Here is a 288358-nt window from a genome sequence, read left to right as displayed (position 1 = left end):
TCAGCGGGGGTGGGAGGGATGGGGCTGGGTGGGGCAGGGATTGGGGGCCTGGGGGGACTTGGGGGTGAGGCTGGACGGGACAGCCATGGGGGTACTCAGGGGGTAGGTGGGGGATCAGGCAGGGTGGGGTTGGGATTGAAGGGGTTCGGGGGGCAGGCAGGGGATGGGGATGGGGGTGGGCAGGGCAGGGATCGGGGGGGCTTGGGGAGTGGGGGGGCCAGCTGAGGTCCCCCCCATGGTCCCCACCCCCCTCCTTCAGCCCCCCCACCCCTTACTTACCAGCAATGCATCCTGGGTCCAGCTCCCTGCTGCTGGCACGCTGCCTGCGCTGCCCAGCATGGGTAGGCAGCATGCTTCAGCACCAGGGTGAGGGCCAACCATAGAGATGCTCTGGCAGCCAGAGTGTCTCTGTGGAGGACCCAGCCTCTGGTTGCCACATTTTTTGTCTGCGGATTTTTTTTGACCCTTGAATATCCAGGGGACTAATTTTGCCCCCACACTGCAAATTTGCAGCGCAGGGAACATTTTGTCATTCCTGCACACGCCTTTTGCAGCATCTCAAAGCAGTTTGAGATGCTGCAAGAGGCACATGCAGGCTCATCTGGACCATGAGGTTAAAATTTAAAACAATAATAGTAATATATTATAAACCCTTGCGATTGGTCTTGTGCTGAAGGTTCTAGATTGAAGCGGTCTGAGTTTAACTCCCAGTTTAACCACTGATTCCTATATGACCTTGAGAAACTAACTTACTCTCTGCCTCAGTCTCCCAACAGTGAAATGGGAATATACTCTCATGCCTCATGGTGCTATTTAAAGGATTAATCTCCCAATAAATTTCATAGACATTAGGGCTGGATGTGACCTCGGAAGTTCATTGAGTCCAGCCCCCTGCCTCAGGGGAAGGAAGTCAGCTAGGGTGAAAGGATCCCAGCAAGATAGGCATTCAAATGTTTCTTAAAAGAGTCCAAAGTAGGTGCTTGCACCACATCTGCAGGGAGTCTAATCCAAGCCTTGGAATAGACAGTTACATTCCAGGTTTGAACCAGTGCAGAATATTCCTCGTTGGAGGTGGATCCCATCCTCCATCCTTTGTAGGTCTTTCTTTTTAGATACAGGAGGTCCGCTAGATCCCTGCAGAGCCAAGGGAGCTGCTGTGCCCTTTTGCTGCCTTTCCTCCAAGACAGAATAGCCTTAGCTTGTGCATCTAGGATCACTCCCTTGAGGAGCAACCACTCTTTCTGAACTCCCCTCTCCTTGGGGTCATGCTCCCTTAGGGCCTCACCAACAAGCCTCCTCAGCTTGTCAAAGTCAACATGTGAGGCAACGGAGTTGTATACATTAAAAAAAATGAATCTCCTATCACATTGTTTTTTTGCCAGTATAGCCTAAGTGAATCAGAGAAATTTTGATCAGAGGTTTGTATGTAATTAATATATGGGCCTAAAACTAAAACAAAACCACTATGTTCTGAAAACACAGAAAACAAAGGTTCTTGTCTCAAGAACTTTACAATGTAACTGTATTTATGATAAACTGCATGAGAGCTCTAGAAGGGCCATCCTATTGAAGATGCTCATCATAAGTGCAGTCATTCATAGCTCTTTGGTTTCTACATTGTGCAAATTGTTTAAAAAGCTCTCTCTGTCCTTTTTCATCTGTGCTGGAAAATTGGTTAAGATTGAATGCCTCTGAAGTCACCTATCTCTGGTTTTTAATATTAAAAACTTGGCACCAAGCACAAGCATTGCTCTTCTGATGAAAATCTCTTTAACAAGAGATTATAGCCTCCCCTCCCCCATGCTAGCTAATTAGAGTAAATTACATTGGAACAATAATCTTCAGTATTTTTACAACCTTTCCTTCAACTGGATTCAGAACTTGGGAGACTTCAATTGATGCTATAAAGCGTCCCTTGATGTTGTTTAAACCAAAGCAGTTTGCTCATCTCATCCTCTGATTTAAATAAGACACCCGCCAGCAAGGTCTAATCTATCTTTGTTGGGCTGTGATGCAAACAGAAAAAAAGTGACAGACAGGAATTAATCAAGGAGTAATTGTTTCACCAGGGGGAGAAAGGCAGACATATCATTCTTCCCCCTTCCTGCCTCACCACCCCAACCATCTCACGATTCTTTAAGAGACAGAAAGGAAGCACTTGTTCACATGAAGGCCCATTGCCATGAGTGCCAAGCTGTTGGAAGTGTTGAGGGAAAACACATACAATATTGGATGTACATTTTCACACTTCCCAGCTCCACTCTTGGCAGACCCGACATGCCCAAGCCCTGAGTTTACAACCTCCCTCTATGCAGATCCTCGAATGCACAGCGAGTCTTCTACAAGGTGTCAAGAGAAGGCGAATGGTGCCAATCTGGCTGCTCTATACCCTTTTCTACATGGAAGGATTAAGACCAGCATATGGACCTAAAGGACCAGGCCTTGATTTATACTATAATCACTGGCAAGGTCCTAACCCAGTGATTCTCGACCAGGGTGCCATAGCACCCTGGGGGTGCCAAAAGAACCTTTCAAGGGTGTTGCAGGGTGCTGTGCAATTTTAGCACTGTTAGGTGTGCAAATGTGTTTCACAAAGTAAACCCAGAGATTTCAAACAGGAATCTATAGTGTTAAAAATATTTTGACCTGTTGTGGCCTCTCTGAGTTCTTTGGAGCAGAAAAATTGCTCTAGTATATTTCTGTAACCAAAAAGCAAATTAAAACTAAGAAGTGGCATTTTTTAAGGGATGCCTTGAGTCTAAAAGGGTTGAGAATGCTGTTCTAGCCACATCATAACTGATGTCAAATTAACTCATGAAGGAATAAACCTTCAAAATTCATTATTAATTACAAAGTTTTAAGTCAATTTACCTAGAGACTGTACCATTTTTTGTAATACCCAGCTGGAAAGGCCTTTTAAAACATGGGAAATGGGCATTCAGAAAAGTCAAATGAACAACTCTTCAATTTTAGAAGACTGTGTTTTCAGGTCACTAGTGTCCTTCCTACTTTTTTCCCTAAACCTGAAGTACTGTAAATGGCAATTTATTCTTCACTGTGAGGTTTGTTTTTGGACTAATAGAAAATAATTCTCCTCTGTTCTTAATGAATAAATCATTGTGGAAGTGTCTGCTTGATTGTGCATTCTTGAAAAGCTATTTCTGATTGTTTGCAAAGTTCCACATTTTAATTCCTGAAATGTTATTAGGTCTTAATCATTTATTTTTGACCTTTCTAAGAACTCTGCCTTTTTCATTAATCTCTTTTCATTGAAATAACAGAGAACTACTTTCCTTAATGATTCTAGCAAGAAGATCCAAGAAGTCTAAATAGTCTATCAAGGCAATTTGCTTTCAGAAAGAACACCACTGCAGAAGGCACCATTAAATCTTAACGTTTGCTGCAGCAGGCCATGCTGCCAGTGCCGTAGCAATGAAGTTTGGTACCTGGGACAAAGCCTGCAGAGGCAGCTCACCCTTGCCTTGCACACAGATCTGGGGGGCACCCCCCTATGCTTGCCCAGAAGTGCACACAGTGGCGGGAGCACTGCACCCACCCCCACCCCAAATGAGCCACTCACAGCTCCATCCCATGCCCTGCCCCAGCTGGGAAGCGCCTGTTGGCGCCCCTTTGCTTTGGCACCCAGGGCAGTTGCCCCACTCGCCCCCACCCCCCTTGCTATGGCATTGCATGTCTCTCACTCTGGAATCCATAACTGTTCTTCACAGATTGGGATCCTCTCTCCTCATAGGGAAAGAGTAGCCAGTGGAAAGTCTTCAGTCATGTCCCTTTCATGAGAAATAAGCTAGCATCCCATGGAAAAGGAAGGTGGAACTTGAAACTCTTTGGGCCATTGGGCCTCCCCTGATCCTTGGCTTAGCCTTGCAAAGAGTAAATCATTTCGAATCTGGATGGAGCCAGGCAGAGACATTTCCTGGAGTAACAGTCCTCTGTCAGAGACTGGTTATCATCATCATTATTCTGCTCTCTCCTGGTTCATCGTCCTTAGAAACCCGTTTGATTGAACTAACAAATAACTTGCCAGAAACCCACGTGCATAAAACATGTTCACAAAAATAAGACAGTTCTCTACCCACTGTCTTTTGTACAACCAGATCCTGAAAACAATCAGCATGATGGTTTAGTCCAGTAATCCTTTTCCACCTGCTTTCAGAGTAAAGTCTGAGTTACAAAGATGGATTTCTGTGTGTGTCCATTTACTATGGTGGTTCTCAACCTTTTTAGAGTCAAGGTGACCCTCAGAAAGTGCCTGCTTTTAGCTTTTATTCATTTTTTGACTACAGAAAAATAACGGATCAATTCTTCTGTTGCAAACAACTCAGGAAGTCTACAACAGATCAGAGCATTTATGACAATATAGATTCCCATTTGCAATCTCTGCCTTTATCTTGTAAATTATATATAGGTGTTTGCACAGTTGTGTGGATCGTGCATTAGATCCCATTTTGCCTTATTGCCAGTGCACAGGGAGCCAGATTTTTCTTGCACTGGCAAGAAGCAAGCCCCCACAGCTGGGACCCCTCCTCAGCTAAGGAGCTCCCAGTTACAGGGGAGCCCCATACACCCCCAGAGCTGGGGGATTACAGTTGTTTCACACATTCCCAGGGCTGGGAGAGCACAGCCATGCCCTGCAGCTGCTGGGACCCAACCTGATCCTGGCACCAGGAAGCACACTGCGAGACCAGCCTCCACAGCTGGGGGTTGCTCCTGGGACCCAGAGTTGGCATCTGCTGGCTCTGAGAGTCCCCTCAGTTGTAGTACTCCTCGCCCTGACTAGGCATGGTGCACCCCTGTGGGTGCAAGCACTGTCAGCCCTGCACACATTTTTGAGGTCTAACTTTATAGTTAGTTGGAGATCTTTATGGCATCATAGATACTTTGCATGTGTAGCTGGTCTCAAGGTAATTGCACAATTAACCAGTTCATTGCATAGTACCTATAATGTGCAGAGGGACCTAAGGGTCACATTTTATTCTTGGCTGCATGTAAAATGTTGCTTCCAATGAAATATTCACGTTTCAGAGATTAGGTGAGTTAATGTATTTAAAAAATGTGACTTGAGGCACAGGAGCAAAAAAAAGTAGTAGTAAAGTGGAAATGTTTGTAGGATAATAATGCTGTGTCTAAGAATTGCTCCACATATGAGTGGTTATGTGGAGCAATTCTTCCCCTTCCCCCCACCCCTCCCCAACTTCAGTGGCACTTGACTAAGTATTGAAGCCTTTAATTTCTTTGAGGTTTTAGGCTTCCATCAGAGACATAATATTGCCGTCATACACATTTCCAGTTTTATTTCCTTTATTGAAATTGGATTCCAAAAATAAAAGTCCATAAAACAGCCAGTTCCACTTATCTTTTCATTAAGATTGTGAATAAACTCTGCAAATAAAGAATATCTACACAGGATCAGTCTAAAGCTAGCTGCCTGTGCATGCACCACAAACATGAGGTGTCATTTTCAAAAAATGGCCAGTAATTTGGTCTCCCTCATGTTTTGAGATACAACCTAAATATAGCTCAAATGTCACAAGGAAAAATTAAGTCATCCAGAATCAATGGCTCCTTTTTTGCAAAATTTGACATAAGTATGTAAGAAAGCCAGTGAGCTATAAAAGAACAACATAATAAAGGCATGGAAACGCAAGCTAATAGTGTACTCTAGTATACTCTATTACTCTAATAGCTCATAGAAGTTGAAGTAAATTTGGAATTATTTCTCCTGAAGTTTATCTAACTTTCACTATTTTTAAATTCAATTCTGAACCATACTTCAGTAGGGCTATTCACTTTCCATAAAAAAGAGGACTACGTTCCTTAAGGATTTTTCTATACCTTATTGATCTCACCAAATGGAAGATTAACATGGGGAAGAGGGAGCTGGGCAGACTGTCAGTGGTGCTCTCCTGCAGCTCTGCCTCTGGAGCCGACAAACTGAAAACCTCGTACCCCATATTGCTTCAAGGCCTCCATGCTGCCACCACCAGACCCAGAGATATACTCAAGGACAGGGGGCTAGAGAGCTGGAATCCCAGTGGCAGGGGCACAGGAACCTCAAAGCAGCTGTGGGGCATACAGCGAACCACTGGGAAGCCTTTAGGAGAGTCCTGCATCCCAACCCACAACACAAGACCCCTGCTGGTGCATAACCCCTCACTCCTCCTATCACCATGTGAGCCCCACTGCCAGAGCCAGGATTTCAGCTCTCCAGCCCCCAATCTCTGCATATTCTCTCCAGTCTCATCAAGGTGGTATGATGTCTCCAATCTCCTCATTTGGGGACAGGGCACTCAGGGCAATCATAAGCAGAGGTGCAGAGGAGTGTCCGCTGATATCCTCTCCATTCCCCCACACTTCCCTCCAAGAGAGGAGAGGGGAGGGGGCCACAGTCCCAGGAGACAGGGGCTGCAGAACAGCACTGACAGTCTGCTCTGTTCCCCCACGCTGTGGAGGAAGGGGAGAAGGGGGAGTAGAGCCATAGGTCACCACAGATCATCACAGTCCCCTGTCACACCCCCTGGCATCTGCAACTATTTTGAAGCCCTCCAGGTATGGCGTACTACAGGAGGTCTATGTGTATCTGGTGGCTCATTCAGCTACATTATTTAAATCTTTTCCAGCCCATTTCTCTGGGAAATGTTTCAAATATTATATCTGCCTTCACCCTAACAGTGCAAAATGAACAAGGTAAAAAGGGGTGGGGGGAGTATGTCCTATCCTCGCTGATTTTTTTTATCTTACTCTTAAGGACAAGATGGTGTTATGAAATTACATGCATTAATAGATTTTCAGGAACTTGAACAATGTGGAATAGAATTGCCCATGGGCACCTAACAGATGGAACAAAAGCTTGCCCTCCATGAATAGTCTGGTGAATTCCCTGCTGCAGAGGTGGGTTCCAGAGGCAGTCGCAATGCCCTCTGGTGGCCTCATGAATCCTTGCCTACTCTGGCTCTCTGTGTATCCTCCCTCTTCATTCTTGCCTGCCATGTCTTGCTGGAAATATTGTTTAGAAACAGGGAGGCTGCCCCAGATTCCTAGAGCAAGTCTTAGTCACCCTTCATCCTCATGGGTCCCTCTCTGACCCTATTCGGTTCCCATGTCACTTGAGCCTTCCTGGCTGGTACGTGCCCCTCTGTCCCCCCAGGCACCTATTGCCTCATGGGCTGTTCATGGCCTCCAGCCTTCCCTACTGCCAGGCCCATACCTCACAGGTGTTATGTATTGTTGCTCAAGTGAGACACTTGACCTCAAAGCCACCAGGCCACCTCAAGCCTTTACTCCTATATTGAGGCTTCGGCCTCCCTGACTTCTGCCCCTCTACTCTAGTTGGTCTCTTAGCTAGGGTCCACTGTCCCAGACCTGGTTTCTGGACTTCAGCCCTGTCAGTTTAGCCTCTGGCCCTTGTCCTTTCCTCTGAGTCCCTGGCCCCAAAATTCACCCTTCTGGGCTGCTGAGCCCCTGGCCTCTGGCCTTCTGAGCCAGCAGTGCCCCCTGCTAGGCTATGGGTCCCTTACCTGTGTTCTCTCCCCTCCTGGTCCCTGGTGCTGGTTCTTGCCCTGCTCAGGCACTAGGCCCCTGGCCCTGTCTCCGCCACTCATGTAATTTTTGAACCCCACCCCTGGCTGGGCTCAAGGCAGTCATGTACCCTTCAGGCACACTGGGACATCCAACTCTCCCATGTAGTCCCAAACCCAAACCACTGGTATAGTTAAAATGTAAACGACCAGCAACTGCTTAATATAAACCTCTCCTTTCCAGTAAACCAAACCTCAACAAAAGAGAGAGTGCATTACTGCTTTAAAAGAAGGAAAACATTTCCTCCATCAGAGTGAAAAACCAAACACCAAAGCAGCCCCACCCCTGTGTTTTCACTGACTCCTATTTCCCAAGTGCTCTGCTCTGGACCCAGGTACTAGCTCAACTACAGTCAGCTTACAGCAGGGCTCCTCCTCCTGTGACCTGCAGATCCAGACTCTCTGTCTCTACCCAGCTCAGGTACTGAGCTCTCTGTCTCTGCTGAAAGCCCTAAATTCTCTGGCAGCAAAATCAAACTCTTCTAGTTCTGGGGTGTGGCTACTTGTGAGCCTTCAGCCCCTTACTCACAGTGCCCATTGCTGCCAGATTTTAACCAGTTGCTCCAAGTGCAGCCACCACAATCCCAAGTTCCTTCCCTGGCAGCCTTCAGGGCCAGTCTACCTGCCATAGTTCAAGCCCTGTGTTTATATGTCTCCCAGGCACAACCCCTTTGTGGTCAGGTGACCTCCCTCAGTGGACTACAGGTGTCTCTTAATTGGGCTTGCAGGCTTAACTCCATAGAAGGTTTCTGTGACTGCCTAGCTGTTACAGCAGTGTTTTGCTTTCTTCCAGCGTTCTGCCCCAGCTGTATTATGGCAGAGCCATTAGCTCTGCAGTAGATGCTTATGGCTTTCAAACGTCCCCCTCCCCATCCAGCCCTGCTCTTTTGGATCTCTTAGAAGGCAGCCTTCCATAGCTGTAGCTCTCTAACCCACAGATTCCCTCTTTTAAAGTAACAGGTGCCATAGGCGCTCTCTTACACACCCTAAGTGTCTACACAAGGTTTTCTGGGTAGAAAACTTATACAAACAAAGTTCTCTCTGTAGCCATGCTTTTCCCCATTCACCATTCTGTAATGGCAGAAAATGACTTCCCTGTGAAGTTCTTCTCTATCTGGAGTTCCAGATAGACCAACTATATAGGAACGACTAGTTGTTCCTTCCTGTATTCTCCAGCTGGCAGTGCCAGTGAGCTTCCTGCTGTCCAGTTCTGCAGACCAGAAAGATAAGTATTACCTATTCTAATTATACAGCATACTGCAAAAAAGCACAGCAAAGTCAAATACCATAATCAGTTAAATGCAAATTACCTAACAGGAACCATGATGTATTCTGTGTTTGCATTGTCATAAATAGGCATTCTGCATGCAGGCTGCATACTGTTATTCCTATGGGTTTCCTGTGGTGAAGCTTCCAAGCAACAGAAAGGCAGTATGGAATCTCTATTCATTTCTGCCACCAAGAATATGACCCATGTTTATCTACTCTTCTTCCTTCCATTTTCTTTTCAACTGCTTTCACTGAATACCAGCATTCAGTTTAATTAACCCTGTTTGGTATCCTCTCCTAAGGTCCCTGATGGATAAAAGCTCTGAATCAAGGTGACCAAGTCCATCTTCAGTATATAGTTCTGATCAGAAAAAATGTCTTTATCTAGGAGACAAGATGGCCGCATGACTATTTTTGGACTCAGGAAAACTGAGTTTAAAGTTGCACTCCACCAAGTCACCTCTGACTTTGGAGCACATAGTTGGAGCCAGATTTTCAAGCTCTCATCAGTCACAGATTTTCAGAAAGGTCGATCACATCCATCTACATGTGACCAGCTAAGAGTCTTGGGCTGTTTTGAGAAGGGTCACGTATTTGGGTGCCTAAATGAAAACCAAGGGCATTTTTACATGTGTTCCAGGAATGCATGGGGGGGCACTTTAATTAGCAAGCTGTGCTAATTAAAAATGCCTGAATATGATGTGTAACAGCGTCCACCATGCTGAAAAATGGAGGTGGGGAGCTTTGAACTAAAGGTCATCAAACAAGCTTTAGTTCAAAATGTCCTGCCACCATTTTTTAGCACAGGAATGCTGATACACATGATGTTAGAGTCTCCTGGAGTGTATTAATTTCCATGCTCTGTCAGACTTGATTAATCAACTCTGCTCTGATGCGCTGCTCCATGCACATGTATAGGAGCCCTAAGTTCCTGAATTTTGGCCCAAATTTTGAGAATGAATACTTAAAAATCTGATCCCTCATTTTCTTAGGTACTGCAAAAGTGGGTGAAATAACACTGCCTTTAATTGTTTCTCTTACATATTTACATTGCAAGTTTTTTGAGGGTTTTTTTGAAAGGCTGTCTCTTACTATTTGTATCTACAGCTGGAAAATTTGGATCTATGCATCATATATGTTCATAAAATGTTCACGAGTTTGAAGATGTTCCCATTTCTTTTTCAGATCACTATAGAGCAGTGGTTTTCAATTTGCTGTCCACAGACCCCTGGGGGTCCACAGTTTATGTCTAAGGGGTCCATGAAAGATGACTATGATCAATCAAAAGTATGTGAATGCCCACACTTACAATTCAAAGGGGTCCACACCTCCATTTGAATTTTTTTAGGGGTCCACAAATGGAAAAAGATTGAAAAGCACTGCTGTAGAGGAACAGCTGTACTTTCTAGACTCAAGCTTCTAGGGATCCAAATTTCCACCAATGTTCTTATCTGAGGCTTCTCATGAGCCAGTTTTTCAGCAAAGAACCAGCTGTGACGTTTGAACTGATGTCCAGATCTGAACTTCCCCCAGAGTTCCAGGGTATTCAAAAATGGCCCATTTTTAGTTCAAATGACAACTTACCTATTCCTAGGTTAGTTAAGGAAACTGCACTGAGGTCTCTTTGGGAGGCTTTCTTCTTTGCCAGAAGCAATCTAAATTCATCTGAGCAACAATGCAGCCTAGCTGAGCCTACATTTACAGCTTAATTTCACAGAAATATATACTGGAGAACTGCTTGGAAAGTCTTTGGGTACTCAGGCACCCAAATCCTGCTCCCTCCATCATGAAGATCATGGTTATGTCTGGTTATGACTAGGGACCTATCAAATTCATGGCAGAAATAGGCTGTGCAGTAGCTCCTTTAATCTTACACATTTCTCCATGCACTCTCACCCCTCCTCCCCCTGCATCGCTGATTGGCTGAGGGGTCTCTGTGGCCCTGTTGCTTGTTGCTGACCAGCCAGGAGGCAAAAACGATGTTATATTTAAAACCAGTTTTCACCTCCCTGCCAATTGAGGACCTCTCTACCAATCAGTGTGGGCGAGGTTAGGGTTAGGGTTAGGGTTGAGGCAGGGGGTATGCAGGGGAGCCTGAAAGAGTAAAGTAGCTGCCATGCAGCCCACTTATACCATGAATTCGCTAGGTCCCTGGTAATGATATACCTCTCTTCTTACATTAATTTTCATTTTTTTTCTGTGTGTGTTTTTCCCTGAAGTAGGAAGAATGGCAGAAAAAGAGAAGGCAGTGTACCCCAGCCTGTTGTTTGTTAATATGTATTCGATAATGGATAACCTATTCATAAATAATGGGACAATAGGTTTAAAGTTATTTAACTAGGAGATTATTCTTTTCTGAACAGCCCAGCAGTCATATCATGCTGATAGATAACAATAGCTCAAACCCACGGAAGCATAGTGTATATGAAAGAATCCCATGAAGAAACAAGAACTAAAATATGAAAACAATGGTTTCTGGCAGGTACATTCTTAGAGATCAGTTTACTGAGTTTCATGAAGTGATGGGAAATTATACCTCCAAGTTAACATTCAAGGCATGTTTGCTTGCTTATTTAGTTATATATCGGTGATTATTTCTTTCTGCAAATTTTTGTAATTTCAATCACACATCCCACTTTGAGTATGTCTATACTTTGCAGCTAGCCTGGGTGATCAGCATCTAGATCTGAGACCATTGGTTAGCTTAGCCAGGCTATGACTGATCTCACAGCAGAATTTGCCCTGGAAAGCTTTCCTCCACTTCTGGGCAGTTTTTTTCCACTACAACATTTTGGGTACCCAGTAGGTCATCTTTTTTGTCTCCTGCCTTCATTAGCATGTGTGTGCATAGGGGCACATGTCATGTTTCTTTGTGTTATCATAGGAATGTAGGACTGGAAGGGACCACATGACATCATCTACTCCAGCATCCTGCTCAAGTCAAGATCATCCCTGACTAACCAGCCCAGCCAAGTGCCTGTTTAATGTGCTGCAGGGATGGAGATTCTGCAATTTCTCTAATTAGCCTGTTCTAATGCTTGACCATGCTTATAGTTGGAAAGTTCCTCCTAATCACCAACCTAAATTTCCTCTGCTGCAGTTTGAAGCCATTTCTGCTACTCCTATCCCCTATAGCCACAGAGAAAAAGATATCTCCATCTTCTCTGTAATCACCTTCCAAGCACTTGAAGACTGTTATCAAATTTCCCCTCAGTCTTCTCTTCTCCAGAGTGCATAACCCGAGTTCTTTCAGCCTTCCCTCATCAGCCATGCTTCCTATGCCTTTAATAATTGTTCATAAATTCATAGATTTCATAGATTTCTAGGGTTGGAAGGGACATATTAGATCATTGAGTCTGACCCCCTGCTCTGGGCAGGAAAGAGCGCTGGGGTTGAGTAACCCCAGCCAGGTGCTTGTTTAATCTCCTTTTAAACACCTTCGCGGTAGGGGAAAGCACCACCTCCCTTGGAAGCCCATTCCATATTTTGGCAACCCTCACCATAAATTATTTTTTCCTGATGTCCAATCTAAATCTGCTCTCCTTCGGTTTATGGCCATTGTTTCTAGTAACCCCAAGGGGCGCCCTGATAAACAGAGTATCCCCGATTCCCTGCTGCCCTCCCCCGATGAGCTGCAAGATCATCTCTCAGCCTTCTCTTGCGGAGGCTGAAGAGATTTAGTCCCTCAATCTGTATTCATAGGATCTTACCTGCAGACTCTCAACCATACGAGTACCCCTCCTCTGAACCCTTTCCAAGTTATCCACATGACTCTTGAAGTGCGACACCCAAAACTGGACACAGTACTCCAGCTGCAGCCTCACCAATGCTGTATAGAGGGGAAGTATCACCTCCCTAGACCTGCTCATGATGCACCTACTTATGCAAGAAAGAGTGCAGTTAGCCTTACTTATGTCACACTGGCGACTCATGTTCATTTTTGCGTCGACTATGACTCCGAGATCTCTTCCCACTGCTGTGCTACTTAGGATGGTACTTCCCAGTCTATAGGTGTATTAGTGATTCTTTCTCCCCAGATGCAGCACTTTGCACTTATCTTTGTTAAATTGCATCCTATTCTGATCCGCCCACTTCCCCAGTCTGTCCAAATCCACCTGAATTCACTCCCTACCCTCTAGTGTGTTTACTATAGCCCATAGTTTGGTGTTGTCTGCAAATTTGGACAGAATGCTTTCAAAACCCTCATCCAAATCACTGATGAAGATATTGAACAGTACTGGTCCAAGGACAGAGCCTTGGGGGACACCACTGCCCACATATCTCCAGGCAGAAACCAACCTATCCACCACCACTCTCTGGGTGCATACCATAAGCCAATTTTCCACCCACCTGACTGTGAAAAAATTCACATCACAGCTACTTAGTTCATTTATAAAAAATGGGTGTGACACTGTGTTGAAAGCCTTTTTAAAAGCCAAGTAAATAACATCTACCTCTACTCCTGCATCAAAGTACTTTGTGACCTGGTCATAAAAAGAAGCCAGGTTAGTCAGGCAGGATCTGTTTGCTATAAACCCATGCTCGTTCCCCTTCGCATTGTGTTACCTGCTGGCCCCCCACAAACGTGATCCTTAATTATATTTTTTCTAAGCTCTTTTGAGGAATAGAGGCGAGGCTAGCCAGCCTATAATTACCCAGGTCCTCCTTCCTCCCCTTCTTGAAAATAGGGACCACATTGGCCCTTTTCCAGTCCTCTGGGACCTGTCCTGAGCACCAAGAGCACTCAAATAATTGCCCCAGTGGCTTCGCTATGACACCGGCTAATTCCTTTAGTACCCTTGGGTGAAGATCATTGGGGCCTGCCAACTTAAATACATCCAACCCCTCCAAGTGCCCCTTCACTAGGTCAGCGCTGACCATTGGTGGATTGGTATCTCTCTCATACCAGACTAAAGTCTCATTGGGAGGTATGTTTGTATCCATGTCCAGGAACACAGATGCAAAGAAATCATTTAAGAGCTCAACTTTGTCCATCCTATCTGTTATGAGTTTTCCTAGTCCATCCTATAGTGGCCCTATGTTACCCTGCACCTTCTTCCTGCTCCCTATGTACTTAAAGGACTTCTTGTTATCCTTAATCTTTGTTGCCAGCCTGAGTTCAGTTTCTGCTTTGGCCTTCCTCACTGCTTCCCTACAAGCGCAAGCCAAGCAGGTATACTTCTCTTTGGTGGCTGCCCCCTGCTTCCACAGCCTGTAAGCCTCTCTTTTCCCCTCTAGGCTCTCCTGGATTTCCCTGCTCAGCCAAAAGGGCTTCTTGACTCTTTTGCCTCCCTTTGCATGTACTGGGATGTTTACCCTCTGTGTCTGCAGGATCAGTCCCTTGAAGAACTCCCACTCTTCCTGGACTCCCAACTCAACAATGTTATTACTCCTCAGTCCCACTCTAACTAATCTCCTGAGCTTGTTGAAGTTGGCCTTCTGGAAGTCTAGCACTTCTGCCCTACTAGTTATCTTTCCCACCTTTCACCAGATAGTGAATCCTATCAACAGGTGGTCCCTATCTCCTAGGTGACCTTGTACCTGCAGATTCCCCACCAAGTCCTCCCCTGTGGCCAGCACCAAGTCAAGCAAGGCATTTCCCCTAGTGGGACTGCTTACCTCTGGTGCTAGGTGCAGGTCCTATGCAGGTTAGGAACCTACATGAACAGGCAGACTTGACTGACTGCTCCTCCCAGCAGATGTCTAGGTAATTTAGGTCACCCATGACAACCAGGTCTGTCCTGTTGAGCTGTCTGTCCTGTTGTCACTGTCTGCTAGACTCTTTCCAATCTGTCCACATGTTTTGAAATGTGGAGTCCAAAATTGGACAGAACTGTGAGTCCTCACTAGCACCAAACAGGTGGAAGAATTGCTTCCCTTGATTTGCAAGAGTCGCTTCAGTTATATACAACCTAGTATGCTGTTGGCTTTTTTTTCTTTTTTGCAACAGAAGCATAAGGTTGGCTCCTATTCAATTTAAAGTCTACTGTAAGCCCCAAGTAGTACCTCTGCAGTACCGCAGCCAACCCAGTCATTCCCCAGTCTGTATTTGTGCATGCAATTATTCCCTCCCAAGTGCAGGACTTTTCACTTGTCTTTGTTGAATTTCATCTGATTAACTGAGGACCATTTCTGCAGTTTGTCCAGGTGACTCCAGATCCTACCCTTATCCTCCAGTAAGATAACTCCCATGAGAGTCTGATTCTTATGTGGAGAGGCTGAAGGAACTGGGCTTATTTAGTCTGGAGAAGAGAAGACTCAGGACGGATTTAATAGCAGCCTTCAAAGAGCTTACAAAGAGGATGGAGCTGGACTGTTCTCAGTGGTAGTGGATGGCAGAACAAGAAGCAATGGTCTCAAGTTGCAGCAAAGCAAGCTTAGGTTACATATTAGGAAAAACTCTCTCAGTAGGAGGGTGGTTAAGCACTGGAATGGGTAACCTAGGGAGGTGGTGGAATCTCCTTCCTTGAAGGTTTATAAGACCTGGCTAAACAAAGCCTTGGCTGGAATGATATAGTTAGGGATGGTCCTGCTTTGAGCAGGGGTTGGACTAAGTGAGTTCCAGAAGTCACTTTCAACCCTAATTTTCTATGATTCTGTGACTCTACCCAACGTGGTGATAGTGATCCACAAATTTGCTAAACATGCATTGTGTCCCATCACCCAAATTGTTATGCAGTTGTTGAATAATATTCAACTGAGGACAGGTCTCTGCAGAATCCCACTTGGTACCTCCTCCCAAATAGACAGTGAGCCATTGATGTCTACCCATTATGATTCTCTAGGAATTTTTCCCCCTGACTATTGTGGTAGAACTTGTCTGTTCCTGGAAATTTGGGAAGGACATTTAACTATTTTGCCTGAAATGTCAGTGAATGGGTGGTGGAACAAGTCAATATCTAAGTTACAATACTGAGAGGACTGTTACTTCCAGATAAGCAAGCTAGATATTGCTCAGAATACTTTCCAATGCAAAAGTGTAGATGGTTAGGAGTCTGAGGCTAAAATTCAGGTTAGACCCTGAGTTTCCTTTTGGGTCTCTTGTTCAAAGGAACCAAGGAAGCCAGTGTGACATTCAAAAAATTACTTGAGTTTCATGTGATTTTGCATTGATACCATATAAAACAGTTCATGTTGTATGCACTGAGACAAGCCATAAAGTTATTTACTTGAAAATTGGCCCAAGTCACTATGAAAACTTTTGAACTTTAGTAAACCTCTTTTTGATAAAATATGCTCTGCACTAGATGTGGTAGTAATATGTCCACTCAAACAGCTTTGTAACAAAATTCTGTAACTTGGTGATGATTCTGCTGAATTTCACCCAGCTTTGATTCTTTTGTGCACACTTGAACACTCCTGGTGTTCAATATGCTGATTGACTTTTTAATGTTATATCAAGGCCCTTTTGCATTAGTCATAACTAAACTGAAATGTAATCCATGCATACCATGGAAGTCACAAGCATTTAGTTTAATGTTCAAACTAATCATTACAAATAAACTATTAAAATCTGACCAGATAGCTGTTAATACCCCACACTGTTGGGGGTTTTGTTTTGGTTTGTTTTTGTTGTTTTTCCTGGATTGCCTCACTTAGCTTAACTCTGATACTTTTGACAGATCTCAAATCCACTGGACCTATCTTTTTTGCAATGTGGAATGCCTACAGAAGAAACCAGTTATTAGTCTTATAAATATTCCTTATGGCACTCAGGAATAAAATCCAGGCAGACAACAATAAAATACACTGGATCTCGAAGCATATCAGCCTGTAAAATTTGATTAAAATAAATTCAATGAATAATAATATCCAATAATCCAACAATTTAATATTTTAGTAGTCCCTAGGCAAATACAACTTGAAGGTTGACATCTCCACTGCATACTGCATTGTAATAACAAAAACTGTGTGTGTATGCATTTCTATGTATGTGTAAAATAAACACCAAATTTGCCCAGCATTAAGTCTGCAAGAGTAGACAAAAAGGAAGCAGTAACTGTGCCTCTATCCTGGTTCTAAACCAGTTGTGGCATAATTTAAAGCAATTCATGAGTTGTTCTAAGCAATACTACTTAACTCAGTCCTCAAGAGACCATCTTGCAGATGAGGATTACTGGAGTGGAGTTCATTCACCCATCTTCCATCATGCCCCCTTTAGTAGAATCTGCAGTGACTGCAATAGAAAAGGAGACAGCCACGATGACTGTATTCTCACTCAAAACAATTCTACCTCCAACATCCTCTCCCTGGGATATTCAGATTGTTTTCTCCTGCCTTCTTGCTATAACTACAAGTCAGTAGTCCATGGTCTGGCTGAGAACACTTTCATAGCCTCATTGAATGCATTCCCACAAGCAGAAGCGTGTTTCCTGGACATAACTAGCAGCGGCACATACTTGTGCCATTGTTGGTTGCCCCCAGGTACACCCTTGCACATTTACTCAGGTGCGCAGCAAATTGCCTCAAGTGGCGTAGTCCAGCAGTCTTACCTGGAGTCTGGGGGTAGATTGGGCTGACTCTAAGCAGAAGGGCAAGACCTTCTAACTAGGAACCTCTGTTTCAGTCCCAGAGGGACGATGGGCACAATAGTTGACTGCAGCCAACACCTGAGGAAGTGAGTTTCCGAGGAAGTAAGAAAAATAACAACAAAACAAAACAAAACAAACCCTCAGATACCTGTAACAACAGGACAGGAAAAGTTCTTTCCTTTGTTAGCAACAAAGTTAATTAACCATTGAAACAGCTTATCAAATGATATAGCAAGTTCTTCTCCTCTTGGAACCTGTATATCGAGTGATTTTCACTCTAAAATCTATGCTGTGTTTGAACTAAAAGTTGTCAAGCTAAATACTGGAAACAGTCAGTGAAATCTAGCCCTTGGTTATGTAAGAGGCTATATTATATATAATAAAAGCTCTTTTTCACCTTAAAAATCTTTAAATCCTCAAGTTATAAAGCTGATGGGACAAAATTGCCACAGCAGGAAAGCAGAGTTTAGCTTTAAAAATCAATATTAATATTATTAACAGGACAGTGTAAGTATGACTTCTTTTAGGCCAGAATTGAATTACTTTTCCACAAAGTCAAGTACAATCCTTTAAACTTTAACATGCTAGACTATACAATTCCTCATAGGAAACACTACATAAATACAAATCTTGATATCAGTTACTAGAACCATTTTCCATTCAAAACAAAATGCCCCTCTCTTCTCAGAGCCCATTTATTAACAGTGACTTACAGACCTGCTGGACACTTGCCCAGATCCTCGCAATAGATAAGTGATTAAAGCTTTGCTCACTTGCTGAAAGAAATTATCAGCAGTTTAAGATAAAGAGCAATAAGAGAAAGAACCCCCCAAGCACCAAATGGTTTGTGGAAGCCAATAACTTCCTTAGGAATAGGGACAGACATTCAAAAAGCCTGAGCCTGAATTGATTGAAACTTTGCAGGTTAGTCTAACCTGGCTAGGCTGAATCAGTTTGTAACTATACAGACATCCCAGAAATGTGGGCACGTGCCTGCAGTGGATCAGGCTAGAAGCCATGGGGCACTAGAGCAGCCTTCCCTTCCTTTCCATAGCACTGAGCTGACGGGGCTTGGCCAGGTCCTGGCAAGACGCTCTGATTAGGAAGTGGTTTCCCCGCTCCTGATTAGCCCAGCAGGGAATTGATAACACAGTGTTTATCACCCTTAACTCAGTGTTTATCACAGAAAACATCAGAGGGACATTACCAGCTACCTGTTGATTCTGCCTTAGTCCCGTCTGCCACAGCACAGACATAACCATGTACTTGTGCATAGCTGGGTCAAATGGAGACAGCTTTGAGCCTAAGTCTAGAATAGAGATTGGACTCACACTTCCAGAGCCACAGTAAGATGCTTTAACCACTCTGCTGCCATGACCTACACTAGAAAGATCCTATGTAAAACAAATGGTCTGTAAAAGACCTATAAAACTGCATTATATTGAATAGAACTTGACAGTAGATATATCTGACGGGCTAAAATCAGCACAAACGATCATTCAGATTCAGATATATCATTCTCATATTACATGACCCATTCTGCTGATTCTAGATGACCTTTAAGGATTAACCCATTGTCTACAGTTGACAAGCATGCAGCCATCACCCACGTCTGAGGAACAAGTCAGTGTGACTCCCTTTTCACCATTATTTATCACTGACAGTTTCTCTGTCCTCTCCAGCATGCCAGGCTGATAAATCTGGAAAGTGTTGCATCACAGTTTTCTAGTGACACTACCACAGATGTAAGAATCAAGAACTTCTTACATCAGCCAGAAACCAGGTAATTTAAACACAGTCAAAGGATTTCCATAATTGTTTCACCAAACGTGACTGTAATATTTACTTTCTGCTCCACGAGCTTCAGTTAGAATGTGCAATACATCAGCATGTTTCCTTTCCTTTAATGTTTGTGAGTTTTCAGATGAACATGTAGCAAGTAACTTCTGCCTCTTCTAAATACTGTCTTTTATAATAGTCATCTCTCTCTTACTGCATGCCATCTCATGATATAACTGCAATCTCTTTTGCTGATTTATGTTAGCTGGGACTGCATTGTTTTGAGGATTACCAGAGAACTACAGACACTTTTCGCCTACAACTCCTTCCTATAGAATCAGTCCAAATTAGTAATATTGGAAACTTATTGCTATTGTCTGATGGTTGTTCAGTTAGCCTATGCACAGAGTCCTTGGTTTAAAATTATACTCAACTGAAAAAGTAGAGACATTTACAGATTGAGGAACAAAGGTTTTAAAGCCAAATTTTCTGTCTTTAAGTGCCAAACACCTGAAAGTGAGATCACTTCTTGGATAGCCAATGATGGGTCAACCTGCTGATCTTTAGATATCCAAGCTTGAAAATGTTGGCTGAATACCAATACAAGGTCATTGGTAAAGATAAAAATAAAAATCAAGAGTCCTGACCCCAGATTCATTCTTCTAATCACCAGATGACACTTTTCATCCAGTGCTTTGCAAGTCATACTGTGATAACACAATATTGAATATTATAAGCATTGTTAATCTCAGGAACACAGTCATAAAGCCTTTTCTTTTTTGTTTGACCATTTCTAACATTCTTTTAATCAGAGGTAGTGCCAAGGGCAGGAATCCCTCTCCAGAAAGCACTCTTCTAGGCTACAACACGTATCTATTACATGATTGCAACTTTGCAGATTTTTGTGTTTTGATTGCCATCCATGGGATCTTTTGTGGCATGCTTATTTATGCTGAACACCACAAGCAGTACAAAACAGAGTTAATAATGGTGATAGGATCTATGTACTTCTTACTACATGATTATAGGATCTGGTGTTCTGTTCATTGTTTGAGAGCATAATTTCCTTGTTGTTTGGACAGTTCTTACTCCTTTACTCTTCCAGGCAATGCCTATCGTCAGTGCTTCAATTCAACAATTAATCAAAAAACACAGCTTAGTGCCTCCTATTTCATAAACATATCAGTTAGCTAGAGTGTTAGGTTAATACATTAATTTATGAGCTGATTTCTTCACCAATTAAGCAAATTTGGGAGATATTCCTCCGGTTGAAAGCAGTACTTGGTCAGAAAAACCTGAGAATGCAGATTGGTATATTCTGTCTGAATGTAGCTTCATGTACATGAATGTAGCTGAAAGTAGATTTGCAATTGTTCATGAAATCATCATTTTTGCTGCAAGTAGGCTCAAGGAAATTTAATTCAAACTTTTACTTAATGTCAAAGCATCCCTGTCATGGGCCCTAACTGCAGTGCAGTCTGGGCTAACTGATAAGCAGTTAGTTATATGTGCTTGGGGGTCTAAGTGGTAGGGCTGTGCAAGGCTTTGGAGAGAGCTTTGGATCCGGAGAAACTTTGGACACTTTAGCGTCTGAAGCAGCATGTCCAGGTCGAAGCGCTGCCTCTTTAGGCTTCCAGAAGCAGTTTGGAGCTTTCCAAGTGCTTTGGAGCCGCCTCGGAGATCTGGCCATGGGGCATAATGGGGAAACAATAAAATATCTATAACTTTGTTGTTTTTTGTCCAATTTCAATGACATTTTCAGGAGTGGTAAACACTGTAGAGAGCATAAGGCTTGCCAAGTTTCAAGAAGATTGGTGCAGGGGTTTGGGGGGAACTATACCCCAAATTCTTGAAAGCAAAACTCCTGTCACGTCTATGTGTCTCAGCACAGGGATGTCAAAACTGCAGAGCTGGTAGCTCTTGCTGAGGCCACAAAGCCTGCCAAGTTTCAAGAAGATTGGTGCAAGGGTTTGGGGGGAACTACCCCTCAAGCTGTGGACAAGCAAAACTCGTGACATGGGTGACACTGTGTGTTAAGGCTCAGCAGGGTGACAGCTGCAGGCATGGTAGCCCCTGCTGCAGCCACAGATCCTGCCAGCTGTCAAGGAGATAGGTGCAGGGGTTCTGGGTTCTGGGGCCCTGCACGCCTAGCTGCTGACAGACAAAACTCATGCCATGGGTGCTTGTGGGACTGACTGTCTCTGTTTTGGGGGGGTGGGAGGCACTACTGCAGGCCTGGCTGTTAAGCTACTGTGTTAGGAGTTACCAATCAAACATGATTCACTCAGGGACCAGCTCAATACACAGGACCTAGCTAATGTAGCCTGTTAATTGCCATCAATTAGCACCTACAAAACCAGGTTAAGGAGAGGAAAGAATCAATACAGACAATCAACTGCCCCAAGACAGAAACAGCCAGTCCTCTGAAGATTCACTTTGATTAACCTTGCTAGTCCTGTGCTCTCTGGTTTCCTGCCCCTGCCCCTGAATTTCCTCTTAGATCTAGTAATTTAGCATCTGACTCTTGATCTTTGATTTGGTGTTTTTGGATTCTGCCCCTATCTCTGGTCCTCCTCCGATAGCCTAACCACTAGCCCAGACTGCCCCGAGCCCAGTCCTTACAATCCCATTTCAACATTTGCCAAAGGAAAACAATCCAACTTTTCATTTTAAAACAACTTTTCATTTCAATTTTTATTCTACATCTTTTTTTTAATTTGTAATATATTATATATGATAGTATTAAAAAGGAGAAATTGAAACTTTTTTTCAGAATTTAACAGAGATTTTTTCCCTCCTAATGTTAGACTTTTAGTCTTTATTGAGATGAGGAGAAAAGCTGAAATCTTCAACTGTACTCTCTATCGGTCCTTCCTGAAATAGATTTTATCTTCTGTACACAGCTCTCATTGTATATGATTTACTTATGGCCACGCTGAAAGCTGTGGTAATGAGGGGAATATAACTTAAGCTATACAAGCTTCCTTGGATATGTATAAGACTTCCAGTAGTTAGAGGCTTGGGCCCTCAAGATGATATGAAAGGTAGTTCTCCAAGAAATGAAATTATTTTACTTATATAGAGGATTATTTGGAAATAAATTTTGGGTCATGCTGGATTACACCCCTCAGATCTTTTAAAGAATCCCCACTCACACACAAACTTAAAGCTTCTATGTACCAATGTGTTTGTACAAACTAAAACTATGTGACATAGTTTTGTCCTCACGTTTTGCCTTGAAAAGCAGATTATGCAGCTGGGCTGTTCAGTGGGAGGTCGTTGTCGTGGTACACAGGTGGCTGGGTATCACAGAAGGAATTTATACGGTACTGAGAAATTCTTGATGAGGCTGAAAATGTTCCAACAGCTATAGCCAAATCTTCATGGCTAACAGGTGATTCTTAAGTTATTTCTGCCGTACAGCTGTTAAGCCAACAAAAGATTTGTCGAGGTATGATTAGGCTAGTAAAAGTTGTGTTTTCCCCAAACAGGAAAAGTCCACAACAGGAAGCAGAGTGGCACATAACCCAGAAGAGACAGGAATAACTCGAGGTCAAGGGCAAGATCTAAAGCCCACTGGAATCAGCAGGGATTCCTGTTCATTTCTTTCATCAAAGGTGAGTAATTTTTTATCGTCGTTTCATATTTTTCATAGTTTCATAGCCATTTCATAGGAATGACGTTTCCAGGGAACTCTAACTTTTAATGAAATAGTGGCTCATGCTAAGTACTTACATCAGGGTGTAAAGTTTCCTCTTGTTGGGTGAATCAGCTGTATAGGTCACAGTGGCCACGTCTACACAAGGCGCTGACTGCACGGTAGCTCGTTACTACTGTGCTGTAGCGTTGCATGGCAGAAAGCATGACACAATGCTACCGCACAGTAGTAATGAGCTACATGAGCTACTGCAGTCAGTGTCACAAAAAAGCTGTTCAGTGACACTACTGTGCAGTAACTCCAGTCACTGTGCAGTCATTTAATACTAAATGACTGCACAGTAACCACTGCGCAGTCGGCATCTCGTGTAGACATGGCCAGTGGGTGCAGAAAGAGGAGGGAACAGGTGTCAAACGGGAAAGGACAGGCAGTTGTTGCAGAGAGAGCATGAAACTTCAGTTCTGCTCCGCACCACCTTCCAGTACAGTTACCTGCACACGCAGCTATAATCTGTGCTAAATAGAGGATTACCACAGATTATTTCCCATGGAGCAAGATATCACAAACTAAATTGGGACTGAGATCTATGACCTGCTCCTAAGGTGTCGCCAAAGCTGTAACAGGGGGCTTGGGTGCCCTGGGAAGCAGCACTGCATGAGGCAGCATCACTGGCTGTGCTGCTAGTGGCACGGTGATGGCTGGTCCAGCAGTGAAGGTGTTTCCATTTTTCATGCTCCCTTCAGATAAGCCCCAGGGCTGGTGTTCTTATCACCCTGCATGCTTCGTTATGCTACTGGGTGTCACAGCTATGGCCACTACCCCTTACTCCTCAGAATGTAGTCCTATGGAATAGGATAGGATTGTATTTTATTTACATTGTTCTTTAGTGCCATTTTCAAAAAGAAACTATATATTTCTTAGTTGCTTCCTACACGAAGAACATAGAAAATCAAAGTAGTCACACGGTTTTGGGGCAGTTTTTTTATTTTTGGGGGGTTTTGAGAGTTTTTTCCTCTGTTCCCTCTAAGAAACAGCAGAAAGATACATAATACATTGCAAATAGTTTGCCCTGCAAAATTTCACTGCTGCCTGCAAATAAATAAGTCACAGCCTTTTGTTTGCAGCATCCACAACCTTCAACATTTTTCTCCTTTTTTTTTTTTTGGTACGGGGATGTGGTTGCCCAAAATATCTGCACAGCTTTGAGATGAAACTGTTATGAATATTTACAATGTCAAACTTGTTCAGAGATGCTCAGAAATTCAGGGAAAGGAGAAAAAGGAAGCAGACTTGCTTTCCTTTTTATCAGCTCACACTCATAAGTTAATAACCAGCCCCAAACAAACATTTATATTTATTTTATAATGAAGATAAATTTTTTAAACTTCAGCATTTTCAGCTGATTTGGAAATGTAACATCCTAATTCATCAGCTCTGACAACATGATAAATCCTCCACATTAATTGCCTGCTCTTTAAAATAGAAGTCAAATACATCTGGCAGCAGTTTAAGTATAGACACACACTAACTATATGGTCGCTAAGAAAAATAAATCAATTAGAATAGTTTTCTAAAAGAACTCTATTAGATCAAGCATTTTCTGTTTCATTTAGGACCATATGGCGAAGAATTAATTCTGTGTTGCCATCAGGAAAATTTTGTGGAAGAAAAATTGGATTGACATTTTATTTTTAAACGAAGTTAATTTTTGCCTCTAAGATAATTATTTATGAAATATGATATGTAATCTGATGTATAAACCCTTAGAGGTTACTACCAAAAGAATAAAATTGATATTTTTAGCATTGGTGCTTAAACTATCCATTTAAGAGAGCATAAGTATACAGTTACTAGCATGGGGATTGCTATTGTGATGCCCGTCCTATTGTCTGATACACTGGAGACTGAAGCTGGAACCTCTAGAGCTAAAAACATGAATGTCTACAGCTGGAGCTAAGGCTCTACAATGAGGCTATAACTAAACTGTGGATTTGGCTTAAAGAGGGGCCTAGTATACTTCATTTTCTCAAATGTAAGACAAGGATTCCCCATCATCATGGGGGGAAAAGCACCTTATCTTACATACAAAGGAGAAAGGGGAGTCAGAATCAGACCCACAGCAGCCTCCTGTGGGTCCTCTCCCTCTAACACTTGCCCCTTTAATCTTGTGCCCTCTGTCCAGTCCCTTCCCTCTCCCTTCCTGCCAGGCACGGCTCTGCTCTGGCTCAGGCTGGGGTCTCTCCCAGCCTGGGGCACATGGAAACTCCTTCCCCCACCCACCAATCAGCAGTGCTGACACTGCTGCGTAGCCAGGCAAGGGCTGAGCTTCCACGTGCAGTGCTCTGGGATGGAGCAGCCTGAACAGCATCTGACATTAAGGGGGGAAGTGGGGATAGGGGCAGAGATTGAGGGCAGCAGGGGGAAAAAGGGGCAGAGACTAGAGGAGGGGGGTGCAGGAAAGCTGCAGGGGGAAGAAGTGGGCAAGGCAGAAGTGGGCAGGGGACCCACCTACCGTTTTCCCTGCTGGGGGGCGGAGTTCAAGACAACCCTCCAATACTTAGATGCTTTGCCTGGAAAATTACAGCAAATTGATAAATTTTCCATATATAAAGTCTATTGGGGTGGGGGGGTGTCCTTATCATAGAATAATACATTCATGGTTATCCTGCATTCGAGTATATATGGTACACACCCTCCAGCAGTTTACACAGTGTCAGTGACATTCAGATCTGTATGGGAGTGACTATGTTACTATATGTGGTAGACCACTAAGCATTGCCACCATCACTTGAGTATTTCTGGAAGCCTAAGCAGAGTTAGGCCAAGTCAATTGTTTCTGCAAGGAAGTACAGACCCAAAGTCTCTTGCTAAGGAATGATGAGTGTTCCTTCCCTAGGAAGGCAGAAGGCAGGGAAGGATGGCACCTTAAAGACTAACCTCATTCTGACAGTGGCATAGATTTTCTCACGCAACAGCCTACTTCAGGCTATACAGTCTTTTCCCTCGGAAGGAGCATATAGCCTGACTTTTTATGTACTACAGGTCTTTACATTTCACCCAATTTCCTCTGTATCAACCCAACTAACTTGCATCAGAAAACAGTAGAAGTCGTGCCTGGCTAACCAAGCGTATCCTTCTAATCTTCAGCCATTTGTTTCAGTGGTTAATCACTCACAATGTTCATCATATGTGTTATTTCAAATTTGAATTTATCAGGCTTCAGGTTCCAGCCATTGGTTTTTATGCTAGCTTGGAGATTTCTGCACTACCATCTCTTTCCTTCCAATGAAGGTGATTATGCACAGATTGAGTCATCTCTCAATCTTCTTTTTGATCAGATAAACATACAAAGCTGTTTAAAAGCCTCTCACCATAATGCAATTTCACCACATAATTTGTGTGTCTTTTTCTGTCTCTTTTCCAGTTTTTCTAAACCCATTTTCAAATGTAGACATGAGGATTGTACCCATTTTTCTAGTACAGAACTTAGAATGCTGTATAAAAGGGAAAAATGACATCCCTCGCCCCTTTTCTCCCCCTCCAAACCCACCACCTTTGCTGGTACATCTCAGAACCACAATGTCACACTGGGAGCTTATGTTCAGTTGCTTGGCCACTGTAACTCCTAGTCTGAACTGCTTCTGCAGCACTCCTGCAAGTGCTATTGAGAAGCATGCCCCACCACCACCCACTTCCACTCCACAAATGCGAAACCCAGAAATAAAGCAGTGAAGCCTCCCTCTTGCCCCCGAATCAGCACTCTCAAGCACCTCAGAGACAGATATCCCCAGTGCTGACAGGTGATACCACTGGGGTAACTTCAATGCCTCTTTTCTAGGTTTGATTTATGTGAGGAGTGGGTGGACAGGGTGTACGTGGCAGCATTGTGGAAATGGTATAGACATGCCCATAGTTCTTTCCTAGACTCACTGATTCCCAGGTTATCATCCTCCATCCTTTGAGAGTGCCCTGCATTCCTTGTTCCTACCTGAAACTTTGCATTTGGCTGTACTAAGTCTCATGTTGGTTCCTACTTGCTGTCTATGCCTGCCCTAACCTCAGTCATTATTTACTATTCCAGCAGGCTCCATGTCATTCATAAATTTTATTGGCAGTGATTTTAGTTTCACTTCCAGACCACTGAAAAAGTTGAATTATAGTTAGCCTGGTTCCAATCTCCATGAAACCCCACTAAAAATTCTTTTTATGTTAAGCTCCCATTGACAGCTACCCATAGAAACACAGGATTAATAGGAACCTCAGGGGGTATGTCTACACGTGCCTCTTTTAAGTGGGCTTAGCCTAAAATCACCATTTTTAAGGTGCATTAAGGGCACATGTCTACACAGGTGTGCCCTTAATGCACCTTAAAAATGGCAATTTAAGGCTATGTAAGGCTAAATTTGATACCTGCATAAAACAGGTATCGAATTTAGGCACAAATAGCTAAGTCACATTAGTGCACATGTAGATGCAATAATACACATTTAGGTGGTGTGCAGGAATGGACACCCACTGCATTAATGTGTATTAGCATGCCTGCACATGCGACTTAACTATTCTCACCTAAATTTAATGAGACTTACTGTGCATGAGCCTGTCCATGTGTAGACACACACCTAAATAGCCTTAATATGCCTTAAGCAAAGGTGTATTAAGTTTAGGTGCACGCAAATACACGTGTAGACATGCCGGGGTCACCTAGTCAAATTCTCTGCACAAAGGTAATGTGTATTATACTTAAACTATCCCAGTTCAATGCCTATATAGACCCTTCTGTCCAAAACCTATGCAGTGAAGGACATGCTGCAGCCTAAGCTCTGTTTGTTACCAAGGTCTTAATCCATGTGGAAGAATTGTATTAATATTACACAGTACTAGATTTTCACCCTGAATGTCATGTGGAACTTAGTCATATTTTTTCAAAACTCTAAGTGATATAATTAATAATTCATTTACAGTTAATTTTATCAAATGAGCTCTTCTCTAAGAATAAAATCAGCTTTGTTAAACAACCAGTAAATTATGTTGATTGGCATTAATTATATTGTTGTCCTATAAATCTTTATTAAATTAATCCTATATCAGGTTTTTGATTATTTTGCATGGGACTTATGCCAAGCTACGTGGTCTAGCATTACCTGGATCATCCTGCTGCTCCTTTTGCAATGTTGGTATGACATTAGCCCTCTTCCTGTCTTCTGCAACTTCACCAAATTTCCAAGATTTATTAAATCAGTAGACCAAATCTTGTTAGCCAGCTCTTTTAGAACTGATAGATACAAGTTTTCTGGGCCTGCTTATGAGATGTTTAATGTTCTCCTTGGTTTCCCAATGGACTGAAAAGCAAACTCATATGATACATGCATGACACCCTGCTTCTTTTCAAATCCACAACAGAAATATTTATTGAACACTTCTGCTCAGTGAGTTATGTTATCATCGCCATCTACTGATGACCCTCTTATCATCACTTGTCACAAGGTGTTATTTTGCTCCTGCCATATTTAGAAAATGCCTTTCCCTATATTATGAAGATGTTCAAGTAGCATCTTTACTATATTGCAGACCTGTATTCTGTAGATTCTGTGTTGCAACCTGTTGAAGAAATGTTACTAAATAGCATCCCGTAGCAACAGAAGCAGGAACTGATCCATTTTGCTGATTGCATTTGAGTTGAATTGAAGCCACATGGTCTTTTATGCTCAGGGACCAACCTTTCATTTTCCTTTGCAAATTCCCACATGAAAGCTAGGCCCATGTTTTCATCTAAGGACCTGTCTTAAGGCTAACATAACTAACTATCTCTTTCTTCTAAGTATTTATTCCTTCGCATGAAGATTGCTCAGCAGATTTTGTTTCAATTCAAGATTCTTTATTCCCAAAGACAAAATTATCAATAAGAGCTTCTTGCAGAAAGTTACCAAGACAACAGGTAATACAAATCTTCTTTTTTTAGATAGGATAGATATTCATAGATTTTTTTTTCCTTCCCAGTTGTTTTTATGGGTTCAATATATCTTCTGCATGGGATGTTATACATTTCCATTTAGCACTTTTAATTAATTTCTTTCAATCCTTTGTTATATAATATATTATTATCTGAATTACAATAGAGCCTAGAGGCTCCAGTGAAAAACAGAAACTGATTGTGCTAGGCACTGTACGTATTAATTGTAAGAGAGAGTTTCTTGGGCAGCAGACAGTCCATATAAATAAACACAGGAGCATTATATTCTTGACTTATAGCTATAAAACTAAGTTTCATATTTATTAAGCTACTGGCCCTGGAGCACACGGTTTGCAACAGACTCTGAATTTGAAAACTGATTACAGCAACATAGGCCACACCCATAAGACTCTCCTTTTCTTCAGACAATTATCAATTTTCTGTCAAACCCATAATTTAAGCGTGTCAAAGGTCACTTTTCTGATTGGACTTAGAAAAGAAGACTGCTCTTAACGTGGTTCCACGGCTTTGATATACAGTAATGGTCACACTGAATATATGCCAGTTTGGGAGGTTGGTGGAGTACAAGTGGCAGTGGGAAACTTGGTTTGTTTTTATTATTAGATTGATTTGATTGTGTCTGGATGGGGTGAATGCATCCAACATTTGTGTAATTTGTATGTGTATTTAAGGAGTAACAGGGTCCTCAGAGCTTTGGGGATTATCTTTTTTTATACTTTATAAAGCAAAGAAAGAAATCAGAATAAATAACATGCTTCATAATTTTAAGACAAAGCTTCCATAAGTGGACATTTAACTTTATTGTGGTTGGTTTTCCTTTTTCTTTTCTTTTTTTTTTTTAAATGACTTTTAGCTGGGAGACTTTTCTACTCGCTCTCCTTTTCTGTGACTTTGGTTTTAAATTTCACACTCATTGCCGGTTTCCTTTTCCATACCCAGAAATATGCTCTGCAGTCTGAATGGCTTACTATAATGGAAATTAGCTAGGCTAAGGAGAAAATAACAAAAGTAAAATCGCCATTAAAAGGAACACAGTGTGCCTCTCCTTTGTGACAGGCGGAGGAGCTGAACAGCGCACAAAATGGCACCATCTTGCAGCAAGCAGCTGACTCCCAAGGCTGTGTGAAGAAAACAAAGGCAAAGATTTTCAAAGGTGACTAAGGACTTTCCTTGACTCCGTTTTTTGGGTTTCCACCTTGAAACATCTTAAACACTTCCACTCTGAAAGTCTTTTAAAAGGAGTCTCAAGGTGAACCACCAAAAAATTAAGCCAGATAAAATCACTGGTGACTGCTGGAAAGTTGGTTGGAAATCATAATTATATGGCTATATATGGTCCAGCATGAGCAGCACCAAGGTCACTATCTTCAGAATCACTAGTCACCAGCATGTCAGCGATCAGTGTCGCACTTAACTGAAGATGCAATGAGGAATTTGGAGTGAGTCGGTGGGCTGAGAAAACAACAATAACTGACTACATGCAACCGATTCAGTAAAGGACTTAGGACCAATGAAGGACTTCATCTTTAGGTGTATCACTCCTGGAATCAGGGATCAACTTTGTAGCTGTGCTGGTGTGCAAAAAAGAGATGCACAAAGCTCTTGGGTCAGAGGCAATATCTTTTCTTAGACCACCCAAATAGTAGCAAAATAATGCAACGACATTTATTTTTCAATAGGGACCAATGTTCTGCTGCTGCAAGAGTTGTTAAAATATGCATGCTCCAAGGGAGAGGACCACACCCCTGCTACAGAGGAAGGCAAGACCCTCCCACAGTCCATACCCATCTGACCCGGGCTAAAATTGCTTTCTGGTATGGCTGTGTGAAGCTTTCGGTGCCGATTTGCTTTGGAGAAGATTCAGGCCAATTCGGTGGCTGAATCTCTAAATCCAGATCGAATCAGGGAACCAATAAAAAGCTCTGAATTGATTCAGAGAGCTTCAGTGATTAGGGCAGTCCCTGAATGCTGCAAGGGGGCTGAAGCCAGACTCACAGCTGGTACATAGGGAGTGGGGGGTGGGAGGGGATCATGGGGGGACCCCTGACAGGCCCCATCCCCTGCCTGCTCCCCTGCCTGCTCCCCCAGCCTCCCCCATGGCTTCCCGACCCACCCCAGCTCCTGGTGCTTTAAAAAAATGCCCTGCACTCACTGGGTGCTGTCCAGCACTGGGGCAATCCCTGCTGCCCCACACTGCATGGGGGACTCTGCAACAAGGCCCCTGACCCCCCCTCCCAGTCCCCCAGCCCTCCCCACATGGCTGCCCTGCTCACCCTAGCTCTGGCCCTTTAAGGAAAAAAAAAACTAACTCACCAGCTTCTACAGCGGCCTCGGGGCTTTGCATGGCTTGTGGAAGAGTCCTCCATGCAGCATGGGGAAGTGGGGGGCAGTGGGGGCAGCAGGGATCACCCCCCCCTGCTGTGCAGGAACCGGTGAGCCCAGGGTTTTTTGGCAGGTTTTTTTTTTCTTCACGGGCCAGGAGTTGGGACAGGCAGGGCAGTCATGAGTAGGGGTCTGAGGGAGTGGGTGAGAGTTGGGGGGCTCTTGCAGAGCCCCCCACATGGCATAGGGCAGTGGGGGGCAGCGGGGATTGCCCCCCCCCGGCTGGGCAGCAGCTGGTGAGTCAGGGCTTTTTTTTTCAAAGTGCTGGGAGCTGGGGCAGGCAGGGGATGGGCCTGTGTGAGTCAGAGATTCGGCAGCAGCCAAATCTCTGAATCAGACTTGGCTGAATTGATTCGGGACAGTGATTTGAATCACCAGATCAAATCACTGTCCTCCAAATCAGCCAAATCCGAATCCAAAGTGAATACCGCCTGCTTCGCACACCCCTAGTATATAGTTTCCCAGGTCCTCCTTTCTGCCTTTTTAAAAAAGGGGCCCTATGCTTTCCAGTCCTCTGTTATCTCCACCATATCTCATACCTTCATAAATATTATTGCTAAGGACTCTGAGATCTCCCCTGCCAGCACCCTGGATGAAGTTCATCAGGCCCTGCTATCCTGAATTCATTCAGATCCAACAAAGACTCTCTGTTTTTCCTGTAATGTTGTCCCTCAGATTGTCCCCTTCTTTATCGTAATAATCCTTATTAGCTGTCTGGTGGCAGCTTAACTTTTTTTTCTGAAGGCTGAGGCAAAATAACTAGTGAGTAGCTCTGCCTTCTTTACATCTTCTGCTAAGAGTTCACCCAGTCTACTCCATTCAGCTGTGTGTGGTGCCATCTGGGAGCAGAGACAGTTAGTTAAATTGCATAACAAGAAATCCTCCGCAGACTAGATTGTGTTGAGTATGATCTAAATGGGAACAATGGATTCTTATCCCAGTACCTGGATAAAGAGTTTTGACTCCTATGTCCCTATGGGTTTATTGCCTGTTTCTGCACTGCCCCTTCTCCCCGACTTCCCTCCCTTCCATGTCTTGTATTCAAATAACTCTCTCTATTTGTTAGTCTGTTTTGTACATATCCTTTCATAGCATCTGATGAAGTGAGCCCTTGCTCATGAAATCTTAGGTATCCCAGATGCATTCAGTCTATAAGATGCATCTCAACCCTTTCCTGGGTTAGTGTCCTAACCACTATGCTATTGAATAAAGTGGGTACTTCCTCTGGCCATATTTTAAAGCAGATCTGTCTAACTGGTGGCCTGCAAGGGACCAGCACATGGCCTGTGGGCCACACACAGCCTGTAAGTGGTTAACATGGAGCCTGCAGGCTCTAGGAGCCACCTGCCCTGCAGCAGTAAAGGGAGTGGGGGTCTGCTCTCTGCCTGTGCAGTCCTTACAGTGGGGTGCTGCACATCCCCCGGCACAGGATTGGGGATCCACATGGCACCAGCATGGCCCAAATGGAAGAGGATGTGGGGGGGGGGGGGGGCTGTGTGCAGCTGGACAGCCTGTGCAGCAGGGGATGTTGGAGCCACATGTTGCAGGGTGGGGTGTTGTGGGCTTCTGGTGCAGCCCATATGATGGTCGGGATCCTGGGGAAACTGCCCCCAATCCCCTTGGTCTGCAGTGTGTGGACCATGCCATGTACAGAACGGGGGGGTGGGGGCACACACTAGCATCTCATGCACCTCTTGGGCATGCCAAAGTTGAACCCCCCCCTGTTTTAAAAGAAAGCAGTATTTGGAGGGATCCTGTTCCTATCCGTGCCTGTTAGGTGTGCCTGAAGCACAGCACACAGATAAAGCCCCTCTGAGGATTTAGTGAAGAAACCCCTAGCTTCTTGATCCTGCTCAGCTTAAATGTGAGTTGGGCGCTTAGCTGCTCAGCCTGCCAGGACTGGGGCACTTCTGGGCATGCACAGAGGCACAGCTCTTGGTCTTTAAGTTCCCCAAGCAGGTAGAGTCAGGCGTGTATGAATTATAGACACCTCCAAAGTCAGGTGGTAACTGAAAGGGGGTTTGCCAATCATTGGTTTTAGCCACCGGCAGAATTTAGGTTCTTAAACTCCCACTCCATTGAAGCTGGTTTTCAGGTCTGCTATGGCCTTGCAGCTCATTTTGCTTCTGCTGGAACACAGTGCGCTCGGCCATTATAAAAATCAAGCTTGTTAAGGAACTGTATTAAGGAGCTGGAAATCCATTGAGCAAGCTGTGTGTCACCGTTAACAGCGTTTCGGAGAGAAGTTAAGGACTTTGGTCAGACAAAGCATTCAGCACTTACCTTCAGGCACATGAGTAATCTCATCCTTATTCAACAAAGCACTACATTTACCTCCTCTTTATTTTAACAGACCTGAAAAATAAACACATGTTTTCAGGCATATAAGGCTATTGGCAGCAAATTATGATATCTGTGTCAATCCCCAGGGCATGTCTAGGATGGGGCATGCTGACTGCTATATGAGTCCGAAAGATAAATCAAGGGCTTAAGTTTTTGTAAAATCATTGTTTTCCCCTTCGCTATATTCATATTTGAAATAAAATAAAGTAAAAGTAGCAATTCTGCAACCATATGCCTATTTTCTGCTGAAGCAAAGGGGATTTGAAATTAATGGTGAACCTTTTATCAGGGGAACAAAAAAAATTTCAACTTGGATTTCAATTACTTTGGTGGGTGTGATAGGACAATGTTGAAAAGTCCCATTAAGCTGCCTGGCACTTACTGGCAGAAAAATAAATGAAAACACTGTTTTAAGAATGCTGCTTTATTTACTGATGACCATAAAAAGAGCAAAACTGGAAGGAATTCAAGAGAGCTGACTGGCTGATTGTCACAGTTAACTGTTTTCAATACCCAAGTGTCCTGAACATCAGTATCCGCAACCTGCAAAAGTATGGGCTATATCTATCAGGGAGCCAAACATCTAAAAAGGATCAGTGCACCCAAGCTTGCCACTATGTGGAACTGTGAGTTTGGGCATGTTATTTAATATAAATTGTTTACCATAGCTGTTAGCTCATTATTTTTCTAAGCAGGCATACTGCCTGACAAATTAAAGTTCATCTTCTAATATATGATGACAGTGCTAAATGACTGCTTTAATCAGTTTTGCCCAGAAATGTCATTCTTGGTTTGATGGAACCAGTGGAACTTCAACTTAAAGTCTGAAGAAATGTGGAAGGAGAAACTCAGAAATCAACAACTGGCTTTAGAAATTAAGAATAATTTCATATGGTGCAAACCCTGTTACCATTGGCACAAAGGGGCCTTGTAGGACTGTGAGTGCAAGTTTACTACTTTCATAACATACGTTGACATTTCCATGTGCAAAAATGGGACACATGATCCAAATTCTGCTTTCAATATACTGAATTATTGTATTTTCTCACATACTACAACCCCCAAAATTAGACATGCACCTTATTTTTGGGAAAGCAAAATGGAGAAAAAGAGATTTTCCCAGAGTTATGATTGCATAGGGCAGAGACAGAGCCTAATCTTCAGCATACTTGTCTCCCATTCCTGCTTAACCAGAAACTGAAACCCTAGCTGCTGCTGAAGACAGGTCTCCGTGGGTGGATCTACAATTTTTAAAAGAGCTAAAAAGACCAGAAGTCCATGACATAAGAGGAGATAGACCTCCTGTTAGCAGCCTGAAAAATTGCCCAAGAAAAGGTTAGTTTAATTAGTGGACTATTAAGACCAGTAACAAGGAGAAATGATTGTTAACACCTGTGGATTGAAGAACAAGCTATTAAGTCAACTAACTCCCTTTGCTGTCAGGTACGGCTGCTTCCAGGATGTAGGTTTTGGAAGGTTTGGGGGGGCTCTGAAAAATCAGCTTCCCTACTTAAGATGTACACCCCAATTGCAAGGGGGGGGGGGTGATTTATGGGGGAAGGTAAATGTGGTATGCAAGAAAATACTTTTCAGTGGAGTTTCTACAGATTTATCCCATTATAGTTAGAAACAGTATTTGGTCCTGGCAGTGCAAAGAATGCAGACACATGCTGTTAATTTGGTATTATGGCCAATATTTTCAAAACTTATGAAGAAATTTTTATGCCTCCATTTTTGGACATCCAGCTAAGATACCTTACAGTGGTTGGCTTGATTTTCCAAGAGGGGATGTTTGAAAGTTCCTGAAAAAAAATAGGCCCTATTTAAGTTATTTCTACCTGGGCACCAAAACATAACAGATACAAAATCACTGGTCACTCTGGAAAATATAACTAAGGAAGGCTTGATTAAGGAAGATAACTCAGTCCACTGTTTATTTTTAATGTGTTATTCTATCCTAAGGAGGACTTAATGTGAAAGCTACTGTTGTGTTCTGTATTTACTTTGTCTTGCTGATTTTTTTGCCATCAAAGTTTCTTGTTGTGCTTGTGAAAAAGTTTGATTTATCAGACACCCACAGACTCAGTCAGGGCTCTGACAATCACATTCTACTCTCTTCAATCTTGTACATCATCACCAATAATAGAGGTTCTTTAGGACATATTATGATTTAAATTATGCTTGAATAACCCCATTGTATTCAAGGAATCAGGACCCATTAGACCAACTAGATTTTTGCAAAAACATTAATTGCAAGCTTTCAGGCACAAATACCCATTGTCTTCAGACACCTGTTCAACCCTGCGACGTTTCATGGATCTGTACAGGAACCAGAAGAGCAGGATCTGAAGACTGAGTCATTGCAGACATATGGTGGGCACCCCTCCCAAAGATAACAAACTTGACACAATGGAGAAGCTTGTGTGCTACCACTGCCCTCAAGAGTGATACCATCTGGGGTTTTGTACTCCTGGTTGGGGCACCCATGGCAACAGGGGTGAGAACAAGGTTTCCAAACTAATAGCTATCTAAAGATAAAAATAAAAGGCTCGATGGCAAAGCAGATGGATGAAGAAAGAATGCTTCACAATGGCTGCAAATGTAGAAGAAGGCTGCAATGGAATAGAAACCTCCAATCGTGTAGCTCCTCCTTACTTTCAGCTTACAGCTTCCCTCCTATGAAGTACCATATGCTTGCTGATGTGAAGTGGCATCCCCATGTTAAAAGAAGAAATGTACAGATGTCTTCCATAAACAGCAAGTCCTACAGCAATGGGTGAGTGGTGACAGGGGCAGGTGCTAGTGATTAATGGAAGCCCCTAGTCACAGACCTACATGGAGATGATAATTATTACCACATGAAAGCCAAGACTCAGAGGAAAATGTGAGCGCAAAAGAAAGAGGACAAAGCAAAAGAGATTTTAAAAATTGCCAACAGCTATGACATGCATTGTTTCTTCAGTGCTACCAAAACTGTCTATGGGCCAAGCACAAAAGGAGCACTCTTTAAAGATAGCTCCATCATCAACATGTAGTGGAAGGAACACTTTAAAGAGCTCCTGAACTGAGATTCTAACATCAAAGACAATACCATCAAAACCACTCCATAACACCCTGCTAAGAACTACCTTGCAGATCCACCAACTTATCAAGAGGTTTTGAAGTCCATTAAGCAAGTGAAGAACAACAAAACAAGTTGTTCTGATGAAATTCTTGTGGAATCTCCATCCTTAAAGGTTTTCCAGACCCAGGTAGATAAAGCCTTGGCTGGGATTGTATGTTGGGGATTGTTCTGCTTTGAGAAGGGGCTTGGACTTGATGACCTCCTGCGGTCCCTTCCAACCCTCATTTCTATGATTCTATGATTAATACCAACTGAAATTTGTAAGCAAGGTCGAAAAAAAGCTCTCTCAGAACTACACATTATTATGTAAATCTAGAAACATGAACAGATTCCCAGTGATTTGAGAGATGCCAGAATCATTTCCATATTCAAAAAAGGAGATAGACGAGATTGTGGCAATTATCAAAGTAGTGCACTCTGTCCATAGCTGGGAAGATCTTTGCTCACATTCTCCTCATTAGAATCACTTTCCTCAGTAAAGAGATTTTACCTTAGTCCCAATGTGGGACTCAGAGTACGATAGATATGCTCTTTGTTGCTAGACAGCTGCAAGAGAAGTGTCATGAGCAATACTGAGATCGTTATATGATCTTCATTGACTTAAGTAAGGCCTTTGATTCAATCAACAGAGGCCCTATAAAAGATTCTGATGAGCTATAGATGCCTAGCAACATTTATTACCATGATCAGTCCTCTTCATAACAGCATGACAGCAGCGGTCCTAAGCAATGGCTCAGAAATGGACCCCTTCACTATTAAAACTGGAGCCAAGCCAAAATGTGTGATTGCATCAAGATTCTTCCATCTCTCTTGCAACTATTCCATACCTCTTTCCTGATAGTGGATGCTGACTCTAGATGCAAGTCTATCTCATGGAGTATTTCTTTAACAACAGGTTACATTCCAAATCCAAGAAAACCAACAGCTCTATTACTGATCTTCATTATACTGATGATTGTGTCATCTGTACTCACTCAATTGAAGAGCTCCAGGTTGTTCTTGATTGCTTCTGCAAAGCACATGAAATACTTGGACTCACTGTCAATGTAGCAAAAAACAACATCCTTTACAAGATAGCTGTTCCTCCATATATAAAAATTAGAAGGCAATCCTTGGAAAATGTTGAGCATTTGCCCAACCTGAGTACACCTTTCCCAAAAAGTAAACAGAGACAATATTCAACACTATATAAACTGCCATTTCTGCCTTTAGATGTTTCTAAAACTATGTCTTCTATGATTGTGACCTTAGCACCCAAACCAAACTTCTCATCTACCAGGCTGCTGTCATCTCTACCCTGTTGTATGGGTGTGAAACTTGAATGACATATCAGAAACACCTGAAAATTTTGAAACACTACCATCAACAATGTCTTCAGAAAACTCTCTATATCAATTGGAAGAATGGAAGAACAAGTGCCAGCATTCTGGATCAAGCAAACACCACCAGCATTGAAGCCATGCTTATATGGTACTAGCTCCATCGGACAGGACATGTTGTAAGGATGCCTGACAAGCAGCTCCCAAAACAGGTCCTATACTCCCAACTCACCAATGGTCACTATTCTAGAGATGGGCAAAAAAGAGATTCAAGGATACTTTGAACACCAAACTGAAGAAATGCAATATTAACATCAATACCTGGGAGACTCAACCACTAAATAATATTCCCAAACAGTGTTGTGATATACAATAAAGCTTTAATCATTCTGAATAAACTCCTCTCACTGTGGAAGCAGATAGGCAAGAGAGACAAAAGGAAAGACGTATGACCCAACACTGCCAGTATCTACTCTGAGGGTTAGAAAATGGTATTTAGAGGTTTGCTTTTGGGAATTTTTAGGTAAAGTAGATATGCATTAGAACAATGGGCCAGGGCAATGGCAAGGGTTAATTGATTTATAAAAGCCTTTGTGACAAAATTTCCTCAAGGCCCACTGTGTCTGACACAGGCAAGCAGCAAGTAGACACACAGGCTGGGAAATTGAAGACATGTACCAAACTGTTCCATAACATGAGATAAGGGACTCTGCAGCATTGACACCCAGGTCACAGTGTCCAAGTGCAGAGCCTTTGGGATTTCTGGTTTTGGTAGATGGACCAAATTATGGGGAGAAACTGGTAAAGCCCAAATTAGGTTCTGTGCACTTGATGAATTTGTGAAACAAAGGAATATGCTGACAGGACAGAAAGTGAACAGTATGAGACCCACAGGGGGACCAATCAACAATGCCCAAAGATGAAGTGTTATCACGGAGCAGGAAAAGATACAAAAGGAAGGATTTCAGAGTGACAAAGTCTCCCCAAGAAGGTAACCCAAAGCCACTATGAACAGAGGGCACACCACCAGCCCATCTCACCCCACTGGGGGGAGGACTCAGCCTCCAGCCTCCAGGCTGCTAACATCTGACATTCAAGACAGAGAACCTCAGAGTAAAGCTCATGTACTGGCCAGATGTACTTTGATTCTGTGAACCCTGGGACTGGTAGATATAGGATTGCTTGCATTATTCTTATCTGCTATCACTGTGTATCAATAAAATTCACCCATTATTGAATGGATGGTCTGATGGTTTGGGTCCACCCAGAACAAGGTATCTGGGTCATAAATCCAGTGCCAACATATTCCTTCCTCCTAGAACTATTTGCCACGTGTGCAATTGAGCATACAGGTTTCAGATCAGCTTCCTCAATCATATACAGACTCACAGATGACTTCCCTATTTCCTGGAATACTGTCATCGTTTTATCAGGGCACTGCCAATGGCACTGGACACCTTACTTTGACAAAAAGCACTCTTGGTAAAGCTGATTGGAATTTTTTTTTTTTTCAAGGAAAAACAGTCTTTTTCTGAATGAAGAAATCATACTTCCCTATTTTCTCCTCTTTCATTTGAGAAAAGCACAGCACATTTTTGAAAGCCCCTATATGATAATTTTCTCAATTATTTTCCCTTTCTCTATGTTAGCTCCCTTCTCAGCCAGTGAAAAATTGGACAATAGAAAAAAGAAATTAAAGGAGGAAAAAGAGGAAACTTTTTTATTTTCTCAAAAGCACTCCCCAAAATTTCATAGATTCATAGATGTTAGGGTCGGAAGGGACCTCAATAGATCATCGAGTCCGACCCCCTGCATAGGCAGGAAAGAGTGCTGGGTCTAGATGACCCCAGCTAGATGCTTATCTAACCTCCTCTTGAAGACCCCCAGGGTAGGGGAGAGCACCACCTCCCTTGGGAGCCCATTCCAGACCTTGGCCACTCAAACTGTGAAGAAGTTCTTCCTAATGTCCAATCTAAATCTGCTCTCTGCTAGCTTGTGGCCGTTATTTCTTGTAACCCCCGGGGGCGCCTTGGTGAATAAAAACTCACCAATTCCCTTCTGTGCCCCCGTGATGAACTTATAGGCAGCCACAAGGTCGCCTCTCAACCTTCTCTTGCGGAGGCTGAAAAGGTCCAGTTTCTCTAGTCTGTCCTCATAGGGCTTGGTCCGCAGGCCCTTAACCATATGAGTGGCCCTCCTCTAGACCCTCTCTAGGTTATCCACATCCCTCTTGAAGTACGGCGCCCAGAATTGCACGCAGTACTCCAACTGCGGTCTGACCAGCGCCCGATAGAGGGGAAGTATCACCTCCTTGGATCTATTCGTCATGCATCTGCTGATGCACGATAAAGTGATTTGTTCTTGGGACTTTTGAAAACATGTTGTAAAATAACTTTCTCTTTAAAATACTGTTTTTATCACTTCTATTTCTTGGTCATATGTGAAATGGAAAAAACAGTGTGACCTTTGGAATCCAGAGGATTTAGGGCTGTTGCAGAAAATACCCCCATACTTGCAAAGTGAACCCACTTGAGATGAAAATCACCAAAAGAATGAACATAGAGCCCCCTTTAAATTTTCCCCTTTCTCAACCTTTCTTTCTGACTGAGTGTCAAAATGTGTGCAACCACAGGAGAGGGTTATAGAATGCCTTTGATGCAGATACAAATAAGTACATCTCCTTCCACATTTCCCCATCACCAGTCACCACACCAACCATTGCACTGTTCCTTGGGATGCTACAATTTAATCATCTGAAAGTTTTGAACATGGAGAAACATTATTACCTTGTGTCAAATGACACTTGGATAACTCACTGGCACTTGATCAGTACATGCAATTTCCAGTGCTGAGCTGAGATCTGTCATGGCCTTAACATTTCACAGGGCTGGGCCTTTTGCTAAGACAGGGGTGCTCAACCTCCAGCTTGAAGCCAAATAAGGCCTGCAAAGCCATCGCGTCTGGCCAGCAGGGCTTCCCACAGGTCCAGAATTTTGGCAGCGGGGAGCAGTGGTCATTAATTCAGCCACTCGCTCCCTTGCCAAATCCCCAAACCCCATTTCCTGTGCAGTTGGTTGGAGATACCCTAAGCCCCATTCTCCCTGAGTGATACCCTAAGCCCCCTTCTCTCTGCAGGCCCTTCCCTCTCTACAGAGCTGGGTCAAGCTCCTTTCCCCTGCAAGACTTGCCCTCTCCCCCACCCCCCGTCCTCCCCCCCTACCCCTATGCACCCATATGGTGCTTGCTGTGACTGCCAGAGTACCAGATTGGGAACACTGACCCAATCCACACCCCCAGGCAAATAAGGTTGGGTACCACTGTGTGAAGATATTTGCCATGCCAGATATATTCCAACAAGGTGCTTTCCTATGGTTTTTAAAGAGCCAACCCAGTAGTACAAATAGTATAAAATTAAATTAATGCATGTTTGCTTCTGTAACCAATAATTACATGAAAATATCACTGATAAACAAAATAGATGGATTTTCTAAGTTTCTTAAGGAATCATTATAGGAGCAGGCTAAAGGTATTTTGGGTACCTTTACCATTTCCATACTTACAGATGTTTGGGGTATTTGTAAATTCTTTCTTAAGTTTAGGTTTTTTCATTTCTTAACTTTCTGGTACTTAGTTTTTTCTTTGATAGTTTGAAAGGTGTTATAAGAATTTCTGTCCTTGGGTTACTGTTATGTCCTTTCAACTAAGGCTGTGTGAATAATTGGTTTTTCAGTTCAGCCACTGAACTGAAGAATCTGAAATTTATTTTGCTTCCATCTGGAATGAAATTAAACCAAGAGATGAAAAAAAAACAGAAATATTCTCATTTGAGTCGTGCAAAATTGTTTGTCTCATACATACTTTCTGTGGCTCAGTGGACATGGAAGTATTACATACCGAGAGTAAGACCTCCAACACATGAGGCAGGCAAAGTTCATTATTATCTGTCCTGAATGGGGCAGAGAAAGGATTTCACCTTGGGCTATTTGCAGTTTGACAACTGCACCAGGCAGCACAGTTTGGGAATGAGATCAGCAGTCTTCAGTGATGAAAAAACAGGTTAGGGACTATTTAGAAAAGCTGGACGTGTACAAGTCCATGGAGCCAGATGCAATGCATCCGAGGGTGCTGAGGGAGTTAGCTGATGTGACTGCAGAGGTGCAGATTATCTTTGAAAACTCATGGTGATTGGGGAGGTCCCAGATGATTGGAAAAGGATGAATATAGGGTGTTTATACACATGCTCCTGGGAGGAGGAGGGAGAGGGGGGCTTTAATTAGAGCAATTCTGAGAGCCACTCTAATTAAAGTGCCCAGAGCATCTCATGTATCAGTATTCCCATGCTGAAAAATGGTGGCAGGGGTGCTTTAACTATAGCTCATAAATGGAGATATTAGAAGCCTAGTCCTGATTCACTGAAATTAATATCTGACTTCTTAATATCTGTGATGGGACGGGTTTGTGTCTTGTGGGACTTGCTCCACTGCTTCACAGCTCCCTGCCTGACATCCAGCTGCCCCCTGCCATTAAATAACTTTAGTTAAAGCACCCCTGCCACCATTTTTCAGTGTGGGGACTTTGATACTTAAGATGCTGGAGGCTGCTAGAGCGTGGTAATTACCATGCTCCAGTACACACAATTAATCAAGTCTGCTCCAATGCGCTGTAATTACAGCAGGTCAGAGAAGCCTCAAGGCTCATAGGTGCCCATAGTGCCCATCTTTAAGAAAGAGAAGAAGGAGAACCCAGGAAACTACAGACCAGTCAGCCGCACCTCAGTCACTGGAAAATGGAGCAGATCCTGAAAGAATCCATTTCTAAGCACTTGGAGGAGAAGAAGGTGAAGAGGAACAGTCAGCATGGATTCACCAAGGGAAAGTCATGCCTGACCAGCTTGCTTGCTTTTTATGATGAGATGACTGGCTGTGTGGATGCAGGGAAAGCAATGGATATAATATACCTTGACTTTAGCAAGGCTTTTGATAGCGTCACTCACAGAATTCTTGCAAGCAAACTGAGGAAGTACGGGTTAGATGAATGGACTGTAAGGTGGATAGAAAGTTGGCTGGATTGTCAGGCTCAATGGTTAGTTATCAATGTCTGAATGTCTAATTGGCAGCCGGTATCTAGTGATCTGCCCCAGGGATTGGTCCTGGGGCCAGTTTTCTTCAATATCTTCATTAATGATCTGGAAGATGGCGTAGAGTGCACCCTCAACAAGTTTATGGATGGCCCCAAGATGAGGGGTGTAGTATGTACGCTGGAGAGTAGGGCTGGGTTTTGGGCCTCCCACTATAGAAAGGATGTGGACAAATTGGAGAGAGTCCAACAGAGAGCAACGGAAATAATTTGGGGGCTGGGGCACATGACATTTGAGGAGAAGCTGAGGAAACTGGGTTTATTTAGTTTGGAGAAGAAAAGACTGCGAAGGGATTTAATAGCAGCCTTTAAAATGGAGCTGGACTGTTCTCAGTGTTGACAGGTAATAGAACAAGGAGCAATGGTTTCAAATGACAGCAAAAGAGGTTTACATTAGATATTAGGAAAAACTTTCTCACTAGGAGGGAGGTGAAGCACTGGAACAAGTTACCTAGGGAGGTGGTGGACTCTCCATCCTTGGAGGTTTTTAAGACCCAGCTCGACAAAGCCCTGGCTAGAATGATCTTGTTGGGGATGGTCCTGCTTTAAGCAGGGGGTTGGACTAGATGACCTCCTGAGGTCCCTTCCAGCCCTCGTTTTCTATGATTCTATGATTCTATTGGATATAAGGAGAGGAGCACTCTTCCTCAAAGTTGTGAAGCTAGCCTTGACATTTTTTTTTGCAGATGAACCATTTGGCAATTGCTGGTCAAATTATAAACAGTTTAGATCAACTGTTTTAGTGAACAGTTTATTCACTTAAAAAAATTACTCATTTCAAATCTCAATATTCATTTTCCTTCAATGTTTTTTCTTTATCTCACTCCTGAGGGAAAAATACCCTTGAAAAATGTTTTCTTCCTGATTTTATCTCACTCTTCTTATTATAATTATAATTATGTCACACACCAAATAACTCCGTGGTTTTTATGGCCTTCAGCAATTTAGAGTCTGTTATCGTGAAATGAATCTGCTATGAACTGGGCAAATTTTGGTGTTTTTATCTTTTATTCTAAATGAATCCTGTGATCATTTTTTCTTACCCCTTCAAAAGAGAGTGCACCAGAGCAATACAAAAGCTATGAATTCACTGCTTTACAAGGATGCCTTTGTAAAGGCTGCTACTTATGGTATTGCTTGTGCATTGTTGCTGTTGTTTCTTTTTTTTTGTGGGGGTGGGGAGGTTGGAGGAAGAGGACAAGATTACAGATTCACATTCAATTGGATGTCTCTTTCACTGAAAATGCTTCCAGATGCCTTTCACTCATTGAATTCATAGATCATATATTTTTTCTCTCTTCTATGCATGAGTTGCACTTTGTGGAACATTTCCTACTGCACATGCTGTACTGTCTACTGAGAAGCAATTTGATCTTTGCTTATCTCTGATTCTTCCTCAGTTTAGGTCACGCCTTCAATTACAACAATCCTACAAGAATTCCCCTAGTCTGAAACCTATTCACCTGCTCAGTCAGATAATCTTGCTCAAGATTTTAAAAGATCAAAGACAGGGAAATATTGATCATTCAAATTCACAAATCTCCGTCTCAAAGATATCTACCGGTAATTACACCAGAAATTTTTGCTGGACTGCCAGCAACATCTCATAATGCCCAAGTCTTCTCTGTTTCTACTGGGAGGCAGAATGGTGAAGGCCTAATCTAGGTTTGTAAAGTAAATATTCATAGAGTCTTTTCAAAAACACTGTATTTCAACTCTGCAAAGCAGACATAACAAAGGTTGCTGTATGCACTCACCAACATAGCTGCCTTTGAGACTTTTATCAAAGCAATCCTAAATCCTAAGACTATTTGAAAAAATAAATGGTATTTACAATGGTTCCCCTGGTCAGGACAATCTTTGGGACTAATATCAATTTAACTTAATGCCATTGAACATTCCCATGTCATTGTAGACTGTGTAACAAAACTGACATTTCTTTACAACTACAAATAATTTCTTAACTATCATCTCTAATTCTATAACTAGGACAAAACATAATTTACCTCCCCCCAAAAAATTAAGTATATGTAATAATAATTATTACCTACTTATATAGCACTGAAAAATGTACACTGGATATCTCATAGAACAAATAAAAGATGGGGGTAGAGCAGGAATGTAAAATGCATCTGGCCCTGTGGACCACATCAGTGGTATAGAGCTAATCCATGGCCCAGATCAGACCCACACAGCCCCCCTGTGCCCCTCCCATGCCAGATCCAGACTCAGTGCTGACCCCCACATTGGTCTAAGACCTATACCACAAACAGCAACTGGTCCAGCTGATCCATGACCCACATTGCAAGTGGCACCCATGCAACTACACTGCCTGTGGCATGCATCCCAGACTGGCTGGTGGGGGGTACACCATGTGCAGTGCAGATCCCAGACCAGCTGGAATGGGCACCACATGTGGTACAGTTCCAGACCAACCAGGGTGGGCACCAAGTTAGTACAGATTTCCAAGTGGACGTCCCACTCCCTGCATGCTCCACATGGGTCAACTCGGGGCAGCTGACAAGATTCAATGACTGGATCTGGCGCACAGGCTGGATTTTGGACACCCCTGGGGTAAAATTACCAAAAGCAGCTAAGTGATTTGCAAGCTCAAGTCCTATTTTAAAAAGCAACTGAGCCCACTGGAACTTGAAACATAATATGACTTACAAGTGATCAAGGTGCGCCCATACACATGCAGTGAGGCTACTCTGACTTGCTGTAATTAGAGTGTGTTGGACCAGCCTCAATTAATTGAGTCTGCTGGATTGCGGTAATTATTGCACTCCAGCAAACTCCAGTGTCACATGTGTCAGTGTCCCTGTGCTGAAAAATGGCAGTGGGGGTGCTTTAACTAAAGCTCGTTCAACATCACATAACACTCTGGGTACTTTAATTAGAGCAGCTCTTGGAGCCACTCTAATTAAAGCGCCTGCCTCCCCACCCACTCCTGGAGCATATATATAAATGCCTTAGGTTCCTAAGTATCTAAGTCACTTCTGAAAATGGGACTGCCCATTGTCTTCAGTGGGGCACAATTGTATGGGCTTCCCTGAATCAATATGTTAGCCTGACAACCTCAGCAGACGTATATGCATTTGATTCTATGATTACATGGTTTGAGAAAACAAAGGTCTGTGTTTAATTTAAAAAAAGACGTGCAAAAAACATGCTCTGTAAGCAGAAGAAGCCAAGCTGGCTCCTACCCCTTCTCATCCCCCCCCCCCCCCCCAAGGTTGGAAGGATCAAGACCACTTTCATCAACAGGAAGCAACAGATGGTGGTGGTAGTTGGAGACTCCCTTCTATGGAAGATGGAGACATCCATCTGTCAGCCTGATCTGTTGTCTTGGGAGGTCTGCTACTTCCCCAGAGCCTGTATCCAAGATGTCATAGAAGGAATCACCAAGACTCATCTGTCCCTCTGTCTACTATCCCATGCTGCTCTTCCATGTGGGCACCCACAATACTGTCAGGAGGGACTATGAGCAAATCAAAAGTGACTACAGGACTCTGGATGCCAAGGGTGAACAGGACAGGAGCCCAGGTGATGTTCTCCTCGATCCTTCTGGGATGTGGACAAATTGAAAAGAGTCCAACAAAGGGCAACAAAAATGGCTAGGGTGCTGGAGACCATGACTTCTGAGGAGAGGCTGAGGAAACTGGGCTTATTTAATCTGGAGAAGAAAAGGCTGAAGGGGGAATTAATAACAGCTTTCAACTACCTGGGGGGTGGTTACAAAGAGAATGCAGCTAGCCTGTTCTCTGTGGTGGTGGAGAACAAAGAGCAATGGTTTCAAGTTGCAGCAAGGGAAGTTTAGGTTATATATCAGGAAAAAAACGTTCTTACTAGGAGGGTAGTAAAGCACTGAAACACCCTATCCAGAGAGGTTGTGGAAGCTACATCCTTAGAGGTTTTTTAAGACCTGGGTAGGCAAAGCCTTTGGTGGGATGATATAGTTGAGGATTTTCCTGCTTTGAGCTGGGGGTAGGACTAGATGACCTCCTGAGGGCTCTTCCAACCCTAATTCTCTATGATTCTATGATTTTGTCTTACATTTCAATGATTTTGTCTTGCATTTAATTTGCTCTGGTGGCACACTAAAAAACAAGTTGAATTCTACAAAGGAGATTAAGTGGCCCATGGTTAGAGACAAATCTAGGCTTGCTTCTTTTGAAAGCTCTGTCTCTAATCAAAATCACACTGAAAAGGGTTTGGATCCAATTCACTTTTATATTTATTTCCATCATTCTTGCACGAAAGGAAGTCCATGATTAACTGTTCCAGTTTTTCCTAGGAATGATTAGGTCCTTACCTGAAGAAGACAGTGATCTTATGCACCCTGGGACCAGTCCTGAACTCAATGGTAATTCTTCTAGTAGATAGCTTGGGTGAGATCTACAAAGACAAGTACTGAAAGGGATGTAAGCAAAGTCTAAAATTTGGGGTCTGGGTTTTCAAAATGAGTAGTGGTTTCATGTGTTGACTATAAGAGATCTTAAAAAGGACTCACTTATTTGGGGAGATTGCTTTTCACTTTCTGAAAATCAGCTCTCTTTTAGGTGTCTCAAAGCCCATAGTATATTTTGAAAATCTTGGCCCAACTGTGTCTAATTTTCATCTCTCCTATCCCTCTTTCATCTGTTTAAACCAGGCATTTCTCATTATTTCACCATCCATCCTCCATGCACAGGTTTGCTAAAAAGCCATTAAAAATAAAATGTCCCCCATCTCTTCAGAAAGTTTAGATGACAAACAGAAATGGCGACTCGTGACTTTTTGACATTTAAAGGGAGGAGACTCATCGCTCTCCTGAATCGGATGCTCAGAAATTATGACAAAGGTTAAGCTTGCCTCCAGAGCACAAGGTCTGTAGAATTACTTGAAAAGCCTAAGAAAAAAAAAAGGAAAAACATATTTCCTGCCTGAATGACACAGAGAGGAATTGCTCATTTAAAAATTCAGAAGATACTTTCTGATTCTTGGTTGCAGTTTCCTGATAATTCTTTGATCAGTCACAACCACGTGATCACACACATTGAAAGTACCAAGACACGGTTTCTGCATTTACAATTCCCCATCTTCAAAGTGGTTCTCAGTTTTATCATCACTATGGAGAAAACCCTCTGGCATGCAAGCATTTTTTTTTTCCTTCTTAACATGCATTATTGTTATTTTAAATATTTTCTTCAACTCTCATTCAGGATATTAATATTATTCATCTGCTTTCAGGATACATTTCTACCACTTTACAGACAATATCTGGTATTGCCTCTAGTTAAGCCAATGTTTAAAAACGAAAAACCATAAAAAAAATGTCCAGAGAAGAGATTACTAATGTATGCATTACTACAAAAGGCTTCAATGCTGCTGTCTTAAACCTGAATGGACCTGTGGAACTCATAAAGGAAACTGAGGGCAGAATTAGCATAATATTGAATTACCCTACCCCTACTGAGATCTGTTGGCTCAGAATATAATTCACTTTCTGCTGCCCATTATTTCAAATAGGGAATTGTGGGAAGAGGAAAGAGACTAAATGAAATTATATTACAGCTTTGTGGGAGAGAACAGAAAAGGGTCTCTGGACAGTCAAATGATTAGTGACTAAGGATTGCCATGTGTAAGGTGGATGGAAAAGCCTACAGAATAGTTTGTAGGACTACCTCTGGTATAATTCGGATAGAATCAGTAGAGATCAACCATAGCAGAATTTGCCCTGTGAATCTTTGTCCTGTTAAAAGAATGTCATCTCTATTCCTTTATTGTATCTAATAGCTTGCATCCTGATATCAAGCTAGTCATATTATATGTTTCTGGAGAATGACAAAAAGCTGGAAACTCTTCTGTACAATAGGTAAAAGCCTCAGCTAACACACAATGAAGTACTTCTGAGTACAGTTTAGTGGGACAAATTTTGTTATAATTTAACTTTGCACCAGAGCAGTCTTACGGTCCTCTTGAAGTCAATGAATAAAGCCACACGGATGCTGAGTTTGGAACCTTGATGTAATTGGGTTGTACAAGTATATGTGAGCAAGAATCTGACCCTTTTCTGTTCAGGGATGTCAGTGTTTTATCCCACCTCTCAGTCTATTTGATGTTGTTTTTCCTTAAAACCTTATTCCCTAGAACTGTGAGACTCTCTGCTTTCTTTCGGTACATTTACAGCCCTCATGGGTGCAAAAAGAGCTAGGAACCAGGAACTTTCTACGTTGCATGACCTCAGGACCACCTTTGACAGTGAACAGATGCTTAAGCCTAAATGGTAGTGGGTTTGACTTTCTTTCTTTCTTTGTGCAGAACAGTTGCACAAAGGGCAACAATGTACTTGTGTTAGAAACATGAAGAGCAAAGCCTGCTCAGCCTCATTAGAACAAAAGGAAGCCATTGGATGGGGGAAGGATGGCTCAGTGCAAGGAGGTTTTACATGAACTCCCACACAAAACCAGCAACGTGTCTCTGACTTGAATGCACCTACATGGCATTTAAGGTTCAGTTTGATTTCACACACCTTTTAGATGAGTAAATAATTCCTAGCAGCATGCTGCCAGTGAGTAGAAATAGGTTTAATTTCAGTAAAAAGCAACCAAAAGTAGTTTCCCATCCAACCCCATGATACAAAGGCCAGTCTACTTGTAATTTCTGGTCCCCTCTGAGCATACCTTCTCACATGACAACTGCTGCAGTTGCTTTAAGGGGATTGTCCATCTTTCACCTTCCACAAAAAGATGGCCTATACACTGCCCACAATCCTCCTTCTGCCCAACCTGCTAGCCATGCCAGCCATCCACTAGGGAGAGCAGAAAAGGCACAGGCAAACTGCTGTCGCTGCCAGTAGGACTCAGGTCATCATGACACCTGGTCTCTCTCCCATCCATCTGCCTGCTAGACCAGCCTGAGTTACACAGAACTTGTAGTGGAAAAGATCCAACATCTATCTTTACTTAACCCCTGGCCTGTTCACCATGCTTTCTCCCAATCCCTTTCCATGCATGCGTAACTAGGGAAACTAGGGAATCCTCTCTACCTCAAGGCCAAAGGGGAAAGGGGGACACATGTTCCCAACTTGCCCCCCAACTGAGTCCTAGAAAGGACCCATTCCTCACTGAACTAATTGCTGGATGCCAGACACTGCTGTATGAGATCCTGCTCCAGCAGCAATCCTGCTCAAGAAAGGAATAGCTCCCAGATAGCTGAGGAGCTTCATTAAGATACCAGGCAGGACAACATGATGTATTAGGTTGGAGGGGGTGAGGAGTGAAAGGTCTTAATGACTAGAGAGATGATGGATGGATAATAGAGGGGGGAAGATTACTTTATATGTCACTGAGAGAAAAATTTGCAGCAGGCCCCTTGTTAGTATGTTGGCAGCACATCTTCTGCCTGGACCTCAGTGGCTCTGATCCTGCAGGGGAAGAATTCCTCCTGCAGTCAGCCAGAATCCAGCCTGCATGAATAATGCAGGATGGGGCCCACTAAACTTTTTCAATAATTAATAAGTGTGTAATTAAGAACCCATAGTGATCGGTACATTGCAATTAAATTCTTTCTTCGAGACACTTAAATTGAAATGAAGCTAAATGATTTCTCCTACTTGACCCAAAGAACAATGCAGCTTGCACAGGATGTTGGTATTAACCAGGAATGTAATGCTTTCTTGACTGACGGCTATTGTTATCATCATCATCATCATCATTATTATTACTGCTGCTAATGTGGCTTCTCCAAATAGATTACAGACTAAGTACAAGACAAGAGACAACAGATGCTTATAAATATCACAGGGATAGCAGGCAGAAACTCAAGCCAGAGAGAGTGATTGGCTTGCCCAGTCTATTTCCCTGGATTTTTCCCTTCAGTCTCTTCCCAATTCCAGGTAGGAGAACCCTTGACATGACATTGCTGTGCTGCTCCCCCAAGGATTTTGCTGAGCTCCAAAGCAGCTGACAAACCGGCACTGCAGAACAAACGTCCAACCTGTTAAAAGTATGGATTTTTCTCAGCAATAGGTTCAGCTGCCTTGCAGAAGAATGCCATATCCCCTCCAAAGGTTAGAGCTCAGCTATCTGACAGCAATGCACAGTTCAGAGACAAAAATGGTTTCTAGGCCTGGCTTGAGAACAAGTAGTGAGGAGGGAGCAAACGGGGGTTAGAGGCCTGAATGAGGGCTGACATTGAGGCAGTGTTACTTCACTGTGGCCCTTACCTTGCTAACTATCGAGCAGCTATTTCCTAGGGATCCTGCTGTTTCACCTGAACTGTGAGGTTCAGAAACTTGCCCCTTGCGAACTCATCAGGAGAGAATTTTGTTCATAAATAAACACTCAAGAGCTCCCTGTCCATCCCACCTTACCCTCACCCCGCCCCAGAGGGATGCATAGATTGTTAGGGGCTGGAAAGGACCCCATAGATCATCGGTCCAGTCCCCCTCCACCAGGCAGGAAAAGACACCTGGGGTCAAGTGACCCCAGAAAGGTAACTGTCCAGTCTCCTTTTGAAGATTTCCAAGGTAGGTGACTGTACCACCCCTGAAGGGAGTTTATTCTACAGTCTGGACACCCTGACCATGAAAGAGTTTTTCCTGAAATTGAGCCTGAAGCGGCTTCCAGGAATTCATATCCATTGCTCCTGCTCTTCCCCAGGGGTGCTCTGGTGAACAGCTGTTTAATGAGTTCTTGATGTATTCCCCTGATGTAGCGGTAAGCCGCTACCAAGTCCCCTCTCAGCCTTCTCTTCTGTAGGCTGAAGAGGCCTAAGTCCCTCAGCCTGTCCTCATACAGCTTGTCTTGCAAGTCTCTGATCATACAGGTGGCTCTTCTCTGGACCCTCTCAAGTTTTTCCACATCCTTGTTGAAGTGTGGTGCCCAGAACTAGATGCGGTACTCCGGCTGTGGTCTCACCAGTACAGAGTACAGCAGAGGTATCACTTCCTTAGTTTTGCATGAGATGCAATGGTTAATGCATGCCAGCATGCTGTCTGCTCTGCTGGCCACAGCATCGCACTGCCAGCTCATGTTAATGCAATGGTCAATCACTACCCCTAGGTCCCTTTTGGCCTTGGTGCAAGTCAAATTGTCACCACTGAGCCTGTAGGTATGTTGAGGATTGTTTGCCCCCAAGTGGACCACCTTACATTTCTGAGTGTTGAACTTCATCTGATTCCAGTCTGCCCAACTCTCCAGCCTGCCCAACTCCCCAGTCTGCCTGCATCTGCAACCTACCTTCTGGCATGACCACGCTCCCCCATAACTTCATGTCATCCGCAAACTTGGCCACACATCCAAATCATTGATAAAAACATTGAAAAGCACTGATCCAAGCACCAATCCCTGAGGGACACCACTGGCCACTTCTCACCATGATGCCACAAATGCGTTCATGAGAACTCTCTGGGTCCTACTATTCAGCCAGTTTTCCACCCACTGAACTGTTGAGCAGTTAAGCCCACAATCTTCCAATTTTTCCACAAGGATATTATGGGATACTAAATCAAAAGCCTTTTGGAAGTCTAGGTATATAATGTCAACCTTCTGTCCCATGTCCAGGTGGCAAGAGACCTGTTTATAGAAGGAGATGAGATTGGTAAGACAAGACCTACCTGCAACAAAGCCATGCTGGCTGTTATTCAGAATCTTACCCTCAACAAGCATATTGCACATAGATTCCTTAATGAGTTTTTCCAGGTTTTTCCCAGGGATGGAGGTTAGGCTGATTGGCCTATAGTTGCCCAGGTCCTCCCTCTTCCCCTTCTTGAAGATGGGCACAAGTTTGGCCCTCTTCCAATCCTCAGGGATCTCCCCTGTGCGCCACAAGTTCTGAAAGAGTTTTACCAGGGTTTCCGCAATGACCTCAGCCAGCTCCATCAGCACCCTCGAGTGAAGTCCATCTGGTCCTGCTGACTTAAAAATGTCTAGCTTTTCTAGTTGGTTTTGCACCAGCTCAGCATCCACAGTGGGAAAGCTGTCATTCCCACCATGTCCCCTGTGATCGTTATCTCACTTGTCTTTCCCCTTGGTCCAGTGAAATACCGAAGCAAAGTGGGCATTCAGAAGTTCAGTTTTTTTCCTGAGTGTCCATTACTAGCTGTCCCAAGGTGTTAATCAGGGGCCCCACACTTAGATCTGTTTTCCTTCTGCTTCCTACATACGTAAAGAAGGACTTCTTATTGTCCTTCACTCCCCTGGCTAAATTAAACTCAGTTGCTGCCTTAGCTTTCCTAATCATTTCCCTACAAGCATGGGCCACTGTTGTATAGTCCTCCTTGATGACTGTCCCTAGCTTCTACTGTGTGTACACCTCTTTTGTTTTTCAAGAGGACTGTGATGTCCCTGTTGAGACAGGAGGGCTTCCCAGCCCTTCTGCTACTTTCCTTTTCATGGGAATGGTTTTCTTTTGTGCTTTGAGGATCGTGTCTTTAAGAAATGACCACTCTTCATGTACCCCATTCGCCTTCCATCCCTGGTCCCACATCACCTCCCCTACTAATGCCCTGAGCCTGTTGAAGTCAGCATTTTTGAAGCCCAGGACTTCAATCCTGCTAGTTGATTTGTCAACCTTGCGGTGGACAGTGAGCCTGATGAGCTCATGGTCGCTGTCACCCAGGCTACCCTCAATGTTCAAGCCACACACCAGATCATCTGCTTTGGCCAACACCAAGTCTAGGAGAGTGGTACCTCTCGTTGCCCCTTGCACTTCCTGGGTCAGAAGGAGCTCCTCAATTACAGTTGAGAAGCTACATGACTGATCCAACCTAGCCGAGTCCTCCTCCCAATCTATGTCCGGGTATTGAAGTCGCCCATGACAACCAGGTCCCTTGCACACGTGGCCTCTGTCAGTTCTTGAGAGACCTGCAGATCAAGCTCCTGCCTTTGGTTTGGTGGCCTGTAGTAAATGCCCACAATTAGGTCTCTCTCACCTGCCCCCTCCCACAACCCCCCCCAAAGGTTGACCCAGAGGGCTTCAAGCTGCTTATCTCTGGAGCCAATGTCAGCCACCAGAGAGGTTTACTGCTCCCTCACATAGAGATCTACCTCTCCACCTTTTCTTCCTGCTCGATCCATTCTGTGCAGGATGTAGCCCTCTACGGCTAAGCTGCAGTCATGTGAGGAGTCCCACCAGGTCTCCATGATCCCTACCAGGTCATATTGCCCACTAGATGGGATGTGGGTTTCTTCCTTGGAGAGGGAGGTCTGGTGTTAATTAAGATAAGGGGAGTTCTGGCATTATTTGTAATTTAGACACTGGGCCAAATTCTGCCCTAATTATCTCTCTGAGGAAATTAGTGACCTAAATGGAATGAGGGCATACCCATTAAATTGAACAGAAAGATATAGAACAAATTAAATCAAATTATAAATTCCTCTCTGCCTTTATGCCTTCACTAATCCACAAAGCATCCTTCTGTAACTAGTGAATCCTTGTGTCTGCAATTAATAAAGACATGCAGAAATGTTGGTGGTGTGTGATACCCCAGGGTCCCTTTCACATTCACATTCATTGGGCTGTCCTTCAAGCCTCACCTCCTGGAGTCAGGTGATTATGATTTCTGACCTGGCAATTCTGCACACACACTATGAGCTGCCTCAAAATTACAGATTCCTGAAGTGATTTAGGCAACCAGGGTAAATTTAATAATTGATACGCTGAAGGCAGAGCAATTTATCTTGGCCCTCATTAGAGCAAAACGCAGACTCTCAGATCCATAGGAATGATGGTTCTTTCATGCTTTGTTAATTGCAAAACACCTAATAGTTCACAGCTGGAAATCTATAACATATCCTGGGACTGAAGCCTCTGACACTAGACTGAGCTTTGCCACTTGCACTGAATATTGGAGTGACTGAGTTAAAGGGAGGAAGAAAGCCAAGTTAGTGTTCATGTACTGTATTTCTTGGGGATTTTTCTTTCATATGGATATCTGATGATAGACTATAATATCCTCTGGCAGTACAAAACTCTAAGATAATATTAGATATACTGGAGCAAACCCTCTATCACCACAGCCTTTGGAGTAAAGACCAAGCACAGCTGCACACCCTAGGCTGGCTCCGAATAATAGAACCCTTGAGCAATACTGCTGTCCCCTAAGAGACCTAATCTCCAAGTCTGCCTCTCTCAAAGATAACTAACATCCTTATCAGAAAGTAGGACCACCTCAGAGAGCTGACAGCTTAGGATGCAAGAACGAGTGGAGTCGCTCACAAAGCAGCAGCTGAGCAGACAAGAAAGGGCATCTACAGACTCAGTGAGCTCCCCATCCTACTGAAGGCAATCAGGGAGGATGGAAACAGCAAGACCGCTAACCTAGCACTTGTTATAGCTCTGTCTGACCCGTCTCTAACCCTTTCATCCTCAGGTCCCAGTTTTTCACTTGTTCTGTGAAAGTTAACGTGGCCTCAGACTACACCAGTCTCTGAGTTGCATACATCAGGGAAGCCGGAGAAGAGGATCAGCCAAGGTCTAGAGGAGAGGGCTGAGATCTCATTTGCACGATCTGCTGTGCCCTTCTGAGGACCATATTAAGCAATGGCAGATGACCGTGCCATGCCTTCACTATCCTGATAGTCAGCTGTTAAGAAGCTCCCTTCATTTCCCAGGCCTCAGGATTTGCCCTGCGGGGAAGAAAAGCTATCACCAACTGAAATTTGTCCAACGCCATAATAAACAAACTAATGAGTGCAGGCCTCCATCTTGTGCGGTGCCAAGGATCCTGACTTCCCTTGGCCATCAAGGAGCATTTAGGCCATTCGGCTCCTGGAGGTATTGAACCCCTGCTATGCACAATCCTATTTCAAGGCATAGAGTCTCTGTTGTGGGGAAAGGAAACAAATAATGCTGCTCAGAAAATGAGGTGTTCTCCCATGAAAAAAGAAGGATAAAAATCTGACAACCTGAAAATTGAAAAGGTTGTCTTAAAGGGATAGGGGGTGGAGAGCAAGGGGTTTCCACATACAAAAAGAAATCCATTTAATCAATAATCCATTGTGTTTAAAAAAAAAAAAAAAAGACAACTTTCTCCTGTTTCAGAAAGAAAAATTTTAGTTCATCTAGAGATTTCAGGTAGCCAACAGCCTGAAAGTCTCATAGCCCCCCTTTTTACCGCAGCACCTCAGAGTTTTTAATGCATTTCTTATCCTTTCCACCCTGTGTGATAGGAATGTACCATATGTTTGCTCTAGTTGTAGCCTTCTGGCAAGTTATTTAAGCATGCTTCGTCTGCTTCAACTTCAACTGTATTTTTCAGAGAGTAGTGAATATAACAAGACAATTCCTGGAAAAGCAGATAATGGGCCAATTTCCCTGCTGATGAAGGAAGGCATAACTCCATCAAAATCAATGTAGATGCATCCACTTACGCCAGCAGTCAGTTTGGAACAGTATTTTTATAGTATTTTTTCTGCATTTATTTTTCAGCCAGTGCTTAAAATATGCTGTTATACAAAAACATTTGAGGAGTAAAAAAAAAGAGAACAGGAAAAGAATACTGGGAAAAGAACTAGCCAAAAGCAAAAAAGGCATAGAAATTCACAAAGTGCCCTAAATCTTTTCACTTCCTTAGGTTTTGTTGCTGGGTTTTTGTTGCTGCAAAAGGTTAGCTCACTAGAAATGCAAATAGGCACTGAGTCTACTTCAGAGCTGAACCTGACATCTTCAATACTTTCTACAGTTTCATCAGCTCACCCAGAAGCATGGCTCAGCACACCTGAGAGTCCTTTTGGAGTAGGCAGAAATAAGACTGAAAGTACCCTACAGCCTTGAAACCGGTCACAGAAGGAGTCTGAATGGAGCCTGTAGCCACACTTACATTCTTCTTTAAGGAAAATGAGAAAACCAGGCTCCTTGGATATGTCTATTTTGCTCCTTGATGTGGCGCTGAGGAGCACAGCCTCACCCACCCATTCCCATTCCTCACGTGCTGCACCTGGCAATGGAGCAGGGAAGACACGATGAAGGGCACCCACCAACACTACTATCAATCAAGCATGCTGGAGAAAGCTTGAGCGTGGCAGTAGGGAACACCTCCATGGTTGCCTGACCACGTTTGTTAAGTGTTTAATATGTGCAGAGCAGAAGCAGGTGGGTAGGGCTGTGATTCCTGGTAGCACAATCATGAATGCTCAGAAACAGTGTAGGTATACCCTTTATAGCTGCCCTCAGGTGGAAGATCATTAGCTACCTCTAACAAGGCAGTGATAAATCTGTGCTGATGTCCAGTAGGCAGAGATATTTTTTTAGATTGTCACCAAGATCCACATCCACTTCCACGGGTCCTAGCAGTTAGAACTGCAGGACTTACACACACTAGCATGCCACCAGATGAAGCAGGAGTTAAGAAGGAAATGCTCATACAACTATAAAAGTAGACAGATGTAGTTTCATCATTCTACCTCTATGAGCCAAGACAATCATAGTGAGGTGCCAGCCTCCAAACTATACCTGCCTTTTGCCTGCTCATGAAGAAGGTTATGGCACTTTGAGGAGGTCTCAAAGCTGACCTGCCAGGAACATACATTGATCATCCAAGTAATTCCCTTGCTGTGTCTGCTGGCGACACTGAGATATGGGAAAAACTACTTCCAGGAACAGAATTACTCCTCAGTGGGTACGTCTACATGTACCCCTGACTGCACAGTTAGTACTGCGCACTCATTTTTAGTACTTGCTTTAGCAAATACTAAATGATTGCGCAGTATCCGCTGGTATAGTGTGATCGTGGCAGCACATGGGTAGTTTTTGACCCTACCATTGCTACTGTGCAGTGGTGGCAGCATCACAGTTAGTGGCCGCTGATGCTACGTCACTGTAACAACGAGCTGTGTTGCCGTAGCTCATCGCTACAGCGATGTAGCATCTTGTGTAGATGCACCCGGTGTGAGTAATGCTCTCTGCTTCTCTGAGAAGCTGCTCCAAAACATCAAAGAGCAGGAGCACAGCGGGTCAGCAACATTACTAAACCATAAGCTTGAAAGTTTTATGGATTCCTGCCTCTCAGCAGTAAGCAGTAAGGGAAGAATAATTCAGTTGAAAAAAGATAGATGGACATAATGACTTAAAACACTGCCCATTGTTGTCCAGACTACATCAATCACAGGAGGAAGCACTGGAGCACAAGGCAAGTACCACTATGCTTATGGCTCAGGCAGATGGTGAAAGGTTACCCTCCCTTTACCACAAAATGAACTGGTCTGCATTACCCCTTCCCACCTTGAGGATGAACAGCCAACTGCTCTTTCAGTAGATAACATGGCAGAGGAAAATTTACAAGACAGGATGCTGATGTCCACTGACTCAGGGACTCTTTCTAATTGAAGAAGGATGTGTGGCCAGCTGTAACAGGAGCCCCTAACCCCATTACTGGGTACAGCAATGATTCTCAACCAGGGTACTGCAGCACCCTGGGGTGCCCTAAAATCCTTTGAGGTACCACAAGATGCCACACAATGTTAGCACTGTTGGGTGTGCAAACATGATTCACATGATAAACGTGGAGGGCACTTTTACATATGCATGTGCAGCAGCGCCAGGTGTTTTGAAAAATGCCCAGAGTTGCAACTCATGCAGTTGTATAAGCAGAGAAATGCGTTAGAGCACAGAAAATGTCAGCGATCCACTTTTGAACGAAAACACATCAAAGGTGTTTTAGTTAAAAAGCACACTGCTGCCATTTTTTTTCCATGCTGATGTGCATTTTGCTGCTTATACAACTGCAAGCAATTCAAAGCAGTTCACGTCAGCTCACGCCAGATCTCCTGCATGTCACAGCACAAAAAAGTACATGTATAAATGCCCAGAGATTTCAAATAGGAATTCTTAGTGCAGGGGTTGGCAAAATGCGGCCCGCAAGCCGGATGCGGCCCACCAGGTCATTCTATCTGGCCTGTGGGCCCCGCAAAAATTTAGAAAATTCATATTTAGCTGCCCCTGGCTGACTGTTATGTGGCTCTCGATGGCTTGCCAAAACTCAATAAGCGGCCCTCCACCCAAAATAATTGCCTGCCCCTGCCTTAGTGTCACAAATATCCTGATTTGTTGTGGTCTTTCTGAGTTCTTTGCAATAGAAAAATTGCTATATTATTTTTCCATAGTCAAAAAATAAGGGGAAACAATAAGCTGGGCATTTTCCAAGGGGTGCCTTGAGCCTAAGGAGGGGTGTCTTCAAACTAAAACAGAGAAGACCTCCTGGGGTAGAGAGTGTGAGTTTGAGAAGAGAAAGAATTGACAGGCCCTTTTAAAGCTAAGACTTTTGAAGCCAGAAGTGGTGAAACTAGGGGCTACATAAGCCCAGAGCTGAAGAAAAGCTCGGCAATCTGGCCCAAGCAACACTGGGAGAAGAGGCCCCCTGAAGTGCACTGTAAGCCTGCTAACTGCAAGCTTACAGATAAAGATTTACTAAATCCAGAAGGGCTGCATCTAAGGTCACCAGCAAACTGGATAGGAAAGCCTGAGAAAAAGGCTCATTGGTGTAAGCTGAAATTTTGTGTGCGTGTGTGGAAATGCTTGTTTTCTCATAATTTGGAAGAACGCCCACAGGACAAGGAATGGGTTGGCTGAATAAGGGAGAAGAACAGGGGCTGGTGAGGGCACTTGTGTGGAGTGTGTCTGGAGTGGCTGTGAGATATAGAAGAACCCTGGAAGACTAATAGGAGGGTCTGCAGCATCCATGAGTTGAGTTGAGCTGGCAAGCCTCTATGAACTATTTGGGCTTAATAAAGTCTAGAAACTGATCTGGGTTTAATGAGGCTTCTGACAAATTGCAGTAGAGAGTTCAGGGGTAAGCCGGGAGCACCTGATGAGTCAGTGAGGCTAAGCAACTTGGGGAACCTTGGAGGCAGGCAAGTAGTTGCTGTGAGGTTCACAGATGATCATCTTGGTTGGGCCAGACTTGAGGAAGTCTGGTGATGAGTGGACTGGAGAAACGCACCTGCAGTGTCACTCTGGCAAAACTGAGGGCTGACTCCCAAATGAATATATAAAATCAAGGTGTGGCAAGGAAGACTAGTGGGGTCACTGGGATGAAAGGCAGGGTCCTACTGACCCCCCATTAGACCAAGCAGTAGTATACCCAACCTGCTACAGCATGACATCAATGGACTGTCTCCACCACTCATGTCCACTGTCCAGCATATATCCATACTTCGTCTTAAGTGTATTTGGTACTACAGTCTCCAACAAGTGCTCATCTGAGAATGTGGAGAGCTTTTCTTTCATCTGAATGAACAGATACTGGTTTCTGGAGGAAAATACCCCGAGTGTGACAGAGGACCCGCTAGCAGCAGTGGGCTTCCCCTCCTCACTATGGGAAGAGGCAACACAGTCCTGATCAGAGCCCCACTACCTGTGCCAAAAGGAGGATGATCTTTTAATTTCCTAAAGTGGGGACAAAGGAAATTGTTAGGTCTCCTTGCGGGTGGAGATGTAAGTGAAGAAACACAATTCCTGCCTCAACTGCCTGTGATTGTTTAATTCTAAATTACGTAGAAAATGCAATTGTTCTTACTCTTTTATCTCTTTGTTTGCTCTTGTGTATCTTCCTGTTCGCCAAACATTTACCACAGAGAAAAGGGTGGGGGGCAGGTGAAGGGGAAGAGCCGAGGAAGCACATATTCCTTTGCTCTCTTAATTCATTTTCTTCCAAACAGCGTGAACAGAGTAACAAGCAATTGCTTTTGCTGGTGGCCTCTAAGCCTGGGAACTAATTTTTATTCTTCTGTGTTTCTACAGACTGGAAACAAATGCTGATGCTTGTGCTTAACACTGTGGAGGAAAGAAATTATCTAGATTCTAGAAGAAGCTGAGTGAAGTGAGCAATTAAGGAAACATACTTTCTTTAATTGGTTAATTCCAAATAATATGGAAGGAGCAACTGGTTTTGTTTGTTAATCATTTTGTTTCTTGTTATGTGTATTAGTTACTGTCCACAGAACATATCTGCTGATGCGGTCAGAGGAGGACAACTTAAATATGAAGGAAACTGAACTTGCTTCTATTTAATCATTTAAGTTTAAATATTGTGGAATAGCAAGTAGGTTTGCACCATTTTTTTTACTCAGAAAGTTCACGTTCGCTGAACTAAGACAGGGCACAAGACTGCAGCACTATAATTTGCTGGAATTTGGGAAATGCAAACATTGGAGGAATTATATGAGGAGGAGGCACACAGTTTTCTTCCTCATTTAACTTCTTTCCACAGATAATGTGGAACAGCAATTGGTTTGATTAGGGTTTTTTTCTCTGTTTCCCCCACTTGGATTTGTCCTAATATTGTCTCACTGAGTTTGCTCCAAATTAAGTGAGGAAGCCACAGTGCTGATGGGTGCAATAAATGAAAAGGATACTTAAGATGAATACTTAAGATGATACTTAAGAGAATTCTCAGGGGGAATGTTGGGAAGATGTTTAGATCACCTGGACTATAATAATTTCTTTCATTCTTCGTGACCAAAGATGACCGCATCCAGCGGGAGGGGGGAGGAGGGGTAGAAGAGAGAAAGGAAGCAGGAAAGAAAAAGGCAGGGAGAAAAAAGAAAGAGAGGAAAAAGGAGAAAGAAGAGAGAGGAAAGAGAGAGGAGGGGGTAGAGGCTAAGTCGTGTGAGCACACAGATGATTTATAAACCCAATCTTCGCCCTTAACAATCTGCTGCAGCAGGGGCAGGAGAGTGACGAGGACATGAGAAGTCCTCATTTTTCTGGCCATACACTTCCTCACTGCCTCTGCTGTGCACTGCTGCTTGAAAGCCAGTGCTTTGCTCTGGACCAATGACCTCCAGGATGGGCATCGACCAGAAGGCCACCTGGACTAGGGACAGACATTACACATAAACCGGTTTAAGTGATTAGAAACTGGTTTAAACCTGTAACAGAACATAAATTCAGTGTATATAAACCAGTTTCAAAATAGCTGAAACTGGTTTAAGATAAACCTAGTTGCATGTAGTATCAGACTTAACTGATTTGGGTCAAATTGGTTTATGCAATGTCTGTCCCAGACCCTTTCCTGGTTTAAGTTAAACCAGACTCCCCCAGTATCCCAGATGCTTTGCAGCCCTGGGCTGGGCTAGGTTAGACTCCAGACAACAGGCTGGCCCTGTCCCTCTCCTCCCCAGCCAGAGCTCTGGGGAAGACTGCAATCACAGCAGGGTCTGCCTGGTTTCCCTCATGGCTCACTGCTCAAGCAGGGATACCGCCTCCCTCCCATCTCCCACAGCATGGACCTCAGCCCCATGGACCCTAGGCATGTGGTATGCTAACTAATGCTGAGAGAGGTGTGTGTGTGTGTGTGTGTGTGTGTGTCTCCAATTTCACTGGGACAGGCAGACAAAGCAGTGTCCACTTAGGGCTTTTTGGAGCTAATCAACAGGTCAGCTGGTGATGTCCCTCCTTTTCTTCCTTGGAAAAAGCTGTTTAAGAGCTTGAACTAATGAGAGAGGCTTTTGTTTTGCTGATGGGCTGATAAACACTGATATCAGAGCTGGTTTTATCAGACCCCTGCTGGTTTGCAGCCATCAGGTTTGAAGACAGGGTGAGGGAGATTGAAAAGCTCAGTATCATCAACAGATGCATGCACTGCACACACACCCTTGCCTCAGAGTGCCAGCCAGGGACTGGCATCTGGCAACTCTCCCACCCCTTGAGCAGTGAGCAGGGAAAAGCCTGGGACGGTGCAGGCAAGGTGGGAGTTTACACTCCTCCCTAATCAGACGGTCCTGCCAGGACCTGGCCATTCCCTCCCCCACCAGCTCAGCCCTTCAGAAGGGAAGGGAGGGCTGCTGTAGCATCATCCCCCCATTCCCCCCAGCTTCTAGCCTGAGCCACTTCAGGCATGTGCCCGCATTTCTTCAGTCCACAGGAGATGTCCTTACAGTTACAAACCAGGTAGGCTAGTCAGGTTAGACTAACCTGCAAAGATTGAATCAATTCAGGCTCAGGCTTTTTAAATGTCTGTCCCTAGCCCTGTAGCCCAGCCCACAACTCAGTGTGAATACTGAAAGTTGCAGAAGGAGAGCAGTATGGGATGGGAACTTCAGAAGGCAGGATAGATATCCACTATTATAGACTAACTAAGAGGTATAGGTGTGTGTGTACACATGTGCTTGTACATACATAAAATCTTAGTTAGTCTATAAAAGTTCATAGCTACCCTGCCTTCTGACTGACTTCAGACTAACATGGCTAAATACTTCTTTCTGCTTATGGGAAATTCTAGACATATCATGTTCACCCTCCTGTTCAGCATCTGCCACTGAGATACTGAGCTAGATGGACCTATAGTCTGTTCCATTAAATGGCAGCACTTAGGAGTTAAGGATAGCATTTCTTATTTATTGTCTCACAAAAGAGTCCTACATTAAACACAAACATGATGAAAACAGAAAATATTTCTTTTTTAGAATGTCTTTAGGAAACATGAAAAGAACAATGATCAAGGACATGGTCACGTCCCCATGCAGCATTAGCAAGAAGAGAAGATGCTGAACAAAAGTTGCTTGTATCATAGTGGATGCCAGTAGTACACACATACTACATTTTCCAAGGGAAATCAATATTCTTCAGAGGTTTCACATTGATTTAATCTTTGAAAAACATTTGGGGTGAGTGTTTGCTTCATATCAGAAGCTTAGATAAATCTACAAAGGGACATTTTAAAAGTAAACATGAGCTGGAACAAGATTTTTATTCCTAAGACAGCTATACTAGAAAACTAACAAATAACTTCCTCCAAACTATTTGCCAAGGCTATAAATTGGGCTGAATTCCTTTATCCTCTTACTTTGATAGGAATGTGACTTCCCTTTCTGTACATTGTACTCATATTAATTAACAGATAAGTAACTTTCAGTCACAAAACCTAATAAGGAAAGGGACTCGCCTTGAATATTTCTTATAAACCTCCTGTTCTACTTTTAATGTCTACCTTCAAAAGATATTTTCAGTTAAAAAAAAATTCTTTACATCCATTTCCAAATCCTGTGCCCCTTGCCAATACAAAGGCACTGCTATGTCTGCTCAGGGTAAAGGATGCTAAAACTACCCAAATAATGCTGAGGTGAGGGAATGGGGTGTGAGATTAAGTATGGAAAAAAAATTACAGAAAAAAAATGTTTCAAGTTGCACTGAAAACCCCAAATTTCTTTTTCTTTCTTTTCTTTCCTTTTTTTTAAGCAGTTCAGTAAAGTTCCCCATGTCCTAACAGGTACATAGCAGAAGAGTGTCTTCACTAGGAAGGTTGAGTGCACAAGGGACAGAAGGATGTGAAGAACCAGGTGGGAGAAAACAGAAGCCCAGTGCCCCTGCTCTGGTTGTCTCAATATGAAATGAGGTACGTATGTGAAAATGCATCACCAAAAGAAAGCAGAGCTCGCACTTTAAGTGATAATGGGATGACAACACTGAATCAACTACTATTTTTTTGCTTTTGGAACACTGGAAAGTTTTAATTCTTTAATCCATATCCCCTGGCTTGCCTTTTTGCCAGCTGCATGCTTTATTAGTAGCTGCCTAAAGCAAAACTCAACATCACTGATGACAAAAGACCCATTGACTTCAAGAGGACCAGGATTTCACCCAAAGAAAGCAACAAAAGCAAAGATAATCAGCCAGATTCACACTTGGTAAAACTCCAGTGGCTTCAGTAGAATTACATAAGGAAAAAATTTGTCCCTTTGTGTACACTCACAATTAATCAAGGCTAACAGAAAGGACCTTTTGTTTTCACACTGTATCTAGTACTTGTATCATCAATCAATAATTGAAGGAATGAATGTTTCATAAGGGATATCTGTAGACAGTTGCTAGTAATCCCTTATTGTAGATAGCTCAGATGAATGTTTAATATATCCTGCATAGATGACCAAAGCAGGCAGTGAAAAGGAATTAAATGCTAAAGCCAGCAACCTCTTAGGGAAAACAAAATAGTGTAAACACTACACTGTGTGTTAACATAGGAGGTATGAAAAGAAAGTCTTTGACTCCAGTCAGTCAGCTTAAGACATCACAGCTGCACATTATAGATCAATAAGACAGTGTTTGTCAAGAGAGTCATTATAAACAATGGATTAGGAATAAAGTCCCTTGAAGCTGCAGGTAGCCTGTATACCATGTAGGATTGTGGACAATGAGACTATTCCCTTGTAAGCTGAGGATTGCTCACTATCATAAATACTTAGTGCTTTGTCTAGCTTTGAACATATCTCCCAAGATGAGGCTTCAATGAGCTGGGCTATATTATTATCACAGTACATATACTAGCATACAGGGGAACTTCCACTAGTTCTTCTGTTCTCTTCTCAGATAATGACTCTAGCAATGACACAAGTGGATGGAGAGAGGTTCATGGGTAGTAGCATCTGACCAAGTGCATGGGAATAAGTATACAAAGCCCACAAAAAGGGTGTCAGCAAGGGAAGAACTCTAATATTATAAAAGCCACAGTCTGTCTGTCTGTGTGTCCATAATGCATTGTTTGCACTCTGACTGCTGATGGAAACAACCAATCAGAGTGTGAATATAGCATTCAGACAGGAGGTGGTGGTGCACTGGAGTGCCACCATGATGGTGGGGACACAGGGGATGGAGTGGGGGGGGGGGCGAGGCCAGCACAACTTCTCTGCTCCCTGGAGGTGGGGGCAAGGGGGCAAACAGAACAGGGGGTGGGGCCAGCTGCTGGCCTTACTCCCCACCCTGCTTGATCCTTGGAAGTAGCAGTGGCAGCATGGGGGGCAGTGGGGTCAGGATGCCACAGGAGGGGGCCAAGGCTACCAGTGCTAGCCTTACCTGCTTCCATGTTCCCTGAAGGTGGAAAAGCTTCTCCCTCCCAATGTGTGGGGGGGGGGGCAGAGCAGCAGGTCCAGGCCAATGCGGCGGAGGCAGGAGGGAGAGGAGGAGCAGACCCAAGGGGGGAAGAAGCCGGCCCGCCACAGTGGCGGGGGGTGGGGAGCAGCAGACCTGAGCTAATGCAGCGGGGTAGGGGGTAGGGGAATGGAAGGTGTGGGCCCAGCCCCAGAGCAGTGGCAGGGAGGGTTGGAGGGTGTGCTGGGTCCAGCCTGGCCCAGGCCAGCCCTGAAACAGTGATGGGGAAGGTGAGGTGGGCAGGCCCGGTGCTGGCCCCACAATGGTAATGAGGAGGGTGGGGGGGCCAGACATAGCCCCACAGCAGAAAAGGGAAGTGCCACCCCACTCTGTGGAGGAGGTGGTGGCAGCGGTACAAGGTGGGGACAGGTGGAGCGGCCCCAAACCCAAACTGCCAGTGGGGAATGGGGTCAGGCCCAAAGTGACTGGGGGGGTGGGGGCAGGGTCAGGCCCAAATTGTGGGGGGATGGATAAGGGGAGCAGGAGCACAGGGCTGGATGTCAGGCTCTGTCACCACTGGCACCCCGGGTTGGGGTGGGGAGAGCAGCCCCATCCCCGAAGCGGTGGGAGCGAGAGTGGGGAGAGCAAGTCTGCCCATGGGCCTCTGTCCCCACCCCTCCTGGCAGGTGATGGAGCAGACAGGCCAGCAGCACTGGCCCCGCCCCCCTCTGAGGCAAGGCCAGCACTACTGGTCCCCGCCCCCTGACCCTGCAGGCAGCAGCAAGGGAGCAGACAGAAGGGGCAAGGCCAGCACTGCTGGCCATGCCCCCCCCGGGCCTGCAGGCAGTGGCGATGGAGCAGATGAGGGGGTGGAGCCAGCAGACAGAGGGGGGGTGGCCCGGTCCCGACCCTGAAACAGTGAGGAAGGAAAGGGGGAGCAGGCCTGGCCCTGAAGGTGGGCATGGAGCAGGGCCGGAGGTAGACTGCTCTCCCTGGATGCCCCTCCCATCCATCATTCTTGACAGGCAATTGGCTAGTAGAGTATAAGTCACAACTCACTGTATAGCTATACAATGAGTTCCAAGCATATTGTAAAGTTATGGCCTAGCTCCATGGTTTGAAGATTACTACACAACTTAAACTATCAATGCTAGCTGTCTCTGGGTGTGCTGTACCCAGACCTCTACCTGAGGCACATTTCATTCTTTGTGCAGGAAGTCTGCAGCAGGAAAACCCACTAATTCACAACAGCCAGAAGAGCCTTCAGAAAAAGCAGTCAGAAATGGGATGATGAAAATTCTGCACTGGAAAATTTCAAGTTTTGCCTAATATTTTGACCAAACCTTTTTGGAATTTTATTTATTTATTTTGGACATGTCTCTTAAGCACCTGATATTCCAATTCGTCCCTCATAGGCCACACATTCTGGCCTTCCTCTTGATGATGCAGGGTGTGGCCGACCCAGTTTACCTGTGCCACATATGTGCAGTGAGCTCTTAGCTCATTGTCAAGGAAGTGCTGGCTCCTGCCAGAGGTCCAAAAAAATGAGTGAGCTCTAAGCTCACCAGCTGATTGGGAATGGGGTCTGGCCAGAGTCCCTGCTGTTTTTTATTTATTTTTTTGTGGCTACACAGCCCAGTAGATGAACACTGCTGCTGTTTGTCCTTACCCTTTCCCTTCCCCTCCCCTCCCCTCCCCTCCCCTCCACCACTCCCACCCCCACTCCAAACTGAATGTGGCCAGAGAAATAGGTGGCCAAAGGGGGGGAGCTACCGGGGCTCAGCCCCCACAAACGCCAGCGCAGCCCAGCCACAGGCTGCTGCAGCAGGAGGGGAGGGGTGTGCACACTCAGATACCCTGCACAGCCATGATCACAGCCAGCCCAGCAGGCAGGTAAGTTTCTTTCAATCTACTTTGTTTATGACTGCTTGGGCTTGAGAGGGGAGGGGGGTTGCAGATCGAGACCCCCACAATGCAGGAGGGAGTGGGGCAGGGGCAAGGGCAAATCTTTCACCCTTTCCCCTGCCCCATTCCCTCCTGCACTATGGGGACTGTCCCACAACCCAGCCCAGCGGGGGCACCATTCACTGTGAATGAGGCCCCAGCTGGGCTGGGTTCTGGGACAATCAGAGCCTGGTGGCTCATCCATAGGCATGGTGTGGGGGAACCAAGGAGGGGGACACGTGGCCCCCTGATCTGTGCACCAGGCAAGTGTGGCTCGCAGCTGCATGCTGGGTTCTGCTCCCTGCTTCTGCACCTCGTTACCACTGCTTTGAAAGTGGCACGGCACAGCACTATGTGCATCCCACCACTGGGCAGGCTGGTAAGCGAGGCAGGCTAGTCCCAGCACCACCGCCTCCTGCCTAGAGCGCAGCATGGTCACTCCCACTAGGAACAGCCCAGCACTGCCCCAGCCCCAGCCTGCAGTGGCAGCCCACCCTCCCCCATGCAGATCCAGGGGCACGCACCCCCCATGCCTCCCAGGATACATGCAGCAGCAGGAGCCACCACTCCTCCCCATCCTGGCTTCATCCCATGCCCCACCTCCAGCTGTTCAGGGCCTGGTGGAGCAAGCACATGGGTCCTGGGGTCTCTGTCCTCTCCAGCCCAGCAGCTGCACATGCACAGCAGGCCCCAGCCTCGATCCCAATCCTGGTCCCAGTTCTGCTCCACTCCTTCCTGATCCCTGCCCGGTCCCAGCCCCACTCCCTCACCCCCACCCCCGGCCCTTTTCCCTCCACCCATCCTTTCCCCCACAGACTTTCCTGCCTGCGGGGAGGTATGTGCGCATGTGAGATTTTTTTTCTCCCTCCACCTATGACCAGGGTGAAATGATAGGACAAGCAACAGAGTTAATTTCCTGGGCTACAGAGCCACAAAAAGCAGGGGCTTCTCATCTCACACAGTCCCATGCCAAGAGCTCACACTTGACATAGCCAAAGTGGGGGGGAGGGTGACCAAGCTGCAGCACCCCTCTGACGATGAAGTCCACGCGAGACTAGTGAAAGTTAGCGTGGCGCCTTCGGCAGATTCAGTCAGTCGGTCTGGGACAAGAGGCATTGGGATATCGACAAAATTGAAGGTTTACAAAGCTATCATTCTCCTGACCCTCCTTTATACCTGCAAAACCTGGACTGACTACCAGCATCATGTCAAGAAACTTCCACTTGTGCTGCCTGCAAAAAAGATACTAAAGATCAAGTGGCAGGAGAAACTTCTGGACACCAAGGTGCTTAGAAGATCAGCTCTCCCCCGTATTCACACTCTACTGAAACTGGCACAGCTAAGATGAACTGGCCACCTTTCAAGAATGCCTGACACTCACCTGCCAAAGAAAATCTTTTAGGGCGAACTGTCAAATGGAGTACACTCTCACAGCACACCAAAGAAGCAGTACAAGGACATCCTAAAGGTGTCCCTAAAGAGTTTCAGCATTGACCCAGAGTCATGGGAGCAAATCACTCGCAACCATTCATCCTGGATGTCATCAATCTAGAACAGAGCACTGGCCTTCGAACAGTAACGTGTGGCAGAAGCAATAAAGAAACACGTAACCAGGAAAATGAAAATCTCTTGTACTCAGTCCTCATCGCTTATCTGCCCCTGCTGCAGCAGATTGTTCGAGGCAAAGATCGGGCTTGTAAGTCACCTACGTACCCATGTGACCTAGCCTCCACCCTGCTCCTTTCTCTTTCCTCTCTCTCTTTTCTCCTTTTTCCTTTATTTTCCTTTTCTCTTTACTCCCTCCATGTTTCTCCCCCACTTCTTTTATCTCTTCTTCCCCCTCCTCCCCACCCTGCTGGATGCAGTCATCTTCAACCGCGAAGGACAAAAATATATATATATACTATATCTTTGCTGTGGCTAATAGCCCCATAATTATAATGGTCAAATATTTCAAAAGTAATTAGTGCTTTTTAGATCCCTCATTTTTTAATTGTCTAACCTGAATCTCCCTTAGGATCTGTTTGTTTTTTTAAAGTGATTAACACTCACCTTAAGGTGCCTCAAAATTGACACCCAAACCACCAGCTACTTTTAAAAAGCTGAGGTAATAATTTTTGGCTGCAGAAAATTCACATGGCTCACAATTCACACTTGTCTCCAAGAAAATGAATCATGAGGATGGGAAGGAAGACATTGAGGATTTATATTTGCACCTTGCTGTTCGCTCTGACAAACTAGAGTGGGACAAAGCCCTGGTATATTGACATGAAATCAGTAGTCATCTGAAACCTGATAAGGAAATGAACTGCTCTCTCATCAGCCTGACAGGCAGGTCTTTCCCAACTACATGTTCAAAATTATCAGGCATGCTTCTGTGGCTCCTTATCTTCTTTACTTCTGACTTCTTGCTCCATCTCAGGAAACAGAAGATAAAGTTACCAATAGCATCTCTTAGGAATGTGTCACTCAGGTTTGCAAAGACCTGCTGGCCCAGATTCTCTGGTGCATCCTGTCTTCACTGTGCATAAAAAAGAGAAACTCAGTCCCCAGGGAGGGTGGCTTGGCACCTTTCATCAGCACCAAGGGTGCAGCCAGAAGTGACAATTGTTCACCTGATCTGGCCAAAAAAAGCAGTTTATAGCTGTGACCAAACACAAGTGCACAGCTGCAAACAGTTTCAAAAATGGTTGATTGGATGAAGATCTGATGCTTCGTTGCATGAGGTATCAGATAAAGATGTTACAAAATGTAGCATCTTTTGTAACTTGTGTCTGCCCAGCTCCCAACCTGTCACTGTTTTCAGAATGAGAGCGGGGAAAGGGAGTGGAGAGAGTTCAGCCTGGGGGGTTTCCAGCCCCCACTGGAGGGTGGTGTGCACGTATTGCAGCTCTCCCCCTCAAGGTGGGGGCTCCAATTCACCCACCCCACCCTTCAGCACCAACTGGGAAGCCCCAAGAACGAGCTCCACTGCCTTTCCCCATTCCCATTCTGAAAACAGTGAGCACTGGCAGAGAGTCCTGGCCATTGCTATGGGAACCTGACTGCAGATTCCCCTCTTCCCTGTAACCAACAGTGAACTTCTGTTTGGTCCAGGGTAATGTAACTCAGAACACTTTGCAAAAATCATTCTGAGTTACACATGAACAACACATGCCCCTAGAAGCTGGGGGTGGGGCACGGCGACCACCCACAAGTAGCTGCGGCAGTGGGAGCATGGCAATGGCGGGCAGGGATCTCCTGCAGGCAGCTACAGCACTGTCAGCAGCAGGGAAGTGGGGTGGTGAGCACTGAGCAGTGGTCAGTGACCACCCGCAGACGCCTCCAGCAGCATCGGTAGTGGCCAGCAGCAATCAACTATTGCTTGCAGATGATGCCGGTGGTGTTGGCGGCAAGGGGGGTGGCAAGCAGCAAGCGCCCACAGGCACCACTGACACCTGCATGCACCCTATACAAGTCGCCAATGGAGTTACAGCTGGGAGCTGAACTTCTGTCTGCACCTTACATTCTCAAAGAGAAAAAAAATCTCAAACTGATTCTTTGACTGGTGACAATGGGAAAATGGTCTCTTTTTCACAAGCTGCTAATTCCCCAGATATAGTCAGGGTCTTTGCTTCTGCCTTTAGTGATAGCCAGATTGTAGCTGGGACAAATATGACTGCTGAAGGAATAAGGCCACTTTAAAGTGGCTGCTTTACCTAATTTCAGGAGTTGGTGCTCACAGAATGAGTGGGTGGGATGTGCCTCACAGAGGAACTCTCAGGCATGGCACAGAAGTACTGTAGACATGCTCAGTGGGATTTAGAAAGATAAGCCCCATTTTAAAAAGTGAAGCATAGCACCCCAAATAGCTCAGTTTTGATGTGGAAGTTAGCCTCTTAAACAACCTGGGTGATTTTGAAAATTATATCTTAAAACTATTCTAAATGTGTAGGTTATATATTCAGATGACAAGCCACTTACAGCTACTTTGTCCCTGCACTTCCTTGTACCTGCCAAATCGACACTGGACTATCTGCTAAAAAAACAATCTTCATGTTTAATTTACATGGCTGTTGCCTGGGCTCTAAAAGTGGACCAAGAAATTGTGTATGAAGGGTTTAAGTAATGCCAAGCTTCATAATGCCATAAAAAACAGGCTTCTCAAGACACTTTGAGAGCTTACCTAGTCCAACTCCCTGCTCAGAGTAAAATCATCTCTTTCAAAGCCAATGTTTTTCTAACTTGCACTTAAAATATTCCACTGACAAAGTCCACAGCCTCTCCAAATAATCTGTTCCTTAACTACCTTCATAGTAACTAAGATAGTACCTATAATTTCCTTTTTGCATTTCAAGTCTATTATTTCTTGTCCTTTCCACAATGCAGATAAAGAACAATTCTTTGCCATCCTCTTCATAACACCCTTTTTGTAATAGAAAATTCTTTGAAGGGCACTCTGTGGCCAAAATGTTGTCTTACCTCTTTCCCAACTATGTAGCTGGTCCAGTAAAAAAATACTACCAAAAATACTTTGCTTCAAATCATTCTTCATTCTTCTTTTATAATAATACATCTAATGTTTCCTAATAGGTTTTGGGGAATACCTCATAGGCATTCCCCAATTCTTGTCTCACAGGTTTTGTTTTCTAGGCCCCTGATCTTTTTAGTTGCTCTCCTCTAGACCAGTGATTTTCAACTTTTTTTCATCTGTAGACACCTAAACATTTTTGAATAGAGATGCAAACCCCTTTGGAAATTTCAAATGGAGGTGTGGACCCCTTTGAATGGTTAAGTCTGGGTAAATTGTAAGTGTGGATATTCACATACTTTTGACTGATCATAAGTCATCTTTCATGGACCCCTTAGATATAGACTGTGGACCCCGACCACAGGTTGAAAATCACTGCTCTAAACCCTATTCATTTCATCCACATCTCTCTTAAAATGTGATAGCCTAAACTGAACACATGACTCTACCTAAGGCCCCACAAGTGCTAAATAGAATGGAAAGATGTTACAGGAGATGGTGTCAAAAGTTAAATTATTTCCCATTCACTGCTCCCTCCAACCATCTAAGAAGCCTGTTACTCGACTCAAGAAAGAAATCAGGATACTTGGGCATAGTTTGAAAAATCTATAGTGGCTATTTTGGCAGGTATTTGTTATCCTCTAACTGCTGACAAATTGATTATATGCTCCAGTATCTTTTTGAGTATCAAAATTAGAATCTCTAATATGCAATTTCCTGGGTGTTCAATTTTCTGGGCTTTTTTGGTTTTGCTTTTGTTTTGGGGGGGGGGGGGGAGGAGGGGTTATAAAGTTAGGCCCTTTTTACTTGCCCCTTTCCAGACTCTGGGAGCTCATTCAACCTGCATAAATTCTTGAAAATAAGAGCCAATTACTCTTCAATTAGTTCAGCCGATATCTTGAGAAATCTAGGATGAATCTTATTAGGCCCTGCTAATTTGAAAATATCAAATTTATCTAAGTAATCTTGTTCTGGTCCTTTCCCTATTCTAGGCAGAGCACACCCCCTTCTTGGTAAGTAGTTCTATTCATCAACTAACCATTCCCCTTATTTGTGAAGACTGAGATAAAAAAAAGACTCTTCAGCTGCCACACTATACATTATGGCTAAGTCAAAAAGCCTGAGGCTGAATTAATTCAATCTTTGCAGGTTTCCGTAAACTTCTTAGACTGAACTAATACATTGGCGACATGTAGCGGGTGCACATGGGTGCACGTGCACCCCCTAAGCTTGGCAGTGCACCCCCTGCAAAAAGCACTGTCACTACTGTGGGTGGCGCCTGCAGGTCGTTGCTGCTCACCACCCCCCACCTTGCTGCTGACACTGCCAGTGGCACCAGCAGGTGGTCCCTGATTCTGCTGGCCGCCACTGCCACAGCTGCCGCTACCCCCCACGCCTCCCCCACCACCGACAGTGCCATGACCACCTGCAGGAGCTCACCACCGCCGTGTTCCCACTGACAACAGCACTGCTGCTGCCTGCGGGAGATCGTCATGCCTTTGGGGGCACATGGCACTCATGAGCCAATAAGAAAGTGAACTGACGTTTGATTTTCAAAAGCGAAAGGCAGGTAGATCCCTGCAGTGGCCCATACTAGGAGCTGGGAGGTGCAAGAACAGGGATATGTTCCCAGGCCCCATTCCCCCACTGTGAGCCTCCCCACAGCCGGGAGCCAGGCCAATCACCTGGCCATGCCCCCTGCTTGGCTAGCAGGCTGGCTGAAGAGAAAGTGTGTGTGTGGGGGGGGAACAGCCCCCACTGTGGGCTTCCCGCCCTCTATGCCAAGCACAGCCAGGCAGGGGATCCAATTCTAGGCCGGGGGGCATTTCCTCCCCTCCCCCACTCCCTCCTCAGCTGGTCTGCTAGCTGAGTGGTGTTCAGGTAATCAACCTGGCTCCTACTGCAGAGAAGCTTGTAGTGGGGGCTTTACTCCCTTGCCCAAACTGGGAACTGGACGAATCACCCAGCCATGCCTCCTCCTCAGCTGGCAGACCAGTTGAGGAGGGAGTGGGGCACAGGTGAGTGGTGCCTCTTGAGTCAGTGGGGGGACACATGGGGGGTGCCCTGGTGGCCAATCGCACTGACTGGGGTAGGAGCCCTCCAGCGGCCAATTGCACTGACTGGGGCGGGGGGGGTCCCCCACAATCGATCTCACTCACCAAAAAGCAGCCACGCTGCTTCTGGAAGTCCCACGGCCACTTTTGCTGTCAGCCCCACTCCCCAGCCAGTGATCACAGCAGGGGCATCAGCGCTCCTGTCTGCTCCCCTGCCCATTGCCTAAACAGGGAACATGGCCTGATAGGGGGTGCACCAGTCTTCTCAGGGGGTGCACATGCACCCCCTACATGTCACCACTGAAGTGGGTGGAAACAGTCCCCTCCACCTAGCTTTGGACCCCCAGCCAGGCTGTGCCTGGCACAGGGAGTGGGAAGTCCACAGCGGGGGCTATTTTCTCCCCCATGTCCTTCTCAGCTGGCCCACTGGCCATGGAGGATACATGGCTGGGTGATCGCTCAGGCTCCTAGCTCAGGTAAGGGAATAAAGCCCCCACTGTGGGCTTCCCTGCAGGCAAGAACTAGGCTGATCACCTGGTAACATTCCCCCCTCAGCCGGCAGGCCAGCTGAGAAGGGCGTGGGGAGGAAAAAAAGGAAACTTCCTCCCCTTCTCTCTCCCACCCCCATCCCCATTCCAGACCCCAGCTGGCTGCACCTGGCATGGCAGGCATGGGGGAGGAGTGGAGCCTATAGTTGGGGCTTTACTCCTCACACCTGTGCTGGGAGCTAGGGTGATTCCCCCAGCCAAGAAGCGGTGGGAGTGGCATTGGGGGGAATCCACCCAGCTCCTGGCTGCCAGAGATGGAAAAGTCCCATCCAAAGAGTGGAGCCAGCCCTGCTTTGTTGAAGTAGAGAGCACAGCTCAGGGCTGCACAGCATCCTGGGATGCTGGAGGACTGAGAGTTAAATTGAATCAGGACAGGGTCTGAGACAGAAGCACCATAAACCTATTTGACCTAAATAAGTTAAGTCTGATACTACATTCAACCAGGTTTATCTTAAACCAGCCGTTTTGAAACTGGTTTATGTGCAGTGAACTTCTATTCTAGTACAGGTTTAAACCAGTTCCTGATTACTTAAACTGGTTTATGTGTAACTTCTGTCCCTTACCTATTTGTTTCCCCTCCCCAGTCAGTAACGCAGTTACAATTTCCCTGGTCTTTCTCTTACTTATGTATTTATACAAGACTTTTTGTTGCAGCTAGCAAGGGATATGAAAGGTATCTCAATTCATTTACCTTCACCTCTTTATGAGCATTACTAATGCAATTCCAATATTTTTTTTAATCTTAAGTGAATTCAAGCTTAACCCTAAGGCCTCTCTCTCCACCCATGGCTTTTAAGTTGTTAGTATATTTCTGAGGTGGAGGCCTCTAGTTCAATACAATTATTATACACTGTGTCAGTGTTAACCTCCTTGAGGACAGTGGTAAACCTGCTAACTTCATCTGCTCAGGCAGCAGAGAAGTTGCTTTTATTTTTAAAATGGCCTGAAAGGTAAGTTAAATTACTTTAGTCCTCACCAACAGCATCAGATTGACAGGTGCGGAGACAGAGGTCTATCCACTGAATAAGCAGGGGCAATACAACCTCTTTAGCCTCCACATTGCAGGGTACATCTCAGTCTTCACATGGAAGCTCCATGGCTAGGAATGAGAAGGGGTATTTGTTCCCTATGACCCATTCAGTCCATGACTTTGCTGAAACTGAGGAGATGGGTGCTGCAGAGGGTCTCCTGCATTGCTGACTTTTGTGATGTGAACACATGGCTACAAGGAACGAAACTGAAGCCCTCAGCTCACGACAGAGGCTCCTGTTGTTCATTTTCTACATTGCTACAGTGCCTAAGGGACTGGTCATGGACCAGGACCCCATTGTCCTAGGAGCTATATGAACAGGACAATAAGATGCCCCCTATGCTTTATAGCCTAAGCATAAGACATGAGTCAAGGCACAGATACATGCAAGTGGGAGAATGTGAAAGCATCAAGATAATACTGTTCAGGAAGACAGTAGATCAGCAATGGCCACAGCAAGTCAACAGCCTAATCCACACCAAGTGTTTTGTAGACAACACAGCAAAGAGTAGTTTTAAGAAGGGGCAATACAGTAGCCAGCGGGATATTACAAGAAGAAAAAGCTCCACTTATTGATGGCCTGACCCATGAACTCATTAGATGTAAAACACTGAGCCTGTTCATCACTTCTGCAGTTTAACTAATCCATGGCACTAAACCAGGGATGAATATGGCCTGTGATTGCATGAAAAAAATGAAAGGAGAAAATAGAAGACATGGGACACAACCAGCACATAGGGACTGACTGCAACTCCTCTCTCCAAACTGTGGGAAAGTTCAAAATTAGGTGCAATTCAAAGCCTTGGTTTCAGACTTGGGACTTGGAACTGCCAACCTTCCCTACTGCTCCCCCGCAACCCCACTCCAAAACCATAAAAAGCTTCTCAGGGTAAACCCATGTGTTTTTCCTGCATTGCTTCTACACCTTACCACTCTCAGTTGCCATTACAGGGACATGGTTAGAAGAAGTGGGAAAGTAGGCAGTGTATCACAGAAGTTCCCAGATGAAGTTTAGAGAACTTAGTTGAAGATAGGGTGGCCATCATAGAGGGCATTCCACTTTTCTGCTACTCTGTCCTCTACTGATACGAAACCTGATGCCTTTATGTCCTCTATTTTTCTCTTCAAGAAGGCTCGGTGGAAAGCTTCTTTTCAAGAGAAAAATAGAGGACATAAAGGCATCTAGTGTCATATCAATAGAGGACAACCGGACTGTCCTCTATGATGGCCACCCTAGTTGCAGAACAGCCCCTCGCAGCCACCAGCAGTGAATACAAAGTAGTGCTGCCTTGAAGATACATTCTTGTAAAACAAGGTCGTTCTTCTGGCCTTCAATTTAGGGAAACACAAAGGAGGCATCAGCTCCTCTGCGGTTGCGCTGAGCATATTTTAACCAGAAAATGTATCCCTTTAAAAAAAAAAGGATGAGCTGTTTTCTCTTTTTGTCTATCTGCCTTTCTCCCATTCCCATTTTTTGAGGCCTCAATGGACTCAATTCACCACAGTCTTAGGGAGACTAACCTCTGTGAAAAGTCTGAGAGGAAAATCCTTCTTTCTTAGAAGTTTACTCACCGTACTTATTCTGTTCACTTTGAACAGACGTGACTGATGACATCGGGTTAATTGATGACAGCTGGAGCCCTGGTGTGAGCTTTATCAGGCATTGAGGCACCATTCTTCCAAAGACTCCCTGCATGACCTTGGACAATGCATTTAATGTCTCAGCGTCTCAGTTTCCCACCTGTAAGTTGAATGTGACTGCGCTTCTCTTCTTTGAAAGAGTGCTGGAAGGCTAATTGCAAGGGGATCAGACAGAACAAGGAAGTATTTTGTCAGATGTGGTAGACGGGGAAGAAGCATTTTTCTTTTAGATCTGTGGTCTAGTGTAAAACATCTTGGTTTCCTCTCCCACCGACAAGCATAAATCTCTTGGCTTTGGTGGAATTACTGCCCGCTGACATTTGCGTTACAAACCTTAAGCTCAGCAAGGCAAGAACCTTGCTTCCTTGTCCCGAGTGCTTGGCATGCATACCAATGGGACTGCATGAGTAATAATAATAATAAACATTATCAAAGCATGGTTCATAAAAGATGTTTACGAGCCCCAAAAGAAACCATTTCAGTGCTTTTAAGGAAAAGATTTTATTTGCCTATTCATTCCAAGACCATCAGCAAGGAGCAGGATGGCAGATTCATAGATAAACTGGAGGAGCTAAACTATGCAGTTTCACTGCTGATAAATAAAACATCACTTGGCCACTAAATCACAGCTTTTGCCATTAAATATCAGTCTGTTCTCAACATACTATTTTACGGTTCATGACAGTTCCAAAAGAAGAACCAAATGCCTGCTTCTCCCTGCATTTATTTGGCTTAAAGACTAGTTTGAGACGTCTAATAATTTCTGGATCTAATATTTTTAATGCCACTTTTCTAACCACTTGTAATAAATCTCTCTTTGGGATCACAATCGTAGAGGGATTACAAAAAAGAATCCCTGCTTACTAGCTTTGTGTTTTCCACTTGTCAGCTATACTTGCAACTGAGTTTTGAAGTTGACATGAATCTAGTTTTTCTCCAGTAAAAGGAAGCATTTAGATTAAGATGCCTAAGCTCAGCAAAGCACAGTTCAAAGAGCCCATTTCAAAATATAAATGATGAATATATTTTTGGTATAGCCATAATTTATTAGAATCTGAAGAAATACTATATGACCTATAGGATATTGATTGTCTTATCATAAAAGATATTGGACCAGATCACCAACTTGTATAAAGGGGGAAATTTCATTGATTACAGCAGAGGTAAAATGACTTATACCAGTCAAGAAACTGGGCATGACTATGGCCAGTTCAGTAAAAAAAAATGTTTTCTGTTTTCAGAGCAGGTGATTTCCTTGTAATTACTCAGTAAAGGTTAGTTTGGACAAGAGCTAGGAATACCAGTACAGAGCTTCTGCCTGAAAAGTACTAATTTACAGCAGGGATTGACCATGGAATATAATAAAACTAGAAATGGTAGCAATAAATGTCACCAAAATGCAGGTGAGAAGTACAACTTATTTGCTACCGTCTGGTAGACAGATTCAGCGTGACTTGTGTCTAGCCAGATCTAAGTTAGAATCTCATTGGATCACCAAGATAGATCTGTATTGTGTAAGAAGGGCCAGAGCATGGGCTTTCAGTATGGGGTGTCATAAGCAGGTCTTAAGGAGTTCTTTAGGGCTTGATAGGAGGGTGGATTCCCAAGCTGTTTCTTTGCCACCTACAAAGTTACACAGTTACAGAAGGCAAAATGCTTGGCTCCACTGTATAAGTGGATCTACAATGAGTTATAATTGTCAGAGTGCTAGTTTTATATCTCTGCCCTAAGATGGACAATAAATAGATAATTTAGGCGATTTAAAGCTATCCTTGCAAAAGCTTTTTCTACTAGTTACTATTTCATTATCATGGTTCTAAATGATTGCTCATGGTTAATGATTTGTGTTTTTACATAACACAAGCAATTGCAGATACAATTTCTCTGGCTGCCCGTGAAATTACAGTCATTTTGAATTTCTTTTGATACTGTTTTTTCAATAAGCATTATCTTGGGTAATTGTTAGGATGTTATGAAGGATTTTAATGCCTATAAATAAAAAAACGACCAATTTTCTTCTAGCAATGCTTTTTCAAGTTCTGCAATACAAAGAACTCCCTAAAGTGGTGCATTGTTGCTTATTGTATGAAAAAAAAATTGTTTTTGTTCACCATTTGCTGGATTACACACTCTCTGAAGTGCTACTAAACAATAAAACATGACTGCAAAAAATTGCTCAAGCTTTATCTTTCAGAAATATCATAAAGTCAAAATGCAGTTCTCTCTGACATATAAAGAACGCATTTACAACAAAATAAACTCTCTAGTGAATAACATGTGCTGCCTGCCATAATCTCAGCTAAATGCCAGATTCCATTCAGGTTTACAAGAAAATCAATGGGTTGCTTATATTTAACCAAAGAGTATGGACACTCACTTGCTAGCATCCTTCTGTTTAAAGTTTAGAGGTTGCTCTGTAAAAGGGGTCAAGGCCCCAAACCTAGAAGCCCATCAGGCTAGTGCAGCTAAGATGCACCAGTTTCTGTGGGCAGCAAAGGGCAAGAGCTAACTTTGACCCCCAACCCAAATTACCAGCTAGCCATTAACTGCTGTCTTGACTGGGTGCAGCCATCCTCTTAAGTTTGAGGCCAAACTCACCCTATTGGGACTAAACTTACCCCCTGGAGGCCACAACAAAACATCTAAGCTACACTGGTATCACACCACACTATGAAATGGGGCTTGTCTCTATATACTGTAAATAGTAGCACTGGGGGTAGCAGTACCTGGGGCTGGTAGCACTGCTCAGGTTGTCAGACCCTACCAAAAGGCCCTTTTTATAGTAATTTGTAACTTCCCTATGCTTTAGTTTTTGGGGTACTATTTCTAAACTAGTGGTTTGCTACAGGCTTACGTTGTCCCATATTGCCCCTCTCTCCCCTCATCTAGCTGTGACCTTTCATTATTAACAGCCCAGGAGAAGCATACTTTTTACTCTTCGTTCAGGTCTCACTTCACCCTGAAGCAGCTGGAAACAACAATCAAAGGGAAAATCTATTTGCACTTCATAGTCCAGGGCTACAGCATGCTTCGGCAATGCCTACTAGGTAAATTTATCATACCTACCAGTGATACCTTAGACTAGAGCAGATAGACACTACTCCATGCCTACTGCCCACTATAGTAAAGCAGTGTACACGCATCAGCCTGGCATTGTGTGTGGGCTAATGAATAAAAGCCGGACAAGGACAATTAGCATTATCCACAGCGGTAAATAGCATGCCCACAGTAGTAAGTGGAGGTGTCTGTTCAACACCCTGCCCAGAAGCAGGGTAGTGTAGTTGCTGGTGCTGCTGCAACTTTCATGCTAAGTTGACTGTGTAGACACAGTCTTGGTCACTTTGGTAGGACGGTACAGGCTCAGTGTGAACTGAGTGGGGAGTTGTGTGAGGCTCAGACTTGCTCACTGGGGATGGAGTCTTTGGAGAATCTCAGTATTTTTCAAATCCTTTAGATCAAGGATTCTCAGCCTTTATAAACTGAAGGTACACCTTGTGAGATGCAAGACACTTCCTGAAAAATGCCAGCTCTTAGTTTTCGCTACTTGGAAGTCTTCAAGAGGAGACTGGACAGACACTGTGCTGGGATCAATTGATCTCAGCCGCAGTACTCCTGCCCAGAGCAGGGGGTTAGAACTGATGTTTCAAGGTCCCTTCCAGCCCTTAATTTCTATGATTCTATGATTTTTTTTGACTATGGAAAAAATACAGCAAGTCTTCTATTGCACAGAACTTAGAGAGCTCACAACAGAGTGGGATTTTTTGATGCCATGGATTCCAATTTGAAATCTCTGTGTTTATCTCATGAATCATGTGTAGGTATTTCCACACCTAACAGTGCTAATATTGCATTACACCCTTAAAAGGATCTTATGGTATCCCAGGTTGCCACAGCACCCTGGTTGAGAATTGCTGCACTAGCTATTAAGTGTGTGCAGACTGGGATTTGTGAAAGGCTTATAACTTGGACCCATGGCTGATGTTTATGGAGAAGGTAAAAGGCACATCCCTAATACAAAGACCACTTTCCACCAGGCTTTAAATTCCTGCTTAAAATCATAAGGGTGCTTTAGCATTTAAGGAAGGGGAAAAAATGATGTCTTAAAATGATAAGAAATTCAGTGCATTATTTGCCTAACCATTGTCTGAGAAGCAACCAGATCTTTTTGGCTGAAATTCAAAAAAATGGATTTAAAAGATGAATGATTTTAGCAGAAGTTTTACTGAAATTAAAGTCATAAATGAATGCATGTAGGGGTCTTTTGGTAGGAAGCTTTCAGGCACCTTAATGATAGGCAGGCAGTGCTACTCATCCCTCCCCCTAATATGTATATGTGTTCATGTGTATCTGTCCATGCGTACGTATAGTCTTATACATAGGTAATACACATGCCAACAGTTTTGAGAGGTTATCTTCATTAGGAAAAGCTTTGCCTTTTCATAAAGATACAATCACACCTTGGGCTGGATTTGCTGATACTCTAGGGCTATTTGGTCTCACTCCACTGATACAGAGCTTTACAAACCCAGCTTAGACAGTTTTACAGCTGCTTTCCATCACCACAGATGCAGCAAGAGCTTCTCAGTGAATATGGCCTTATCTTTATTTTCAGATACTTCAAACCACTATCGCTCTTCTAGCTTGTCACTTCTCCAGAACTATCATTATGTAAATAACCTTTAGATTTTGGCTGATGAGACAGATTCACCTAGTGATTTTTTTCCATCAAGCCTTAGTGAAACATTTCTAGGTGATACTGTTTCCTTGCAGCACATTATGAAGCATTTTCAGGCCGATATTTTCCTATTGAAAAGGGATCTTTTGTTATGATAATTCCTGGGAGGGGTTAGCAGCAAGTGCACAACTGGCCCATCTGGAGAGGACAATGGAAGCCATGCAACAGTTAACAGTATTTAAGTAAGTTCATAAAGCTGAAGGAGCACCTAAGTCATGTAAGTTTGCACCTGCATCCTGAAAACCGTAGGAGCTATAATAGATATCTAAATGGAATCTACATTGCAATTCAGTTTGAAGTGTATAAAGTGTTGATTTATTGGCACTTGGCAAGTGTGTTTGGGAAGATACAACCTGCGTTTTAGTTTAAGCAGTCTGAATATTGCAATATACTATCATTCACAAATAACCTGTTGCTTGGTACATTTGAATGACATGCCATCAATACACAACATAATGCTAGAGTTATAAGGCTCTCAAGATCAGTGAATTCCAGATAACAGAGTGAATCTGTATCATTTGCTGTAAATTGAAATTTAGATGGAAGCAATGAGAAAAGTTCTTTTGGTTCCTCCAAGTCATGTAATTTATGATACTGTCAGCTGCTGTTTCATTTATTCAAGAAGTGAAAAGATTGCAAGTAAAAATGTATATATGGAATTAGCACTTTTCGTACTGTCGTTGTTACAGCGGGGCTCCTTGCACAGGGCAAACTCAGATCATTGTTAGATTACAGTATTTTCATGTATACAACCTGCACTGTTTTCCCCAAAATCAGCTGCTTGAAATTGGATTGCACACTTTAAGCAAGGAAATACAATAATGACAGTTTCTGCAGCATGAGCCTCTGCTGGGGAAGAGAGAATATTATCCCGTGTATGCTGCACAGGGCAGTAAAATGAGCATGTGGGGCTCCCTAGCTGCTGGTTGCAAACAACAGGAGTCCCGTGAGCTCACCGCATTGCCCACGTAAAGCTTTACTTTCCCTTTTTTTTCTAGCAGAGACTCATGCTGCAGAAACGGAGCAGGAGCCTCTGCCCCATGCTAGGGTTTGGTTCTACTGTAATTTTATCAGGGCAGAGACTTAAACTGGATCAGCTCGGTGGACCAACTGACCTGGCAGGTGCTGCTGGTTGCAACTCAGCGAAAGAAAAAGAAAGGGGCCAGGCATTTGAGCTCAGCCAGCAACATCTGCAGAATCCTGTAGCTATACAGTTAAAAGAGCAGCCATACTGTTTTTTTGCTTCACCTGATTTGCTGCCCCACCCACCAATGTTTTCCCTTGGAAAATACAGTACTTTCCAGTATTTTCAAGGATTTTTTTTTTTCATTCTGCCTTTCAAAAGGAAAGTCATATCTTATTTGGGAGTGTATTGTATGTGAGAAAATATGAACATAGGAAAGTAGAGCTGAAACGGACCTCACAAGGTCATCCAGTGCAGCATCCCCGATCGAACCATCCCAGGCAAGTGCCTCTCCAGTCCACTACTGAAAATTGCCCAGGTCAAAGATTGCACAATTTCTCTAGGTAACCTGTTCCAATACATAAACACTCTCAGAGTCAGAGTTCCTTCTAATCTCCAATTTAAATTTCCTTTACTGCAGTTTGAGGCCATTGTTCCTATCCTCTATGGCTACAGAAAAAAAGCCATCTCCATCCTTTCTATAATCACCCTTCAGGTATTTGAAGACTGTTATCAAATTCTGCCTCAATCTTCTCTTCTCCAGATTAAATAACCTTAGTTCTTTTAATATATATATATATATATATATATATATATATATATATATATATATAAAATCAGAACAAAATACATTGTTCTGATATAATATATATAGTTATCACAAATTATATACGTTATAAAATATATATTATAAAGAACTAGAGTTTAGTCTGGAGAAGAGAAGATTGAGGTGGGATTTGATAACAGCCTTTAAATACCTGAAGGGTGATTGTGTGTGTGTATGTGTGTGTATAGTTGTACTTATAGGTATAGGCAGTAAATAGTAACATAGGTAACAAACATATAAATACAGTAGTGTAAATCAGGACTAACTCTGCTCATGTCAGTATGTTTATACTATATGAAATTTGGCTAAGTGAGACCAGAATCAAGCCCAATGGGAAAGAATGCAATCAGGCCCCTAGTGTCATAGAGGTTACATACAAATGGACACATCATCTGTCCGATTTCCTTGGAGCACCTGTCCCCATTATAAGGAAAATGTATAACATTAAACTTTCAACATGATGCTATAGGTGCTTTTTCCTGATGTAGATAATATTGCATATCTAATACAACAATCTGAATTTGTTAACACTCTGGATGCTAAAAGTCAAATGATCGTTTTCACTTCAGCGAGGTGTAACTCCGTGCACATACAAGCTCATCTGTATCTTCACGTGATGTCACAGATGTTCAGAGAGATAGACACTGGAGAACTACCAACCAGCTCATCAACACTTTGCTGGGAAAATGCAAATGCATTGTATCTTGAATTTAAAAATATGTTTATTCAGCAAAATATTACCAATTAGTTCTAAGTATATATAGTAAAAGTACCTGTAAACATTGTTTTGTTGGTAGCAGATTTAATCCTAATTCATATGTGTATATATAAATACATATGTATGTACATGCACATATATGTATAAATCCCTTCCTTTTCTCTACCGTTGTGCCCAGGGCTGTATAAACATACTGAAACACATCAGGCAGAATTTGCAAACATGCCTAAGTGACTTAAAGAACCACTGGATTGAAAGCAGCCTCATGGGTCATCTAATAAAATCACCTGAACAGATATAGGAAGTTTTTCTTAAGATTTGATCAAAATCTGCTTTACTGCATTTCAGATTCACCGCTACCTGCCATGTCCTCTGGGGCAAGGGGAAAGAACAATGTTTCTCTGCCTTTACAAGTCTATAGTCTGGAACTACAAAAGAGCTTAGGAACTGGAAATAGAGAGACCTGGTAATGTTCCAGTCTTTGGGGGAAGAAAACATATTTACTGAATCACTGAAAAAAGCACCCCACCCTCCCCCCAAAAATCTGTTTTCATTCAATTTCTTGGTGGGTTTGAGGCTCCAGAACAGCCCACCATGTTAGACCACCCAGGCCCATTTCTGTGGAGCCAGGACAGACAGTCATGAAGTTGTCCCCAAGACTTTCATGAATCCATGACCAAGGATTCACGGATCTTGGTGCTTCCAGGCCCCAGTGTTTCCGGGGGAGCCAGGTATCCCAGCCCATCCAGGCTGACTGCCGTAAAAGCAGAAGTCTGAGGTTATGTCTATACCATCTCCATGGTGATACTGAGACTGCTACCAAGAAACAAGCATCGCTCACTTGCTCACACTTCACACTGTCTGGCCAACAAACTATTTTTTTCCTTTTCAAAGTAAACTGATTTCCTAGAAGATATTCAGAAATACGTCCAAAAACACACCTCTAAATACCCAAGAGCACGGTACACAGGGCATGCTCCTGGGGCGTGCAAGGTGTGGGTTTAACTTCTCTCAGGCACCAAAGTCATTTGAATCGAGGTCTCCCACACGCATGGGCAACTGGTGACTATTGAGTCTGGGGGGGCACCTTCAGAAGCTGCCGGCGGCAGTGGCAGTAGGCATGGGGCTGGCGAGCACCCACTGAAGCTGCCAGCGGTGGTGGTAGCAGGGATGGGGCTGATGAGCACCTGCAAAAGCCAGCGGCAGTGACAGGGCTTGTGAGCACCTGCAGAAGCCGCCGGCAGAGTCAGCGGTGGGGACAGCCCTGTCAGAGGGGCACATGCTCCCCCTGTACCTCCCTACCAGTCACCTATACCCACACCTCATGTGAGTGTGGGAGCCCAAAACCCCCAAGAGGTGGTGGAATCTCCATCCTTGGAGGTTTTTAAGACCCGGCTAGACAAAGCTTTGACTGGGATGATCTAGTTGGGGATGGTCCTGCTTTGAGCAGGGGGTTGGACTAGATGATCTCCTGAGGTCCCGTCCAATCCTAATTATCTATGATTCTATGAGTGCTTTATAGCTAATATGTGAAGAGGAAAAGCACAGCCTCCTGCTAGCTCTGCTCTGTTACACATGCTCTGAGAAAGCTCAGTGAATGGGGACCCAGAACAGTCATTTGTGAAGCCTGATGGGACTTTAGCATCAGATAACAGCTGAGCAACTATGCACTCTCAAGATTTAGTTGCTTCTGCACATTCCCAGTGGAAATGTATGTGCCTCATTGCCTCTACTGGTGCAAGTTTCAAAAGCAGTCTACTGGTGGTGTTTCAATTGCACGGAGCATGGGTAGCAAGCAGGAAGACTTGGAAAACCTCGCAGAGTCACAGAACTATGAGATTGAAATAACAGAGACTTGGTAGGATAACTCGCATGACTGGAGCACTGTCATGGATGGGTATAAACTGTTTGGGAAAGACAGGGGAGAAGAGGAAGAGGAGTTGCACTTTATGTAAAAGAGCAATATAATTGCTCAGAGCTCTACTATAAAACTGGAGATAGGCCTGTCAAAAGTCTCTGGGTTAGGGTCAGAGGGGAGAGCAACAAGGGTGATGTCATGATGGGTGTGTGCTATAGACCACCAGACCAGGAGGATGTGATAGATGAGGCTTTCTTCAAACAGCTAGTGGAAGCTTCTAGGTCACAGGCCCTGGTTCTTATGGGGGTCTTCAATCAACTTGACATCTGCTGGGAGAGCAATACAGCAGTGTGCAGGTAATCCAGGAAGTTTTTGGAGAGTGTTAGGGACAAATTCCTGGTGTCAGCTCCCAGATTACTACACCTGGCATCACAGTCTGGGGAGGATGTGAGAAGCCAACACTAGCAAAAGAACAGGTTAGGGACTATTTAAAAAAGCTGGATGTGTACAAGTCCTTTGGACCGGACAGGATGCACCCAAGGGTTCTCAGGAAGTTGGCCAGTGTGATTGCAGAGCTGCTAGCCACTGTTTTTGAACACTCATGTTGACTGGGAAAGGTCCCGGATGATTGGAAAGGGATGAATATAGTGCCCATCTTTAAGAGAAGGAGGATCCAGGGAACTACAGACTGGTCAGCCTTACCTCAGTCCTAAGACAGATCATGGAGCAGATCCTCCAGGAATCCATTTCTAAGCACTTGGAAGAGAAGGTGATCAGGAACAGTCAGTATGGATTCACCAAGGGCAAGTCATGCCTGACCAACTTGACTGCCCTCTATGACGAGATGAAGGGCTCTGTGGATGTGGGGAGACCAGTGGATGTGAAACACTTTGATTTTAGCAAGGTTTTAGATATGGTCTCCCATAACATTCTCAGGCTTGTGGGTGTGCTCCAGGAAGGGGGCTGGCCAAGAGTTGGCACCCCTGGGGAGGTGTCCGCAGTGAGGTAGGCGGCTCGGCACCAGAGCACCTGCTACTGGCCCGCCACAGATCCTGCCTGGGATGATGTAGTTGGGGATGGTCCTGATTTGAGCACGGAGTTGTACTAGATGACCTCCTAAGGTCCCTTCCAACCCTAAATTTCTATGATTCTAAGTTCAAGTGCCTACTGCATCTACATGATTAGACAGCAGCTGAATGTGAGTTTTGAAAATCAACATTTTAAACATAGATTCCTAAAGTGGCAGTTGGCTACCCAAGTGCTTTTGTGGGTCCTATTCCTAAATCCCATTTTAGAAAGTAATTTAGCCATTTGGTGTCCACATTTCACTGAAAGGGACCTTTTTCACTTTTCAAAATATGACATAAGTTATGTAGGCATATTTGAAAATTTTAATCAGGATCATTTGGAAGCATACAGTGCATATGTGCCTAATTATTCGTACCTGGGTTGTTCGAAACCTGCTTAATTCACAGCAAACAGCCAAATTCAGGACATGTCACTCAATTTTTGCTGTTTTTTACTTCAAAGTAAAAAAACCTGAAGCTTCTCAGTGGTTCCTCGGAGCTGATCAAAGTGGGGCCCTATGAAATAAATGCTATAACAAACAGCAGTCATGCACACTATTTGTTGCAGTTATGTGTACACTCAGATACATTGCAACCCCCTAGATTCACAGGGGGAGGGATAACCCCACAAAGTATCCAGCTTCTGCTGTACTTCAAAATGATCTTTGCACTGAGGCAAAGATCATGAAACATCAACTACGCTGGACTGGCCACTGTGTGCAGATGGCTGACACTCGTCTCACGAAGCAAGTCCTCTTCTCTCAACTCAGTCATGGTAAGAGGACCCATGGAGAACAGAGGAAGCGTGACAAGGACTCCCTAAAAGCACACCTTAAGAAGAGTGGCATCAATATTAGAAACTGGAAAGTGCTGGCTGGTAACAGGTCTCAATGGGGCTGCATCATACATCAAGCTACAGTCCACTTCCAAGAGAACCGTCTTGCTCAGGAGCTGACAAATGGCAGCGGGGTAAGGAAAGTGCACAACATCCTGGCCAACAGCTGTGCCCCACCAAGGCATCACTTGTCATATCTGCAGAAAAACTTTCAGAGCACAGATTGGACTCTTCAGCCATCTTAAAACTCATCAATAATCCATGCCCCCTGCCCACCAGACATCATCTTTGTATCAAGGAATAGCTGAAAAAACTTCAAAATGACAATACAAAAGACTAAGCTTAAGTTGTAAAGTTGTACTGATTGTCAGAGGCAACTGATCAACTAAAGCAAATAACATTTGAATGCAGTTTATGCCCTATCATCAAACTCAGGACATCTTTGAAACCTCTTTTTCTTAGTAGTTCAAAGCCAGTTCCCTAATAAGGTGAGTTTTTCCGTAATGGGCATCTTCACATACAGACCACAGGTTACATGTTAGAGAGTTACACATAGTAGTCAAAGTGAGTGTTAGCATAAGACCATCCTTAGCAATGCTGAATCTGAGCAAATATATCGATCTAAGGACCATGGTATATAACCAGGTTTCCCCAATAGAGAGCAGTTGGCTAATACAGCCAAATTTCTCATGTCAATGTAGGAAGATGTGACAAATACCTTCTTGGCAGCTACACAGTGAACCGTCAGTGAACCCATCCCTCAAGGAGATGACTTGGATTAAGAGCAGCCCCATAAGGAGTCATTGTGACTTCAAGACTTATGCTTGCGGTTTCACAGTTATAAGACAAAAGCTGATACTGGTGAGCTTTTAAACTATTTATTTTCTGAACAGCTAGATATCTCCCTGCCTCCTCTCTGAAAACCAGTATCAGATTTAATCAGCATAAGCAGGAACAGCCTAATAAAACACTGCATGGCACTTAGATGATTGAGCCAAGGTTATCTTAACAGAAGTGTCAAAAGGGCATAAATACAAAACAGGGATCATAAAATAGAGCCGAAATCCCACAGCCAGTAAATACTTTCTCACGTTTCCTTTCCACTGTCATAACAATCAGGATCTGCCTCTGAGCACTCTTGCTTTGTCTTTTTTTATGCTCCAGGACTTTCATTTTCTAACCCCACCCTCCTCATTTGGCCCCCCTGGTGTGTAGTGCTCCAATTCAAACTGTTTTCTTTCATTTTAACTATGTGGGAAGTCTGTAGAATTCCTTCATCTAATTACTTTGTTGATGCTGCAGTCCTGGAATAATGGCCCATTATTAGCTTAGGCTGAGAAGAGTATGTTGGCTCAATCAGATACGCTACAGTTGACTCTTCTCTCGCTTACACCCCCCCCCCCCCCCCCGCCTTCAGCCTGTGTAGCTCTGCTGGGCCCAATTCTGTTCTTTCTTGTGGAAACGTAACTTAGGAGTCACAGGATGCATCTACATGTGCAAAAGCTGCCAGATGGATTTACCTTGCAGTAATTTACTGCAGAGTGAACCCACCCTGGGCAAGCATCTACACAAACACACATTAAGGAGCAGATTTGCTCCCACCTTCCTCTGCCCCACTGCAGCAGCCAGGGTGAGCTCCAGGCTCCCCCTGGTGCTAGCCCAGGGGCTGGCAGGGAGCACAGGGTTAGGAGACAGCTTTCTTCTTGTGGGGACTGGGAGATTGTTCCCTGCCTCTGGGAGCTGCCTGCTGCCAGGGTGAGCTCCAGTAGTGGAGCCCACCACTCCCTGCCCTGGCAGCAGGGAGCTCCTGGCCCCAAATCCCTGAGTGGGGGGGCTTGGAAAGAGCTACAAGGGAGGGCCAGGTCCAAGTCCCTCCCCCACAGCTCTTTCCAAGCCCCTGCCCCCAATCACAGAGCCAGGGCCAGGAGTTCCCTGCTGCCAGGGCAGGGAGACATCATCCCAGCCTGGCTGAACCACCAAAGCCCAACTCCTAGAGGCAGGGAGCAATCTCCTTCCCCCTGCTGCCCAGCTGACCAGGAGCAAATTTGCTCCCAATTGGCTGTCGCCATGTGCCTCACTGCTCTGTAACCAACCAAACTACTAGCAAATTAACTGCTGAGTAGAGCAAATTGCTGTGCAGTAAGGGCCTGCACATGTAGACGGTGATGTTTCCTGCAGTCTACTGTGCAGTAAAGCCTCTCGTGTAGTCACACCCACCTTAAGCAAAATGTTAATATGGAATCATTTATAAGCCAAAATTACCCTTCCAGGGCAGACAAAATTCATTATAAATTTGGCAAATCATTTAGGCTGGGGGGGAAAAAAATGGAAAATAAATTTCAGAAAGGTTGAAGCAGCTCATTTTAGTATCTCCAAAATGCAATGGTTTTACTTTGAAGCTAGAATTGCAAAGGGACAAGTACAGTTCACATAACTGAGGAGAAAGAGGTACCAAATATATCCTATAGAGCAGTGGCTACAGCACTTAGCTAGTAGGTGGAAGTTCTGGGCAGTAACATAACCAGCAGTGAGCTACCAGGGCACCTGCCCTAGGCATCCACTTGGAGGAGGTACAAGAATGGCAGCCACTGCCTCTGTCAGCTAAGCTGTCTCTACCACCACAGCCATCCTAACCCCTGCCACTACTGCTTCTCCCTAGGTCACATCCACGCATGCAGGCATGTGTGCTTGCAGCAGCTCAAGAACCAATGGCAAAAATTTGTGCCGGAGATCCATGCCTCAGCACACGTGCCTTAATGTGCACTTTGATGTGGAGCAAATTGTGCCACTTGGGGCAAACTGACCCTGACCAGCTCATCCCATATCTTCATCCAGGAGGAGCTAGAGGCTGGGACCAACACAGTATAAAAAGCTGAACTGGTGAGCAGGTCAGGAATACTTGCCCTAAGGAGCTTCTGAGGCCTGGCCAGTAGGTATCTGGGGAAACTAGTCCCTTGTGCCAGCTGGACTGCTGAAGTAGCCCTAACCTAGAATGGCCTTGCACCCTCTACCCTGTGCAGCAGTCTGGCAGTAGGGGTGCTGCCTGGCTGTGAGCTGCTGCCACCTGTGACAGCATCCACCCCCTTGGACCTGCGGCCCCAAGGCTGCATGCCTGCCAGACCCAGACAGGGACCACACAGCTATCTGAGCTGTGGTGGCTCTGCTACAGTGCCCATACCTGCACCTCTGGGCCAGCTGCCCATAGCCCGTGTATGCACAGTTGGCGTTTGTGGGACAATGATGTCATGTCTTCTGGTGCCCCTGCTCTGCCAACTGGGCAGCTATTATCCAGAAGATGTGCTCATTGCGGTGGCCCACTTTGAACTGTCAAAGTGTGCCCTCCTGGCCCCAAATGGCCAGGAAGTCAGCCACCTTATCTGCCCTCCTGCTGGGTCCCCAGTGCTGGCCCTGGGCAAGCTCCTCTGCCTGGGTCCTGCCACTTGGTTTACCAGCAAGGATCCTGGTGTTCCCTGTTTAAAAATTGCAAATTCTCCACTAAAAATTCCAAATTCTCTCATTAAAATACCCCAAATCCATGTTCTTTCATGATTAAAGTGAAACAGCACTATATATAGAAAAGAGAGAGTTTAGTTAGGCAATACTTTATTGACATGCTCACAATTTTGAAGCAATTTGAAAGCCTACCAGTGCCTCTATCATCATCATAAAATAAATACTAAATATCTATACACTTTGGCATTTGCTTTTTTTTACCATAGAAAAATCAGAGTTGACCCTGCCGCCTTCACCCACAAGGATGTGGGGACAGCTGCAGCTGGACCCGCAGCTGCTTTGTGGTGCTGAGCAGCACTGATATGCTGGTGCCCTGCTTGTGCCACCGTCCTTGCCCCTCATTCCCAACCCATAGCCCTGCCAGTGTCCCTCACTCTTGACCAACAGCCCCTGCCTGCCCCGCAATTGCTACCTTCCAGTACCAGCTCCATCCCAGCACCAGGACATGGGTACAGATGCATCTGTCCCACCCACCACTTTGTGGCTCTGAGCAATGCCAATCCTTGCTGTTCTGCTCCCTGCACCTGTGCCCAGGCCCCAGCGATCCCCATGCTGTTTCTGGGAAGCCCTTGACTGGGGCTCGGTGACTTCCCTTCCAGGCCGGCTTCCCCCTGCACAGGTGGCTCTAGGCGGACAGGTGGTCTCTCTCTCTCTCTCCCCCTACTGCCACTTCAATCCCCCTCACCCATCAACCACCCCTGAAACCACCTCCACCCCTCCCCACAGCCCATCACACCCGACAAGTGGTTCCTGGGACCAGGCTTCTGCAACCACATGGGGCTCCAGGCACTGCAGGCAGAAACTACGTTCCATCAGGCTGGGCTGGCTCCTGCCTCCATGTGGTGGGCATGTGGAGGCAGGAGATGGTACGCAGTTCCTACCTGCAGTGCCTGCAGTGCCAGGTGGCAGCAGGAGCTGGCCTGGTCATGTTCAAAGGCACGTGCCAGCAGGTCAGGCTGGCTCCATGCACCACATGAAGTCCCTGGGACTCGGGTGGCACCACGTGCTGCCAGGGGGCTCTGCCTGCAGCGGGCCATGAGCACCCACTGCACACAGACCCACCCTTCCCACACAGTCCCTGCACCTGCACAGTCCCCCCACCCCAACTTACTAGGGACAAAACCTCGGTCCCAGCCACCTCTGGGCCACTGCTGCCAGCCATGCCCTGCTTCTATGTCCTCCCGCACACTTAGGCAGGTATAGAGGCCAGGGGCACACAGCAGGTGTAGAGGCGTTCTGGCCAGATACTAAAATGTCTCTTTGGCCTCCAGTTGCTTCAGGGCATGCTCCAGGAGTGCACCTTGTGCCACTTTTTTGGAGCATGTTTTCTTACAAAACACTTCATGTGACAACCACCCAAACAATCCATTTGAACATCTCTATGTGGTGTAACTACCCTAGGGGTAAGGGGAAATTAGGCCACATGAAATTACTCCTGATTCTCACTGAATTTACTCTCACTTATATCAGGCTCACTGACTTTGATATCACTAGGGATTACATGTACATCCCTACATATACATAAAAAAATAACTAAAACAAAAAAAACCTTTTCAAAACCAATGGCCAGATTCTCCAGCTGACGTAAATCATTGAGTTCTGCAGAGCTAGCCTTCTACTTTGAATCAGGTAGCATCAGCAAGGGTGGTCATGTTCCCTCAGGTGGATTTTGCTTCTTATTGATTCTCGAATGTGATCTGACAAGTAGCTGCCCCCGTATCAACCTCTGATCTCCCAGCACCGACTTTGATTCCATTCGAACTGGCAATCCCTTTTAGGTGATTCTGCCATTCATCTTCAAGTAAACATTGTATCCTGCTGCTTTTGACCTTGTGGCTCAAGTTTCCACAGTGTCCTGGCTTTGGGACTGCAGTTGCCTGGCTTTTTCCATTCAGTACCTATTCTGTTTCATGAATGGCATTTTGTGTACTTCAACAAGACAGCGTGTTATTTCTTTCCTCTTTGTTGCACTGCTGTAATTGTTCTTGATAATGACATCTTGAAGCATCTGTGAAAAGTGTTAATGCAGACCTCTAAAGACAAGGGGGTTTTTTTAAGTGAAGATTTTGCTAAAATATTAATAGAAAATATACAGCTGTATATTTCATCTTCATAGAAAAATGAACGTCATGTAGTCTACCCTGCTGCTCAAGGCAGTATTGTCCCTGCTTAAACCATTCCAGGCAAATATCTGTCTAACCTTCTGTTAAAAGTCCAGCGATGGCGATTCCACAAGTGCTCTGAGCGGCCTGTTAACCACCATAACTACCCTCACAGCGAGAAAATTCTTCCTTGTATCCAACCTAAAGTACCCTTATAGCACTTTGAGAGCATTGCTTCCTGTCCTGTCTCCTGTGGCCATGAGAATCCTCTTTAGGTATTTGAAAACTGTTATCAAAAGCCCCCCTCATTTTTGTCTTCTCCAGACTAAATAATCCTAATACGCTCACCCTTTCCTCACCATGAGTCATGTTTCCTATGCCTCTCTTAATAGTTGCTGCTCTCCATTGGACCCTCGCCAGTTTGCCTAAATTATGAGGGGCCCAAAACTGAACACAGGACTTTGGATGAAGCCTCACCAGTGCCAAATCAAGTGGAAGAATCACTTCCTGTGACTTGAGCAGCATTTGACAGTAGATCTCGAGAGCAGAAGTGGAGTTTGCTGCTGCTGCTGAGAAATTTTCACCCAGTGTTTGCTGCTAAAGCCCATGCTGAAAGTGCAAAAAAAAACCCTACTAATTCTGGTGGCAAAAAATTGGTTGAGTTCTCCCCCCAGCCACAGTGACTTTCACTGCCACTCTACAAAACTATAATTCCCAGAACACCTTGCACCCCATGACACACACTGCTCAGAGCAGCTGCTTCTTACATCTGGACAGTGCAGGCAAAGTGGGGAATGGGAGGGTAAGGTGCTTCCTCCCTGTCCCTCCCACTGGATAGCACCTAGGGCATGTGCCCCACTCACCTACCCATATTATGGTACTTGTGATATCTCATATTCTGCCTGATCCTTGTGTGATTGGAGGGCTTTAGGAGCTTTTCCCATCTACCCAAGCCAAGCAAGTTTAGGGGCTGTTTCTTGCTTTTCCTAAGCAATAACAACCCAAAGATTGTCCGGAAGGCCTGAAGTGGGGAAAGACTATGATGAGTAACTGAGCGGAAGGAAGGACTTCAGACTAACATAGCTAACTATGCCTCTCTGGGCAGAAGGAGCTGTACTCTATTAGACCTGGGCCCACAATCTAGGTAAAGAGTAGGTGCAGCTACACATTCATTAATGCACCATAGTTACTGCATATTCAATTTAGTACTTGCATAATCAAGTACTAAATTAATGCACAGTAACCAGCATTACTGCACAGTAGCATAATAATACTGCTCAGTAGCACTGTTCATGTTGTGACACACTACTGTGCAGTATTATTAGGCTACTGTGCTGTTAGTGTCTCATGTAGATGTGCTCAGTATGAGGCTAAGAAAGGTGGAAAGCTTTACTCCCTTCTACATCCCACAGCAGCTGAGTAAGACAAGGGCACAACACAGCCCTAGAAGTATTCATTACTGAGTTTCCACACTGGGGGAGGGGGAAATACCCTTGCTTCTGAGCTTACACGTTACTATATAGGTCTAATTTAACTCACTTCAGTGAAGTTATTCCTGATTTATGCAGTGATGAATGAGATCCGAATGCAGCCCAGAGTGTTACTTGTACATTAGGGCCAGTGTCCAAATAGTGCAGACTATTCTTATACTGCTTCTAAACATTGATCTTTGCTTCATGTCCCTCCCATGGGATGCCTATAAGAGCCACTAGTCCAATTTCCAATTAGAAGTTAGTGCATGCTGCATGCTGTTCACGCGCTCCCCTTCCATGTTAGCAAGCCCTGAGTGGATTTTAAAAAAAATTAATTGGGGTCTCTTTGCTGGTATAAAGAAAAACAGAAAAAGAATTAATGTATAACCAAAAACTAGTCCAAATGATGTGACCAGGGAAAAAGTCTGAAGCCATAATACTCCACAAAATCTAACTGTGCCTTCTAGAATAAATTTGCAGCAAGAAAATTAGGACTGGAATATCTTTGTAAAAAAAGGAGACTAGGACTGGACTCCTGCCTTTAATGGGCTAACACCCTTCTTGAAGGTTACCACTGCTGTCTTCTTCCAGACACACTCCACATTTATGGAGAGAGAGAGGCTCCAATGTTGTTAACACTGGAATACAGCGATACTGGAATTCCCACCTGCCTGGTACATTTTTAAAAAAGCATTGTTTTGTGTGGCGTTCTGCCAGCTTTGATTATGAACAGGTATGAAGAACAAAACACTAAGCCACATGCTTCAGTAGGCTGGAGAGAGAAAGCCGGTGTATTGTACAAATGAGTATTAACCCCTATTGACCCCGGCCACCACACGCACCCTGATGGCTCATTAGGCACTGACCCTCATTATTAGACATGCAAAACTGTCCTGCTCCAGGGAAAATGCTAGAAGATATTATGCCACTGGAAGGAAGGGAGGGAGGGAGAGAAGGTCATGGACTCTTCAACAAATCAAAAACACATGAGCCCTGTTGAACCTTTTCAAGCGGTTAGCATACTTTCTCTTATTTGCTCAGCCAATGCCACTTCCTCCATATGCTTCCTGACATTTTAGGGTGTTCTGCATGCCAATAGAGAGAAACTACTGTGTTTAGGGAAGACTAGAGACTTACTTTTTATCTGACCACCATGCAGAGGTGGAAGGGAAGGTTTCCCTACCCTCATACACTTTCTGGGCTTAGTAAGGACCTTCGTTATGCCTCCCAAGAATCCCTCTGATGCATACATCACCAAAAAGTCAAGTAGCTTATTCAAACTTTGTCGAGAAAGATCATACTTGGGAGTCCTTTGATACAAGGGTGACAGTCTTCCAGTAAATAGGGAAGTCACCAGTGAGGCCACAGATGACTGAGGAGGCCCATCCAAGATCTGCATGCTTGACTGCAGATGTGGCAAACAATTCTGAGAAGGAGTAGATCCTGGTGATATTGGGTCACAGCTCTTTTTGTCTTTCTCATCTGTCTGCCTCCTTGGTGAAGTGAGTTTGTTTGAAATGACTGATTCCTTGTCATACATCATGATGCTACTGCAGATGATTCAGTGCTCGAGTCTCCCAGGTACCGACATTAAAATAGCATTTCTTCAGATTGGCAGTCAAGGTGCCCTTGAATCACTTCTTTTGCCCACATCTAGAACAGTGACCACTGGTGACTTGGGAGAATAGGACCTGTTTTGGGAACCAGTCGCCAAGCATCTTTGTGACATGTCCTGTCCAAGCCATAGCAACATGACTTCAATATTGGCGGTGTTTGCTTGAGCCACACAGAATGCTGGCATTTATTCTTGTCCTCCCAACTGACATAGAGGATTTTCCAAAGGCAACGTTGATGGAACCATTCCAAATCTTTCAGGTGTTTCTGATATGTCATTCACATTTCACACCCATACAACAAGGTAGGCTTGACAACAGTCTGGTACATGAGAAGTTTGGTTTGGGTCCTGATGATGTGACCAAAGACATAATATCAGAGCTGTCCCATGGCAGCACTAATAGATTGTATCCAGTGTTAAATGTCATCATCCAAGTTTACTTTTTGGGAATGGTGGCTGCCCAAGTAGTGGAAATACTCAACATTCTCCAAGGATTGCCCTCTAATAGTAATGTGTAGAGGAGCAGCTGGCTGGTTTGGAGTGGGTTGGTAAAGGGTCTTGGTTTTCCTGAAGTTGACAGGGAGTCCAAACGTTTCATAAGCTTCACAGAGGTAATAAGGAGTGACCTGGAGCTCTTCAATTGAGTGGGCAGACACAACATAATCATGAGTGTATTGAAGATCAGTAATAAAAGTGTTGGTTATCTTGGAAGATAAGGCTACATTGGGGGGGGGGGTTCTCTTCCCTATTCTGGCTTGTTGTATAACAGCAATAACCCCTATTGCTTTATACTCCAGAAGCAATAAACAGCTTTTACAATAGATTAGTGCCTCAACTTTTCTTCTGCATTTGATCAGCCAGAGCAGCTGTTCGTTATTTTCCATATTACAAGGCAGCAGAGATTATCGCTTAAATAGACATTAAAACTTGCAGTGGGGGAGTAATCGTGTCAGCTGTTGAAAAACAGATTTGTTTGCTCTCCTAAAATACTGCAAAAAGTACAAATGTTTCTTTGGCAAACATGTTGCTTTGACAAGATGCTCTATCATTCAGGTCTAGCATAAAGACAACAGCTACCACTTCACTCTCAGCTGGTCTAAGAGTTGTTGGTGGCTATTAAAGTGAATCCAAATTGTTGTACAACTGGTATTAACCTTTACAGTAGGGGTGTCATTGATCTGGCCTTCAGGCTTCATTTTGCTGGTGAAGCGCTATCATCTGGCCCAATTTGCTGCCCATATGTCTTAGACTGGGCCCAGACATCCCAAGCAGCATTTGCAGGACCAGCTCACATGCAGGGCTGGATCCAGTACAGCATGTGGCACACTGGGCTGGATCCAGCGCACAGGGCCAGTCTGCGGCCTAATCCAGCCTGCAAACTGATCCCACACCACTCCTCTGTCCACGGACTGCCCACTTGACCTGTTGAGTTTGACACCCCGCCTTACTGCATTATATTAATACCAATAACATTTTCTCTTGAAGCTCTACCAGGACAGAGAAGACTCATGTATGACTACTGGTCTATGCAACTTTGTGTAAGTCACTTATGTCCAGATCCTTAAAAAGTGTTTAGGAACCTAGCTGCTCAAAGGGATTTCAATGGAACCTAAGCATCTACATGCCTTTGAGGACTTGGAACTTAATTTCTCTGATAGGGAGCCACAGCTTCACATCAGCAGAACAGAGATAAAATCATTCTTTTTGAGCCTACTGGATGAAATTCTATGGCTTTTGTTGTGCAGGAGGTCAGACAAAATGATCATAAAGATCACTTCTGGTGTTGCAATCTATTACTGTATTTCCAAGCTGTCTTCACCTTTAAGAGATGAATTTGACTGTCTACATGGGCAAAACCAATGAACATGGAAGAGACAAAGCACTTATATCTTGACAACACTGGAACTGAGCTCCTGGGCAAAAATGCTTGAAAAATTAAAATACCCAACCTTGATTCACTCAGTTTAGTTTATTATTCCTTGCTCATGAACCTTCACATTACAACCTGAAATTCATTTCCCAAACCCTTGTAGTTTGGGAAGTTTTGCTCTAAAATTTCTTAGGACATGTGTTTGACTGTAAACCATTCTTCTTCATTTAAAATAGTCTGGTTCAGTGGTTCTCCAACTTTTTTTTTTTCACGGACCCCTTGAAAATTGCTGAGGGTCTCGGCAGACCACTGAATAAACTTTTTTTTATTCGACAGATCAAAGCACACAACTCGTATTTTAATATCAGTAGCCTTACCTTACAAATACAGACACTCTCAATTATTCCACAACCTTTCTACAGACCACCTGAATGGAGCTTGCAGACCAGCGCTGGTCCATGGACCACAGTTTGAGAACATCTGGTCCAGTTTATTTGTATTACAGCAGCACCTCTTGCCCCAGTGAAAGTAGGCCAGATTCTGCTTGATTGTGTGTGGTCCGTGATAGTATAGAAAGTCATACTATGTTCCCAAAGAGTTTACCTATCAAACAGTCTATTCAAAACACTTTACAACAACCATCAGAGCCTTTCTGGTTTCTAGCCACTTAAGATGAGGATTGAGAAGATACTCCATCTGATAGCTTCCCTTATAATGCTATAGCTTTTTTTTTTTCTTTTTGGTAATCCCTTCCAAGATCTGTCAGCCAGTCAGCAGACAAGGAAGCCGGTAACCCTTTCAGCACTAACCTGCCCAGAGCATCGTTCTACTGTACCACAAAAGGTAACATTCTGAATCTCTCTGGTTCATCTCCCATTTTTATTTCTATTTTTTCACAGTATTACATAATAGATAAAGAGAGGTTTTTCTTTTGTAATGAGTTCCCAGATTTGCCCCACTGAGGGCTGGCACATGGTCAGGAGATCACCAACCTAGTTTTAATTCTGGTGGAATGTGTATTCATAGTCATAAGGGTATTATAAATAGACCAGTTCTGAACCAGTGTACCGTGGCATGCTGGATTGCCTGGACATCCTTTCAAAGGTGCTATGGTAAAGTTAGCATTGTTAGGTTCACAAACTTGATTCACAAGATAATCCAAAGATTTCAGTAAGGAATCCATATGAAACGTTGTGACCTGTTGAGAGTCCTTTGCAAGGGAAAAAATTCTCTGTTAATTTTCCATAGTCAAAAAAGTAGTGATAACTAATATCTGGCATTTTCTGAGGGGTATTTTGAGTCTAACAAAGAGTGCCCTGAGTCTAAAAAGTTTGAGAACCACTGAATGAGATGGAGGAATGCAGTGACTGATGATCTTGTACCCTTTTTCCATCTCTTAACTCCTCCAATTTAGTAAAATCAAACACTTACACTTTCCCATCTCCACATAACATGCTGGGATCTATTTTTAAATATACAGAATACTGTATTTGTAAATTACATTGTTTTTATTCATGAAGGGATTGAAGTTTGATTGATGTAAATTGCAAATCCTCCAGGAATGCTGTTTCTCCTCTTAAGCCACCAATATATCTCCAAGGAGATTTCATGGTAGTGTTCCTTTCAGAGCTCTGATTTACATTCTGCCAGAGTACACCCCTGGATCCCATTAATTGGAGAGGTCCGGCAGAACCAGCAAGAATCAAGCTTACTCTAACATTAAAGTCAGTTGAGCCTAGTTGATTATTTATTTATTAATGCACAATTTTAAATTACAGTTCTGCTTCATTCTGGAGTCTTTGGGTGAGCTCTATCTGAAGGAATAGTAAGCTTGTATTAAGGGGCTGGAAGCTATACTATATCTGAATAACACTTCTTCAGCTCAGTAGTTGACAGGAAATGGAATGGTTTTCCCCCTCAATTTCTTTTTTTTTTTTTTTAATAAAAAAACATTAATTTGGGACATCATATCTGAATAATCCTCAGTGCATGGGATGCTAATTTTAAAACATCATGAATTAAACTTTTTTTCCCATTTATTGCTTGGCTTGTTACATCAACAGGCAAAATGATAAAGTTTAATTACTTTTATGAAAATGAACTAAAACTATTATTATTTTGCTAAAGTACTGATGGCAGCACCACTTAAAACTAAACAGCCAAGGCATACCAAGTGCTAAGTAAATCACAAGGTGGGAGCACATCAAGCAGTGGAATAGGATTCTTATTTGCTAGAACAAAATTAGCATTTTATGGTACAGAGATTGATTACCCATCTCTGATTTATTTCCTTCCCCCTCTGTGATGTTACCATGTTGGTTCTTGTATAATTCCCTTATTTCCCAGTTGCAGTAGTGATTGTTTGATTCAATGATAGATTATGGAGCTTGAAATGTAATCAGATAAAAGCTGATAGCAACTGTACTCCAAATCCAAAAGTTTTTTAGAACATATTTACATGTTAGAACTATAAAGAGTAAGTGTTACTTTTGCCCCATAAGAATAGGGGGGTTTTATAATCCAATACATTACAAGTTTAATTTTAAATTATCAGGTTAGATCATCAACTGTCTAAAAGCCAAAAGCTGTATTGAATTTAAAGAATCTATGCAGGTTTTGCTATCTGACGATTCTGTCTAGTACAAAAAATCTTTATTATGAGAAAAACTAATTCTGTCCAGAGCTTGGTGCAGCTCCCACTCCTAGTGAAGTCTTTGGGCTCTTTTCTACACTGATATAACTCCATTTACAGAATTTGAATTACTGTTTTTGACTTGCACTAGTCTAAGGTAGAGGAAAATTGGATCCATAGATTCCTCAAGGACAGATCTAAGTCCCTCTGTCCAGTCAAATCTCTCAGTGACTTCCCTAAGAGATAGAATACAAATGATTTTCATGTCATCTGTACTCCACAACAATTCTACAAGGAAGTGGTAGAAATTGGCTCTAAACAGGCTTGTCCACCCCAGATTAAAAGATGTTGTCCCCCTTCTCCAGAGATGGCTCAATTTTAGATATGGATCCTGACACCCAGAGTTCTTAGTTGATTTAAAAAAAATATTGCGTATTTTGTGATCCTAGGATTGGCAAGTTATTGAAATATAACTCTAGTATTATTTTATTATAAAAACGATCTGTCTGAATATTGGGCTAGATGATCATCTGGGCTAGGGACAGAAATTACGCATAAACCAGTATAAGTGATTGGAAACCAGTTCAAACCTGTAACACAACAAAAGTTAAGTGTACATTGTGGCAAAGTGGGCTTCTCTCAGGCCAGCCATCACCAGCCTCTCACCTGCCTCTGGGCATGCTGCCCACCTCTCACGCCTGCCATGACTTGTTGGAAAATTAATAAGTTGTTAAATAAGGCGGGAGGCCGCCCGTTTCCTGCCCCGATGCCAGGGGGCTCAATCTGCAGCTCCGTTCCTCCCCTACATCACAGCCCAAACCTCACAGATGGCATCCAGATGTTACAAGCACATCAGTCCCACACTAGACTCCAGAATCCTCCCCATAGGACCCTCCTTTGGTTCCCCTGCTCCGGCGGCCTACTTTGCCTTCATCCGGGCTGCTGAGCTCCATGTAGCTGGCTCCCCTCTCAGGCGTGGGCCCTACTCAGGACCTTTGGCCCTACACAGGCCCTGGCCTCACCTCAAAGGCCAGGCGAGGTCCCAGGCCCACAACTCTGGGTGTCCCTCGCAGTGGGCACCTCGCCCTTTGACCTTCTCGTTCCTGGCCGCAGCATGGGCCAGTCGAGGGGGCACTCTACTTCCGGCCTCACTAGCCCACACTCTCTCCAGGTCCCCCTTCCTGGACATGGGAAGCTAGGGTACCTCACACCACGATTGGTGCCCCAGGGTCTCACAGGGGACTCTCACTCCCCCCCCGGGGCAGCAGGTCATGGTGCTACTCTGGATATTACTTTTGACCCACTCTCTGCCTCCCAGCAGTAGAGGACTCACCTCTCCTGCTCTGGGGCTGAGCCCCCCGCCCCCCCGTTCACTTGGCCCCTGGCCCAAATTTTGGCCTCAGGCATCCGGAGACTTACCTGGACCTGCTCCCCTTGCTTGGGGCTCTGCATCACCCCCCTCACTGGGGCTTCAGATCTCAACCCCTTACTAGGGGCTACCCCCTCACAGAGGGTCCATTACTCTGCCCCTCCCTTGGGACTAGCACACCGTCTCTCATCGGGGCTACAGATCTTGGCCCCCTTTTGCTGGGGCTACCCCCTCACTGGGGCTCCATTACTCTGCCTCTCCCTTGGAGCTAGCACACCACCCCTCACTGGGGCTACAGATCTCGGCCCCCTCACTGGGGCTACCCCCTCACTGGGGCTTCCCAACTCTACCCCTCACCTGGGGCTACAGATCTTGACCCTCTTTTGCTGGGGCTACCCCCTCACTGGGGCTCCATTACTCTGCCTCTCCCTTGGGACTAGCACACCACCCCTCACTTGGGGCTACAGATCTCAGCCCCCTTCACTGGGGCTCTGGGTGGGGGTCTGCTCCCTGGTGGGCTCAGGTGGCCATAGCCATGCCTGGCCCCAACTCTCCCTCTTGGGGTCTTGCACCCCTCACTCAGGGCCACGGGGTTTGCTCCTCAGTGGGCTCAGGTGGCCTTAGCCATGCCTGGTCCCAACTTTCCCTCTCAGGGTCTCAAACTCCCACAGGGCTCAGGCGGCCTTGGCCATACCTGGCCCCAACTCTCCCTCATGGGGTCTCAAACCCCCACAAGGCTCAGGTGGCCACAGCCGTGCCTGGCCCCAACTCTCCCCATCGGGATTTGCACCCCCGCAACTACGTCTGATGGAACGCAAACCCACCTGAAGGTGAGGGCTAGGGTTAAGGTGCCCCTACCCACCTTTCACTGGGGTGATAACTAACCTGGCATTTCCTGGGGGCTCCCACACCACTGAGAGCCCCACCAGGCCACCCACTCCCAGCAGGGTGCAGTTTTAGGTCATGCCCAGGACCAGGAGCCTCCTATCCATCCCCTACAGCTCCTCCCTTACCTCCAGATGATACCAGAAGCCCTACAGTCAGGCTATGTTGTTATCTGGCCTCCAGCAGCAAAACTATACTGTTTATATGGTCAGCCCTAGGTCCAAAATGGCTGCCAGCATCAGGCCCTTAAAGTGGCAGGCACCTATGGTGCCCTGCCACACACATAATCCATTTTCAAAATGGCCAAAACTGGTTTAAGATAAACCTGGATGGATCTCGTATCAGACTTAACTGATTTAATTTAAATCAGTTTATTGAACTGCTGTTGCAGATTCCCTCCAGATTCAAATTAACTCAGTCTCCCAGCATCCCAAGTTGCTTTGCACCTCCTCCACAAACCTCCCCTTGCAGGGTAGATAGACCAGCCTTAGCCATGCTGTCTATTCCAGCTGAGCAGGGAGGTGTGCTCTATCACCCCACCAACTTCTGGCCTGGGACACTGTACGTATGTGGCTGAATTTCTGGAATCAAAAGTAAATGTCTGTTCACTTGCTTATTGGTTCAATCTATGCAACTCAAATGAACCTGCAAAGATTGAATCAATTCAGCCTCAGGCTTTTTGATTGCCTGTACTTAGCCCTGATATCATAAGTATAGCCTCACTGACTTCAACAAAATCTTCATTAATGTGCATCATGTGAGAGTCAGCTGTCAATTTATTCCTTTTAAGCTATCTATTCCTAAATGAGCATTATAGTGTTTATAGTTTCAGGTAGATTTTTTTTTTTTGGTTGGTCGGGTTTGGTGCTGGGTTGGGTTTGGTTTGGTTTGGTTTGGTGCTGGGTTTGATTTGGTGCTGGGTTTGGTGCGGTTTCTTAAAGCATAGAGGTATTTTGAAGTGTTGGGCCCAATGCTATATCAGACACTTGCACCCATGTAAAGTGAATACAAAGTGAAAAGCTACCAAATCATAATGCCACCTACCTGGCTCAAATTAAGGTTCCAGTTCTACAAATGACAATGGATGGGCTGACTGTTGTGTTCAGGAGAAGGCCCACTAAATACAGAATCAAGGTTTTTTTAATTTCACAAGGTGCAGGGCACTGGAGAGAAAGATCCATTTTATGTCCAAGATCTACACCTGCAGGGAGTGGATTAGAAAAGCAAAGGCAGAAACCAAGTACAAACTGGCAACAGAAATCAAAGACAATAAAAAGTCCTTGTTTAAATATGTAGAAAACAAGAAAAAAAATAAGGGACTGCTGAATGCAGTGGGACAGCTGATAACTGACACTCAGGAGAAAACCGAACTTCTAAACAAATACTTTGCATTAGTATTCCACCAAGGCAATGATATTAACTTGCCTGACAGGAAGCAGGATGGACAAGGTGGGAGTGATCACCCACCTATAATCAGCAAAGATCTTGTGAGGGAATACCTAGAGAGGCTAGTCAGCAGGACCACGTGAACTACACCCAAGAGTGCTGAAAGAACTGGTTGACGTCATCGCGCAACTGATAAAGCTATTCAAGAACTCATGGCACTCAGGTGAAGTCCCAGAAGACTGGAAGAGGGCCAACATACTGCCTATATTCAAGCAAGGAAGGAAGGAGGACCCAGGGAATTATAGGCCAATCAGTCTGACCTCAATTCCTGGAAAAATTTATCAAAGTATCCATCAGTGATAGAGTCACACCACGGCTTGACTGGTGAATAACCCCATGACTACTGGAATGGGCCTTCTCCAACTTGCCTGCCACATCTTGATGATACTTTGAAAGAAAGGGTTTCAGTGGTATATGTGCCAGGCCCCCACAAGGGGGTACTCACAGTACTGCCGCGGCTGACTCGGGGCTGAAATTGGGTTTCAAAAAGGCCTTTGATTTGGTCTTCCAAGATGTCCTCATGGTTAAATTGAGAAATTGTGGCCTCAACAACTTAAGGGTCCAGTACCTGGGAAACTGGCTCTGAGGTTGGACCCAAAGAGTGTTAAGACAGAACCGAGTCAACATGGCAAAAGGTGACCAGTGATTGTCCCTCAAGGCTTAGTACTCAGACCAGTGCTTTTCAACATTTTCATCAACAATTTTAATATGGATGTGGAAAGCATTCTGGCAAAATTTGCCAATGACACCAAGTTATGGGGGAGTGTTGTCATGCTGGAAGACAGGCTGAGGACACAGGCTGACCTGGTTAGGCTTATAAAGTGGCCAGATCTAAACCTGATGATGTTTAACACCGAGAAATGTAAACTGTTCCATCTGGGGAAAAATAGTCCACAACATCCTTGATGGTGCTACACTAGCCAGCACCACCACTGAAAGAGACCTGGGGGTCATGATCGACCACAAAATGAACATGAGCCACCAATGCACTGCTACAGCCAACAAAGTGAATAATACTCCGGCATGCATCAAATGGTGCATCACAGGCAAGACTAAGGATGTCGTCCTCCCACTCTACTCAGCATTGGTGAGGCCACAGACGGAGTCCTGGGCCCAGTTCTGGATGCTGCACTTCAAGAGGGATACAGAGAAGCTGGAAATAATCCAATGGAGGGCTGCATGAATGATTAGAGGTCTGGAGAACAGACCATAATGAGGAGAGGCTGAAGGACATGGGACTGTTCAACCTGGAAAAGAGAAGACTTAGGAGGGGACTTGGTGGCAGCCTTTGAGTATATAAAGGATGAACATCAGGGGCTAGGAGAACATCTGTTTACCAAGGCACACCAGGGGAAGAGTAGGAATAATGGTCATGACCTGATAAAAGACTTCAGATAAGACATAAGGAAAAATGTCTTTATGGTTCATGGGTCCAGAGTCTGGAACAGACTCACCGAGGAGGTGGTAGTCACCTTCCCTGAAGATCTTCAAAAGATGACTAGACACACACCTCAAGAGATCATCTTTTCCAGTGATTTTCAAGCTTTTAAAATGTGCAGACCCCTAAAAAAGTTCAAATGGAGATGTAGATGCCTTTGAATTGTAAGCATGGGTATTCACATACTTTTGATTGACCATAGTCATGTTCTGTAGGTGTCTAAGACATAGTCTGGTGACTCCCAGGGATCCATGGACCACAGGTTGAAAACCACAAATTGAGTCCAACCAGGGATCAAACCTGAAACCTTGGTGTTATTAATACCACTCTAACAACTGAGGTAAAACATCATAGATGTCCAAGGTGCCTAAACAGGAATTTTAGGGCAGTTTTTTAGCATCTGAGTCACAAAAGCAATCCAAATCTATCCTGCTCAGTGGTCACAAAATCCTTTAGGTGCTTTGACTCATTAAGTTTCTCCATTTTAGCCCAAAAAAGAAAAACCCTAGGGGCCTGAACTGGGACTCCAGGTCATGCTCAGAAGCAATCCAGACTAACCACCAGGCTACCACACTCCCACATAGGCTCTACTGTGGTTCAGATCAACACACTTTAAATCCCTGTTGATCAGTCAGAGAAATAAGATCTTTAGCAACTGATGCTGCTTAGTACAGAATGAAGCCAAAGGAGAAGGTCCTCACTTTTTGCCTTGTCGAAAGAGCACTTGCCCAAGAAATCAGATAGCTGTGCTTTACCACACCACTAACCCCAATGGCATTCAATCCTACAGCTCAGACTTCCCAGGAGAGGGCCCTAAACCCCAAACTGAGTGAGATCCACTCCTGTTGAAGACAGACCACTGGGTAGCCATGAGTGCAAGATGTATGAGGCTAGCAGGAAAAGAAACAAGTGAATGGGAGTATGACTCCCATTCACTAACAGTTGTGGCATTCCCATTCACTAATTCAGCTAATGATTGTGGCACTGTCTCAGGAAGGGACATCCTGCTTTCCAGTCCGTGATGGCGGGGTTATTTCTGTGCTTTAAGCAGTGTAAAATGCATTAAAGCCCAGGGGTTACATTTCATACGCTATGATCTTCCACAAGGCTACTTGGCATTGTCAGTACCACCACAACATGCTTAGGATGTTGTGCTTTACAGCGAACTCCGTATTGTTGTGGTGAGAGCATTTTGTTTTAAATAGATGTCTCCTTTCTGAACAGCCTGGATCCTCACTTGATGGTAGTGTCTTCCTTGCAGTTCCTTGGAGCTTCAGCCTGTAACTTAGAGGAGCAAGAGTTAAAGATGCATCTCTGTGCCTGACCTTTCCTATGGGCTAGCTGCAGATGCTTCCTTCTCAAGTGCCCACACAACTTGCATAGCCCATAAGAGGCATCCTAGGTTTCCCCATTCACGGCATAGGAAACAGTTTGCCTGATGCCTCTGTGAGTGTGGCAACTGCCTCTTGGTTGACAGAGAGGGAATAAAACCAGTGAATTCCAGCACTAAATACATGAACTAGCATGCACAAGTCATAGCAAACAGCCAAGCCATTGTAAAAATGCAGGCTGCATGGATGAGCCACATAAATCCTATGCTCAAACTAAGTTTGCCCAGAGCACCTAAGGCCTACCACAGATCAAATCCTATATAAGCCCCTCTTGGTCAATACATAAGGGATTAAAACTTGGGACCTTCCACTGACATGCTGCTATTGCTTGAATTAAGCATCAACTTGAGTGGGAGTAGAAACAGATTTTATCCTCTGCCAATTGGGCACAAGGTAAAGCTTGTAACATCTACTCTCCAGCACATTTCTATAAGCCTATAACAGCATGGATAGTCTTTCACTTTGTGTTTGTACAGCACTTATTACACTGGGCCACCATTCTCACTTGGATTCCTTAGCTGCTACTGAATATAAGTATTACCTTTAATGTTTCTTTTTGCCCTTATACATGTACTAATAGTCTGACTACTTAGTAGTGAGGGCTTGCTTAACACGGCTATGCTTCTTCCAATCTATTTGTTTCTGTCAGGAAACAATTAATTTCAAAGCATCAACTGGATATTTTTATACTTTATTTTATGCAGCTGTACACAGGAGAAAAGAACAGGGAAAAATACTTCTCCTTTTACCCACTTATATTAAAATGAGTTGTGTACAACAGTTAAACGTTAAAAAAACACTGGTTGCTTGGGGGATTGATTAATTTCATTGGGCTATTTATCATTGGGGAAATTAGGTGCCAGCTATAAAGTGTTCCTCTATAGAATAATTGTTTTAATTGATTGAAAATGAGATTGTTTTAAAAGCACCGAAGGGACTTAAATCAATAGACTAGTACAGTAACCAGAAGAGGCTTTTGAAACCCCAACCCAATGCAATTGTGACAGCTGGGACAGTGGGGACACAAAGTGGAAGCCAAGAAGGGGGAAGCCGTGGGGAGGTCCAATGAAGAACCAGGAAGTTTAGCAAAAGGGAAAGAGTGGCAATTTTGCCAAGATTCAAAAGTGATCGGTCAGGCTGCCAAAAGCTTTTAAAAAAAAAAATAAACCTTGAGGTTAGAAAATGAGGATGTTGAGCTCTTTATTTATTTGTCTCTTGCTGCTGGAATAGTTGGAGTCCATGATGAAGGTTTTCTGTGCAGTCACGAGGGCTAAGAACATACTTTAAATGAAATCTGAGATTCTCAGGGCAGGGTCTAATTCCAGACACTATGGGGTTAAGTAAAACAAACCTTGGTGGCTCATGGCATAATTGCAAGAGTTGTCGATGTTGTTTTCAGCCCTTTGGGCAGGTGCCATCTTTTTATTATGTTTGTACTCCAGGGTGGCCTAGTTGAGATGCCAACTACCATGAACTAACTAATAATCAGAATATAAATAAATGAACCTCTAATAAGGACAGGCTGAGAGAAATACCAAGCGGATGATGCATACATAGAAAAGGCTAAATTCAAGAAAGAAGTGCATCTTCAGGAGAGAGAGAGAGAATTTAATGCCACTGAACTGAAAAAATATTGAGTCTTACAGAAAAATGCAGCTGGAAGGAAGACGTAGAGCCTGACAGCAGTTTGAGGCACTCTGAAAGGCCTATCTGGGAAGCGCATGATGAAAGATCATTTCACATGCTGCAGGACTTGAAATATTTGCCGTACAGCAATTCTCTATTTGCTGATTGAAAAAAAAAGACATCTCCCCAGATTAATGTATTGCCTATTTATTGCAATGGGAAAGTAACAGCAGTCTGTCTACAGAACATAGAAACAATTTGGCCTCAGAACTGTCTGTGCAGCCCCTCTTGTGTGAACAGGCACCAAAATGAAGGACAGCTTGGAAAGCTAGGTGCCATCAAGTGACATTGCTGGGCATAGCCCTGTTGGATTAATCTTTAAATGCAATAAATGTTATAAATGCATAAAAGTTTGGAGGATTTAGTTACTATGGGTGTGTACACATGTACTAACTTTCTGACAGTTAAGCCAACTTAACTTCTTTAAGTCAACTTAACACATACACGTGTGGAGCAGAGTCAATCTAAATGCAGTGCAAGATAATACACCTCCAATGTGTATTAAGATGAGTCACATTAGTTAAGTCAATTTAGCTCACAAGATAGCTCCCACCAAGTCAAGGATCTGTATATGTGTATGCTCCAACATGGCTTAACTTTAGTTGACTTAAATCACCTTATTTTAAGTTGATTTAATATGTATGCATGTACCCTATAAGCCTTCCTGTGAAGGGCTCTGAAGGAGCCATTAGGGGAGAGAGGAGGAAGGAGGGGAGGGACTTATGTGCTGCAACGCAAAAGTATATCTACACTAGGGTGGAAGCAAACCTTTAGAGGACATCCTGAAGCAGTCCTCGAGCCGGGAAATATATCAGTAAGGTTCTCTAGGGCCTCCTACAACAATGCCTCTCAAGACTTTCATTGCTGGCATGCTTCTGAAGCAGCCTCGCTGCCATATTTCCAAGCTTTCACCAAGCGAGTGGGCCTTGATACAAGTCCTGACTTTTAGGTGCTCTGCCACCTAGTGCATTGTACAACCCAAGCACCGCGGCTCTCTGTACAATGCATGGAGGGAAATGGGATCAAAGAATGGAGTTCACAGAAGCCAGCATGCTTGTCAGGCAGCTGCCCATGCTAGCCATGAGGAGTGAAAAGGAAAGAAGAGTTTCTTACATTTCACCCAACTGCTGCTCACAGACTGGGCTACAGGGAGGCACCTCTTTCTACTTGGGATTCATAGTCCTGACCCATCTCCTGGAGTTAGTACCTAAGCCCTACTTTCAAAAACAAAGAAAGCAGCAATAGCAGCAGCCCAATATTTTTACTCAACAGTCCAATAATTACATCTGGACTAGAGCAATGTTCTGAAACGGCAACAGAGGAAATGTAGGTTGGAGGAACGTTCTGACTATGAGGGCAGTCAACCATTGGAATAGGCTACCTAGAGAAGTTGTGGAATCTCCATCCTTGGAAATTTTCAAAAACAGGTTGGACAGACACTTGGCTCAGATGGTATAGTCAGGAACAGTCCTGCCTTAAGCAGGGGGCAATGGCTCTGCCATTTGGAGACATTATCTCCACTTAGGTGACATACCTGGTGGGATGTCCTAGATCAGTGTTTCCCAACCTGTTCCAGCCCAAGGTACACTTACATTCATACAAATTTTCTGCGGCATGCCTGTTCAGGCATTTCCCATCCTCATACCTATTGTAGCTCATTGCCATGGCAAAATTCAATGGCACACCTGTTCATTTCTGATGCCACCCTTTTGTGCCATGGCACACTGGTTGGGAAATACTGGATTAGATGATCTTGTAAGGTCTTTTCCAGCCCTGCTTTCCTATGATACAGAAAACCCAGGTTTAAATTCCTGTGAAGGAACTTTGGGAAGTATTCCCAAACCACTGAGCTATAGGGCATTCTAGGGTAAGGAAGCTTTCACCGTCCCTTCTTGATGGAATAACTTAACTTAACATAGTGTGGACTGGAATTAAAATCCTCCCTCCCCCTTCCTCCAGATGAGAGCTAGCAAGTCATTTTCTCTCTCACCTTCTGTCTGCCTAATGACTAAATAATTACTCTATGAAAACTGGAACAACAGGAGGAACAAAGAGAGCTCTTTCCCCTTTCCTCTCTCAGGATTCCCTGTAACATGGTAGATATAATGCTCACTTGCAGGGTAGAAAATATGGATCAAGTTCCCTCAGAGAAAGAGCCTTAGTTATTTGGAGGGGGGGGGGGGGGAGTGTTAAAAAAAAAAAGGTTCTTCCTCATCTTCTGTGCAGAGTTAAATGAATTCTGATCATGCCTAGTAAATCAGGCTCCTCAAATGAAAGAGATGGAGGAAAGCCTATTCTATAAATCCTGAGAAGGTTTGAGAGTGAGAGAGGTAGTAAAGGTAGATAATTGAGGGTATACTCACCAATGGAAAGTTAAGACTTTACAGATAGAAAAATAGGCAGTAAGGAACTTTAGGTGTTGAAGGGCTGTAGTTGGGTTAGACAAATGTTTTCTGAATGCCACTAACATCCTGTTAGACAAAGGTACCTAAAGAGGCATATCAGCAATTAAATCCCACTGTGATCCTAACAGAGCCAGTAGCATCACTGGAGTAGGCGAGCAGGCAATGGCAGACTGGCAGCTCCTGTGGGTCCCATGCTCTCAGTGTTTCTCCTCTCCAGGCCCCCGCTCTACAGAGCTCTGCACACACCACCAGGTCTCCAGCACTCTGCCCAGGGTGCCAAAATTGCTAGTTAGGCATTTAAAACTTAGACTCATTTACAATGACCAAAAATCCCCTTCTTCCAGCAATAAACCACACATTCCAAGTCCCAAAGGTCTGAAAGACATTGGAGGTTAAAGTGGAAACACTAGTTGATGTAGAAAATCTTGCATAACCTTCTTGACACTCCTAGCTTTATGGCAGTTGTACTTCAGGGATAATGAGGAAAAGAGAGAGAAAGGAGAGAAATTTAGAGGGGAGGGAGGAGGGAATAATTTTTTTTTTTTTTTTTTATGACTGACTGATTTGTCTGCTTGTGTTAAAAGCTGCTCGGGCCTTTGACCTAGTCAGGTAAGACATGGGGAGAAGATTTAGAAAGCAGACTGAGTGGGTAATAGTCAAAATTGTATTAATCAGTGATCCCATGGCTCTAAAATTTGTCACATAGACATTATCTCCACTTAGGTGACATACCTGGTGGGATGTCCTGGAATTTGAGTGGTTCAGGAAAAATAATTAGGCACAGCTTGTTTACAAAAACGAGAGATCTTGACCAAAAAATTGATGCCTAGCAAATGATCCTAAAATATTAAATGTTTATGTACAGTGCGTGATTCAGAACAGCATATTTGCTTATTCTTAAAAATATTTCTCTGTTTAGTGCATAAGGCAAGCCAACATGAAAATGGGAAAAAAATGCCATATGTTGTTTTTATTTTCTCTTTAGAAGCTATGTTATTTCCTCGGATTTGTGAAAGGGATGTTGTAAGGTCATGTTTATACCAAATCTGGGTCTTCGTACAAATGAGGTGATGCAAATTCTAAAATGGGTAGATTTTTTTCCCCGTTTGTTAAAGTTTCCTTTGCAATTTTGAATTAAATATTGTTTTGTTTGCCAACCAGTCACCACAGCTTCATGCTTTCCTAAGTCGCTAGTCACAAAAGTAACAGCAAATGGAAAACTAAGCATAAAGAAAAGATAAAACACATTTCTGAAGCACAGACAGAGATGACTAAAGGTTTCCTGAATGTAATCAGAGTTTATGTCTGGTATTGTGTTACCAGTAGGCAGCTATACAAGAGTCCTTGCAAATGTTCAACTGACTCCAAAGTTGTTAGGTAAACTAATCCAGCATTGCATTGACTGTTATCATTGCCCACTGCTACCAGAAAGTAACAAGCAGAGAGACATTTAAAACTCTTAGTTTAAGTAAGGGCGCTTGCAGAAGTGACATTTGTTGCATGATCAGTGCCCTGAATGTGGTCTACAGCTGTGCCCAGACAGAAGTGCATGGCTGCAGAGCATTTTTAAAGTGCCTGATCATGCGACAAATTAACCCTCATGTAGAGGGTTCAGATGAAGGCACTCCAGAGCGGAGCACCTTCAATAACTTCTGTTAGTCCCTGCATGGGATCAGGGCTGGGCTGATGCAGCCTATCCCTGCCCCCCGGTCTGTCAGCAGGGTGGGAAGGAGGAGAAGGGAGCTGAGGGAGCTCTGGGCTGGGGGTTGCCCAGCCTGAGCGGGTGAGGAGGGTGGAAGTGGATTGGAGTCCTTCACCTCACAGTCCCTGGCTCCAGCTCAGGCTGAGCAAAGCACAACCTAGAACTCCTTTCTCTCCCTTCACCTCCTCCCATCCTGCAGACAGCACTGGGAGGGGAGAGGGGCTGCAATCAGGCAGACCCTCTCCACTAATTCAGCTCCATGGTGGAGCTCAATCCCTATCTTTGAAGCACCGTAAGTTTAAATGGGGACCTGCACATATGCCCGTGCCCTAAGTGATCATGTAAGTAACCTAGGACTGGAAGGGATCTCTCAGGCCATTAACTCCACTGCTTACCCCATGGAGGAAGAATAATTTTGTGATAAATGTACTGCACCAAGGCTATTCCTGGCTTGCCAGGCACTTCATCTGTGACATTTTGAGGTCCAGTTCTCAGCCAGGGTTTATCTCCTTTGAAATCAAAAGATCGATGTTGACTCTATACCACCCCAGTTTCCAACCCTGTTCAGGCTTTGTGGTTTAGATCTTCACTGCAATTCAAGTCATCCACTTGAGTTGTTTTTTCTCATCTTAACCTAGGCAAAATGAGAGTGGCTACACTTTTATGCAACTTCTGGGTCTACACAGGTATGATACTCACTTGAGCATGGCGGTGAGACTTCTGAAGACATATCCCACGATTGTTAGGGACGTGCTGCAGGAAACAGTTATTCTATGAATCCTCTCCCATGAGAAGCAAGAGAACCTGTCTGCACATAAGAGGGAATTTCTAGGGGGGCACCAGGGACCAAGTAAAATGTAAGTGTGGTTACTGCTGTGTGATTGGATTAGCAGCTGACAAATTATACACACTTGACTTGTAGCATATTCTGCTTCTGGGAAAAGTCATCTCAAGAAAAGAGAATTATTGTACTCAAGATAAGCAGTAGGTTTGTGTGTAGATTCAAGTTAAGAAACAGGTTTTAGAAAGGGCTTGTAAGCACTAATTCAAATAATGATAATGGTAATGGCAATGATGATGATGCTGGAAAACTAAGTTGGAGATATGCCATTTTTTGCCAGCCAAGGATCTGGCTCATGCTTTTTAACTTCAATGTTTCTACTCCAGTTCTTGTTCTTTGCAAATAACACAATACTGTTGCTGTAGACATGGTTATAGTCAGGTAACATTTAATGATCTCCGTCTGTGCCTCAGAAGGACCTTTTATCTTTTCTCTGTTTGATTAGCTATTTATTTCTTCATTGATGACTAGCAGTCTAGGAAAATACATAGCAATGTGTTCAGAGAGGATTGTCAATGCACCTGTTGTGAGTATTTTCATGTGAGCTTTTATGTGAGGTGCAATAATCTGGCTTGAGGGCCATTTGGAGGCAAGTTTTGCCTGGCTCTTCATAGATGAATCATGCAACCTGCTGAGCCCCTCTCCTCCAGATAAGCAGTCCATGTGAGGCCCAGGTAGAACTGCAGTCCTTGTGATCCATGCACCAAGGAATGCAGGGTCTCCTCCCTGGATAGGTCCAAGGCTGCCCATTCTTCTGCACAGGCTGCCAAAGAAGAAAGCAGGAAGGAACAGCAACATGCATGATGAAAGGTTTGGAAAGTAGGTCTTAGTCTGAACTCCGTAACAGGGTAGGGGTAACAAGCAGGGTTTGTGCCTTGGGCAAACCCCAGCAGGGGGAGGGAGGGAGGCACATGGGTCTGACAGCAAGGGAGGAGGGCATGCACAGTTCCCAGAGCAGTTGGCACCTGTCCCACCCATGCCAGGACTCCAAAACAGTCCCTGGTTGGGCTGCTGCTATCATGTGCTCTGCCTGCCCCAGTGCTTGCTCTTAGAGCAGCAGCACCCAGGTGTACCTGCACCAGCTGCAAGATCAGATCCATGGGGCCCTTCATATTCCTGGGACGTGGACTCCATGAGGGTGGGGGACAATTTTGGTGCTCCTCCTAATTTGACACCCTGGGCTGATGCCCCTTTTGCCCACCCCTAGTTACACTACGGCTTCTTAAGCTAAATCCGGTAAAAGGCTTGTGCACAAGGTACAGGATGGTCTGACCACAATCTGAGGCCCAGATCCTCAAAGGTATTTAGGCAACAAATTCCAATTTAAATAAATGATTAATGTATATGTTATTTTCATTTTATATGCTGCTTACTTTTCACTGTCTTCACAATACAAAACACACACAAAGCTAACCTAAGCAACCATCTAAACCTGATTGACAGCTGCTTTATATTCCTGGAGTGATACCAGGCAGCCAGAAGGTAGTTATGAATCTAGCTGACCTTTCAAATCTAGATGACCTTTAGAGTTGTCACACGCCCAGTTTCTAATTTCCAGTGAATTCAACTCTCCTATAAACAGTAGAAACACTCAGCCAGTGGTATAAAAATATCAGAATCATGAGCTAAGTAGGAATAACTAATTATTTAATAACATATAAGTGTCTGGAAAGCCCCATGCACTCCATGAAAATTTGGCATTGTATCTGCCTGGGGAGCATTTTGAGTATAGGACTGGAACAGAGGAACTCAGACTGATTCCTTCTACCAACATTTTAGTCAATGAGCTTTAGTTAAAGCTCCTCTGCTGCCATTTTGAAGAGTGGGAAACTGAATACACGAGACACTGCAGGCACTTTAATTAGAGCTCCCAAGTGTCGCTTTAATAAGCCCCCACCACCACCACCACCCACCCAGCCCGGAGCACATGTAAAGACGTCTAATTGACTTTAAAGGTGTTACTTTTGATTTGCACACTGGCATACATGAAAGGGTAATTCAGTTCATTGAGCAGCATCTGCTCATTGAACACAATGGAACTACACTCCCAAGTACTAATAATGTGAATAAAGATTGCATCTCTGAATCTCTCTTCTCTTTACTAGTTCCCTCAGCTGCAAAATAGTTCTTTATCTACTTCACCGGTATGTTGTAAGGATTAATTAAGACTCAAAAAGAGGAAAAGTGATCTTTAGAAGTGCTGAGTGTTATTGTTATTACCTCTCACATGGTCACTTAACTTCTCAAGGTTAAAACTTTCTTAAAAAGTGGGAAAAACATTTTTTTTTAATGAAAGATCAGCATTTTCAGGCAACACCTCATCAAAATGCGTGAAAATGACTAATTCTTTTTCCAAGTGATAGGGAGAAAGGGAAGAAGAGAAAATGGAGGATCTTTTTTCAAAAGCACAGCTTCCCTGCAGGTTTCCTTAAGTCTTTTTATTCATTAACATACAAGGTTTTCCTCTGGGCTTGCTTAGCCTCAAACAAAGAGAGTCAGTTTCAGACTCCTAAACTAACGAAAGCCTAGTTCAGTTTTCAGCTATAGTGCAGGAAGAAATATATTGATCCAGTGGAGAAAGCTTGAGGATTCTCTTCCCTCTACCCCTCTCCTGATCTCATACATACATTTCAGGAAATAATTTCAAAGGTAGAAAAAATAAAAGCCTTTGGCTGCTATTGTGATCTCCCAGACATTCCTAATGTCTAGAAATACACGGCAAAGGGTACAGAACCCAAAGTAGAATAGGACAGATTGTGACTTCTCGGGGAGCAACACATACATATCCAACATGAAGCCAGAGAATGATCCAAAATATTTGCAATTTTTAGGTTGCAAGACTTTTTTATAAATGCAGCTGTACACACACTATTTGTTACTGTTCTGTGTCTGGATCACTTTGACACCAGTTGGAAGCTGGCTTTGAGGTACCAGGTTCCACCAGATTGACAATGGACCTTCCATCTCAGCACCTGTTTTGCACCTATTGAATTTATGTCTAGAAAGCATCCCAATGGCCGTTCATTTCACAGCCTTCAGGCAGAACTTCCAAAGCCTCTTCACAATGTCATTCCCACATTTAATACCAGTTCTTCCAGATCTTCTGTGGATGCCAGTTGTTCTTCCAAAGGAATTTGGGGGCAGGGTGGGTTGACCTATAAAGTCAAGAATATTCCTATTCACTTTTCTGTAGAAATATTCAAGCTAGTTCTGAAACTGGAAGCAATATAGCCATCTCAGACTGGGCAGAGCACCTCACTGATCCAGTTCTGGGACCCTAGCTAGTATATCTGCATGACACTTCCTTGTACTTTGTAGACATACCAGCTCATTCAGAGCTGGCATGGTACATCTACTATACTGAGCCTTATAGACACATCTTAAATGGTAGGGGGCCTGAGAGAATCTGGGTCTCCATGCCAACATCAGCTGGGGAGTTCACAGTGGGGAGAGAGAGATCATCCATAGGGTATTATCCATGAGGGACCCTTAACTATTGAACTTGCTCTCCTCACTCACCGTGCATTCAAAAAGCCTGATCTATAGGCCTTTGGAGCACACTGTGAAACCTGAGAGGACTCAGGTTGTGGGCTTTCAGGATACGTGAGGTGGGTTTACGCTGCTGTTTACAATCTGCTGCCTGATAGTCTATTTTCTCTGCTGCATTATGCTGCTGGTGGAAAATGTCATTTGTAAATGTAAATGCTGTCAAGGTGCCTGGAGCCGTCATCAAGGCATTCTGCGTCTTTCCCTCTGACAGCAATTCCCTGGGGCTTTCCTCCCCATTTTCCCAGTGGAACTTGTATATTTCCTTTAAAACTTGCAAGTCACTCGTGTACTTTGGTGATGGGCATTTAACAAGAAATTCAAAAGACAAGATCCTAAGCTTTCCCTGACTTCTCTGCTGACCCACTGCAGGACTTCATGTGGAGTGGCATTGATTCCTCTCAGGCCTGTGATCGCCTTGAAGGATCAGACTGTAAAGCAATAATGCAAAGCCCACTGAATATTGCAAGAAGCCCAATAGCTTAACTAGATTTTGGATTATGTCCTAAATCAGTTATTTACCAGTATACATTAGGTGCTGTATCTAGTTAAACCCTGCCTATAATTTAAAGCTAATTGAATTGTTTATGAACTCCAATCTAACGTGGCAGGTAGCACGAATCTATTATCAATTTGTTGTGCGTTCCCATTTTAAAATTCTCATTTTAGTAGCTTATAACTCTGTTGACTTTAACTGGCTGGGCTGAAGTTTCCTGAGCCAGGTGTTTGCCTTAGTCTGGATTTTATTTTTATTTATTGATTTTTAATTTTCTAGATAAAACAGTTCAGCCATTTATGAAACTAGAGCTACAAAAAACCACTCTTTGCAATGTTGAGTTATGAGGCTGCCTGTCTGAGTTTCCTCATCTACAGCAGAGCCTTTCCAATTTGTGTCAAGCACGTGACTTGCTGTCCCCATTAAAATTGGCTCAAATGTTTCCAATTAATTAGTCTTTTAAAAAGTCTGCTTCCACATACTCAGCAGAGATTTCCCAGCATGTAACAGCAGAGACACCCAAAGTTGCCATCTGCACTGGGCATACATTAGCTCGCAGTAATTAAAGCTCTGGAGGACATGTTGTGTCTGAGTCCAGGCACCAAGACTGAAAGATGCAAAACTCTCTCCTATAACCTTAATTCCCATTTACCTATGGAGCCTAGATAAGATAGAGGAGGAAGCTTCCTAGAAGACTACCAATATCTGCCAGAAACATCATGGAGGAAGCAGGAGACACCTTACTGTCATCATGGCCCCAGAGAAGGTAGGAAAAGCAGTGGAATAACAACCACTCCCCATCACACAACTACATACAACTGCCATCTTCATACCCGGCTCATCGTAAACTTCCACGTAAGGCATGTGTAAACCTGAATCAACTGCAATCAGGCTATGGAGCCTTCGACAAAAATCAAACATAAAGTGGGCCTTACAAACTCACTAGCATGCCCCTATGGCAAAGGAAATCAGGCTGCTCAGCATATACTACCAAACTGCTCTCTTTATGTTCCACCAAAGGGAGCAAACAGTCTGAAAGATTGCAGTAATATTGATGGATCTACTCTTAAATGGTTGGAGGATTCGACTTTCTGAAATAGTACGCAAGAAGACTAGAAATGATTGGGCAAGGAAACTGGCCCTACAAACCAGTGGTATTCAGGAGGATAGATGTCAAGTAGAGGGAAGACTAATGAGATAGGAATAAGATTATGGAGCAGATGAACTAGGACTGGCTGGGTAAAGTCCTTAGGGCAAGAACTGGGAGTGAAGAGAAGAGATTAGACAGGAGGAAGGAAAACTGAGCCTCTTGCCTCATTCATTGTACAGTATGGACTTGCTTTGGGGATGAATCAGGTGAAGGACGCTGTTGCCTTGAGAAGGAGGTAAGGTATTCCAGGGAAGAAAGGATAGTGTTGCACTTAAGGTACTTGAATACTCTCCTAGATGCTACCCCTGCCTCTGCCAGAGTTTTCTTGAGATATTAGGCACATCACTTATACCACACTTCAATAGAAAATCACCAGTTGTGTGTTGGGCATCTTATTGGAGTCTGACCTTTAGAATTACTGAGTGTTCACAGCTGCACTTGAAGCCAAAGTACTTTGATCATATGAAGTGTTATGTAATGTGAAGTAACCTGATGTAAGAATTGAGTCATAGATAAGCTTGTGGAGCACAGGGGTAGACAAGAACCTGGGCCAGGGGAGAGTCCAGACTAGGAACCAAGGCTGTACAGGACAACCAACACCAGAGAGTCCAAGTCAGAGTCCTAGTCAGCAAGCAAGGTCCACATTCATAGACCAGGCAGTGCCAGAAGTCAGGATCCAGAAAGTCCAGGACACCCAAACAGGGTAAGCAGGAACCAGGGTGAAGGGAATCAGATATAGCTGTTGCAGGTTATGGAGCACTGCGCAGCAAGTGCCCAACTGAAGGGCCTAGGTTTATCTACTAGCCCTACACTATGCAGTTAGTGAGTTCAACCCTTGCAGCTGGTATTATTCTGAAACAAGGTGGCCCTTCTCAGGATGCAAATTTTCTGCTAACACCTGAAACGTGAGACACTTAAGATCAATGTTATTCTCTGCCCAGAAATAGAGGATACCTTTGACATTAATTTCTATGAACCCTAATTATAACATCTCTATGTTGCCAACCTATAAAATGGAGAAAATAGCCCTTCATGTCACAAGGCTGCAGTAAACAAAATAATTCATTAATGTTTGTGAAGCAGTTGTTGCTGTAGCTATTAATGCCACAGAGGAAATTAAGAATGGTGTTCTTAGAGTGGGATTTGAGTAGTATGCAGTAAAAAAGACACAGGGGTGCATCTACAAGTTCATTAATGTGCAGTACTTACTGCGCATTTAATTTAGTACTTGCTTAATGAAGTACTAAATAAATGTGCAGTAACTAGAGTTATTGCACAGTAGTGCCGGTGCACAGGTTTTTAGTTTACTATATAGTGGCCCAATACTACTGTGCAGTAGCATATCAGCACAGTTTTTGCCCAGCACACTACTGCACAGGGTTATTAGGCTACTGTGCATTAAACATCTCATGTAGACGCTCCCAGGATAGCTAGAACAATAAGGCAAAAAAATACTGAATAACTGTTCTTATGTAAGCAACATCCATTCTATGTACTGAATATAGCAGGGTCCTGTGGGAAAAAGAACATAGTATATAATCATGTAATTAAAATCTGTATTATCTTGCATATGCACAAGGGAGATGAATTAAGGTTTAACAGGCAACCTTAAAAATAGTAATTTTTAACTTTTAAATGCTTGATTTATGGCCTTAAATGTTCTTTTAATGTAAAGGGTACATGTAATATAATTGTAAAGTGTGAAAGAAGCTATAACAATTCTCTTATACTTTCTTCTACAACCCTTTTTTTCCAAGTTAGAAGAGAAAACATTATTCTGAGAGGGAAAAGATTGTGGGTCAGGTTTTTAAATTGGCTCAAAAGTTTTAGTCACCTTACCTTAAGTTGTCTTCTATTTCTATCAGTTTCCCAATGATCCTGATGTCTTTCTCTTTGAAAAAAAAAAGTGTGCCAGATCTTCAGCAGGCAGTTTTCAGTTAGAACCATTCACTTCCATTGACTTCAAAGGAGCTATGTCCATCTACCCCCATAGTTCCACTGTGACATCCTTTTTCACTGAGAAGGGATAGTACTAACATCACAATGGCCAGAAGAAAGAAAGAAAATTTTAAAGGAAACTCTGAACAAGATTTAAAAAAAATAGAAATATCATTCACCAGGGCTAGGGACAGAAGTTACACATAAACTGGTTTAAGTAATCAGAAACTGATTTAAACCTGTAACAGAACAGAAGCTCAACACAAATAAACCAGTTTCAAAATGGCTGAAACTGGTTTATGATAAACCTGGCTGAATGTAATATCAAATTTAACTGATTTGGGTGAAACCAGATTATGAAACTTCTCTCCCAGATCCCTTCCTGATTCAAGTTAAATCACAGTCCCCCAACATGCTTCCTAGCCCTGGGCAGGCTGCAATGTCTGCTCCAGCAGAAAAGGGTTTTAAGGTGGGGGAGAGGGAGGAGACAGAGGCAGGGACTGCTCCTCCCCAGGCAAACCCTGGCTGGGGTCTAGGGCCAAGGTGGGGAGTTAATCCCACATTCCCTCAGTAAAATCTCTCTCCTATCCCCACCTCTCCCTCGAGTACAGAGCAGAGCTGCCCTGCCCTGCCCTGCCCTGCCCTGCCCTGCTAAATTTACTGGAAGTTCCCGCTGGCTGCAACTGTGGACTACAGAGGCACCTAGACAAGGAAATGATGAGCAACCCTACAGAGTCCTGCTTCTGTGAGTCTGGAATGCAAATCCCAGAGACCTCTGGGGCAGCAGAAAGAGGAAGTGCCAGAGAGCCATGCTCTAGTGCCCCCTGGCTTCTGGGCCAAGCCACTGCAGGCATGTTGCTGCATTTCCTGAATCAAAGGTAAATGTCTGTCGAGTTGTTTCTCAGTTTAATCTTTGCAGCTTAAACTAACCTGCAAAGACTGAATCGATTTAGCCTGGGGCTTTTTGACTGTCTGTAGAACAAAAGAACAAACTTCCTGTTTATAAATTTAGCCTTTCATTTTTAACAAGGGGCAAAGCAAAGTCTCAGCAGGATATTTAGACAATAGTATATCCAGATGGGCTTTCAGTGTGAAGAGAATCTGAAATACACTCATTGACATAATAAAAACAGGCTGAAGTGGAGTTTTCAGGCTTGCAAAGCTGTTGCCTATTGTCTGTGAGCGTATTTATTTCACAGGGAGTCCATATCTTGAGTTAATGGGAAAATGTAGATCTTTTGCCTTGCTCTGTATGTGGTAGGTCATAGATATGATAGGATTATAAAGGGAATGTATCCATGTGTCACCATCTCTGACAGCACTGCACTGAACTCCTTGGCATGCATGCTACTTTAGAGTCACAAACAATCCTTTATATCAACCAGTCAAAGCCTTTAAGTGGCTCACAGCTTCACAGTGTTACATTCACCCTCAATGAGCAAAGCAGACTTGTAAGTAAGTTGCAAGCACCTTTAAACATGACGTGTAAATACAGTACTTCCTATAGAGAAGGAAAGGGAGACACCACTAACAGACTGGAAATATTTAAAAGAAAAAATATTGGTAACAACTTGAATACTAATAAATATAATAAAATGCACAGAGGCTTAAAGCTGACTTAAATTAAAAGCAAAATGGATTGGATGATGCTGGTAACCAGAATCCAGTTATCCACATGATAGAAAGAACAGAAATGTGTTAAGACTCTGACTAGAAAACTCTCCTCTTTTTCTATGTATTAGAGTGTGGGAGGAGAAGAGTTGAAAACTAATTTGAGTGACTGTGGCTTGTCCCATAGGGATAGATGCTTCCAGAGGGCTAAATAGTGTTTTTGCCTTAGGCCCCATACTGTTGTGTTCTTACAGGAGGAGAATCAGAAAAGAAAACCTATACTGTCCCCAGTGAGAAATAAGCTGTGCCTACTCATGCCTGTCTGAGCACCCAAGCCCACCAATTCAGCAGTGTACACAGCGTAGAGGAGCCCTGCCTATGCACTATAATCTATTCCTCTTGCAGGAAACTCTGAGCCTGTTATTGGGGCCTGCATTCATGGCAGCTGTAAGCTACCTACAGCATCAAATTTGTAGCATTGGTGTGTGCAGAGCATGCACAACCAGATAGGTCTTATTCCTCAGAAATGGCATAGGCACACCCATAATCCTCAAACATTATGGATACCTTGCATATGTACGGGACACTCTCCCTCAGTATAAGGATCTCCCTAGGTAGAAGGGTCTCCACCTACTCTCATGTCCTTCCTATGTAAGGTGGGATACTTGCTCTGCAGGTAGGACATTGGCCAATTCAGAGTACAAAGGGGAAGCTTTATCTCCTGAACCAGCTATAAAATGGACTATAATTTGTCCCTAAGCTAACCAGGACTGTTTTGCCTTGTATTCCTCCTCTACCACAGCCTGAGGGAGAATTGCCCCCAGATATCTCCACAAAGTTACTCAGGATGGAGCTGAAGGGGGTGGGAGATGCATTGCCCCTAATATCAGTGATGCAGAAGTCCATGTTGCATACAGTGACCACACATACACGCTTGCCATTTTTCTCAGGCAGTGCCTTAGGCCCTAGTTATATAAAGCACTTAAGCTTGTATCCAAGCAGCTGCTTATGGCAAGTAGAGGGAGCACTGCAAAGGTTGAGGCAACCGTGTCTAATTATAAAAGGTAAAATTAGAAAATTTCCAGGCGTGCCCACTGTATGGCATTAAAGCTTATCCTACAAGCCATTTAAAATAAGAAACCTCATCCATTTCTTTTTGGTTGTGAGCTGGCATGAGGTTGTTAATCACATTTATGAATTTGATAAAACAATTTCTTCTGTTCATTAGAGGTTACTATAAAAGTGCTACGTGGGAGCTCAACTGACAATTTGAAAGTAATCTGGCTTTTAATCAACAGTAATAAAATCCATTATTTCACTAGTGGATGGCTCATGAAGGTAAATCTCTCCCATCAAAAACACTTCTAATTTTCCCGACTTATACCTTCCTGGCTCAGACAGGAAAATAAATTTCATATTACAAGTCCCCCTTCTGGAACCTGTTCTCAGACACTGAGGGTTTCTTATAAAAAAGATGCACTCAAAGGACTTGAGCCTGCATTATTGCTATCTCTATCTCTGGTCCCAGGTCTAAACAAATATCCAAGATAGCTCTAAACAAGCTACCTCAAGTACTGAAAGCCTAAGTAGCATGCAGCAATTTGAGGAGGTATCTAAGAGCTAGGATGTCTGTTTCTACATACTATTGCAGTATGAGCTTTTGATACACCCTGCGTTCATCAGCACATGACATTAATGCAGCTGAATAAATTCCAGAGCAGTTTGCACCAGAGTTTATTTCTCCTGGGTCCCATGTTTGCATATGTGCCTGGGACCACAGCACATTGAGTTGGGGTGGGTTGGAGAAGCCCTGGCTGGCATGGGGCCCCAGGGGCACTGAAGTACCCATGGGCCCCAGCCAGCCCCTATACATGTGTTGCAGTGGAGTAAATAACTCCACCGTAGGATAGTACTTGGGTCTGGCAGTACTATCCTATGGTGGAGTTAATTAGTTTACTCCATCTTAATAGCACCGCAATGTAAATAGTGACATTTTACTGTGGAGCTAATTAGCCAACTCCACAGTAAACATCTCATGTAGACGTATCCATTATGCTCTTACATGTGTGGCAGGCTTGCCGTGGCAGCACAGTGCGTTGGCTTTGGAGAGGTTTAAAGTGATTGGTGGGGCACTCCCCAGCAATTAGGAAATTCAAAGGGAGAGGCCTGCCCCACCCCTACCCAGGTGCAAGGCGAAGAGCCAGACCAGAGTGGGGACTAACCCCCTCTCTCTCTGATTGGTCCATTTGCAATCTGGGGGTGGAGCCTCCAAAGAGAATAAAAAGGCAGCATGCCCAGCACACAGGCAGCTACAACAAGGGACAGAAAAGAGGACCAGTAGGGCAGAGTGGTTGCCCCAGAACAACCTGAAGAGACTCACTAGACAGGGAGAGTCAAGCAGCTGCGTCCCCAGCCACGCCATGAGGGAATATGGTATCAGTGCACAGCTGGTGCACGGAGGGTCTGGGAGCAGATTGAGGCCCCGGTGCTACAAGCAGCAGTTCGGGACTCCAACCCCCTGCAGAGAGCAGGGAACCCAGTGCACAGATGGGTGCACGGAGGGCCTGGGAGCAGATCTCAACCCCGGGGCTGCACATGGTGGCTCAGGTCCCCAACCCCAGCATGGGGCCAGGCAAGCAGTGCATGGAGGGTCTGGGAGCAGACCAAGACCAATTTGGACTGATACTCTTCAATATCTTTATCAGCGACTTGGACGAGGGAGTGCAGTGTACTCTGTCCAAGTTTGCGGATGACACAGAACTTTGGGGAGAAGTGGACACGCCGGAGGGCAGGGAACAACTACAAGCAGACCTGGACAGGTTGGACATATGGGCGGAAAACAACAGAATGCAATTCAACAAGGAGAAATGCAAAGTGCTGCAGCTAGGGAGGAAAAATGTCCAGCATACCTACTGCCTAGGGAATGACCTGCTTGGTGGAACGGAAGTGGAAAGGGATCTTGGAGTCCTAGGACTCCAAGATGAACATGAGTCGGCAGTGTGACGAAGCCATCAGAAAAGCTAATGGCACTTTATCGTGCATCAGCAGACGCATGACGAATAGGTCCAAGGAGGTGATACCTCCCCTCTATCGGGCGCTGGTCAGACTGCAGTTGGAGTACTGCGTGCAGTCTTGGGCGCCGCACTTCAAGAGGGATGTGGATAACCTGGAGAGGGTCCAGAGAAGGGCCACTCGTATGGTTAAGGGCTTGCAGGCCAAGCCCTATGAGGAGAGACTGGGGCACCTGGACCTCTTCAGCCTCCGCAAGAGAAGGTTGAGAGGCGACCTTGTGGCTGCCCATAAGTTCATCACGGGGGCACAGAAGGGAATTGGTGAGGATTTATTTACCAAGGCGCCCCCGGGGGTTACAAGAAATAATGGCCACAAGCTAGCAGAGAGCAGATTTAGACTGGACATTAGGAAGAACTTCTTCACAGTTTGAGTGGCCAAGGTCTGAAATGGGCTCCCAAGGGAGGTGGTGCTCTCCCCTACCCTGGGGGTCTTCAAGAGGAGGTTAGATAAGCATCTAGCTGGGGTCATCTAAACCCAGCACTCCTTCCTGCCTATGCAAGGGGTCAGACTCGATGATCTATTGAGGTCCCTTCCAACCCCAGCATCTATGAATCTATGAATCTATAAGACCCCAACGCCACACAAAGTGGCTCACGTCTCCCACACCTTGCATGAGGCAGGGCCACCAGTCCACACAACAGTACACAAAGCCAAGAGCAGGCCTTCTGGGAGAGCTCCACAAAGCAGCTGAAGCCCTGAAGGGGGAGGAAACGCTCCACTGGGGTGACAAGGAGAGCCTCCACAGGTCCTGAGAGTGTGAGTTGCCCGAGAAGGAAATTGCCACAGGGGAGGCGGGCCCTTTCATCAGGGCAAGCCGCCAAGAAACCCCTGAAGGGGGAAACAGAGAAAGGTTAGGGATTAAGGCCCCCCACCTACTGGGTTATTTAAGTAAGGTTGTAGGGTGCTGCAGGGACATTGGGGTGTTTCCATTTCCCTGTCTGGGGGGCCCTCTGCCCCAGGTCACCAACATTACCCTAATGCAGCTTGCTGCCCTTTTCGCTTCCTTTGGGCTCTCCACCTCATGCTTTGTAAATCTTGCACCCTATTAGAGTATAAGAATGCATAATGTTTGCTGAGACTCCCTTTTCTAATTACCTGCTCCCTCACCTGTATATAGAATATGTGCATTGATTTGTACATCTACTGCCTATAGTTCCTATACCCTCTGTATATATGTCCTATTTTAACTTTCTTATCTCTTATTAAATAGTATATAGTTAAGTCCCAATACGTGTCCTGGTTTTGCTTTATCAGGGAGGAGGCTTTCCAGCACCCAGCTGGGCCTCCATGCCTCCCCAGTGCTCCTGCCCTGCTAACATTCCCTTCATTTGGAGAAGTGGTACATAGTTGAGTACCACTCAGGTTACACATGGCTATCATCACCAGCACACCTGACCTTTGCATGCTCACAAATGGATCTAATTCTTACAACATGCTACCACGCAGTATACTGTTACCCTGACTTTACAGAAAGGGAACTGAGGCACAGTGAAACTAAGTGATTTGTTCTCTGATAAAAAGTCTCTGCTAGAGCCAAAAATTAAGGTCTTGCCAACCCTAGTTCTGTGCCCTGCTTTCTAGACCAAGAGTGGCCAACCCACAGCATACATGCCACAAATGTCATGGGCAGCCTTGGTGTATGGCATGCAGCAGATTGGGGAAGGGACAGGCAACGCAGCAGTAGATAGGGCAGGAAGCAGAAATGAGAGCAGGAGATTGGGAGGTAGTGCAGGACAGGGAGCAGAAAGCAGGAAAACAGATCAGGGAAAGGTGATTGGAGTGGCACTTGGGGAGGGTGTGGGGCTTATTTGTAGTTCACCTGCCAAAAAGATTGGACCCCACTCCGATAAGCCATCCTTTGAACATTTGAAGCTCCCTGTAACAAAGCCAGAAGGCTCCTGTTATTTGAGGAGGAAAGAGCAGCAGGAAGAGCTAATTACAGAGAAAACAGTCAGCCAGGAGGGAAAACATGGGCTAGGAAGGCATACTGCAGAGAAGGTTGCCTTGCAATAGTCCAACAGGGTCAAGTCCAGCAGGGAAGACAAGATACTCCTGCAGCAGCTAGGCAGCAACAGTGAGATGCCATGGGGTGAAGCCAGCAAGCTTAATCAGAAAGCGCCTGTGGGTAGCTGGGGAGGTCACCTGACTGGAAAAGGGCAGAGCCTGGGAGATATAGGCCTAGGGCTGAGCCAAAACAGTCAGTCTGGTCCTGTGGCCTGAGATTGAAGAGCTCTGAAGCTGAGAGACTACATAAAATTGCTTGGATGTCTCCTGAGCTGATAGGGGTCCTACAAGTAATGCTTGGATGGGTACCAAGGGAGCATGTCCAGAATGGGTCAGCTTGTGTTATAGCCAGAAGGCTTATGATTTTGTTTGTAGCCTAAACTGGTGGTTTGGGTCGGACTAGAAAGGAGCGAGAGGAGATCTTGGCGTGCCAGGGAAGCATATGAGGCTGTAGCTTACTGAAGCAGGATGCAAACTTCAGCATAGCTCACAGTCCAGAGAGGGGCAGCAGCTGGTGCCAGGGCCCCACAGCCTGAGAAGGGCAGAGATTAAGAGACAGTGAGATGCAAATGGGAGCAGGGGGCGAGAAATAAGAGCCCAGGAAGGTAAGACAAGGGCTAGAACCCAAGAAGCCAGACCCAGTGCAGTAGATCTAGGGCAAGCAAGGGGCAGAAGCCTGGAAAGCTGAGGTCCTGACAAGCGAGTGTGGGTCTAAAGTGGCCTGGTGGTTTATAGCAAAGTGCCCACCTAAGTGATGACTGGAAACGCCTGCAAGGCATGGGCACAGCTGTAAGGGAGGTTCAGAGGCCATGATTAGCCCATAAGGCAGTAGGTATCTTGGGGGACATGTATGGGCCAGGAGGGCCAACTAAGTGTGAGGACTGGAGTAAGCCCAACAAGATCTAAAGGGGACCTACTGGCAGGAGACCAGTGTATAGCTTGTTCTAGGGCCCTGGGACAGCCTCGCTTTCCAAACTTTAAGACCACCAAGATGTGGCAGGAGAGAATAAAGTGGTGGAGCAGTACGTAGAGCCAGAGCAGAACAGGAGCAGAGTGACTACCAAGGAGCATCATAGCCACCCCTGGAGCATCACTCCAGTTACATTCCCCCAAGGAGGCCAGTAGGAGCTGGATGTGTACAGATCAGAGCCTGCAGTATACAATGTTTTTTTATCCAAGGGTCTTCAACCATCTCATAAAAAGTACTAATTGCATTCATTACTCTCATAGCATCTGGAGGCCCCACTCTGCTGCATGCTGAACAAACACTGAATGAAAAGACAGCCCTTAACTCAAATAGTTTACAAGCTAAGAGTAAGTTGGCCACTTAGCCTGCTGGCTCTTGAGAGAAGAATTAGCTCCCTGAGTCCCTCAGCTAGCTCCCCAAAGCAAAGTTCAGTCTTTAAACAAATAAAATCCCTCTGTCCTCTCCCAGCACTCTGGCCCCAGCACAGCAGCCTGATCGCTCTTTGTAGCAAGCTGTTCCTTTCATAGCTTCCTCCTCTTGCTTCTAGGAGCTTTTTAAATCTCCCAATGGGCTACTTCCACCTTACCCAAGTGCCCCACAGCTGGGCTTTCTTCACAGGGCTACCTGTTCCTCCTTAAAGGAACAGACACCTTGTTACAGTAAGCAAAAGGCAGGAAACAAGAGGTGGATACAGGCAGGCAGGGAATGTGAGGAGGCCACAAGTTTCAGAGCTAGGTCTCTTAGAAATTTAGAATAACAGAGCTGGTGAGAAAAGGGGCTCTGGAGAGCCCTGGGAGAAGTACCCTTGTATTGGATGAGGTATGTATAAAGAGTTTGAGCCATTCACTGTAAATCGGGTATAAACCTGTACCAACCATGGTCAGGACCTTTCCACTGCAGAAGCCCCCATCAGGTACATCAGAGCTGTCCCCAGGAGCTCCCTGAGAGCAATGTGAGATGTGGCCAGTGATTCTATCTGTTCTCCTGGCTTCAAATCCACGTTATGTCCTAAACTGGTTCCTGTACTCACCAATCCCATATACAAAGGGTTTAAAAGGCCATATAATCTAAAGGGCAGGGTTTCCCACTCACGCTGAACAGTAGCTAGTGCACATAAAGCAAAGCAGGATCAGGTCTTCACTATTCCTAGCAAGGCATGGCTTCAGCAGCCTGAAGCAGAGCTTGCTTCTCCTTTTTATGATCCTCTTATGTAATATTGCAGCTTAGAGGTTTGGGGCAGATTTTCATCTCTCACCAGTTTCCCCCTGACATAACTGCATTCACCCTAACAGATGTACACCTGGTTTACACCAGCCCAAGCCAGACAAGGATTGGGCCCTTTGCATTTTCCTCCCTGATTTGGTGAAGTCCTTAATGAAACTGAGGAGCATGAGCATCTCAGCAAATGTCCTTGACTCACAAAAGCAAAACTCACGCAAAACTATCCAAGTAGCTCAAAAGCAATGGTCAGAATGCCAAAGTAAGCAGGTGTTAAACAACTTTGCATTAAATATTAATGAGAAGATATAGATTTTTTTTTAATTGGCTTAATTTGCTATTAAACTCCTAGCTGTCTGGAAACGAATAGTCAGCCCCTGCAAGCCAGTCTATTGTGTTTTCTGCCTACAATGCCAGTGCTCTTCCTTTGTTCTTCAGCCCACCAAGCAAAGTGTGTAAGCACTGACTTGAAGCATAATACACACTCTGTGGCTGTGGAAACAGGTGAGGGACTAGCTGAATAAGGTGTCTTTCCTATTAAGCAGAAGGAGGTAGAGAATTTGCAAAGTGTCCCAAATAGGGCAGTGCTGGGGGAGAGGGAAGCTGTTCTGATTCTCCCTGTTGGACTGCTCCCTGCACGCTCTCAGCCAGCAGAACAGCAGCTTTTCCTCAACACCACTTGGCAGAGAGGAGCATGAGCAGTAAAGCAGCCAGCTTTCTCTGCAGTCCCCCAGGCAGCATTGTTGCAAATTAATGAACGTGCACCCACTTACAGCCCTACCTGGTGCCTCCATCCTATGCTGTTTAATTGTCTCTGAATTCATCACCTACTAGTGTCACTCCACTACTTCTGGAGCAGGGACACTTCCCATTAAAAAACAAACAAACTTGACAGTGGTTTTACACCTCATTGTGTTCCACTATCCCTTGATACATTTCAGCTTCTTTCCTTTCTCTTTCTGGGTCTGCCTTTGCTGCGCTCCACCTTGGTTCCCAGTATCTTTTTTTTTTTTCCTCTGTGCCATCAGATGGGAGAGTTAGGAATGGTTTTCTTTGCTTTGTTTCTCCTTTTCTTTCCTAAGAACGAGCAGTGCTTTCAAAAGGCTTGAAAAAGACAGAGAAAGAAGCAGGCAGAAGGGAGAAAGATGAAACAGGCTGCTCTGGCTCTGCATTCAGGTCTGCTCCTGGAAGCTCCTGCCCTCTCCAAAAACAGCATCCCGAGCATCCTTGGGGGGGGAGGGTGGCTCCCCACCCCGCCCCGTCCAATCAGCACTCTGGAGAAGGGAGGGGGCAGCATCCCCAGATGATGGATGAAGGGTTGCTAGGAAACCGCAGCGTCTCCCTGCCCGGGGGACCAGGGGGCATTTGCCGCCCGGACAGCGGGTGGAGGCAGCGGTGCCCCGGCCCGTGCCCCCGCCGCCAGCAATAGCCAGCTGCAAAGTTGGAGCTGGGGACGGGGGTCTCCGGGGCTCAGCCGCCTCCCCTGGTCATTCAACCCCCTCCAAAATAAAAGAAGCCGGGCAAGGCGGCCACGCCAAGATGCCACCGGGCCAGAGGGGCTGGGCTGCACGGGCAGCCCGGAGGGGAGAAGTGGGGGGCGGGTTGGTGATCGCAGCCCCCTGCCCGCCCCGCGGCTGAGCCGGCCCCGATCCCGAGGGGAGGGGAGGGGGCCGGGGGGGCTTCCAGGGCAGCCGGCCAGGAGCGCGATGCCGGGCAGCGGCTCGGCCCCGCAGCAGCCGCCGCAGCCCCGCCGGGCTCCCCGCGCCGCACGGTAAGGACCCGCCGCGGGAGCCGGGGAAAGTTTGGGGAGGGCGCTGGTGCGGGGCAGCCAAGCCAGATGTTGCCCAGCGGTGCGGGGAGGTCTCGCTGCCCCTCTGCTGCCGGGGTGGCGGCAGGCTGGGAGCGGGGAGGGGAGTTCAAGGGCTGCCCGGAGCCGGGTGCGGGGGAAGGCGGGGAGGGGGCTCCCAGAGCCGCTGCGGCGCAGCCGGGCTGCCGTGGGGAGGAGAGGTAGACACGGGGGGTGTGTGTGTGTGTGTGTGTGTGTGTCCGTCCTCTGCACGCACGTGTGCAAGTGGATGCGTATTTGTGTGTCCCTGTATCCGCGCATCTGCATGCTCATCTCGGGGAGGTGTTCAGATGCTCCCCTGCCTGTGTGCGTGTGTGCGTGTGCGTGTCTGAAGAAATGCAGGCGTGTGAGCCCATCTCTCCTCTCTTTGTCCACCCGTACGTGTCTACACACACAGGCAGGGGTGTGAACGAGACCGTGTGTTCGTGTGGGCATGTTGGCGAGGTGGACCCGTCCCCCCTTCCCCCGAGTTATCCCAAAGTCGATGTGCAAACCTGCCCCTTCCCGCGAGCTCAGCCTTGGGATCCACCCCAAGTCCAACTCAACAGTTCAGCCATCAGCCTGGAGGTGCATTGGACTGAATTAAGGTCGGGATGTTAGTTTTACCTTTGAGTTTTTTGGCTTTTTCTCTCTCTCTCTCTCTCTCTCTCTCTCGGTTGATGTCATTTGCTGCAGATGAAGTACAAGATTTGCAGGGGGAGGTGGAAAAATTGGCTTTAAAAATATCTGCCTTAGAGGGTCTTGAAAGCAGATCGTGTGAGATGCAGTCGCGGCTATTTCACTTTGTGCAAATGCTTGTCTCGGGTTGCTTGAATGAGCATGGGGACAATCTGAAAGGTATATAACCCACCTGATTCAATACCGCGCTTAGAGCATGGCTGTGTACAGTATTTGCGGTTGCCTTTCCCTTCCAAGCCATCCTGACTTGCTCGGCTGGCTACATATGTTGATCTGTGCAGTAATTGTTAAACAATGTTATTTCCTCTGAAACAACTGCTTTGGGGAAGATAGGTATGAAGGTATTTTTATCCGTACTGAGGATGTAATACTGAAAGCTTACTTTTACTTTGTGTCTTTCATCCTCCAGCATAGATCAGTAGTCATGCTTGTAAACCCTTCAGATATAATTGATTGGTGAGAGGAACATTAAGAGATTTCAGACTTATTGTAAGTTATCCTTTGATATGGCTTGTTTCCCCCTCTTTCCTCCCCCCCCCCCCAAAAAAAATACCAGTCTTATGAATGGATGGCCCACAAAGCCTTATTATTTCTGTGATGTACTTATTACAGCCATAAGGATAAAGATCAGTTTAAAGTAGAAAAGCCATTTAAAGGACAGCAAGTATTTTTTTTCCTTCCCTTCGTCAGTTAAAAATAATAAAAATGGCAATTTTTCTCAAGTCCATTAAAAACACGAATCTTGTGCCCGGAGCTGTTTTTATTATTGTTGGCTTTGTGGTGACTGTTTTAGTGACCTAGTTATATGCTTCTGCAAATAAAGTTTTTGAAGGTAAATGTTGATGCTCTCTCTCAGTGTAGCAGAATGCTGGCATTAAAAGAATGAATGGGTGGCAAAGTGCGGTTATAAAGTATCTATTTGGACTTAGTTTGTGCTTTAATACTTTGATAATATGTTGAAGCAAGCTGTGAAATTAAGCTTGACAGCCAAAGAAAAGAAACCTATGTTAGAAATACTGGTATTGATCAGTACAGTGGTCTGCACTCTTTAACTAAAATTAAATATAGGACTGGGATAAGTGGGGGTGAGGTTCATGTATTGAAAGGAAGGTATCCACAAGTGTGTTTTCCCCCATAGAAAACTCCTGTCGAATTGAATAGAGTTGAAACGAATAGAGACCCACATAAATTACTCTAAAACTTAGGGGGGCTAATTCTAATGTTATATCCAGTGATGACAGAGGTACGTCAAGAGTAAGACACTATTGGGCCAGATCTGTATAGTATGTAAATAAATAAAGGGTCATATCATCAAATGGTGCAAATGAATTCTGTAGAGCCACACTGATTTAGACTAGTGATGATCTGGCTCAAGTCTATGGACTTCATAAGATATGAGAGATTTTCTATAGGTTTATTGAATCATCTGGCGGGAATATCATTCCCTGTTAAATTCTAGTGGGGACTTCAGAAAAAACCTATGGAGTAATTACCATTTTCTATCAATTTCCTGTAAGAGCCAAAAATGCAATGCTTTATCAAATAAAATAATCATTTGTCTTAATTAACTATTTTTTAATAAAGCTACCCACTAACAAGGGTTTCTGGGGGCTGTGCAGCAGTGCAGAGGAAGGATATAACACAACATAGGAGCATGTAGCATTGCTGCTTGCATATAACTACATATAATGAGAAGTGCGGGAAATTACACAAACTCTGGTGAAGAAATCCATATAGTATCAACTTGCTTCTCTTATTGGCAGTTGAAGTCCAGTTATATAGGTTTCAACCAGATGGTTGTCACTAAGCAATCCAGATGTGTTTGGAACCAATCGTTAAGAACAAGATTATCCTGCATTTTTTACCCCTGTGTGGCATGTACATCTAGTAGGGGAACAGTCTCCACAGAGTCACTACTCCTCCTGTGCAGATTGAGGGAGAATGCATGGCCATGGGAGGATAAATGGAAGAATTCTGCTTACATCTGTCCTGACAGTGCATTGCGCAGTGCATTTGATCTGGCACAGAGAAAGACATAGTCTCATTTTGGTATAGACCAAGAGCAAATTGTTTCCCACTGGGACAAAACAGCTGCCAGAGACACTTTCTGTCTCTGAGTGTCTTTCCTGGGATAGGGTTGCTGATTGTATCTGCGTTGGTCTAAGGACATAGGCAGACAAGGTTCTCTGGGTAAATGTGGTGTATTTTATTAGACCAACTAAATAGAAAAATTGTTCTTTCCAAGCTTTGGGGCACAAACACCCTTCTTCAGGCTCTCTATATGCCTAAAGAAGGGTGTTTGTGCTCGAATGCTTGCAAAGAACAATTTTTCTATTTAGGTGGTCTAATAAAAGAGCACATTTACCCAACGAACCTTGTCTGCGTATTTCCTGGGACAGCACAGTTACGAGCTATATTTTCAACAGTGCAAGTTGCAAAGTGGTGATTGAGCTCTAAATGAGTAGAAAGAAGTGATACACAGGAATGGAAGGACTTTTGTAGAGTGTCTGTATGTGTATGTATATATGTGAACACACCCCCACCCTGACATATTTGTGTTTAAAATTGTGTGTTTTATTTTATTAGTCGAACAAAAATGACAGAAAATAGGACTGTCTCACTAACATTGTGATGTCTAGGCTGGGAAGAATCTCGGTGCAAACATATGAGCTAATTCCATTGACACAGACAAAAAGGCAATTCATTGTCTACAGAAGTGTTTCAGTTGCAACTACCCAGGAGGGTAGACTATTTCTGCCTTCTCTGGTATGCTCAGAATCTAATGGGTACCATCAATGAAATTGTTGCCTTATTTATTTTACTACAGGGTTTTTCAATGTTTCATAAATACTACAAGAAATATCCTGTGTAGTGTTTAGCTGTGTGCTAACTCAGTAGACCAAATCTTCATGTAGTGTACATCAGCATAGTTCTCAAAGGGCAGTGAAGTCAATGAAGCTACACTGATTTGCATCAAAGATCTGTCCCTTTATTTCTATTATTTTTATGTTGGTCCCTTCAAATCTAAAATGGTATGACTGAAACCATTCAAATGCCATCAGAGCTAAATGGAACTGCACTGGAGCTACATGGATGTATAGTAAATAGTCATACTACCTATAGAGAACCATATCGTCAACTGCTGTATATCGGAATAACCATGAAATCCAATTGGGCCACCTAGATTTACATAAGGGGAAGACTTAGCTCAAAATCTGTTTCATGAAACTAAAATGTCTTTTGCAGACACATCATCTGCATTATGATGATGATTTTGTGTCATAAATGTACACAGTAGTGGCCAGTAAGTAGTCTGCTACAACATAACACTATCAGATATCTGTGTTGAAGAATTTGCAGACTGAGAGCATAGGTCGTCCCAGTGACTTCAGTGAGATTGTACACACCTGTTTAGAATTTGGCATATGCTTAAGTAGCTGAATGATTGTTTATCATTAAAGACCTGATATTTGCCACTGATGTCCATGAGTGAACTGATGCAAAAATGAAGACACAGTGCAAAACAAGACAGGATATGCACTGAGTAGGGAGCAAGCCTCACAGCTTTAACATTTTATAAATCAAGTGTTTCATGGCTGTTTCTAGGTGAACACTGAGGGACCATAAAGTAGCAGATGAAAGAAGAAGACAATAGGAGACAAAGATATGGAATAACAGAGTGGCTAAGAAGGTTAAAGTAAGGACAGTAAAATAAAAAAGGTTGAATATGACACAGTGGCAATGTCTACACATGCACTTAACTGTGGAGTAGACTGATGTGATTAGCTGTGGAGTAAAGCATCACTGTCTACACATGTAACACTATTATGCTGCAGTAAACTGATTAACATAGTCATAAGATAGTACTGTCCTTGACTGTACTATCTTATGGCAGGGTAATTAACTGAGATTAAAGGCACATGTAGACATCGACTGTGAATATAAATTGCACCCAGCCAGCAGGGGGCCAGACTCCTGCCTGCTGCCTAGCCACATGGCTCCACACTTTCAGTACCCTCATGCCCAAGCTAGCCCTCCACCACCTAATGCCACCACCTGGAACCTGGAGCTGACTCCCAGTGTCCCCACTCCTGACATGAACTCTTCCACCAAGGCTCAAATTGCTGCTGTCCTGGGTGCACACGTACATGCAGAGCTTGGGAGTAGTTTATTCCAGCTCAAACTGCTCTGGAGTTTATTACTTCGAGTTCATTGCATGTGTAGATACACCCAATAAGTGGAAGAGCAATGACGAATTCAAGGATGGGTGAATTGGCCAGAATAGTGAAAAAGCAAGATGGTATTGGTGGCCACATTATGGTTTGAATGAAGTGGAGAAAGGTAGACATGGAAATATCATGGAGGAGGAGTCCTTGAGACCAGAGATGACAAAGATTTGGACTAACCAAGATGCTAAAAATGCAGATATTTTATTTTATAGGTATTTTACAAATAGTACCTGCCAAATTTGGACAGCAGGGAGGGGAAAGTTCAAAGACAAGCTGATTCACTTGAAAGGATGGTGACCAAGTTTGGAAAAAGGGAGAGGTTTGCACCAGCACTTTTAGGGGTTCATTTTTGCCTATGTTTAAGGCCATAATGAGTTATAAAAGAGAAGATATCAGGAAAGCAGGTGGGGCTGTGACAATGCAAAAAATGTTGCAGAGACAAGGATTTCTTAGGGTGATATCTGTTAGTAGACCAACTACAGCAAAAGCTGTGTTAACCGGTACTTTATTAGTCGGAAAACTCTATTAACCGGCATCCGAGGGATGCAGCAAAAGCAAAACCAGAAGTACCGCTTCCGGGTTTTGCTGCTGCCAAAGCAGAGTTCTTGCCACTTCTTCAGCCCACAGCCCAGGGCAAAGCAGCCTGCGTGGGGCAAAGCAGCCTGCACAGGGCCCCCCTCCCTGTTCCCTGCCACACCAATGCCAGGGAGTGCACCAGCCGGTGCATATTTGATTAACCGGAATATTTGATTAACCAGCATTCCCCATTCCTGGGGGATGTCAGATAACAGAGCTTTTACTATATGTAGTTGGGATAAAGTTAGACAAACTTTCAAATACAAGATGTTCTTTGACCTGATAAAGAATGTCTTGCATTTGAAAGCTTGTCTAACTTTATCCCAACTATATAGTTGGTCCAATAACAGATACCACCCTAAAAGGAATCCTTGCCTCTAACATTTTCTGGACCATCATTGATACAAGATCACTCTTACACTACAAAAACTTGGAAAATCAGTGGTGATCAAGAATATTTACAAAAAAATAGGGTAGTTGACATTGCTAAACCCATACAAGTAAGAAGCAGTCATGAACTAAGCCCCAAGAAAATTCAAGGGGTCCACCTGAGCCTCAGTGGCCCTTTGAGCTAGCACAATTGAGAGACACCAGTTTCTGGCACCGGTGACATATAAGTTGACTGAGGAATGGCTTTGTAGAATAACTATGGAATGAGGCTCAAACTCATGCCTCAAGGGCTACAACAAGAAGCTGTAAGGGTTTTGCAATTTCACCCTGGTCATGATGAGGGGGTAGAAAGAGAAAATCAGGTGATCATGGTTGGAACAGGGAAAATGGGAAGGCAAGGGAAGAAGAAGTATGTTAGAGATCCCCAAGGAAACATTAAAGAGGTGGTCAGAGGAGGACCAAGCAAGCACAATCACAGGGGAGGTTGGTACAAAATGATTACAATGTCAAATGCAGAAGTAGAACATGGAAATGACTTCTAGAATTAGCCACTTGGGGCATTTTTACACATGCTCCAGGAGTCACGGGGCGGGCTTTAATTAGCAAGCCATGCTACTTAAAAGCACCTGAGCGTCACATGTATCAGTGTCCCCCATACTGAAAAATGGCAGCGGAGCACTTTGAACTAAAACTCATCAAACAAGCTTTAGTTTAAAGTGCTCCACCACCATTTTTCACTATGGGGATGCTGATATACATGATGCCGGAGTCTGCCGGAGTGCATTTGTTTCTGTGCTCCATCAGATTTGATTAATCAAGTCTGCTCTGACATGCTGGGTTTCCAGCATGTCAGAGCTGGCTCCCTGCATGTGTAAAGGAGCCCTTAGTCCCTAGAAGCTTGAGTAAGAAAAGTGTTGCTAAAATGAAAATACTGCAGGCTATGTAGTAAGGCCTTGAAGAGAAAGAGCTTGAAGAATGAACATCATGGGAGAAAGACTGGAGCTGCATGTTTTTAAAGACATCTATTCAAGGAAATTGGAAGCAAGGTCAAGGAGGAAAACAGGTTTTGTGTTTTAAAGTGGCAGGTGGGTATTTCAGGCTAAGAGAAACCACAACTTTTTGCATGAAGTTAAAAGTGTATCTGAAGAAAAGACAAAGGGACACAATGTTAAAATGAACAAGTGAAAGATTGAGAAGGAAATGGAGCTGGTAAAAGACTAAAGACAGGAGGAAGAAAAGAAGGATGAAAATGGGAGAGACTGAAGAAAGGAAGAAGGGAAATAAAAGGAGCAGATTTCCTTGGGGAAGGTGTAAATGGTGTTTCTTTTGACCCTGACAAACTGTACCACACATTGTAAAGAGAAGAAGGAAGCAAGGCTTGGGTGGAGGTCATAAAGAAGAAGGAAGAGGGAACCCAGATCTGAAAACTTCGGAGAAAAAAGGATAAATATTCTTGCCAGGGCTGGCACTATGTTGATGCAAGAAAGAAAAAACCAAATGTATAAGAAATTCAGGCAGGTGAGTTAACATCATTAACTAGCCTAGAAACATAGCAGAGATTTTATAATGTCCTCCTTCCCCATTGGGAACATCAGTTGGCAGCATTTCACAACCAAATCAGAGGACCATTATGTTGCCTGAAGTGTTGCATTTGCAAAGATAAATGTGCATACTACTGATCTGACAACCTACACAATAAGATCTCTGCAAACCATCCTCTCCTACGCAGTTGTGATGGCCTGTCCCCAGAATCATGTGGTGGTAGACCAATCCAAACATTACCCTGCAGTCGAAACAGGATGATTGTGCATATAATTTATGGGGTCTAAGTTCTAGCAATGCTGAGACTTTTCTTGGAATAAGTGTGGCATAAAACCTTATGAGATGTGTTACAAATGGATGGCTGCCTAACTGCACTGTGTGAGGGGCTTTTTTTACATATCTTTCAGCTGAATCAAATATCTAGATGCCAAAGCTAGCACTTGGGGACAACTGAACTGTAACAATCAAAGAAGAACTTTGTGCTTAAAAACCACTAAGTGTATTATACTGATCCATCGAGTACAGCAAGGTCCAGATTTTCAAACTAACTCAGATATCTAAAAGGCCTTAGTTAAAAAACAAACAAACAAGAAAAACTGGTCCAAATTCAAGACCTTACCAAAAAGACCAGACTTTTGCAGCTGAGCTTATTTAAATATACCCCCAAATATTTTGACATCAGTGACAATTAAAATAATGATAACGTTTTTCATTTTACTCACCTGTTACAAAGCATTATTTTTAATAGGTCACAACACAATGGGAAGGGCTTATAAAATGTATCATATGTTATGGTACAAGATACCATACAATATTGTATATTGTAGTCATGACCCCACTATAACCAAAGGAAGTTTTGCCCCCTGGGAACTGTGCTGGGGATCAGTCCCTAGGTTAGGAGATTTGTGGTTACATACAGTTGTATATATTTGTATATGTCTGTACACTTGCACTGTTCTTTGGTTAGGCTGTTTGGATATATTCATTATATATTTTTATTAAGAATCACTGTAAATTGTAATCAGATTCTCCATATGCCTGAAGAAGGTTGTTTGTGCCTGAAAATTTGTAAAAAAACATTTTTTCCAACTATTTAGGTGGTCTAATAAAAAGATATCACATTTACCTAAAGAACCTTGCCTGCCTTGTAATAATAAGGACATGTAAATTATCTAGAAATGATTAGAGCAGGAAGAATAAAAGACATTTGATACTATACTCCTTAAAAAGATACCAATGCATAGCACAGGAATTAGTTAAGCACACAGGTCATGTCTACACAAGACGTTTACTGCGTAATAGAATAAGTAGCTGCACAGTAAACGCTGCACGTCTACATTTGCACCCCGATTAGGCTGGAGTAAACTAACTCCACAGCAGGATAGTACTTATAGATACAAGGAGTATCCTGCTGCAGAGTTTCTTACTTCACAGCAGCATATGCGTAGACACTTCCTGGGGCACAAGGGCAACTTCAGTGTTTGGGCTGCCTACTAGCTAGTCCTGCACTGAAGCACCCTCGTGCCCCAGGCAGCTCCTCCACAGCATGTTGAGCCAGGGGGGAGCAGCCCTGGGCTGGCAGGCTGACCTCCCTGCCCCCAGATCCTCTGCCAGCTGGGCCTGCTCTAACTTGGCTCAATGTACTGTGGTCCCATGCACATGTGAAGACATGGTGCCCAGGAACAATAAACTCCAAAGCAATAAACTCTGGAGATTATTCATATGCATTAAGTGCATGTGTAGATGCACCCACAGATGTGTGTGCCTGTCAGACAGTCAGAACCACACATTGAGAGATCTCTGAAATATCAACAGGAAACATTTAGGAATGTTTCCACTAGCCTTATCACATGGAGGGGTTAGCTGAAACCTTTCTTCCAGCCTACTCATTTTTTCATACCAAGAGAAAACATCCTATAGGAAGATATATAGGGCCCACTCTTACAACCCTAACTCAGTATGTTTACTCCTACTGACCGGAACTACTCTTATGGCAAAAGACTGTAGAAATGGGTCCCTCACATTAAAAAAAAATATATAAATATTTTATCCTTAAAAATATTTGGCTTGATAAAACATATTTTTTGAAATAGGTAAATTTAACATCTTTGTTAAGAATATTAACATGAGATTTAGCCTAATGGGAATAAATTTGCCAAGATGCAGAGTTGGATTAATAACTAGTTTAAATTAACATAACTCTATAGTTTTCATGAAAACAGCATCAATTTACAGCACCTGAGAAGCTGGCCCATAAACTCCTGAATTTTTAATGGAGCCTACTAAAATGGGACCCCATCCAAAATCCATTGCAAACAATGGGAAATCACCCATCAGCTTCACTAGGATTAGGTTCCTGTTTCTATTGTAAAAAGCTCCGCAACAGATCAAGCTCTCACTTTTAGTTACTAGGAGTTTCATTTTGTATTTAGTAAAATGTAATGCAATACAATTTCATATGTGGCTATTCTGTATACCACATTATTCATATACACAGAAATGAAGGGCTGTGCCTCCTACCTCCCTGCTAATAGACATTACAGGAAAAAATAAAGGACATTTGTAGAAAGCTTACAAATGTCTATATTTTTCTGTATAAAATGTACTACTATGGGGTTCTTTCCAAGTCATACTGACTACATCTACATGGTGACATAGCTCGTCGCTACAGCAGCATAGGATCTGCGGGCACAAACCGTGATGCCGATGCTACTGCGCAGTAGCGATGAGCTACTGTGTGGTAGCATGTTGCTATTGCACAGTAGGGTCGGAAATGACCTGTATGGCACCAGGACTGTGCAGTAATGGTGGTTATTGCATAGTCATTTAGTACTTAATCATTTAGATTAACAACTGTGCAGTCAGATGCACTATGCAGTTGGGCGTACATGTAGACGCACCCACTGATCTGTATAATTAAGCCACATTTGTAAAAAATACAGACTATGTGCATTTTGCAATGCTCACACCTTGGCTTTAGTTGGGTTTGTGCACTCTCACTAATTTGCAACACAGGAATTTACCAAAGCCCTTTGCTTGTCATTGGAGAGTGACAGGGACTGCATTTCCATTAATTTCTTGATGGGCTTGATCCCATGTGTGCTCTCCTCCCATTCATGTCAGGAAGAGTTATTGATGCTCATGTCTTTGTAAGGAGGAATTGAGCACCTTGCTGGAGTAATCCATGTTATTCTCCATGCTCCCAAAAGGAAAGGGTGAGGACAGTTCTTCATAAGAAAGGACCTTTAACATTAAAGTAAGCATCAGTCATTTTTTTGGAGCCATCCAATCAGTTTTTCCAATAAAGGTAAATCTACAGCTACTCTTCATCCCTTGATAATAAAGGAGAGATTTACCTTCAAGATGAACACATCTGCTGTAGCTAACACGTAAGTTGTCAATCTCCGGATTCTTGTTACAGAACAAAAAACCAATTACAGTATTACCAAGGGCAACATAGATCCCTTGTCCTTTTTCATCCACTTGCCTGTCAATTCTGCTGTCGATAAAGATATATTTACATGTGGCCAATCCTGTGATCAGTTTATTAAGATTCATTTATGAGTTAAAGGAGCAGAAGATCTAACGAGGCAGTTTCAGGAATACAAATAAGGTGAGATAACTGTGAGACAACAGTACTCTTGCCTCCCAAAACTGGCTGGAAATCTCCAGGAAGAGAACAGTGCAGCTTAAAGCAACCTTTTCTTTCTCACTCAGAAGTGAGCTCGAATTAATTGTGCAGTTTAGCTGAACTTTGCTTTCCTCAGTATCCTAGGAGAAAAGCTCTGACAGATTGGGAATTTTAGCTTGTTTGTAATGTAAACGCCATGATATCCGCGGCACTTTTTAATGCTCCAGAATCTGGGTGGGAAAAAAAAAAGCCTTGATCCTTCAAGCAAACAAAGAGGAAAAAAGGTTAAAAGAATCATTGTCTGTGAAAGGCTGCGAATAAGTATGTGGGGAAAGGTGCCTCTATTTTAATAGTTTCAAAGAGCTTTTTAAAAGATATGAGCAATGTCGGCAACTTCACTAGCACTGAAACCCACTGAAAAGGGTTCCAAGTGTCTCTTTCATGGTTTTAACAATGTTTTCCAAATTTTCCAGTGATTATGTTAAATTTGCTGACTGACATCAGTTGCATTTCATTTTGCCAAGATTTTCCCTAGAAGCGAATACCTGGGGTGCGCTGTAGGTGTCATGGGCTATTCAATACTCTGCAGGTCAGACTAAGATACCTGTATGTATAACAGCACGACTCAGCAGGAATAAAGGCTTCTGATTTCCTCCCAGGAACAATATCAAGTTCTTAAGAGCTAGACTGTGAATTTTTACATCATGCTCCTGAGCAAAAGGTTGTGCATAAGCCGCACTTCCCAAGAATAGCATCAGGAGGTGTTGAGACTCCAAGACACTACTGTGAGTCATAATTCCTCTCCTGCTTCCTTCTTGCTCCCAGCAGGTATAACTACTTTCTATGTCTCCACTGGCTCTGGTTCTCTGGAAGTAAGTAGACTGGTAGAGGCTAGGATCTTCCCCTTTCCTTTCCCACCTCTTTGCCAACTCCAAGGAAGGAAGAAGTAGTCTCTTCCACTCCTGAACACAAGGTTTAGGTAGCCAACATAGACGATAATGGGTATTCTTAGTCTCTACCATTTCAGAGGAAGGATGTACTAGACTTGATTGCTGTTGTTTCCATTAAGATGATGTGAGCAAAGCATTTCTTTGATGTGAGCTCATGTTTTTTTCCAGGATTATTACACTGTCTTTTGTCCCTGAATATGGTAGGAGTCAAACAGCAGGGCATAGCTTCTCTGAGGACAGTCCCATTCCAGAGACCATTCTACACAAAGTGTCCTCTCTCTCTTTGCTTTCTCAGAGGGCTACGTGTCTTGGTGTCTCCTGGCTCTCAGCTTGATTTTTCTGACTGCTCCTGGCCACTTCTGCCTGGGCACCCAAACACTTCCACCAAGACAATGCTCAGCCCCTGTATTTGCATTCAAACCTGGGATGAACCCCCTTGGATCACATGCTGCAACTCTTACTCCAGCCGGTCCTGTGACATTGGTCTGTGAATTGGGTGATGGCTGCAATTATTTCATCTCTCACCTTAAGCAAAGGTGTGTATATCTGTTCCCTCAGTTAGCCTGAGTGAAAGGTGACTGTCATGCTGACCAGCTTCAACAATTGCCGGTTGATTAAAGACACTCCTTGGGAGCCACTACAATCTCCAGCTTGACAATACTCATTCTCTCCAGGCCTCTGTCCTCTGAATCCTCCATAGGGGACAGGGACAGTGACCATGTGGCAGGGGGTACTTTGCACCCTGCATACCAGGAAGGCATCCATACCACCCCCAGGTTTGTCAGTGTGATCCAGAGTATGAGGGATGTTCTGAGGGCCAGAACACTGAATTACTGCTTACACAAAGCCAGCGGCCAGTCATGGGGGAGTAGTAGTCCACAAGCAGTCCACAGGCTGGTGCAGTGCCTCTGGAGGAAGGTATATAGCGTTCCCCTGCCAATCCCAAATACTTCATCCCCATTCAGCCCAGCTACCATAGCTTTTGCCAGGGATCAAGAATCTCCCTTTCACATTTCAGGCACATAGTACATCATGGCTCCTCTGGTGTTGATTCCTCTCCTGCTATTCAGAAATAAGCTGATTTGCAAAGAGCACATCCAAAATATGCCCATATTAACCTTAAACTGCCACATGCAAAGCAAGGGGACCACAGTGGCCAACATCCTATTTCTGCAAAGGTTATTAAAATATGCTGGAGAGATCCAAGGAAGCGGGCTACTCTCCCTACAACAGGGGAAGGGAAAAATTATCACCAGTCATACCAATCTGACCCTGGGGTGAACCCAAATGTGGCGATTCTTCTTCTGACCTTGAGCAAGATCCTCTAATCAGTAATTTTGGGGTCTTAATCCCAGCAGGAGCATTGGGTGCAGCCAGCACACTTCTGAGGAAGCCAAAAAACAGCCAAAAAAACCCAAACCCAACTGATACTATAGCAACAGGACGGGGGGTGGGAATCCTTTCCAGCCCCATGTAGCAATCAGCAAAGCACAGAAGCATGAAAAATACCTAGAACATAACATGGAAATAGTTAACCCATGATAATCCCTGACTAATGCTTAACCAACGTCTTCTTGAACCCCTACAATGACAGAGATTCCACAACTCCCCTAAGCAGCCTATTCCAGTGCCTCACTATTTGAATAGTGAAAAAGGTTTTCCTGATATCCAATCTAAACCTACTTTGCTGCAACTTCAAGCCATTGGTCTTCAATTTGTCTCTGGCTCCTGTCTCCATTAGGGTTGCAGAGAACAGCAATATTAAGAAAACAAAACAAAATGATGAGAGATTTTATTTTTAGACCAAGAGATCCTTCACCAAATATTACAATAAAAAATAGATGCAAGCAGTTTTAAAACAGAAGCCCATTTGGAATATGGATATCTGGGTAGCAATGATTTTGGGGGAACTCAGGAGCTATATCCTGCTTTTGAATGTTGATGTACAGATCCCCTTAACTTTGATGGTGCCTCTCCCATTAGAATTTTCCTCTACTACAAAATAATTGACTAAACCCATATTATTGTTTTCTGGATTGCATTTAGTCTAATCTATCCAGATGGGAAATATGGAAATGGAACATTTCTCACAAATACTTTTATTTGGACAAAAAGAGACATTTTTCATTGACTAATATTTTGAACAAAAAGATTTGAACTGATTGTCTTGAAGAGAGTCGCAATGGGAAAGCTCCAGGGAAACATCAGCACCCTGGGAGGTGATTACCACATAGCAGTAGATGCTTGTGCTTATAAGTGTTTGAGCCAATTCCCATGGCAGGTTTTGTAGATAAGCACCAAAGCCTTAAATTCTACCTGGTCATCAGTGAAGAACCAGGGGAGAGATTGGATACCAAGGTACTGGACTCTTGGTGGCTTCCACTTAATGAACCCATATCCGTAGGCTTTATTTCAGGGCACTTCTGCAGTCCAGCAGATCACAGATATTTGTCCTTTCTAGCATCACTAATATTCTAAACCCAGTTAGGAGCTAGTCTAGTATTTTTCATTTTGATTATTTTACATTTTAATGCTGATCCCCTCCAAACTGTTACAGTATCACATGGATTTTAATAGCTTTAAAAAAATAGCCATTTGGAATCAGCCATATTTATCTTTGGTGAGTAACTACTCCAGAAAGAAATGGATTGAGAGGGATTAAATGCAAGGCTAATCATTCATTAGGCAACCTAAGACCGATTAAATGTGTTAATCCATTTAATTTTTCATCTATTTGTTTCCATTGTTACCCTTGCTGGTATTCGTTTGCATATATTACTAATCTAAAGGTGTTGATTAATGAGAGGATTCACTTGCAATGCTAGGCTTATTCCTTACTCATGCAAACCTCCCATGATGGTAATGATACAAGGACCACCAGAGCTCACTCTTATTCTCCCCTTTGTTCTCTTTCCTGAACACAATATTAACCTAGCAATCTTTTCAAATAAAATGAAAACTAATAAACTCAGCATGTGTGTTGATACTAGATAGCTGCAGTCATGTTTAATGACTATAGCTTCATTTGCAATCTGTTTTCTGTGTATTGTTCTATGAGAAAAGGCCTAATCTACAATTGTTACCCAACTGAATAGTCCTACAATTGGCAGCTATTGTTTTTGTTTATTATTTATTAATTGTACACTGCCAAGAAATACACTAAGCTGGATGCTTGTAAAAGATTCCTACCCCAGGGAGTTTACAATATAAAACATAATATTGCCAGAACTTGTTACAAGGCGTAGGCCTCAACTATGAGTCAACTTGAAGATCGTTGGGGGAGTAAATGTAAGGAAAGGGCACAGACTGTTGTCAGTGTGTGTCAAAGCACAAGGAGCAAAAGCAGAGATGGCTAAGCTGCTCCGACTCCCCCTGCTATGCAGGTAAGCAAAGAGTAAGCAGGGAGAGAAAAAGAATAAGTGGGGGAAAGAAAAATGTCTTGTCCTTCAGAATGCATTGATTGTGCTAAGGCGGAGATAAACTATGCCAGGAAGAGGGCTTAGAGAGCCTGCTTCCCCTGGGATCCAGTGTAACCTTGAATTCCAGTGCCGCTCTGTTCCTGGAACACTTACTTGACACCCCTCACTCAGGACAGATTGCAAGGTGCTAATCTAATCCATAATACTTAAAACCACTAATCATCTTGTTGATTCCCTCTGGCTTCCATGTGATAAGGAAGCCAAAAAGGACTGTTTGCAGGATCAGATATTATATGGACACAATATAAAGCTACAGTCAATCAAAAGGAGAAAGAGGGAGAAATATGGCAAGGGTTAAGCTACTCTTTTTTAATTCTTTACCGCATTTTTACTGACTTCAAGACTCTCGTGTGTAATCTTTAAAGTATATAAGGTTCTACAGTTATGTCTTTTTTGGAATATTTGCATAAGGAGACAAATGCAGTGAATCTATTGATGTCATCAATGCAGAACTACTGAAACTCTAATACCTTCTGCACTGCAGTGATGATTATGAAACTAGTATGTATTTTGTATTATTAACCCAAGGCGTCAGCCATAAGAAACACTTGTAAAGTATAAAGGCAAAAATATAAACTGCAGAAATATGTGCAAGGCAGATGCAATATGTTTTTGTCATACGCAAATTGCTAATTCTGTTATCATCTAATGATTTGATCAAAAATATATTGTAACTGAAATCTGAAATTGCTAAGAGATTTCAGTTGTTAGAAATAGGATCCTGATGTTAATGTTAATTACTGTAGCAGTGTTAGAGTATATTTTAATAAAAGTGTGAGAAGATATTGAAATTCAAATAACTCCTTAGAGGTTTTACAACTTATATAATATGCAAAGGAATTCAGGATGAGAAGGTTTTAGAAATTAATAACTCTTTTTTTTAAGAGAGATAAAGAACTGTGTGTCTTCTTCTAAAGGGACTTTATGGTTTGTTGTCAGTTTGTGAAAATGTATTATTCAAAGGAGTGCTAAAAAGATGTTTAAGGTAAATCACACACTTTTGTTTCTCCCCTGACATTTTTCTCACCGTCACAAACCCCGACATTTTTTTCTACTTAAGACCCATATACAGTGCCCCCTGAGAAGATAGAAATTGCCCTTTTATCCACCCCACATCAGGTAAACAGTAGGAATATGCTGATCTGTGATGCAGCATAAGTAGTTCAGGAAGAAACTAAACCCTAAATACAAGACTCAGTGGGGTAAATCCTAAACTGATATAAGAACAGTTACAGGGGTGTGAGAGGCGAATCAGGTCTAAAATGTCAAGCTTTCAGAATGGTAGTAAAAAAGAGGCAGAGGATGTGGACACATTTATATTAGTATAATCTGTCTTTCCAAAAAGTAAATGAGAGGCAGACAATAACATACAGCTCTACATCAGTATAACTATCTACTTCCAGTTAGAGTTATCCTTTGGAAAGTCTGGAGTGCCAGACACTTAGACCACATTAAGGGCACTTAAAATGTGAACTTCTACTTAACTCATACTAAGTGCTCTCTGAGGCCAGGTACAGACATTACACTTTTCCCAGTATAAGTGATCGGAAACCAGTCTATACCCATAATAGAACAGAAGTTCAGCACACAAAACTGGTCTATACCCATAACGGAACAGAAGTTCAGCGCACATGGACTGGTTTTAAAATGGCAGAACCCAGTCTAAGATTTACCCCCCACCCCACACGCTCACCAAAGGCAAATGCGCATTGTTTGCCACCAATCTAAACTACACCACTTACAGAAACCAGCATAGTTTAGATCAATTCTGCCTTGGGCCTTTTTAATGTCTGTACTTAGCCTGGGTATCTCAGAGTTATGCCACTTCAGGCAAGGGTTAACTCTGGGCCATGCTACCTAACTTGTGTTAGAGTAACTTTAGTTTGCTCAAGGGAAATAAAACAAGTGATTTGCAGTGCTCCACCATCCCAGTTCCCATGCCCAAACCAACCAACAGGGACCTAGCCTGGGTCTCTGGCTCCTACCCATGCCCCTGCTCACCAGCTTTCTAGTGGCAAGCCAGAGCTGTACAGGCAAGAAATGGTATCAAACTTTAATGTGTGATTGCTCACAGTATGTTCTAACTTTAACACTGCTTTACATTCCACAGATTTAGTATGGTTGAAGTGTAATGTGCAACTTCATCCTAAATTGATACATCATGGGTGTACTTCTGTTACCTTCATGCACTTAAAGGGCACTTACCCAGCGATTGAAATAATGACCTCAAGAGGTCATCTAGTCCAACCCCCCTCTCTGCTCAAAGCAGGGTGTTGGACTAAATGACCTCTTGAGGTCCCTTCCAACCCTAACTTTCTATGATTTGATGATTCATTAAGTGGCATTTTTGGTTACAGAATGTTATTCTATTACCCCTGTACTGTGGACATGTAACTACATACATAAATCCTGCATGTGCTCAGTAGGCTATATGATGGCTAGGCAGCTTCATGGCTATGTACACATATACCTGAGTATAAGTTCCCAAAAGCAAGAGGACCCTCCCACAATTTAGTCTTAATAGCTGAGTGGTCAGGGCACTTGTCCAGGTAGTGGGGAAACTCAGGTTCTAGCTCTCCCCACCAAGGTTTGATCCTATACCGCTCTGACTTCCTAACACAGTACTCTAGCTACTATGCAGCATCAAGTCTCCCATCAAGCCTTAGTTCAGAAGCCAAGCAAGTGCACCTTACATTATCCAATCATTGAATAAAATAGATGAAAGAGAGTGGGGAAGTGTCTGTGCCTTTAGGAGCACAGGGCTCAGCGCACCAGCTCCATTTCTTTCCAGAACAATATCTATCTCACTGAGCCATGCATCCTCTGGCTTGTTTTCTTCCTCCTGCCTCCATATTAGTAGCAAAATTAGGGGTAGGGGCAAGCGGGGCACCTGCCCCAGGTGCTGTCTTAGAGGGGGGCCTGGAACGCCCCCCTGGGAGTCTTCGATATGACAGGTACAGCCCAACTAAAAAAAACAGGACAACCCAGTGCCCTGTGGGAATTTTGCCACAGGAGATACAGTTCCTCACCCAGCAGAATGTGTGTGTGCTGGGGGGAGTGAACAAGGCGCCAGGGGCAGGAGAACCTGCATTGCAGGGCTGTTATAGCTGAATGCCACAGGCTGAATGTTGCAGCAGCCCCACAGCACGGGGTCCCCAGGACCTGCCCCAGTGCCTTGTTTTCTTGCACACACACGTGCACACACACACACACACACACACGCACAAATCTGGCAAAAATCTGGGCAGAGGGCACTATACTGCTCAAGGACTCCCCCTCATACACTACTGGGCACAAGGCTGCCCAGCTTTTAAGTTTGAACATGTTATAGTTTTGGATCCCTACAAACTATTTGCTGTCATCTAGATAATGACATTTTACCTCAGGCACCTCAGACCAAAATATCTCAGTACAATCAGACTCAGTAGGAAAGGCACATTGCCATCAGATTCCAATTTTAAATCTAGCGTATATATATTTATATGTAGTCCTTGTGCCAGGTGGTTAACAGCAGCATTAAAGGCTAGGTCCCAGAGGTCTAACATACCTCTTAAAGAACAACCACACTGATTTAAGACCTCTGCCCCGAATTCTGAAGGATAAATATTTCCCCCTCCCGTAAGTAGACTCCCACCCCCAACAGCACCATCATCTTGGCAGAAGTTCAGAAGTCCTCAGCTAAAAGGGGAAAGAGGAGCATAGAGTCTGAGAAAACATGTTCACAGCATAACATCTGAAAAAGTATAAAAGCAGTCAACAGACCTGCAGTCATCCATTCAACTTTCACCACCACCACCCATCTCTATGATTGCCCAATAGGCAAGAGTTTTCTGGCCAATGCACCCTATTATCCACCACACTCAGGGATCAGGTTGGAAGTCTGGGTATCTAAGGGCTCTCTGCAGAGCTGGATCCAGCCTCACTGAAGCTCACAAAGGTCCATCTTGAGAAGCCATTACTCAACCCATCCTTGCAATGGATTCCACACAGGTCATGACTGTGGGGAGGTCACCTCAGCATTACTGTCTGACAGCCTTTGTCAAGGCCACCTCCCCATCCTGTTTCCATTCCAGAACACACAATTATCACAAAGGAGAAGCCAAGACTGTCTCATGCCCTGAGATATATTGTTTTCCTATTTGAAAATGAGTTTTTCACTACATTGAGAATAACTTTCCCCTTTTTTCTCTTAGACTTCGAACCTCACTTTCTACCAACATCTAAATCTGGTTCTGGTAGGGTGTTCCACGACTGACTGGTGGAATAGTGGGTATATAATTAACCTACATAAAAAGTCTAGCCATATTTTTCCCTTACGGCCAAAAAATGTGAACAAAGAACTCTGAACCTTCTAACTACAGGCTGACATACACGACTCTGAATACAAAAGATACTAGGACAAAAGGATCACTAGCAATAGATTATAATTTAAGTATTTCTTTATAAAGCTATCCTATCAAGAAATAAATTTATATTTTATACTTCAGTTAATATAGACCAGTATTTATACATTCCTCAGGCCTGTTTCTCTTGTCAGAAGAAAATGCTGATATTTTCCAGGTTTCGCTACGGATGCTTCCTTTTAATTCAATTTACATTTCAGTGTAGAATTCGCCTCCCTAACAGATAATCTGATTTATTTTCAAGTTCTGATTTCTTACTATGATTAACTCCCAACTTTTTTGAGTTACTTATACAGAATCCAGACCAGCTGCCCAAATAGAAAACATTCAGACACATGTTTTCACCATGAGACGCATGGTGTAATCTATTTCCTGTTTGTTAATATGGGACGCGATACTGTGGCTAAACCCTGCTAGTCCACACTTCAAGAAGGTAATGAAAATTGGTGAGATTTCAGAGAAGAGCTATTAGACTGATGAAATATCTGAAAAGCATGCCTCACAGCATGAGGTTTAACTCTATCTATTGAACATATCAAAGATAAGGAAAGACTTGATCACAGTCCTCAAGAACCTAAAAAGGGAACAGAAATTTGATAATTAAGGGCTCTTCAACCTAATAGCCAAACGCATAACAAGATACAAAGGCTGGAAGTGTCAGGGAGACAAACACAGACTAGAAATAAAACACAAAATGTTTAGTTAGGGCAATTAACCATTTGAACAACATGCAAAGGATTGTCATAGCTTCATGATCACTGGAAATATTTAAATCTGCAGGTGATCTTTTTTTTTTTAAATATATGTTGTGGATCAGCCACAGCTCTTGGTCTGGAAACAGTCATCAAACTGGGGAAATCTGCTTGTTTGTGTTCTGCAGGGATTCAAACTAGATGATCACAATGATCCCTTGTAAATGTAAAATGCACCAATCTGTGAATTAATTGAAGTTTATTTAATTATTCCCAATCTTCAGAGATGTAAACTAAGTCTTTATTAAGGTGAAGCAAAAATTATTAGAAAATTGGCAAGCTAGCTAGCATTCAAGCCAAAGCACATTATTTATATTGATTCTATTAATTATACTGATTCAGGCATTGGGTTTCTCAGAAAACATTCAATTCTCCTCCTACTAATCTTATGATGACAACAGACCCATGAGATGAAAATATCCTTATTGGCTTGGATAAAACGATCAAGTGTACTTGATGACATTCATCTTAGTTGTAACTAAGGACCAGCTGGTGACCTCCAGAGCTAAAAACATCAACCTTTAGAGTTTGAGGGAAGGAGCTACCTCCTTTTCTGGGAGCTGCAGTGGACTCATATAATCTGTGGATCAAACACAGAGGAAGATTTCTGGCTCTCAAGCAAAGAATATTTTTATTTTTAAAAAATCTTTTTTAAAAAGCCACATCTGTTAGGCTTTGAATGCCAAGTCTTATTGGCATTTAAACAGGGGGGTTGCAGTACTATAAATAACTTAGAAAATAGCTCTTCCTCCGCATGTCAGAAAGCATTTCTGGGCTTGTCTATATGACAGTGACGGTGCCTCGTGGCACTGAGGGGCAAGAGTACAACCCACACCCCATTCACCCACATCCACAAGAATTCCCCAAATCTAGAAATACATCAGTAAGGCCACGCTGGCTCATCCTTCTGTTCTTGCTCTTGAGTTTCCACTGTCCCCAAAAGAGGCTGCTAGGGATGATGCCAAAGAGGTCTCACTAGGAAACTTCCAGTTTTGGAGTATATCTTCAGGGACAGGACAGTTGAGCATCCTTGGGTACCTGAGAGTCAAGATGTACCACCACCACAATGCAGACAACCTCTCTGCCAGCTTGAACTAGCGTTTATGATTTCTTACCTGAGTACAAAGTCACTGTCAAGTTTGGATTGAGGGACAGATATTGTTTGAAGGGAGAGGTTGCTGTTTTGATTGTACAGTCCCTTGCAGACATTTCTTTTACAAGCTCTCATCTAGTCACAATTCTCTGATGAGAGGCCGGCCTTGGCTTGGCTTATTGCTGCCCTAGGTTGAAGGAATCCAAGCCTCTTGGTTCACCAGTAATACATTCTTATGATATCCCTGGTCCAGTCCTTTTCTCTCCTCACATCTATCTTTTGTAAAGTTCTCTCAGTATTTTTTGTGCATCTCTCTAGCCTTTCATCTGGAGCTGGACAGATGATTTTGCCTCCTTGTCAGGACTATCCAGATTGCCTGGTGATTCCCTGCCATACCAGGGCCTGGATCTCTCAAAGATGTGCTTAGCTTTCTGCACTGTGATTAGCCCAATTGAAGCAACAAAACTGCTTACAATATGTGAAGTTGAGCACATGCTTATTAACATCTTTGCTGACTCAGGGGTTGAGCCATCATCACTTCAGAAGGTAGATGAAGCCTTTGTGCTTCCCATTCCGGAATGGGAATTGCTTCTCTTGCATGACTTCTACTGAAAACAGGGTAGATTTGTACCTTATAGACCAGGGATGGGCAATTATTTGGACCCAAGGGCCACATGGAGTTTTGCTCAGTTGTGATGAGCTGGGTCAGCTCCACCCCCCTTCCCACTGCCACCAAAACTCACCAAAGCTCCCTATGTGGGATGGGTCCACAGGCAGGCAAGGAGTGAGATGGGCAGGCGAGGCCAGGATGGCAGGGTGGCCCCTGTCCTGTTGGGGGAGGAGGTGTGTATGGGGTGTGGCAGGAAGGCATGTGTGCATGTGTGAGTGGGGGGGGGGGGAGTTTCTGAGTGCTAGGTCCTGGGAGCCAGCCAGGGGTGAACGGAGGGAGGAGGGGGCAGGGAGCACCTGCAGCAGAACTCACCTGTGTGTTGTGGTCCTCAGCTGCCCCCATGGCACTCCACATCAAACCGAGACCCATCCAGGGCAGCCCTTGCCGTGCTCCAGCCCACACCGGCCCCAGCCAGTACTCACAACTTACCAACAAGGCTGCTCCTGGTGCAGCTGCAGCCACCTGGGTGCTGCTCAGCCCCGCTCACCTCCAGCGGTGACTCCTCCTCCTCCTGCAGCACCAGGCTGGGAGGAAGCATGCGGGGCTCCAGCTCCAATCTGCCTTGCACCCACTCTGCCCACACAGCACAGGCAGCCCAGTGGGGCAAAGTCAGCCAGGAGCTTCAACCAGGTGGCTCCTGCCCGAGCACATGGGGCAGCCAGGAGCTGGAGCTAGAGCTGAAGCCACACACTCTAGGGCAGGAGTCACCTGACTGAATCTTCCTCCTGGCCCAGGAGGAAGCAGGAGGAGGAGCTGCCACTAGGGGCAAGGGAAGTCAAGCAGTAGCCATGCCAGGAGCAGCTCCTCCGGAAGCTGTGCATAGTAAGCAAGGCTTGGGCCAGGGCCAGGTGAGCAGGCACAGGCTGGAGCACAATGCAGGCCGCCCTAGGCTGGGCTTGGCCCCATGCAGAGTGCCACACATGCTGGATCCAATTAGTTGGCTACCCCTGCCCCGCAGGCCATATCTAATCTATTGGTGGACTGCATCTGGCTGTGGGCCAGATTTTGCCCACCCCTGTTATAAACTAACTAAATTGGAGATGTGTAGCATAAACTTTTGTTAGCAGAGAGCTTACATCATCAGCAGGGATCCTGGTTTTCCCTGATAAAAAATCACAAATCCTATGATAGAAACCGCAAAATCTGTGATTAAAATGGCCATGCAGCAACAGTGAGGGGCACAACCCCACACCGCCCCCTCTCCCCCCCACTGCTGCCGCATGAACAGGGGATGCCCCACTGGGACAGCATGGAGCTCACAGCAGCAAGCAGCTTCCCCACATGGCCCCGCTGTCCTTTGCAGCACCAGGTCACGCTCACTGGGCTGTGGAGGCCCTGGGGGAGGGCAGCAGGGCAGGGAGCCCTAGCCTGCAGCGGGCAGCCTGCACCCACCCCTGCCCCACACACAGATCTGGAGGGCACAGGTCCCCCCTACTTCCCTGGGAGTGCGTGAAGTGGCACATTACAGCCCTGGGCCCCAAGCCCCATGGACCACCTGGCTGAGCAGCAGCCCCAGCCCTGCCCAACTCCTTTCCTCCCTTCCTATGAGCACTTCTATTTCCTCCTCCTCCCCCCCCTCCCCCCCACTTACCTATGTGAGCTGCTTTCCAAACTACCTGGTGGCCATGTGCACATGGCACCCCCTGCCTGACTGTCCTCCTCCTGCTCCCTCCCAGTCCCTTGCCAGCAGGGACTCTGCCGGCCTGCAGAGAGGTCTTTGCAAAATACACAGGTTTCTCCATTAAAATGAGAAATCCACGTTTTCCTTGAGTAAAGGGGAAAATCTGTATTTTTCCCTATTTTTCCATGGGAAATGGAAAACCCAGATCCCTGGTCATCAGATGCTGACTTGTATCAACATCAATCCTTTCAGGTTGCTTTTACTGGCCTTCCGACTGGCATAACCAGGAGATCAGTAATGATTACAAATATGTTGTTTTCCTAGACTTTAATACAGTTTTCAGAATGTGCCATTCAAACCTCATCATCTCGAACCTTTTCTCACTATGTATCTTTTCTATTTTTCACTCACTGAGCATATTTTCCTTACTATATTTTATTAAGCAGTTGTCTTCTGGAATATCAACATTACATGCATAATTATTTGTGGTTTGGTTTCCATTCTCCAAGCCTAGTAAGTAAAAGTTGAATAAGAATTAGAAAATTCCAGCTGAATCTAGGGAAACTAGATTTACATTTGTTTCCACTAACATCAGTAGAGTAAAATTATGAACTTGAGTACATCAGCATAAAACCAGAGTGTGTTAACTGATTTCAGTTAATTTACTCTAGAATTATATCATCGAGAGTAAAAGAATTTTTCATCACCTAACAAAATATTTACTACTTTATTCAATACCAATAAGTACCAACAAGACAAGGAAACAACTCCATGAGCGTATCCTCATGAGCAGGAACCTGAGTTCCCTGGGGACAATTAGCGGTGGCACATATTTGACACGTATTTGTGCTGCTGCCAGTTGTCCCCAGGGAATTCCCCTACATACATGCTCTGGCATGTGGCAAGTTGCCCTGTGGAGTAGGGGAGGCTGGGCCAGCACCTGGCTGGCCCCAGAGACTCCAGCAGTGGCAATCCAGGCAAGCGTGGCTCTGCCCAGCCAGCCTCTGGCTCTGAGCGGCACGTGCTGCTGCCATGTGCGCTGCTCCACTTTTTTCTGGAGCAGGTTTTTGATACTGGGATCTCCTGGGATCTTAAAAACCCACTATGCTGCAAATTCACAGTGTAGTGAATGGCTGCAGGGGTGGCCCCAGAGCCGGATCTGCAGTACTGCAAACTGTACGTGCGTGCTCGTCTGGACGTGCTCCATAAGTCATAAGGTACTAGGTGTCTTCATGTTCCAAAGCGTGCAAGGATAATGTTTACTATGCAATGGCAAGTCCCAGCAAAGATGTTCTTGAGCAGTCCCTGCCCATTGTCTGACTTCAAACCTAGAAATACACCAAAGGGTGTCTCCCTCCTCTGTTCTGGAAAACAGCCATTCAGGGTGACCTTGAGGAGAATTCACCAGCATATTTCCAGGGTTGGAGTATGTGAACAGGGGCCTCTGGATGGGGTGTGCTTGGGAATGTCCTTGCCAGAAGACAGTGCCATCCTGGTGTAGATATACCCCAAGTTATTCCTTGGCTGTTCAAAATAGAGCTGTAGTCTTGTTAAATAAATGACAGCTGCCCATGGCTGACAAAATGTGCAGAACTAAGGTAGAGAAATTCAGGAGCTTCCAAGGTCAAGTTTGATTAACTAACCAAATGTGGGGAAATCAGGCCAGATCCTCCACCAGAAAAGGCTTGCTTGTGAGACAAATACTCTGTCAATCAATGTTAATATCATCTTAAGGATATTTAAATTAAATGAGAAGAGGAGAATAAACTGACAGATTTAAAGTCTTCTGGTACGCAAACACATATGAACAAATGACAAAACCTATTAACGATACATCAAAGAACTGAATACATAGATTTATATCTTCAGCTGCTATAAATTAGCATAGCTCCATTGCCTGCTAATGGCCACCTGATGATTTATGCCAGCTGTGGGCTTGACCCAATTGATTTTGCAGTTGATATTTTTTGTCCAGCCATTAACATCGTCTCCCATGGGTGAATTTTTGTTTTTGAGAATTTGGCGAGGCAACAAATACTAAACAGATTAGGTGACCTTTGCTCTCCAACCCACCTGCTAATTCTTTATTAGATATTCAGCATAAATTCCATGCACAGTACTCCCACGGAAACCAACAGGAGTTCAACATTCAGAGCAAGTGAAGAATACAGACAATGCTGAAAAGCATGTTGGCTGTTGCCTGCAGTTGACAGACTATTTTTAGCTCACAGACTGTTATTCCGTGGAGTAAACTCAAGCCAGGTAGAACAAAATGCACTTCGCAGACTCATCTACATAGAGAGCCAGATCAATCAGAATTCGCTATGCCCCTTATATGTTCATATTCTTCATACTTGGCCTGTGATGTCATGTCATCGTGATGCATCATGAACATAACAGAATTATATCCCACGGGCAGGCAATCCAGCTGTGCAGTGATATAGATCCATGATTTACTCTGAGATAAGATCAGGTGGTACAGTAACCAAAGCTTCAGAGCTTCTAAACAACACTCACAGACACATCCCATAATTTTGTCACTATTTGTTTCATTACTGCAATATATCATAAACTGGAATCTTCACTTCACTGTCCCCTCCCTTAGGTATCAGACCTCCAGCAGTCATTTTCCTCAGGGTGAAGTCCCATGACTCACCTACCACACCAAGACTTAAAATTCAATGCGTCCTGCAGTAGGGGTGTGCAAAATGGGCTGTATTCAATTTGGATTTGGCCCGAATCGGGGACAGTGATTCAATTCGTTGATTCAGATCACTGTCCCCGATACAATTAGGCCAAATCTGAATCTGAAGATTCGATGCTGATTTAGTGAATCAGTGATTCAGCCATAGATGCAGCTTTATATGTTTGTTCTACATACCTTGAGGTACTAGCGTGGCTCGTGAACACTGCGATGTTCGAGCGGATGGAGTGTCCCACAGGAGTGCAGGGGGACGGGGGCCCTCCACATGCTCAGCAGTGAACCCAGAAGTGGACTGGAAGTACTTCCTGTCCATTTCCAGGTCCACCAGGGAGTGTGCTGAGGGCTCCCCCCCCGGCACAGTGATCAGCCACGGGGGGACCCCAGATGCCCCCCCAAACCCAGGAGGCACCAGTTGCCGAGTTGAGAGGGTCCAGGGGGAGGGGCCCCATGCGCTCCCTGGAGGACCTTGAAGTGGACTGGATGTGTTTCTAGTTCACTTCTGCGTCTGCTGATGAGCGCGCTGGGGAGCCCCCACACTCCTTTGGGATGCTCCATCCATACCAGCATCACAGCACTCACAAGCTGCCTGCTACCTTGAAGTATGTAAAAAAAACATTTAAAGCTGTGTCTATGTCTGAATCTCCAAATTTTTCCGAATCTCTCCGAATCAATTTGGAGGGTTCTGATTCAATTCCAAGAGATTAAAGGGTGTCCTGATTCAATTCGGAGATTCAGCCACCAAATCGGGCCAAATCTCTGCCGAATTGACTCAGGGACTGAAGCTTCACACAGCCCTATCCTGTAGCTCCCGGAAATCATCTAGGAAATCTGATTCCACATCAGCACCTGCTCTTGTTTCCTTAGGAGGAGTGACACTGTTAGGCAGTGACCAGCTTTCAAAAAGCAGGGTATCATTACAGGGAAAACATATCCCAAAACGATATACAATCCACATGCTTGCTACTATCTACCCCCCATCCTCCACATAACAGGGATTGTTTGAAGGTAGGTATGTTCAGATACTTCACATAAGTTTCTCAGTTGTCACAATGAACATCACCAGTCTCATGCCAGCTGTCAAATCAATTGAATGCTCTTCTCTATCACTCTGGTCACTGCATCTGGTAATTTCTTCAACTACTGCAAAGCTAATTGGGTATTTCCCCCAAAGATGTTGAGACTCCTCCAGTCTGCTTACCTATACATTTTCAGGGGTACATGTTGTAGCCATATTGGTCTACAGGCAAAAGGAATCAAAACTCTGGGTAGAGGTGATCTATTTTATTAGACAAACTAGATATAAACATTTCTTTATTTGCAAGCTTTCAGGCACACACACCCTTCTTCAGGCATAGGAGAATGCAAACATTGTAAAATTGTGTTTCCATGTAGGAGAAATTTTACAATCTGTCCTTCCTCCTATGCCTGAAGAAGGGTGTGTGTGCCTGAAGGCTTACAAATAAAGACTTTTTTTGCAAATATCTAGTTGATCTAATAAAAGAAGTTCCCTGGAGCATCCAACTCCAGTGCATAAGCAGTTGAGATATCACCACCTTTGCCATGATTTGTTAACCCTCTGGTGATAGAGACTCTGCTGCTAGAATGTCCATTTTTTCACTGTCAGGTGTTTTTAAGGCTCTCATTCCACATCTGTAGCCTTGTCTTGTTGGGTGTGATATAAAGAGGTTGGGTGCCGGTGAGGAAGATCCTGTATGACATCAGTCATTTGTGTGCTGTGGGATCATTGTACAGCAGGTGTCTCACAGCCTCAGTTTGTCTTGATCATTCTGTCCTGCTTGCTACTGCTCTTCTGATGTCAAGCGGAGTGATACCAGCCAGCAGTTACACACTGTTTAGGTTGGTAGGCTTTAGACATCCTGTAACGCATCAGCAGCTATCATTCAGGCTGGGGTTACGGCATTTAGCATGTGTGGATCTCCCCCATACAGGGCATGCATACCTAGCAGAAGAGAAGCTGAGAGCCAGAACAGTAGGTTTGGATGACTGAGGGGCTAGCTCCCCATTTCAAGTTGGTGAGCTTATATAAGATATTGTTACAAGTCCTCACTTTTGCCTTTGTCTTCATGGTGTGTTCTTTGTATGAGAGGTTTAATCAAGGATAACTCCAAGGTAAACTGGGTTTGGACAGTGGAATAGTGGGGTCCCAGACACTTCTCAAAGGAGGTCAGGATTACTCCAAGGCAAGAAAGATATGGAAGCATAAGAGCATAGGTAAAAAGACTGAAGATCTTAAGGTGGGATAATGGAATATGAGGAGCAGTAAGGGCAGAAAGACAGGTCATGGGAAATAAAAAGGGGACCTGTATTAACAAAACAAGAGAGAGAGCAGAATGTAGGGCACTCAGTTGGAGAGAGCTGAGAAGGCATGTCATGGCAACTAAGTATATTATAGTATGACCTTGAGGCTTTAATATCAATCAAGGCTGTATACCTCCCTGGAGGCTGACATCAGCTCCAAAAATGTACAGCTTGAAACCCTCTGGGTCATGTTGCGGGGGGGAGAAGGGGGCGCGACGAGAGAGACCTAACTGTAGGTGTATACTACAGACCACCAAACCAGGGGGAGCAACTCAATCTGGAGTTCACCCAAGAATTGACTGAGGCTGCACCTGCACATGACATGGTCATCATGGGCAATTTTAATTATCCAGACATCTCCTAGAAGTAACACTCGGTCAAGTTGGATCAGTTGCGATCCTGTGTCAAGGAGCTCTTCCTGTCTCAGGAGGTGCACGGGCCAACCAGAGGTGACGTTCTGCTAGACTTGGTCCTGGCCAAAGGAGACAACCAGGTAACTCACCATCTGCATGCGAGCCAGCAGGTTGACATGGTATACCTAGACTTCCAAAAGGCCTTTGATCTAGTACCCCACAATGTCCTCATGAGAAAATTGAAGGATTTTAGGCTTAACTCCAAGACAGTCAGGTGGGTGAGAAACTAACTGCAGGATAGGACCCAGAGAGTTGTAGTGAGTGGATCTGTGTCATCCTGGCAAGAAGTGGGCAGTGGTGTCCCTCAGGGGTCAGTGCTTGGTCCAATACTTTTCAACATCTTTATTAACAATTTGGATATAGGGGTGAAGAGCTCACTGGCTAAGTTCATGGACAACACCAAGTTATGAGGGAGCGTGGTCACACTTGAAGATAGGTTGCAGATACAGGCGGACCCAGACATGCTGGCAAGTTGGGCAGATCAGAACCTGATGAAGTTCAACATTGAGAAATGTAAAGTGCTCGACCTTGGGACGAGCAACCCCCGACACACGTGGCAACACCAAACTGACTAGCACCACAAATGAAAGGGACCTGGGGGTAATAACAGACCACAGTATGAATATAAGCTGACAGTGTGATGCTGTAGCCAGTAAGGCAAATAATACTTTGGCATGCATCAATCGATGCAGCTCCAGCGAAGCCAAGGAGGTGATTCTTCCCCTCTGCTCAGCACCGGTGAGACCACAGCTGGAGTACTGTGTCCAGTTCTGGGCACCACACTTTAACAAGGACATGGACAAGCTTGAGAAAGTCCAAAGAAGAGCCACTCATATGATCAGAGTCTTACACAACAAGCCATATGAAGAAAGGCTGAGGGGTCTTCAACTCTTCAGTCTGAAGAAAAGAAGGCTGAGAGGGGACCTGGCAACAGCTTACTGCTACACTAGGGGAGTACATCAAGGGCTCGGTGAGCAACGGTTCACCAGGGCACCCAAGGGAAAAACTAGGAGTAATGGCCACAAACTGCTGGAAGATTGATTCAGGCTCAACATTAGGAAAAGCTTCTTCACAGTCAGGGTGTCCAGACTGTGGAGTAAGCTCCCTCCAGAGATGGTGCAATTGCCTACCCTGGAAACCTACAAGAGGAGATTAGACAGTCACTTTGCTGGGGTCACCTGACCCCCCCCCCCCCCCCCCGGTTATCTTTCCTAATTGGTGCAGGGGGCTTGGAACTTCCAAGGTCCCTTCCAGTCTTACAATCTATGAATCTATGAATCCTACACTGTGCTATATAGTTTAATAATATAGTGAAAGATAATATCTGCCCTGAGGACTATATCATTTCAATGAACAAGGATGGCAAGGAAAAAATAGGGGAAGTGACTTGCACAAAAACTAAACAGCAAGTCCATAGTAGAGGCACAACTAGATTCTAGGTCTCTTGGGCCCTTGCCCTATGCCCTATCCACTGTCTTCTGGCAGGAGGAACAGAGGAATGGGAGGAAGTGGGTCAGAAATTAAGTAGAGTAATTAAGGCAGAGCAACTGGGCACCAACTTGCGGATGGGTGGAGAAATAACAGCTGCTGCTGCTGTCAGCCAGGCCTGCTGCCACCAGCAGCTGGGAGCCACCACTGCTGTCCTGTTATGCTTCTGCAGAAATATGCAGGGTGGGAGAAAAAGCCAGGAAGGAGAAGGCTGGTAAAAGACAGGCGGAAAGAAGCGGCTCAGGAGAGGTGAAAGAAAGGGAAACAACGTGAATTTTGACCCCAGAGCAGCCATCAAATCTGCTGGCCTGACTCCTCTTCCCTTTCCCCATCTTTAACATCCCACAAGAATCTGCTAGCATTAGTATGGCATTTGATATTGGCAAAAACTGAGTCTGGAAAAGAGACAAGAGGGACGTGGCTGATGAAGAAAAGAAAGTCAGTGAAGAAAGGCAGAGAACATAAGAACGCAATCTCCCAAAACACGAGAGACGAGCTAGCCATACTAATTCCTGGTAGAACATCATTGATTTCAGTGCGGCATAGCAGTGATGACTTTGGCTACCGTCAATGTATATTTCTTTAGGAGCGAGTATTTAACAGTCTGGTGCCGAGATATAACATCAAAGCTGCATGTGTCAGATGAAAGAGGCTTGCAAGTTCTATGAATGGGAGGCAAATACATTCTTAATCTGTCCGAGGAAGGTGATTTGAGGGGGATGTTTCATTTGATTTCAGTATTGTGTCAGAGTGTATGAACAAGCAACCACCACTCCTATCGAATTACACAGCACTTTCCATCCAGAGATATCAATGTGATTTTTCAGAGGAGGCTAGTATCATTAACCCCATTTTACAAGTGAAGAAACAAGGACAAAGAGGTGAAGTGACTTGTCTATGACAAACCAGCAGGTCAGTGGTACAGCTGAGAAGAGAAGTCAGGTTAACTGAGTCCTTGTTTAACCATTAGCCCTCACAGTCACCCCTCCTTGAGTGCTTTGATCATTTATTCATGTTTGAATGGAACAGAAATTCAATTAGGATACCTAATTCAAAATTGCTAGCTGGAGTCCTATTTTATCTGCTGTGATGCCTGTAAGAAATCAGCCATATTTATCCCATTAAATTAAGCCAAGTTAAATACAGCTTAAATTTGTTAAGTGTGTCTATCCTAGGTGTTTGCACTGGGGTAACTAAATCAAGATGCATGGGTGGGATTGAGGGATTGTCTTGCTTGTCCATGATGCTCAGGTCATCTTGAGCTAAACATGTTCAAGAGTTCCTGGAGTATCCTCAGGGTCAGGTCATCTTGCAACAACTTTTGCAAAGTTTCTTATATCTTCCTGTGATGCAGCTGGTTCAGAGAGTGGTTACTAGGTTAGATGGATGTGTTTGTGATCTAATCTGGCAATTTCTGCATCTCTAAATATGTTATGAAACATGCTCACATTTTGCATCCAAGTCTATATAGAGAAGTGCAAATCAGGAGAATATTCTCCTTCTTCAAGAAATCTCACATTACTTTCTAATGTTCTGTGGCAATAATCCTTTCAGTTCCCCCTCTAAAGCACTTGAACTCTCAACAATGTGTGGTAATGTGCTTATCAAGGTTTTGCTTTCCCAGCTGAGACAGCAAAGTTAATTACTACAGTCACCAAGTATCTGCAAGGGTGATTTTAAATGATGTTGCCATCCTCAAAGGTGTTCATTTATTTGATTCTTGAAGTGACCACCTAAAATAATGGAGCCGCTAAATATGTTCCACTTGCCTTTCTGATTTGAGTAAGGGATTATTATCACCTTTTCTATTTCAAATTGCAGTTCATTAAACCACAGACACAAAAATAGATGATGAAAATGTATCTCTTGATGCTGAAGGCAAAACTCTCCTGCGGAAATGGACCATTTCCTTTGTGCTATAAGTGGGGGAAGGTGTTTAGTTAGAAGCATGGGGGTCAGATGGAGGCATGGATGAAATTGTTTGATTTCATGATTCTTTATTTCCTTCATAATTCACCTTTTCATGTAAGCATTCTGTGGCTTGGTACAGACAGTCATAAAGCTTGAGGTGGAATCATAGAATCATAGAAAATTAGGGCTGGAAAGGACCTCAGGAGGTCACATCTAGTCCAACCCCCTGCTCAAAGCAGAACCATCCCCAACTAGATCATCCCAGCCAGGGCTTTTTATAGAGCCAGACCTTAAAAACCTCCAAGGAAGGAGATGCCACCACTTCTCTAGGTAACTTGTTCCAGTGCTTCTTTACACTCCTAGTGAGAAAGTTTTTCCTAATATCCGACCTAAACCTCCCTTGCTGCAACTTGAGTCCATTGATCCTTGTTCTGTCATCTGCCACCACTAAGAATAGTCCAGCTCCATCCTCTTTGAAGTCCCACTTCAGGTAGTTGAAGACTGCTATTAAATCCCTTCTCAGTCTCCTTTTCTCTAGACTAAATAAGCCCAGTTCCCTCAGCCTCTCCTCACAAGTCATGTACCCCAGCTCCCTCAACATTTTTGTTACCATCTACTGGACTCCCTCCAACTTGTTCACATCCTTTCTGTAGTGGGGGGGCCGACACTGAACACTACTCCAGATGTGGCATCACCAGTGCCAAATAAAGGGGAAGAATCATTTCCATCAAGCTGCTGGCAACACTGCTACTGATGCAGCTCAGTATGCTGTTAGCCTTCTTTGCAACAAGGACACACTGCTGGCTCATCTTCAGCTTATTGTCCACTGTAACCCCCACGTCCTTTTCTGCAGAGCTGCTGCCCCGCCAGTCAGCCCCCAGCCTGTACCGGTGCATGGGATTGTTCCATCCTAAGTGCAGGACTTTGCACTTGTCCTTGTTGAACCTCATGAGATTTCTTTTGGCCCAATACTCCAATTTGTCTAGGTCACTCTGAATCCTAGCCCTACCCTCCAGCATATCTACTACACACACCAACATAGTGTCATCTGCAAACCTGCTGAGGGTGCATGCTATGCCAGCTTCCAGATTATTAATGAAAATATTGAACAAATCCAGCCCCAGAGCCAACCCCTGGGACATGCCACTTGATACCAGCTGCCAACTAGACACTGAGCCTTTGATTAGTACTCGCTGAGTCCAGCAATCCAGCCAGCTTTCTATCTACCTTATAGTCCATTCATCCAGCCTGTACTGACTTCCTCAGCTTACTTGCAAGAATGCTGTGGGATTCTGTATCAAAAGCCTTGCTAAAGTCAAACCTACACAGGTTTCTATAAAGGTATAAGTTAAACGAGAAGTGAACAGAACACACAATTGCCTTCTGGTGAGGGCAGCATGCAAGCTGCCTGCATTGGCCAAGGCCAGCAGGTTGGGGGCACTCCTGTATGCTTTACAGTGGGTCCTGTACCCAGGCTGTCAGAGTCAGGCCAGCACAGATTCTCTCCCCAGCCCTGCCTCTGGCTTCTGGCCAGCTTTCAACCACAGACAGGCAGAAGGGAGGGAGTCTGTGTCCCTGCACAAGTCGCAGCACCAGCGGCAGCCAGCATCAGGTAGGCTCACACTGGGCAGTTTGGACAAGGGGGGCTCTACCAAGGGAAGGATCAGGCCCCTTGGAGCTTAGCACCAGCATCCACTGGCAGCAGGACATGCCAGGCAGTCTGGGTGGCTTGTACTGGGCAGTGGGAAAAGGGGCTCTCCCCAGCCTCCTGCCACTGCCTGGCATTCGCCAGAGCTCTGAAGGGACTGATCCTTCCCTCAGCAGAGCCCCCTGTCCCCACTGCCCAACACAAGCCTCCCAAGCTGCTGGGCACATCCTGCTGCTGGCTGCCACTGGTGCTGGGGCTCATGCAGAGACATAGACCTCCCCCCCCCCGGACCACCACCACCACCACCACCACCATCTGCCCACAGTTGACAGGTCACTGGAGGCAGGAGCTGGGGAGAGAGTCTGGGCTGGTTTGGCTCTGTGACAAACCAGGTGCAGGGTCCACTGGGTGCTCAGCTGGAGTAGCCAAGCATGGATGGGGCGCTACTGTGTCTCCTTGCAAGAGGGGGTGGATAGTTGGGGGGCCACAAAGGCACCTGGGATGCCAGAGGCAGTGACCTAAGATGAATGAACAGAGCAGGGGTTCCCAAACTGACAGACAGTGCACCACTAATTTAAAATGATACAACCTGAAGTATCACCAGCATATTTTTCAGTTCAACCTTAAGTACTACCAGAAAATTTTTGTCATATAAAGTAATTATAATAAATCTGTTAATGCATACCACTGACAGGTTGTCTGTATACCATTGGTAGTACTGTACCACAGATTGGGAACCGCGGCAATAGAGGATGTGGTACAAAAGTTGAATGCGCCAATCTAACCTAAATCATTTAAGGTTGAGCATGGGCGACTGGTGCCTCCTGCGTCTGGGGTGGCACCTGCAGAAGCCAGCAGTGGCATTGATGGCAGTAACGGGGCTGGCAAGCACCCACAGAAGCCACTGATGGTGGGGATGGAGCTGGCAAGCACCCACAGAAGCTGCTGGTGGCATCAGCAGCAGCAGGGATGGCCCTGTTGGGGGAGGGGGCATGTGCCCCCTGTGCCCTCTCTGCTGTGAGTTTGAGTGCACATTGATCCACATCAATCTTACACTGGGTTCCACCACTATGAAACCACTCTGTGTGCACTGAAATTCTGTTCTGTTACAGGTATAAACTGGTTTGCGGTCACTTAAACTGGCTGATGTGTTACGTCTATGTTTGGCCTGTGTTTCATTTATGTATGTAGGGTACATGGCAGAATGGGAAACTTATTCTTGACTTGGGCCCCAAGGTTCAACCAGCTAGTAAACAGTAATAACCCACATACTTTCTATTTGGATAATTTTAATATAATAAAAGCTGTGGCACTTCTGGATGGGTGTCTGTCTGTCCATAATGCTCCAGGCTAACAGTGCATGTATGGCTCAGAGCCTTACAGATGGAGAGACAGGTGGAGGTGGGGGCAGGGGTGGTCAGGCCAGGCTGTGCTCCCTGCTGCAGGGCGTGGCAGGGGGGAGTGGCCCGAGCTGTGGCATAGGGCACATGGCTGAATGGGGGTGGGGAGGAAATGGCATGTGGTGCACCTGGTGGGGGACCTGGTGCACGGCCACAGGGTGCCATGAGGAAGCTTGCATGGGGGGCACACACCATGCATGGGGGGGTTGTGGCATGTGGCCACAGGCTGCCACAAGGGCAGCTGGCAGTGGGGAGCAGGCAGCATCCGCCGGCTGCAGCACATGGCCATGGAGTGAGGAGCAGCCCCATGCCTGCTCCCAGCGTGGCACCCTGAGGCCACAAGCCATGCCACCCCGAGTGCCCTGCCCCCCCAATGCTGGGAGTGCCCACCAGCTACGGCCATGGGCATGGGTGTTGGGTGTGGCATGGGGTGCATGGCAGGGGGTGTGGCATGCAGCTGCAGGGTGCTGCACAGGAAGCGGGCACAGGGGGCACAGGTAGCATCCGCCAGCTGCAGCATGCATCTGTGGGGTGGGGCATGTCCCCTGCACCTACTTCCCATGTAGCACCCTGCAGCCACACCACAACCCTCCCCCACCTGCACACCATGCCACTAGCACACCCTGCACCACACCCAGGGCCACACCCTACATTGCACGGCACAGCAAGACACCCCACCTGTGCATCCACACACCACGCTCCCCTGCATGCCACACTCCAGGGACGCTACCTGTGCCATGTAGCCACTGCCAGCAGGCACTCCCTGCACTGTTCCCCATGACCACACCCCCCCCCCACCACATGCACCCTTGCACCAAGACCCCCTGCATGCCCAGTGCCACACCCTGGGGCTGCTGCCTGCACCATGCCCTGCAGCCGCGCCCCCCCCCCCCACAGCCCTGTGACATACCCCTCACATGCCCCACACCACACCCCAGGGCCACTCCCCACACCACGTGAGCACAGTCTGTGGGTGCTCCCCACACCATTGCCACTCCCTGTGCCATGCCCCATGGCCGAGCACCACACCTCCCCATGCACCCCACCCCATGCCCTGGGGCCGCTGCCCATGGCTGCAGTCTGAGGGCATTCTGCAAACCCACGTGCCATGCCCCCCTGTGAACCCTATACCACAACCCAGGGCCATTCCCCACGCCATGCAGCCACAGCCAGTGGGTGCTCCCCCACTGTAGCCACTCCCCAAGCCTTGCCCCATGGGCACATGCCACCCACTGCTCAGCTGCGTGCCACACCCCCCTCACATGGAGCAGCAGGAGGGGAGGTGGAGTGGGGCTGGACCCGGAGCAGCAGTGTGGGGGCAGTGGGGCAGGATGCAAAGCAGCCACGGGAGGTGGGGTGGGGAGTGGGGCTGGATCCAGCATGGTGGTGGGGCAGCATGGGCCGGACATGGTTTTCCATCACCATGCTGCCCCCTCCCCACATCATTCATGACAGACATTTTGGTAGTACACCATAACATCCTTAACCATGGCACAATAGGTAGAGGCTGAAGATGGGGTCTCAACCACATGAGCTAAAGTGCTAAGTCTTTCATCTGAGAGCAGTGTCAGTGGTTATCTTCCAAGAGTGCCTGAACTATAGAGGTGGTCAGCACATGAGGTACACATGGCTGCAATTTGATTTAATTTTAATATTCATGGGTCCAACCTTGTAAATGATGTGTGGATGGATATTTAAGTCATTTCTTTGTGGGTAGTGCAATTATTCATTGAAAAGAGCAGCACTAAGTACTTTAGGGCAGGAAAAAGGTAGAGTAGAATTATACTTTATAGACTAAGTAATGCAGAGATGCATAAGCTTTTGTAAGCATACACCAGATATTATCCACTTGGTGTAGGTGAGATGTTGCTAAACCTAATTGAATAACCAACGTTTAAGAAAGGTAGCATATAAAAACCCTGTTCTTCACTCTACAGCTGGCCCCTGTATTTAAAATAATGCCATGGCACCTTTATGGTTTGATCTTGAGAGCTATGGAATGCTTTCATCTTGCCTGCAGCACAAGTGCACATCAGTTGAACATTTAATCCAAAACCAATATCTGTAACACCATGCTGAATTATTGCTCCAGTCCTGACTCAGGGATCATTTCCTGCAGCTCCTGTGTTTTCCTTGGAGGTCTCCTTTCCATGCACTGAACAAACTGAACCCTTTTTAGCTTTTGAAATATGACAAGGTAATGAATCACAGCTGCAGGCTGTATGTACATTGTGTAACTAGAGGTGATGATCACTTTCCACATGGTTGTCAGAGGTCCACAATGCATGTTTCGTTTTGTATACCAGAGGCAATGAACAAGATCCTCTCCTGATTTCTCTTGCAGGAGATTGGGCAATGTGGGTCAGGCTTCTAGTAACAGCTCCATGACTCCCAAAACCGACCCAGGTGCCAATGCACCTTACAGCCACTAACAGGCAGCTTTAAATCATGCCAGTTTCATAGAAACCTTAGGGTCTGCCATGCACTTTATTCAGATTAATAGCTTGCTGTTTCCCTGACACATCCCATCTCAGATGGTGCAGACAGAAGTGCAGCTCCCCACTGTAACAGAGACTGTTGTGCAGGAAGCATTTTGAGTCACAACAATCCCCCAGACCAAACAGAAGTTCACTGTTGGTTCCAGGAGAGGGGAATCCAGCTGCTGGTTAGGAGTCTGCAGCCAGTTTCCCCTACAGCTGGTTTCCTCTCTTCCAGCCTGTCCTTATTTCAGAATGGGAGAGGCAAAGGAGCTCATTCTAGGGGTTCTCCATCCAGTGCTGGAGGGTGGAGTGGGTGTATTGGAGCCCCCTGCTACCTCAGGGGGGCGCTCCTATACACCCACCCCACCCTCCAGTGGGAGTTGAAAATCAGACTGAACTTAGACCCACCCAAACTAAACTCCCTTCACTCCCTTTCCCCACTCCCATTCTGAAAGCAGCTCAAGGCGGGGAGCAGAACAGGCAGAAGTTAAAGAAAAAGTTGTTTTGAAAAGACTTCATCTGACCCTTCATGTAATGAGGGTTCAGACTTTTGCCCGTTCGGCCATTTTTTAAGCTATCTGCAGCTGTGCACTTGTGTTTGGTCACAAGTATAAACTGCTTTCCATGGCCAGATTGGGTGAAATTGCCATTTCTGTCTGTGCCCAGAGACTCAGACCAAGAGCTATATATTTCCCTGCATTAGGGTAATTTTATGCTGGCCATTTACAGCCTGATAACGGCTCTTTTATGCCAAAATTATTGTGGAATCAGACCTTCTAATGCAGGGATGGGCAATTATTTCAGCTGGCAGGACACTTAACAAGTTTTGGTGAACTGTCAGGGCCCCACACATAAATTCTTTCAGAAAAAAATCATTTTAACAGATTATAGATTAAAAAAACAGATCATATACTAAAAATCAAACATGTACCATAACACATTTTAATCTTCTTTCAAAAAATATTTTTGTCCTGATTTATGTTTTGGGGGTTTTTTTAGTAGTGCATATAGGGGTGATTACATAATAGCCCAAAATAAAGTCTTATTCTTGTATATTGTGTGAGGGAGTGTATGTGGGGGGGTGGGCATGTGGGGGGGTTGCGGGAAAAATATGGGGAGGGGGGTGAGTGTGTGTGGGGAGGCTGCCCATCTGCTAAGTCCCCAGAGCCAGCAGTGGTGTAGGGAGGAGAGGAGGGGGTGCATACAGAAGACCTTGCCCAGACGGGGCGGTGTGGTGAATATGCAGTCCACCCCGCCGCACCAATCTAACCTGCAGCTGCCCCCAGCGGTGATCTGCATGAGGCAAAGCCACATGGGGCAGGGCTGGCTCCTGCTTCAGCATGTGGGGCCCTAGCTGCAGCTCCTGGCCACCTTCCACCCACTCCACCCGACTGGTGCAACGAGCAGCCACCTGCGGGTCACCAAACAGGTGGAAGCAACTGGGAGCTGGAGCTGGAGCCCCAACCACTGGAGCAGGACCCAATTGCAGCTTCCCTCCTGCCTGGCTGGGCATCTACTGCCTGGCATGCACCCCATGGCTTCCATGTGTTACTTGCTGCCCAGAGTGGCACATCAGGGGCAGGAGGAGGAGCCACTGGAGGTGGAGGGAGCTGAGTAGTACCCAGGTGGCTGCAGCAGTAGCAGCACCATCCCCACTGAGAAGCTGTGCCCACTGGCTGGGGCCATCAGGGAAAGCACAGTATGGACTGCCCCAGGCAGAAACGGGGAAGGCTCAGTCCCATGCAGAGCATTGCAGTGCAGCCAAAAGACAGATGCAGCCAACTGGTGGGCACCCACCTGCAGGCCGGATCCAATTAGTTGGTGTGCTGGATCCGGCCTGTGGGCCATATTTTGCCCACCCCTGTTCTAAAGTGATAGCCCTCAGTAACTTATGTAACTTTGCAAGTTTAACATGTGCATTTCACATGGTAGATAGTAAGGTAAAAGCACACCCATGAAAGGTGTCTTTGTACAGTAATAATGACTGGTAATAATACTTCCAAGTGTATACTTCTTCTGCAAGCATTAGCAAAGTTTTTAAAACAAAATAACAACTGACACTCCCTAATAATAAGAAGATGATATTATGGGTGAATTTTACAAAGAGGGGAAACAATCCCATTGAAAAGGATGACAGTCTTTTTAAACAATCTGGTTTTGCCCCCAGTCTGTTTCAAATCTGGCTCATCTACTCAGCTGGAAAAAAAAGTGTCCCCACGCTGAAAAATAGTGGTCAGGCACTTTAACTAAAGCTCATAAATGAGGTTTAGTTAAAGCACCCCTGCTGCTATTTTTCAGCACAGGGACGCTTATATACATGACACTGGAATCTGCCAGAGCACAGTAATTACCGCTCTTCAGCAGACTCAATTAATCACATCTGATTTGATGTGCTGTAATTACAGCGTGTCAGAGCAGCTCATTGCACATGCACAGGCACCCCAAGATTTTGCCCTCTTGGCAATAACTGGATTTGTCCCTTTCCATTAACAGACCTAACATACATGCATATACATAACACCGATGTGGCAGGCCTTGGCTTTCTCAACACTGAGGCCTTTGCTTTTTGGCCTGCCTTCCGGCTCCAGTCCCACTATTTTTAAATACTGGGCTTTGTTCCAAGTAAGTGTGGGAACATCAGGCAGGTAGCAGCACAAAAGAAAACCAGTTCTTTTAAGTTGGTCTAATAAAAGATATCACATTCACCCAAGGGGAGGAGAGAAGGGGTGGAACCTATAATTAATGAAAAGGTCCAATGGCAACAAATTACAATGTACCCCTTAAATGTATGCATAGTAGTAGACAACCATCGATCTTTCTGGATCATGGTGTATGCGTGAGAGGTCATCAGGACCTTCAACATGTCTGCCTAGGCAGGAGTGTGGAGTTTCATTATGCCTCATGCAATTTATTATATCAGGCATGTTATAACTGACAACAAAATCTAACTCTGAAAGGCAGCAGAGTTATACTTATGTTAATGGAGGTAAAAGAACTGAACATGTAGCCTGCTGATTAACTCTATATCCCCTGAGATGTGCTATGGTTCTCAATGGAAGTACTCACAGAGTAAACCGCTCATACCGAGTCAGGCTGGCAGAATCCAGCCCGTTGTTTCTGAGACATTTTTGGTGGGGTATAAGAAGTGCTCAGCAGGAGCTGAGGGAAAGCCAGGACACAAATGAGATGGAGCAGCTAGGGAGATTTCATTTCCGCACAAAATCATTTCCCACAAGCTGTATCAACTATCTTTAGTTAAACAAATACTCAAAAAGATCAACATTCCCTATTTACAGTGCGAGGCGGTACCAGTTACCTGTGGTTTTGCTGCCTTGGGAGACTCAAATCATCAGCCAGAAGAGACTGACTGGGATTTTTCCTGGTGTTCACAGAAAAACAAGAAGAAAAAAAAAAACCTCCATAGGAAACAAACTCCCACAGCCTGCCTCTCGCACGTTCCCTCTTTCATAATGCTGGGGTCAGGTTCTGCCCTCTTCCCTCCTAATCACTGCTGTGCAGAGCTGCAGGGCCATGAACACTCTGCCTTTTTTGTGCTACTGAGATCCACTCAGAGAGTCAGTGCCCGACAAGCAGAAGTAAAGCTCGGGTAAGAAATTTTGATAGTTTTGGTGGCACGTTGTAAGATACACCAATTATCGATTTTCAGAGACTTCAGATATGATCAGAAGTGAACATTTTGATGGTCTTCTCCCTTACTGCCAGTGTAAATTGGGATTGACGCCATCTTAATGAAGGAAGTCACGTTGATGTGAAGACCATGCAAATGAGATCACAGCCAGGCCCCAAAGTCTTATTCTGTCAAAATGACTTTCCATCATCTCCTCTTTCACCTTTCATCTGGTACAGGCCTTCCAACTGATGGACTTTTAGGAGAAAATCTTTTACTGCATGTTATTCATACAGGGAGATATGGTGTCAAAGTAGTCAAAGCTGTGGGCTCTGAAGTGTGTCTCAGCCCCACGCTGAACTCAGTGCAAAGCCTAGCTCAGCCAATTCCACTTGCAAATGGGACCTGTTCATTTGGACTGAAGAGTCAAAGGCAACCCAGTGTGTATGGACCACAGTGCTATCTTGTGCTCCAGTTGCTACAGAAATCAGCGTGCATTAATCATGCTGAGCGCTCTGGTTGTTAGACTCAGGAGGACCCTTAGCCCATTAATATTGCCCCGACTCTGAAAACCCTTGCTCATGGAAGGAGTTGTATTGACAATCAGTGGCACTACTCACAGGAGCATTTGCACAATCCACACTTTTTTCTAAATTAATTTGTAAAGGAGAAAGGCAAGATAGTTTACTGTTACCCTGGACCAGAGATCTTTCTGCTCCATTCCTTTTCCCACCAGGAAAGCCGTGGGTCATTAAGGACGTGTCTACAATGCCTCTTTGCTGAACACTGAGAAGCCCACTTGCCTGTTCAGCATGCACTAAATCCCAGTCCTGTAGCTGCCATCAAGCAGCCCTAAGCAGGTGTCCCAGTTCTGCATTTGGTCTCTCTGTTTCAGAAAGGCTTCCTGGCATGCACTCTCTCACGGAGTTACACCACCTCATTTTGCACTGAGAGCGAGCCTGTGATCAGAGTATGTGCAGTGATCACTGGGTTCAGTAAACACCGGCATAGGTAAATGAGACCAACTAAACAACAAGCTTTAATTGTGGAACAGTTGGTAACATCTGCAGACCCTTTTCCTCTAAGTAACTAGCTAGCCGCTCCCTAACCAAGGGACCACCTCCCAATTCCCAGCTCTCTGTGTCTCCCATTAGGGAGCATCTCTAAATTATAACTTCTGTCACTACAGTGTATCATGACAGGGCTCTCAGACACAAGTAGGCAGTGAAGGAGACAAAAGCTCGGTCTCTCTGGGCTTCACTTCCCCATGTGTAACATGGGCTTCAGAGTCCTTTCCAATTTCATAGGGATGCTGTGGGGATACATACATTAAAGACTGTGAAGCACTCAGGTAATTGATAGTGTCCTGAATACCTGAGTAGGAGTGGGAGGAACACTTTATGAATAACTTATTATTCTGAAGGGGATTAAAGTAACACTGTATTTGCCTTTAATCATTTACAGGATTCTTCAAAAATATACACTGTTTCACAGTCATGCAGCTGAGAAACGATTTAGAGCCAAATCTGCCACTGGGACAAAAGGAAGTCAACAGAGCTATGCTGATTTGTAGCATCTCAAGATTTAGCCCACTCATGTTGTATGCATGGACATGTTCATTTGTACTGAAATATTTCAAGTGTCTCTCTTTAAAAAAAATGAAATTTGTGAGGGGAGCTTTGTTATTACCATGCACAACTGATGCAAAGGACAACATCAAACATTTGGAAAATTTGCAAATACACCAAAGGGAAATATGGTGATTTACTTGCTTTTAATCAGTTTAATATAATTTCATGAATCTTACACCTAAAGGACTCTGATTGCTGTACCAGTTACCTGTGAATAAAGCCTCCTTCTGGCAAGTGATAATTAATTCTTAAATCTTGGAAGACTTTGAGCTTCAGAGACCCCTGAGCACATTTGTATGAAGATTAGACATTGTTTCTTTTCTCCCGTTTTCTTTGAAGTCTTTTCTTCAAAGATTCCAGTTCACTGTTCAGACTGCATAAAGCATCTATTGACAGAGTCTGCTTTTCCCCTTGCACTCGCACAGGATTTGGGTCTGATTCTTTTCTCTCTTGCACTGACTTCAACTCTGCTGGTGTCAATAGAGAGACAGCAGTGTAAAAGCAGTGTAGGTAAAGTAGAGAATCAGACCTCTTGCCAAAAGTGTCATGCGAATTGCTTACCCCATAGTGAAACCTTACTACACAACAACATATTAATTGATATTGATGATGCGTGTTGTACACATTTAGTTTTTTTGTGATGCTTGTCTTAAGGTTGTGGAGTGTCAGATTGCAATGATCAAAAGCCAAGGCCTTAAATTCCCTGTAATACAAGCTCTCAGGGGCTGTGTTTAATGTGGGAAGAAACTTGTGGGAAGGCTCATGTATGATTCAGTGCAGGCCTGTGCTCCTGGTGATGGCAGCTAAATGAATGCAAGAGTTGGATTCTGTTTTCTTTTATACCGTGTGAACTGGGGATAACTCTACTAAAGTAGTTGGATTTTCTCCCCTTAGAGTAAGTAAAACCAGCATTTGGCCCACAGCAAATACTGCAAAACAAGTCCAATCAAACCTTAGATTAACTTCTTCTCTTTCAAGGCATTATTTTTCCATTGATTCTTCCAGGAAAAATACTTTCCAAGCTTTCATTTTAAAGTGGGGAGGAGGGGGACCCAATTGTGCAGACAAGAAAGCTTTATTTCTTCAAGAGAAGTGCTCTCAGTCAGCTCCTGGCTGATAAAAAGCATTGCCAGTGAAAAGGCAGTGCCCGTATGATGTGAGCACTGTTTAGGAGTTCAGTCTGGGTGTGAAAAGAGATCATCTAAACAGCACCAGGTACAAAGGGTTTAAAAAACAAGGAGGACATTAAAATTACACAGGAAATTGCACCTCAGGCTTGATCTCGCCAGCATCCCAACATTGACCTACAACTACTCCCATCGCTGAGTACACAGCCCAGCACTTAGATGGGTTGCCACCGACCTACTTCCTTTGACCTTTGTGGGAGAAACTTCTCAGGAAAGTGTTACAGATCACACTATTTAGATCAACTCTTGTAGAGGCAGGTGCAGCTTGGACAGCAGAGCCCCAAGTGAGTGGCACATGTATGTAATAGGTGGCTAAGTACCTTGCATAAGCAAATGATGATCACTTAAATGAGTTAACCCGGCTGAATGAGGTTTTAGCCAGTCCACTGGGAGGCTATTGCACGATCCATTGAGCATTCGGCTGTTGAGGATAGATGGCAATGTTCTGACTGAAAAATGATGAAGACATATATAGCATTTTTAATTAGATCTCAAAACAAAGAGAAGCTGGTGTGATGATTTCAGTGCCTGAAGATCTAGCTTTTTTATAGATAGAAAAAATAGAGATGCAGAGAATGAAATTTGCCCAGGGTCACTCAGAGCCAGAAATAGAACCCAGGTCCTCAAGTTCAAGTCCTATGCTCTAGCCCAGTGGTTTTCAACCTGTGGTCCACAGACCCCTGGGGGTCTGCAGACTGTGTCTAAGGAGTCCATGAAAGATAACTATGATTAACCAAAAGTACGTGGATACCCACCCTTACAATTCAAAGAGGGCCACACCTCCATTCAAAATTTTGCAGGGGTCCACAAATGAGAAAAGGCTGAAAACCACTGCTCTAACCAACAGGCCACACTGTCTCCAGGCCTACTGGAGCAACCTCCCCTTTCTCATTCAGCAGTTCTTCACATTCCCAAGATGCTATTCCTTCTCTGAAAAAATACACTTTGTAATTCTATGGCTGTCCTTGTAGTGAAAACCCTTGTCCTATGAATTCTCCAAGAACTGAATGCCTGGACCTGATGCTCTAGATCATTGCTTCCCAACATTCAAATTCTAGCCACCTTTTCCCTTTCTCACGCTGTTCAGCTGTGGGTCGTGGCTCCCCCTGCTGGCCCAATGTGGAAGAGAGCCAATGGTAGATAATACTGGGAGACTCAAAAGCCTGCCAGCCAGCTAATAAGCCGCCAAAGAGAAGTTTATAGCTGCATGTCTTTACGTAAGAAAAATCAGGCCAAAGAATACAAATGCCAGTCGAGGGCACATTGCCCTTGATTGAGTGGGGAATGGCCCTGGCTGGCTGGAAATCCAGAATTAACAATAACACAAAAATTAGCAAGGATTGCCAGCTGGGGATAGGCATCTGGCCAGCGATCAGAGGGGCCTCCAAGTCAATTAATCTATCTGAGAGCTGGATTAGCTCATTTAAACACGTTTCCCTTAGCTGCTGCAAAAGGACCTGTTGAATGAGTTGTAACGATGAATGGAAGGAAAGACATTTCATTTAGATGAAGAAAAATGGCTCTGAAACAGTGGGTGGGTGATTTTTACATACCATATGTGCTGCAATAACTGAGCACAACAGAGTGAATTAAGGGCAGAGAGCAGCAGCTTTGATTTAAAAGCTCATGAGTTTCAAGATCTGTTACATTTAAAATTATTATCTATCTACCTATAGAATTTGTAGACAGTGCACGCACAAGTGCAGGAAGATTTGAGACTCTGTGCTCCATAGTGTTAAGCAAAGTCATCCTGCTCATCTCTAGAGAAACCATGGCTGGACTATTTTGCCACCATTTGAATGGCAGAAGAAATATTCAAAAAGTTATATCATACACTTAGCCCCAAAGGTGATGAGACTTGGTCTGAGCCTGGCCTATTGTTGCAAGCCAACAGGACTTGCTTCTAAGGCACTTTTTAAACCATTGAAACAAATTACAAAGGATTGGAAGGAACCTTTTAAATCTAGCCCCCTCCTATCACAGGCAATGCCGTCATCTAACCCCTTTCACAAATACGTTAGGTTTTACCCTAACTACTTGTGTTGGAAAGCTGTTTCAGAAACTTGCTACTCTGGTGGTTAGAAACATTCTGTTCTTCCCCATCCTAAATGTATTCACTGCCAGTTTCTATCCATTTGTTCTTGTGCTAAAATTTAGTTTAAATAACCCTTCTTTCTCCTGTGTTTTCACTCCATTGATATAGAAAGCAATCATTCATTTCATTTTGCTAGGCCAAGACAAGACATTTTATTTTCTTCCTGTATGAGATGTCTCCATTCGCCTATCATCCTAGTCCATTTCTGTTCTAATCTGAAGTTATCTTTCTTGAACATAAGAAGCCAGAATCGTACAGTTTTCTACATGAAGTTTCAACAGTGCCTAGTACAATGGTGTTAATGTTTTCCTTTCTGTCCTGAAAATACCTGGCCTGATCTATCTTCAGATCACATTTGCCTTTTTCATGACTGCATCATGTGGGTAGCTCATAAGCATCCTGACTAGCTAGCACAATGCTTTTGCTTCCCCTGTCATTTCCAGCTGATGAGCTCCCAGCTTATAGGGACTAATAACAGGAATTTCTAGTGTAAGCTGAGAGAGCTCATCAGATGGAAATGACAAAGACCTGGGTATATTAGTTGATCACTGAAAGACGATGAGCCCCTGATGTCATATGCACTGTGAAACAGGCAACGACAATCCTGGGATAGATCAGGCAAAGTATTTCCATCCGTGATAGCGAAGCATTAATGCTTTTGTACCAGTGAGACCTGATCTAGAATAGTGTGCGTCGTTCTGTTCATTTGTATTCAAGAAAGATTAATTCAGACTGGAGCAAGTGCAAAGAAGGGTTCTTGGCTGCATTGAAGAGAATGGAAAGCCTGCCTTGCCAGATAAGAGTAAGGCCTTGGCTAGAAACAAGGCTTTGCTGGAGGAACTCAAATTCTTCACTATGGCAGCAGCTCACTCCTTTTTGTCAGCAGTTACACCGACTTCCCAGGGTGCAATTTTGGTCTGTGGTGACTTGTGGAAGCACCAAAATAGCTCTGGAAGATGGGTAGTAGCAGTTACTGTCTGCTACCAGAAGAGATAGGTGAATGGAGACAAAACCTAGAAGGCTTGTTCAGCCCTAAGGAACTGAAGGGTGAAGCCTTTTGAAAATCTCCCCCTTTCAACAACCCTCCATCAATAAGATCCCTTTGAGAGAGTTTGGCTCTCATTAGCTGTAATGTTCCCAGGTGTCACATAAGGGCCAAGGTAGTACTTGAAGTAAGCAGAGCTTTGTAGACAAGAATCAGTCCCTTGAATGAATGCAGCACTTGACAGGAAGATGGTGACAATGGCCAAGTGTGATTTTCCTCTCATTACATACAAGTTTTATACAGCCAAGGGAAGATCAGAATATCAGACTCTTTAGAGGTCTATAAATGTGTTTTATTCTTGTGCTCTTTCTTGAACAAAAAATGCGAGGGGCAAAGATTTCTTAGGGTGATATCTTCTGTTGGACCAACTATGTAGTTAGGATGAAGTTAGACAAGCTTTTGAATGCAAGACATTCTTCCTCAGATCAGCTTGATTTAAAAAAACATAGAAATACACACATCTCCACCACCCCCACTATGACTACACCCCACAACAGAGCCATCAGCATCCCAGGATCTTACAGCTGCACCTCCAGGAATGTAGTATACCTCATCCAATGCACCAAATGCCCTGATGGAAGATATGTAGGAGAGACCAGACAACAACTGCGCACCAGAATGAACGCACACCGGAAATCCATCAAAGACAGAAACACTCAATTACCGGTGGGGGCACATTTCTCACAGGAGGGCCACTCTCTCTCCAATCTCTCAGTCCTGATCCTCAAGGGAAACTTACACAACACTTCCCAGAGACGAGCCTATGAGCTCCATTTCATCAACCTCCTGGATACTAGAGATCAGGGACTAAACACAGACATTGGATTTTTGATACATTACAATCTGCCTGGCACCTGACTCCCCAGCCCAGCCCAGCCCCTGGCTTCTTTACTTTTCATTCCATCCAGGAAGAGCACACACCGACTGCAGAAACTTCCTTAGCCTGACGAAGGGTTTTTGAACCCAAAAGCTTGCTTAATAACTATTCTCCAACCATTTGGGTTGGTCTAATAAAAGATATCAAATTCACCCAAGGAACCTTGTCTGCCTATATCCTTAGACCAACACGGCTACAACCTAAACCCCTAGAAATATAAAATGCACCTGGGGGGCCCCTACCTGTGACTTGTCAATAAAATGGGGTAAAAATCCACCTCCCAACCCCATATTCATATACTAGAGCTGGGCATGATGATGAAGGCACAGCAACTAGTTTCATCCCCACTGCTTACTGGCTTGGAAAGCTGAACTAGCACTAAGGGGAAAAGCCACCACTATACCAGTAGTGCTCAACATCTTGGCCCTGTGGGTCAGATGAGTGGGACAGGGCCTGTCTGCAAGCCAGATCAGGCCCTGCAGCACGGCACTGCCTCCTCCCTGCCCCACATGCTAGGATTGGGTTCTGGGGGCCCAGTGCCTCTCCCTCCCAGACCCCCACACCAAGATTGGGCCCTGGGGCTCAGTGCTGCCCCTCCTGGCCCTGCATACTAGGATTTGGCACCGGGTCCAGCATGCAGGGCCTGGGGCTTTCAATGGGTCTGGAGATGTGACAGCAGAAAAGTGACGCCACCACCCCACACTGCCAAATGTCCTGACCCTTGGGGACCCCCACAGGTTGGGTCTGGCCCCTGGGCCAGAGGTTGAGCAGCCCTGGCATAAACCAACAGCAAATTATTTCCCGCTGGGACTAGTAGGGTAGAGTGGAAGGGGAACTATTATAGGGCTACTCTTGAGCCAGAGAGGATCCCAGCTACCCTGTAATATGGGAAATTTCCTAGCAACACACTTCAGAAACAAGCTACCACAGTTGAATTTCCATCTGTAGTATAAAGCAAAAATAAGAATTAGCAATTTTCCTGCAGCCAAGGTCTGTTCTTTCCTAGGAGAGTGCTCTAAACACTTGTTTCTTATATAAAAAGGAGGTGACCCTCTCGCCACCATCACTTCCTTCTCCTCAAACTGTGTTCTAAAAAAACAGAGTGAACCTTGGCCCAGTCTTTGAAATAAAGGGTATAGAGGCCTACTTTCAGGAAAGAGCTTGGGCAAAGATGATTCTCACAGGTTAGTCTAAGATCCATAGACTGAACTAATAAACAAGTGAACAGACATTCACTTTTAATTCCAGAAATGCAGCCGCATGCCTGCAGTGGCCCAGGCCAGAAGCCAGGGGTGCTAGAGCACACCTCCCTGCTCAGCTGGAGCAGACAGCTTGGGCCAAAGCTAGCCCACCCACCCTATGTGGGGGAAGGGGTCCCAGGGGAGGTTCAAAGCATCCTGGGATGTTGGGGAACTGCAAATTAACTTGAATCTGGAGGGGATCTGGGACAGAAGTTCAATAAACCAATTTAATCTAAATCAGTTAAGTCTGATACTACATCCATCCAGATTTATCTTAAACCAGTTTTGGACATTTTGAAAGCAGTTTATGTGCACTGAACTTCTGTTGTGTTGCAGACTTGAACTGAGTTCTGATCACTTATACTGGTTTATGTGTAATTTCTGTCCCTACACAAAGTACCGAACAGTCCTGGATTGCATTCCAGGGTCCCAGGGCCTAAGAATTAGGCATTCTGGTGCCTGAGTCCATTATTGGATCCAGACTGTCTCAGCGAGGATGATAACATCTCCCCACCTCATAGGTAGGAACCTACCTAAGTTGCCATGAGACAAAGGTTTTTCTGTGGCCTGCTCACAACACACAGAGCCAGTTTCACAAGCATTTTGCAGTGACCCCACCCCTCGCAACTAATTGGCAAAGGGGCCCCACAGCCCTGCCCGCCGTCACTAATGGGCAGAGGTCACCTTCAATCAGTCTACATCACTAGTGCTTTTTGGATGTTTTTGGTTAATTTCTGAGAAAATTGTGGCCAATGCTGGATTTTCTGGCAATTGTAGCAATCGTGAACAACACTGTTTTTTGCGGTTTCCACAAAACCTGTGAAACCACAATTTAGGTAGGTTGCTACTCATGGGGTCTCTGTTACAAGTGAAGCATTAAAACAAGGTCCTGGCTGATAAAAATGAATTGCCAGTGGGAAAATCAGTTCCTGTAAGCTATGGGTACTGCTTAGGAGTTCAATCTACGTGTGAAATGAGGTAAACTACTTACCACCTGGTATGAAGGGTTAAAAAAGCAAGGAGATATGCTATAAAATGAGGAGGACCTTAAAATTAAACAGGAAATTGTACCAAGGGCTTCGTTCCAGCAGGCTTCCAGCATTTCCCTACAATGGCTTCCACCATTGAGTATACAGTCCAACACATACACCGGCAAACCATCTCCCCTCTTAAGACAGATAGAACTAGTTATGTTTCTTTCCCTTCCATGGTAGTCACGCTTGGAGATCAAGAAGAGTATTAAGTCTAGGTTTTAATACACCACAGGGATTTGGAAACTCAGTTCCCATCAATTCTAATAGGCATCTTAATTGAAAAATCTCTCCCTACAGGTATGTTAAATTTCCTTTCCTAGGTCTTATATATGGCATGCAATAAAGCATTTCAAAATATCAAACTAAGTGCCAAGCAAAGACAATGTTATTTTATTAACCCAAGGAACTATGATGTTAAAGATTTACATTTTTTGATGCTCTTCAATCACGTTTATTCTGCCCCTTCTCTCCCAAGTGGCAAACCCTTGAATTAATGTAGCGCCATTGGCAAGAGACTGTTATAAAATATATATTGTTCTAATGTAAAAACCACTTGTCAGCATTTGATTCATCACCAAATAATGGCTGCCAGTGATGTGCTCCAGCCTACGTGCTAATACAAAATACTATTGATTTTTTTAAATATAGAAATATTTTTATTCTTGCTGTTCATACATTGCATGCTTGTTTTGTAGACAGTGTTATATAAGATCAGTTGGTTGATGAGCAACAAAATCTAATAAAATAATGGTCAGAAATGGATTTGTATGCTTGAAAATGGCAAGAGAAGCTAAAGAAGCAAGAAAAAAACCTCAATATATATTCAATCTGAACTGATACGAATCGAATCCATTGCAATATTTGAACTTCATAGGCCTGGTTCTCCTCTTATGGTTATATTTTAAGTAGTTTCCACCATGTTCTTTACAAAATTTGTCTATAAGCACACTCCTCTCAGCTAAAGTATTGTTATCCTCATGGTGGCAAAGGTGAAACTGAGGCACAGATAAATTAAGTGACTTCCCCACAGTCACTTATGAAGCCTTTGGCAAAACTGAGAATTGAACCTATATGTCCTGAACATCTGTTCATAAGAATTATTCCAGGCTGAAAGGGAGAGAAAGAGGGCATTAGGCTGTTTGAGCAGCACAAAGCGACCCTCGCTTAACTAGCCACTGGAAAATGACTGTGCATTAAGAGACACAGAACCACCATAGCATACCTGCCAATACCTGCAGGGGAATGCCCAAGATCAAGGTCCATAGTCCAGGTGTTCCTGCCTTCTTCCCTTCCTTGGTTGCTGCAACAGCCCATGGCAGCTAATGTCAAGAGGCATAGGTCCGTAGCAAACACCTCCATGGGACAAACAGAGACCCAAGGGTGGCAGGAGGGGCACAAAAGTGAGTTAACCCTGAGGTTGTGCCGAGTTCTCCACAAATGGACCAAAGTCTTAGAGACTAACAAGTATGTATATCAAAGATAGTCTTATATGACAGACCAGAAAGTGGAAAACAAACTGCAGAAGCCATATTAAAAAGTACTGGTATTACAAGAAATTGCCCACCCTTGTTCCAGTGCAATAAGGACCTGCTCCAAAGCACATAGCAATCAACAGCAAGTCTCCCCTTGACTTCAAAATATTTTGAATCAGGCCAGTAGATTTTTACAATTATTAGGGGTTGAGCTATAAATCTTTTAACATTACAAAAATAAAGGGAAAAAACTCTTGCATTTCACTTACTCAGGTGAGACTTTGCCATCTGTTGTCAGAGAAGAGTTAATAATGAGATTTTTTTTTTTAAAAGAAAAGAAATATTATGTCAGTATATCTTTTTTGTGCAGTCTTAACATATTCTAGCACAGGTAGAGTATTTATATGAAGGAATATCATCAGAGTAAAAGGCTCAATTGCTTCTAAGTTTCTGATGTAAGACATACCAAACAATTCCCTATCATCACATCTGGAAGTATCTGTGAGTAATGAGTTTTATTTAAATTCATGGTGGCATTTACTACCTACGCACAGAGAGATAATGGACAGATAGCAGAATAATGATCAGCAAGTGGCTATCATTCGATCCTGTTTTATGCTGCAGCTTGCCTGCCTTCATCTGTCTACGCTTGTGAAGAAGTTGCACGTCCCTCTGTCTCAGATGTAAACACTCCCGCCTATTATGAATGCATTGCAAGGATTTCATTTTCCATCCAAAATAATGTCAAATGATAAAGAATAAACCCCTATGCTGTTTGTTTCCAAAAGCATTCAAAACCTTGTGTGTGTTTCGCCTTTTGCGAATGGGCTTTGCATCCCAACAAAGACACAGTAAAGAGCTGAGCTTCAGAAGGACATAATATTTAAGAAGCATATCTCCCCTCACCAAAACCAAAAGGTATAAAAGGTGGCAGTGGGAGAGAGTATCTTTTAAAATATTGAAATAAGAGATAGCACTTCTGCAGTCCTACTGATTTCAGGAACCCAAGGAGAAAATTCTGAACGGCGGGGAAAAGAAATAAGATCCTATGAATGTGGTAGTAAAACATCACACAAATTCTCATCACTGTCAGCAACTCAAGTGGAAAATATGTGTTCTGCCCTAAAATAATACCTCGTCTCAATGAGGGTATCAGGACGTACTCATTCGCTGTAGCTATTTGTATTCCTCTGGGTTTCATGAAGCTGTCAAAAATCTTAAAAGTGTGAATGCTGTTGTGTAAGTGAAATTAATGACTCCTTTGCTGCTTCCCATATTTTAAGGCTTTAAATGAGACTTATTGCAGGGGGTTTTGTCAAAATGTACATGTAAATCTGCCGGCATTTAAAATCTTAAACCTGATTGACCTCAAGGCATGATTTCAGATCGGCATTTATCTCTGTGTTGTAAAGCAAGCACACTGTCTCTTCACCCAGGCACGAATCCCATATCACAATCTGTTTTAACTAACTAGGGGATAAGGCTCAAAGGGAAAGATCCAGTCAAGCAAGTAAGCATTGCAAAACAAACAAAAATCATTTGCATAGAGAGGCATTGTATTTATTTAGACTTTAACCTCCTTTTTATGATTATTTCTTGGTGTGGAAGGGTCTGTCTGGTCAGCTGAGCATTGTCATGGTGCAAACAGGAGCTAAACATGAATTATATGAATGATTAATGATAACAACTGTGCTTGTCAAAGTGCCACAAATCTAAATTGAAGTCTGTGCTTATGTGGTTTCTTGAATGAGGACTGAAATTTCCAGTTCTTGGGATGGGGGATGTGCTGTCCTCTGTATTTGGAAGCGCCAGACCAGTAGTTTAACTATGAGTGGGCAAGTAGGGCACAAGCCCTAGGTGCTGCCTAAGGACAGGCGGGGGGACTCCAGAAAAGAGGTAGTGGCATGCCTCACCCTCCCTTGTATGCTTCATTCTGCATCTTACCTGCAGCAGCTCCATCAGCCAGAGCAAAGAGGCACCATGAGGTTGATGCCAGCCATAGCCTCACCTCCAGGGGAAGCCGCTGCTGAGTGGGGAAGTGCCAGTGTGGCCAGGACCAAAGATTTAACTCCCTCCACTCCTTTTTTCACCACCAAATTCCAACTTACAAATTGCCGCTCAACATACATTTCAATAGTGTTAACCCCCCCAAAAGCAGCTCACCCTGATGGAAACTGTATCAGTTACTCCTCTGTGCCAGGCTATTTTAAGCAGTAGCTCAGTCTATATATTGGATTGTGCCTCATCCTTTCATATCCATGCAGTGAAAGGGGGCAAGGGGTCCAACAATCCATAATTTGTGACCTGAGTAATAGCAAGCCAGAACTGCAGCCCGAAGCTCCAAGAAATGTAGGGGATGTATCTCAAATACTTACCTACCCACTAGGAGGGAGCTGGGACTCTCCAGAGTGGGTCAGGGAGTAAGTGGAGTGATGGCTCTGCCCCCAAGAGATGAGCAACTGCACTATTTCAAGGAGTGTAGTAAATTAGTTTCTCCTTTAGCCCACATTGCTCCCAGACAGTCTGGGGAGTGGGCATACCTTGCTGATGCTTAGCACCTCCTGCTGCTTTCCAAGGGATGGTGCCCCACATACATATGCCAACTTCATCTTAACTCTAAGGACCTAATCAAATATATAAATAACAACACTTTGTCCTGTAAGATCAAACATCACATTCCTTGCAACTGGTTTTGTTGTTAAACCTGAGGCTAAAGACCATTTGAGTAAAATCCCATCACTGAGGGTTGGTTGGGGAGGTTATATTTTTGCACCTGAGTGAACCAAATTTTTGCTGTCAACTGGAGAGAGGCCTCTGATGTCACCAGGATCACTCCAGATCCTGCTAAAAGGAGGAGAAAAATGCACGTGCTGTGTGTGTTACTGTTCACTGGAGGACCTCCGAGCTCTTTGCGAGTGTTAAGGCTCATGACACTCCTGTAGGGTAGCAAAGTATTGTTGTCAACTGTAATGACACGAAGAGAAGCGATGGCACAGCTCTGGTTGCAGAGCAAACTAGTGACAGACCTGGGATTGGAATCTGGGAGATCTGAAGTTCACTGCATTGCTCTAATTACTTGACTGAAGTCCTTTCAATGATAGAGGAGGAGTTGTTTTGGAATCTGGAGGCCACAGTGTGATCCAAAGCCCTGTAAAGTTGACGGAAAGACTCCCATGGATGTTAATGGGCTTTGAATCAAGCCCTGGAGCAGTATCCAAACTTTGCCTGAGTGTTCTGCCCCATGCAGAGACAGACTATTCAGCCTCCTGCTAATTCAATTTCCTTTGCACTTTCTGCTAATTCAAGAGTGCAAAGGATACATAGAAGGACCAACAACCCTAAAGGATTAATGGAACTCACTCTTTATGCTCGGGATGGTCATAAAGCCATCACATTGTAGACTATTTTCATTTTTAAAAATCCAGCATTTTCTTCTTCTTTTTTTAATCCCTCATCCAAAAATCAACATCTAGAACATTTGGATCTTCCCTCTAAAGCCATCCACTGAGTATACCATCTTCAGCAAAGAAATTGCAATAGCACGGTCTGCTTTTGGCACAATAATTGTTATTCCTGGGCTCCTGTGACCCCCTCCTGCCTTCAAAAGCTCAGAGCCTCCTTCCAGGGAAGATAGCTGTTGGTATGGAACAAACCTGGATGTATTAGGGTCCAGGTACTGTTCCTCTGCATTATTCTCCAAGACCTAAAGCCCTGGGTGAGGGGATAAGAGACCAGAATTCTGTTGCTGCTTCCACCGTTAATTCACCGACTCATCTTGGACAAGTCATTTAGCCCTTGTGTATCTCAGTTTCTCATTTGTAAAACAGGAGTAATACTTTGCTACTGTTGTAAAGAGATTTCAGACCTTTGGAGAAGAAGTAGGAGGTATTCTTATCTACTACTGCACCAGTGGCAGAAACTGCAAGCACAGGGATGAGGGGGCAGAGATACCAAAAGAAGTACTGCCGAATTACAGAAAGGAGATAACAAGTTTGAAACAGAGGAGCTGCCTCTTGCCAATGCAGCCCAGAAACAAATAGCCTCAGAAGGAAGATGTTATCTTTATTTTATGTGTCTCCCATGCTCTGAAGCACAGCAAATCCTCTATAGTAATGGCTTGCCAGATGCTGAATGCAACCAGTAAACCCATGAGCGCAGACACATTACCACTCTGAGACTGATGGAAACTTTATAGAGCACTTTGCCCTCTCAAGAATTTTATTGCTTCCAACCAAAGCTCAGTGTATTCATCTGAGTAGCAGAACTAGGAGCTGAAAATGGGTCTCTGAAGCAGCAGATTTAACAGACAAAAGCATCAAAGCTCCCAGCCTCCATGCAGGCCAACTGATGAGTATTTAATTTCTTCTGTAAAGATCCTGAGGTGCAGCAGACAAATGGGACCAAATCCTGAGACAAATCCTACTAACCCCTAAATTTTAATGAAGAAAGTCTGTGCTTTCAGTGACAAAAAAGGTCCAGGGCTAGCTCCTCAGTGAGTGAAAACCAGTGCTGTTCTCTATGGTGCATGGATAGACATCATTTTATGCGGTTTGTAAATCTGCCCCCAAATCAATCCAGTAGATTTCTACTAACATTTGAGCTCCCAGCAGTCTCTCAGACACATCAGCATGTACCTGATAAAATTATCTAGTGCACTCACACCCACAGGTCTAGCAAGAGTTTGTCCAAGACACTGCATGCAGTGAGTCTGTGTCCCACATCCAAAGTCAAGGATCATTTTCATATATTACACATCTTTGGGGTGTATTCAAATTCATTCTTTGCTGCACTAGATCTATCCAAGGGATGATAGGCAGATTTTATTTGTTCCACTTCACAGATTTCAGACTTTTTATGGCATTCCCCTTCCTGCCTAATCTTTCTCATATCTTTTAAAAGTTTCGGCTGAAAAATACTAATCTAACTGCAAAGTGTTGTCAGTCGTTCAGGAGGAAAACAGTTTCAAATAGCCAGAAGAAGAGACAAAAAACAGCTTGAATGTAGACAAGGGGCCAAATTCAGTACTGGTGTACCATCACTGCTCTCACTATAGACCTTTTTGATAGGACTGAATATGGCCCACATATTGCACCAAGTCTTCATGGTCAGAATCATACTTTAAAAAGGCCCATCTATCCAATAGTTCAGAGTTAAACCCATAACACACTGGATTCAATGAACCACTGAAGCTGGTTGAAAGACTTCCATTGATTTAGACATTGGATAGAAAATTGGCACAAATTCTTGAATTCCATTTGAAATTAACAAGACCTGCAAATAATATAGATTTTTATGATTATTAAGATTACCTGACACTTCCCCTTACACATTCTAATTACTTATGATTTTGCCAGTTCATTTAGACTGAAGTTTTTTTATGCCAAGTGTATCCATCCCCAGCCGAATTGCTTTGGAAAGTTTGAGCTACAATGATTTAAAGAACAGAAAACATGTTTCTCAGGGAAAACATGTTTCAAGGAAACCATGTTTCTCATTTCAAAACACTTCTTTGAAAAGTCAACATGCCTTCATGCTTTGGAGCAAGACTTGAAATGATGCAGAAAGCTGCTCTTAGCATCAAAGGTATGCCCCTGACTGTCCCAATGAATATCTGCCCAAATTTGACCAGCTTACAAGTCCTTGGATAATCACAGTATGCATACATTCAGTAAACACATTGAGTTCATCAGCTGAAGTCTCCAAAGATGATATCTACAATGAGCACAATTGAGCCTTTCATATCTCTTACTGCTGACCAGATTGCACATACACCATTAGACGCCTACCTAGATCACACTTTTGTGGACTTCATGGTAACCATGAAAAACAGTGTTGTCCGTGATTGCTGGAAAATCCAGCATTGGCCACAATTTCCCATGAAATCAACCAAAAACCCCCCAAAAAAATAGTGACATAGACGGAGTGAAGGCACTCTCCACTAATCAGAGGCAAGGGTGGGACAAAAAAGTGGTGGTGACATAGACAGTCTAAGTGAAGGCACCCTCTGCCAATCAGCAGAAAGTGGCAGGGCTGCTGCACGTCCTCCACTAAGCAGCAGTGAGGGGTGGGGCTGCCGTGAAGTGCCCTCAAAATCACAGCCTGCTTCTGCATGCCAGAAGCAGGCCATAAAAAACCTGTTGTTTTGCCAAAACTTAGATAGGTCCCTATATATCATCCCTACTTAATAAATGAGGGCTGTGGCCTTCATGCCTCCTGCACATGATCAGCTTGCACAGGCTTCACCACAAAGACTGAAAGAGAATTCTCTCGGGGTGGCAGGGACACAACCAGATTTTCCCTTTTATTGCTGCTCTAAGCTGCTCCAGGCCGTGGTGAAGCTAGGCCTTGAACAGAGTGAGGCATAGCTAGGGACTCAAATCTTGATTTTGTGGATGTCACTGAAATGTGAAATCAGGCAATCTCCACAAAATCCATGGGGAAAAAAAGAATTTACTAAAAATAAGGTGCCAGCTCCCCAGTAGGAGTCAGCAGTCCTCCCTGCCACACAGCCTGGCACAAAAAGGGCTGTGGGCATGAAAGTGAGCAATCAAGACTGCTGCTGCTCCCAACTCTTTCTGCTGATTGGCTGAGAGGGCTGCCTGTCATGTGGCCCTACACCTCTCCACTAATCTTCAGGAAGGGGGTGAGCTGCATGATGGATAGCCCTCTCAGCCAAGCAACACTCAGGAGTGGGACCGTATGATGGACAGCCTTCTGCACCAAATGGCAGCAAGGGGCGGGGTCATCAGGGGTCCTCAGCCAATCAGAGGCATGGGGAAGCCTCACCGTGGTAAACCCATGAAAATGTCAGCCAGCCCCACAATCTGCCTGCAAAATCAGCCAGTCACCACCTTGAGTTGGGTAGATCCCTAGGCATAGCTAGCTCAGTAGAGAGGAAAAATGAAGGGAGCAAGGTCTTACCTGCCACAGCATGGGCTCACCACACTTTGGCTGCAGCTCTTTCTGTGACAACAATATGAGCTTGGGCTTCTGTTGCTGCAAGATGCACTTCCCGCACACCAACTTAAGCAGCTGCCCATCCCCATCCCCACATGGGCTCCCCAAAGACCACCATTCTTGTGCTCCCTGTAAGCGGGTGCCCAGGGCTAGCATCCCACTTGCCCACCCCTATTTATGCTACTGCTCAGTGGACCCCAGTGCCGGCACCCAAACAGCGCAGCAGAGGAAACAGCCTCTCTTGAATAAAGGACTGGGAAGAACTAGGCTGGGGAGGAAACTAATTGGGACAAGAAGTCTACTAAGACTTAGATGAGAGAGACTGATGTGTAGGGAAAGAAGACTGAAATGGGGGACAGGGCTGGGGAAAGAGTTTGTGAATGAAATGGGGGAAAGAGGAGACAGAGAGAATGGTGAGTGAAATGGCGCATAGGTTGCACAACTAAAACTTACAGCATTTGAAATTATATTAGATCCATCTATAGATACACATGTATAAAACAAGCATCCTTAAAATGTGACTATCCACACTACAGAGAAATGGAGAAAATATAACTACAGAGCCTGAAGAAATATCATGAGTGCATTTATCTTTCATGAGTATAAGGCCACAGACTGATAGATCAGTTGGTCTCTATGACTCCATTATGAAGTCCATGGAGTTGTCATTCTCTTTCCTCTTAGCCACCCTGAAAGAATTAAATATCATATTTATTATAATTTTACCAAACCTTGTATGTTCTTGTGCAGATTATTGGAACCCAGATTATCTACAAAAGATGATGCCATTCAATAAATTTATAAGAAACCAGTTTGTCCAAGTAACTACATATAAAATGCAGTTTCATTTTAACATCTTTATAGTCAGGTTTTAAAGGAGAATACACTGCTATGGTCTGTGTGGTCATTAGCCATAAGAAAGAGGGAAATGTACTGTGGAGAAAAACTCATCCTCTGGACACATCTGTTCCTGTTTTGATTGAGGAAACAGCTCAAACAAATCAATGAGTTTGAAGTGAGGCTGAACAAACTATCCATAGCATGGATGGACTTGTAGAGTACGAGTTCTCCATAAATCAAAGGGTATGGCTTCTGCTCCTTGTCTGAATAACTGTTATAACATCAGATGATGCATACAGAAGCTGCTGATCCTCTAGGAATACCATAATGGTGGCCAGATGCTCAGATGCTGCCAATCAGTATGGTTTATTGTATCGAGTCAAACAGAACATTTTCCAACAACATTTCTCATCTCAAGTTTGTGCCTTGTAAGAAATCTGGTGCTGAGTTCTTTAGCAAGGGGGCAGACAGTTACTGCAGTATCAAGAGAGGGTTCAACAGAACACACTCATCTTTCCCGATACAGGAATATTGTCTTAGTGTCACACACGGCGTGAGCACCACAGCAAGACTGTGCACCCCTCCTTTGTGAATAATACCTGAAAAATGGGCTCAGGAGTGCCAAGGAAGTTGAGTCTAGCCCCAGTTCCACCAGCATGGCTTCATACCTTGCTCTGGACTTGTGCCATAGGTCACACTCCCAGTCTAACCACCTTAAAATGGGTACCTGGCCATTCAGGCTGGAAGGGATACTGGACATATCACTCTTAAGTGCTGTTGAGTGCAAAAAATGGCAAATCCCTTGGATTGGTTGGGACCTAGGTCTTTATATGAGATTATGCCCAAATGGGGACACCCAGGCAAAGTGATATTCATGGATACCTAGGTGAAATCCAAACTCGATTGCAGTCCATGAGAATGTTGTAATTGCCTTCAGGGGGGACAATAGTTTCACCCCTAAAATTCACCCTTGTCTTAAATAGAGGGACACAGCCTGGAAAGAATAAAAATCTAGCCATTTGGTCAGAGGGGAATATTTTATGGTACCTCTTGTGCAGCAAAGCATATTTCCATATTGCATGTCTGCAGTCTGAACCAATATATGCAAATTAGGGCCAGCCCTTGGCATCTCAGTTCAGCCTCAAGTGGGACAAAATCTGAGCATCTCTAGCCTATTCAGCTAAATAATTTGCTGCACTGTTCTGAATGGGCTGGCTCCTAAACTAGAAGCAGCATCGCCTTGTCCACACAATGCTTCAAGTGGCCTAATTAGCGCAACACAATGTCAGTGCCAATCAGCCCACTCCCGCAGTGATTAGCAGCTCTGCTGGCTTCTGGTTTCGAGTGCGGTCCGTGCAGGCCAGTACAGCATGCCCAAGGGTGTTGCTGCCAGGCACAGTAAGTTTGCTCTGTAGGAGTAGCTTTGTGTGCTACTATTCCTCACACACAGCTGTTTCATATGGGGAAAGGGCGACAGTATTTGTATTTTTTCTTATGTAATCTACCAGCTTTGGCAGAACTCCCCTGGGTCTAGGCATATAGGTCACACGGTTCTTAGGTCCCTTTGTGCAATGGCATAAGATAGAGGATTTTGGCTACGTTTACTTTGCTTTCCTGAGATACAGTATACCGGCGCCCTGTGGGGCTTTGCAGTTGGGAATAGAGCCCTGAGGGGGAGACATTTCACCTCCAGTTAGCACTCACGCTGGCCAAATTGCGCACAATAATCCTGTCAAAAGCTTGCAAGATCATTCAATGTAAAGAGCTGCGTGCTGCAGTGCTTGTTCCCTAAGAAACTTCTTGTGCCTTAGAGGTGTAAGATTTGCCTGGTGCTCGTTTCCTGACATAGACAACAAGCTCATTTTCATCGCCTCGTTGCAGAGGTAGAGCTCATCCCAGCACTCCTCCAGCTTTCCCTCATTATTTCCATTTCAAGATGAACCTCAGAACATGAATGAACTACATGCTTTTTGCTCCTCCACCCTTCTTCTGGAATAAGCTGTGGCTTTGCCACAAGCCCTGTAGTCGCCTTGCCCCAGGGGAGGACCTACTGCCACACTATGACTGCAAAGGATGAAATCTGGCTGCTGATTTTCCTCTTGCTTCAAGGGAGAAAGAATGAGGTGCAGTCCAGCATCTCTAGAGCAATGCACTTCACTTTGTCCATGACCTCAGGTCTGGGGCTGGAAAATGAGAATCTCAGTCAAGGCTCCTTCTGCTGCTTGCCCATGGCCAACCATTCCCAACACATCAGCACAAGAGTAGGAGTAGGCACTGAGCACATCAAGGGAAGGTGCGGTGATACAGCTACACCTCCCTGCAATTCCTCCTCCTCTCCTATTGTCCATGAGAGCTGAGGGGCCGACCAGAACTGGGCTCTCTGCCCCTGGGGCTTGCTGTGTCCTGACAGCCCCAGAAGCCAAGGGCCCTATCCAGATTGCGCCCTCCCTTCTCAAAATCTTAGCTCCAAAGCTGGTAGGTGCCCCAAAGAAATTGCTCCCCACCACCCTGTGATGCAGACTATTTTCTCACAAGCACATTCTCCTTATTTTGCTTCACCCCTGTCTGGAAGCAGGGCTGTGGAGTCAACCTGGTGCTCAGGCCTTTACAATTCCTAGCTCTCTTCATCTGCACGCATCCAATATACTGCATATTAACCCACATGTTTAGATAACTATTGGGACAATAATCATTTAATAACGCTATTCGCCCACTTAGTGCAGAGTGGAGGGTTCTGCTGGTATTTCCATGAGGGTTATAAATACAACAGGAAAGAAACTTCTATCCAATCCAAGCTAGTGAGAAAAGTCAAAGGAGAGAAAGAAATAAGACTACTTGTTTCTGCCTGGGTTGTGATACTAAAAAGAACTAATAATCCTCATCCAATTCTTGAATTGCCATGAAATTATTACATATTCATTTATATCATCATCATGCACATTGATGCAAACACCAATTCTTATCCTGTAAAGATGCTCAGAGAAAGCAAAAGCAATAACAAAAATTGTAGGTCACAATCAGCAAGAATTTCCACTATAAAACCTTCCAAAATAAACCAGATCCATCTATTATCAGTGTCTTGAGATTGCTGTGAACTGTATATTCTTGCAATAATGAAAATATAAGGCCAGATTCTCAGGTCCTTAATCAGTTTTGATTTCGCTGGAGAAAGGAGTAAAAAAACAACCTCAGCAGCTGGCCTCCTTAATGAATCTCTCATCTGAAAATACATTACAAAGTTAGGGTGATTCTCAGTGGTGCCCCGTCTGAGGAAATCTGTGGAGATATGCCCCTTTAGTTCACCTGAGGATCTGGTTTTAATTCAGTTAAACTCACAATCTCCTTTTGATGCAGGTATTATTGTTCCCATTTTAGGGATGTGAAGCAGTCTGAAAGAGGCTAATTGACCTGCTGACAGCTTCACAAGCATCTATGACAGAGGTGGGAATAGACTTCAGGAAACCAGACAGCAACAATTGTTCCAACTAAGTCAAAGATCATCAGAAGTGTTGAAATTTTGGAGAGCACCTTGAAACATGGGCTAGCCTGAGAGATTATACATGTGTGTATAAATGCACAGCTGGCACGGCACAGCCCCTAGCACTGGCTAAGAGAAGCGTGACTACACGTGGGGAGAAACAGTACATAAACCGAATTCCTAGTCTTCTCATTTCTTTAGTTTGTCCATGTTGGGTGTGATTGTACTTTCAAATCAGTGTAACCTGGAGTAACTGTGCTGACTTCAGTGAAATGACTGTGCTGCCTTTACACCACTGAGATCCAAAATTGAACCCTTCCTAGGACAGGCATCTTAGATATGTGGTCTGACAGCCCAACTGCTGTTTCCTCCACTTGTTGCCTGCCACGGAGCTTTTGAACATTGATGTTGCTCAAGACATGCCAGATCTGATCTGTGTTCTCTCGATCCCTTCCCAGCCATCAGCAATACATACTCAGTGGGGCAAAATTTTGTGATGGCACGAACCTTATATCCTGGCCCTCCGGGGAGGTGGGCAGTTGCAGGGAGCTTGACCTGTGCAAACAAGAGCTCTGTCATGGGTGGGACATGTCCTGTAGGTAGCACTCGGTGGTCCCCCGAGCAAGTGCTGGAATGAGGCAATCACTTTCCTGGCCCTAGACAGATCAACATCCCTGCCAGCTTTTATTAGGAACAGCATTGAGGACCACAGCATAAACCCACAGAACCTAATTCTGCAGCTGAGCAAACAGCTGAGTTGCCTTGTACTGTCATCACAGAGAAGAGGAAAAAGATAAAGAAAGCGAGGGTCTCCTCTGAGATAAAAGGGCCAGCACCAGAGGTGACAGGATCTATGGGTCTGTTCTGATGCAGCTGGACTCTGGCGACAAAGGCAGTGACACTCCGTACAACAATGAGCTGCAATAATGCGCTTGTGCTTTGCTTTTGTTTTAATTTTTACTGTCCTTATGCTAATTTTGAGTTGCTGTGGTTGTTGCCATAGTGATAGCCATCTAGAGATGAGGGAAGCCAGTGAGTATGACAGAGGTGCAAAGTTTTGGCTCCAGGGGACACATACTCAGAGTCACGTGGGAGAAGCTCAGCAGTCAGCATAAGCCAGGTCTGAAGAGAGAAAAATAAGGGATCTTGTAGGAGAAGGGAGGAGGGAGAGTTAGGAAGTTCAGCCTAGGATTGAGGAATAGGGGGGGAAAAGGAGCTCTCTGCTAAGGGTGCTAGGTATTGGCTCTGAGCCATGTATCTAAACAGGGACCGTTTGTAGATGACACAGGGGTTACATTCTCCCTAAACTGAAGCGGTGTTTTTAAAAAATTCAATTTAGGGCGAAGTAAACCCCCATGTCGTGTACACCTGTGTCAAAGCCTGATCCTTACCTGCCTCTCCAGCAGTGGGGAGGGGAGAGCAAGCTGCTGGCGAGCAAAGCGGTCCCTGAGCTGCAAAGGGAGGGGAGGCTGGCGCCCCCCAGGTGGCACCGGCCCACAGGCACCCATCTCGGGCAGTCCCGAGGGGCACCACAGCCATGGAGGGAAGCACCGGGTGCCTGTGCAGCTCAGGAAGGCAGGCAGGCTCTGGGAGGTGGGGGAAAAAAAAGATCAGGCTTGCTGCTTTTTTGTTTTGTTTTCCTCCTGTGAAGCCTGCCTTCCCAGACTGCTGCCGGGCTTCCTGCACGGGCTGCCTGCACAGCCTCTGAGCCACAGGAAGCCCAATGCTTCCCTCCGTGGCTGTAGGGTAGGAAACTAAAACTCCTTGGAGGTGTTTTACTTTGCAGCACCCCGAAGTCATTTGCTGCATCCCAAAGTCATTTAAGGTGCATTATGCTGCCAACTGTGCTACACCAGCTAGAATTAACGCACGATACGCTGCCGAATGTGCAAACAGAAATGCCATTAAAGCTGTGCAAAAGGTATTTAACCTGCTTTAAACCCTCTTTAAAGTGTTGTCTACAAATGGCCAGGGATGTTAACTATCAGGGTCTGGGGATGGGTGATATCTGACATTCAGCAAGAACTGGCCCAGCTGTGGTGTTGCCCATGGCTGAGCTGGCAGTGGCTCCTGTTCTTGCATTTCCTTTAAATGGAAATGCAGAGCTGGTGTCCCAGTTGCCCACCCCTCAATATACTACTACCTCTAGCCAGCCTAGCCCCTACAACCAGACATGATGGGAAATCAAACTGGGTAGCAACTCACTTGGATTTTGTTTCACAGAAATAAAATATCTGCTTGTCCCCACTCTCTGGGATGTGTGAGGCTTGCTTATTGCCCTATTTGTGGGGCAAAGTGCCTCTTGGCAGGCTACTAATGGTGCCTGCAAGAGGAGCTGGCACTAACTAACATGTCTATGTCCCTGGGACTGACTTTCCAGGGTATATTGCTGACAAAGATAAGTGTGTGTGATGAGATCCCTCCAGCATGCTTTGCTCTTGGCCTCGTTGAAGTACTCTCCAATACATGCCCGCTACAATCACAAATTAAGGCTTGGACGGCTACTTTTCTTATTTTTCTCTTCTGCCCAGCTATCTTTGTACTAGCTTGTTTTTCTAGTGTAAGCAAGGAACTCAGCAAAAAAAAAGAGTCAGAACTAATGCTTCCTATAGCATCTGTATGTTCCTCCTTACAATTCTGTTGACATTAAAGGCTTTATTAAGTCTACAGTTCTTTAGGAGCATGAGCTTTCCAGCGGCACTCAGCATAGGCCTAATTTTGCTTTCAGTGGGTGTGTCTACATGTGCATTAGATCTGGGAGCAGTTTTCTCGCAAATAAACTACTCACAAGTAAATGCTCCCAGGCAAGCATCCCATCCGCATATGCAGGGAAGCAGGAGCAGATTTGCTGCTAATGGTAGCAAAATGCTCCTGCTTCCTGGGCACATGCAATGGGCCCTTCTGCCAACAGAGGAAGCTATAGGCTCACTGCTAGCTGCCCCACCAGCAGATCAGGGCAGGGGCAGGGAATTACCCCTCCCCTGCAGCTCTTTCCAAGCCCTGTGTTTTGATCAGCCAATCAGAGCATGGGTCTGAGAACTGCCCCTGACAGGCACAGTTCACCCCATGTTCATAGGACAGAGGCTGGGGGGCCTGTTCCCCACTCAGCTGCATGAGATAAGGATCTCCCAGTGCTGGCCCTGTGACTGCAGATCTGGCACTGGGAGATATGGAGCTCCCAGCGTAAGCCCTTGACCATGGAGCTGGCACTAGGAGATAAAGATTTCCCAGCTCCCACTCCCCTATTGCAATCTCAAAGTGTGTGTGTGGGGGGGGGTCATCTCCCTGCTGCCAGGGCAGGAGAACATAGTCACCACCCAGGCTCTGGTGGCAGAGCCCACCCCAACAGCAGGCAGCTCCTGGAGGCATGGATCCTGCCCCCTGGTGGCCACCTAACCAGGAACAAATTTGCTCCTGGTTAGTCATCTACACGAGTGCTACTGCACAGTTAGTAATTGCAAGTAAATTTGCTACTTGCATTTGCAGGTAGCAAATTTACTTGCGATTAGTGAAGTTTACTGTGCAGTATGCATGTACACATGTAGGCACTCATGGTTACTGCACAGTAAATGACACTACTATGCAGTAAAACATCTTGTGTAGACGCACCCAGTGAATTCAGAGGTAAAGCACCTATGGACTGCATTGAAAGCAAAACTGAGCTCTATGCATTTTTTCTTTTGCACCCTGTAGATTCAGCAGTCTAGACAGCAGTCCTGGGACTGTTAAAACCCTGGGGAATCAGAAACTAGAGATGGAAAAAATCTGTTTGGTTACGCAGCATGGTTCTTTGCCAATGCAATGTCAATGGGATAGCTTCCTGTGCTGTGTCCAATTCACCCTCAGATTATTCCACGTATGTATCTTCTTCCATTGCTTAGAAGTAGAAGGTGCATTTGCTCTCTATTTAGTTACCATCTGCATTCCATCAAATACATATCAATATGTACCATTACCTGTGGCTGCACAGCTGTAAGTTGGAGAAGTGTTACGGCTTGTGCTGAAGGCTGTCCCCAAGCTAATTAGCTGTAAATGGGCACTTGGGCATTCAGGCAAGAGAGTCAGAGGTGACCAACTGTGATGCTGACCATATCAGTCCTTTGGGCGGCTGTTGTGTGCCTTAACCATGCTAGCCTGGGTGATTTTTCTTAGTGAAGTGTGGTATAGCAACTGCCACCTCCTATCCTATCTATTGCTTACTTCTCAGGGCAAGTTAAAGTGAATAGCAAGTCATGTCTGGAAGACTGAGGATATTGTTTTCATCAGCCTCTCACCGATACTTTTCTGACAGTAGAAAAGACAATATCACAGTCTCTTCAGATGAGTGAAGAAGATAAAAATCAAGAATCCCATCAGCAAATATAATTGGTTTCAAGAGCTATGCAGTGATTTACACCAAATAAGCCTGCTGGCCCAATAATATGTTTTGTCATCTGTACAGTAAAGACTTTAAAACACCGCAGTCCCAATTGATAGCTGAGGACAGGATTTGTTTCCAGTAAACTTCTGTGACATTAGCAATTAAAAATATAAAAGCAGTAAGCACAATTCACAATCAATTATATTTTATTAATAGGTTTTTAATACATGCCACAGCCCAGTAATCATGAGGCTGTTCAGCAGAGTTATTCTAAAATCAGCTAATAGCAGGGTGTAATTTCCAGCAGCCTCTGCTCACTTACAAAACACTTGCTCCGTTAATTGTGATTTCACACTCCACTGAGCGCCGTAGCCTAAAGGTAACATTCATGTGATGGAACAGTTACCAGTCTGTGGTTTGGGGGGGTACATGGGGGTTGTTATTATTTAAAGATATGCTACTGTAGCTAATTTTCCATTTTTTAATATTAAAAAAGGCCAACAGACAAGCATCACAATCAGTTGCTAAACACTTCAATTCTTTCCTCTCCTCAGGAACCCGAACAGAATAAGTATGTCTCCTGCTACTGCTCCCCGTTAGTTACTCTTCACTGTTTTCAATAATAATGATGAGTATTATTAATATGAGCATATGCAAGATATTAAGACTGAGATCTGGACTGCGGTATGGTAGGCATATGCAAGCACGTAGAAACAATCAGCCCCTGCCCTGAAAAGCTTACAATCTTGTTAGACAAAGGGAGCAATATTATCTCCTAATCTTCCTGGACACCTTCAGAAAATCCCAGCCTAAGTGTTTTAGCCACAATCATGATGGGATTGAAAGTAGGTCAACTTTTTAACCACAAATTATCCTCACACAGAATAGAGACTTAAATGTCAGCTCTAGAGAGCAGCAGTTCCCCGTCACTTATGCAGAGACGACTGTCATTTAACACTCATGACTTGGAGATCCTGAGTTATACTGAGGTGAGAAAGGACAGTGGGGAAAGGCATCCTTTGGGACTGCCCTCTAGCTGTCAAGGGAGCAGATGGAGTATCTGATACCCACTCTGGGACTGAACTGCATTCTCATACAGCCTCCTCTTGGGTGGAACAAATTGCTGGAAATGCCCACGTTAAACCATGATTCTCCCCAATACCAAATGCTTGAAGTCAGGTATAACTGTAACATATACAGCAGTATTATAAGTAACAAGCTCTCCAAAGCCCTCACGTGCACAGGCACAGCCATAATTTGGCCCTCTTGCTGTAATGTGAGCAAATGTCTTGGCAGAGCAATGGTGAAAATGAAACCTGGCAGATCCTAACACTGCTGTTTTGAGGGAGCCAAGAATTGGCATGCAGAATATCTTGGCTGGAATATGAACAGAAGCTCACAGAGGGAACTGGGCTCAAGAAAACCTCTGCAGATGTTCCAAAGAGTTGCAAAGTGATTAGGAGCAAAGGAAAGGGATTAGCTTTGTTAGGGTAGAGAAAAATGAAGACACTTCACAACAAGGTAAAAAGAAAATGCTAAATACTTTGCCAAAGAGACATATCTTGATACCCAGTCCCTCCATCAGGGAGTGTAGGTAAGTAGGTGTGATCCATATAGGCGGTGGAAGGCCAGGGCAAACAGGGCTCAGGCCCCCCTGACTTTTTGTGGAGGTCAACAACAGTAGCAGCACAATGGCACTGCCATCCCAGTGCCTGGTGCCACTCAGCATGCAGCAGCTCCGCTGCTGTCGCATACAGCACCAGCTTGTGCCAGCCCTGCAACAGCCCTGCAGGAGGGAGGAGCAGGGGCCAGATGGGGCTTAGCCCCCCCAAATAATATTTTCCCCCATGTTTATGTGGCATCTGTGTTCAGTGACTCCTATGGTACATTTGAGCCTTTCATATCTTCTCTCTTCTTTGCGAGAGTCATAGCAGGACATAGCATAGTGAACTTAGCAGGACATAGCATAATGACATCCCAGAAAGCAGTCCTAGTCAGCTATGGGCAGAAAACCAATCTCTTAACTTTTACCATTAAAACTGGCCTTTGAGGCTATTGACATATCAGTATGTATTGCTACCTGTGACTGCATAGGTGCAAGTTGGAGAAGTGTTCTGGCTTGTGCTGAAGGCTGTCTCCAGGCTACTTAGCTGTAAATGGGCACGTGGGCATTCAGGCAAATGAATTCAGCTCAGAAAAGAGAAAGAAGAAGATGGCAAGAAGAGAGAAAGACTTTGAGGGACTGGCAAAGGTCTAACGCCATTTTACAAAGGTCTTAGACAATCATCCAAGAGTGGCAAAGCGTGAGCCTCATACTGACTTCTCAGAATTTCTGAACACACTCATTACTCAATTGCTGAAGCCTAATATCTTCCATCCTAGGTTTGCCAGAGCAGTGCATATTTGCCTGATTTTGGAGGACCTAATCATGGCAATGCACCTCCTACAGCACCTCACTCCAGTACCGTATGAATCACCCTAACTCAGAAAGCAACACAGGCCAAAGTTTTTACAAACTCCACTCACTTCCCATTCCTTATTAGAAGGAATTTAAGGGGGTTGTTCTACTCAACAGAATCTTTTTAGACCACATCTATGTAACGTTTCTCCCAAACCCGAGGCCACAACAAGGAAAAAATTCCAACCAGCATGACTGAGACTTGTTGTTAGCCACTGTAAATGAGTCAGGAGGGGGCTAGAGCATTCTGACTGATTCCCTGCAGACCCTCCCTACCTTCAGCCCCATGTCCACACTCAGAATTTGAGGGTGAAGAAAGCACATATTTAGTTGTCAGTGTGCTCATCTTTTTCTAAATACAGTATAGCAATCAATAGACCATAAAAAGGGACTTTTCAGTGTAAAATTTCCACTTCTGTTTATAATAATTACCAACACTTACAATAAGAATTCCTAATGATTTTCAAAAGTAAAGCTCAAAGCTCTTTATCCAGAAGGTCAGTAATATTATCCCTGTTTTAAAAATGGCTAAACTGAAAGGAAAAAAAAATGACCAGCCAAGAATTCCAAGTAGCCTAGTGATACAGCCAGGACTAATCCTCTCCAAGATTAATACTCAACTCAAAAGGCCAAATTGCATATCTAAACAACACTGACTTTCTTCCTGAGATCTAAATAGGAGAGTGGAAAAATTCAAGTGTGCCAGAGCTTTTTAGGAGTCCACAGTATTCTTCCCCAATAAATCATATAATCTTTGAACCAGGTCTTCAGCTGGTTGAAATCAGAATATTTGCACTGACTTCCACTGACAGCATGTTGTGTCTCCCTAGCCTGACCCTAGAGGTACAACTGGATAACACATTCTTTGCTTCCTAATCTATGTGTGATGCTGCTGTTGTTAACTAGCTGCCATGCTTTCAAACCTCAAAGGTGGCTGCATTCTGGTGGTCTTGGAGTAGGGAAGAAAGAAAGGAAGATGAAATAGTGAAGGGGAAGACAGACACCCCAAACCTTGGATGGCTTAGCAAGAAAACAAGAAAAAAAGGACAAATAGAAAAAACCAAACTCCCCAACTCTTTCAAAATGTTTCAAACAATTATATAGCAAAAAAATACAAAAAGGAAAATCATTTACTGAATAAAACTGTGGAAGGGTTATTCTAACTAACTCTAGTTTCTAAGACATTGATGACACCAACCCATGCTAGCTGCCACAAGAACATCTGACGTGAATTTATAATGCGTTGGTTCAAGGGTGGCCAAGTTGCAAGGTACATGCCACGAGTGGCACAGGCAGCTGCTGTGTGGGGTCCACAAGACCCAGGCACTTAGTAAAAGGAGGTGCCAGAATGGACACAAGGAAATTCAAACCTCTGGCCATTCATGGCTTTGGATCCTCACTTGCCATATAGAACTGCAGCAATTGCAAGACTAGGGAAGAATTAACCTGGCATTTAGTGGTAATATCTCCTCTTACAGCAGTGTCCAGCCTCTACTCTGCTCTGCACAGCTGGAGCTCAAGATCTTCTGCCTCCATTCCAGCCCCCCAGGGTGCAAACTCTATCAGCAAACTCTACACTTCTGGGCAGATGGGGATCAGAGCGACCCTTGGGGCTTAATTTGTGGTATGCCTGCCAAAAGGGTTGACCACAACTGCATTAGCTATGACTCTACAGTAACTGCCAGTATGCAGCCTTTTAGTCTGTGGCAAATGTGAGGTAGTTCATCCCAATTTCACTGAGATGCAAGCTATTGCATGGGTACTGTAGAAGCACACACACAGAGGCAGTTACCAAGGAGTATCTGGCACTCTATAAATTCACATACTCACTTACCCTTTAGTAACTTACTCGTGTAACCATACTCATGGGTGAAATTTTTGAAAGTACTTAAGTGATTTAGGATAAGATTTTTCAGAAGAGCTCTGCGTCAGATGTTCAAGGACACAACAATCCATAAGTAAGACCAGATTTTCAAAAAAGCGCTTTTTTGAACACCTAGTGCTACATCAATAGAACTAATGTTCCTAAATCACTAGGTATTTATGGCAACCCTGTTAAGTACATGTTTCACTTTCAGAACACGAATAGTTTCATTGAAATCAAAATGACGACTCAAACGTTTAAGCATGTTGCTGGATTTCAGCCACAGACTTCTTTGGAATAACTAATTTACCTCACCTGTATCCCTAATGTGATCAAAAGCACCAGTCTTCAATGAGAGAAGCAGAAATAAACACTGAGTTTGTAGCTGCAGTGATACAGGCTCTGAATCATTGGCCAAGCAAGTTAGGAAAATGTCCTACCAATGAAAATAATATATATTTTGACTGTATTTCATGCATGTCTTATTCCATTTGCTTCAGTTTTTCCAGACAAATTCTGAAGCGTAACATCCAGCATGTGAAATTTCAGGAAGATTGGTTTACTTTGAGCAAATGTATGTGTCAAAACCCAGCTAACATCCCATGAAATAAATTCTTTTTCCACGAAGAATATTCATTTCTGTTTCCTTTAACTTGTCACATCTCTACAATTACTCCTTTTCTAATGCCATTCAGATTTGAGTTATCAGACTTCAGGAAGCCACTATCAGTATGTGAGCAATTTGTGTACCTGGCACATTATCTGTCACCCTAATTCATGGGTACCTGTAAAAAAAGATTTTTAGAAACAGGTGACTGGATTTCTAATTGTAAGCAGTAAAGAGAGTCAGGATTGTCCATCACTCCTTTCCAGTGAAGTGAGACATCTTATCCCATGGTACAGTTCTTATCAAGTGTTAAGGTTAAGTTCTGGTAGAGCCCACGTAAATGAACGAAGTGTGTTGGATTAGCAGTAATACTGCGATAGTAGGCCATCATCTTCAAGAGGGATCTAGAGTGGCATTTAACCGTTTCAGTTGTTGTGTGTCAGCCTTAGAGACGCACTGAAATTTGAATAAAAATAGAGATTTTTTTTTTAAACAGGCTCCAATAGAAAAAAGCCAGTCTTTGGCCTCCTTGACAGTAATTAGTAATGCCACCAAAATCAGCAGTAGTTTTTCACCGCAAGACTAAATATAGCCAACCACAACAGCCAAACCCAAACAATAACTTCTTCACTGTGAAAAACAGCTCATTGTGCATTTTCCTAAGTGTTTGAGTAAATAGATGAGCCTGGCAGGATGCTCTGAAGGTCAATACATTTAAGCCAAGACAGGGGGACAGGAAAGGATTCCAAACTCAAGATCTCCTCAGAGAGTTCCAAGTAGCTCTAGCTCTAGGGTAGTAGACCACCCTATTTCATAACTAAAGGTATTAAACAGAAAAAATAAAGCCAACAGCATCAACATGGGCACTCAACCTTCCCTCACCACTTCAAGGACGTCATCTGCTCATGCCATCAATTCAGTTGCAATCCTGCACCCAGCATGACCTCACTTGGACAAGGGTCAAGGAGAGGCATATCAATGCTCAGAGTTTCTACCACACTTTTCTCTATACTCTGAACCAGAAAGGAAGTCTGAATCTCCTTGACTGTTAAAAGCTTCTCAGTGCCAAGTGTCAGTAGTGATTAAGAACTGAGTAAGTTCTTTTCTTGGTGTAAGATGGTAAAACAATAGAAACCAATATACAAGGCATTGGGCTACCTAGGAAGGCCTGAGCAAAATTAACTCATGGAGAATAAGGCTGAAGTTACACATTATATACTTAGACCATACTAAGGGCACTTAAAACCTGAGCATCCACCCATTAAATCTTATTAACTTGTTCTAAGTGCCCTCTGAGTGTCTCAAAGTTATACCAGTTCAGGTGAGGGTGAACTCTGAGCTCTGCTACCTAGCTCATGTTAGGGTAACTTCAGTCTGTTCCAAGGAGATAAGCAATTTAGAGTCCTGTGGAATCCCAGGATGCACCACTTCAGCCTCCTCCTCTCCCACGGAGAAGACAGAGATAAGGCCCAGGTGCCCTGGCTCCTAGCCACACTCCAGCTTACCAGTCTTTTAGTGGCAAGTCAGAGCTATACCAGTAAGAAACTATATTAACCCTTAACATGTGACTGCTCACAACACATTCTAACTTTAACACTGCTTAACATTTCACAAATTTAGTATGGTCTAAGTGTAACGTGTAATTTCACCCTAACAGGGTGTTTTCTCTAAGACTGATAAAATAAGTTGTTGGTTTTTTTCTCTAAGACTGATAAAACAAATGCTCTATCCTAATAGAAACAACTTGGCAAGACCACAAAGATTGGGTAACACATAGGAACTCAATCTTCCTTTATCATAGCATGGAAATCAGCTTCTCGTCCCACCAGTGCAGTTGCCAGAGGCAATAATATTTTAAGTAAAGACCACATACTTGCAATCTTAAAGCAAGTTAGTGACCTGCTCTCTCTAAGAGAAGGTGCTTTCAATGTCCTCTAGCAATGGATTCATTTTTCCATGCTATAATTCCTGGCTGAAAAGGACCTGGATCCACAGGAGAGGTTGTGGAATGAAGGGGGCCTAACATTTCTATTATCTCACTAAGCTAAGCTGGCCATGGCCTACCCAGAAAACACTTAACAGTTGTCCCTGATGCTCCTGCCGTGCATCTATGGACCCCTATTCCTGGTTTGCTTCACTTTGTTTCAGTTATTTCAATATTCAGATTGATTCCACACCCCTGGTGATCCCAAATTTATATTCAGCCACACTGAAAAGGGGTTTGATGGTAACAATGTCCTATAATTGCTTCAGAGAAACTTGAAGTGGATGAGTAGGTCAAATATTTGGTGGAACCAACGAACCAATCAGCAGTCAGGTGATGGGGGCACTGATTTGCTGTGTGATTTTGGGTATGTTACTCTACCACTATTTCCCTTCCTTGTGTCTATATACGTCATGAGTTTTTCAGGAGAAGTACTATATTATGCTTTACAAAGAGCCTAGCCCAACAGACCTTTGAGACCCGACAACAATTTAAATGTCAAATAGCAAGAAGAAGACCAACAACAATAGGATTCCAGTTTGAACAATAGGCATTCCCATTTGAAACCTTAATGTACATTTCAGAAACAGGTGTTTTAAGGGTTGGTGTCAAAGGGTCAGATTGACATGGCCCAAATGGTGACATTTCTTCTGGCAGAATATGACCACCATCCACTCATGAGCATCTGGGCACTATTTCCAGTGCAGGTAAGGAAAGAATACAGTCCATATTATTTTAGACAGAACACTTCTAGAAATGATCTATGTATGTAGTAGATTTAACATATCCCAAACTAATCAAGCATGGAAGATACATCTATGTAAGCAGGCAGAAAAGAAACTGAAATCCTAGCTCATTTTTGCTAATTGCTTTAGAACAGCTTCTTCTCTGCAGAGCAAGCTCTCTGTTCTGGCATCCTCCTGATGATACTGTTCATCTAGCCACCTGAATCTGCCATTTAAGTCTTGCTCTTTTACAAGTCACATAGCCATCAGATAAACACTTGGTCCTAGGAGCATGACCCTTTTAACAGTCTGAGAGAGAGCATTTTTGACAAGCTGTCCCTCCCATAAGCACCTATCCTCACACCGATACCTCTTATAACACCTGCTCCTTTTGGCACTGCACTGAAACAAAGAGAAGCCAAAAGCACACGATGGGGAGAGGGGGAGTAAAGACTCAATGATGCAGATGTGGGAAGCTAGGATAGCAGATTTTCTGGGTGAAAGAGCAATGCCTACAAAAGGAAGTGCATTTTATGATAAAAAATTAGGGCGTTGGTTAATCTCCTCCACAACTAAACAAAGAAAGTGAACAACTGAGAATTCTGTTTCACTGCCAAGATATGCAGGTAACACTTATGCAATTTGTTGATGTCTGGGTCATCCAACAACATTCTGCATCTGCTTACTTGTATTAAGATACCTTGCCTTATGAAGCCACATTTTTGCCCTGCTCTACTACATTTGTCCCTAGTGTGAATACTCAGAAGTGATTAGTACTGCTCCATAAGACTCTATATAGTAATGCTGCATTGAGATTTATCTTCTCCACAGATACCCAAAATACTGAGTAATGCCCCCCTCCTCAAATTGTACACAGAAAATTACAAGTGTCTAATACTGAAATGAAGCTGGTGTGCTTGGTGCATTAGTGATAAGTTTCTAGGCCAAGGGGATTTCAACCCTGACTTCAGACATTTCAGGAAATATCTTAACCACTAGGCCACACAAGACTGAGAGTACTTTCCCATTAAAGTAAGCCATTGTGCTGCCAACAAGGAGAGCATCATGGAGACAGAAAAAAAACAAGTAAGGGGGAGCCTGACTCTGTGGATGCTGACAGACATACAGCTCCCTGATGTAACTCATGGTGTTTCACAGAAAGTGCCGTGAGTTACAGTGACCTCTCCCCCTCCCCCCGACACAACACATTTAATGTTTGGGACATGGGGATCAAGCTCCACTTCGAAGTCAATCCACTGCATCTCTGCACCCTCCCTTCCCTTCCCCCCACCCCTCCCTACATACACACCTCCCAGCTCCAATCCACCCTCCACCCGCTCCAGCGCAAGCTGGGTAAACTCCAGGCCAGAGATCCTTCCTTTCCCCCATCCCCCTTCCCATCCTGCAGACAACATTGGGAGCAGAGCTGGGCTTCATCATCCCAGCCCTGGTCACATGCAGGGACAAAGAGAAGTTAATGAAGTGTCTTTGGATCACCTTCATCTGAACTTTCATTAAATGAGGGTTAATTTGTCCCATAATCAGGCACTTTTAAAGTGCTCTGCAGCTGTGCACTGGTCAGGGCATGGCTGTAGAGCACTTTCAAGAGGTGAATCACAGACAAATATCACTTCTGTCAGCACCCTCTGACTCAAGAAGGTGGATGATGTCTTGCTAGAAGGGAGAATAGGAGAGGAGGCAAATCCTTACCTTTACTGTATGTGCCTTCTGCTTTACAGAGCCTTTGGAAAAACTGTATAAAGAACAGTAAGGGCAACAGGTTTCTTCCCATGGTGCCGCACCTGCTTGAAACACCCTCCTCAGGAGATTGTAATAGGTGCTCAGACTGTATCATTTAGAAAGCCTTTGAGTAGTAGTCCTGATGACAGTACTCCTTCATGCAGAAAAGGCCTCTAAGAAGACATGACCCAGAATCTTTAACCAAAAGGAGTGTGTGCCTGTGTCTAGTGAGAGGAAAAGAAAGTCAGATGTATTGGTAGGAGCAAAATTCATAGTCTCTGATTTTCCATTCTGAAAAAGAAAGGGTGAGTGTGCACGCGCTTGTGCATGTGCTGAAGTCAGCATTTTCCATTCGTTTGCCTCTAGCCTACCCCCATCTTTTGGACCATGACATGACTCACCACTGTCAAATCTCTCTTGAAATCATATTTCTATGACAACTATTGCCACACACCCAACTTACATAGAAAGATGGAACAGGACTGGTGATCTGTTTGCTTTCAGATCACCCTGGGAAGCCACTTGCACTGTGTCACTTGCATTGATGCAGCTCTATTGAGCCAGATCCTGCCCCCATTTGTAAAACTCAGTCCAGAATAGGGCCATGACTTACAATGGCTTTACCCCAGGTATATCAGAGTATGTGATGCATTCAGTATTGAAGAGATTAGCTGGTAAAATGGCATAAACAGATATATGACCAAAGACCAGAACCTCTCTGCCAAGACACCACCCTTCTCCCAGAGCCAGAAAGTTTTGTTTGCTTTCCTTGTGTCCCCAGCACTTTTTGACTAGTGGCCCAGAGGGCCAACTTCAAAAGAAGAGGGTTGGGAGGTGTCTTCAGCCATGATTATCCCAGAACCTGGGGCTTAGCTACTCTGCATAAACCTATAAGAGAGAAACAGGGGCCTAGAACCCACACCTCCAGTATCTTGAGCCAATGGTTTAATCACTAAGCTACTGGAGCAGTCAAAAAGGATACGTTCTGTTTGAAAGGTGGATGTGGTTGCTGCATATGTATGTTTCTTTCTGCTTGGGACAAAAGCCCTGCTAAGACACGTATGCCTCATGCCATCAAGAAACAGTGAGATTGCAACCAGAAAGACATTCCTCATTCACTGTCTTAGCAGAGGTTAAAATTTGCCACTGGAATGAACGGAAAGTCAGTGACTCCTGAGTAATCAAGGATCCATCTTCACAAGCCTGTCAGAGGTCTAGCAAAGACCTGGAATCAGGACTTCTCAACACCTAGAGTGTTGAAGAAGTGAAGTGGATTTACTGAGGAGAGCAGATTAAGGATTGGTTTTACTTCTATTTCTTACTTTTCACAACAATCACTCTTTAGGGCACATCAAAAATGTTTCTCTTGGGGCCAAGTCAAGTTTTCCCTAGGCAGCTCTTTGGTTTCCTCTTCAGAGCCAAAAAGCAAACAAACACAGGGCATGTCTACACATGTGCCTTAATGCACAGTAGCCTATTTTACTCTGCAGTAAAGCAACACATCAAAAACATGGTAATATGCTAATGCACAGAAAAATAGGCAGCATTAAGCATCATTACAAAAACATGTGCTTCAGCTACTGCACAGTAGGGCAGCCTAAAAATCTAGGCTCAAGTAGGGGCACTGAGCAAACCTGGCCCTTCATCTCTATATGCCTCTGTAACAGGAGCCTCTAATCCCTGTTACTGAAAGGTGAAAGCTGCAGTGAGGCAGACTGCAGGTGCAGACTGTAAAAAAGCAGGCTCCAGAGCAGTAAGCCTGATAATTAACAAAGAGGAACCCCTGTGTATGATTAGGGGAGGGAAGCCTGGTTACTAGAAAGGGTGGAGCCAGGCAAGAATTTAAACAGAGCTCCTAGTCTGAGGAGTCAGTGTGACCCAAGAGAGGTTGATGGAAGGAGCTGGGCAGGACTGGAAAGAGACACAGGAAGGTAAGTTTGCTTAGGGGTTTGTTTTAGGGTTTGCATCAGCTGTAAGGTATGGATGTGGCTGAAAGGGAGGTAGGAGACCACTGAGGGTGCTTAGGGATGGTGCTGCAGGTTTGTCTAGTTGATGTAGGACCAGAAAGGACTGAAGGTCATTTGAGAAAGGCCTGAATGGAGGGGAGGTGACTGAGAGCTCTGGCTGAGGATAGTTATTGGGGCCGCTGACAGAGCACTAGCTGAAGATGATTATCTGGGCCCTGAAAGACAGCCTACCGGGGTGCTATACTGTGGGGCAAGCAAACCCAGTGAATCTCACTGAGGGCCAAGTGATCCCAGGCAGCTGAGCAGGATGGAGCAAGGCATCTAAGGCCACACTCCGCTTTTCTAAGGGCAGCCTCTGAAAATTCATAATAACCTCAAAAGGCACGGCAGGCGAGAACAGACAAAGTGGCTCTGATAAGCCAGAGTGTGAGGAACGGGATTAGAATGACTGCTGGGGATGCCATTACTGCTGGGGATGCCCACAGAGATGGGATCCTGTTACAGCCTCACCAATCTGAAAATGAGAGATAACAACTTTCATATCTGTGTTGTAATTATATTAGTTTAGTTAAGATCTTCAGCTACAATGGTTGCAGAGGCCAAACACACACCTGTAGAAAAGACAACGTTGAGAAGATCTCAACATATGTTATAATCCAGAGAGTCTATCACTGGCATAGAAACAGATACGATTGAATTACTAACTGCAAATAAATTATCTTTTTTTTTAATGTCATATGTATGTAGGTTTCTTGTTGTTTGACTTGTTCTGTAGATGGCTGAATAATATTTTGCAAATAATTTTACCGTCCTAAATTTGACACCGAATTATTTGTGAAATATATAGTTTATTAGTAATTATTATTTTGCAATTATTCCTACCAATCCAGGAAAGATGTTTACTTCCTTTTCGTGCACTGGTTAATAAAACATATGATATTAGCAAAGCACATTGCCTGTAGTGAAGATGTCTGTTTCCAGTTGACGTATCACCTGTCTGTGAATGGAGAATTCTGCTGAAAAGGGCTTCAACTCGGGATACATACAACTATACTGAAATCAATATAGCTATAAAGAAACACATTTAACTGTGTAGCTGACTTCTTAATGATTTATGATATTAAGATCCGGAATAAATGCTGTCCTTTCCCACAATCTGTACATCAAATAGAATTTCCACTGGAACAAACAGAATAAGCTTGTTTGACCATCTTTCAATGTTAAATTTTAATCGCCTTTATTCTTAAAATTTCTTAGCACTCTATTTTAAATAATGCTAAGTGTTCCTAAATTATACATAACCCTGCAAGCCTAATCATAACAAATTCTGCTTTAAGAAAAAGGTAAGTATAGTAATAAAATATTAAAGTGCACTATTTAAATATTACCACACTTGATTTTGTTGGGGGGAGGGGGGAAGCTGGAGTTCTAGGTTGACATTTTAAGTCATACACTAAAGAGATTATATGAAGGGGTTTCCGGACAACTTATTTAAAGACAGACTGTATATATATATATAAAGGGGTTTGCACGTGCGTGTGTGTGTGTGTATGGGAGAGAGAGGGAGCATTTTCTGTGGGCATATACACATAATGAAACTATTATACTATCACAGGATTTCTCTTTTAAATCAATGACAAAATACCCATTCATTTCAATAGGGGTAGATATTGGTCCCAAAATACATACTTCACTCCCGTGTGCGTGCTTGTCTCCCACTGACTCATGCACCAACCTCTCCAGTTCCCCTTCAATAGCACTCTGAATGTTTTATGGAGGAAAAGAAGATAACTCATGTCTCCTTTTGCCTTTTCTAATTCCTTACATCTCTCTAGGAATTTGATGGACGGTCTTGCTGACTTGCTCTTCGCTTGCTTGGGGGACAGCATTTCGCACTTGACAATGGAGCAAGAGGACTGAGGGGAACTTCTACTCCTGCCAATGTTTCTTAAAGCTGCCAAAACAGGACCAGTGAAGATGTTTACCAGGCTCCAGGTCCTTGCCTTAGCTTTGTTTTCCAAAGGAGTTTTCCTTTCCCTAAGTGACCATAACTTTGTAAGAAGGGAAATTAAGATAGAAGGAGACCTGGTCTTGGGTGGTTTATTCCCAATTAATGAGAAAGGCACTGGGACAGAAGAATGTGGGCGAATCAATGAAGACAGAGGCATCCAGCGCTTGGAAGCGATGTTGTTTGCCATTGATGAAATCAATAGCGATAATTACTTGCTCCCAGGAGTTAAACTTGGAGTTCATATTTTGGACACCTGTTCCCGGGATACGTATGCTTTAGAACAGTCTCTGGAGTTTGTTAGGGCATCTTTGACAAAAGTGGATGAAACGGAATATATGTGCCCTGATGGATCATATGCCATTCAAGAAAATATGCCGTTACTCATTGCCGGTGTCATAGGTGGTTCTTACAGCAGTGTCTCCATACAGGTAAGACATTTCAAAAGTTACTCCCTTGGAAGACAATTATTCATCTTGCGCTTCCTTTAAATAAAAGAACTATTAAGCATGTTACTGATAATGAGCCAAAATTGTTCCTGTGGTCAATGAATTTACACCAGCTGTGAATCTATTCCACTGCCCCCCGCCCCTTCCTGGTTTGTTTTTGTTTTTTGGTTTTTTTAAACAGTCCTTCAATAGCTGTAGGATTGAAGCAGATTCTTCATTATGCAATTCTTCTTAATGAGGCTATAACCCAGTTGTTTTAAGGTTTCTGAAGAATAACTTATTTTAAGCTTTGTATTTCACAACATATTTTAAATTGAAGAAATATTAACAAATTCACATCATTGTTTTTGCATGGGAACCTAATAATACCACATACATTTCAAAGATAATGAAAACTTGTGTCATGCAAACAAGAAGATTTTTAAGTATTCCATGTCCTTCATCCACATCCGGGTTGTATAACAGACGCATGCATGCAGCAAACCACCCCCATGCTGGTTGCACCATGCATGGGTTCCCTGTTTCACTTTCAGCACCCAGGCTGCACTGCACTGTATGGGTACTCCAGGCCACCAGCTCTACAAGCTGTGCCATCACCCTCTGTCCTCCAGGGTCCAGGATAAGGTGAGAGCCCAAGACCCTGACCCCTCCTGCAGCCAGAGCGATGGAAGCAGTGGGAACCTGTGGGCCATATGATAACCATGGGCCAACAGTTAGATAGCCTTGATCTAGATTGATAAGAAACTAAAACAAAAAATCATGTAACAGCCGCAAAATTTTATTATAGCCAAACCAAAGGCAACTCATATATTTCAGCTATTTAGATAGAGATGATCCTGGCTAGAACAGAAGCTTAAACTAAATGCCCTTTTGAGGTCTCTTCCAGCCCTATTTTCCTATAATTCTGTGATTTTTTTTTTTTTTTCTACATCTTAGTCTACTGAAGCTGTTGGAACTTTTCCTAGTAACTTCAGTCAGCTATGTATCAGGTCTTATTCGTGGTAGCCACAATTCCTAACCATGTTTCTAAATTTGTTGTTGTCTCTCCCTTTCTTTATATTGTTCCTCATAAAAATGCTTTTAGATTCCTGCTAAGAATCAATAAGGAAGTTGTCTGGAGAGGTGCAAAGTAAGCAATACTATATGGCAGAGTACAGTTGATTAGGCTTTAACTGAATTAGAAATAAGTCTGTGAACAAAAAGAGCAAATATTTTCCTCCGTGTTTTTGCAAGAAATCTGCCTCCCTCTGTCCCTATTCAGGTGTTTTTACAGCAGTCATCTCCAAGAATCTTTCAAAACTCGCATCCCTTGCCTTAGTATACACTGCACAACATTATAAAAAGCTTCTGTGAGGACAATAGGTGGAGATCAATGTGGTTCTCTTTGGTTAAAGAAACAAGCCAAATTGTGCCTCCCTTGTACACAAGCAATGAGACTGTTCGTATACTCTGAGACAAGGAGTTCAGTATTCTATCAGGGTCAAACAACAAAATCCTGCCCTGCAGGTGGCTCTAGTGGGAGGAAAAAAGGCATAGTATGCTTCACTTACCCCTTTTGGAAGTAATGTGCATTTCATCCAGTCCTAGAGGAAGGCACTGGATATTATCTTATCCAATGAATTAAACCACCAGTAGGTTGAGAGCATTCTGACTCATATCATGCATGCATGAGCACACAACAAGGACTAAGAGAGGGCATGTCCTCTTTATGGTCCAGATAACCACCTGTTCTGTACATTCATGCAAGGGAGTGAGGGACGATACACGGCATGGACAAAAGCCACCTCTACAAAGCTGCTACTCACCCCATGCAAATAGAAAGAATCACAACTCAGCCCTGCAGGTTCCAGATAGCAAAGTGTGCATAATATGCCAGGCATATAAGCAGGAACCCAGTCATCGGCTGCCCACCTGTGCAGTTCATGGGGTCTGTGGCAAGGAGTTATCCATAAATTAACAACTCCAAGAGTTAAGAGGGAGGCGTAAACGCATCCTGATGCATGTTCCCATTCAGCATTCCCAAGAATTCCTACAAGGTGCTGCCAAGATGGGCTTGAGGCCTAAAGCACAGCCAGTGTCACTCCAGCCCTTTTCCCCAGTCACTGCTCTTCACAAGGGCAGAATTGTCTTGCACTCTGTGGGGCACCTGGGAAAGAGTGCACATCCCAATAGTGATACGAGCAACTTACTTAAGCTTTGGTTACAGACAGTGAAACAGCAGCAAATTTTATTACATTCTATAACTTGTTCAGTCATCATCTTATCAAGCTGGCAGAAGCCAAGGAGTTAACACCTTTGCTGCTCAAACCCATTGCTGCAGCTGCCGAAGTAGGTATTTTCAGTTGCCGCTGGTGACTAAAAACAGCAGCGTTCTCCCCGGGCTGTTGGCCACGTTGACACTATGGTGCCAGCAGCCACGGCTCTGGGGGTTGAACAGCATCAGCATCAACCTCTTGACTGCCGGCGCCAACACAACAGCACCTGCAGCCATAGCCCAAAGCTTGGTGGGTTGGGTCCAGCCCACGGAATCAAAGGAGGTTGACCCCCCCTAAGGTAGGGCTCACTCCAATCTATGTTTTCTACTTTTGTCTAAACTATCAGCAAGTGCTAGAAAAGATCAAGTAAACAATGCAGTTTGCTTCTGCCATTCCTCTTTGAATGAGTCATGAAAGGTGGCCATGGAGAACAGCAGGCTCTGAAGAAGCAAGAGTGCAGGAGCAAGGATTTGAGTGCTGAGGCCAAGAATTTCAAACAAACAGCCCTAAAGTTAGACACCTGAATTGCTACGTAGGGACTTCTCTGAGAGCCTAATGTTCAGAGATGCTCAGCGGCTGCAGCTTCCATTGGCTCCTCTTAGAGGTGTGGGTACTTGGCAGCTTTGAAAATCAGACCACTGTAATCACCAACTGATTTGTCCAAGTGCCTGTGACGATTTCCCTTGGTTTCAGTTCAAATGTGGGGTACTGAGCACTTTGAAAATCAGGCTTGCCATTTAAGCACCCGAGTGTGACCTAAAAGCAATAAACAGCTCCAAGTCCACATCACTGCTTTACAGAGAAAGCCACAAAATAATCTTTGCTGAGCTCTTCAGCCAGGAAAACATTTCTGCCTTTTTCCCTCTGGTGAATATGCTGTTGCAATTCTAAACTCCCTCTCCCTCCTCAGATTCTGCCTGGACAGCTGTCTTCCCAATCACTTCATGATGCTCCTGCTGTCAAATTTCTGCTTCTTTCATTATCCTTCCACCAAGGAAAGAGAATTCACTGGTAAATCAGCAATAAGCACCAGCCCCACTGAGCCAGAGTGTGAAATAGGCACTTTTGCAGATAGTAAAAGCTACAAGAGAATGCAGAATGCTTAATTATTTTCTGGTCAGAGTAACCTATTATGGTTAATGAAGATCTGGATAATTAGTTTTTAGATGCTGTGTTTAAATTAGCAATGGGTCCGAGCCACACAGTCTGGTCCTGCAAGACCCTTGCTTGTGAGGTTTAATCCCTAATTACTTATAAGACCCATCCCACTGCCACCCATGGAACTACTCATGTAAGTAAGAGCTGTTTGCATGATATAAGACTTGAGCTTAGGCCGAAAAGCATCAAAAATGAAAAATGACTTTGCCCACCCCTCTTCGCTAGGAGTCCCATCCCTTCCTCCCAGACAAGGATTGGAATAGAGAGACCATTGCGTTCGTCACCTCTAGACTGCGTCCTGTAACGCAGAAGAGGGCAGCAGTGCAAAGACTGCAGCTGCTGCAAATCACAGTAGCCCACATTATCAGTGACAAGGGCTGCTGTGAGCTTTGGGGGATGGAAGGAAATGAGGACTATCGTTATCCACTTGAAATGGTAGGCAGGCTGTAATTAGAAGAGCTACATAAATTATAAGTATTAACAAAATGTAATTTAGCCAGGATAATGAAATTGCTAACTACTCCTGAAAAAAAGCATCATCGAGCTTTAATGACCACAAGTGATCAGGACTTCAGCTCTTAGCATCATATAACAGCCTGCAGCTTCAACTGCGCAGTACCTATAACACCAAACTATTGCTTTGGTACCTTAGATACTCATAGGCTAATTTCTCAAACAGTTGCTTGCCTAGAGCTGGCTGACACTGTTTTATGTACTGCATGTTAAGCAGCGTTCCGGGTTTTCCGTCTGCAACGGAAAAACGTGGTAAAACCCAGATTTTCTCCTTTAAAGGAGAAAAACACAGGAAAAAGTGGGTTTCCCCTTGCAGGCTGGCAGAGTTCCAGCCTGAAAGGGGTTACAGGGAGCGGGAGGAGGGTGGTCAGGCAGGGGACACCATGTGCACGTGCACACATACACATGCACATGGCCCCCAGGCAGCCTGCAGAGCAGTTCCTGCAAGTAAGTCTGGAGAGAGGGGGCAGGAGAGGATTGAGGCCCCCATAGTGAGGGAGGCAGGAAGTTGGACAGGACTGGGGCTGGGGCTGCTGCCCAAGTGCGTGGAGCTTGGGGCCCAGGGCCAGAATGCAGGGATACAGGGCCTGGGCAGGGAGCAGGACAGAGCCACAGTCAGCTTGTCTGGAGGGCAATGGGGGGGCTGGCTCCCTGTCACTGAACACACTCCTGGGGGGCATAGAAGGCATGTCTCCCCAGATTTGTGTGCAGGGGCAGGTATGAGCTGGGACTCCCCACCCTTCTGCCCTCCCCCAGGGCCTCTGCAGGCCAATGGGCAGGACCCAGCACAGCAGGGCAGAGTGGAGTGTGAAAGCTCAATTCTGCCACTGTGAGCCCCACACTACCATGGCTGCTGCCCCTGCTCATCCAGCAGCAGCAAGGGGCACAGCCACCCCTGATGCTGCTGGGTGGACAGGGGGTGCCTCGCCATGGTGGCTCGGACTTGCAGCAGTGGCATCAAGCTTTCCTGCCCCACTCTGCCCTGCTGTGCTGGGTCTCATTCACTGGGCCACAGAGACCCCAAAGGGAGGGCAGCAGTGTAGGGAACCCAAGCCCTTAGAGGGCAACCCATATCCACCCCACCGTGGGCTCCACTCAGGCTGTGATGCCCACAGGGAAGGGGGAGCTGGGCTCCATGCTCTGCTCCCCCGCAGCAGCCGCCGCCTCCCACATGCAGTAGCCAGAGCTCAGGCGCTGCTGCAGGGGGCAGGGCTGGTGGAGGCAGGGGGGCAGTGGGTGGGGAGTGAGGGGCACAAGCAGGGCTGGGGGCCTGTGGCTGGAGAGTGAGGGGCAATGGCATTGGCAGGGCACGGTATATTAGGGGTGCTCAGCACCACAAAGCAGTGGGGAGGGACAGCCACAGCTGGACCCACATCCTGGTGAGCAAAGTGGGTAAAGGGAGCTCTGATTTTCCACAATAAAAAGTCCAAATCAAACACCAAAATGTATAGGTATTTAGAATTTATTTTATTATAGTGATTGAGACACTGGCAGGCTTCCAACTTGCTTTAAAATTGTAAATATATCAATAAACCATTTGTATTCAACTGATACCTGTTTATATAGTGGCATTTCATTTTAATCACAGAAAAACATGGATTTTAATCAGAGAATTAAAACAGGGTTTTAATCAGAGAATTTTAAATTTTTTAAACAGAGAAAACCAGGATCCCTGATGATAAGTAATAATAGCCTGATAGGATTCCATATTTGTAAAACTGAACTGGCATTTCATTAAAAAAACCTGTTTCTTAAGAGAAGTGAAGTGCTACAGCTAGAATTAACATTCAAGCCATGTGAACGCACAATACTTTCCTGGTGCCCCTTTCTAACTTTCCCTTCCAAGATCCAGCCAAATTGCTGCAGCTTTTTTTGAACATCTGTTAAGTACTGTGCCTTGTGTGCAAATATGTGCTTGTTTACTGTGGCCAGATGTCACTACAATACAGTCAGTCATCGTGACCTGGCCTTTACCACCACCATCCCATTGTGGTCTATTAGGTCTGGGAGCCCTTCAAGTTGGCGGACCTTTCAACATGTCATCCACTCCAATTTTGTTAGTGCTGTTAGTAGGGGACTTGTTTCTATCCTGTTGCAGCTCTCATTCAGTGGTGTGGTATCCTTTTGGTTCTTTGTATTGCTCAAATGATTCATTTCTTCTGATTTTCTTATATCAGGTCACATGACAGATGAAGCACTTTCTAAGTCCACTTGGCCCTAGTCTTTGGCCTTGGCCCTACCTGCCTGGTTATCTGATTGGCTGACCTTATCCCACAGTTTTGACTCCACAACTTCCCTGAATCTGTACCTACCTCCTGTAACCCATGTCCTAGTGCAGCACAGATTGTTGCCTTTTGCCTTTACCTTGTGTGTTTTTTTGATGTTCACTGGGTCTAGTAGTCTCAGATATTCTCTTCCTTTCCTGTAGTGGTCTGGCGTTCTCTTTACTGCTTCCTCTGCTGGGCACCACTAAACCAGCCCTAATGGAAGACAGGGTCTTGTTTTTTCTGCCCCATCCATAGCTAAGCAACTATCTGTCTAGTCCCTGGGAGGGTGTATTGCAGTGACCCAGCATTGTCATACAGGAATGCCTTTCTGTCTAGTTTGCCTTTGCCATCAGTCTCTTAGCTGTCTTTACTGCCTACTCTGCCTTCTCACTGCTTTGTAGGTACTGAAGGGAAGGCATCTTGTGCTCAAATTCTCTTTTGTCATTGAATCATGTGAATTCTGCTGCAGTGTACTGTGGCCAATTTATCTGAACATGCCACATTGGTTATATTTTACCTTGAAAAATGTACCTTCAATTTTCTGATCACAGTTCTTGCTTGAGTGACTTCTAGAGATTACCTCCCAAAGGATGAAGTAGTAATCTCCTGTGACTGTGTACATCTTATCATTAAAACTGAATGTATCTCTTCTGACCAGCTCTTTAGAAGTTTTTGCTGCTTAGTATCATGGTCCTGAATTGCTTCACCCTTGACATTTCTTCCTGCAATTAGAATGACATCTGCTATGCGCACAGGTATTTTTACCTGATAGCAGGTGTGGCAAAGATGGTCAGGTGGCTGGCTGGCTCACATAGCTCATTCTGAATGTCATAGTTACTTACATACCACGTGCACTTTTTCCCCCAAAATCAGCCTTCCAAAATTGGGGTGCATGTCTTAAGCAGGAAAACTGATTTTTTATTTTTTTTTTTTTTTACTGGAATAGCAGTGTGGAGTACAGCAAGCAGACATTGTGACTCACAGCTGGCAAGAGGGTCTACCATTTTGCCCTGGGTCTACCAACTGCAGCAGTTAAATGTTAACCCTCTCACAGCCACTGATTTTGGAAGAAGAGCTAAGTGAGCTGTTGCATGTAGTCTGTGGTATTGTGAGCAGGCTTGTGGTGTGGAAACAACACTTTATAATTTACAGGAACTTACATAAAGAACTACTTAGAGGAGAGAAGTTAGATTCTTGCTACTGCCTTTGCAAGGGTCTCATACTTAGCTGTGGGGGTTAGGTCCTGGACATGGGCAGCTGGGCCTGTAGATAGGCTCCTGAAGGGCAACCAGGAGGTCAGCTGAATGAGGGTGTAGGTCACCAGAGTGTCAGGTTGGGCTCTGGGTCAGTGGAGCAGAGATCCAAGCAACAAAGTCCAGGGTGCAAGTCCAGGCCAGAATCCAGGAGAACCAGAGAGCCAGGTACTTCATTCTATGGAGCATCCAAAAGCAGGGCCAGGGGAAGCCAAAGCTGACTCAGGAGTCAAAAAAATCAGAGAGCTGGTATCAAGTTCCAGGGAGGATCCAAGAGCAAGTCCTGACTGTGAACTTAGCAAGCCAGGCTGCTGCATCCTCCGTCACAACACACTTGTGCACGCACTCCTTCCAGAACTGAGAGTCAAGAAGCTTAATTTGTATGGCTCTGCAGTTGGGCTACTTTTTGCCACAAAGAGCCGATGCCAGAAAGCTCTCTTACAGTGTTGCACACACATGGCTACTTTGCTTCTGGATTGGGAGGTAGCATGCACAAAGGAGCAGTGTGTGTGTTAAGTAGCACTGTTACCTGTCAGAGCCAGTTGGCAGCTTAGTCACACCTAATGAATACTTTTCTCTGAGAGGGATCAATAATGCATTCTTAGTTACTGGCAATGGGTAGGGACTCCTTTTCAATGGTGTACTAAATGGTTTTGGGTCAAGGCAGACCCTTAGAAGGTCTCTGAAGGTTTTCTCCCTAGTACGACTAAGCTGTTGATTCATTCTGAGTTTGTTTCAGGAAAAGTAATGAGGCCTCTTCTTCCCAGGGTTGATGGTCCCTGTTTCAGTGCTTCTGCTGGGGCTAAGACAACTCTGTTTCACGGGAACCTATTTCTTAAGTTCACCTTGCCATCTGAATAACTCCTCATTTGAAATATGCTTTTGTATTTTGTTACAAGGCTGCACTGAGTCCACCGTGACTGCTCACAGTCCTTTCTCATTTTGAGGATATTCTGCTGTAGTGCTATGATCTAATCCACAGCTTTCAGGGCCCGGTGCTCAACAGTGGATGGTACTCCTGTGTGTCAACTACTATTAACTCCTGATGATAACGTTTCTTGTTTTGTGGGTTTCTTATCAACAGCCTGCATTTGCCCACTGGCCTCACAATGGTTTTATAGTACATTAATGGCACTTTGTCACATTTCTCCAGTCCCCATATTGTTGCTTATCAGTGCAGGGATTATACTGCAGCTGGCTGAACAAACCAGCAGTTATCAAGCTGTCCTTGATGTAATAGCCTAGTTGCAAATATGGCAGTTAAAAGGCTGTGCATTGCCTTCTGCAATGCACTACATCTCTCATATATGCTCAAGTCCTATTGCAGACACTCTGCTCTTGCCTGGAATTCTCCATTACTTCAAGTGCTGCTGCTTTTTTCTTTCTTGGATAACTGGTTCTGTTTCCCACTTCCTTTGTCCATTTGCCACCTGGATGGGCATTTTTTTCTTTCTGCCTTTTTCAGGTTGCTTTCCAGGGGATATTCACGGGACCATGCTGTCTGCGCTCTCGGTCAGCCCATCTCTGTCTCTGTTCCTGTATTTCTTCAGCCCAGTGGAATTCAACTGTTTAGAGCGGTGGTTCAGGTGCTTGTGACCCAGCTGCTCTGTGGGCCATCGCTCTCCTCCAGTACTGGAAGGTGGGGAAGAAGAAAGGAAAGAAGGGAGATGGCTGCAAATGTCAAAGGGAGGGAAGGGGAGAGGAAGGGAATGAGGAAGAGCTTGCCTCCAGGCTGAGGACAGGATCAGTGGCATGGTGCAGGGCAAAGAAGGGGATGCACTGTGCTTGGTTGCTTGCCATTGATCCCCCATGCCATGGGCTGGATCCAGTCTGTGGGCCATAGGTTGAGCCCCACTGCATTAGCCAGATCCTGTGAACTTGTTCTGCACTAGCAGCTGTTAATGGTTTGATCCTTTCCTGGGGGCAGTTCAGCCACCCTTGCTATTTGGAGACATTTCTGTAAAATTACACCTGTTTCTCTCAATAATCTTTCACACAGATTGAAGGGTGTGGCTCACAAATGATACACTCTTTATTTAGAAAATATTTACAGGTAATCCGAGCAAAATCACATGTTCATGTAGATGCCAGGGTTCTCATCTTCGTAGTTTGTCTATCTATTCCTGCTTCTATTTGTTAGTGTCACAGAAAAACGCAACACCTTTGTACGGTCTCATTCTTTCGAGGCTGCAAAACCCAAACACCTTTGTCAGCCGTTCCAGTGTTTCTGGTCTATTCCTGACAAAATTCTCAATCATTTCTTTTCTCCCAAGGAGGTAGGAAGAGTTTTACCTTTGTTTTCTCATCTTGTTTCCCCATTATAAGCTCTGTATATAGATTCACTTCTTGTTTCAAGTGCTTCCAGTCTTGTTTAAGTATTATTTTTGACTGAATATTCAGTAATCCTGATGTTCTGTGTCCTGCATGCTTGCAGTCACCCCTTCCCCTCCCCAGATACTGCTTTCTTTGACTGTTACTCCTTGTACTTACCATGGATCTCATTCAACTTACCACAGGCATCATGTTTTATTTGCCAGATTTGCATAATGACAAAAAAGAAGTCATACTTTAAACATTTTCAGCATTAACCCCTCTGCATATAGAGAGGCAACTACCATTGTATCCATGTGCACACAGACTGATTTCTTTGGAAACCCCTCCAAATTCTTCCCTCCTGCAACTTCCGCTTCCCCCTCCATGCAGGAGGGAAGACGTTCAGTGCAGGTTGCTGTAGCTTCCCTCCTCATTTCTAAATCACATAAAACAGGGAGACCCTAAAGGAACCAGCTCTTAAACAATCACAAAGAATGTGGATACCTAAATGCACAATACTCTTTTCAAACTCCCGGGCCTGCTGATTTCCTAGTAGTGTTTTCCTTCTCTGTCACCACTTGCCGTAGTTACCAAAGGGAAATCATGTGACTGTAAATAGGAGGGGTAGTCATTTAAGCAGTTACAAGTGGGAAAGAAAGCAACATATTACTGTGGAGGGAAAGGAGGTAACCATGAAACAGTCTGTCTCTTAAGAAATGGCTCTGTGAACAAATTAGAAAGGTCCAGGCACAGCCTACAATCAGTGGGGAATTCTGCCTTCTCACGGTGGCTGGGACACATCTGGGGGGTGATGAAACTATCTAGACCAGGAGTTTCAAACTCACCTGGTCCCCCAGACTGAATCCAGACCACAGGGCTGCTCTGGGATCCTTACAAGCTGGATCTGGAGATCCCTCCAGTGGTGGAATGAGCAGCAGTGTGAGTGGGCTCAGGAAATCAGGGGTTAGTTAATGCAGCCATCACTGAGCCCCTGTTTCTAATACCCAACCCCAATAGGGCTCCATAACTTGATGTTTGGCAGCAGGCCCTGCCCTCGCTTGCCCCATCTTCTAATTCCCAGCCCCTCTAGGACTAGATATAGACAGTCAAATAGCCTGAGGCTGAATCGATTCAGTCTTTGCAGGTTAGTCTAAACTGCACAGATTAAATTGAAGCAAGTGAACAGACATTTACCTTTGATTCAGGAAATGCAGCCACATGCCTGCAGTGGCTCAGGCCAGAAGATGGGGGGTGCTAGATCATGGCTCTCTTGTTATGTTCACTTTCTCTTCCTCCTGTTTCCGAGGTCTCTGGGATTTTCAGTCCAGAATTGCAGCAACAGGACTCTGCAGGGTTGATCATCACTTCCTCTTCCTGCTTCCAGGTACTTCTGGGATTTGTAGTCCACAGTCACAACCAGCAGTAAGCTTGAGTGGGGGAAGGGGAGTGTAACTCCCCTTCCTGGCCCCAGGCTCCAGGTAGGGTTTGCCTGGGGTGGGGGGACAGTTCCCCCCCTGAAAACTGGGCTGTATCCACCACCAGACTTGCCCCCACCCCCATTTGTCAGCCATCCCTCACTGCTCTCTGGAGCAGACGGCTCAGCCTAGGGCTGGAAAGCATGCTGGGATGCTGGGGGACTGTGATTTGACATGAACCAGGAGGGGGTCTAGGACAGAAGTTTTATAACCTGGTTTGACCTGAATCAGTTAAGTCTGATAGTACATTCAGCCAGGTTTATCTTAAACCAGTTTCAGCCATTTTGAAACTGATTTATGTGGACTGAGCTTCTGTTCTGTTACAGGTTTAAACCAGTTTCTGATTACTTAAACTGGTTTATGTGTAACTTCTGTCCCTAGCCTAGAAGTCTTATGAGCCAGATAACAGTTGTGCCCACCAGTCCCGGCCAATAGGCCCTGCGTTTGATACCTCTGTTCTAGATGCTTCAATTCAAGCATTAAGGGAGTCATTTAGAATCAGAAGTCCTAGGTTCACTCTCTGCTGCCAGTGACCCATTCAAAAGCATCCTGTTACAAGTGTGCCATGACTACAACATAAAAGGATTGCTGATTTCCAGAGAAGGAAATCTGACCTGCTCAATCCCCCACATGAATACGTAGGTCATCCTTGGGCTTTTATCGATATGCTGATTTAGCTTATATATCCGTGCTACATATTCAGGTCCCACTGTGCTATTGCACAGAGAAAAACATTCTGGCTACAGACAATTCTGCTGTAATATTCCATGGTTTCCTTGCATATTCCCTCTTCATTTGTTTTATTTTCACTACTATAGATAATTATATAAAAATAAGTTCTCAACCTTTTTAGACTTTTAGGCCCCTCCCTAACTTTTCTGAATTTAGCAGCACCCCATTTCAAAAGCGAATACTAGAGCAATTCTGCATTGCAAAGAACTCAGAAAGACCACAACAGGATTCCTATTTAATGCTATGGATTCCTATTTCAAATCTCTGGATTTATCTTGTGAATCACATGTAGGTGTTTGTACATGTAAAAATGCTAATATTTGTTGGCATCCTACAGCACTCTTAAAACAATCTCATTGCAGCCCTTGTTGAGAATCACTGAGATACATCTTCACCATCAAAGTCTGCAGTCAGTCAGGCACCTATTTAAAAAAAACCCACTTGATTTCTGATGTTCATTTCTTTGATGAAGTCATAAGACTGTCTAAATATTTTATATCTAGAGGGCTATCAGGAATCCAATGGCTATAATAAATGCAATAAATACGTAGCTAAATTTTTAAAGCTTCATTTCCAAGATTTCTGGCAAAAAGTCATTCTAAAAAGAAGCATTTTGTTTGTTGGTAGGCTGGTCGTTTTTCCTTAACTGTTTCCCTTTTGGCAGGAATGTTGTTAGAGAGTGTATGCTAATGGAAAACAATAAGCAACTCCAACAATGCCATGGAGATACAATGGAAGGTGATTACTACTTCATTCCCACAAATAGGCTGCGCACTGGATATGAATATGGGTAGGATGGGACTCTGAAGTAACTTAGCAGCTTCTGGCTTGGACACTCTGATACTGACATTATAGTACAATGTGTAAAAGGCTTGGAGCAGCAACACTACTACATTGTAGCTATGTTCTCAGAGCTATTCTCAAGTCCAGGTAAACTATGGTTAACACAGGACTCAGGCAGATGACCAAAGCCACTTTTCTATCTTAGGTACTTACATGGCCCTCACTACTGTGGTATCGAATAGGGCTGCACAAAATTTCAATGAGTGTTTCATTTTGAAGCTGTTTTGATGCATTTCGAGCTCAAAACAGCGAAACTGAAACAAAATGAAAGGCTTCAAAAAAGCTTCAAAACAAAACAAGGGCACTTGAAACTTTCCAAACGTTTCGAGTTTTCAAGCCAGATTTGCTTGCAGCTAAACATAAACTAAGGTGAGGGAGGGGGAAAACAGGAGAAGAACTGCTCTCCTATTGACATCTAGCTCCCAGTTCAATTCCCCCAGCTGTCTTGGATCACTTCCCCCAGCTCTTCCTGGGGGGCGCAGGCCCCTGGATCTGCATGCGGGGTTTCAGCAGAATTGAACCGGGGGCTGGGGAATTGAAACGGGAGCTGGGGAAATGTTCTCAGGTCTCTGAACATTCCCCCATTCCCAGTTCAATTCCCCAGCTCCCTGATCTTTCCTCCAGCTCTCTGATTGCTTCCCCGAGCACTTCCAGGGGGGTGCAGACCTCCGGATGATGCAGGGTGACAGCAGGCTGCTGCTGCCGGGTAGGGATGGTGTTTGCTCTGGTCTATTTCCCTAGCCAGCAGCGGCAGCCTGCTGAAACCCCACACAGATCTGGGGGCTGCGCCCCACGGGAAGAGCTGGGGGAATGATCAAAGAACTGGGGATCAAACCAGAAGTTCTGGCAGGCTGCTGGATCCACCCCAGCTCCCAGACAGTGCGCAGCACCCTACCAAGCCATGCTGCACCTGCACCATGGGGCAGCTGCCACACAGGTGCCAGGGAGGGAAGCGATCCTCGCTGCTCCCGCCGCTGCAGGGCAGGTGCTCTGCCACGAGTGCTGATGCCCCAATTGCCGCTGCCAGAGCTGGTGAGTGCAGGGCTTCTTATTTATTGTTTTAAGCTCTGCATACCAGCTGTGGAGCACGTGGATAACAGCATGCTGCTGCTGCCAGCTGGGGCCAGTGCTTACACCCAAGTTTGCCTGGTGCTGCCCACGCCAAGTGCCAGGAAAAACCCATTGCTGGCGCTGGCCCCAGCCGGCAGCTGCAGCCTGCTATCATCCCGCATGCAGATCCAGGGGCCCATGCCCCGCAGGAGGTCTGCAGGGGCTGTGCCAGACTTCTTCCAGGGGAAGCGGGCCCCCGGATCTGCGTGCAGGATGATAGCATGTTACCACTGCCGGCAAGTGATAAGAGTTTTGCTTTGAACAGTTTGAGGTGCAGTTTCACAAAAACCCCTGCACCTATCTCCTTGAAACTTGGCAGGCTTCATGCCCTCAGAAGGGGCTACCATCCCTGCAATTTTCATCTGACTCAGACAAGAATAACAAAGTTATAGGCATTTTTGTGATTCCCCATTATAGTCTATGGGCAAAACATTGAAACACATTGAAACAGCATCAAAACAGTGAAACAGTTTAAACAAAATGAAATGGAACAGTGCTTCAAAACAGCAAAACAAAATGCTGTCCCTTCAAAATGGCAAAACGGAAGTTGAAATGAAATGGTGCTGTTTCACACAGCCCTAGTATCAAAGTCCTTCACTTGTGCATACTACTATCTCCATTTCATGAACGGAAAACTGAAACAGAGAGGGCCAAACCCTCATTGACTTCTCAGGGTTTGTCTAGTCTACTGGAATGGGGGGGCCAGCACTAGGGGATTCAAGTGCATGCTGCCCACCCACTCAAACCTAAAAGCTTACTCCAAAACCAGAGCTTCAGCAGTGAGTCTGGGTAGATAGGGTTTGGGTGGGTGGATAGGTTGTGAGTCCCATGCCAGGACTTGCCATTGAAGCAGCATAGACTAAAAATGAGGTGTCTAAATAAGGTGTAGGAAGAAGTTAGGCACCTTAGTAACAAAAAGAGCTGCAAATTGACACTGAACAATGGACACAAAACTGCTAAGGAACCTATACGCACCTCTACTGGGGCCTGTAAAGGTCTCTAGGCATCTAGACTGAGGCTGAGGTGCATCCTGAGAAGTAATCATGGCCAGTCTCGGCCCCACCTAAGTTCTGTTTCAATTCAAGCTGATACTGAGAATCTCACACACTCTGGTTAGGCCCCTGTCCCCCAGACAAACCATGCTGAACTATTTGAGACTGACAAGAAGCATGCAGATCAATACCAGAGGGCTCTAGTGGTGGTCTTTTACCTAGTAGCCATGACAAGAACACTTGACCAGCAAGTGAAAAACCAGAGTTATAGACCCATCTCATTCCAAGGAGCTCAAGTCCACACTCCTAGTACCTAAACCCCTCTACCCCGCTTCCTCCTCAATTCCCCCATCCCACAGCAGGGTGAATTCCACTACTGCAGGGATTGCTAAGTAACTTAGCAGCTTCTGGCTTTGATGGTCTGATACTGAATTTATAGCTCAATGTTTAAAGCAGTTGGAGCAACAACACTCCTGAACTGAGCCAGAGTCTTGCCTGCTTGTATTCTGGCCCTCTGAATGATGAATTGGCTGCCCAGTAGGCCAGCTTCAATTGGAGAAAGAGTCCACCCAGCTTAGCCCATAGGCTGGTAGTTAGCCAATCTCATGAGAAGTCAGAATGTGGGTTTAAATCATGATGAGACACACCTAGAGCATAAGATTCCCATGTCCTAGGAAGTGTCCTTGTCACTAAGCTAGTAGGCAAAAGGTAAAAGCTACCAACCCTGTTGTCCTTCAAGTATGGAGAGCAGGTCTGGTACCTGGCACTGAACTCAAAACTGCTGTCAGTTAGTTATCCTGGTCCAGGCAGATATTTGCCGACTGAGTCATCTGAACCCCTGTGACATGGAGGTACCTGCAAGTAAGACACTTAAGGAACAACAGTTCAGATATAGCTTTCTTCTTGTTTAGCTTTAGGCACCTCCACAGCTGCCCTGAGCCATCTGGTTTTACAGCACCAGGCACCCACCCTTCATGCCCCCACTTTTAGTTTCCAACACCTTTTCTATGTGCCTATATATTACACCAGTCTTGCAGATCATTTTATATAAAATGAAAGCTCAGCTTCATAATCAGAGGTCAGGAAAACAGACCTTATGATGAGAGACTGAGCGCCATGGGACTCTTCAGCCTAGACAAGTGCAGGCTCAGGGGTGATCTGGTGGCCACCTATAAGTTTATCAAGGGTGTTCACCAGGACCTGGGGGAACGTCTGTTCACCAGAGTGCTCCAAGGGATGACAAGATCAAATGGTCATAAACTCCACCACGACCAATTCAGGCTGGACATAAGAAAGAACTTCTTTACTGTCTGAGCCCCCAAGGTTTGGAATAGACTGCCGCCGGAGGCAGTTCAAGTACCTACTTCGAATGCCTTCAAGACACATTTGGATGCTTATCTTGCTGGGATCCTATGATCCCTGCTAAATTCCTGCCCATGGGGCAGGGGGCTGGACTCGATGATCCTCCAGGGTGTCTTCCAGCCCAAATGTCTATGAAATCTATGAAATCTATATCCACTCACCATTCGCCAATCCAGTTCTCAGTTCACCAGCCCTTTTGAACAGCTGGCAGCTCTTCAGTGGTGTATGTGAAATGGGCTAGTTCTGTCAGTCTAGAGCACAAGGGGCATGTCTACACATGCATGTTAACATACGTGAATAAACTCCAGGGCTTATTGCCCTGGAGTTTACTGCTCCCAGGCGTCTTCACGTGCTCCCAGGAATGCAGCGCATTGAACCGGGTCGGAGCAGCCCCAGCTGGCAGGGGGCCCTTGGGATCAGCCTGGCAGCCCAAGGCTGCTCCCCATGGCTCAGTATGCTGCAGAGGAGCTGGCAGGGGCATGAGGGTGCTTCAGTGTGAGGCTAACCAGCAGGCAGCCTACCAGCAGGCTAACCAACAGCCAACCAGGGTAGCGTCTACACATGCGCTGCTGCAGAGCAAATTAGTTTGCTCCAGCCTAATAGGGGCATATATGTAGATACATGATGTTTACTGCACTGCTAATTAGTCTACTGTGCAGTAAATGTCTTATGTAGACACATGCAAGGAGTACCCAAAAACAACCAGTGTATTAACATCACCTATACCAGTCTTACCCTCCATATGAGATTAGGCACAAACCAGAAATGATGATTCCCTCCCTTCCATGAATTCTACATCTACTCACAAATATTTTTAAAAAATAGGTATGGTTGTATGTGGGGGCAGCTGCTTCATTGCTCTCCTATATTTCAGTCCTTTGTGAATCAGCATCTCCCTCCCACTTACTTAAATTAAGCCTCTAAACACAGCTTTTCTTTTTTTGTGTAATATTTTTGGATTCTTAAAACTAGCAGGAAAGACCAAACAGGAAAAATAATTTAAGATGTTCTCACTGCAAATACGGGTAAATGTACTGACCATAATCTGACCTACAGTTGCCACTGAAAATGTAGTAAACAGTCAGTGCATTTGTTTCCAAGCTGGCTAGAAGGTATATTGGCAGCTGTGCATGTTTCCTTAAGGGAAGACAGATCAACTGGGGTTATAGCAAGGATCTAGATGTTAGAAAACCTGCCGTGCTGTGCAATTGCTGTAAAATCTTGAACAATTTACTTACTTACCTGTATCATAGAAATTCTAGTGCTTACTTGTCTCAAAGGGGTGCTAGGCTGATAAATTCCTTAAGTATCATAAAATGCTATAGTATTTTCAGATGAAAATGTCTCAGAAAGGAAAATGTGGCAATCTGATGAGGTTTCTTGTCAAATGAATGTAACATGAACCCTCCCACCTCCAAAAATAAAATTACATCTAATAAACACTATAACACTACTGTAACATCTCTCATGCCAGAACATCTTGTTCTGATTCACATGTGAGCATATATACAACCAACTAGTGTACAGCGTGTTAGCACTGAAGGGGAGAAGATTTTTTGGCCAAAGACACAAAAGAAATCTCATCTTTAGCAAAAAAAGAACTGCCAAATACTGAATACCTCCCCAGGATGGAAAGACGACAAAGCATTAAGATTGGACTGACATTCACTATATCTACCCCAAGAAGTAAAAAATAGCTTTGAACCTGTGGTTTCTGAGGAGTGTAAGTGTTGCAAAACTTTACCTTCCAACATCTAGATTACTGAATGGCAAGGAATAGATGGAGAAACAGATTTATATATATTCAGTATCTATGCCTGAGTCACTGCTCCTTGATGATACAACTTTGGAAGAAGTTCTCTTTCTTGTTTTTAGCTTGCTTGAGAATTATAGCTAGAGACTCACTACCTGTGCCTTATGAATGTGACAGAATGAAAGAGTGAAAATGATGACTCTTAAACAAGCAATTTGTGCCAAGACTGTATAGTTCAATGCTAGATGCTTATGGAAATAGCTCAAAGACTGTGAAGGGAAGTGGGTTCTCAGTTGGGATTGCACTGACAGGTGACAAACTTCCAGTTGTTTCATTTGTACATAACAAACTGACTATATAAAAAGGATATATAGCTAAACTAGAATATTCCTGAAATTAAATTCCTCAATCCATCCACAAGCCATTGTCTTGCAAAAACCTAAGCTCAGATTTACCTGTGTGTGCTCCCATTCATGACCCTGCTCTTGAAGTCAGTGGCACTTAATCACACTGGGTATGTCTACACATCACCCTACAGAGATACAGCGACACACTACATCACCGTACGGTGTACTACAGTGATGTAGAGATCATGTGTGTCTACATGTGATCACCAGCTACATTGCCATAGCAGCATGCTCCCTGGCTATAACATGCCACTACGGTGACATAGCTGGTGAATCTGAGCATGCACTACCCATAGGCCACAGTACAGGTGGTTATTGCGCCATGTTTTAGTACTTCTGCATAGCAAGTACTAAAACATGGCACAGTAACAATGTTGCCATATGGCAACATGTAGACATGCTTACTGTGTAAAGTCCTGTGTGTGCCTAAGTCTCTTGCAAGATCAAGCCTCTAAGGAATTTAATAGATCATTTGCCCTGATTTTCAAAGGCGCTCAGCATTTGCAACTGACTCCCACTGACTTCAACAATGGAAGAATCAGACTACTTAAGTAACTACATATGGATTTCATGGTCTCATTGCATAAACCCTGGGTTGAAAGCATTGCCCTTAATTGGCTGAGTCCGGTTGCTAAAGTTGATTCTAAAACTTGGGTTGCTTCTATTTTTCATTAAATTCTTGCCCAAAGTTTTACCATACCAGACAACGAAGTTTCACAAATCATCTGTTTAGATTCCAGTCACAGGTGACCAGAGAAGAAAAGTGAGTTAGCCAATACTGAGCTTCATTCTGGTCCAAATAGACTGTTGCTATTATCTGAGCTTGTCCATAAAGCTAGCCTGAGTATCCCCACCGTATCTTTCATTTCCCAATCACCACTACAATTCTCAGAAGTCATTTGCACCTGAAATATTTCATAGGAGAATTCAAGGGCAAATTATCTATGCCATTTTTTTACCTCTTGGCCTTAGATTTATTAGTTTTCAGAATATTATTCTAACATTTTGATCAGTCCAGATTCCATAGCAGTTGCCCAATGAAGCAAGAAATGCTAACAATTTTCCTTTTGTGCTTTCAGATGTAGTCTAAGAGTAACACTGCCTCATAATGACCAGCATGATCTGAATAGGTAGATACAAACATATTTACCCATAATAGCTACTAGCAAGAGGAAAGGTAATGGGTATGGAAATAGCACATGGAACAAGCTAAATCTCCCAGCCAGTGTAATTATGTATTACTGTTGTTATTTATTATTTATAAAGTGTTATAGGTAAACAGAGCATTGTACCACAATCGAGCCATACCCAACAAACAACATGTTCACTGCCTCAGGGATGCTCAGATGAGAAAGATACAGAACAAAGAGCACAACACAGCACAGAAAGGAAATGACAGTAGCTCATTGCAAATAGAGGGTGTCACTAAATAGGTGAGGTTGGAAGAGTTTCTTTAAAGGTGAAGGTTTTGTATGTATTCATTTGGGGCTGCTCTGGGCATATCAAGTAAAGTTTCACTAAACCCTGGAGAGGTCACTCAAATCACATAGATCTGAGTGAGGTATCAATACCAAGGCTGGATAGATAGCTATTCTCCAATCAAACAGTGGTGTCTAGAGAGCTGTGGGCCAACTAGTCTGCTGATTTAAAGGTGTAACCCTCATGAGAACAGGCCTCATTCAGCCTTTAATCTGTCTTAATTCACTCTTGTAAATATTCTCTGTTAAAATGTGTTTTCCCCCAACTTCCCTCCAGGTTGCAAATTTGCTTCGGCTATTCCAGATCCCCCAGATAAGCTATGCTTCCACCAGTGCCAAGCTGAGTGATAAGTCCCGCTATGACTATTTTGCAAGGACGGTGCCTCCTGACTTCTATCAAGCAAAAGCAATGGCCGAGATCTTACGGTTCTTCAACTGGACATATGTGTCAACCGTTGCTTCAGAAGGAGATTATGGAGAGACAGGGATAGAAGCTTTCGAACAGGAGGCTCGCCTTCGGAACATCTGCATTGCCACCTCTGAGAAGGTTGGCAGATCCAACATCAGGAAGTCCTATGATAGTGTGATCAGAGAGCTGCTCCAGAAACCCAACGCACGAGTCGTTGTCCTCTTCATGAGAAGTGATGATTCTCGAGAGCTCATAGCTGCTGCCAACCGATTCAACGTTTCCTTTACGTGGATTGCTAGTGATGGGTGGGGGGCACAAGAGAGCATTGTCAAGGGTAATGAGCATATAGCTTCTGGAGCTATAACCCTAGAACTTGCCTCCCACCCTGTTAAAGAGTTTGACAGGTACTTCCAAACTCTCAGCCCTTACAATAATAAACGCAATCCCTGGTTTAAGGATTTCTGGGAGCAAAAATTCCAATGCAATCTCCAGAACAGAAAGGTGCATAAAAAAACTTGTGACAAACACATAACAATCAACAGCTCCAATTATGAGCAAGAATCCAAGATCATGTTTGTGGTGAATGCTGTCTATGCAATGGCCCATGCCTTGCATAAAATGCAACGGACACTATGCCCCAACACTACCAAACTCTGTGATGCCATGAAGCATCTGGATGGCAAGAAGCTGTATAAAGATTACCTACTGAAAGTTAACTTCACAGGTATATGCTTGATAACTCTCCTTTGTTGCATGCAGTGTGTGTGAACTTTGCTGCTGCTAATTAAATGTCTTCATTATAATATTTAGCATTTGCATTTCATCAGGTCTACATTGTTCTAAGTGATGAAGTAAAGGGATAGTTTCTGCCCTAGTCCCTGATTCAGCATGATGTTTATGGTTGTGTGATTTTAGGCATGAGACAAATTTCATTGACTCTGCAAGTGTTATGGATTTCAATGATCTGGAGTCCTAAAGATCTGACTTTTAAAGTTGATAACATAATGCAACAAACTGAATGAATCAAATAAATAGGGGGGAGTAGAGAGAAAGTGGATGATACAGTAATGATATGTGTTATGTGCAGCATTTAGCCTTCTACCTGCTTTTACAATTACTGTCACCACTGTTTAGTCTTTTATTAATATACCACCTACCAAGGCAAGCTAGGTCAATAAGGAAAACAATTACAAAACATAATCTTATGGATCCTTGTTGTTATGAGTCACTCTGCCTCAACGGTATTTATGTCATGCTTGCATTTTTATGAATAATTAAACTAATATTCTTGGATGGTCTATATGATGCAAAAGAAACAGTCACTGGTCTCAGAGAGAAACTGAGGGTTTGTACACATATGATGCAATACACTGTATTGACTTAATGATTCATTATAATTTAGCTTATTCCTGCTAATTGCTCTCCACTCTGCAAATGTTAACAATCCTGTCTCCTTTTTAACAGTGTTGATGTTCCACTAATCAAGCTAATTTTGCTGTCTGTTTATTGCTCCTGGTCTCTCTCCTCCTATTTCACAGTCCTTAGCCCATTTCAAAATCCTAGCTCTGCCCATGAAATCCAGTCTTCAGCAGCAGCAACTGTTTCAGCTTTTAACTGAGCAGCCAAAACCTGCTGGCAATTCAGCAGTGAAAGGGTGAAACTGTGGCTTTTGCTTGAGCAGAAAATGGAGGGTGAGTGAACTGAAGATTAGGCTCGGTCCCTGCTCTATGCAGTCATAACTGAAAAGATATTTTTTTCTTCATTCTTTCTTCCCTAAAGTAAGGTCTCTCTTATTTGGGGTGCATATAATACCCAAGAAAGTATGGTATTTAGGCCCAGGAGTCAGGCAGCTCTCATAGGACACTAAAAAAAAACCACTCAGTTGTCATAGACACGATCAGGGTTTGAATTTCTCCATGTCTGGGGCTCTTTTTGGGTCTTGGTTCAGATCTATCTCTAGACATCATAGGCCAGATTCTCAACTGAGACTAGATTTATAAAACAGTTCTCAGTGGGGAGCCACTAAGTCCTGAACTCTTCTAAAAACTTGGCCCTAGAAGTGCCATACATGGTTTTTGACCTCCTGACAGGTAATGTCATTGGAAAGCTGCATATGTTTAGTTCCCACCTCAATACTGATATCTCAATTAAAAACAAAAAAAAAACAAAAAAACTCTAAGTAGCTGTAATGCAAAGATTCCTCTTCCATTGCCACAATAAACAGTAAGCTTTTCCCACCATATGATCTGATTGCCTCCTGCAGTTTTGGAACCAGTTCTCAATTATAAAGTGCATCAGTATTTTTCTTTCTCTCATTCTGGGTCATATAAATCCTGCCTGCATCTGTTCCATGTATACATCTGCCATTTCACCCAGTGGGAATTGCAAGTACAGATCAATTGCAGGAGTGTTTGGAGAATACGCTGTTCTCAACACTAAATACCTTACAAAGGAAACAACCAAAAATTGAGCCCAGTGCAGATGAAGGATGATGTGGAGTTTACAAACACAGCAGGAACATTAGTGCCAAGTTTGATTCTGAACACTGAAGCTTCCTTAGCGTAGTTAATGGTTTATGTGCGCCCAAAGGAACCAAGCAAAAAATGAAACAAGGACGACAACTATACATACGCATGCAAGCACACACATGGTTATTTAATATTTCAGAAGTAGTCAGGAAAGCAGCACCTCACCATCTGTGCTGAACGTCTGTAGTACAGACGGACAAGCCTTGAAGGCAGAGAACATAGTAGCAGGTATATGGCTTTCAACCAAGTATGTGAAAACCAAGATACGGTCCTTTTAATCCACTTCCAGGCTTTATAAATATGTTAGATTGCATCTTTGTACACACCAGATTGCATAAATTACAGAGATCTACATACCACATGTATGAAGACTCAATTTTCACACCCCAAGAGCAAATCAAGAAAAGCAACTAACAGGAAAGTGTAAGGTAAAAAACAGTATCCTTAGAGATGACAACTGGAGACCAGGTTTCCTGTGTACTAGACTGATTTCTGCTATCGATTGTCTCTGACTCAGCCTCTCTCAGGCTCCATTTACGCACCTGCAAAGTTCCTATCACAACTTATAACTGCCTCGACCAAGTTTTGTGAGACTTGATTCATCAAGATTTGTGAGGAACTTCAAGATGTAATGGGAGTCACTAATATAAAAATGACCAATACAGGAAAGTCCTAAATCCCATGGCACTTTGTCCCAGCAGGATGAGCAGAGAGGGAGGTGACTCACTTCACATCTCACAACTTCCACTAGTGGGAATAGAGGGAGGACTGATTGAGGTTTGGATTCCTGCTTCAAAAAGCTAGATCAGAGAATTGGATGTTCCGTTCGTAGGTACACAACCTAAGTATGTACCTTGTTTCTATTCAGAGTCCCACAAAAGCAAAGGTCAAGTCAGCTTCTGATCTTCATGTCCTATGAACTCGCAAGCACTTGATGTTCTGTGCTGGCACGTTCTTCTGCGCACAAAGAGAAAATGTAAGCTTGCAGTCAAATGATTATTCACTTATACCAATAAGGCAGTGAGGAAGAAAGCAAGGTTTCGATAGGACTTATTTCTTGCCAGTGCCTGAACACTGCTTAGTGGAGGAGGTTGGGTGGGATAGTGGGAAGAGTTTCAAGAGGGCAGCCACCATGGCCTCACTTTGTTCACAAACAGCATCCATAGTGCTCCTCTCCCTCTCAAGGAATCCACACCCAAATGGGATGGGGAGCTTGATGCTGGCAGCAGCTCCACTATTTTATACCAACTAAAAGCTCCTGGGGAATGTGTAGCTAACCAGTTCCAGCTGCACTGTAGCATTGCTAGCTGCCTGAGTGATACATAAGATTAGTGTTGCTGTTCTTTACAATTTTCTTGCAAGTCTTACAATATTTGGTGCCTTTCTTAAACACCTACTGCCTGGATGCAAATGCATTTGTGAGAATCTCAGGTTTTATTACACCAAAAGTCATTTTCTAGCACACAGAATTGCAGATAAGTGCCTTGAAATGTGACACAAGTGCTGCAGGACAACTCAGAAACCAGAAGGCAAGTGGAATGAGTTCCAAATTTAAATCTCATGCTTTTTAAGCCAGATTCATGATTTCAGAGGGCCTGACTCATGATTCTGAAATGATTAAACTCCTGAGTGAAACAATAGGACAGCAGGATCAGAGGTTAGAATCCAGCTCCTTGGGTTTGTGTGTACTTGTGTGAGTCTATCCTGTGTAAGCCGCTGTATCATCAAACAGAACAGCAGCTGATTCGGAAGCTGTAAAGAGGACATCCCTATGTGTAAGGCTGCATTATGAGGAAAATAAGGAATAATACACTCCAGCACCACATACTACATTTGTACTAACTGAAATGCTCTCGCACTCTCTCTCTTTCTCATATTCCTTCCATATTTCTTGTATCCCTGTTGGGGAGTAAGTCATTAAACTTATGATCTCCAGTTAGAAAAAAATCTAAAGTCACTAAGATTTCCTCCTGGAGTTAACCGGTATTTCATGGTTTACTTCTAGCCCTCCTCCCACAGATAACATATAGATACTATTACACTGAGGAAGCAAAGCTGCCTTTCAATTTTCTGTGTCACCCTAATGACTTCTGTGGTGAGAACAAGCCTTCCTGGATCATTTCCATGGTAAAAGTTCTGTTTAGGAGATAAAGAGCTTTAAATGGCGCATAGTCAGCACTTGTTTCCTATTTTATGTGCACAAGAAAGACTGTCTTCCATTGTTGTCTTTTATTTGTGTACGTGTGTCATGTTCAGTGGAACGTAAAACTTGAAAACACAGAAAAGTAATTGAGTACTAGGGTTGAATACTTATTGATCATCAGGGGTAATTATCAATGATCCATACAACCAAAACAAATATGGAGTGAAATCTCTTGAATAAGGGCTAACAAGCTGTCGGGGGGGGAAGGTGTCTATGCACCATTGCACTTGCACAGAATCATAATCATGCGTGATAAGGCTTACAATTGTAAACCACGAAAAAGAAGTATTTTGAAGCACAATTCATAGAGGAGGAAGGTCTGGCTGCAGTGTATGATGTTGCATAACACTCCACATGGCCGATCAAGTGAAAATCAGTGTCCCAGGTATGCCATTTTTACACTATCATTTGTCTTTTTGTGGACACATTTATATTATGCACTGCAGCATAATTGAGATGGGATGATTTACTGATCTGGAATGGCATGCACTTTTCACTTCTAGGTCACAGCTGCAAATCAAATCTTCCACCAGAAGTTCTCAAGGCATAATGGCAGTGCAGTAGCTCGTGTGCATCACATTGATGCTGCCCATCCCATTATAGAAGGGGATATTTGGCATCATTCTTGGCACTCTAGTGCTGGTAAGCAGAAGGACTAAATGGGAGCAGAGATTGAATCATGCTCTTCTTTTAGTTAAGATCAAGATGTAGTGAACAGCGAGCCCATCTACATGAGATGCTTGACTCGAGATCAGAGCAAATTACTGTACAGTAAGCATCACCAGACTGCAGATGCTTACTGCACAGTGATTTGCTCTTATCCAGGGTAAATTTGCTACCTGTAAGTACAAGTAGCAAATTTACTTGGGAGTAATTACTGCATAGTGCAGCATGTGTAGACGGCTGCCTGGGAGCAAATGTGCTCCCAGTCGGCTGGGCAGCAGGGTGCAGGAGATTGTTCCCTTTCCCCAGGAGCTCCCGCAATTGCCCCAGCTTTGAGGTTGCAGAGCTGAGGCTGGGAGATCCCTGCTGTCATGGCAGGGGGACATTGTCCCCACCCAGGCTCCACCCCCAGAGCCCACCCCTGCAAAAGGCAGCTCCCAGGAGCAGGGAGCAATCTCCCAGCCCCCGCCAGGAAACAGTTATCTCCTTACCACATGCTCCCTGCCAGCCCTGGTGTTAGCACCCAGGGGGAGGCTGGAGCTCTCCTTGGCTGCTTCAGGAGGCCAATGCAGGGCCAGTGGGGGTGGGAGCAGACCACTGCCATGAGCAGCAAATCTGCTCCCTCTTCCCTGCATACGTGGATGCTTTACTCTAGAGTAAATTGCTCTACAGTAAACCCATCCTGGGGCATTTGCACATGTAGAGGCACCCAGCAAGCAGCATTCACTGGTGTCACCTAGGTCATATCAGCTGTATGAACAATGTCCTCCCTCCTGTCTTTGTTGCACCCTTATGCTGCCTAACATGAACATATATTCATAAAAAAGGAAAATACAACATTACACTGGCTGTGTCTACATGAGCAGTGGACTCAGTACTGGCATGAGTATTATGCCAATCCCTGGGTGGGGACAATGTCCCCCCGCCCTGGCAGCAGTTTTTTTTCCAATGCTACTGTGCAGTAGCTCATTACTACTATGCAGTACTGTTGATGTTAGTGCCCAGCAATGTTACTGTATGGTAGCAACAAGCTACTAAGCAATAGCTCATTGCTACTACGCAGTAGCGTCTTGTGTAGACGTGCCCACTGACAAGCAGCAGCAGGGACATTTCTTTCCACTGCTGCTTCTCAATCCTCAGAGGAGCCCCGGGAATATGTTGCAATTGGACTGTACCCAGCATGCTTCCATTCCTAAAAAGTCTGCAGAAACCACAACACAGCAACAAAACCAAAATGGTAATACTAATAGCAGCATATTTAGATGAATGAACTTTGAAGTCTCTGAAACAGCAAACAGCTCTTAATCTCAGTTTTCTTCACTTGAATACTTATATTTCCCACCACTTGTTTCAGCTGACCTGGTCAAAATACTCATTGCATATAAATATAAGTATTCTATACTGTGTTTGCAACTCCTATTCAGCTTTCTTGCCTGTATTGATAAAGTAACCTTTAGCTGTTACAAACTCTAGAGTAAACTGATCTTTGGGAACTGAAAATGTAGGGTGGAATTTGGCATTCTGTTTGTTGAGCCATGCACTCCATTATGAAAAACCTGACAAATGATTTCAGCTTTCAGATGAAATGTTACAGAGCTAGAAAGCTTAGTAACCTCATTTCCCTAAATCACAGGCTTGCTATGTTTTGCCTACTGATTGCTTTATAATTATTATTATTTCATCTTTTGTTTCACTGGCAAAATGTCATCCTGATTTCTAAACCAAGTCTCTACAAACTAAGAGTTCAAACTAATAAGTACACTTGTACAGTACTTTTCATCTTCAAATCACTGTACTCACTGCTGCAACTCAATTGGCTTCAAGATCAAGAGCAGAGTTCAAGAATTTCAATGGGATTATATCATTGTTTATTTCCCATGCAGTCAGCGATGCGCATGACATTCACACACACATAAGACGATAGAAGGTCTGATCCTCTTCTCATCGAGCTGAGTGTCAATCCTAAGTACATCACTGAACTGTGATGAGAATAATACTATGGGAGTAGAGAAACCATTCTCCTGTGCCTACTCCTATGCCTAAACTGGGATCCTGAAGCCAATGAGATGCACCCAAATTTTTTGACTTATGATTTAAGAAAAAAGAAAATAGCAAAAATGGACACAAATACATAGTCCCTATGGGGCATATAAAAGACATATCTGTAGGGACTTTTTCTTAAATTCATGTTTATGTGTGTACACATACACACACACACGCACGCACGCACACACACACACACACACACACACACACACACATTTAAGTAAAAGTCCATCTCGTATTTCAAGGAATAGGGTAAATCTTTGGGAACAGATAAATGCACCTGTTTACAGACAGTCCCAAGATTTTCATTTTCTAGGAACATTCTCATAAATGAGAAAGGGAAAAGGCTTATCTGGCAGTTGGATGAGAATTGATTTAAAGATGATGACACCTTATCATAACAAAGTTGTTTTATTCATGCAAATGTCTGGGAATGCTTTTATTGAGGAATTCACCCAACACTATCCCAGACCTTTAGCCTGCATCCGTACTTTGAGGGCAAATTCAATAAACAAAGAGCTCTACAGAGAGGATGAGCAGGATTTTGTAAAATACAGGATCATTGCTCAGAAACGGACCTCCCACACAATTCCCACTGACAACTGTTGGAACCAGATCTGGCCCATGTGTTTGTTTAAGAGGGACATTTAAACACCTATAGAGTATTTCAAACAAATCTAGTGTGCCATCCATGCAATATTTATAACTATTTTATTAACATACATGGATAATAATGGAAAATAATATTTCATGGCTTTTATTGGGTGAGTTGTTTCCTTGAGTTTCTGTCTTCCTGCCATGAAATCATGCTTTAGATGAGGATGTAGACTACTAATGTAAAACTGTATTACACTTCTCAAAAGGCAAAATGGACACAGAATTAGAAGCAGAGAAGCTGAAAAACGCAAAACAGAAAATGGTTACTTTAGTAGTAATTTCTGATACTATGATTGATACACAGGAATGTTTCCTTGATCTAATCTTGCTGATTCCTTGCACAGCCGATGGCCCAGAATTCAAGAGGTTACTGAGACCAAAAAGAGCGGAAACGCCTTAAGTTAAGCCTACAGTAAACCATCTGTTCACTGGAGATGCAGGATTGATGAGCTGCAAAACAAATCTTGTCCAATGCCAACTAATGCAAACGGTGCGATCAGCAGTATTAGATCTTCAAGGTTGAGAGACATAAAGCAGAGGATATTAGTAGGATCATTAGGTTTCCAGCTAAGGCCTAAACAAAAACAGCTAGTTCCTTATGAGAAGAATAATGTCACAGAGCCAAATACAGAGGTGGGGGAAATCATAATCAGCTAAGCAATCAATGGGTATGAGTTGGTGTAAGTCACACATTGAAGGCCTTATCATACGTTACATTGCACCCACTTACTCCCCCACCAAAACCCACAGGTTACTTTTCATCTTATAAACCCACCCTTCCATTTGCCAACTTGTCATTGGCATTACTACCAAATCACTTCTGTTGTTAGGAGAGTGATTATAACAGTTAATTCTGCCCTTCAGATACATGTCCACAATTCCCGTTCAGTTCTATGACAGCTTCACACAAAATCTATCCATATAGTAGATATCAGTCCTCCTTCTACTACAATACACAGCCTGGATGCTTTGGGAACCATCTCACCTCCAGTCAGCGCAGAGCTCCGTGTATACCCATACTTCAGATTTCAGTTCAGTGCTAAGGGAAGAATGCCACCTATTAGATCAGGGGGTTTCAAACCTTTTTTGAGGAGTGTACCCCTTCTGATGGGTACCCGCTTCTGGATGTGGAGCAGAGGGAGGGGGGTCCCCCAGGACCAGTCAATGAACAGGGGAGCCCCAGCTGCTGAATGGGAAGTGGTGCAGCAGCATTATGCTGCACACCCCCGGGGGCCTTCCCAAGTACCCCCAGGGGTATGCATACCCCTGGTTGACAACCCCTGTATTAGATCATCAGTACTACCTTTCTTCCTCCTTGTGTCCTTGTCCTTATGACAAGGGATTTAGCAAAATCTGCAGATTCACTAGAATCTCACATGGCCACTTCTGCTATGGCCTTCAACTTGTGACCTCCGGGCTGCCAACCGTGTGCCTTAGTGCCTCTGCCATCCCAATCCCTGTCATCAGTGCTGAGTAATTACAATGAGGCTGTGAGTGTTTAACAGAATTCTCTTCTTTTTTAAGTGAGGAGTTATTTAAGCTCATTCTTTCAGTCTGCAAGGACCAAGTACATTTCCAATAAAGAGATAATGACTGTCTCTTAAATGGAATTCCAGCATCTTGATGAACAAAAAATCCTCTTCAGGGACTTTTTACCAAAGAAAAATGTCTAGCACCAGAAAGCTTTAGTGACCATGTTTTAGTGCCCTTCTAAGATTTCTACAACATTTTTCACCCTCAGTCTCTCCTGGGTCTATGCTTCTACCTTTAAGCAGGGAAATAAATCAACATTTTCTTTCTGCATTTTCTCCCTGGAGGTCCAGTGGTTGCTCTTGCTGTTGCTGAACTGGCTCATTGGAGCAAAACATTGAAAAAAAATGCTGCGCTCCGTGCTTTATCTTCCATTCTTGAGAGCTGAGGAATTTGCAAATATTAATAGGACATGCAATTTGCATTTTGTAGAATAAGAGACTCCAGTGAACCCTGATGCTTCTGAGAGAGGTGACATGTCACCTTGCAGCTGGGGTGTGATATGCGTGAATAACTTAAAAGCTAGTAATGGTCATTCTTTATCTCATCTGCCTTCTGTCACTGCTTATTGGTGCATGTAGCCTATCACCACAAACTGGCTGATGCGGCATTTTGAAATTAATAAGATATTTCCCTGCATGACAGCTTAACCTCCCATTTTATTAGATGCAAATTTGTAGGTGTTGCATAATTACAACTAACAGAAAGATTAATCCATAGACTACATATACCCTAACTCAGGCTCTGACTTAGCAAGACACTTGACTTAGCAGCACGTACCATGGGTGGATCTAGGATTTTCAAAACAGGGGTGCAAATGATGTGGCACATTATCACATATAACACAACACATATTTTTCTCCAGTTAAAGAGAAGCTAGAAGCTTTACTAATATGCTAGGGGGCTAGCATTGCATTATTCAGTTTAAGATCAAAGCAAAGAAACAAAAATAAGTATTGGAATGTGCACTGATTTGCTAGATTGTATATAATTTTTTTTTAAAAAATCCAACAAACTAGGAAAAATTGTCAATATAGTCAAAAGATACTGGACATTAGCCTTGTAGTCATTATAATTAAATGTACATCTCTCATTCCGATTCATAAAACAAAATCTACATCTGAGTTAATATCACCGCACCTGAATTAAGGTCTCTAGCTAGAGCTAAAACCAGTCTACAGGGCTGTAATGAAGATATTACCAGGAATGGCCAACAGATGGCAAAATTGCAGAAGAAAGGATAGTTTGAATAGTGGAAGATTGAGACCATTAAAAAGGATAGAGGGTCATTAGCACCTGTGAAGTGGAAAGAGCTTAGCAGAAATCAGGGAGATGATAATGAGTCAGGACATCAATTGACTCTCTCAGCATTGCCAATATAGGAATCTCAGTGCCCATCTCAAGCAGTTAGTTTTAAAGTCTGGGTGAAGCAGATTTCAAGAGGAGTGCAAATGCCCCCCTGCACCCCCCTGGATCTGCCCTTGACATGTACTTAAATCAGGGATGGACAATGTCTGGCCCGCAGGCCAGATCTAGCTGGCAATGGACTCCATTTCCCAGCAGCCCCTGCCTGCATGGCTGGGGCTGGTTTCTTTGGAGACCCCGGCAGCAGCTGCACTGTGATAGTCCAAAGCTGGGGTTTCCATGGACACCAGCCCCAGCAGCACAGGCAGGGCGCATGGCAGGGCGGCGAGCTGCTCCAGAGATGCTGAGATCCTGTGGTGGTGGCAGTGTGGTCTGAAGCCAGGGCAGAGTCACAATCAGCAGTCTGCATGCTCTGGGAAGGGGCATGCAGGAAGTAGATCACGACTCTGTCCCAGCTCCAGACCATGCTGTCACCACTGCAAGAAGCTGAGGCAGACCTGCAATCCGCAGTCTGCATGCCCCTGCCCATGAAGGCTGTAGATTGCAACTCTGCTCTGAGTCTGGACCACTGCTGCAAGATCCCAGCAGCTGCAGAGCAGCTCCCTGCCCTGCCATGCACCCTGCTAGTGCTGCTGGGGCCAGTCTCCATGGAAACCCCACCCTTGCATTATCACAGTGCAGCTGCTGATGGGGTCTCTATGGAAACTGGCCCCAGCCATGCGGGCAAGGGCTGCTGGGAAATGAAATCTAGCCACCAGCCAGATTCACCATGTTGCCCACCCCTGACTTAAATGGACCTGACGTGCCCCACTGGAACTTCCTTGTACTGGAACTTCCTTCCTCCTCCATTTGGACTCAACATGTTTGCACGTACATTCCAATCACATCCCAAACACAGTAGATGCTAGTAAGCATCATGAGATAAAACTATGGGATGACTAAGCCATTTGCATTTCCAAGTGAAACCCAGCCAACTTTCCTTTTCACCAGCATTACACACTAGGGCTGTGTGAACCTTCGGTCACTGATTCAATTCGGCAGAGATTCAGCAAGATTCGGTGGCTCAATCTCTGAATCCAAATCAAATCAGAACACCCTTTAATCTTTCCAAATCGAATCAGAACCCTCTGAATCTATTTGGAGAGATTTGTCAAGTCAGACACAGACACAGCTTTAAATGTTTTTTCTACATACCTCGAGGTACCAGGCGTCTCATGAACGCAGCGATGCTGGGGCACATGGAGTGTCCCACAGAAGTGCAGGGGACTCCCCAGCGCACATGGCAGCAGACCCAGAAGTGGACCAGAAGCACTTCCAGTCCGCTTCCGGGTCCAATCACCAAGCTGGGGGTGTGGGGGGGGGCCCCCAGTGCGCTCCCCGGTGGTACTGTGGAACACTTCCAGATTCACTACTGAGCACACGGAGGACCCGCTCCTCACCCCCCACGCTCCTGTGGGATGCTCTGTCCACCCCAGCATCTCAGCATTCACAAGCCACGCTGGTACCTTGAGGTATGTAGAAAAATCTTTTAAAGCTGTGTTTATGTCTGAATCACTGATTCTCTGAATCAGCATCAAATCTTCAGATTCGGATTTGGCCGAATCAAATCAGGGACAGTGGTCCAAATCAACAAATCAAAACACCATCCCTGATTCAGGCTGAATCCAAATCGAATAGGGCCTGCTTTGTACACCCCTATTACATACACTGTTTCAATCACTGTAATTCGTGTACAAATGCACAGTCTTCTCCCTCTTAACAAGTCTATTCCCTCTTTCCATGAGGTATACACACAATGCATATAGCATTCATCCATTCAAACTCTGAAGCATTCAGTAATTCTTTTTACAGATGGCTCAGTAAATTCAAGCTTCAGCTGTTTTGCAGGGACTGCATTACACCAGGACTTTATTTTCCTGTTGGAAGCACGATTTCACTTTGTAAACAGCCTGCTGATTATCAATTTACATGGTGATTGCTTAGAATTTTTTGATAGTTTCATAAAAAACTAAATAATAGTACTGCAGTATAAGTAATTAAATTCACATCTATTCATCAGATTTAGGAGCTTTTGCATATCAAGTCAATTAGACAATAACAGACAGAGGGTCTATTTCAAGGTTCATTTGGTTCCTATCTCTAAGGTATGAGCTATCTAATTAAATACATTTAGAGCACTCTCTGGAAACACCTTTCTAATCCTCCAGGTCCCCACACAGGAGAAAACGTTTTAACCATCATCTTGCAATATCTTAATTTCTGAGTTTATTCAAATTCCCTTCAGGTTTATCCCCAGAGGCACAGATTAAGAACTGAAAAAAAAACATGATAGCTATTCAACCCCCAACCAATCCTCACCCAAGAGCAAATGCCATTTGTGCATAGGTTTTAATAGAGCAAGAGATGGAACATAAACTGCAGCACTGCAAGGACAGCCCTGAAAGGTATAGTGCCTCAAAAACGTGCCTCTGAGAACCTGGATATACAACATAAACTGCCTTTACACTAGGGTATGAAAAAAGAGCACACACACACATTAACACTTACAATGGTATAACATATGAGGATCCAGTGTAGAGTAACCCTGGAGTAAAGAGTAGAGTAAAATATCTTGGAATAAAGTATATCTGTATAGGTATTGTGTGTTTGTAGTTGTTCTGGGTACTTATCTCTTGAATACAAGGATGTTTCCACTCCACCTAACAATGGAGTAGCATTGTAGTAATGTCAGAGATGGAAACTATCCCAGGACAATTCATCATCTGTCTGCTCTGGATCCTCATGTAATTTCTATCAGTATACAAAACCAATGTAAAGAACACTGGTGTTGAATTGTTGCAGTCCAGCCCATAGGTCCTTTCCTGCTTAGAGGGATATTTGCCATATTTACCATAATTTATGCAAGCAGTAAATCCAACATACACCAGCCAGGCCAGCTACACCACTCAGCACATGATGTGGGGCTGAGGCTGAGCTTCTATTTATTCCCTCCACACAAATTTCCAACCTACTTACACTAGGGGGGAGGAGCAAATAGATAAGTCCTGTCTCCAAAGGTCTAGCAAGCATGTAAATGGGATTCACACTCCTTTCAACTGGCCCAACATAAAATATAGCCCTCTTTAAGCAACATTAACATCCAGGAATTGCCAAGAAAGGTCACCATCAAACTTGTTTATTCACAGGACTAAAAAGTCTCATAGGATTCTGAAATCAACCCAAATCTACACTCTTCCCTTCTGAGGTTTCAAGCTGTCACCCTAACAAGGGCCATAATTCTTCCTAATGGGATTGGGTTCCCCTTGCTTATGTTTACAAAATAACAAGTTGGCCTGAGGGAGGAGTTAGGCTGTTTAAAGTCATGCTTTAATTTCCTTTGTAATTACAACTTGATTGCTAGTATAAATTACCTTGCTTTCCTGCTGCCTTTTGTGTCAGCCATTTCCCAAAGTGAACAATCTTAAATTAAAAGACTGATATCAATCCAAATGCATTGACGTTGAAGTCTTGCAATGGGTTCATGCAGCCTATCAATTACCAGTTAAACAGAATAATTTAGATAGAATAAGACTAAGATGCATTTGATATATGTTTTGTGCCTTTGTTAAGACCATCTATTATGCAAGTTCAATTTTAAGACACTAGGAGATATTTCTTATATTTGAACAAAAGCCTTAATCTTTATCAATGATCTTAATGATCCAGAGAGGTCTCTTAGGCATCTCCAGATCACTCATCACAGAACTGAAAATTTTGGTGCTCGCATCCAGTTGCAATCTATAAGGGGAACTAAGCACCTCCAATGGGAAATTCAGCAAACCCAGACACTGAGCCAATGAGACCTAGTCAACAGGAAATGCTGAACACAAAGGTGTCTCTAAATTCCTGCCCCTTTTTGGATTCTTCAGGCCCCGAGCGAGTACTGCACAAGGAATCGTAAACTGCAAGTACTCTTCTGAGTCTAGGTTCATTTTGTGGTGGTGATGACGGTAGTGCTCAGCTTTATATATCATCGCTATCCAGTGGTTAGAGCACTCACCGAAGAAGGGAAGGACAAAGGCCTTCCTCAACCTGACAGAATTCATACCCTCATCTTCCACCTCCCAGGAAAATGCCTGATGAACCAGGCTGAGCACAATCTGGGCTGGTGCACCCTCTACCCTTCCTGTTCAACCTTGCCTGTGGGCCACCTAGAATAAAAGAGTCATGGGGCCAGTAGGAATATGATCCTGAAGGTTAGTGCTTAGGATGCACAGTTTGGAGTAGGAACCCTGAGTTCTCTGAACTGTTCATGCATTTGACATTAGACGGATGAAAAACAGAAATAATCCCAGGAGCAATGATCAGAGCCCAGGTCTTCCTCTTCCCCTGTGCTGCACTGAGTGCTGAATTCAGTGCTTTCAATGTGTGCTTGGAGTGCCAAACAGACCAGCCCCTCTCGGGACTTTGATGGAGTTAGGTGCTTCTCTGTCTTGGATGTTGGATGTGGCTTACAGACATACATAGATGTATATTACGGCCATAGATAGGAGTTAGACACAAAAGTCAAAACATAGGTGCCTAAAGATCCTTGAGGTCTGAAATGCAGGCACTGAATAAATGTAATTGCCTATGTTGGAGCCATCAACTAATATTCATGACCAAAGTCCCATTTAAGATGCCTCAGGTATCATGCTGAAACTGGCCCTACACGTCTTCTATTTTCCCTGTTTCAATTTGAAAATTCCTCAGTGAATGAGAGATCCACCTGTGCATTTCAAAAAGTTCAAAGTAGGAAGCACTTGCTCAGAAAAATATCTCCGTGGTGAGAGGTTGCCACGTAGCAACCAGCTAATGTTTTCCCAACCACAAAAGCCCCAAGGACCATGCATGCAAGAGGCCAACACATGACGGAACAGAAAACACCATTGTCCGGCAAACTCCTCACTGCAGAAATGGTTATTGAGTTTTCCATATATTCGAATGTTTTACATACTTGTATAGAGCTATGCTTCCTCTTTTAAGGATTCCCATAATCTTGCTAGGAGGGGCAGCTACTGCCACGTTCTTTCCAATGGTGTTGTCTGCCGGCCAAGTTGCTAGAGAAACATTGCTTTTTGCGTGTCTTGCAGACAGCTCATAAAAGTCACTTTGGTCTGCAGCAGTAGATGTCTACTTCTGAGGCATAGAAGCACTGGAGCCCTGGCATGTCCAGGGACAGGCGCTCTTGAATACACACCATCACCCACTGCCACTCACATGTGCCAAATTTAAAAATGCAGCAGTGAAACCACTCCGAGTTCCGTCTGTCCAATGTTCTTGAAGGCAGCCACAGGCGTTTTCTCTAGAGTGGCCTTATGGCCATATTGACAGGTTTAGAGAATGTGAGTGGGAGTAGGAGAGTAGGGCACCTGACCCTCTTATTTCTGGACCCACCAGGGACACCGTGTAGGCATATTCTAGGGGACTAAACTAGATAATGCAGTTTTCTCACCTGTCTTGCCATGGATGATCCTGCAAGGATCCATAGATTCATATACTTGCTCTCAAGGGTAGGAAGAGGAGTAGAACAAGTGGAAATGAGTTCACAATCAGATCTCTACACCAGTGGTTCTCAAACTTTTTTTTTTTCGCGGGCCACTTGAAAATTGCTGGGGGTCTTGGCAGACCACTTAAACTTTTTTTTGTTCTACAAATCAAAATGCACAACTCATATTTTAATATCAGTAGTCTTACCTTACAAGTACAGATATTCTCAATTGTTCCACAGCCTTTCTGTGGACCACCTGGATGGAGCTCACAGACCAGTGGTGGTCCACGGACCACAGTTTGAGAATCTCTGATCTATGACAGTCAAAATATTATCAAGGCAGAAGTAAATCACATCAACCTCAGAAACCTGCCTCTAGCTCAGTCAAAATAAAGTTAAAAGCTAAATTCCTTGAGCCCTGTGCTTCCAAATCAGGTCCCACCATAGCATGAGGCCCCTTGGCAACACTATGTAAAGTGTTGTTATATTACCGAGGATCTTTCTTTCCAATGCTTTCATAAGGTATAATAAGCAGATCTCTGAAACTGGGTGGGAGAACTAACAGAAGTACAGCTTTCATATTACTTAGTTGCGTGAACAAGTATCTTGTTTCCCTCTCACGTTATTTGTTGGTAGTTTTTGCAGTGCCATCTAGTGAGACTAATGGGGTTTTACAGAACTTTGCAGGAACTTCAGTACTGCATAGATCTAAGTCTCTCCCTTTACGCTCCCAGATTAGCTTCATGCAGTGCACTTACCAAAGACCACTGGAGCCAGTAGAAAACAGAGGGAGGTAGTGTTAATATGCGCAGAACGCACTCTTACACTGTTTGCGAATCACAAGGAAGCCTGCGGTTTAGGAAACAGCTGGGCTGAGAAAATGCCAAGCTGTCACTGAAGCATGTTATTAATGAGCAACCTCTGACTACTGAGTTGTGTCTCTAGTCCACACCATGCTTTGGGAAATTACATTCTGCAAACACAGAGCAGATGTTGAGTTATATAATACAAAGAACCATCTCAGATTGAGGCATGTCTGCTATTATTTCCAAAAGGCAATGCTACAAAAGTTATTTTCTCAAAGGTTACAGTTCTATTCCATCCAGGCTCAAACACCTGCCCAAATACCTAAATCCCTGTTGCAACAAGATTATCGCCTCTGCATAAGCAAAATGTAACAGCTCACTCTAAACTGGTCAGAATGAAACTCATCTCTTTCCTTTAGGCCATTAGTTCCCAGAAACGTCCCCAGGTGCCTAACAAATTTAAATAATTTTTCTTCCACAGTCTTCTCACCCACAAGTTTCTCCACCTCACTGACCCTGTGTGTGGAACTAAACATCTTTCAAGACCTGCTCTTAACCTAAGCTCACTTGAATTTCCTCATCATGTAAATTTTACAACCAACATTTTGCTCCTGAATCCCCTTGCACCGTTTGTCCTCAGCAACATCAGCATCATAACTACCTGCTCCTCCACAATATTCAATAGATGGTAATTTCAGTGTCTTTTGCGTTCTGTCATCTTTGCGCTTGGAAAACAAGTCATTCAACTGTTCTGAGAGTTGCCCCTTCCCCAGGATTTCTGGAGACATACAGTGTTTTTATGTTAGCCATTTACATCCCAGGGCAGGAAGAAGGAAACACCAGGAAGTGACTCACCAGATATGAACTGTGCAGTATTATTTTACTTTATTACTCCATGGCAGCTAATAAAATAGACATAACATGGACTCTCCTACTGCAGTGCTGGTTCTACCTGAAAGAGCTTGTCCTTGGCCCCTCCCAGCCTGAGGCAAGGCTGATGGAGCAGCCGGTTCTGAAGAGGGTCTGCATCCTCCTTACATATAGGCTCTGTAAATCTCTCACTCAGTTCTGCTAGTTTAGCATCATTGACCGTAAGACACAGACATGCATCGCTTGGCCACAAGGCTAGAGAAAGCACTGTGTACAGCAAACTAAATAGTCCTCGTCTTGGGATGTCTGTTGCTGGGATCCTGTTAATCTGGCAGTGTAGTAATCAGAGCTTGTCTACCTCTCTAAATTGCTTTAAATTGTGCACTATTTTGTTAGTTTATTTATTTCATAGATTTTACTTTAATTCACTACCCTCGCCACTGATGTAACTGAGTACATAAAGCATTTGGCACAGATGTATTCCAGGACATTGCTCCAGAGAGTCATTTTCACTACTGCCACGGCGACACATTCAAAGAGATTAGTTACAGTGAGAAGCTAATACTTTTATAAACACCTATTTTATAGAGTGTGGTTTAAATAAAAATTAACTCTCCAATTTAGTTTTAAAGCTGAAATTAAAAAAAAGAAATACCTACTCAGTGAGTGACTCAGATGGCCTGGCATTTCCTCTCTAGGAAGAATTGCTGCTCCATTCAAAATTTTTTCCTTTTATTTTATAGAATAAATGTGTATTTTATGATCATTATGCATTCTTGCCCTTTAATTCCTTTCTGTTAATATGAGATCCTCTTCTTTGAAATAGCATGAGTTGTGCACTGCTACATCAGCTAAGATATGGAGATAAATACCAGGTGAAAAATGCTCCAGTGATTATATATATATATATATATATATATATATATATAAATACACACACACACACGTATGTATGTATGTATATGTGTGTCTGTGTGCATATATATATATATATATATATATATTTGTGTGTGTGTGTGTGTGTGTATATACTGGCAGACATCATAGCTCAGCCCCTGGCACAGATCTTTGAGAGCTCTTGGCACTCTGGTGAAGTGCCCGACAATTGGAATAAGGCCAATGTGATGCCTATCTTCAAGAAAGGGAGGGAAGTGGATCCGGCAAACTACAGGCCCATCAGCCTGACCTCTATCCTGGGGAAGGTCTTATCAAAGAGGCCATCCTATACAGGCTAACTGATGGCAATATCCTGAGGGATACCCAGCACAGGTTTGTTGCAGGTAGGTCTTGCTTGACCAATCTCATGTCTTTTTATGACCAGGTGACTTATCACCTGGACAAGGGAGAAGAGATTGAGATCATATATCTTGACTTTAAAAAAGCCTTCGATCTGGTATCCCATGATCACCCCTTGGCAAAACTGGTTAACTGCGGCCTCGACCTCACCATGATTTGCTGGCTGGGGAATTGGCTTTGTGGTAGGATCCAGAGGGTGGTGGTCGATGGAAGTCAATCATCATGGTGCCCCATGACCAGTGGGGTCCCTCAAGGTTCTGTCTTAGGGCCTTTACTTCTTAATATCTTCATCAATGATGTTGACATTGGTGTCAGAAGCAGACTGGCCAAGTTTGCTGATGACACTAAACTTTGGGGTAAAGCATCCACACCTGAGGACAGGAGGGTGATCCAGGCAGATCTTGACAGGCTCATGAAATGGGAGGACAAGAACCTGAAGGTATTTAACACTGAAAAATGCAAGGTTCTCCACCTTGGGAGGAAAAACCTGCAGCATGCTTATAGGCTTAGCAGTGCTACGTTGGCTAGCACCATGAAGGAAAGGGACTTGGGGGTCATGATTGACCACAAGATGAACATGAGCCTTCAATGCGATGCTGTGGCTGGTAAAGTAAGCAAAACGCTGGCTTGCATCCATAGATGCTTCTCAAGCAAATCCAGGGATATCATTCTCCCGTTGTACTCAACCTTGGTGAGGCTGCAGCTGGAGTACTGCATCCAGTTTTGGGCTCCACAATTCAAAAAGGATGTGGAGAAGCTTGAGAGAGTCCAGAGAAGAGCCACGCACATGATCAGAGGGCAGGAGAGCAGGCCTTATGACGAGAGGCTGAGAGCCATGGGACTCTTCAGCCTGGAAAAGCACAGGCTCAGAGGTGATCTGGTGGCTACCGATAAGTTTATTAGAGATGTTCACCAGGATCTGGGGGAACATCTGTTCACCAGAGTGCCCCAAGGGATGACAAGATGGAATGGTCACAAACTCCTCTGTGACCATTTCAGGCTGGACATAAGGAAGAACTTCTTTACTGTCTGAGCCCCAAAGGTCTGGAATAGATTGTCGCCAGTGGTGGTTCAAGCACCCACTTTGAACACCTTCAAGAGACATTTGGATGTTTATCTTGCTGGGATCCTATGATCCCTGCTGACTTCCTGCCTCTGGGCAGGGGGCTGGACTCAATGATCCTCCGAGGTCCCTTCCAGCCCGAATGTCTATGAAATCTATGAAATCTATATATGGTGGTCTATTATAAATATACCTGCTGATGCTATATATATAGAATCAGCAGGTATATTTATAATAGACCACCCAATGGGTCCATTTGTAGTCTCAGATTTTCCATATTCACATTGAATTCATCATTTTATTCAGTGACTTCACTCCCTTATCCAAAGGACTGTAATTTATTTTTCTCCATCGACCTCCACTAAAATAGCGTAGATCTGACTGTCTGTAACTAAGTGCAAGGAAAGAAAATGAATGGTGTTCACAAACTACCTGGCAAGCACTTTTCTATGCACTTACCTCTAAGCAGGGGAATGGCTCCATGAAAGTCAACTAGATGCAGGTTTCAAGTTAAGCACCAGCATAGATACCTATAGAAGAGGGGCCTCCACCTCTGCTAGCCTGTTTAACAATGCATCAGGCTGTCTAAATCTGTGGCTGAGTGGAAGTATTTAGATACACATTTAAAACATATTCTTTAATGTTGTTAATCCCATTTCTAGCCACATTGCAGGCCTTGGGCTTGATTCTGCAAGGTGCTGATAATTTTAACCTTTAGTCAGCTAAGCATGTACCTAGCGTCAAGCATGTTATTGGCTGTATAAAATCACCTGCTTTGAGTCAAATAGGTGACATTATTCTCAGCCCCTGAGACCAGTTGCTCACCTGAGGCTCTCAGTAGGAGTTGCAGATACCCGGCATTTTTCAGGATTTCACCCAACTTTCATGGAAACTGGGTGAATAAACAGGCTGCTAGAACTGAACGGGTGCTAAAAGCTTCCACATGAATACTGAAGTAAGACAGTGGTAAGGACGACAACACATTATTGAAGAGTTGTTAAGTGCAGCATTATGATTTTATTTTAAAGCTGCTCCCGGCTGGGAAAGTGTGTTGGTGGAGGGGGAAGGAACTGGTTTAATTTTCCTTCCTGTTGACTTACATTTGACTGTAACTGCTTGAGTCATGGAGACTGTCTTGTTCCTGGGAGCACTGGCAATTCTCGGGATTGTTTTACCACCTTTATTCTGCAAGGGATATCATTGGACTAGATTTTGACAGGAGTTACATGCCTACAGAGGTGAACAGCAGAGAATTAGAAATCTCATCATACCACTTCATGGGTTACCTGGGCCTTGGATGTAGCTGCGTTATGTACCTGCTTACAGACGGGGTAAAGAAGGTGGCTGGGCAGAGATTGCTGAAGGGCAGGGGATGGAAAGTGTCCTGGCTCTGAGCCCCACACTGCCAGCCAGCACTGCTGAGTAATTTGCAGCTGGGATAGATCCGTAGTGAATAACTAGTGCCCTGCCACTCCTCAGGACAAAGAGAGAATGTGTCCCACCGACTCACACCCCCTTTCCTCTTAAGCAGGGGCAGTTTATTCACTATCCTGTTGTTCAGGCCTCCACCCAAAGTCATCATTTCTTCAAATGAAATCAGAGGGAGTAGCTGCAGAGCAAGGAGCTGTCCCACATGATTCAAGGTGCCAGAATTGTGCTCTGGGTTGTCTAAAAAATAACATCCACTACCTGCAAGAACTCTAAAAGGAAACAGATTGCAAGCCAGAGGGAGCAACTGCATCTTTATATGGCACTGTTCATGTTCATAAGAGGCTGATATAATTAAAGCTATGATGCAGTTGCAACATGATGCTGGGGAGGGGGACGTGATTTGTTCCAGCAGTGACAACGGAACCACTTCCATAACCAGAGACACTAGGATCAAAAATGCTTTTATTGCCTAGCAGTAGTAAAAACACTTCTGGTTCCTGCCAGTGATGCTGTTCACCTTGTGTGCTACAGCGAGCTGTACAATAAATCACATGGTAAATACAATTTCCTCTTACATTTTTAATAATTCTTCAGTCCCTCTGCTTGAGGAAAAAATGAAACTCTCCAGAGTCTTAGCAGTCTAAAGTGCTACACTATTGATTCCCTGTAGAAGGTCACAGTTCCAGCCTGTGTGTTTTTATCTATTCCCCCAGTGAGGTGTGGGACAAAAACAGTACATGCTGGGCAACTTAACACAGGAGAAATGTAAGAAAATCAATACAGTCAACCAAAGTATGATGGATACCTAACATTTTAGGGTAGACGAAGAACATAAAAAGACATTGCACGAAATGGTTGAGGAATGTATAATTATTGTACATCATCCCCTCAATTAGACCCTTAAAAATAAATCCTATATTCAGCTTTATTTGAGACTGTCAAGCTCCCAACTGCTTCTTACAGATCTGACCAGCTAAAATCCTTTCTGTCCTGCAGGGTGAATTCCACTGAATAACAATGAGCGCCTGTCAAAACCAATACCCTTCCCTTCAGGACAATGGGAAATTTGAAGGGTCAGGATTACGCACATAGTGGTGATACCACAGGAATTTGAATGTTGTGGATGAAATTACCTGCCTGTCTTTTCATTAAAACTTTTCCAGTATATTCAGTGTTTTAAAGCAAAGTGCAGTAGTCTAGCTACTTTTCCAGGAGTAGGCGAGCTCATATTTCATATCCCACTTGATGGCCTTCTTGCATGCACAAGCCATAAGGGCACCTTCCTCCTGTCTTTATCCAAAGGATGCGAAATGAGGCTCTTTCACAAAAGGAGGGGCTCAGCATAGGGGACAGAGGTGGTAAATACCATGTTTTGCCTCTAAGGTCACTGGAAACACACACACAAGTGAAACGTGATTTTGAGCAGGACTCACCTCTTTAACAAATTTGCATAAGAATATAGGACATCCAAACAGCATTTCTTCATACTGAATTTATTTGTTAAATCATTTATGTTCAAGGTAAACAATAAAGAAAATTCAAAAATGGTAATTGTTCATGAATACTTCCAAATAACACAGTAGCAAGATATAGCCGAGAAATAGCGTATTCTATGCAAAGACATTAAATGCGAGTTCTGTTAATTGAGGTCATTTTTGTCATCAACACAAGTCAAGCACACTTCAAAACTATTCGGTGACATCTACAGCCTAGGTAACAAACCATAGGTCCATTGGTTTTAATAAACCTATTTATACAAGGGGAGGATGTGACCCACTTTGTATAGGGTTATAATGGGCATGAAACCAAGGAATCTTTTTTTTATCAAATTTGAGATGCTGTTGTAAATTTAGGTAAAAGACTCGTTCGGTGATAATACCACATTTTTTGATCCTTAAATGCAGAGGGAGAGATGAGTCACAGTATTGACATATTTCAAATGCACGTTGGAAAGAACTACCAAATGCAAACTGCTTCTAGGCCAGTATGTCTTAGTTCATGGGCTAAAAAGGATCTTTAGAGACCTCCTTGAGAAAGACATATTTTTATATCAAAGCCACTGGGAAATAGGGGTGAAGAAAAAAGATGTCTCTCATAAAGTACTGTGCAATTCAGACAGCATGGTTCCTGGTGTAGTTTTAGCCTGGTGACCCATGTGCATTGCTTCAATACTTCAGACCAGCTTGTAACACAGAATCATCATCATCGTCACGTCCACTGCAAGAAAAAGCTGGAAATATACTGTCGTAGGCCATTACCATTGAAAGTTCATGCCTCTTTTCACTAGAAACATTGCTTTCCCTAGACATATAATAAAATCTCAGAGCTGACCTTGATGTCCATATCATTGGGACATTCTTTATTAGCTGTTCCTTAAGCAGGAGCCGCTACCCAAAGGAAAATTTCTCAGTTGATGTTTTGGATCAAAATACCTTGCTCATTGTAAATTGTCTAAAAGGCTGCCAGTCTTCTCTGATATATATGTCAACTAACGGAACAGAAAATGACTGGGGGTGTCATGCTAAATCTCCTCTATTTCTGTTTTCCACAGCTCCATTCAATCCTTCCACTGCTGCAGACAGCATGGTCAAGTTTGATGCTTATGGAGATGGGATGGGCAGATACAACGTGTTCAATTTCCAGTATACAGGGGGCAGATACTCCTATGTGAAGGTTGGTCACTGGGCAGAAACCTTGTCACTCGATGTAGACTCAATTCAGTGGTCCAGAAGTTCTGTCCCCATTTCCCAGTGTAGTGACCCCTGTGCTCCTAATGAAATGAAGAACATGCAGCCAGGAGACGTCTGCTGTTGGATCTGCATTCCCTGTGAGACCTTTGAATACTTGTCTGATGAATTTACCTGTGCAGACTGTGGACCTGGGAAATGGCCCACTGCTGACCTGACTGCCTGTTATGACCTACCAGAAGACTATATCAAGTGGGAAGATGCCTGGGCAATAGGTCCTGTTACCATTGCATGTTTGGGCTTTATTTGTACCTTCATGGTTGTAGCTGTCTTTATCAAGCATAACAACACTCCTCTGGTCAAAGCTTCTGGTCGTGAACTATGCTATATATTACTTTTTGGGGTGTTCCTCTCCTACAGCATGACCTTCTTCTTCATAGCTAAGCCTTCACCAGCCATTTGCACCCTGCGTCGCTTGGGGCTGGGAAGTTCCTTTGCTGTTTGCTATTCTGCCCTCTTGACAAAAACGAACTGCATAGCCAGAATATTTAACGGTGTAAAGAATGGTGCTCAGAGGCCTAAATTCATCAGCCCCAGTTCTCAGGTCTTCATCTGCCTGAGCCTCATCTTGGTACAGATTGTGGTGGTGTCGGTGTGGCTCATACTGGAGTCCCCTGGCACCAGACGGTACACTCTTCCCGAGAAAAGGGAGACTGTCATATTGAAATGCAATGTCAAAGATTCCAGTATGTTAATCTCCTTAACGTACGATGTAATTCTTGTAGTCTTGTGCACTGTGTATGCCTTCAAAACAAGGAAGTGCCCAGAGAACTTCAACGAAGCCAAGTTTATCGGTTTTACAATGTACACAACATGCATCATTTGGCTGGCCTTCCTCCCCATATTTTATGTGACGTCAAGTGACTACAGAGTAAGTCTTTGGACATTTGTTTCCCCTAAATTGTGTGCATCACTTAAGCGAGGGCCTGTCATTTGCTAAAAGCGTCTTACACTTTGTGATCTCCAGTGCCCTTTACAAACAGCTGCTTTTCACTGTTAATGCACAGCTAAGCAACAAGATGCACCAGCTATTGCTTTACATCGAAATGTTGTACTTCTAAGCAAAGTATGGACTTGTTCTGAATTATGGATGTACAATGTGTACAGTACTAATCAGGTGATGGAAATATTCATGCACCAGCACATGCCAGTCAGAATTATAAGAGAGCAACCTAAAGCTTCAGAGAGGCAGGGTTTTAACTAGAAAATTGCAGTAGAAACTATAGCTGTCCAAAACCCAAAACTTGCATTTTTGCAAGAAATGCAGCCTTTTCAAGATTTGGTTTAAGTCTTGTTCTAAAGACTTCTTTTTCAACTTTTGTTGTTTTTTAATTAAATACAAATTCTAAATGGAAAATCACTTCAAATTTTAAAAATTACAATATTACGTTCCAAAAATGATAACATAGATTATTTTAATGTCAGTGAAATGCTTTTTTCCTTTATTTTAAATGTGGAAATCAGTATGTCCCTGCAGCAAATCTGATTTCAACAAAACAGCATTTTCTGATTAAAACTTTGTCAGATTTTTTTCCCAGATCTATTGGAATCTTTATGTTTCCTGAGAGGCAGGTTGGGGCTATTAGAGGTAGTCTTTGGAACAATATTCATGGTCTTCATTCAAATTGTTGTCCAATGATTTTTTACCAGACTAACAGGAAAAGAGGAGGAATTAGTAGGAATATAGGCTTGGCTCCAGGGCGAGGTACTCATTCTGGTCCTGAGAGTCGTGGGGAGAAGAGCTCCCCAGAGAACAGGATGAACAAAGGGATGTATAGAGGGATAAGGTACCCCAGGGGGCTGGTAGGGATTGGGAAGGATCTTCTCTGTGGTGAGTGTACCCAGGTGGGTTGGTTATTTTTGGTGAAGTGTTTATATTGACCATTTTACCTGCAAGGCATGGTCCTGACTGTATGGGAGATAAGAGGCCACAAAGGGATGCCCTGAAGAAGGTGCTGTTGATAGTTTGGCTTTACAGAGACAGGCAGCCATGAAAAGCCTTGGTTGGGTATCAGTGAAGCTGTAAGGGTGTTTATACAGGTGCTCCGGGAGAGGGGAGAAGGGGGAGCACTTTAATTAGAGACGCTCTGAGAGTCACTTGAATTAAAGTGCCCGGAGCGTCTTGTGTAGCAGCGTCCCCGTGTTTCAAAATGGCAGGAGGGGCACTTTATCTAAAGCTCGAAGGAGTTTTAGATAAAGTTCCTCGCGCGCTGTTTTGTAGTGCAGGGACGCTGATATATGAGACGCTGGAGGCTGCTGAAGCGTGGTCATTAGCATGCTCCAGAAGACTCAATTGATCGATTAATCAAGTCTGCTCCGACATGCTGTAATTACTATTGCTGCTCATCTATAGGCACCCTAAGTGTTTTTAGTTACTAGACTCAGGGCCTGGCCCAGTGGATGAAGACAAGGCTAAGGATACCTGGTAGAGAGATTGGGAGAGTGCCATGGCTGAGGCCAGTCAAGAAGAACAATGCCTTGCTCAGGGTAGAGACTGGGCCCAGACAAGGCAGCCCAATGATAAACAGGGCAAAAGGATGCTCCCCAGGAGCATCCTGGTACTCTGAGGGCAGCCTCCCCAGTCTACATTTACTTTCCAATAATGTGTGGCCGGTGAGGACCAGGCAGTAGCCTGATAGTCCAGAGTGGGTGGAGGCACCACAGCGGTCCTCAGAGGTGGGTCCTGTCACACAAGGGAGTACATAGTGGCTTTTATTAACACAAGCTTGATGTTCCCACAATATTAGGCACATATCTAATTCCTCCCCACCCCCATCAACCTAGGAAAGATATTGAAGAACTTTCAATAAGGGCAGATGACAAAAATGGCATGGCAAGATCCACAGAGTGACACTAAAAGAGCTAAATGTATTTAGTCTAGACAAGAGAAACCCCAGAAAGACAGGACCACAACCTATAAATAAATTCAAGGTAACAAAAGGGAAAGTAATTACTGAATCTCAGGAGACATTTGGACAAGGAGTGATGGCCTGAAACTAAGGAGGAAAAAGTTTAAGCAAGGCACTGGGGAACAGTGACTAACACTAAAAGCAGCAAGCAGTGAGATAGCTCCAAGGGTCATCCCTGCAGATTTTCTCATTAGTGGGGATGCTAAGTGATATATGCCTGAAAACAGCAGGATTAGCTAAGAGGTGCTTCTTCCCCCCCACCCCAACTTCATTACTTATGACTGGGATTTTTTTACAAAGGAGCCTAAGGGGTTTAGGCACATGTTGAATGCAGAGACGTAGCTGGGCAGTTTTGCACCCTGAGCAGTGGTGGCACACAGTGCAGCAGTAGGAGGCAGGCCAGCAGCGGTGCCAATAGGCAGGCAACAATGACAGCTGTTATTTTTGTGCCCCCCACCCGATGTCAGTGCTTAGGGTTATTGCCCTACCTGTGTCCCCCTCAGTTATGCTACTGATTGAATCTAAGTGGGTTAGAGGGCTGGATTTTCAAAAGCACTTAGCGTTATAAGAGCACAACTCCCATTGACTCACATGTAAGAAATGATTTGTTTTCTAACTCCTGTTGGTGCTTTTTGAACCCCCTCTCCCTGTCCATGCCAGTCAATTTAAAATATTTTTTTTAATATATCCCAGACTAAGCTTACAGGTTCAAGTCCAATGTCTATTGCAAGCTTAGGTGACTCAATGACCCGGCTTGGTGTCTGTACCCAATGCACGTGAGGGAGTGATGACACCTCCATCTATCTTCCATTCCCCCAATTGATAACCAGGGACCTGGGCACATCACTGGACACATCCTTTAGCACATCCTTCAACATGAGTCCTGAGCATGTCCCTGTATCCCCGTCAGCTTCCCTGAAGCAGACTAAAATTTTCAATATAAATGTATCTTCTAATCTATTGATTCATTAATAGATTAGAAAATTACTGATTTATTATCTTTGAATGAACTGAAGAAACATACTCTCCTCATTCCACCCTGCTGTAAAATAATAGTGGTGAAGTTATTCTTAGGACAGGAGCTGCTCACTGAGAAACAGGTATCAAAAACTACTGATGAAATATGATGAAGGTAATGAAAAAATGGTAACTGGTTTGAGCTTTTAGCACTATATTTGAATGTTGTTTAGGATTCTTGAAAACTGGGGGGGAATGGAGTCCTACTGGGGAGACATTTACAGAGGGTGGCAATAAGCACATTTTAAAATTTGAAAAAAGTAAGTAAAACAAATTGTAGCAATCCCCTCATGGATAAATAATAGGAGTCTCAATGGTGGAAACAAACCTTCTACTAACTAAGGCTGCATCTACTCTTAAATTTTTTTCCAGCAACCTCTGTCTGGTGAAGAATCATTGGTACTGGCAGAAGAGTTGTACACTAGTTTAAATCAGTTTCTCAAGTGGAATAAGTTATACCAATAAAACAGTTTTCCCCACAGTTACTGCACCAACAGTAGGTTTTTAGCTGGCATAGTTATGCTTGCTGAGTATGTGACTTCCATACTTATGCCATCACAGCTTATGGGAAAGCTAAGAAGGTGGGGGGGAAACAAAACAAAACAATGAACTGTTTCATAGCATTGATTTTTCATGCAGTGGTGCTTTACATTGATTTCAGTGAGCAGTTGTTTCAAAAATCAATGGCACAGTATGGCCAGGTGTTATTTAATAATTACTTACAAATTTGCACCATGTGCAGCAGTTGAAGTCTATAGTGTGTTCAAACAAAAATACATGTTAGTTTTATAGCCTCTATTGGTAGAGAGACAGGCACGTAAAGTCCTGATTCTTCCAGCTTCTACCAAATGCTGATGTTAATCTCTTCCTACTATGAAAAGACATAGACAAGAAATTTGGTTTAATTTCCATTACATACAGAATGATCCAAAGACCCACTGATTTTTTTAATGGGATCCTTTCTTGACTTCAGTGAGCTCAGCATCATGCCCATAGAGCAAGAGGAAAGACATGAGAATAGACTTATAGGAAGAGTTTGTGTTCACTCTGTGGTCATTTAAGTTCTTCACTGGTCCCTTACAGTGGCACCTTAGCAAAGCTTGCGATGTGCTTCTTTTGAAGGGGGCTGTTATTAATTACACAACTGCAGTAATTATATGACCCATTGACATTGTGCCAGGTGCACTGTGAATGTATACAATGACAAAGTCCATTCTCCACACTAGTTTTTGTTTTACAAAAATTATTTCTGACAATGGAGCCTTGAGACATGTTCCCACACAAGAGAGTTAATCTCCAGGGACTGGTTGAATGAATTGAATGCAGAACTGCCCAGAGACGTGCAATAATTTAGATTAAGTAGCAGATTTTAAGACAGTTTAATGAAACATCTTAACTTGAAGAATCTATTCAGAAGTGAAGAGGCTAAATTGAAACTGGGACAGCAAACTGGCATCTGGTTATCTGTTGGTTATGATAGACAGGGAGAGAGTGGAAGGGAGAGAGAGAGAGGGAACATAAGGAATATGGGGACCTCCTGGGCAACTGATACTGCAAATGCAAAGTACTGGGCTGCTGCATAATAAACATTTATCTGAAGGGTAAACAAGAGCATCCATTCCAGCCCTTGTCCTACAGCACTGCCCCAGGGTATCCCATAGAAGAAAACTTACAGCGTGCCACAGAAAGACAGTAGGAGAGACAAGGCCCGCATCAATAACTTGTCAACTGTATTGGCAGGGAATTTGTTAGGTAAAATATGCTCAGATGGTACTAGGAAATGAACCATGTCCAGGCTACAAAGGGAGGCAAAATAAACTCCAGCAGCCCTTGCTTATCTGCCTTGGGGAGAAAAGCTCTTACTGGACCCAAATCTGGCAATCAGCTTAACCCCAAATACACGAGCATTAAGGGGCCTGGATAAGATCCCTGAGAAGTTTCTCTGTTCCATTAAGACCAGCTCACCTTAGCCAATCTCCTACCTCTAGCCATGGCCCATGTCTAGTCCATGAGCGAAAGGAGAAAAAAATCAAAACCAGAAGCCAAAGAATGTTTTCAAGGAGCTAGAGGGGAGGATTTTCTTCCTGCAACCAACAGAAGGCATAGAGCATGAGACTGCCCAGATATGCAAGCAACCCACATAGTAACCAAGAGTCCTTTCTGCCCCTTCAACGGTTGCTGATTAGTCTAAGTAGCATATTGCACGTTCTGCTCCAAGAACATCCCAATCCTATCATACTACAACTTAACAAGTTCCACCTTAAAGCAATTTATGTTCTTCACCCCTCTACTTGGTGTAGGACACCATTCCAGGAGGGAGAGAAAGTGCAAGTCCAGCAAAGCTGCACCAAGAAGTGTTGGCCCAATGGCAGTTACCCCCAGAAAATTCCAACCCCCCGTCTCCCAAACTGACCTGTATGAAAAAGCTTTATGGTTACTCAGTCTTACTGGAGTCAAAGGACTCTTTCACGGATACAAAGAGTTGCTAGTCAGGGTTCCTTTCCAGACCAGAGGCCTTAAGCTGAACTGGTTCTCTGTATGGCACATCCATCTCTCAGGGCCAACTCTGGACCCCCACTGTGCACAGCATATCCCTTGCCCCCTATGGCTCCTAGGCTCCACAGAAGACTGCTTCTTCTTGTGGGGAACATTCTTCTCCTTGCACCCAGACCTGAAGTGATACAGTCAAGTAGGCCTGCCTTTCTATGTGGACTAGAAGGGGACCCTCTGGACCTTAGTTATAGTCATTGTGAATCACAAATGTAGACGTCAAAGACAAGACGGGTCAACAGGCAAAGGATTTTTGTGGGTGATATCCTTTATTGGACCGAGTGCATGGTTGAGATAAAGTTATGCAGGCTTTCAAATTCAAGGCATTCTTCATCAAGTCTGCGCTGATGAAGAATGTGTTGCATTCAAAAGTTTATCAGCTCAGACCCGGTGAAGAATGCCTTACATTTAAAAGCTGTATAACTTTACCCAATCACACACCTGGTTCAATAAAGGATATTCCCCACAAAAATCCTGGCCTCTCACATAATTCCTGGACCATTACAACTATAACATTACTCCAACACTACCAATACCATTCAGTAGATCACTTAGGATAGCCCCTGCCAATGTAAATCTTAAATTAATTTCCTACTGTGGTATCATGTCTATCCTGGTATTTTGCATTTCAGGTTCTCCCTGCTGTTCAGATGAGAGGAAGTTTTTGTTCCTACTGATTTAGAGAAGCAAATTGCATCACAATCTGCAGAAACAAACAGTGCCAGGCACAATAGGGCATGCTGCTGTCCAATATCCCAATATGCACCAGGCACTGGTCACGGGGAATCTTCTCAAAGAGTAGGTTTTGGAGTCAGCTCATTATCCTTAAGCTGTAGTCATAGCTAAACCTTCTGAAGAGCAGGCTATGAATTTGGAAACAAGAAATCTATAGAAATCAAAAACAAAGAGCCATGAAGTCATGGCTTCCAAAATGAGTGCCTCATTCACAATCTGGTTAGCAAGGCACTCTAGCTCATTGCCACACATCTGATAACTCAACTCTTGCTTTATGATGACTCTCTTCTAGGTGCAGACCACAACCATGTGCATCTCTGTGAGCCTGAGTGGCTTTGTTGTGCTGGGCTGCTTGTTTGCACCAAAGGTACACATCATCCTCTTCCAGCCACAGAAGAACGTGGTCACTCACAGACTCCATCTCAACCGGTTCAGCGTTAGTGGGACTGGCACCACTTACTCCCAGTGTAAGTAAAGAGCCTGTCACCTAAGCATTGCATGCCTAATGCTGTACTGATGCTCAAGGAGTGTGAAACATGTATGCTCTGAGTCTAATCCAAAGTTTCAAGGGCTGAATGCAACCTAGGAAAGGCCCGTCCTTTTCATCTCAGTTAAAACGTCATAGGATTATCTTTGTGCCCTAAGGAAACATTGTTCCTCTCAAGTCTGGTGAAAACAAAATAAACCTGTTCATATCCCATGGCATTTTGATCAGAGAAGCATGGGTGACCTGAACTAAAGCTCATTGAAGTCAATGGAAAGGCTATCACTAACTTCACTGGGCTTTGAATCAAAGCCATATTGCATGATGTCCGCAGAACCACAGTCCTCAATTACTCTCATAAGAATCGGGAGGGGGGGGATTGCCCTGGAGTATTCCTGTCAAAATGCTATGATGGCAAGATGTGGTCCTCCAGGCAGCACAATCTCAGTGGATGTTATTGCCTGGGTTACAAGACAAGGCTTTGAGTCATAAACAACTGCAGAGAATATCTGTCATGCATGTAAGTGACAGTGAAAACTGCCTGGATGTGTCTAATATAAGCTGTACCCTACAAATGCCCCATGACCTGGGTTATCAATCAATGCATTAGTGAAAAAACAGCTCATGTTTCACACCCCCACACACACACACCCATTCCCCCACCCATCCTTATTCCTAGACAGATTGTCACTTTTGTTCCTCGTTTGGGGTTGTTGTTGGTTAGGAAAATGGGTCACCTTTATTTTATTTTTTTTCCTGTCAAGCTAAAATAGTCAGAGAAGTGAGCAAATGACACTTTGTTCACAGGGGTAAGCAGACAGCATGTCTCATTGGGAAAACTAATTACACAAGCATAACACAAGAAGAGACAGGGATGGAGGCATGGATGAGGATGGAAACAGAGGACAGCTTGCAGGGAAGGTGCATACTCAGACATTGGAATATGACCTGAATAATGAAGAGTGACTAGGTATGCCTCTATTTTGAGGTACTGAGCTAGAGACAGGGGCCTGGTACAATATTCACCAGGCATGTCTGCACTGGACACTTTATGGAACAGTAAAGCAAATAACTGCATAGTAAACATCACCATGTACACATGCAGACCCTTACTGTGCAGTAATTTTCTCTACTCAGCAGCAAATGCAAGCAGCAAATTATCTGCCAAATAATTACTGCACAGTAAGGCCTGTGTAGGCAAATTTTATCTGGAGCAAATTTGCTCCTGGTCAGCTGGGCAACAGGGGTGGGAGATTGCTCCCTGCCCTTGGGGCGGGCTCCACCACCAGAGCCTGAGTGGGAACAAGTCCCCCTGCCTCTGCTTTGCAATTGCAGAGCTGGGGCTGGGAGCAATTTCTCTGCCCTCATTCCATGATCACAATCACGGAGCAGATGCAGGGAGCTCCCTGCATGGGGAGAGTTCCCCACCCAGCCTGGAGCTGGCTGGGATCTGTTTCTAACTGGGATAGTTCCCAACCAGCCCTGGGCTGCACAGGAAAGTCTGCAAGTGCAGCCTAGAGCTGGCTGGGGACTGTCACATTTCAGGTAGTCCCCAATCAGCTCTGGGCTGCATGTGCAGACTTCCCTATGCTGCCCAGGGCTAGCTGGTAGGGCTGTGCCAAACTTCAGTTCATGATTTGGATTCAGAGATGATTTGGATGATTTGGAGGCCAAATCTATTAATCCAAATCGAATTGCTGAAAGCTTTAGGCTTTCTGAATCGATTTGGAAAAGATTCGGAAAGATTTGGCAATAGGGTATAATGCAGGATCAGTGAAATATCTATAACTTTGTTGTCTTTTGGCTGATTCAGATGAAATTTACAGGGATGGTAGCTGAGAGCATGATGTGTGCCAAGCTTCAAGGTGATAGGTGCAGGGGGTTCTGGGAAACTGCCCCTCAAAGTCCTAAAAGCAAAACTCATGTCACATGTGTGTATTAAGCCACAGGGAGGGGGTTGAAAACTGCAGGCGTGGTAGCTTTTGCTGAGGCCACAAAGCCTGCCAAGTTTCAAGGAGAAAAGTGCAGGGGTTTCTTGGAAACTGCCCCCCAAATTCTTGAAAGCAAAACTCATGTCACATGTGTGTGTTAAGTCACAGCAGGGTCAAAACTGCAGGGATGCTAGCCCCTGGTAAAGCCACAAAACCTGCCAAGTTTCAAGGAGATAGGTGTAGGGGATTGGGAGAAATTGCACCTCAAGCTGTGAATGAGCAAAACTCATGACATGGGTGACACTGTGTATGTTAAGGCCCAGCAGGGTGAAAGCTGCAGGCATGGTAGCCCTTGCTGCAGCCATGAAGCCTGCCAGCTGTCAAGGAGATAGGTGCAGGGGTTCTGGGTTCTGGGGCCCTGCACCTCTAGCTGCTGACAGGCAAAACTCATGTCATGGGTGCTTGTGCAACTGCGTCTGTCTTGGGGCACTGTGGTGGGGGCGGAAACTACTGCAGACCTGGCTGCTAAGCTACTGTGTTACCAATCAGTCATGCTTCACTCAGGGTCCAGCTCAATACACACTAGCTAGCTACTAGGTAACGAGTTAACAAACAAGGATTAACACCTACAATACCACAGACTAAGGACAAGAAAGAATCAATACAGACAATCAACTGCCCCAAGACAGAGACAGTCAGTTGCACAAGCACCCATGTCACAAGTTTTGCCTGTCAGCAGCTACGGGTGCAGGGCCCCAGAACCCCCCTGCACCTATCTCCTTGACAGCTAGCAGGCTTTGTGGCTGCAGCAGGGCTTAGCAGCCAGGCCTGCAGTAGTTTCCCCTGATCATGCCCCAAGACAGACACAGTTGCATAAGCACCCATGACATGAGTTTTGCCTGTCAGCAGCTAGAGGTGCAGGGCCCCAGAACCCAGAACCCCTGCACCTATATCCTTGACAGCTGGCAGGTTTCATGGCCTCAACAGAGGCCACCATCCCTGCTGCTGCACCTTAGCACACACAGTGTCACCCATGTCACAAGTTTTGCTTGTCTGCAGCTTGAGGTACAGTTTCCCCTAAACCACTATATCTATATCCTTGAAACTTGGCATACTTTATGGCCTCTGCAGGGGCTACCATCCCTGCAGCTTTGACCCTGCTGTGGCTTAACACTCATACGTGACATGAGTTTTGCTTTCAATAATTTAGGGTGCAGTTTCCCCCGAACCCCTGCACCTATCTCCTTGAGCCTTGGTAGGCTTCATGCTCTCAGCAGAGGCTACCAACCCAGAAAGATTCACCTGAATCAGAAAGAAAACAACAAATTTATAGATATTTCAGCTCCGGAGCTTCGGAGCTGATTCAGCTGAATCAAAGCAGAAAACCAATTAGGAGTTCCAAATTGAATTGCTAGGATCTGAATTGGCCAAATTCGAACCCGAATCGAATAGTTCCCTATTTGCACAGGCCTACTAGCCGAGTACTCACCCAGTCAGAGGCAAGTCCCAGTCCCACATCATCCTCCCAGCCCCGTGCCCCTATCAGGTGATTGAGGCACAGGGCTTGGAAAGAGCTGAAAGGGAGGGGCAGGTCCCAGCCCCCTGTCCCAATCTGCCAATGGAGCAGCTAGCACTGCTCATTGCTAGCTGCCCCACCAGTGGATCAGGGCAGGGAGCTGGGACTTCCCCCCTTCCCCCCCAGCTCTTTCCAAGCCCCCTGTCCCCAGGTGGGGAGCCGGGGCCAGGAGCTCCCTGCTGCCAGGGCAGGGAGACATTCTCCCTGTCAGGGCTCAGGAGGCCTAGCCCAACCCCCTGCTCAAAGCAGGACCATCCCTAACTATATAGGAATAATAGAAAACTGAAGTTGGAAGGGAATCTGGCCACTTTCCAAGATACCTGTATATGAGAGCTGCTGCATGCTCATGTGTGCTTCTATGTGGGCGCATCTACATATGCGCCAGACTGTGCAGTTGTTACTGTGCAGTCCGGATGCTGCACAGATCTTTTCCCATGCTATTGCACAGTAGCAACATGCTTTTCATGTAGATGTGCCCTGTATGTAGAGTATAAGACGGTCTTTGCAGTTTTTAGACCAGACTGTGGAAATGAGATGCTAAAAAATGGTTTCCATTCAAAGAGATATTTCTGCCAGAACTTCATCCTAGATTATTCTTTGTTTGGAAAGAGTGGATAAAATGACTGTGCAAAAAAACCAAAAACCAAGCAGCAGCAAATGTATGGGTCTGGCATTTTGATGAAGATTGCCATCCCTCATCCTTACTACATCTTTTTCTATTGTTGTGTTAGCTTGAAAAAGTATATCCTGTGCTTTTGTGTAGTCTATAATCATATGAAAAACACACAGCCTAAAATCATCATAACAAAGATAAATGCAAACACAAAGCAAAGCAGTCAGCCCTGCCAGTTCTTGCTCCTCTATGGTTTATAAAAGTGGCCTCCAAATATGATCCTATGATGAACTGAAACATCCCTATTTTGATGGGTCTTGGCATGATTTTGGGAAGACCTAGAAAGTGGTTAAGAACAGACACATTATACATAATTCAGTGCCCGTTAAATATAGTGGGAAAAGCCCTGTGGATCTCAGTGGCCACAAAAGAAAGGCCATAATATCTTAGCCAAAAGCACAGTTCTGCCTTCTCTCAACTGGAGAGAGGTAGCTCAGAGAAAAGCAAGGACTCATTATTTCAATATCAATAACTAGTTTTAAAACATTATTTTTAAACAGATGCCATTGAGAAATCTTTATACATTCTAAAGGTACATTTTAAAGGACCAACCATTTTTAAGTGTTTTTGATGAGTGGATTTATTCTTAGATGGTTTTGTAAACTGTACAAGAGCCGTTCATAAAACACCAAGTGGCTGTCATCTAACCTGATCTCAGCCAATTGTTATCATCTTGTTTATGCCTGGTGTAGCTATGCTTCAATCCACAGCCAATAAATCACTGAGGATATTTTCTCACTGGCAGCATGCAAGCTGGAGGACACCAAGAAAAAGTCAATAACCCCACACCATCTCTTAAAACAGACACAAAATGTTCCTCCATCAGTTCTGAAGTGACAGCTTGTTTTTCTTTTGGACCCAATGCTTCTTTGCATTTGTCACAAACTGCTTAATGCACATCTGACCAATATAATGCCTCCGACTGCATGCTTTCTTTTCAGCATAGCCACCTAAAACCCCATTACGTAGCAACAGTTCTTGCACACTATCAGGTGTTGTCTAGGCCTTAAATGAATATGCAGGGAACTAGGGTTTTCAAGGGTAACTTCTTGGAACTTAAGACTTATGTCAATTCCACATGTAAGTCATGTGATTTTTGTGGTTCTTTTGGAGGTAAGAGGTAGTTTTAGAACAGAATCAGAACAACATAGCATATAAAGGCACATTTGGACCAATTTCTATATTACGTATGTAATACATATAAAGTTATATTACCTATGTGCATGTATAAAGAGAGAGGGGTTGATATAACTGTACCTTTACATGCTATGCTGCTCTAAGTGTACCTTTTTCCTGAAAGATAAATACGTTTTCATCTTTTAAATGATCTGATTCTGTAGTTCAAGGATTCTACCACTGTGACTTATATACACTTTTGTAATGGTCCAATGGACCATGAAAATGGGTAGAGTGCCACGTGGAAGGTAGAGGATTTCCAGGTGAATGATTCACAAGAAAATCTTGTCTTTACAAAGTGGTCTGCAAAAATTGAGTATCAAGTGTTAGTGTTGTTTGGCTGCTATGTGGGGAAAATTGTTTGAAAGTAACTAAACTCCGATGCTTACAACAGTTGAAGCTTGGGCAGCAGGCAGTCAAGCAGATTCTCCCACTGACAAAGGAGAGGACATAAATGAAAAAGGTAGATATTAAAAGGGGGCTGAACAATTAGTGTTTAAGGTGCTGCATAACCACTGCACTGCACAAACCCCCCACTTTGATAGTCTCTCAGCATTTTTGTTGGCTCTCCATCATTTTGCCAGCCTTCTCCAAAGGCCTGACCAGACCATGAATGACTGGTGCCTCCCGCGACTGGGGCGGCACTATAGCGGTGAGTGGGGACTGCCTGCAGACACCACTGGCCATGTTGTTGGTGAGGGGGGGTGGGCTGTGAGCGGCAACTGCCCACAGAAGCTGGCAGCAGCTTCAATGGCAGTCAATCTCAGGAGGGGCACATGCCCCCCGCCCCGTGTCCCCCCCTACACCTTGCCTATGAACCAAATCTTACTTAGGAGATATGGTTGCAGCACATGCCCAAGAAGGCTGTGATCATCATCACCTGGCTTTCCATAGTGCATACCTGAAGCTGGATATAAACTAATCAAAGCGAGCTGTCAGGGTCCACTCAGATCCCCACAGTCGAGGACTGTATTAAAACGGCACTAAGTAAAATGTACTGGTAGTACAGGAAGACAGAATAGGATGACAGGAAAGAAATGGAAGACTTCATCTGGTGGAGAAGGGTCTGGCATAGATTTTTTCAGGAACAGACCCCCTGAGGAGGGCAGTAGATGGGGGTACGGGTATGGAGATGGGTGCATGGATACACAGATACACAGGGAGAACTGTGTAATGGGTTTTTCATGTGCTTTGAGCTGCCAAATGAAGCAAATGGGCCACTTGATAGAGTATTGGAGGTGGAATTATTTATATTTTTACATATATATATATTTTTTTTTATTTTTATTTTTATTTTTATTTTTTTTTGCACAAAAACAAAATTGCCCAGGTCATCACCACAGTGAGAATGCCGCAGCACTGACCTCAGTGTGGGCTACACAAAGCTCATGAGGAATGCTGGCACTTAAGTATTTTAAGCTGAAGACTGTACTACTGCATCTGCATTGCAAATGTTACCCAGGCTGGAGAGGTGACGCAGAGAGACCCTTAATGACTCAGACAGTGAGGGACAGAGCAACCTTCTGCCTTCAGATCAAAGATAAAAGGATAGCAGCAACCACTGAAGTTCAATGCTGGGCAAGATAGAATGCTCTGGCCCGCACAATCTGGTTGTTTCCGAGGGCACCAATTCAGCACAGCTAAGAAACTGTCTAACAGAGGTCAAAGTCACCTCCACTGTAGCTTTTGCTAGATGTGGGAGCAGCCATCTCCCCCAGCATCCCTCAAAGCCATGGTTCAGCTCTTAATCTTAGCTCTCAAATTGCTATATCCAGAAAGATTTCTCTGCTGTGGAGCTCAATAAATATTTATCCCCTCTATTCTAATGGCCCATAAAAACAGGCAAAAATAGTAGGGGAAACATCTCTGCTGTGTTAAAAAAAAATTGATCCATGGCATGAAATCTGCAGGCCATAAGAAGCCAATGATTCCTAGGGTCTGCTAGATAACTTCAATCTTTGGCAACTCTTGGAAAATCCCAGCAGAAGCCCCTGGCCTTAAAATGCTTAAACAAATCCCTACTACTGTTTTCAGCAGCCTTTTCAGTCATGCAGTTAAAGGGCTCTAAGAAAAAGAGCTATGCACAGACGTACACCCAGGTCAGGAGCAAAACTTGGGAAGAAAATGACTTAGGCCAGACTTTTGAGGTATCATATTTTCCCGCATACTATACACCCACAAATAAGACATTATAAGAAATTCTTATAAGAATTCTTCCTTATTTTTTGGAAGGCAGAATGTAGAGGGGGAAAAAAGATTTTTCTAGACATAGAGCAAGTCCTCCAGGAAACATAGAGTGTCCAGTAAGTGTAGCCATTCGTGATGTGTAGGGGGTCCACATGGGTTCACGTGCACCCCCTGAGCGTGGCAATGCACCCCTTGTGAAAAGGCCCCGCTTGCGGGTGGTCACTGCTCATCACCCCCACCCCTCCCACCACTGACACCATCGGCGGCATCTGCAGGTGGTCCGCAATCGCCACTGGCTGCTGCTGCTGCTGCTGCCAATGTTGTCTGCGGGTGGTTGCCAACCATTGGTCGGCGCTGCCCCCCCTGCCGCCGACAGCACTGCAGCTGCCTGCAGCAGCTTCCCACTTGCCTTCATCACCAACAGTGCCACCACCACCTGAGGGAGCTCACCGTGCCCCCCCAGCCTCCGGAGCATGCGGCATCCATGAACGCAGCTTCCCCAGAAAACAGGCTAGATAAAGCAGTAGTGTTGGGGAAAAATTGTTCCTTTTTAAACCAAATCTTGAAGCTGGCTTAAACAACCGCTTCTCCTCAGATTTCTCCCCAGAAGATAAGCTGGATCTTGGCCCTGTCTGTATCTGTCACCGGTTTAATTAAAAATCACTAAGATGAAGGCTTGTGGTACACGAATGAAATGGTTTATTAAAGAAACACAAAATAGCCACTACTTTGTTAGTAATATACATATAAAAAACAACAGTAACAGCAGTAACAATTAACACTAAGTATAAATTATATAAATCGTATAACCAGGACAAAGGGACTGCAATCACGAGAGATATTTATTGAACCACCGCTGTCGTCGGCTCTGTCTGCCTCTTCAGACCCAGTGCCAGGGCTTACCTTACGCTATTACCAGTCACTGGTCTTTTACAAGGGTATATGACAGAAAGATAGCCCAAGAAAGTATCCCTTCCCAAGGTATGGGGGAATACTCACCAACTACTCAGTGAGGCTGCTACTAAAGCCTTATGCACCTGATGGGAAAAATGTCAGGGAGCCAACCTCTGACTGAGTGCAGCGGTGTGCTGAGGAGCGGTCTCCGACTGCCCCAGGGATCCTTGCTCTTCACAGAGCCAGATTCTGCCGAGGATCTATAGCAGGATGGGGCATTATTTTGGGCGGAGGGCCGCTTACTTAGTTTTGGCAAGCCATCGAGGGCCGCATGACAGGCAGCACAGGGCAGATAAATATTAATTTTCTAAATTTTTTAGGGGCCCCGTGGGCTGGATAGAATGGCCTGGCAGACCATATCCGGTGCCCAGGCCACATTTTGCCCACCCCTGATCTATACCCACTCACACAAGCAATCACTCTCTCTCGGTCTCTTCAATCACTGTCTCTCTATCAATCCTTACAGACCCTCTCACAAGTGTACCCTCGCCAACACACAGAGCACCAGCCACACGCACACCAAGCCCCACTCACTCACTCACTCAGTTTCTGTCAATCAAAACCCTTTATAGGGGTAGTGCACCCGGCACGCCAGGGCTCTGCACACGGCACGTGGGTGTGCACACAGCACTCTATTCATTATCTCTAAGGGTGTCGTATGGAAAATTACCAAGCTGAGGACCAGCAGGATGCCATTCGTCCCACTTAGTCTCACCTGTGAATGACCTTACTAACGCGAACTGTCCTGGTCCCATAGCCTAACGTGAGCCAGCCACGAGCATCATAATTTGCTCTCAACAGTAGGAACATCTTCATGTGGCAGCAACAAGGCTAGCCCTTGCAAGGGCAGCAGCAAGACTGTTACTTCCTTACTGGGAATAGTACTTTATAGACGTTCCCGTAGATCGGGGTGGGCGAAATGTGGCCCACGGGCTGGATGCGGCCCGCCAGGCTGTTCTATCCAGCCTGCAGGGCCCCTTAAAAATGTAGAAAGTTAATATTTATCTGCCCCTGGCTGCCTGTCATGCAGCCCTCGATGCCTTGCCAAAACTCAGTAAGCGGCCCTCCATCCAAAATAATTGCCCGCCCCGGCCATAGATACCACAGGCCTCATTCGCCCTCAGCCAGCTCAGTGGCTCTTCAGCCAAAAGATATTGCCTTGCCAGCAGCTGCAAAAGGATTATCACAGAGCAAGAAAGCAGCAGCAGTCATTTTGGGAGCCGCTTTGGCACAGTGTCTGCTTCTTTCCTTCCTTGCTTCTATTCCAGCAAAGGAGGGGAAAAAAAACCCAATTTCCCTGCTTAAGACACAATTTTGGAGGGCTGATTTTGGAAAAGGGTTGCTATGGTAAGCAAGTATATATGGTGCTTTGGGGGGGAAAAAAGATATCAGGAAAAAAACAAAAGAGCAATATTTATATATCTGGTACGTGCACAGCTCTTTTCATGGCTGTTAACCTTTCAGCTTCAAATCATGCCAGCAATGCAGATGAAAGACAATCCATATCCAGATTGGGACCAGAGTAAATGAGATACATCCCACAGTTTTAGGATGGGTATCTGCATCTTAGAAGAGATTATGGGCCAGGTTTTCTGAGGAGCTCAGCTCCTTTTAGTCACCTAAATAAATCAGCTGGGTTTTTCACTGGTATTTGCATCCAGTCCGTCTCATTGATGTAGGTATCCAAGTCAGATCCGAGCTTTCACATTTCAGCTCTGGTTCTTAGCTCCCAGGTCTATATGACTTTTGTCAGTTTATATGTACAGAGAACCACCTGCAGACTGCCCTCGGCTCTTTGGTCCCCAGGATTCATTTCTGTGTCTGCTAGAAGCTCTAGGATTACACAAATTGCCCTAAATGCCCTACACAAATTGATGTCCCCTAGCTGGCCCAGGCTACATTTCGCAGCAGGTAAGCAGAAACCACTTACATCTACAGTTCTATTGTAGAGAATGAGTTAAATGAGAAAACAGACCAGACAAGATAGCAAAGAAACATTGTGTGGAAATGTGATGTGCCCAAACAACAAATTATGGATGACCCAACTGAATGAGTGTGTCACAGAGAATGAGTAAAGAAAACATGAGTTGTGGAAAATACAGGTAAATTAATGCAAGGTTGCAAGATCCCAGTTACCCACTGCTATATGAACTAATGAGGCTTCTAGCTCAGGGTTGAAGAGTAGCACCTCTGTTCATCCTAGTCCTGCTTCTGAGGTAGGTGCCTAACTGACAGGAAGCAATGCCTACCTTTTATGAACTAGCCTAGGAGTGCAAAAACCCAAATGGTCAGTGTGGCGGATGCAGGTCCAAATTCCTTCTTTTTCATGAGTCAGAGGCAGCACTCGAATCCTCTATTTTTCAGGATCACACCCAACCACTAAGCTATTCCAGGAGCAAATGTTCACAATCTGTCCTACTGCAATAGTGTATTCTGTTTTCTGTGCGATAGTGAAATATTCAGTAGACCAAACTCAGGGAACAAGAATGTCTCTGTAGCCTGGTGAAGGCAAGTAAGGGGGTGAAGGCAAGTAAGGGGACACGTGGGTTGCCGGCCTTGCTCTAATTTGCAAAAAGTTATGACCATGCCGAAACTTTTTTTTTCCAAGCAAATAAATGACTCATAAGGGAAAAAAAATCACCCAGCTTTATTTCTGAGGCTTAGGTTATTCAAACCACTGACCTCTCTTTCCCTTCATTTGGCAGACTGCATAATGGGACTGTGGAAAGACTTATTAGCTGCATAAAAAAAATATAGATTGAAAATAAGTTTCAGTATCTTTATCAAAATGGTCTCAGTCTCAAAGTGCAGCTATCACTGCTTTTGGAAGACTCACTATGCCTTTGTCAGAAACGTAAATTGTTTTTTGCACTGGGGATTGATTTTACTTAGTCAATGCTTGCTGCATTTTTTTCTTTTAAACATTTTGATCAAGGCATCCAGTTTCTTTGGGTCACTGTAAATGTTAACCTAACGTACCTTTGATAATGTACCATTGTCTGATTTTGAATAGAGATGTCAATGTAGTCTCTTCATTCTTGATGCTCCAACAGGGACAGACAAAACTGTTGGTTAAAATTATACCTCCCTAGGCTTTATCAGGATAACATTATGTCCTATTGCTGTAATGCAGAAGCACTTAAGGACAGATTCTGCACATTGACTCATACTGAGCAGCCTCAAGCTCCACTGAAGTCAATGGAACTGTATATTTGTTGACTAACATATAATTTAACATGAGTAAAGGTATTGCAATTTGGCCCTTGGGTGTGGGTACTCATTAATCCCCATCCTAGACTCCTAGGAGTGAAGGGGTCAAGGCCAGAATATTATTAAAGGGTATTAACATGTCGGTAAATTTATACTGTTGTTAAAATAAAAGACTTGCTTTGCTCTTTTGAGCGTATATAGAAAATAAATCACTTCCTTTAAATTGAAATGTAGATGAAAAGACATTTGATGCAAAAATGGACCCTCATAATTCTCAACTGAATAATGAAATGCAAGTAAATGGATTATTCCTGTGACGTGCTGAACATTCACCATTCTTGCTGATATCGTTGAACCTGGAAAATATTTAGTATCTCATAGGATCGGCCCCTTGCCTAGAAACGGTGAGAAACCCCTTAAGGGGGAAACCCGTTTGGGGGCTGGACTCGATGATCTTCCGAGGTCCCTTCCAGCCCTAATATCTATGAAATCTATGAACTCAAAAACCTGATTCTTACTTACAATACCGCTACATTATATTATTCTAACTAAATTACAGTTACCATACTTTGCATTGCCAGAGAAGCATAAAGCAATATCCACCATTTATGAGAATCATGTCCTCGAAGCCATTTTCTTTGGTAACTAATGACTCTCTGCTTCTCTCTTCCAGCATCGGCTAGTATGTACGTGCCCACGGTCTGCAATGGAAGGGAAGTCCTAGATTCCACCACTTCATCTCTGTGATTGTGACTTGCGGTTCAGTTCCTGAGTTTTTAGACTGTTAGGCAAAATTTGCACATGTTGTGCACTCCAGAAACAAAATAAAAACAGAACTAGTACCTTTTTTTAGAAACAGTGTAATAAATTATTTTTGAGGACTGTACAGTATATAGTGATGTTCTAGAACTTTTTAGACTGATTTTAGCACCTCTGTTATTAACAGTTCTGGGGGACATGTACATAGCCATGGTTTACCGTGCGCATAGTTCTGCAGTGTTGACTCAGCAGTCAAGGGAGTGATTTGTTGCAAGCACAGTTGCAGTGTTAGGTGACTTTCTTTCCTATGAAATTTTTTGTAGTTCCTTGTTGTAATTAACCTCAACTGCATTTCTATGTTGTATATTACAGTTACATTCTGTGTAACGGATTGTTTTCTCAGCACAAAACAGCAGTATTAATGTAAAGATGCCAATAATAAAATCATAAAAGATTTTTCAGCATTGTTGCACTTTTTGTTTTTCCCCTCTCAGGTCATTATAATTCATTAGAGGGGACTACATCCTCTTTCTTTCTGTTTCCACAAATTAGTAAATTAAATCCTGCTGCTCATTGTGGTTCTAGGGTTTAGCAGTCTCCAAATGTTTGGCCACAATTTGGCTGGTAGTATTGGCAACAATATCCCAAGGTGGTTTGGCCAAATCAAGGAAAGGTTAGCTTCAAAAAACTAAGTGAAAGCAAATGTATTCAGTCTTGCAAGTCTGCTCTGCTAATCCCTCAGCTGGTGTTGACTGACACTTACCCAGGAGTCTTGACCTTGATCAGAAGGAAAATACATTTTGCTAAAAAAATTCAAATGACAATGTTTTCCCCATTGTAAAATGGCCTTTCTTCAAAACTAAAAACGTTCAGGTTTTGTTTTCTTTTTGGTTTTTTTTACTGGGGGGAGAGGGAGGAGGATATTCATGAAATTGGGAAATTCATGAAAATGGCTTCTATCCCATCCAGGAGCACAAAACAACCCCAGATGCTCCCTCTGCCTGGAGACGGGTGTTTGTACCCAAAAGCTTGCAAAGAAAAAGTTTCCAACTATTTTAGTTGGTCTAATAAAAGAGATCAGATTTAGCCAAAGAACTTTGTCTGCCTATGTCCTTAGACCAACACAGCTACACGGCTACCCCTGAAATGTTCTGTGACTTTCTACCTCAAGTTTCTCTGAAATTTGACTCAAAGCTGTTATCAAAATGGCCATTAACATTTTTTTAATGTTAAATCATACATTAGGCTGTGTTTGATATACTAAAGCATTCAGATATTTTGCTAGAGTATAAAAACATGGGAAGGTTATATTAGGTAGATAAAGAGATAGAGACTCCTGATAAATAAGATTGCATCTGTATTAGGCCTGCTTTGTATTAACATGGTGACATAAAGCTAGCATGATCTGCCCATTAAATTGCTTTGCGTCACTAGAACAGAATCAAACAGTTGGAAGATACTAAGGAATCTGGACCATAAAAAATAGTCACAAAAAGGATAATCCTGAAGAAGTGTCCTAGCATCTCAGTAGCAATGCCTGTGACCAAACCATACAGATTTAGAGTGGAAATCTACTGCAGTTGTAGGCAGTTGCAAATCACCTTTAAAATAATGTGACTTTTATAATCACATCCTAAGAGGAAACAAGCTCATGTCTTACTTTCTATCAAGTCCAATAAGTCATTCAGGAAACAAACACACCTCTAATTAATGTTTTGGTGTATATTTACCTAAGGGCTTGTTCTCATCGATCCTGCCCCCATTGAAGTCAATAAGCAAAATTTCCATTGACTTCAAGGAAGTGGCTGTGACTCTTAAAAGGCTTGGATTAAAGACGCATACAATTTAAAATACGATGGGAGTATAAATTACCTGGGATCTGATTCTTCTTTACACCCAGGCCCTTCTATTCAGTCACAGTCTATACCTCTTTGGGGCTGGATTGACAAAGGAAGTCAGGTCTAACGGCCACTTTACATGCCAAAGCCCAGCATTTAGGTGCTCAAAAGCCCCACTCAGCTACTACCATCCCAGGAACTGCCTATGGCACTTAAGTTTCCACCACTTAAGATGGCCTGCCTTACTTTCTGCTTCTAGGCACATATAAAAAATCACCCAAGTTCCTATCTGTTCTATCCCTAAATCCCTGCAGGACTCATACACAAAATTTTCCTCTACTTCTATTGCTTAAGGGAATCAATTCAAAAGATGATGTCAGAACATGCCTCCCAGATCATATCTCACATAAAACTGAGCCAGGGGATAGCTGTGTCGCTGCATTTATGCTGAGTCTCTTGGGCTAGGGACAGACATTCAGAAAGTTGGAGCCTGAACTGATTCACTCTTTACAGGGGACCCTAGCTCAGGTCCCTGCCAGTGGGACAGGGAGGGGGCTGGCCAGTTCACTCCAAGCTGCTGCTGGGGTTGGCCATACCCTTGCCGCTGGAACAGCTAGTAGAGAAATGCAGGTCTGTGCCGGTAGGACAGGGGAGGGAGGGGGGGGGGTATAAACCTCATCCCTGCTCGTTTCCGGGAACCAGATTCTGGCCAGGCCCCTGCCCCTGCCTGTCTGTGCTCTGGCTAGGGAGCAGAAGGGCAGGGCCAGCCCTGCTCCACTGGAGCGAAGAGCACAGCCCAGCCCAGCCCAGAGAGCATGCTGGGGGACTCTGGTTTAACTTAAACCAGGAAGGGGTCTGGGACAAAAGTTGCATAAACCTGTATGAATGTAGCATCAGACTTAACTGATTGAACTCAACCAGGTTTATCTCAAACCGGTTTCGGACATTTTGAAACTGGTTTATGTGCACTGAACTTATGTTCTGTTACAGGTTTAAACCAGTTTCTGATCACTTAAACCAATTTATGTGTAACTTCTGTCCCTAGACTTGGCAATTAAAGCATTCACCTGAGATACAGTTGACCCAATTACAATTCTCTCTTCTATGTGATTAGGAGCAAATATTTGAATATAAACTGTTTAGGATAGTGCTCTAATAGAGGACAACCATCTCTCCCAAGATGGATCCATTAATCTTTGCAGCTGAAACTGGCCCATTTACCCAGTGATTTATACGTTCAAGAATCAGGGAGTAGAATCCCATTTCCCCAGGTGAGTACCCTAGTTGTCGGGCTACAAAGTTGTTCGCGCTCTCGCTCTCCCTGCAGTGCAATGAATAGTTTGGTATTTTATGAAATATTATTTTTTATGTCTAGTTTTCTTGGGTGCCCAAATTGAGATGCACAATTCTCTGAAAATCAGGTCCCTTTGAGGGGTCTTAAGTTAGGCAACAAACATCACTAACTTAAACAAACTCCAGGAAACCACTTATGCAGCGAGTTATTATTTAAAGTCAGAATCTGACCTGAAATACTTAAATCAAGTCACGGCCAATCATTTCAGATCCAAAGACAAATGAACTCTTTGTGAACTCCTTATTTGGCTTGAAATACACAGGTGGTTACCACCTAAACTTGTTTCCTTATAGGCAATTTAGACCAGCTGGAGGCTTAGCGGTCTCCACTGTTTCCATTAATACAGGTGAAGAAATAGCTGAGCCTTTTTGATTATTCACTCTGAGTAGCTGTGTAGCTTCAAAGACATCAGGCTAGGCAGCTGCTTTGCTTTTGTACAAAAATGTCGTGGCTGGTGCTGAAATGATGGAATTCTCTCAAATCCTTTCCTAGCATTTGTGTATGATTCTTGTGTTTCTTCGGACTGCTTTTCAGTGCTCTGATTTGGATTTCCAGGGAATGTAGGGTTCATGATGGATTCTGATGTGTGAAATGAGCCAGTGGAGAAAAACACCAAACAAACAAAAGGAAAATGTCAAACCCTGCTAGTACATCTCCATGCGTTGCAGTAGCATGAAAATGTGATGAGATTCCTTTAAATTAGATCTTAAAATGGACTCTTAACTCTCATCCCCTGCTCATACTTAGTGGATGTCTTTTAATATTGTCTTTTTGGAAAAAACTCAAGCAAGTATTTGGACTTTGCAAGCCTGTGAAAGGCTTGGCAACTCATGAACTGTAATTGCTTTCCCTTTAATGTACTATACTAAAGATGGGAAGTGTGCTCGTTTCCCTGCTTCTTAAATCAAGTTTCTTCGTACATGATGTGAGCCTGATTGCTAATTCAGAGCAATTACGTGGGTAGCACCACCACTGGGCATGTTTGCTGCCGAGGGGAATTTTTAACTCCGTTTTACAAGTACTATTGATTCCATTACTACATTTAATCCTGCTTGTATAATTCCACCTCTCAAATTTCACTGGAGAGGAATAATTACAGTTATGGAGCTATACACTGAATTTTGCATTTTATTTATTTTTATCTTAATTTTTAAATGTACATAGGGACCAATACATGCACTAAGCAATATAAAGAGTCGCAAAGAAAAGGGGCCCGCTCATAACCATAGTGGCATTGTGAAAAAGGTCATTGCATAAATGAGAATTTACATGCAGATGTTCAAAGACACCTAACAGACATTCAGCTAGCTGGTTTGTCAGTAATTCTTTGAGGAAAAAACTCACAGCCGGATCCTATAAAGGATTCAGACTTCTAGAAGCACCACAAAGCTGAGATGCCTGGATAGCAGAGTGGGACCCAGAACCCCATGCTAGGTGCCTTCTACATGGTGAGAGTTGGGCACTAGAGAATGGGATACAAAACAGCCAGAGTCCTGAATAGGAAGCCAGCATATCTAGGTTAGGGACAGACATTACACATAAACCAGTTTAAGTGATGAGAAACTGGTTTAAACCTGTAGCAGAACAGATGTTCAGTGCATATCCACCAGTTTGAAAATGGCTAAAACTGGTTTGAGATAAGCCTGGCTGAATGTAGTATCAGACTTAAGTGATTTGGCTCAAACCTATTTATACATCTGTCCCAGACCCCTTGCTGGTTTAAGATAAACCAGACCTCCCCCAGCATGCTGTCTGGGCTAGGCAGGGCTCTCTGCTCCACAGCAGGGCTGGCCCCTCCCCTCTGCTCCCTGGCTGCAGCTCCAGAAGAGACTTGCAGGCACAGCAGGGTCTGCCTAGCTTCCCCTGCCCTACCCCCCACCCCAGCTGCTCGCTAGACAAGCAAGGACCCCCCCCCTCCCTCCATCCTTCCCTCCCATCTCCCACAGCAGTGACCCTATGCATGTGGCATGCTAGCTAATGCTGAGAGGTATCTCTGTGTGTGAGTGTCTCCAATTTCACAGGGACAGAAAGATAAAACAGTGACCACTTAGGGCTGTCTGGAGCTAAATCAACAGGTCAGCCAGTATGCTGTTTAAGAAAAGTTTGAAATAATGGGAAGAAGCTGTTGTTTTGCTACTGAGGTGATAAACACTTTATCAGCCCCTTGCTAGCTTGCTTGCCTGTCAGTTTGCTGCAGACAGTATGACAAAGCAGGGAGGGAGGTTGAAAAGCTCTGTATCATCAAGAGATGCATGCACTGCACACCCTGCCTTTGCCTCAGAGTGCTAGCAGGGAGCTGGGGTCTAGCAACACTCCCACCCCTTGAGCAGTGAGTGGGGAAAAGCCTGGGATGGTGCAGGCAGACCTCCCTAATCAGAGCGTCCTGCCGGGGCCTGGCCACATCCCCCCTCAGCTCAGCAGTGTGCAAGGAAGGGAGGGCTGCTCTAGTGCCCCTTGGCTTCTAGCCTGAGCCACTGCAGGCATGTGCCTGCATGTCTGGGATGTCTGTGCAGTTACAAAGTGATTTAGCCTAGCCAGGTTAAACTAACCTGAAAAGATTGAATCAAGTCAGGCTCAGGCTTTTTGAATGTCTGTCCCTAGCCCTAGAGTCAGCACAATCAGCACAAAGATGTATAGAGGTAGCCAATAGGAAATGCTAAAGACTGAAGTAAGACTAAAGTCCCACCCACAGCTTCCTTATTCAGGGCTGCAGGGATGAATTGTTGTTTACCTGGGGCTTATTACCCTGAGCCCTTTCCTGAAATTAAGTGCCAATGCCCTCTCTTTCAAAACTGATCAGGGCTCATGCTTTCAAAAATCAGTTTCCCATGTTGGAATCCCATATTTAATTCCTTTTTCAACCTGAAGGGATGCAAGACAGTGCCTTAGCCACCAGGCTGGAAACTAGTTGGGGTGCAGGATGGGGGGAAAGGGCACCCAGAGGAAGCTGTGTTACTGTGCAGGAGATAATTCAGGATTCATTGGACTAGATACAGAGCACAAGAAGGAGCCTGAATCTATGAATTAGTGGTGAGGGTACTCTCCTTAGACTCCAGTGACCTGATTAAAAAGTGGGACAAAAGGTATTGTCTCATATCCACTAGAATCAATGGATTTTTAGTCTCTGGAAGACACCCAGAGAAAGGGTGCATTGCCCTTTTCCACCTTCAGTTACACCTGTGAATGCCAGTCATTTATCTTAGTATGCTGCAATTTCAAACCCATACTGTAGGAAACCATGTTAGTAAACCCCATTCCCTCCTCCAGTCCTAACCCTCAAATCTAGGAAAGGGTTTTTTTGGGTGGGGGTTAGAAATCTGATACTATCCTGCCTCTCACTGATGAGCTGAGAAAAGTTCATGGGAATCTTGAGGGCTGACTGCAGCCTAACTTGCAACAGCAACCATGGCAATGCAACAAGGGTTCAGGGGTATTGCAGGCACTAATGTGCATAGTTGACAGCCTAGAGTTTGCAAGTCTGAGGCCACAACAGAAGCCAACAAATACCAACAAATCTGTAAATTCTGCTAAATACCTTGTCACAAAGGACTGAAAAAGGGAATGGAAGCAAAGGTTCAGATTCTCAAGCTAGCCATTTGTGAAAAGGCTGCAGATAATCCACCACTAAAGGTAAATGTAGCTACTGGCTTCTAACCACTGCCTGACTCAGATTAGACCCAGTTCTGCAAATGTTACAGGGGGATGAGAGAGGGGAGGAAACACCTACTTGATGACACTGCTTGAAGGAAAGGTACAATGCTACCCAGTTGCTTTTGTGTGTCTGGCAAACTTTTATTAGACAAAATAAAGGGTTCAAATATCCAAAACAAACCAAAACAGATGCAACATAATCAACATAGAAGAACCACGGTGCAACAAGGATTCAGCATTCAACAAGATCTGGGAGTGTCTCAGCCTGATCTTCAGCAGACCCCTCTGAAAATAGGTTCCTGGGGAATTCTAGTGTAGGGAGGTTATACATAAAACCAAAGCTCCCAGCATTCATTCATCCCCAGTTTTGATTTCACCAAGCACACAGATAAACACATACATGCTCCCTCCTTTGGGTTTGGAGTCCTTTAAACGGACCAATAATCTCATCCAGTATGGCTTCCTACATCAGCACATGCACAGTTTGCTTCCCAGTAAGCTTCAACTTCCCACAGCTAGGAGTATGGCCAAAACATTGCAGTAGCTTCTGAACATCTTGTGTGTTGCAACTCTTCCCCATTCCTTGCTGTATCACACTGTCGAACGGACAGTGTGTCCATGAAGTCATAGGTGCTCTTGCCATCTCATGTCTGCATATTCTGAGTTGCAGCTTTCATACGTTTCTTCTACCTTACCTATACAACTATTCCCCAAGATACCATGAATTCAATACCTCCGAAGGAAGAAAGTTAAGAATGCACATAGGTCGTGTTGACAAATAAGGAGAAAGAAGAGAGGGGAGAACAAAGTTAAGTAGTACCCACCACTCCATAATATCACTGAAGCAAAGTTTTGGAAGGTTTGACATTTTATGAATAGTAAAAATTATCATCCACCCTTGCACTAGCTAGGACAGCAGTGCAAAGGCTCTGTCCCTTCACGTTTCAGGACCTAAAGCAACCCTTAGCAGGAAGAAACATCAATGGTAGGCATGCTTTTGAGTGTTTTCAATCATACTTCAAAGCATCTGCTACTGGCCACTGTGGAAATCGGTCAATGTTCCCGGGTAGCAATATCCATTGCTATCTTTTCTGGTTATAATCAAGTATCCCACCCTTGTGGGATCCCACTAAGTCTCTTAGCACAGGCAAATGAACAGATCCCAAGTGTCCTCCTGCAAGAACCATAATCTCAAAGACTCCTTTTAAATAGTTAATAATAACAATCCTCCTTTAACTAGGATAGATTGCAATTGCCTAGATCTACGATATGGCTTCTACTTGACATTTGAGAATTCAGATTCCAAATCAAGTGTATAATGCATCACGAATACCAGCAAATGTAATTAGAACCAAGGGGGGACGGTACATTGCAATTTGACCTGTAGAACCAGATCCTCTAATGGTGTAAAACAAAGTACCTCCCCGTGAGTCTAATGGAGCCATCCTGATTTACG

At 44.2% G+C, this 288358-nt stretch overlaps 1 protein-coding gene across 1 annotated transcript; it reads left to right on the top strand.

Moving 5' to 3' along the window:
- The first annotated feature begins 133070 nt into the window (after positions 1-133070).
- GRM3 (glutamate metabotropic receptor 3) lies at positions 133071-280515 on the top strand. Its single transcript, XM_019487532.2, has 6 exons — positions 133071-133427; positions 214243-214846; positions 235053-235908; positions 259703-260769; positions 267402-267576; positions 279974-280515. Exons 2-6 carry the CDS (start codon positions 214349-214351, stop codon positions 280045-280047), a joined length of 2670 nt encoding a protein of 889 aa, XP_019343077.1. The 5' UTR covers positions 133071-133427; positions 214243-214348; the 3' UTR covers positions 280048-280515.
- Positions 280516-288358: the final 7843 nt, after the last annotated feature.

The sequence above is a fragment of the Alligator mississippiensis genome, chromosome 4, assembly GCF_030867095.1.
Source record: "Alligator mississippiensis isolate rAllMis1 chromosome 4, rAllMis1, whole genome shotgun sequence".
Lineage (NCBI taxonomy): Eukaryota > Metazoa > Chordata > Crocodylia > Alligatoridae > Alligator > Alligator mississippiensis.
The sequence above is the reverse complement of the archived record's forward strand: the minus strand, read 5'-3'. Positions and strand labels throughout refer to the sequence as shown.

Bases quoted from the DNA above. Each gene is read 5' to 3' on its own strand.
- GRM3 (XM_019487532.2), top strand. From the start codon at position 214,349: ATGTTTCTTAAAGCTGCCAAAACAGGACCAGTGAAGATGTTTACCAGG. The intron at 214,847-235,052 runs GTAAGACATTTC...ACTTCCCTCCAG, and splicing joins ACAGCAGTGTCTCCATACAG to GTTGCAAATTTGCTTCGGCT. The intron at 235,909-259,702 runs GTATATGCTTGA...TGTTTTCCACAG, and splicing joins ACTGAAAGTTAACTTCACAG to CTCCATTCAATCCTTCCACT.